Here is a 288,358-nt window from a genome sequence, read left to right as displayed (position 1 = left end):
CTATCCTGAAGAGTCCTGACTACTCCCAACAGTTCATTGTTCAAACAGATGCTTCTGAGTTGGGGGTGGGAGCTGTGCTTTCACAACTTAATGTAGATGGTCAAGACCATCCCATTGCTTTTATTAGCAGAAGGCTGACCCCTAGAGAGAAACGTTGGTCAGCCATTGAGAGGGAGGCCTTTGCTGTGGTATGGGCCCTCAAGAAGTTGAGACCATACTTGTTTGGCACTCACTTCCTAATACAGACAGACCATAAGCCCCTCTTGTGGCTCAATTAGATGAAGGGTGAAAATCCCAAACTGCTCAGGTGGTCCATTTCCCTACAGGGGATGGACTTTACAGTGGAGCACAGATCAGGGACTGACCATGGCAATACAGATGGTCTCTCCAGGTATTTCCACTTAGAACATGAAGACTTATCTGGTCAAGGTTAAGTTTAATGTCCCTGCGTTTGGGGGGGGGCGGTTATGTAGGAGAGTAGGGTCTGCCTTCCTATGGTCACCCCAATTTTTGTTTTTGCTTCACTGGTTTTCGACTTAATGTGGCTGTGGGCCTGCTAATCAGACCCACAGCCTGCTGTTCTCTCTCTAAATTCACATACATGCACTATAGGTGCATAACCAATTTGGTACTGGACACCTTGTCAGCCCCTGTACAGTGCACTATAGGTGCCCAGGGCATAGGTCCATCCAAGGCCTACCAGGGGCTGCAGAATATCTTTTGCCACCCCTGGCTGGTACTTAAATCGACACAACTGGCTGATCACTCAGCTGGGGCAAGGGGGTGTAATCACCCCTTGCTTAGATATAGTATACCTATATCTCAACCTATATCTGGACACATATATACCTATAAGTCACTCCGATGGCAGGCCTTAACAATCCTGGAGGGAGAGTGCTTGGTTTTATGTGAGATGGTGCTCTAGCATGAGCTGAGCCTGTCTGCAGCTGTCGGGACCAACTCCCTTAGCTGTTCCGGGATATTGCCATACCATATATTCTTAAGTGCATTATAATCCTCGCGGTTACTTGCTAACTTTGGTTTGGCTTTATCAAAATATGTCGTGTTTGGTGTCATACGTTTTCGAATACTACCCCCTCGCCAGTCCTGGCGACGGGGGTAGCATTCCACCCTTCTAGAGGGAGAAGACATGTTACTTTACTAAAACGCGGTTAATTCTAACCAGAGCCTCAGCATCACAAAATGGATGCTGCTGCCACAGACACGAGTCTGACCTCCTACTGCTGACTGAAACTTGGCAGGGGAGGCCTGGACAAAGGGTTTCCTGTCGCAGGGAGGTGCTACACCTTCCCAGACAGGAGATAGTGGATTATAGCAGGGAGGTTTGAAAGAAACTAGACACTGCCTGGGGAGCACAAGGCTTCCCATGCATAATCCAGTCAAACCGGTTCTGGGGCACTCCAGCCCCAGTCCTGGCGCAAAACTGGACAAAGGGAACGGGGTGTGACCACCCCCTTCCTGAGTCCCACCCATAGGAGGGACCTAGCAGGTAATCCAGCCCACAAATTTGGAATAAAGGTGGGAGCAGTGCCAGCGCACATCAGATTATCCTGACTGAAACTTTGATACAGAACTCTGGACCCTTCGACATTCCACTCGACATGGAAGACTGAAAAATCTCCCTTGTGGTCAAGGAGTGACCACCCTGTGCAAACAGGCACCATCCAGCGCCTCACCATTTGCTCTGTTGCAGTTCCCGCCAGAATTCGAGCAACAGAGATCAACAAGACCCAGCTTTCCTGCCTTCCAACAGCCCGATCCACAGTCCCAGTGAATCTGAGACCCATGGAGGCGACCTGAAGCGTGGGGCCGGCCATCTTGGAAAAACCATGAAGTGCTGACCGTGCAGCTACTGAGGCTCCCTCGATGCTGTGCATTAGGGTTTGAGAAGCCCCAGCCCGAGCAGCTTTTGCACCAAAGCTCACCCCTCCACACTCATCGAGTGCTGCGTGGGGTCCTTTTTCACCTTTCTGCTTGACGCGTTGGTAGGCCGCTTGCCCGTTGGCTAGTGGCCCCAGTACCGACGAACCTTTGAATTTACACTGCTAGTCTGGTTGCTCCAGACTGGCCCTCGCTCCCCTGAAAAGGAGCACCCGCTCTGACCTTGCTGGTCCGAGTAAGAAGCAATCTTTGAATCCTGCGTGGGTTGCATTTGCCAAGATCTTTTTGCTCCGATCCGGAAGCTGATACCGCCGACAGCGAGAGCCTTTTGTGGGACAGCTCATGGTTCACTCCTGGACATCCTCGGTGCCACAGAGTCCACGTGGCAGCAGAGACAATCTTCACAACAACCACCTGATTGCGCCCGACATTGCCTGGTTCCTTCCTGGTTCCACCCTGGTCACTGCTGAGTGACCCAGACTCTGTCCCCTCTGCTTTCAGGTACTCTACATCTTCGATTCCCCCTTGGATCCAACCGGACACTTCTCTTCTGGACGCCTGCAGCATCTTCATCTCCAGGCACCATCAGCCTGCGTGATGAAATCCGACACACTTTGGCACCTATGCACCCGCTTCCTGTGGGTGAGGTAACTCATGAACGCCGGTGCTCCTGCATTGGTATACACCTCTAGTGCCTAAGTCTAAAGTTTGGTAATTCTAGTCCAGTCAGAAGACTCCTAAAACTGTAACTCGAAATGTTTTACGCACCGTTGACTTTGCATTGGTGCATGCGTGTGCTTTTAGTGCTGCACCCGAGTCCCGCGGGCTTTTCCCGACTTTATCACTGCTAGTCCCGAATAGCCCCAGTGATTCCCAAGGACCCAGGCCTTACCACTGTTCTATTAGTTATACTTATACCACTATTTTAGTAGATGGTTTGAGTGGCCCCTGGCCTCATCCATAATTGTGAAACTTTCATATGTTTTACTGTGCTTTTGTTTAAACGCTTGTGCTTCTAGACTCATAAAGAGTATAGAGGATTATTGACCTTCTTCATTCAATTGTGATAGCACAGCCCCTACCCCCAACTCAGAGGCATCTGATAAAACAATGAATTCTTTGGAGTAGTTAGGACTTTGCAGAATGGGAGCAGTGCACATGGCCTGCTTCGGGTCATCAAATGCCTTTTGACAACTGACTGTCCACTGAACTTTTTTTGGCATTCTTTTAGAAGTTAGGTCATTCAGGGGTGTCACAATGGAACCATACCCCTTGACAAATCTTCTATAGTACCCAGTCAGACCCAAGAAAGCTCTGACCTGAATCTGGGTGGTTGTAGCAACCCTGTCCATTATGGTCTGGATTTTGCTCTGTAATGGTTGAATCTGGCCTCCGCCCACAAGGTGGCCCAGGTACACAACCTGACTCTGCCCTATCTGGCACTTAGTAGCCTTGATAGTTAGGCCTGCTTTTTGCAGGGCCTCCAAGATATTTTTCAGGTGGAACAGGTGATCTTCCCAGGTGGAGCTAAAGACAACAATATCATCAAGATAAGCTGCACAGTAGTCATCCAGGCCTCAGAGGACTTTGTTCACCAACCTTTGAAATGTGGCAGGTGCATTTTTCAGACCAAAGGGCATCACCACAAACTGATAGTGCCCCCCAGGGTTTGAACATGCTGTCTTTGGCTTGGCCTCTTCAGCTAACCTGATTTGCCAATAGCCAGCTATCAGATCAAATGTGCTCAGATATTTGGCAGCGATCAACTTATCTATGAGCTCATCTGCTCTGGGGATTGGATAGGCATCTGTCTTAGTGACAGCATTGAGACCTCTGTAGTCTAGACAAAATCTCACCTCTCTCTTACCACCCTGGGTGTGTTTTTTTTTACTAGGACTACTGGACTAGCCCAAGGGCTATCTGAATGTTCAATCACTCCCAATTCCAAACTTTCCTGGACTTCTGTCCTGATACATTCCCTGACATGATCAGGGTGCCTGTAAATCTTACTTTTAACAGGCAGACTGTCCCCAGTGTTCACTTCATGAGTGCACCCGGTAGCCTGACGTGGTGTCAGTGAAAACATATGTCTGTATGCCTGCAGAACTTGTCTGCAGTAACTCTGCTGCTGATCAGTGAGGCTGCCTGCCAAGGCTACACCATCTACTGACCCACCATCAGGGTTCTGAGAGAGCAGGTCTGGGAGAGGGTCTCTCTCTTCTTCCTGTCCTTCATCAGTAGCCATGAGCAATCCCATGTCTGCCCTGTCAACATATGGTTTCAGTCTGTTGACATGGAGCGACAAAACTCCTTAATGTCTTCTGACATGTTAGGCCAGTGAAAGTGAGGGACAAGCCTGTCCCAAGTCTTGTTCTGGCCAAGATGTCCTGCAAGGGGAATGTCATGGGCTAGTGTCAAAAGGAAGCCCCTGAATGCAAAAGCTATGACCAACCTCCTGGAAGCACCAGGCTTGGGGTCTCTAGACTCTGAATACAGGAGCCCTTCATCTCAGTAAACGTTATGGGTTCCACTAGCATTCCCTGTAGCCTCAGCATCAGCTTGCTGTCTGAGGGGTTCAAGAGAAGGGCAGTCCAACTGCGCCTGCCTCAGATCTGCCCTAGAAGGTCCCCCTGTCCCAAGAAACTCAACCTGATCAGGTTCAAGCTCTTCTAGGACAGTTCCTTCTTCAGGCCCACAATCAGCTTCCTAAGAAGGCACAGCCTTAACCATACTACTCCTTTTCCTGGTAGGCAACTGGTCCATTATTCCAGAATCCAGTGCCTATTCAGTGTTGTAATTTTTGACCTGTGACCTAGTCACTGCAAGAACATGTGCTGAGATACCTACCATTTCTGCATGTGTCCTAAACTCCACTTCAGACCAGGCTGAAGTCTCTAGGTCATTGCCAAGCAAACATTCTACAGGGAGGTCTGAACTAACAACAACATACCCCTCCCCAGGAGAAATTAACAACTGCCATACTGTGTGTGGTCGTGACATTGCTAGCATTGGTCACTAGGTAAGTTTCACCTAGTATGATCTGTCCAGGGTCCACAAAGTCAGGTATCACCATTGTGACACTAGCCCCTGTGTCCCTGTAGGCCTGAGCCTCTTTCTCATTGACTAAAGGAGTCTGTCTCTACTTGCCCAAGTTATTGAGAATTACAGGGAAGGACATATCCATGTCTCCATCACAGATCAGGACAGCTTGAGTTGGCACTCTGACTAGGCCAGAGTCCATCTCAGTTCCCAGGGTTAACCCTATTACACCCTTCTGTTGAGAACCACCACTTGGAGCTGAACTAGATGGAACAGTTGCCTTAGGGGCTATGGTGGCTGGAGCTGTCTCCTTCTTGGTTCATTGACTGGTCCAGTTAGTATTAACTTTACAAATCTTGCACTATGGTTTCTTTGGACCTTCTTTCTTTTTGGATTGTTGGGAACCCCCACCAGTAGAAGCTTTTTGGAGACCTTGTGAAGACTTCTGGACTTTAGCTTTCTCCCCACCCTTTTGGTCTTGGTTCTGTACCTTCTGCTTAACCCTGGTTCTGACCCATTTGTCTGCCCTCTTACTCAATTCTTGTGGAGAGGTCAAATCAGAGTCAACCAAGTGCTGATGCAACAACTGGTTCTGACAATTATTAAGAAGCTGTTCTCTCATTATAAGGTTATACAATCCTGTATAGTCACTTACTGTACTGCCCAGTAACCAGCCTTCCAGTAGCACAATCTACAACATCAGTCCAGTCCTGAGTCTGTGTCTTCTGGGTACCTCTGAACAGCAACCTGTACTGCTCAGTGGTTAGGCCAAACCCATCTATTAGAGCACTCTTCAAGACATTGTAATTGGTAGCATCATCTTCACTTACAGTGAGAAGCGCGTCTCTACCTTTGTCTGCAAAGGAGAGCCACAAGATTGCTGCCCACTGACTCTGGGGTACCTGATGTACTTTGCAGGCCCGCTCCAAAGCAGTTATCCACTTGTGGATGTCATCCCCAATCTGATAGGGAGGGACAATCTTGTTCAGGTTTCTATGGTCATGAGACCTATCCCTACCTCTAGGGATATTGCTGCCACCAGGGGACTCTAGTCCTGCCAATTTTCTCTCTCTTTCAAGAGCCAGGGTTTCTTTTTCAAGGGCAACGTGTTGCTTACTGATCCTAAGCTTGACTTCTCCGATTCTAACTTCATGCTCTCTTCTTTCAGGGGATGTTCTTCTCTTGTGAGATGAGGACCCTATTGATGAATCAGAATGTCCAGATTCTCCTGAGAGAGACTTGGGCCTTCTGGGTACACCATTAGGCCTACGTGGGGGGATGGAGGGAGGCCTGGGTTGGCTCTCTCCATCTCCAGGTAGTCCTGTGTTGTCCAGGATGGGTTCAGCAACCACTTCCTGTTCTACATCCTCATCATCCTCAGAGTCCTGGTGGGGGACCCCACTAGGATCTTATTCAGATGAGTGATGGCCCCCCTCCCTACTCCCTTGATTATCTGGGTCTGATGCTTTTGCTAAGTCATCTGCCACTAAGATATCTATCAGGTGTTGGGTGGTTGGACTCTGTCCTTGCCTTAATTTCCTTATGGCACACAATGGCACACAAACCTCTTAACTCATGGAAAGAGAATGTGTCATATTTAGATGTCTGCTAATTGCTGACATCTGGCAGAGAGACACCAGCTCCTGCCTTTAAAGCCATGACTAGTAAGGTGTGGTCTGTGCACCTACATACACTACTTGTTTTCCTACTAGAACCTCTCTAGGAGTTGTAGTCAGGGTGTGCTAAGCCCTTACCACCTACAACTTCTAAGTTCAGTAGAACGTACGTATTATAAGTCTTGATTCATATGTACCTACTTGTACCTTAATGTGATTTTTCAAATGATATTCTCAAGATTATTTAGTAAAACAATGCAAGCTCTAATCCCACACACTGCACACCAATGTAAGAAGTTGGCCTGGTATATGATGTCTACTATTCTAGTGGGCACCTTGCACCAGTCCAAACGACCCTTATTGATGTTAGGTTATAAAGTCAACCTTATAGGGAGCTATCCTAGTGGTAACTGTGGAGATCAGCCTTCAGGCTAAATCTTTACAGGAGAGTTAAGCAAGTTGTTTTACAAATTATAATCTCTTGTTATAATCTCTTGAGTACCAAATGAAAGCACACCACATAAAGTATATATCAAATATATATGTATTTATTCTAAACACCCCTCTGGACTCTTTATGAGGTCAGAGGTAAAAGTACAATACAAGGAACTTAATTAGCACACAATAAGTTGCACAGTATACTTTTTGCCCTAGGGGCCTCACAAACCATATACCAAAATAGTGGTATAAGAACCACGTGTGGAATAGAAAGCAGGCCTAGGGCCTGTGGAATCGCTGGGGCTTCTAGGAACAACCAAAGGTTAGGATGTAGGAGGCCCACGGGAGACGCGTGCAGTGTTTAAACACAGCCGCGGGTTACCATTGACTTGCTATGGAGAACGAACAAGTTACAATTTTAAAGATAAAGGGTACAAGGAGGTGAACTACGATGGAACCCTTTTAGACTAGGACACTTGGAGAGTCAATACCCATGATGGAAGCACCGGAGTTGTAGTGTTACCTCACCCAGGGAAGCCGGGTGCATAGGTGTCTATTCGTGTGGGGTTTCGTCGCCGATTCCAGTGGAGAGCTGCGAAGAAGTGCTGCAGACAACCAGGGGAAAAGTGTCCGGGTGGATCCAAGGGTGGGTCGGACATGTGAAGAACCTGAAAGCAGAAGGGACAGAGTCTGGGTCACTAGCCAGTGACCAGGATAACGATGGGAAGCTGCCAGCCAATGCCAGGTGATTTCAGGTGAAAAGGTGAAGTTTGTCTCTTCAGCCACAAGGTCCAGGAGGTGTCGACGACAACCAGGAGCTGGATTCGAGCTGTCCCACAAAGTATCTAGTTGACTGCGGTGTCGGTATCCGGATTGGACCCAACAAACCTTGGCAAACGCAATCCATGTAAGATATCAAGATTGGCTTCGGTGCAGACCAGCAAGGTCTTCGGAACTTTTCTTTTGGGGAGAAGTTGGAGCAAGCCTGGAGCAACCAGGAAAGCAAAGTAAATTCAAGGATTGGTCTTCTTGGGGGCTCACTAACCAACAGACTAGGAACTGCAAAGACGCATCAAGCTGAAATGCACAAAGCGGGCCCATGGGGCACTCATGGAGTGTGGGCCTCTGAGCTTCGGTGCAAAAGGTGCTCAAGCTGGGGCTTCAAGCACCCAAATGCACAACTTCTGGATACTTTGGGAAGTAGGTGCAGGTTTCAAAATGCAGGATGTCCAGGAGTTCCGGTCCCTCATCTCTCGTGTCCGCTACAGGTCTCAGCTTTGCTGGGAGCGCAGGTTAGCATCAGAGATGTCTGGAAGTCTGTGTCCTGTGTAGCAGATTCTTTGAGATGCAGCAGGAGATTCAAAAATGCAGACTGGCAAAGATGCAGTTGACGCCTGTTTACACAGGGTGGTAATTCCTTGACCACAAGAGAGATTTCTTCCATCTTCCTGTCGATATGGAATGTCAAAGGTCCAAGATATATGTTGCAGAGTTTCATCCAGGGTATTCTAAAGTCCTAGGGACTGGGTTCTATACTTATAGTAAGTTTAGAGGTTGGACTAACTCTAAGGTCCCTCCTATGGGCAGACCCGGGGACGGGGTGGTTACTCCCTCTTCCCTTTGTCCAGTTTCACGCCAGAGCTGGGCCTGAGCACCCCAGCAACCGGTTTGAACTGGGAAATGCATGGAGCACCTTGTGTGCCCCAGGCATTGTCTGAAAAGCCTTCACTGAATGCAGCCCACCCTGCCCCAATACGCTAAAGCCTGTCTGGGGAGGTGCTAGCACCTCCCTGGAGAGGAAACCTATTGTCCAGGCCTCCTCTGCCGGAGTTTCATCCTACAGCAGGAGGGCAGACTCGTGTCTGTGGCAGCAGCATCCATTTTGTAATGCGGAGGCTATGTTTAACTTTAACCCGGTTTACCAGTAACTACATGTCTTCTCCCTCTAGAAGGGTGGAATGCTACCCCCGCCGCCAGGACTGGCGGGTGGGGTAGTATTCCAAAGTGTTTGACACCTTACACAACATGTTTTGATAAAGCCAAATCAAAGTTAGCATTAACCGCGAGGATTATAGTGCACTTAAGAGCATATGGTATGGCTATATCATAGAACAGCTATAAGGAGATGGTTACGAAAGCTTCAGAGGGGCTCAGCTCATGCTAGGGCACCCTCTCACACAAAACCAAGCACTCTGCCTCCAGGATTGTCAAGACCTGCCGGAGGAGTGACTTATTCAACATGTTTCACTTGTTATTAGCAGTTCCTAGGGGGTGTCATAAAGGGGAGGTGTTGGCAGCCTGTGGCTGCGACAACGTATCTCCACAGGATTTGCTGCACTTCATGTTTTTATGTAAATATAACGAATTCCCAAGGGCTTTTTATTTAAAACCTGTTTTAAAAAGGTTGAATTTCGTACAAATTTGCCCTGCATTGTTTTATTTACAACTGTTAAAACCTGATTGTATACCTCATGTGGCTGGTTTTTTAAAAAGTGCAATGAAGTATAGGAAATGTCTGGAAACATAGACTTGAACTGGTACCCTTTTAACGATGGCATCCTTACCGTGCAATAATGGGACCCCAATGTAATGAATCAATTCGCCTTAATTTGTGTATCTTGTGCTATGTATTTTATTGAAAATCACTGAGTTTTTATTTTTATGTTTATGAACTTTTATAGTTTTACATAAGAAAACTGAATAAAGTATTTTGAATTTGAATTTGAGTGACTTATAGGTTAATATGTGTCTATATGTATATATAGGTATAGGTATACTATATCTAAGTAAGGGGTGATTACACTACCTTACCCAGGCTGCAAGTGCAGACCTGTGGTGTCATTTTGGAAGGCTAACCAGGGGTGGCACAATACATGCTGCATCCCCTGGTAGGCCCAAGGTGCACCTATGCCCTGGGTACCTAAAGTACACTATACAGGGGCTCACAAGGGTGACCCAGTAACCAATCTGGTATGTACCTAAAGTACATGGTATCAATTTAGAGATAGAACAGCTAGGTTGTGGGCCTGATTAGCAGAGCCACAGCCATACTAAAGTCGAAAAACCAGTGAAGCACAGCAAAAAGTGGGATTAACCATAGGAAGCAGACCCTACTCTCCTACACACCCAAAGCAACTTTAGGGAAACTCTAAGTTGCACAGAACTGTGTGGCTAGACTATTGCTGGCGTGCCAAATAATAAGCCGGCCAAACCGGCCCTGAAGATGTTCCACTGGCTGCCTGTTTCCGAAAGAATCAAATTTAAGGCTCTGTGCGTAGCAAATAGGACACTTCGAGGTATCGGCCCGGCTATCAACAGACCTCTCATTACCCCATACCAACCCGGAAAATGCCTTCGCTCAACTAACCTCTATCTTGCAGGCATACCGAAAATCAAAAGGGTAACATGTGGAGGCATATCAGTTACTTACAAAGTGACTAGACTCTGGAACACAATGCCCCCACCCATCCGTGCTGAATCCCGTCATCTTCCCTTCAGGAAACTCCTCAAGACCTGGCTATTCCAACAATCAGCTTCATAAACTGCAACCATAATCTCTGTCTAGATGCTAGTGTTAGGATGCCCTTGAGTAGCTATTCACTCTATTAATGTAATAATAATAATAATAATAATAATAATATATTTCACTGAATTGTTCTATTTCGTTTGAGCTACTTTTTATAGAAATTCCCACAACCCCATCACCTGTAGTTATTATACTATTGCAGATGTCTCTCAACTTCACATACATCTTTAAGAAGTACAAAACAAATAAAAAATGCAATTCCTTTGATGGAGATTGGAGGTGCATTACTGAGATTTCAAGTGCTTACTTGGGCAGGTAGATGCACAAATGCCCATTATTGTTTATTGTTTATAGTGTCTACGAGTTCTGAAGAATATGTATGGATGAATAAGGTATGAAACACACCTCTAAGTTAGGGACTTTTATGGTAAAAAGCCTGTGTTCGGAGTTTTCGAAGTGTATGCAAACATTTGTCACCTACTTACAGAGAATATGTACTGATTTCCTAATTTTGCCATTGCTTTTTGCATTTCACCATTTCTCAAGGTATAGACAATTGGGTTTAACATGGGAGTTATGAGAGTATAGAAAACAGACACCACTTTATCCATAAAGAGACTGGTGGATGGGCGTAGATAGATATAGATGCAAGGACCAAAAAAGAAGATTACCACAATGCAATGGGATACGCAAGTCGAGAGAGCTCTTCGCTTACCATCAGTGAGTTGTGCCTTCAGTGTGCGTATAATTGATACGTATGAGGTCACCAGCACAGAAAAAGAGCAGACAGCTATTAATCCACCATTTGAAAGAATCAATATTCCAGTCAAGGTGGTGTCAGTGCATGCCAGCTTCAAAAGTGGAGGAGCATCACAAAAAAAACTGTCAATTACATTTGGGCCACAGAAGGGCAGCCGAATAAGTAATATTGTCTGAACAAGAGAGTGTATAGACCCCCCTATCCATGACAAAGCAACCAGCAAACGACATGTCTTATAGCACATTATTGTCATATAGTGCAAGGGCTTACAAATGGCGACATAGCGATCAAAGGCCATCACTGTGAGCAGGAACATCTCGGTGCCACCTATGAAATGCAGGAAGAATTTCTGAGTGATGCAGGCTTTGAAGGATATCATCTTACTCTCAGAGACAAGGTCAGCAAGCATTTTGGGCGCAGTGACAGAGGAGTAGCACAAATCGATGAAGGATAGCTGGCTAAGAAAGAAATACATGGGTGTATCCAGGCGGTGGTCCACATTGACTGTGACAATAATCAAGATGTTTCCCACCAGTATCACAGCATACATTCCAGAGAACAACACAATGAAAAAAGTCTGAAGCTCTGAAATCTGAGACAACCCCATGAAGATGAATTCTGTCACATTATTGGCCTGGAATGTCTCCATTGATCACCCTTGTTGGATTCGCTAACCTGGTGGGATGATAATAATGATCAACAGTAAAATATCTGATGACATTCTGCACTTTATGGTTCAATTACATGTGCAATGGTCTGTTTGTCATTTTCTTATTCTGTGAGACGGATGGATAAACATTTATGTTGTTTCACCATTTATGTTGATTTTGCCCCATATATTGCAAGAAAAAAATACCTTCTCAGGGTACCCGTATATGTATTTTTCATTATGATCGGGGTTCTAGGCCATCTCTGTCCGGTTCAGTTTTCATAATATACAGCATAAATAGGCTTTCCTGTTTTCAGTTTCTATTTTGGGTAAATTCTGGTGTGGGGTTTTCAGTGTTTTCAAGTGATTTCAATACCTTAAAAAAACTGTGTTATCAGTGGTTACACATTTTTGCACCATTAAAAACAACAACTGTTCAGTGTTTATGGAATATTTTGCTTTTTATTATTGCTTTTCTGTGCATATTACATGGTATATGGTATATAGACAGTGTATGTACAGTGTTTATGAGGTCCAAATAAATTTTTACAAATCAATCTTATTTTAGTACACCACAGAATGCTTCTTCAGTGAGTCTTTGGTCATGCACGCTCGCGCTTTCCTTCCCATGTAAACTTTTATCTGTGAAAAGGCCATCTCAATATTGGCATTTGAGATGGGCAATACAAAAAAAGCCAGTTCACAATTGCCACTGACATAGCTTTCCATGCTAATACTGGTGCACCTGAAGATTGCGATTCTCTGGGACAGGTTCTCAACAAATGTGTTGAACTGGCCACATATGCCCCCAAAGATATTGAAGTGGCCAAAAATGAAGCAGCAATTTTGAAAATTCCCCTTTACGGAAGGGATCTAGAACTTGTGCAGAGTACCACAGTGAGGCTTCATTGACTTAAAAAAATCCAATGGTTGGTGAAGTGACATTTCTATGCATCATTGCAAGCCATTTCTCATACATTGTAAAATTTAATTCCCTGAATTGCTCCTCAATATTTATTTGCTTACCAAGTCACAAGCAATCTAACATGGTACATGTTGCAGAGCCAAAATCACAAAAAGTGTTGCCCAGCCTACTCTCAAAGAGATGTTTCACATCTATACCAATTATGCTGAACATGTGGTAAACAAGGGTGTTTCAGACTCTAGTTTTTTATTATGTCCACTACAGCAGTCTTATTTTTCTGTAAAAATCTACGAATGCAGTAGAGTGTACTTTTTTCACATCACTTTCAATATGCAACCAAAGATCCTCACATTTGTTGCCTTTAGCATCATCACTCAGCAGAAATTCTGTAAACGCTTGCTATACGGACAATATAGCATTCACGGCCTCTAGGCCTGAGAACCACTAGCTAAACGACACAGTTGGGATGACCGTTTCCTTAATGCCACACAAAGCACACAATAAGCAATATTTGCATTTTAGTGCCCACGCATAACAAAACAGTGCACCAGAACCAGAATGGCCTAAAAAATCAATAGCATTCTTCATTAACTCTGAAGATACTTTCAGCATACCATCTAGCAAGTGGCTAGGATCTCTTACAGTAAAACACTTCAGGTCAGGTATCGATTCTGACAGTTCATCAAACAACTTTTTCATATATGTAGCTGAAAAACGGCAAACACAAACAATATCACTCCAATCTTTGTTGAACTTGGTGAGAACTTTTTGCAGCAGCATTCCAAGTGACACTGCTTTCCATGTTTTCCAAAGGTCTGGGGTCATGTTTTCACCACCATCACAGATGCTTGGTGACAGCACTTTTTTCACATATACCTGTCACTACACCTTGCATTAAATGTTTAAAGCCTGGGGTGTTTGACAATTCACCTACTATCAATACTGACTCACTTGAAAAGGGGGCTGATATATCAATGGATTTTACCTATTCTCTGTGGGTAAATGTGATGGTACATATTAGGAAAGATTCTTATGAAAAAAGCCATTCTACCTGTCAGTGAAATAATCAAATGTAGCCAAAATATCAAATATGATTTTGATATTTCCTGTTTATTTACAGTTTATGAGACCTAAAACATGCTTCTAAACCCTGTATCTTCAGACCAAAGACCACAAAACTGAAAAAAGCAAAAGGAAGATGAAACAATATTTTAGTTACATCCGTAAACAACACTACTCAAGCAGAATAATGTTAGCCTCGTCAATCTTGCTGCTACCTTGTATAACAAAGTTACACTGAATTGGCCCCTTCAGAAGAATAAAAATGACTAATTCACTCTCTTTTCCTTTCTTTGAATGGCATTTGGTTAGAGTTTTTTTCAGGTGTTTTTTCAGTGTTGATATGTTTACACTTGTGAATGTTGGCCTGGTATATGATGTCCACTATTCTAGTGGGCACCTTGCACCAGTCCAAACGACCCTTATGGTGGTTGTAAAGTCAACCTTATAGAAAGCTATCCTAGTGGTAGCTGTGGAGAGCAGCCTTCAGGCTAAGACTTTAGAGGCAAGTTAATCAAGTTGTTTTACCATTTATAATCTCTTGAGTACCAAATGAAAGCACACCACACAAGGTATATATCAAATATATATGTATTTATTCTACACTCAACCCCTCTGGACTCTTTATGAGGTCAGAGGTAAAAGTACAATACAAGGAACTTAATTAGCATACGATAAGTTGCACCGTATACGTTATGCCCTAGGGGACTTACAAACCATATACTAAAATAGTGGTATAAGAACCACGTGAGAAATAGAAAGCAGGCCTAGCGCCTGTGGAATCGCTGGGGCTGCCTAGAACCACCAAAGGTTAGGATGTAGGAGACCCACGGGAGACACGCGCAGTGTCTAAACACAGCAGCGGGTTACCATTGACTTTCTATGGAGAACGAACAAGTTACAATTTTAAAGATTAAGGGTACAAGGAGGTGAATTGCGATGGAACCCTTTTAGACTAGGACACTTGGGGAGTCAATACCCACGGGAACACCAGAGTACTCGTGTTACCTCACCCAGGGAAGCCGGGTGCATCAGTGTCTTTTTGTGTCGGGTTTCGTCGTCGATTCCAGTGGAGAGCTGCGATGAAGTGCTGCAGGCAACTAGAGAAAAAGTGTCCGGGTGGATCCAAGAGTGGATCGAAGATCTGAAGAACCTGAAAGCAGAAGGGACAGAGTCTGGGTCACTAGCCAGTGACCAGGATGGCGATGGGAAGCTGCCAGCCAATGTCTGGTGATTTCAGGTGAAAAGGTGAAGTTTGTCTCTTCAGCCACGAGGTCCAGGAGTTGCCGACGACAATGAGGAGCTGGATTTGAGCTGTCCCACAAAGGATCTAGTTGACTGAGGTGTCGGTATCTGGATTGAACCCAACAAGCCTTGGCAAACGCAATCCATGCAAGATGTCAAGATTGGCTTTGGTGCAGACCAGCAAGGTCTGGGGAACTTCTCCTTTGGAGAGAAGTTGGAGAAAGCCTGGAGCAACCAGGAAAGCAAATAAATCAAAGATTGGTCTTCTTGGGGGCTCACTAGCCAATGGACTAGGAACCATGAAGATGCGTACAGCTGAAATGCACAAAGCGGGCCCAAGACACTCGTGGAGTGTGGGCCTCTGAGCTTCAGTGCAAAAGGTGCTCGGGCTGGGGCTTCAAGCACCCCAAAGCACAACTTTGGGATACCTCGGGAAGTAGGTGCAGCTTGCAAAATGCAGGATGTCCAGGAGTTCCGATCCCACATCTCTCGTGTCTGCTACAGGTCTCAGCTTTACTGGGAGCGCAAGTAAGTGTCAGAGATGTCTGAAAGTCCATGTCATGAGTCGCAGATTATTCAGGATCCAGTGGGAGCCTCAAGAAATGCTAACTGGCAATGATGCAGTTGGTGCCTGTTTGAACAGGGTGGTCATTCCTTGACCACAAGGGAGATTTCTTCTGTCTTCCAGTCGATATGGAATGTTGAAGGTCCAAGATATATGTTGTAGAGTTTTGTTCAGGGTAATCTAAAGTCCTAGGGACTGGAGTTCTATACTTATAGTAAGTTTAGGGGTTGGACTAACTCTAAGGTCCCTCCAATGGGTGGACCTGGGGGAGGGGGTGGTTTCACCCCTTCCCCTTTGTCCAGTTTCACGCCAGAGCTGGGGCTGAGTGCCCCAGCAACCGGTTTGAAGTGGGAAATGCATGGAGCACCTTGTGTGCCCCAGGCAGTGTCTGAAAAACATTCACTGAATGCAACCCAACCTGCCTCAATACACTAAAGCCTGTCTGAGGAGGTGTCAGCACCTCCCTGGACAGGAAACCTATTGTCCAAGCCTCCTCTGCCAGAGATTTGTCCAGCAGCAGGAGGGCAGACTCATGTGTGTGGCAGCAGCAACCATTTTGTGATGCTGAGGCTCTGTTTAACTCTAACCGGGTTTACCAGTAACTATATATCTTCTCCCTCTAGAAGGGTGGAATGCTACCCCCTCTGCCAGTATTGCAAAGTGTTTGACACCTTACATGACATGTTTTGATAAAGTCAAACCAAAGTTAGCTGAATTGGGGAACTACCGCCCCATCTCGTTACTACCCATAGTCAGTAAAATGGCTGAAACCAGCAGCTCTCCGCCTACTTGTAAACCAATGGACATCTGTATCCGTCTCAGATGGGTTTCCGCCCAGGTCAGGGTACGAGACAGCCATGATTGCGGTTGTGGAGGAGGCTAGAAAGATCCTTGATTCAGGAGGATCAGTGGTAGTGATCCTCCTGGATCTGAGCGCAGCCTTTGACACAGTGAATTATATTACTCTGACTCACCGCCTCAGGGAACTGGGAATTTCAGGGTCTGCACTGACCTGGCTGAAATCATTCCTCCATGACCGCTAATTCCAAATCATCGATGGAACCTCCAAATCCCGTGCTACCCCTGTGCACTGTGGGGTGCCTCAGGGCTCGTCCCTGAGTCCTACCCTTTTTAATGTTTATATGTCCCCATTGGAGAAAATAGTTACCCCCCACGGGGTCAAACTCGTGACGTACGCGGATGATACACAGCTTGTTGTCTCTCTCAGGCAGCTTAATCATCCCCCTGACAATCTCCACTCTTGACTCCAAGATATCTCACATTGGATGGATCGCTCCCATCTTAAACTTAACAGCAATAAAACGGAGGTACTGCTATTGGGCAACCAATCTCTCTTTATCCCAAAGACTCTGTGGCCTTCCTGCATGGGGCCTGCCTCGATTCCTAAACAATCCATTAAGAGCCTGGGCATGTGGACCGACCAGGATCTCACGTTTACCACCCAAGCCAGGAAGTCAGCAGGGGTATGTTATGGTATTCTTAAGACCACCCGGAAAATTCTCCCCTTGCTCCCCCAAGACGCCAGGAAGATCCTGATACAGAGTCTTGTGTTATCTAGACTGGATTATGGTAATGCCCAGTATCTTGGTGCCCCTAAGCAGGTCATTGCCAGACTCCCAGTGGTACAAAACTCTGCAGCCAGACTTCTCTCTGGCACCAACAGGAGGAGTTCGGCCACACGGGCCCTTAGATTGCTCCACTGGCTGCCTATTCAGGAGCGAATACATTTTAAATCTGTCTGTACGACCCACAAAATTTTGCATGGAAAGGGGCCCAAGATCCCGGAAAGTTTGATTAGACGCCACAAAGTATCCAGAAATCTCCGTTCAGCACACCTACATCTGGCTCACATGCCCAGGATCAAAAAGGCCCGCACAGGAGGTCGTCTCTTCTCCTATAACGCCCCCAAGCTGTGGCATTCATTGCCCCTCATTTTGCGCGCCAAACCTAACCTTCTCACCTTTCGGAAACGTCTGAAAACATGGCTGTTCCCCTAATTTTTTATTCCTTTCTCCTCTACTGCCTCTTTCACCAGTGCTGGGACGCTTACGGGCAGCCATGCGCTTTATAAATCCCCCCCCCCAAAAAAGTTAGCAGTAACCGCGAGGATTATAATGCATTTAAGAGTATATGGTATGGCTATATCATAGAACAGCATTAAGGAGATGATTCAGAAAGCTGCAGAGGAGCTCAGCTCATGCTAGGGCACACTCTCACACAAAACCAAGCACTCTAGGATTGTCAAGGCCTGCTATAGGAGAGGAGTGACTTATAGGTTAATATGTGTGTATATATATATATATATATATATTATATATATTACCTACTGGCGGTCGCCAGAAGGTAGTTATAGTTAGGATTTTTTTCAATGTTAAATCTCAAAATTCTATTTGGAATAACTTTGGCACCGGTTGACGAATCTGCCTGAAAATTTCCTGAAAATGGCCTCGTCGAGCTCCGGTCCTTCCTTGAAAGTTTGGGGGGGATACGTCAAGCGGGGGCCGAGATAAAAGGGGGGTCCCAAAACGCGTTTTCCCCATGTAAATTTCCATAGGGCGGTCGATTTTACTTTTAGCCCGAACGGCTGAATGGATTTCCACCAAACTTGGCAAAATTGAAGGGACTGGTAGCCCGATGTGCCTTTGCTATGTCTCAAGATATGTGCTGCAGTGGATTTTGAGTAATTTAGGTGCCCAAAAATATATATATCTATAGGCGCTCTCCGGTGCGCGCACCGGAGTGCGCTCCAGGCGCGACACGCGACTTGCGCGCAGGAAGCTGATTGGCTCTTGGGTGTCTGTAAACATTCTAAACAGTCTGGAGCGGCCGCCATCTTGTGTCTCGGTAAAATCGAGACACAAGGGGTTTGAAAAAAAAAGGGGCAAATGACCATAAGGGGGAAGAGTAGACCCCCTCTGACCCCCTAGGTTTGATGTAGGGGCTAAAATAGGGTCCTGCGGGGCATTACATTTTTTATTTTTTTTTTCGTTTTGCGCGGGGGAAGCGCATGGTACGCGCACCGGCGAAGCACGGGGAAAATCCAGGACCATATTTATGAAGGCCTTGCGCTGCCAGTTTTGCGCCTCCTGTGCGTCAATTTTTGTGACGCACCAGCGGTGTAAAAAAATGCGCATTGTTATGCAATATTTAAAAAGTGACGCATCTATCTAGATGCGTCACTTTTTAAATATAGTGCAACGAGGCACATTTTTTTACACTGCTGGTGTGATGCGTCACTTTTCTGTGCGCACTCCTTATGACATTCCAGATGTGTCATATTTAATGTATGACGAATCATGTTGCAAGGAGTTACAGATACATCAGTATTTCTGACATATCTGTAAACATAAAAGTGACGCGAGGCAGGTGCAAGATTTTGACGCAACAGCATCCTAAAAGTGACGCAGAGAAATCTTATAGATTTCAGTACGTTGTTATTACCAAGCTTTTTGCGGGGGAATGCCCCCTCTGCATACATTATACCTGACGCAGATATAATGTGGCGCAGAGTTTTAAAAAGTGACCCATGTACCTAGATGCGTCACTTTTTAAAAATAGCGTCAGGTATAATGCATGCAGAGGGGGTGTTCTCCCGCAAAAAGCTTTGTAATAGCGACGCAGTGAAATCTTTGAGATTTCACTGCGTCACTTTTAGGATGCTGTTGCGTCAAAATCTTGCGCCTGCTTTACAGCAGGTGTTAGACTGACGCAAGACCTTTCACATGGTGCTTTTTCCATGTGAAAGGACACATTACTGGAGTTGCGTCACTTTTGTGACGCACTCCAGCAATGCGTTACTTGGAATGTCATAAGAAGTGTGCACAGAAAAGTGACGCATCGCACCAGTGGTGTAAAAAAATGTGCCTCGTTGCGTTATATTTAAAAAGTAACATATCTAGGTAGATGGGTCACTTTTTAAAATCAAGCGCCACATTATATCTGCGTGAGGTATAATGCATGCAGAGGGGGTGTTCCCCCGCAAAAAGCTTTGTAATAGCGACGCAGTGAAATGTTTGAGATTTCACTGCGTCACTTTTAGGATGCTGTTGCGTCAAAATCTTGCGCCTGCTTTACAGCAGGTGTTAGACTGACGCAAGACCTTTCACATGGTGCTTTTTCCATGTGAAAGGACACATTACTGGAGTTGCGTCACTTTTGTGACGCACTCCAGCAATGCGTTACTTGGAATGTCATAAGGAGTGCGCACAGAAAAGTGACGCATCGCACCAGTGGTGTAAAAAAATGTGCCTCGTTGCGTTATATTTAAAAAGTGACGTATCTAGGTAGATGGGTCACTTTTTAAAATCAAGCGCCACATTATATCTGCGTGAGGTATAATGCATGCAGAGGGGGTGTTCCCCCGCAAAAAGCTTTGTAATGGCGACGCAGTGAAATGTTTGAGATTTCACTGCGTCACTTTTAGGATGCTGTTGCGTCCTTTAAATATAGTGCAACGAGGCACATTTTATTACACTGCTGGTGTGATGCGTCACTTTTCTGTGCGCACTCCTTATGACATTCCAGATGTGTCATATTTAATGTATGACGAATCATGTTGCAAGGAGTTACAGATACGTCAGTATTTCTGACATATCTGTAAACATGAAAGTGACGCGAGGCAGGCGCAAGATTTTGACGCAACAGCATCCTAAAAGTGACGCAGAGAAATCTCATAGATTTCAGTACGTCGTTATTACCAAGCTTTTTGCGGGGGAATGCCCCCTCTGCATACATTATACCTGATGCAGATATAATGTGGCGCAGAGTTTTAAAAAGTGACCCATGTACCTAGATGCGTCACTTTTTAAAAATAGTGTCAGGTATAATGCATGCAGAGGGGGTGTTCCCCTGCAAAAAGCTTGGTAATAATGACGCAGTGCGTCACTTTTAGGATGCTGTTGCGCCAAAATCTTGCGCCTGCTTCACAGCAAACCTTTCACATGGTGCTTTTTCCATGTGAAAGGACACATTACTGGAGTTGCGTCACTTTTGTGACGCACTCCAGCAATGCGTTACTTTTGTGTTTACAGATACGTCAGAAATACTGACATATCTGTAACTCCTTGTGAATTGATTAGTCATATATTAAATATGACATATCTGGAATGTCATAAGGAGTGCGTCCACAAAAGTGACGCATTGCTGTTTTCACGTAGCGATGCGTCACTTTTCAGAAATGAGGCCTCCAGTTTATTCACTGTGTCATAACTTTCTTTTCTAACACTCACCTTCTTTCATTCCTCCTACTTCACTTCCTTTCACCTCTCATACCTTTCTGTTCTTTCTTACTCATTCTCCTTTCAATTATCAATGCACTATATTTCACTTACTCTTCATTTTTTTAAGAATATAGCTCTTTGATGAGAATTGGAGGTAGTTCTGAAAAGAACTTTTGGTTTTCTTCTTTTAACTGAACAGGAACAAAAACAGGGAATGGAAACTGCTCAGCAGGAGCAAAAAGAAAACAAAAAAATTATGGGTTGGGAAGGGCAGCGATGGTTCTCCAATGCTCGAACCATGAGCAGGAAACTTTGCTCCCCATAGGTGAGGAGTTGATTGCAGTATCTGCATTTGACGACCCCATGGTTAAATGCAGGTTGTATGTTTGCCACCTGCTCCTGCGATTGCTCTCTCCCAGAAGAAGTTGCTCCTCCGGTTGATGTAGAGGCCCCATCTCTGGGAACCTCTTGTGCCAGAGCCCTGACACTTTCCCGGGCAAAATTCTGGGGGTGCCTCCTCTCCACATGGCGAATCATGGTAAAGTTGCCAAAAGAGTACTTTTTTTGGGGGTTACCCCGTGACAGGACCTGTTTGCAGATCCTGCACTCTACTTTTGGTGCATTCACCTTTTTCTGGTCTGCTGGAAACTTAAAAAATTTCCAGATGAAATGCTCTTTGACCTTCGGCTGAGGAGGCTCTTCATCAATGAATTCAGGCTCATCTTCACTGCTGGATGGTCTGGCAGCCATGATTATCCAAGAAATATGCAAGAGCAAAAAGGCAGGTCTTTCAGTCACAAAAGTGAAAGAAGAAGTGAAGGAAATGGGTGGGGATTTCATTCATTGTAAAAAAAAACTGTTAGCAACCAATGAAAAGTGTTATTTTAGGGTCACATGACCCGACCGTTTACTCTGCGCGCTCCGGAGCACTTCCGGTGCGTTTACGCAGCGCGATCGTAGGCGCTTCCGGGGCGCAAACGTGGCGCGATCGTAGGCGCTTTTGCGTGCGTTTATGCGCCGCGAACGTAGGCGCTTCCGAGGGCACTTACGTTGCGCGCCGAAGTGACGTCATCAAACTTTTACAGAAATGCATAATCATTTTCCTTATTAAAAAAAACTAATTTTATTTGTATGGTACGAAATGTTTTGCATTATTATTAACTTTTCATTCATATTTTTTTTCACGAACGACAGTTGCGCTCTGGGTGCGCTTTCAGATGAGCTCACGGAAAAGCATACCGGAGAGCTTAGCTGAAAGCTTCCCGGAGCGCGCACCCAGAGCGCAAAAGAAAAAAATTATATAAAAAAAAATGAATACTTTAAAAAAAACAGCAAATTGTAAAAAAAAAAAAGGTTAGAAACTCGATATACAAAGGAATTAGCATTTAAAAAACCTATGAAATTCACTGAAAAAACCATAGGTTTCACACCAGTTATAGTTAGGAATTAGCATTTAAAAAACCTATTAAATTCACTGAAAAAACCATAGGTTTCACACCAGTTATAGTTAGCTGGAAATTTTACTGATATAAAACCATTGAAATTCCCACGTTATAGTTAGTCGGACTCACTATAACTTGCGCGTGCAATGCACTGCTGATGACATCACATATTACATCACTCATGACATGGTCAGTGACATCACTCATGACATCACTGATGACACCATCCAGTGAATGTGTGTCTTTCTGAAAAATAAATATGTTTTATATATGTATATGTAAAGGTCGATGGGAGAATAAATGTTTAAATAAAAGTCTAAATGGATGGTTTTAAAAAAAAAAAAATATTGAATAACTGGCTTATTAAGTGTATCTTAGTGAATACATATATTAGTGAGTAATGTTTAAATATTTAAATATATGTATCAGTGTTTCACTTTGTGTATAAGTGGCTGCATGGGTTGGTGAGTAGCTACATATGTGTGTATATGAGTTATTAGATGTTTTTTTTAGTATCAGTATAAGTGTCTGTATGATTTGGTGGGAGTGTTACTTAGCACATAGATGCATAAATGACTGACTCACTGTTTGTATGTGTTTTGAAGACAGCATATGTGCCGGACTGTATGGGTGAATGAGTGTGTATATGTATGTGTTAGTAAGTGAATGACTGTCTTACTAGTGTCTTTATCAGTAACTACATATGTTTTAATCTAGTATATGTGAGTATTGATGTATATAAGTGAGTATATATGAGAGTGAGAAATTGAAAGAATTCTTGTTTTAATAAGTATGTGTTTCTATAAGTGATTTTTTAAGAGAGTAAGTATGTGTAAGTTTCTTTAGAAGTAAGGTGGTAGAGTGTGTATAGCTGTATATGCAAAAAAATGGATGTTCAATAGTTTATTTGCATGTGTGAGTTTGTGTGTGAGCAACTTTTGGAAGACTGTTGGTGTGTTAACGGATGTATAGGTGTCTCACTACATATGATGAGTGAGTATATGTATGACTGACTATATAGAACTGTTGATGAATGAGTGGATGTGTATATAAATGGTGGAATTATTGAATTGGTTGTTGCAACTGGTATAGATATCTCCACTTTTTTGAAAATGTTAGTTTCTATTTTTGAATATGTGTTTCAAGGGTTACTTTACAGTGAAAGGAGGTCAGTCACTCTGTCACAAGGACGGTGTCATCAGTGATGTCATGAGTGATGTCACTGACCATGTCATGAGTGATGTAATATGTGATGTCATCAGCAGTGCATTGCACGCGCAAGTTATAGTGAGTCCGACTAACTATAACGTGGGAATTTCAATGGTTTTATATCAGTAAAATTTCCAGCTAACTATAACTGGTGTGAAACCTATGGTTTTTTCAGTGAATTTAATAGGTTTTTTAAATGCTAATTCCTAACTATAACTGGTGTGAAACCTATGGTTTTTTCAGTGAATATATATATATATATATATTACCTACTGGCGATAGCCAGTAGGTATATATAGTTAGGATTTTTTCTCTATGGGACTTTTGAAAATTCTATGCCTAATAACTTTGGCGTTTGTGGACGGAATTGGCTGAAATTTTCAGGAAAATGGCACATTTTGTTTCTGAGCAGCTCCTGGAAATTTGGGGGGGGTTCGTCAAGGGGGGGCCGAGAAAAAAGGGGGGTCCCAAAACGCGTTTTTCCCATGTTAATTTCCATAGGGCGGTTGGACTCACTTTTAGCCCGAACGGCTGAATGGATTTCCACGAAACTTGGCAAAATTGTAGGGACTGTTAGCCCGATGTGCCTTTGCTAGGTCTCAATATATGTGCTTCAGTGGATTTTGAGAAATTAACGTTTAAATCAAGATATATATCTGTAACAGCGCTCCGGGCAGCGATCCGGTTAGCGAACCTTTCGCGTATCGGAACTTTGCGATGCGAAGCTGATTGGCCCTCCGGTGTCTGTCAACATTCTAAACAGTCCGGAGCGGCCGCCATCTTGTCTCTCGGTAGGATCGAGAGACAAGAGGAGGCCAAAACAAAGGGGGAAATTACCATAAGGGGGCATAGTAGATCCTCGTTGACCCCCTAGGTTTTATGTGGAGGTTTTAAAAGGGCCCAGGAGGGTCAAAAAAATTTTTTTTTTTTTTTTGCGTGGTAAGCGCCAAGTTCGCGAACCGGAAAGCGTTCTGGGCAGCGTACTATAAGGATAAAAGAATGATAGACTTTGCTAGTACTGTATGTTAATTATTTGTTGTTTTTGTTGTTTTTTTTGTTTTCTTTATTTTAAATTTTTATTTTTTATTTTGATTGTGTGTCATAATTCATTAAACTTTTAACATTCAATAAACATATAAAAATAAATAATGTGTGAAACAATTTTTGAATTAAGAAATTAAAATTTATTTTTCATTTTGTTTTTCAAAATTTAAAAGAAAATCTAAAAAATCGTGATCATTTTTTTCTTCATTTTTTAGTAGAAAATCTACTGCATCTATGCATTGGACAAGTTCATTATTTATTGTGTCGTCGTAGAAATCCATGTCATCTTGTGTCTCAATTTTTTCTTCTGTTTCAGTTTTCATGTTGTTTTGTTGTTCTTCCATTTTCAATTCTGAAAAATGAATTTTTAAAAAATATATCAGTACAGAAAGGGCATTGTTGGGTTTCAGTACAGATTGGCAGTTTGGTTATTTATATAGTGTTTTTTTCACAAAGAAAGGTGTTGCCTGCAATTAAGGTCTATTGCAGGGGGCCCCCTCCTTGGGCCTCCCATGGATGGTGTCAGGAGGTATAGGGGAGGGAGAAGGAGACGCTCCCTCAATTGCAAGGAGACCATTCACAGGCACTGAGGGGGCCCATTGTCCAGCATTTTTGCGCCCCCACAGTTTTAACTTTTAGACCACAATCAATTCTCACACCTATGAAGGTGTGAGATATGTGTGTGGATTTAAAGTTAAAACTGTGGGGGCGTCAAAATGCTGGACAATGGGGCCCCCTCAGTGCTTGTGAATGGTCTCCTTGCAAGATGCCACTTATGTAAATTGGAGGGGGCTTTGCGCACGTTCCTTTTTAGACTATGGTCTTGTAAATTCTTGGAATGGCTCTGCCATAACTAAAACAGAGTAGTCTATTTTTTTCTATAAGTATTACAGAGTGATAGAATATAATTCTCAGAAAATGTTTTTCTAATTAGGTTTCAGTACAGAACATACTTAAGTTTTATAAATAATATCTTACCTTTTAAATATAAGTTGAAGTTATCAGTTGATTTTTTGTTGTGCACTTCACGAAGTAGCAGTCAAAATGGCTGTGTTTCCTTCTCTTCCTTTATATATATTCAGGTATATAACCAATCAAATGTCAGGTAACAAAAGTAGAAAATGAAAGTAACATTTTCATTGGTTGTCAATTCCAACACTTCAGATGTGTTTTGTGAAGTAATTTACCTCACGGTACTTAGAGAGGTCTACAGGCTAAATGGCTAAATGAAATTTCAATCAAATTTGTGAAAATGAAAGGGATTTTTATGTAGTATGAGCTAATCTATATTTGGTGAGAGTGTCTCTAGTCGTTTTTCTGTAAATTACTTTCCCACCTTTTTTTAGGACCGCTTCCCGGAAAGCGGCTCGGTTAGCGAACCTTAAGCGTCACGGGAGTCCACCATTTTGTGTTTCGGTCGCATTAAGATACAAGATGGAGGGCAAATAATGTTTAGAATGGGTAGAAGGGGTCATGGTAGACTTATCTTGACCCTCTAGGTTTTCTGAGCGTGGCTGAGGAGGCTTATATGTGCGGAAAAAAAAACTTTTTTTTAAAAAATTCCGCGAGGTTAGCTTTCGGTTAGCGAACCGGGTAGCGCTCCGGGGAGCGAATTTTGTGGAAAATTAGTGAAAAAAGTTAGAGGAAAATAATAATTGTGAGTGATCAGATGTAGGGTAGCTCTGAGAAGAGCTTTTGGGTTTATGGTACATTTAGGTACTTATAAGTAGGTACCAATGCACAGTCTTAAATTCAGAATGAAAATTCTGTTGCCCTCATCTGAGAAGTGAACTCCATCTCCTCTGTAGATATCTTGCATGTAGTAACGCAAGTTATTGTTGTACAGAGAGCCCATTCCATGGTCTCTCATGTAAGCTGAAACAGATTTGTTTACATGCTTCCTCGCTTTCTCAATTTGTGGACAAAATTGGTTGGACCACCTCCATTTCTGTCTTTGGCATATATTGGAATATACCAAGGCAGTTTGAGGAAAAAGTGCCATTAATTGCTCAAAGGTGTCCTTTAAAAGCATTTCCAGACCTACCCCTGTCAAAGTGCCCAAATCATTACCTCCACAGTGCACTATTAACAGGTCAGGTTTTGGCAAATGCATAAAGGTTTTCACCAATGGTATCAATTGGTGACATTTTAATCCTCTTTGGCCCAACCACTTAATTTCCACATCTTGTAAATTGAGGTTAGGTAAATTTCTGCTCTCAGCATACCTTTGAGCCCAGTGGATGTAACTATGTCCAACAATCCAGACGTTAAACATGGTGGGTGAAGGTTGTTCTGCAGTCAGATGAAGTGTGGTAATGAAAGGGCAGTTGAAACAGTAGGAGTTTCTAAAGAAAAAAAACTGTGGATTTACAATGCTAATGATTCATTAGCAGTGATTGGTGCATTTCCATTTCTGAAAACAGAAAGTTAGGGTGCATGGATGTGTTCTTTGAAAGATGTAATTTGAATGGTCAAGGAAGAAACATTTAATGAAAGATTGCACTGGATACGCAGGTGCACTGAGAGTTCAGAGTTCAATTGAAACATTGTTGTGTGAATTTGCAAACATGAGAGGTCTTCCAGGAGGTGGTTGCTATGGAAACAAGGCAGACAGGGCAGAGGGGGGAAGGGTTTTGATTTGAAAAAAGTGAGGGAAGAGGTATGATTGGCTAATATGAGAGATATGTGAAAAGAATATCTGTATTTCTGTGCTTTCAATAGCTGCAGCCTTTGGAGTGCATCCTTTTTCTTCTGCTGAAGACAATTTGGTGTATTTCTCAGACTGTTTTCAAAACTCAAAAAATATTTGCTAAGGTGAGAAAAGATTTATTTAATTTAGATAGAGAATAGTATGATTTAAGGAGAAAATGATGAAGAAAGCTGTGTTTTTAAAATGTGGTTTTGTCTCTAGTGATATACTAATAGAATTAGTTTCATAGAGAAATTGTAATTGCATATTTGGTGTAACATTCTGGCATGCAGTAACACAAGTTATTGTGGTACATGGAGCCCATTTTATGGTCTGTTATGTAAGCTGAAACAGAGATGTTGCTTTTAAAAACGATTTAAGAAATCAATTTCATTTCTGGATATGTACTGCTAGAGCTTCATAGGTTGTTTTGAGCCATATTTATAAGGTATTTGAGTGTCTAAGATGTTTTGTTTTCCTTTTAAAATGTAAAGTGTTCCTCATGGGGCAAGTGTCTTGTAAATACGCTCCCACTTGTGCTTGGCAAATTTAGATTTTGATTATGGGAGTTACCTAGCCATGTTAATAGTGTCCCAAAAATGGTGCTAGTGAATTGCAGAAAACACTTTCATGTGTCTCAAGGACATTTTTAGTCATTTCTTCATGAATGCAGGTATACAATTGATTTATATGCTGTGTTTAAAAACGAATTTTGAAATCAATTACATTTCAGGATATGTTCTGTTAGAGCTTCATAGGTTGTTTGGGGTCATATTTAGAAGGCATTTTAGTGTCTTTGATGTTATTTTTCCCTTTTTAAATGGAAAGCGTTCCTCATGGGGCCCTGAGCAGTTCTTAGCCATGTTATTTAATAGGAAGTGGATAACATGGCTAAGAGCATTTGCTGGAAAGTGCATGAATATTGCTGACTTTTCTGCGATGTTATTTTTCCCTTTTTAAATGGAAAGTGTTCCTCTTGGGGCAAGTGTCTTGTAAATACGCTCCCACTTGCGCTTGGCAAATTTAGATTTTGATTATGGGAGTTACGTAGCCATGTTAATAGTGTCCCAAAAATGGTGCTAGGCCATTCCAGAAAACACTTTCATGTGTCTCAAGGACATTTTTAGTCATTTCTCCATGAATGCAGGTATACAATTGATTTATATGCTGTGTTTAAAAACGAATTTTGAAATCAATTACATTTCAGGATATGTACTGTTAGAGCTTCTTAGGTTGTTTGGGGTCATATTTAGAAGGCATTTTAGTGTCTTTGATGTTATTTTTCCCTTTTTAAATGGAAAGCGTTCCTCATGGGGCCCTGAGCAGTTCTTAGCCATGTTATTTAATAGGAAGTGGATAACATGGCTAAGAGCATGTGCTGGAAATTGCATGAATATCGCTGACTTTTCTGCGATATTCATGCATTGCGGCCGTTTTTTTTCACATTTGCAAGCACTTCTTAGCCATGTTATGCAATGGGAGGTGGATAACATGGCTAAGAGCATTTGCTTCAAAGGTTGTTTGGGGTTATACACCATTTTTGGGAAATTAGTAACATGCCTATCTAACTCCCATAATCAAAATCTAAATTTGCCAACCGCAGGTGGGAGCATATTTACAATAAATTTGCACCAGGAAGAACGTAAAATAGCATACTAGATACTCAAATGCCTTATAAATATGACCCAAAACATCTTATGAAGCACTAGTAGTGCATATTTCCAGAAATGTATTGGTTTTCATTTAATGATTTACTTCATTGGTAGGCCTTCACATGTTTTTTTATTTTGATATTTTTCAGTGAAAATCTTATCTGCAACCATGTGTTGGCCTCACCTCAAATAAACAAAACAGGTGATGGACTGAATGTGGATCAATGACACACATTTACCCCAGTCTAAAGATCAGGGCCTAAACAAATCTTTAGATAGGCTACATCTTATCGTCATCCTGAATTAATGATTTAAAATATTAGGGAGTGATTTATGAGTGTTGTATGCCTTTTTTGTACCATTGAGTGTCATTTTTGTGATGCAGTGCTGGTGGAAAACATTTGCTATGTTAAATAATTAGTACGGCATTAAGTTTTAGATGACTGTTATTTATTTACTGTTTGGTAATAGTGGTTAATAACATTTTATATTATATTTTTCCACAGATTCAACTGCAGATTCTTTCATAGTTTGGAAAATGCCTTCCAAAAGTCGAATACGAAAGGCTAGAAAACGTCAAAGACAGCAGGATGATGTTTTATTGCAGCAGTCCTCTTCCCCAAATACTTGTCAAAACACCAAGAAAGGTCCGGGTAAGAGCACGAAATCATTCTTAAGAAATATTTGTAGTAAAAAAAGTTTTGCTCAAAAAAATGTTTCAGTCCACAAAAAGAAAAGCAATTTAAATGGAAAGGAGAGACCCATCACAAATGTTACTGGTAGAGGAAGAGATAACTCTGTGCATGATAGTAGAAGGAAACAACAGTTTAGGGACATTCGAAATCGAATGTTCCGTAATAGGATATTAGTTAATTTATTGAAAAGTATTAAAAAGAAAGGCCAACAGAAAGCGGCATTTTATAAGAAGAAGAAAAATGTAGAGAAAATTATTGATCATGCTTTTGAAATTAAGCGAAAGTTGTTTATTTTGGTAATCAATAGAATTAGGAAACTAAGCAAGGTAATTTCTGATTTCAAAACAAAAAGTAGATGGAAGAGAGTAGTAAATCGTACTAACTTTTGTGAAGTTTTTTTCGGAGAATGGATGCATAGTTCAAGTTCTGAGGCATTTTTTAATGAGGAGACTTATTTTCAGGATAATGATTTGGTGCATGCAGTTGACATCAGTGGTCGAGCTTATGAAGTGAAGGATGGTTGTCCAGTTGAAAAAGAACAACTTGTGACAACAGAGACAGAAGAGGCGCTAAGTGATGAGGTTTTAGGAAGACGTCCTAAGGGTCCTGTGTACATTTGGAAGTGTAGTTCTATTTGCAGTGTGCGACAGGTTTCCATCAATTTGCTTTGTGATTTTATACGGACATTTAATAAGAAAAGTTTGAAGCAGAAAATGAAGTTGTTGCAAGATTTAGATCCTTGCAGAGTGAGAGAAATGACAGGTTTGCGTGGTCATTCACTGGCTTGTCTTTCCAGGAGAGTATGCCAGAGTGTTTTTCATCATTTCAGGATGCTAGCAGTGCATCATAATAAAGTGAGAAAATTAGTGAGAATGTTGTATTATGCTAAGAGTCCAGCAATTATGCTTAAACAATTATGTGCTGCTCTTTTGCATGGTTCTGAAATAGATGTGAAGAATATTTGTGAAGAAATTGAGTTTTGTTACTTTGGTAGTAAAGATGAGAATGTTCAAATTGACCCTGAAGTAGAGGGTAATGTGGAAGATAATGTACAGGTTTCCAGTACAGATAATTTTCAGAAGGAAATTGCCACGTTTCAGATGAAATCAAGTGAGAGGCCTAATTTCACTTGTGTATGTTGTCGACGCACTTATTATAAGAATCAGACTAAGGTAGTGGATTTATATGCAAAAAGTGGAAGGGAAAATAATAGTGAATGGAAGGATTTTGCCACATACTTGATGGTAGAAAATTATTTTGATTTGGGATCGGATCAACGTGTGTGTACTTATTGTTGTAATAAATTAAACCAAAACCAGATGCCTGCTAGGGCAGTTCATAATAATCTGGAATTGGTTGAGATTCCTTCTGAATTGAAGGATTTAAATACTTATGAATCTATTTTGATTCAAAGTATCCATCCCTTTCAGGCTATTGTAAGAATGGAGCCAAAGACAGGGAAGTTGCCTCCAGCAGATTTACAGAGAGGATTAAAGGGAAGAGTTGTTTATTTGCCTCTAGATTTGAAGAAAAACATTAACACAATTGGAATAGAAAAAGTGGAAGAGGAACCTCTGGTTATCTTGGTTAATGGGGTTCCGACAAAGAATAAGAAAATATGGCAAGATTTAGTGGATGTTAGGAAAGTCAAAAAGGCAACAGTGTATTTGAAGAAAAATAATAAGTACTATAAGAATGTATATGTTGCAGAAGAGGAAGTAAGTGATGAAGAGGATAGCGATTTGTGTGCTGGCCAAATTGAGAAAGTAGAGGCCTCTAAAAGTGAAGAAATATATGAACATTATAGTGTTCATCCTTTGCATTCCAAGGAAGTCATGGGGAATGCTATTGAGTTGTTTCAAATGAAACAAGCCAAAGGGAGTCCCATTAGTGTTTGGGAGGAAAGTTTGGAAGCTCGGTGTTTCCCACAGCTATTTCCCACAGGTCAAGGAGGAAGATATGATGAGCGACCTCATCAAATTCCTGCGTCTGAATACCGGACTTTACGATTGTATGCAGCAGATCCTAGGTTTCGGCAATGCATTCCCTATTTGTTTCATCTCCTGTTTGAAAGCGATCTGTCTGGACTGTCATATGCAGTGAACCACATCTTAAAAAGTGGTATACAGATGCGAAACATCTCGGCAAGTGACTTTATGCATAAAGTCAATGTCCAAGACAGTATTTTGGATTCTCACTTAATTAATCTCATGGCGTGTCAGCGTGGTACTAATGAGTACTGGTACCGTCGTCATGGTGATTTAAAATGTATGCTGAGGAACTTAGGAACTCCAACATGGTTCCTCACTCTGAGCTGTGCCGAGTATGGCTGGGAAGACTTACTTGAATTTCTACGAGAGGCAAATGGAAATATTGAAAACATTGAATTCAAGACACCTGGAGAACTGTGTTCTTTGGATCCAGTGAATGTATGCAGGTACTTCAATCATAGATTTGAAGCTATGATGTCTTTCATCACAAATAAAAAGAATCCACCTCTTGGAGAGGTGTTGGATTTCTTCTGGAGAAAGGAGTACCAAGCAAGAGGTGCCCCTCATATACATATGTTGTTGTGGATCAAGGATGCACCTAAATTTGGAACAGATCCGGATGACTTAGTGATGAATTTCATCGAACAGTATTCTACGTGTGCTGTTCCAAACGCAACGGAGAAGAAAAGTCTAAGAGAACAAGTTCTACGTTTCCAAAGCCATCGTTGTGGAAAGTACTGTCGTCGTAAATTCAGAAACAAGGACAAGTTCTACACCAAATGTCGTTTCAACTTTCCACGACCGGTGATTTCTAAAGGAAGAGTGAACAGTTTGATGTCTTCGCTGCGACATAATGTGACGAGGAAATCACCCAAGAATACATACAATTTGAAAAGGAACGAAGAGTCCAAGTACATCAATGACTACAACCCAGTGATTTTGTCCATGTGGAATGCTAACATGGATATACAGTTTGTAGCTGACAACTGTATGGCTGTGGCTCGGTATGTGACATCTTACATCACCAAAAAAGAAAAGACCGAACTGAAGGATATGTGGGAGGACATTTCTCATGAAAAGAGCCTCAGCAAGAAGTTGTACAGTTTCAGTCTGAAGATGTTGTCGCATCGAGAAATCGGAGCTTACGAATGTTCTGACCGGTTGTCTTCAGCAAGTCTCTATGCCAAATCCAGGAGTCTCGTTTGGGCGAGTCTTGGTCTTGCTGCAACGCGAAATCGAGTTCTAAAACCTGTCCGGGAAATTGAGTATTTGGCAGAAAAGGAACCAAACAGTACCGACATTTTGAAGACCAACATGTTGGATACATATTATCCAAATCGAAGCAGTCACCTTGAGAATGTTTGTCTATAGGAGGTTCTCCAAAATTATATATTCAAGAGGAACATCAAAGAAGATATTGAGAAAGGAGTGTATGCTGTAATTGGAAGTGAGGGATGCCTGGTCAAGCAAAGAAAATGCCAATTAGTAAACCATCGAAAATTGAGTGGTGAATCTCCAGAAAAAAAGGAGTTTTTTTATTTAGCACTTTTGCAACTTTTCAAGCCTTGGCGTGCAGAAGAGGAACTGCTTGGAGATTTCCTCTGTTACGAAGACTCTTTCAATGCAGCCAAGGAGTCCATAGAATGTCCTGCTTTTTCTAAATATCAAGAAATGCTAACTTTGGAAATTGAGCAGGAAGCAACGATTGCAGCCGAGATTGCCAGAGACAGTTCTCAGGACAGTCAGAGTTCTGTTTCATTGAGTCAAGATCCACTTGGAGGACCTATTATCGAAAATGAAGCTGCCACTGCTATGAATGAAGTGGAAAGAGCCATGGCACATGCTCAGGAGGATTCAGTTAACTTAGAAGACTTGGAAAAACAACTCAACGTTGAGCAGAGGAAAATATATGATGAAGTTACCACGGAAATTGAGCACGGATTAAGTCATGAGAAGAAAGAGTGCTCATGTACGTCGTTGAAGCCTGTCCGACTGTACGTGAGTGGAGAAGCGGGAACTGGAAAAAGTTTTCTCATTAAAGCAATCTCTTGTTATTTGAAGGAAAGGACTGAGTCATCGCTGTCTTGTGTTGTCACCGCTCCTACTGGACTGGCAGCACATAACATTAAAGGTATTACTTTGCATCGTCTACTGATGCTGCCGGTGGAGCATGACAACAAATTACAATACAACAAGTTATCTGGAGATGCTTGCTGTGAAGTTTCAAGAGTCTTGAGGAAAATTAAACTACTTATCATTGACGAAGTAAGCATGGTTTCCAATGTCATGCTTGCCTTTGTGCATTTGAGAATGCAAGAAGTACTTAAAACTGAATATGATGTGTTATTTGGTGGGAAACACATCATTGTTTTCGGAGATCTTCTGCAGCTGACACCAGTAAAAGGTCAACCTGTGTTCAAAATACTCACGCATGAAGATACCAGGAAGTGCCTAGGGAGCATTGGCAACGTCAATATATGGTTAAACTTCAATTATGCAGAACTGCATCAAAATATGCGTCAGGCAAAGGATGAAGATTACAAGAATATTCTACAAGATATTAGAATTGGAAAAGTGACCGAGCATGGGAAAGAAGCTTTAAATGCACGATTACTGTCAAATTTATATCCCAAACAAGAGATTGTGCCTGAGAATATTTTTCAGAAAATTACTGAGAAGAAATCCGGGATATGTCTCATGCCAACTCTTGCAGAATGTGCCATCTTCAACAACAAAATGTTGAATTTAGAAAAGCAAGAGATTGTGAAACTTGAAGCTATCGACAAATTAGAGCATATGGGATCAACAATTATTTTGTCAGACAATTTGAAATCAAAATTGGATTCATTAGAGAAGACTATATCTAAAACAGCGGGTTTTGAAAAGACTTTGAATGTGTGTTTAAATTGCCGAATTATTTTGAGAAGGAATTTACATGTAGAAAGAGGTCTGGTGAATGGATCAATGGGTAATGTTGTTGATTTTGAGAAATACAGAAATAGAGATGGAATAGAATTTTTAAGAATTAAATTTGATGGCATTGAGGAAGTACAGCAAATTGGTCGTTGTTCTGCTAGGTTTTTGCTTGTTAAAGATTTATATGTTCGCCGTAAACAGTTTCCTGGTTGCTTGGCATATGCGGTGACAATCCATAAATCGCAAGGTTTAAGTGTAGACTGTGCATTGGTGAATATTGGCAGTTCTGTGTTCAAGGAGGGTATGGCATATGTGGCATTGTCACGAGTTAGAACTTTATCGGGATTGTACTTGATTGACTGTGATGTCACAAACATTTGTGCGGATCTAGATTGTGTTAAGGAATACAATAGGTTAAGAAGAGAGTATGCGCCACATTTGCCTCAATATCCTTTGTTTGAGAAACGTGTGGTAGGCCGCAAACGTAGAAATAGCAGTAATAGTAGGGAGGTTGTTGCAAAAAGACTAAAAGTCAATGAACCGAAAATTGTTAGCAGAAAGAAAGTGGATTCTGTTGAAGATGTTGTCGGTTTTCAATTTGAAAACAGTTCTGGTGTCAACTGCTATGCAAATGTAGTGGTTAATGTTCTCTTTTCACTAGAGAGTTTAAAAGAACAGATTCTGTTGAATTCTGAACAAATTTTATGCTGTTTGTTGAATTCTGTTTTCGAGAAATGTAGCACTGATCGAACAAAAGTAGAAAGTGTGTCTGAAGTTCGTTATCTGTTAGATGAATGTTCAGGTCAAACAGACTTCTCTGAAAATAATCAGCAAGATTGTCAGGAGTTTTTAATGTATATGCTTGATATATTGCAAGTTGAGGGTGTAGATGTAGATCACCTGTTTGGGCTTTCTTATCAATGGCAGCATGACTGCGAGAATTGTAGGCTATCAAGTACTACTAGTGTAGACTCAGAAAGATTTATATATTTAACTTTGCCAGACAGTAAATCAGTCTCCTTTAATAAGCTAGTAAATGCAGCAGATCACAACATGGAGTGTAGCCAATGTAAATGTGATATGATGTCAACATTATTTATACGTAGATATGGCCAGTATGTCATTTTAATGATCCAACGTTGTAGGCCTGATGGATCAAAATTGTCAACTTTAATAAAAAATGTTGTGGCTTCTCAGCTGTCAATATCAGGGAGGACTTTTGTTACTGTAGCAATTATCTATCACGATGGTCCATCAACAACATCAGGACATTATACAGCTTACTTAAAGTCTGGAAACGGCTGGTCATTCTGTAATGATTCCGTTGTAACGTTCAAAAAAAAATTGCCGTTTGACCTTAAAAATTCTTACCTGGTGTTTTTAAAACCAAAATTTTAAGTAGAGGGAATGTAAGTCTGCAATGCTGTCTAGATTAAAAATCCAACTATATAAACTTGCTGCAAGTAAGTCTGCTTCATAGTAAGCAGTATCAGTGTCATAGGAAAAGGAGAACATGAGTGACAAAGAAGAGTAAGTTATTAGTAGTCCAGGATTGTGAAAATAATCTCAAATATTTTATTTTTGAAAGTTGCGAAAATAGAAAATGTCGGGATTTGATTGGAAGAATAACAAGACTTGCGAATCGCGGCAACATGATTTGGCCTAGTGGAAACATGTGATATAATGAGAGAAGTCTTTTTTTCTATGTAACATATTTTACGTATCGATGGAGGTTTTCTTTCAGAAAGTGGCGGGCTGAAAATATTTGTAGCACAAGAGTGGATGCTGTTCATAGGAGATCGTTCGACGTCATTGAAAGTAAGTTAATTTTAAGGAGTTTTGAAATCAGATTTCGAAGGTTGTATGGGTTTTTTAAACACAGTCATTTTGATTGTGTTTTTTTTTCCCCGCTGTTACATGATGAATACCTTCAAGTCACTGATTTAAGTGAAATTTGATACATTCTGAGAACAGCAAAAAGAAACCATTTAACATGTATAATTAATGTTATGCTTTTTGTCCTTATGATATACATTTAGAAATGTGAGGTACATATGGGTAAGCTGAGTTCTGTAAATATCAATTTTAATGCTTTCAGTGCTGTACTTCTGGGTAGTGTTTTTTTAAAAAAAAGAAAAGAGGCCTCACCTCAAAGAAAGCTCTTGAAAGCACACATCTTATTTGCATCCTAAATCAAGCATTTACAATGTTAGACACAATTTTATGATGGCTTTACATCTTTTTTGCGCTGCTATTGCATCACTATTGTGAGACATTAGCAGTGCAAGAAAAACATCATGTTCCAAAATAGGCCTCAGTTCATCAACATCAAGATACAGTTTCTTTAGAATATATATCTTTAGGATTGTGTAGGGGACGTAGAGAAGCAGAGACTTCTGTAAATGTCAAAGTTGTTGAAAAACTGTTTGTTTTTGAACCTTTTCCCTTGTCTTTTCTAATTTTTAAATACATGTTTTAATATTTTTGGAAATGTTTGTTCTTTTTTTTACAGATTGAAAGTATGAAAAAATATTTAAAAAAAGGTAACAAGAATTATAAGGTAAATGTTTTCTACTCTTTTTACCCGCAATGCACTGCTGATGATGTCATTGACAGTATCTCTCATTTACTCTCTATAGCTGTCTTTCTTTTTACATTATTCTCTGTTTACTTCCCTTATACTAACTCTTCTTTTTTTAAAAAAAATATTTTTTTAGTTCGCTTAAAGTTCGCGAACCGGTCAGCGAACTTGAAGCGAACCAAAAGAAATAGAGCTTGCCAGAGTGATAAACATTCTAGCAATTTTGTTTGAAAGGGGAGGTAGTTCTGAAAAGAACTGTTTTTTTTTGTTTTTGTTGTTTTATTTATTTATTTATTTTTTTGAACATTTTTTGATTTTTTTTGTATTTTTAGAACTGTTTTATGTTTTTTTTGTGTTTTTTATGGAGGGGAGACAACAAAAAACAGGCATTGAAAACGGCTCAACTGGAGCAAAAAAAAAAATTACTTCTTGGGTGCATTAGGGCATTTATGATTTTCGAACGCCATGTTCATCAGGTTGACGCTCATGTTGCCATATGACAGCATAGCACCACAGTATATACAACTTAACTTCATATGCTGGAAGTTGGGTTGAATGTTTGGCACAGTTTCTTGTGCCTCTCTTCCCGTCAATGACATTGTGGAGGTCGATCTGGCCACAGGAGTTGTCGTGGGATTGTCTTGAAGATCCCTTAACTCAGCCCGGCTGTAGTTTAAGGGATGCCACCTGCTCATGTGTCGGTGCATCGTATAGTTGCCCATACTGTATTTCTTATCTGTGCCTCTCGACAATCTGTAATCACAGATGAGGCAGGTGGCATATTTAGCATTCACCTTCTTTGATCCAGGAGGGATGGAGAAAAACTGCCAGATGAAGCTTGTTTTTCGCTTTGAAACCCGGGGCAACTCTTCGACAAATTGTTGTTCCTCTCTGTCCTCTTCTTCTTCTTCCTCCTCTTCCTCCTCTCTGTTAGGGATAAATTGAGTAGGTGGTCCTCTCTTCTTATGAGGAGGTGGAGGTGGTGGTGGGGTTCCACCAGCTGCAGCAAGTACAGAAGCCATTGTTCAATTCTAGCTAAATGGTCTTTCTCTCACCAAGATGAAAGTCAGAGTGAGGAAATAAGGAGGGGTTCACATGATTTGGGGAAAGCAAAAGTTCTGAACCAATGAAAAGTGTTATTTTTAGGTCACATGACCTAGTCATACATCATTTGGAAACCAAAAGTGAAATGAACCAATGAAAAGTTTGATAAACAAGTCACATGACCTGTTCCGCTTACGTTACGCGGCGTGCGCCGCGTCCCACATCGCTTCCGGTTCGCGGTCCCGAGCAATTCTGGGAGCGCTAACGCGGCGCGTCATTAGACGCATTACGCGATAACGTGATACGTCGCGCTTCCGCGACGCGTCACAGTTCCGCTAACGTAACGTTGACCGGTTCGCGGACTAGATCGCGGCATCAAGATGAGCTAACGGAAAGCTTCCTGGTTCGTGAACTAGAAGCGAAGAAAAAAAAAATTTAAAAAAAAATTATCAATAAACATCTAAATATATTTTGGGATTTAAAGAAGAATACATTTTACAGCTACAGATGTTAGCTTTTAAAAAACCAATGAAATTCACAGAAAAAAACATGGGTTATAGACCATATATAGTTAGAAATTTGCATTTAAAAAAACATTGAAATTCAATGAAAAAACCATAGGTTATAGACCATATATAGTTAGGGATTTGCATTTACAAAACCTTATTTTACTCGCATAAAACCATTGAAATTCCATATATAGTTAGTTGCGCTAACTATATATCGCGCACCCGCAATCCACTGCTGATGATGTCACATATTACATCATTCATGACATGGTCAGTGACATCACTGATGACATCACTGATGACATCTCAAATGACATCACTGATGACATCTCATTTGACATTACTGATCACATCACTGATGATATCATTCATGTGATAATACGATGAACCTCTTCAGACTCTAATATAACCTTAGATACAATCAGTGTAAACAGACACTCACAGACTGTCACTCATCCATGGAGTTACTCACACACCTAGTCAGTCATGCAAAGAATCAATCACACCTCCATTTCCTCAACTATACAGTTATACAAACTTTACTTATTCAAACATATACTAACACATATTTACTCTCTTATACAATCCCTGATACAAGTTCACAATGATCCATACAGCCACTCACACATTCACTTTGACATGTAGCACTGAGATATCCATTCACTCACCAGTACACTCATGCACACAGTCAACCGCCCATACAGCTGTTTCCACATGCACTTTTGAACCCATACATCTAGTGAATCAACTGCTCACACATCTATGCACAGAGTCATACACCTCCCAGCCACCCACACACACACTCAGTCTCCCATACAAATACCTGGGCTACCAATCAATAACCCATATAGTTACTCATATAGCTACTTATCAACACATGCAGCAGTTTACAGAACAACAGACATAATGATGCACAAATTAAGACAGTTTAGTCACTAACCCATGCACTCAGTGAGACATATTTAATCACTCACTCATACAGTCAGTCATGCACCTACTAAATCCTTCATCCAAACACTTATACATCCACTCATTCTTCAATATGTAAGACATATTTACACTTTACAGAAACATACAGTCACTGGATGTTGTCATCAGTGATGTCATCAGTGATGTCATTTGAGATGTCATCAGTGATGTCATCAGTGATGTCACTGACCATGTCATGAATGATGTAATATGTGACATCATCAGCAGTGGATTGCGGGTGCGCGATATATAGTTAGCGCAACTAACTATATATGGAATTTCAATGGTTTTATGCGAGTAAAATAAGGTTTTGTAAATGCAAATCCCTAACTATATATGGTCTATAACCTATGGTTTTTTCATTGAATATATATATATATTCACAGAAAAAACCATAGGTTATAGTCCATATATAGTTAGGAATTTGCATTTACAAAACCTTGAAAATTCAATGAAAAAACCATTGGTTTTAGGCCATATATAGTTAGGGATTTGCATTTAGAAAACCTTATTTTACTCGCATAAAACCATTGAAATTCCATATATAGTTATAAGCGCTAACTATATATCGCGCACCCGCAATCCACTGCTGATGATGTCACATATTACATCATTCATGACATGGTTAGTGACATCACTGATGACATCACTGATGACATCTCAAATGACATCACTGATGACATCACTGATTACAACATCCAGTGACTGTATGTTTCTGTAAAGTTAAAATATGTTTTACATATTGAAGAATGAGTGGATATATAAGTGTCTGGATGAAGGATTTACTAGGTGCATGACTGACTGATTGAGTGAGTGATTAAATGTGTCTCACTGAGTGCATGGGTTAGTGACTAAACTGTTTTAATTTGTGCATCATTATATCTGTTGTTCTACAAACTGCTGCATATGTTGATCAGTAGCTATATGAGTAACTGTATGGGTTATTGATTGGTTGTCCAAGTATTTGTATGGGAAACTGAGTGTGTGTGTATGGGTGGCTGGGAGGTGTGTGACTCTGTACATAGATGTGTGAGTAGTTGATTCACTATATGTATAGATTCAAAAGTGCATGTGGAAACAGCTGTATGGGCGGTTGACTGTGCATGAGTGTATTAGTGAGTGAATGGATATCTCAGTGCTACATGTCAAATTAAGTACATATGTAAAACACAGTACATGTGAGAGTTGACATCTATAAATAACTGTGCATAAGAGCCAGTGAATGTGTGAGTGGCTGTATGGATCATTGTGAACATGTATCAGAGATTGTATAAGAGAGTAAAGTAAATATGTGTTAGTATATGTTTGAATAAGTAAGGTGTGTATAACTGTATAGTTGAGAAAATGGAGGTGTGATTGATTTTTGGCATAACTGACTAGGTGTGTGAGTAACTCCATGGATGAGTGACAGTCTGTGACTGTCTGTTTACACTGATTGTATCTAAGGTTATATTAGAGTCTGAAGAGGTTCATGGTATTATCACATGAATGATATCATCAGTGATGTGATCAGTCATGTCAAATGAGATGTTATCAGTGATGTCATCAGTAATGTCATTTGAGATGTCATCAGTGATGTCATCAGTGATGTCACTAACCATGTCATGAATGATGTAATATGTGACATCATCAGCAGTGGATTGCGGGTGCGCGATATATAGTTAGCGCTTATAACTATATATGGAATTTCAATGGTTTTATGCGAGTAAAATAAGGTTTTCTAAATGCAAATCCCTAACTATATATGGCCTAAAACCAATGGTTTTTTCATTGAATTTTCAAGGTTTTGTAAATGCAAATTCCTAACCATATATGGACTATAACCTATGGTTTTTTCTGTGAATTTCAATGGTTTTTTAATAGCAAATATCAAAAGCTGTCAAATGTCAAGTACGTGATAGGTAAAAACGTTTTCGTGTTTATGCACGCTGATGTGCTTTGAACGCTGCCCCCCCCCACTCCCCTCTTTTCTCTTAGTAGTACTCTCTCTTTGCAGATAGTGAACGGTAGTTAACGCAGACCTTTACCCCTGTTGTAATCCGTCGTACCTGCTTGTCTCTCCATTTGATTGATTATTATCCAAGCATTTACTGTTTTACAGTTGGTTCTCTTTGGATCATTCTCTATTTACAAACAAGCACAAAGTCGCAATACTCTGTTTAGTCTTTGCAGATAGTGAAAAATCGTGTAAAAAAATAAAAGTAATCGAGCAAAATCAGTAGACCACTAATTCGATCTCTTTTTGACCTCGGTAAAATACAAACATTAGGAAAAACCCTTCATGAGAAATACGAAAATAGTGAAATGAACTGAGCTCCACACCATGAGGGCTGCAAGACAGCTCGACTCCGCCACCCACACCGCCCAAAATAACGACAAACCCTATGCAAATATTATAAATATACACAACACACCAGCAAAGAAACAGAGTAAAACATTTTATTAAATAACTATTTACATAACTATTTTATACTTTTTATTGCCCGATCCGGCTAGCTCAATCGATCGAGCATGAAACTCATGCACTGATAGCAAGCGTTGCGAGTTTGTAGAACGATGGCTTCAGATTTTCCACATACGGTGTAGTGGCGCGAACTGGCAGGGGGCGTTTGGATTCTACCCCTTCCCCAAATAAGATTTTCATACGTGAATGTTCGTTCATGCTTTTTGTCCCTGAGTTGCTTCCATGTCACTGCCTTACACAAATGGCATAAGTCCTGGTTGTTGAGTGCCATACTTCAGAGTTCTAAGCAGCTCTTGTAACACTGTTTAAACCTTATTTGCACCTGCTGCAGCTTCACTATTCAAAGTAAGTGGGGTCCATTTGTGGACCTGACTGCATTGGAAAACAATGTGATACGGTGCCTCCCTAAACCGCTTGACGGAGGCCCCCGAGGGGCGGTGAGATGGCGCGGACTGAGAGGGGGCGCTTGGCTCCTGCCCCCTCCCCAAGTCGTGTTGCCCTGGTGAGGCCTGAGATCGCCCCCGGCATAGGCGGCCGGCTCCCGGGGTCCGGCGGAATTTTTTCCCTTTTGAAGAATCTTCCATTCTGGACCTTGTCCCACAATCCGTTTGACCTGAAGACACGCTGTCGTGGGGCGCCCCTTTACCGTTTTAGTTGCCATTCCGCCCGCTTTTGGTACTCTGTGCCTCTTCCGCCATTCAGCTGTTTACCGCCCGCTCTTGCGACTACAACGTCTCGCTCACCATGTAGTTGAGTTGCTCCCGCACTTAAGATTTAACCGAACTTTTTGGACTGCTGAAAGCGGTTGTATTCCGACCGCTGGTTGGTGGAGACATTTTGACTATATTCTGGACCTGCATTGTCGCGTAATGCGTCATATGACGCGTCGCGGTAGCACACCCGGAAGTGCTCCGGTGCGCAAGGCGCAGCTTCCCGGAAACGATCCAGAGCGCGCCGCGCAGCGCGTAACGTAAGCATAACAGGTCATGTGACTTGTTAATAAAACTTTTCATTGGTTCATTTTACTTTTCTTTTCCTAATTATGTAAGACTAGGTCATGTGACCTAAAAATAACACTTTTCATTGGATTAAAAAACATTTTTCCCAAACGATGAAAGCCCCACCTTGTTTCTGGATGTTTCAGACTGAAGCTGGCGTCACCATGAGAGCACCACCATCTCGTAGCTCCGTCGTGGCCATTCCGCAAGCAATCATGGCAGCCGCTCCCCACCGGAAGCCTGCGGGAGTCGACGGCCCCCAAGACTTTTGTACAATCTTCAAGGCTGAGGGGACGCTTTCGAGAATGGAACCCAAGCCCTGGCAGACAAGCGTCCGAGTTCCAAGGTGTCCCAGGGCCATTTTACTGGACCAGGCCCAAATCCGAAGAGCCGGCCGCCATTTTAAGAGTCCTGTGGAAGCCGCCTATCGCTGCACCGCAAGAGTGGGAGCAACTCAACTACATGGTGAGCGAGACGCTGTAGCCGTAAGAGCGGGCGCTAAACAGCTGAATGGCGGAAAAGGCACAGTGTAGCAAAAGCGGGCGGAATGAAACGATAAAGGGGCGCCCCACTACAGCAGACAAGCCTCCGCCATGTGCTTCAAAACTGCATATGTATCTCGTGATATCAAGGTTGGGCAACCAGTACACAACAAGCAGTTACGAGTCCCATTTACACCGGCGCCATTTTGGGCGCGGCCGGGCAGGTCCAGGATCTACTGAAACATAACAAATGAGGCTGATGTCTCTGAAGCAGTTGACGAACAGCAGGACATAGCAAATAAACATGAACTCTCTAAAGCTGTTAACTCACTGCAGGACAAAACAAGTAAACCTGAAACCTCTGGAATAATTGTCGCTCAAAAGAACAACACACAAAAGTCTGTAGAGCCTGAAGAAAAAAAAACAGAAGGGCACTGTAGTTTCAGACACACTTAACACTAATGACTAAACAAAGATATCGTCTGTTTATGAAGCAGTTATCATCTTGACAGAATTGACAAAGAAGTGTACAGACACCAATGCTATTAAGAAACACAAGGAAATCCTAACGCATCAGCATTCTCGGAAGAGGTTGACACAGATAACATCTTAAGGAACAAAGAAAGACCTGTTCACTCTTGACACCCCAGGTGCTGTGTATGTTGCACTATAGTGCTGCATCGAGAAAACGGACAACCCTATTGATGTGGATTTTTCATTATTGATTATTGTAAAGAAATGGCGACTCCCCCCTTTAGCAGATTAGCTAAATGTTTGCGTAATTTAGGCATAAAAGTTATATTATTGTTGTTGTTGTTGTTATCGTTATAGTTCTGGTTAATTTCAAAAAATGGTTAAATATATTTACAGTTTTTGTTGCGTTCGTTATATTTAAAAGTTAATAAAGTTTTAAAATCTAACTTTGTTGGAGTGCTATATATGTTTAAAAAATCGGGTGAATGGGGCCTTGAATCGGGTTATTGTCATGTGTGGGCTTTGCAAGTGTACTGCTACAAGATCGGACATTTCAAACTCAAATGCACGTTCTTTTTCTTACCTTTCCGAAGCATGGAGCGCAATAGCAGGCAGAGAAAGGGTGATGCACGTGTTGAACACTGCCTGGCCTGGCAAGTTGCTGGCAGTGCCCCCCCGCCCGCTCCTGAAAGAGGGCACACACACACCGCCGCCCCGAGTACTTCACAAATCTTTAAAAGACCATGCGCTTGTTCATGAGGCTTAAATGGTTTATCACCCCTTCTAGAACCCCTGCATCGACCCTCTGACGTTTCCTGGAAGAATTAGCACGTAACACAATACCAAGCCCTGTCAGCTGAAACCCCCGAGAAATCATGGGGCATATTATCAAGGGGGTTTATTTCCACTTTTTTGGCTTTAAAAGCCAAAAAAAAAAGAGATAAAATTATCTCCCTATTACCAAGCTGTCGCTAACACCAGTTAGTGACAGCTAAAAGGAGATAGCGACCATCTTGGGCCCCGCTTTGCATATCAGTTATATTTATCACTAATGACATGCAAAGTGGGCGTGCCAAGATTTTAGCGACTGGAAACAGTCCCTAACCATCGCTATCTCCTATTACCAACTTTTGGAGATATTCGCGCTAAGCGCGAATATCTCCAAAACCTAACACCTGCCCTGAGCAGTTTTAGCCATGTTATCCAATGGGAAGTGGATAACATGGCTAAGAGCATTTGCTGGAAAATGCATGAATATCGCTGACTTTTCAGCGATATTCATGCATTGCGGCCGTTTTTTATCGCATTTGCGATAAACCTTGCTAATAGCAAGGTTTATGTGCGATAAAATTTGAGATGTCATCAGTGATGTCATCAGTGATGTCACTGACCATGTCATGAATGATGTAATATGTGACATCATCAGCAGTGGATTGCGGGTGCGCGATATATAGTTAGTGCAACTAACTATATATGGAATTTCAATGGTTTTATGTGAGTAAAATAAGGTTTTGTAAATGCGAATTCCTAACTATATATGGTCTATAACCTATGGTTTTTTCAGTGAATTTTCAAGGTTTTGTAAATGCTAATTCCTAACTATATATGGTCTATAACCTATGGTTTTTTCAGTGAATTTTCAAGGTTTTGTAAATGCTAATTCCTAACTATATATGGTCTATAGCCTATGGTTTTTTCAGTGAATATATATATATACATACATATATAAACATATATCATCTGTATATCTATATAAATACAAACATAAATGCATGCATACATATACTTATATGCGTACAGATGCATGTTATTTACATGAAAGTTGAAAAAACACTAATAAAAGCAAAGCTAAAAAGCCACCTCATTACAAACAGAATGGCTTTAACTTAAACGAGGGCGAGATCTATTGCATTTTCAATGCTTGTTTACTTTGGTTCCATCAAGAAGGCATTCAGATGTGTCACACATTTGCCATAAATTCTGAATGTTAGCACTCTAGTTGCACATTAGATCACTGTAGTAAAGCTACTGCTCACCAGGGACGTCTGCTGCTGGTATTCAAAGTGCATGTCAGAATTTTTTTAATGAAATAGAAGAGGATTTGAGAAGTCACTCAAAATGATCCCTAATATTTCTTTCTGAAGCACTAATCATACTTTCTATGGCAAAATTAACCCCCTCATGTTGTTCCTTTTTAAATTGAGTGTTTTCAGACTTACCACTTCATTCCAATCAAGGTGGCTTCTGGTGTGCCATACTTTTGTCATAAGTAAGACTGTTAGCGCTCTAGTTGTTCTTTAGAACACTCTGGGACATTCTGTCATTGGGCTATACTTGGGGTACATCTGGGTGATATTTGGGCTACATTTAGGCTCTTTTGTCTCTGGTGGCCATCTTGGGAGACTGTATGTCAGAATTTTTTAATGAAATTGAAGAGGGTTTGAGAAGTCACTCAAAATGTGCCCTAATTTTTCTTTCTGCAGCACTAATCATAATTCATATGGCAAAATATACCCCCTCATTTTGTTCCTTTTTAAATTAAATGTTTTAAGAGTTACCACTTTATTCCAATCAAGATGGCTTCAGGTGTGCCATACCTTTGTAATAAGTAGGACTGTTAGCGCTCTAGTTGTTCTTTAGAACACTCTGGGACGTTCTGTCATTGGGCTATACTTGGGCTACATCTGGGTGATATTTGGGCTACATTTGGGCTCTTTTGTCTCTGGTGGCCATTTTGGGAGACTGCATGTCAGAATTTTTTAATGAAATAGAAGAGGATTTGAAAAGTCACTCAAAATGTGCCCTAATTTTTCTTTCTGCAGCACTAATAATACCTTCTATTGCATAATATACCCCCTCATTTTGTTCCTTTTTAAATTAAATGTTTTAGGAGTTACCACTTTATTCCCATCACGATGGCTCCAGGTGTGCTATACCTTTGTAATAAGTAGGACTGTTAGCGCTCTAGTTGTTCTTTAGAACACTCTGGGACATTCTGTCATTGGGCTATACTTGGGCTACATCTGGGTGATATTTGGTCTACATTTGGGCTCTTTTGTCTCTGGTGGCCATTTTGGGAGACTGCATGTCAGAATGTTTGAATGAAATAGAAAAGGATTTGAGAAGTCACTCAAAATGTGCCCTAATTTTTCATTCTGCAGCACTAATCATACTTTCTATGGCAAAATATACCCCCTCATGTTGTTTCTTTTTAAATTAAATGTTTTAGGAGTTACCACTTTATTCCAATCAAGATGGCTTCAGGTGTGCCATACCTTTGTAATAAGTAGGACTGTTAGCGCTCTAGTTGTTCTTTAGAACACTCTAGGAGGCTGCAGTAGAACACAAAGGAATCAACTGACAGTCTCTGTCCTTGTTGGATGTACATGTTTTACTGAGAATGTCAGACTTCATTTTCACATGACTGAGAAAGATAATGTGAATTTACAGAGAATATGCTTTTAGTTTAGCTTATAGATCCCCTTCCAAACCACTGTGGGAAAATCATGAGATATTAGTTTTCTTTCAAACAATATTCATGATATCACAGCAGAAGGTTTTTTCACATGGTAAAATCACCTTAGAACCCACCACAATTCCTAAAACGAGTATGGTACCATCAACAAATGATTTATAATGTAACTAAAGTCCTAAAACCCTCTATTAACTACAATGCTTTTTAATGAGGTGCTATCATGTATATTGGTCCCAAGATGGCTGCCAACACTTCTTGGATGAAGTGCTGACAGCCGATCAGATCAGATGTGTGGTTAGGCTCCGCCCAGATATATATCTTTTTTTGAACCTAAATTACTCAAAATCCACTGGAGCACATATATTGAGACCTAGCAAAGGCACATCGGGCTAACAGTCCCTACAATTTTGTCAAGTTTCGTGCAAATCCATTCAGCCGTTCGAGCTAAAAGTGAGGCCAACCGCCCTATGGAAATTAACATGGGAAAAACGTGTTTTGGGACCCCCCTTTTTTCTCAGCCCCCCCTTGATGAAACCCCCCCAAATTGTCAGGAGCTGCTCAGAAACAAAATGTTCAATTTTCCTGAAAATTTCAGCCAATTCCGTCCACAAACGCCAAAGTTATTAGACATAGAATTTTCAAAAATACCATAGAGAAAAAATCCTAACTATATACACCTACTGGCGACCGCCAGTAGGTAATAGGCACATATATAGATAGATAGCTAGATATAGGTATACTACATCTAAGTAAGGGGTGATTACACCACCTTACCCAGGCTGAAAGTGCAGACCTGTGGTGTCAGTTTGGAAGGCTAACCAGGGGTGGCACAATACATGCTGCAGCCCCTGGTAGGCCCAAGGTTCACCTATGCCCTGGGTACCTAAGGTACACTATACAGGGGCTCATAAGGGGGACCCAGTAACCAATCTGGTATGTACCTAAAGTACATGGTATCAATTTAGAGAGAGAACAGCTAGGCTGTGGGCCTGATTACCAGGGCCACAGCCATACTAAAGTCGAAAAACCAGTGAATCACAGCAAAAAGTGGGGGTAACCATAGGAAGCAGGCCCTTCTCTCCTACAAAACTGGTGAGGGCTATTTTCCTCTTGGTGGGGTTTTATCGGTTACTATAGGCTTAAACCTAAAATATGATAGCCTAAGCATGAACAAATAAAGAATCTTCAACATATATCTGCCTGCGGCATGCAGGTCACACATGAAAAATAATATAGGTTGTCACAAACTCTAAGGGGCATATTTATGAGTGGGTTGTGCTGGTCTTGCATTACACAGTTTGATGCAAGACCAGTGCATCAGTAATTCATATTTAAAAAATAATGCAACTGCAAAAATGAGTAGTTATTTAAGGTTCACCTATGGCAAAAGTTACACTTAATCCAGCTACTTCACACAGGAAATCATATGTGTAGTGTAAGTGTTACCCCGCAAAATCCAGCGCAACCATGATGCAGTGGCATTTATGAGTTTAGCACCATGCTACAGATCGTGGAGTGGCACAGGACAAAGCTAGAAATGAACATTATGGCAAGCTCAACTACCTCATGGAGGTCATCATACTTCATCCAGGAGTAGTTAGGAGACCACCACCACGTCGCCATGAAAGGAGGAAGGAACGTATTTTCCTCCAACGCATATCCCTCGTTGACTTCAGGGAGTAGGAGGTCATACGGTTTTATAGGTGTAAGAGGGAGTATATCATGGACTTGCTGGAGTAGATAGGGCTACGTATCTAGACAGCAACTACACAGCCCCATACCATTCCAGTACATATCACATTGATGACTGTGCTACACATCTTAGCCTCTGATAATTCCTGGCAGGATTGCCAGGCATATCATAGGGAGCATTATCTGCCTTTCTCCCATCTTTGTTGGGTGCCATAATTGAATTGATCCCACAGTACCTACTCTTCACCAAAACTAATCAACAGCAATCAACTAACAAGCAAGGAATTTACAATATTACAGGATTCCCCCATGCGCTTGGTGCCATACATTGCACACTTGCAATGTGTGCCTCCTGCAGACCCTGCACACCTATACAGGAGACAGAAACATTATTATTCAGTAAATGTCCAGGTAATAGTGGATCATCAGGGACTCTTCATCAACATTCTGCTTAAAAACCCTGGAAGTGCCCCTAATGCCTACATTTTCCACCAGTCTCATCAATGAGCTGTTGGAGGATGTCCGTTATGAAAATGGCCTACTAATTGGTAAGGAAACGAGAATTACCAATAATTTGCCTACTCTAAAATTAATGACTGAATACCCATCTGTGTGTTTGTGTTCAGATCATGTGTGAGGTGTGTGAGAAAGTGCCATATTTCTTGCATTGGTATGCCCTCACTTTTTGCTGCACTGCTGATGTGCTTTGACTGAGTGTGCCCTGGGCTCCTGCCAACCAGGTACCCCTGGCCTGTGTTCCTTCCCTAAAACTGTGTTGAAACTAAAACCTAATTGGCAACTCTTGCCACCTGTCACCCCCTAGTAAATGGTACCCTAGGTACCCAAGGTACCCAGGGCATGGTGACCAGAGAAGACCCCTAAGGGCTGCAGCACTTATTGTGCCACCCTTAGGGGCCCTGTACCCTGACATCCATACACTGCCTTTGCAGGCTGAGTGTCTAAGTACAGAACTAAACAAAGAGTCGACATGGCACACACCCCTCTGTGCCATGCCCATGAGACCCACTGCCCTGGCATACCTCAGTCACCCCTCTAGCTGGGTGCCCTATGCCAGTGGTGTGGGCACAGGTGCATGAGCCCTGTGCCCCTACAGTACCCAGGGCCATTCCTGGGCACTGTAAGTGCAGTGCTGCCATTAAGAGTATTTGGTGCTGGGAGGTTGTAGGAGAGTAGGGTCTGCTTTCCTATGGTCACCCAATTTTTTGCTTTTTGCTTCACTGGTTTTTGACTTAATGTGGCTGTGGGCCTGCTAATCAGACCACAGCCTGCTGTTCTCTCTCTAAATTCACAACCATGTACTTAGGTACATTACCAATTGGGTATTGGGTCACCTTATCAGCCCCTGTACAGTGTACCATAGGTACCCAGGGCATAGTTGTATCCAAGGCCTACCAGGGGCTGCAGCATATCTTTTACCACCCCTGGCTGGCTATCCAAACTGACACAACTGGCTGATCACTCAGCTGAGGCAAGGTCGTGTAATCACCCCTTGCTTAGATATAGTATACCTATATCTAACCCTATATCTGGACACATATATACCTATAAGTCACTCCTATGGCAATCCTGGAAGCAGAGTGCTTGGTTTTATGTGAGATGGTGCTCTAGCATGAGCTGAGCCTGTCTGCAGCTTTCGGAACCAAGTCCCTTAGCTGTTCTGGGATATTGCCATACCATATATTATTAAGTGCATTATAATCCTCGTGGTTACTTGCTAACTTTGGTTTGGCTTTATCAAAACATGTTGTGTAAGGTGTCATACGCTTTGGAATACTACCCCCTCGCCAGTCCTGGTGACGGGGGTAGCATTCCACCCTTCTAGAGGGAGAAGACATGTTACTTTGCTTAAACACGGTTAAATCTAACCAGAGCCCCAGCATCACAAAATGGATGCTGCTGCCACAGACACGAGTCTGGCCTCCTGCTGCTGACCGAAACTCTGGCAGGGGAGGCCTGGACAATAGGTTTACTGTCACAGGGAGGTGTTACACCACCCCAGACAGGAGATAGTGGATTGTAGCAGGGAGGGTTGAATGAAACTAGACACTGCCTGGGGCACACAAGGTGTCCCATGCTAAGTCCTGTTCAAACCGGTGCTGGGGCACTCCAGCCCCAGCTCTGGCGCGAAACTGGACAAAGGGAAAGGGGTGTAACCACCCCCTTCCTGGGTCCCACCCATAGGAGGGACCTAGCAGGTGATCCAGCCCCTTGATTTTTAATAAAGGTAGGAGCTGTGCCAATGCACATCAGATCATCCTGACTGAAACTTTGAAACAAAACTCTGGACCCTTTGACATCCTACTTCTCGTAGAAGACTGAAGAATCTCCCTTGTGGTCAAGGAGTGGCCACCCTGTGCAAGCAGGCACCACTTCCTTTGCCGTTGCTCCCGCCAGAGCTCGAACGACAGAGACCAACAAGACCTAGATTCCCAGACTTCCAACAGCCCGATCCACAGTCCTAGCAAAGCTTAGACCCGTGGAGGCGACGTGAGATGTGGGACCGGCCATCTTGAAAAGTCAACAAAGTGCTTCCTGTGCAGCTCCCGAGGCATCCTCGATGCTGTGCTTTGGAGTTTGAGAAGCCCCAGCCCCGAGCAGCCTGTGCACCGAAGATCACTTCTCCACACTCACCGAGTGCTGCGTGGGGCCCTTTCGCACTTTTCCTGCTCAACACATAGCCCGTTGGCTAGTGGCCTCTGTGACAACGAACCATCAAAACTACACTGCTGGTCTGGTTGCTCCAGACTGGCCCCAGCTCCCCTGAAAAGGAGCTACCAATCTGACCTTCCCGGTTTGATCCAGAAGACATCTTCGATTCCTGCGTGGGTTGCATTTGCCAAGGCTTGGTGACTCCGATTCGAGAACCGACACTTCCGACAGCGAGAGCCTTTGTGGGACAGCCCGTGACTACCTTCTGGATGTCCTCGATCCTTCCTGGTCCATGTGGCAGCTGAGACAAACACCTCAACATAACCTGATCGCAACCCAACATCGCCTGGTTCCTTCCTGGTTCCTCGCTGGTCACTGGCTAGTGACCTGAACTCTGTCCCCTCTGCTTTCAGGCACTCTACATCTTCGATCCACCCTTGGATCTAACCGGACTCTTCTCTCCTGGTCGCCTGCAGCATCTTCACCTCCAGGCTCCATAGAACTCCACGACGAAACCCAACTCACTTTGACACCTATGCACCCGCTTCCTGTGGGTGAGGGAACGAGTTAACTCCAGTGCTCCTATAGTGGATTACACCTCTAGTGTCCTAGTTTAAAGTGGCTAAGTTCTAGTCCAGTCGGAAGACTCCTAAACCCACAACTTTCTGATTTTTACGCACCATTGACTTGTATGGTAAACGCAGTTGCCTATAGACACTGCACCCGCATCCTGTGGGCCTCCTATGTCCTAACCTTCGTTAGTCCAGTGTAGGCCCAGCGATTCCCAAGGCCCTAGGCCTGTTCATTGTTCGTGATGTGGTACTTATACCACTTTCTTAATATATGGTTTGAGTGGCCCCTCGGCCTATCCAAATTGTGCAGCTTATTGTATCTTATACTGTGTTCTTTGTTTAACGCTTGTGCTTCTGTGCTCATAAAGAGTATAGGGGATTGTTCTAGAAATAAATACATATATTTTGTAATATATAACTTGTGTGGTGTCCTTTCATTTGGTATTTAAGGGATTGCATATGGTAAACAGCTGGCTTCACATGCCCTCTTGAGTTTAGCCTAAGACTGCTTTTGTCCATGCTACCCCTAGGATAGCTGGTCTATAAGGTTGACTTACAACCAATCACCATAAGGGTCGTTTGGACTGGTGCAAGGTGCTCACTAGAATAGTGATCATCATATACCAGGCCAACTTCTCAGAGAGGTCGACATTACGAACTCCACAGCACCATGATGGCTTCACTGATGCCAGTGTGAGGTTTAATGTAAAATGCACCAGAGGGCATCTTAGAGATGCCCCCTGAAACCTAACCTACAATCCACGTCTGGACTGAGAGGCTGCCTAGGCTGCCACACAGCAGACATGTTGCTGGAGCACTGGGTGGAGAGCCCCCCGCTCTCTTGGGCCTGCAACAATGCACATCCTGGGTGAGGTGCTAAGTCTCCTCCCCCAGGATGGGCAGGGAGAAGCTTCAAAGGCCTGCCGCCTCTGTGAGCTTCTCCAGACCATTTGCTGTACCCAGCAACTGCACCCCACCGGTTCTGACCCCAACTCTGGCGGAAAGACTGGCGGGAAACCCTACATCAGGAACGGGGGGTGCCAGCCTGTGCCAACCCCATCCCTCAGGTGGGAGAGGCGAGGTGAAGCATGACCCCGGGCTCCGGCCATCTTGAAGATGGGGAGCCCTGCCCAATCACAGCTAGGCTCCTGCCCCCCTCCCACCGGAGAGGAGCAGACTAGGGGGTGTACCCACCTCAGGACAGGGACCTATTGGTCCCTGCCCTTGCCCTACCTGCAATGCCCCTAAATTCAGTATTTAGGTGTCCCTGAACATTCTTTCCTCAGATCCCGATAAGAAAAGAAGAAGATCAAGAAGAAGAAGACCCGCTGTGCAGTTGCTAACAACAGGATGACACCCACTGACTTGGCCCCAGCCCTACCGGCCTGTCGACCCTGGAACCTGCTCCTGGTAAATCCCGGCGACTCCTGCGGACAGCAACCTCGGACAACCCGGAGGACCTGCCTCCCTTGACCCTCTAACAGACCGGGACTCCCATGAGCAGAGGCTCTGCTCCAACAGCAACCCCCCTGGTGCCAGCCAGGAACTGCGAATCCAGCCCACTCTGCACCCACCAAGCCCAGCCTGTGCCTGAGTGATTCAAGACCCAAAGACCCTCCTCGATGACCCAGATGACACCTGCAGCCTCAGAACCAGGGAGCCCTCCAACCGTGACCAGCCGAGGGTAAGATTTCCCGACACCCCTGCACCTTGTGCCCCAGGGCCCCCTGTGCCCTCCTTTGGGGTACTCACCTCTTCTCCAAGATCCAAGCTTACCTCTCAAAGTGGTTGGCGCACCTAAAGAATTTCCTTCCCAGAGTCTGCAGCCTTTGTTCCCTCTGTACCTTTTCCAATTGAATAACATTGAGCGCACCTGTACCCAGCCGCCCGAGTGCCCCTGGCAGTGCAACCTTTGTCCTATTCTACTTCCCCATTTACCCTGCTCTCACAGCCGCGTGGCCTGCAAGCCAGCAGCCACCAACCGAAGGCCCCCTGCCTCTCATTGGATAACATTGGGCCTAACTACCTCTGCACCCGGCTGCCCCTGTGCCACTGAGGGTGTACCAACTGTACCTACCCGACCCCGGGGGACCCCTGAGTCTATGCCCAGACCCTTAACCTCACCAGCTGAGTACTCACCTAGAAACCAATAACTCACTTACCTGCCATAGGATAACATTGACTGGTTTGGCTCGAAACATCTTCCAAGTGTGAAGTTTTGAAACTCTAAAATATTCCTATAAAATAAGCCGAACACCGAATTCCGAAGTACTCACCTGTGATCAGGAGGGAAGCCAGTATTGTACCTTGTAGCCCAGTACTGAACCACAAAAGTAATCCTAACCGGGTTTACTAGTAACCTAAATTTTCTCCATAGGAATCCATGGTCTGCTTTTCTATGAAATTTCTTTTAAGTGTCTACTTTTGAAAACTTGAAATATTCCTTAAAAATCGTACCAACTACTGAAACGTAATTACTTACCTGTCTTAAGTAGAGACCCCAGTGCTGGACCTTGGAGACCATTACTGGATTACAAAAGTAACAAGAACGTACAGTACCTGTAACCTGAATTTTCTCCCATTGGATAACATGGCTAGATTTTCACTGAAAAATTTCTAAGTGTGAACTTTTAAAATACCTTTTTATTCTTTAAAAATCATTGCAATAACTAAAAAACTTTTACTTAACTGTTTTCAGCTTAGACCTCAGGACTGAATCTAGGATCCAGTCCCTGAGTTACCAAAGTAATCTGTAAAGTAATCAGCTGCAGTTATGTAGAAAAACCCGTTGAGCTCAATGCTAAATTGTGTTTAGAACTGTGTTGCTTATTGCAACCCTTGTACCTATTTTTTTTAAAGACCTTTATTGTACAGAATGCGTTATACACAGCATACAGCTTACAACCCCTGGGGGCCAGCCGCGTGGAACAATAACCATATAAAACATTGCCAAGTTTACACAGCCATATGGCCGACAACCCTGGGGTCCGGCGGCACATTGTCTTCGTAGTACGCATATTCATTATATCACATATCTGAATAAGTAAGTAGGCCTGTAAGGTTTTATCAGTTTGTAGAACAACAGTGATGTCTTGTCATCTTCATCACATGAGTAACAGTCCCCTCCCATGTGTAAGCATTGCAGGTGGCTGTATCAGTAGGTCTGCCATGGGGGCGGGGGGCATAGGATTTGAAAAGCAGCCCCTTGCGATATCGCAAGTGTGTTAATAGACGCATGTCGACGTAGCTCACTATGTCTAAAAATGAGAGGTTCGTGCTGGTGGCAGCGTCCGGTAGGAACCGCCATGGCCATGGCCGTGATTCTTAGCATTCTTGTACATGTAGAGCCCCTCTTTGGCGGGGATGCAAGCGCAATGGCCAGCATTGCAAAACATAGTCCAGAACTATCTGCCCGTCTCCGAGTAGTGTGTGTAGCAGTCCTGCCCCTCAGGTTGTGTTTTTATGTTGTCGCGTTTTATTGGTACAAAGAAGGAGGGGGCTTGATACGTTGGCCGGAATATGGTGTTGAAAGTCCGTTGCGCAGTGCGTACAGTGTCTTTGTTACCAAAACAAAAAAAAAAAGGCTGTTCGGTGAACAGGACCAGCATATTAGTGAATAAGTGAACCATAACATGGGGGTATATGTGGAGGAGGACAAAGTATGGATAGATGTATCTATGTGTTCGAGAAAAAGGAAGGTAGTGTTGCAGCATCAGTGTAGGTCCGGCGGTTGGGGAGTAGGATGCATCATGTAGATAGCTTGTTCGCGGAGGGGAGGCTCCATCGCAGTGGCGCATTGATGACGTCCTCAGAGTGCAGTCAGTGCAGTGGTCACGTTCAGGACGCATGGCGAAAGCCTGATGCGTGTAAGGGGAGATAGGGTGAAGGGCGCTTCACCGCAGGTAGCAGGTCAAGCATCATTGACATTTTGGTGTGGGAGGTTCACAGGCGAGGCGCAGTGCATTGCTCGCGGTGTGGCGGATATGTAAGGGCGTAGGTCCCGGTTTGAGTCTCCCTGCCAACCGGGGGGAGGGGAAACGGGGAGCAGTGGGCGCAGGTGCGCTTCGTAGTGTCTCCTGTATAAGTGCGAGGTGTGCATATGGATCCCTTCAAGTGATTCCCTGTTCCAGACATTTCTGCTGAAAGTACTGAAGGATGTCATCCCAGAGCTGTGCGATGGGGAATTTTCTTAGACCCGCTGTCTCTTCCCGTCGTAGGACTGCGCTTTCCGCTCGTTCCCAGTTGGTGAGAGACATGTACCAGTGCCGCATATGTGGAGGTGTGGTGGCCTTCCACCGCTTGGTGAGCAGGCGTTTGGCCGTGATTAACCCTAGATCCCAGAACCGGACCGGCACCTTGTTCAGTTTTGTGCGTTTATATAGTCCTAGGATGCTGGCCTCCCATGACTTCGGCACTTTTTCGTTGGTGCAGTGTGTAAGCAGCGCTGTTACCTCATTCCAATATTGCTGGATATTGGGGCACAGCCAAAGCATATGTAAGAGGTCTGCGCCCACTAGGGAGCAGCGTTTGCAGGCAGTATCGGTGACCGAGAAGTACCTGTTTATCTTATCGGGTGTAAGGTAGGCCCGGTGTAACATGTAGAATTGTATGACTTTGAAGCGGGGGTTGCGTGGGACGTTAACCGGCCCAGCTTGCACCATCGCCCATTCCTTGTCAGTCCAATCCCTTCCTCTGTCCGTCGCCCATTTCTCTTTCAACTGCGAGGTGGGGGGTTGTGTATGAATCAGGAGGGCCTGCGCCAGCCAATGCACTATGCGGGAACCGTTGCCCATGACATGGAGGTACTGCATAAAGTGGTGTGTTGGTAGCTCCTCAGACATGTCGCCCCAGGCGGCAGTCAGTGTGCGGACGAGGGACGCGTGCAACAGGAACTGTCCAGTCGGGAGGGTCATGCCTTCCACGTGGTCCGCAAAAGAGAGAAGGGTACGTTCATCGTAGAGGTCTCCCAGTGTTTCCATGCCCGCATTGGACCAGCTCTCCAGCATAGCGTCCGTCAGCACTCTAGTTGTCCTGGGGGTACCTAGTAGGGGAAGTATCGAGGCATATGGTACCGTCGCTCGGGTGAGCCGCAGGCTTCGTAGGAAACACCTGCGCGCCACTGCCAGGTACAGCTGCGAGGGACGAGGGGCCCGGGTCAGTGGACAGTGCACACCTGTAGCTGTGACCTGGTGGTGACGTCCGTGGCGGTGTCTCCTAGGTTTTTACCACTTAGTCATCCCGACTCCCGACACCCACTGCATCTGTGCCGCTAGATAATACAGCTCCATGTTAGGGACTGCCAGACCCCCCGAGTCAGTGGGAATGTATAACTTTGTCAACGCCACACGTGGTTGGCCTGTGTTCCAGATCAGACCCCGGAGCAGGACCTCGAGGTCCCGGAATACCTTGTTGGGGACATAGGAAGGGATGTTGGCAAAGTAATACAGGAGTCTCTGTAGGACTATCATTTTGGCCAGTGCTACGCGGCTGGGCACCTTCAGTGGCAAGGTCCTCCAAAATCCAATTTGTGCCCGGATGGAGGCAAGCGCTCTCAGCAGGTTCCCCTCCAGTACATCCGTAGGGTTACGGTAAATGTGGATTCCCAGGTATCGGAACGTCATGGGATACCATTGAAACCTCTCACCACCGAGGTATACGTCGCTCTCGGGCGCGTCCGGGTCAAAGGAGTAGGCCCCAGATTTATCCCAGTTGACTCTCAAGCCCGACATCTCCTCGAAGGTGTGGAAAATGTCAGCGAGAGAACGCGGGATATTAGTCAAGTCTCTGACATAGAGGAGGAGATTATCTGCGTATAACGAGATCACATGGAGTCCATCCGCCATCGGGATTCCCCACTCCTCACCCCGGGTCCGGAGGATCGTGGCTAGGGGTTCCATGGCCAGGGAAAACAGCAGGGGTGACAGGGGGCAGCCCTGCCTGGTGCCTCTTCGTACCCGGATAGCGTCAGAAAGCAACGCGCCAGTGCGTACCCGAACTGTGGGCCTGTGGTACAATAAGCCAACCATGGTCTCGTAGCCATCCCCCAGTTCGAATTTCTCTATGACTGCCCTTAGGTATGGCCATTCCACCGAGTCAAATGCTTTCTCGAGGTCCAACACCAGGCATCCGGCTCGTGGCCAGTGGTGTGTTGCGTACTCCTGTATACGAAACAGGCGGCGGATATTATAGGAGGTGTGGCGCGTTGGAACAAAGCCATTTTGATCATGATGTACCAGGGTCGGGACCAGGGGGGCCAGCCTCCGAGCCAGGGTAGAAGCAAGGATTTTATAATCTGAATTGAGGAGGGCCAGGGGGCGGTATGAGCCTAATTGTGCGCCATCCCTGCCGGGTTTGAGTATGGAAATGAGATTAGCCTCATTGAGGATGGGGGGGAGGGAGGAGTCCTCTGCGGCTGCAGCATACATCTTCAAGAGCTTGGGGATGAGTATATCCAAACCAGCCTTGTAAAATTCGGCTGGTAAGCCGTGTGGGCCAGGAGACTTGCCGTTGGATAGATTGAAGATGGCTTCACGGAGTTCCTCAGAAGCAAGTGGTGCTCCGAGGTCGTCCTGTTGCGCAGCCGTCAAATGAGGTAGCTGCAAGGGCGAGAGATATTCTGCTATGTCAGGCTGCGGGTCGCATAGCCGGGAGCTATATAAGTCTGCGTAGTGGGTTACGAATGCCTCCTGTATGTGGCGTTGTGTGTAGAGTAGCCCCCTCCCCTCCATGGGTATCGCCGATATTGGGGTCGCGCGCTCTTCCCGAGCAATCAGCCAGGCCAACAGTTTGCCAGGTCTATCACCCAGGCGGTGCGTGCGGCGGAATGTGCAGCAAAGTTGAGACTGCGCAAGCGCTCCAGGAGGCGTACATGTGCTGTTTTCGCTTTAGCCAGGGGGTCGCCCGCGCCACCCACCGCGTCCCGTTCGTGGTCAAGTAGTTCGGTTTCCAGTCGCGTCAGGTCACCCTCCAGCTGTCTCCTCATGTGACCTTGTGTGCCCAAGCAGTGTCCCCGAATCACCACCTTGAAGGCGTCCCACTCGATCTGGGGGGAGGACGCCATGCCAGTATTGTCATCAAAGTATTGGGCAGTTTGCATGAGAAGGGAGACGCGGAAGGCCGCATCTAGTAAGAGATCCGGCAGGAGTCGCCATGTGGGGATGGGCGGGTGTGGGCGCTCCCATGCAATGGCCAGAGTGTGCGGGTTATGGTCCGAGTGAGTACGGCCCATGTATTGTGTGTCTACAGCCAATGGGAGGAGGTCAGTGGTCACCATAAATCTGTCTAGGCGCACATGCAGGTCATGCGCACCTGACCAGTAGGAATAGGTCCGTGTCGTAGGGTTACGTGTCCGCCATGCATCGTGTAGGTCCCACTGCTTAGCCCAGCTGATTAGTGCTTTCGTGGCGACGTGTGTCGGTGTACCAATCGGGGGTGGGGAAGAGCGGTCTAGGGTCGCATCTAAGACGCAGTTATAGTCACCCCCCAGGATCCATGGGACCCCATGCCAGGTCGCCAGTGTCGTCGAGATGCGGGCAAAGAAACTACCCTGGTCAGTGTTTGGTGAATATAGAGAGGCCAGCACTATTGGCTGTCCATCCAATCTACCCCGGGCCATCACGTACCTGCCGTCCGGGTCTACATGTGTTTCCATGACTGCCCATGGGGTTCCAGGACGGACCGACAGAAGCGCCCCGCGGGCAAAGGAGGAGTACTCAGTGGCATAGAGTTGCCCACGCCATCTGCGGTGCAGAGCACGCACCTCCGCCTTGTTCAAGTGTGTTTCCTGCAACAGTGCTACAAGAAACTTATGGCGCTTTAAGTAAGAGTAGATCTGGTATCGTCTCGCTGGTGTATGCATGCCCCTGACATTCCAGGTAAATATCTTAATTTCAGCCATTGTCGTCACTTATGCAAGATCCACCTTTGTCATCCAGCCCCAACCCTCCGAGTGGGGCCCCCCACTGGCCTCCCAGCACCCTCCCCATCTCCAGACCAAACACAGCTGCAATCACATTAGGGAACGACCCAGACAGGTCCCAAGGGGTGAGGGTGAGAGGGAAAACATGGAGCCTATAAGAGGCAATACAATAAGAAATGCCAAAAGGTCGGCAGCGCAACATGCCGCCGTCCAAACACTCAAGTGAGCTGGAGTAAACTACTAACTATACAGTTCTAGGGGTGGTGAGCAATTGGCACAGTAGCGACACAACAGTAGTGTTCTTGGAGAGAGTAATATCCCGCCCCTGGCCGGAATGGGGTGGGCCATATCTATCAAACTTTACCAGGCATCAGCAAATATAATGTAGAGGGAGAGTAACTGTTCCTTGTAGTAATTGGAGGGAAAGTCCGTGCGGTGGCACACACCTCTGGCAAGGCCGGGCCGAGGATCGCCAGGCCAGCAGCAGCCACAGTGGGGGGTGGGAAGGCGTCGCAATGACATAGTTCAAGTGTTTGCATTGTCTGTAAAGTGTTACTCACTGCGTTTCGCTGATTCCATCCTATGTAGAGCAAGGGGGGGTTCCCCCTTCGTCTATTGTCGCCAAGTAGCCCTCACCTCATGACGAGCAGGGGATGTGTATGTGTAGCAGTCACCGCTGCGTGAATGTTCGGAAAATCTCAGGGGGCCTCCCCTCAGCCGAGTAAATCCACTGTTTGCGGTGTGACTTCAGGTGGGTCTGCGGATTGTTGAGAGTCTGGTATGCCTAGATTGCTTCGTCGTCACTGGGGAAAGTGCGCGGACTGGCATGTGGGGCAGAGGATGGCGTAGGAGAGCTGCTAATTTCCGTCACCCTGCGTAGCGCATCGTGTTGTTCCTGCAAGACTAGATCTGCTGGCGGGGAGCGGGTCGCCGTTTCTTGCGAGTCGTGAGGTGCAGGCAACTTGTGCCTGCGCTGTCGTCTCGGCCCCCGGGAGCGCGCCATCATGACAGTGCCTCGCGCTCGTCAAGATGCCTCCTCTACCCCTCCATCCAGCCAAGCTTCAACCTCTTCAGGGCTAGTAAAGAAGTGTGTTTTATCCTGCGCCACCACTCGTAGGCGCGCTGGGAAGAGGAGTGAGTATTTGAGACCTGTTTGTCGCAGCCTGCGCTTCACCGCTAGAAGCAACCCTTGTACCTATTGTGTTTACAAAGTTTATTGCTTCCCTTGACAAGCCATATTTTCCCTGGACCGGAAACAAGCATCCTGGGACCGGTTTCGGATTCATAATCCTCATCAGCCAGGCTATCTTGAATCCAGTGGTAGAGTGAGCAAGGGACCCATGTCTGGGCATACCCTGCCAATTTAGGGCGAACAAAGCGATACCAAAGGGGTTGATGGACGGAGCGTTTGAGCAAACCAAACACTCACCCCCAGTCAACTGATCTGGGCTTAATCAATCACCATTCTTTAGCTCATTCCAATCCCTTTGGTATTGATTCTGGTCCAGGGAAGACATGGCCTGTCAGTTCGGTCTGGACTGTTCCCATGAGACACAGGGTCAAGACTGATTTGCATATGGCCATATCTGAACTGCCATATCTGAACTGCTGAACCCATATCTGTGACTGGGGGAGAATGTTTTGCCAATGTGCAGCATTCCGTCAATCACCTTGTGTGTTTTGCTGTTCACCCTATGTGGGACGTGGGTCCCATGCTCACTGAGCCACTGGAGTCAAGCTATCCTGGCTGAAGACGACTGATGGCCAGAAACCGGTCCTAGGATGCTTGATTCCAGTCCAGGGAAGACATTGGTTGGCAGTTCGGTCTGGACTGTTCCCATGAGGCACAGGGTCAAGAGACTAATTTGCAAATGGCCATGTCTGAACTGGGGTGGCGTGGTGAGCAAAATAACGATGGATTAAACCCAGATCTGTGACTGGGGGTGAATGTTTTGCCAATGTGCAACATTCCGTCCATCACCTTGTGTGTTATGGTGAAAACATTATCTGAAGGATGATCATTCCAAACTGAAATATCCATGTCAGAATTCAAACAATGGAAAAGTTAGAAAAGCAACTGGACATGCAATTTTATAACAAACTATGTAAGGCCCATGCATACCATGTAGGTAACCAAGCACATCATAGATGAAAATATGTCAAATATACTTGTGAGTGTCAAACTTACTGTCACTATTCAAACCCATTGATCTCAATTTGGCTGCAAGAGACTCCTATCTAAACGTGGAGGCATTTTACACCTATAGCCCCTAATTTACATTTAGAAGATGCAAATAGACAAATTTGACGATCTTGAGAATCTTCTATCCTAACACATTAACTCACACGTTGATGTGTTGTACCCCTTACAAGCTGTACAAATAGATAAAAATAATAACATTTAGAAACAATCATGTTTAAAGCAATGTTCAAAAATAATTAGAAAGTATTAGTGTCAATTAAATTAAAACGTGTTTCATAATGCCTGCATACAAATTATACCTAAGTAGTTATGTTAAAGTCGCAAAGGATACAAACATTGACTTATGATGTTGTCTATTTTCAGGTGAACAGGAATATGGGTTGTAGCCACGGGTGATGACCCCATTCCCTAATCCACAAACAGATAGGCAGAAGAAGTACAATGCAGCTCTGTCCAAACCCTGCAATGCGGTGAAGTGCATGTTTGGGATACTCAAGTCCCACTTTAGGTGCCTCTACAGCACAGGTGGCAGCCTGCTCTATCCACCTGCCATTAATAACATTAATGTGTGCAATTTTTCACAATATCTGTGTAAGGACCGGTGTCCCATGGGACTATGAAGGGGTTAATCCCACATGAGCATGAAGCAGAAAAAAACTTTAAGGGAGTGATCATCTATACAAAGACAGCACTAAATTGTTGATCCTTTTTTCAATCAGTAAAGTGGAAATTAGGTGAATAATGACAGAAAATATGCCAATAAATATTTATTTCGAACTCATCCATTTTGTGATTTATGTGTGATGTCAATGTACCTATGTATTTACTCATATCTTGTCAACAAGAATTAGGCCTCAACATGTATAATTTGTATTTATTAGCTGTTGATAAACATAGGGGCACATCTCCAAATCAGAACAAATCAACGCAGCAAGCCAACTGTCTTGTTGTGTTTGCTGCATCCAAGTGTGTTAAATGTGGCTCTTGGAAGGATCACAAATCTCCCAATATGTCAGTCCCTGAGGCAATCATCACATTGATGTGTGTTTAGCATATGGACTAGCATTTCAGAATGACAGCACTTTGCTGGTAAATATGTTGCAGCAGATACCATCACAGATCATAGGAGACATCGGTCATGGCCAAAGGTCTAGTCTCAGGTGCAGATGTAAAAATTTAGGGGCCGATTAGGATTGCAATGAATCCGCATCCTCCGGGCCGGCGGAAGCCACCGCCGGCTCGGAGGATGCGGATTCACCGCTACGGTGCCTTCAATGACCCCCCGCCAGATTAGGATGGCTGGGCGGTCATCGGCGGACGGGAAGACCGTCCGCCGCTTTTCCGCTGCGGTCTCCTTCCGACCGTGGCGGAAAAGTTCTAATATGGTGGCGGTGTCTATCAGACACCGCCAGCCATATTAGGATGGGGCAGAAAACATGCATTTCCGCGGCGGCTTTTCCGCCGTGGAAAAGCATGCGGCCTTTTGTGTTTGGGGGCCCGTTGCGGGCCCCCAGGGGTGTTTGTGGGGTGGGGGTGCACATGGGGGGTACCTATGGTACCCCCTGCCTTTGCATGCACAAAGCGGCAGGCACCGCGCAGTGCCTGCTGCTTTGTGCAACCAAAGGGAAAACATGCATATTTATTATTATTATTATTATTATTAAAAAAATTTATAGAGCGCGTAGTCACCCTGAGGTATCCCAGCGCTAAAAAATCCCTACACCAGTGGGGGCGGGGGTAGAAGAGGGAAACAGCAATTTTGGACAGGAGCACTTTTAGACAGAAGCAATTAAAAATAAAAGTGGTTAAAAGTTGTTTTAAGGGAACAAGTGAGTTTTGAGTCGTTTCCTGAAACGTAGGTAGTTTGATTCTTTCCTCAGATCTCGAGGAAGGGCATTCCATAGGCGCGCTGTGTGGATCGAGAAACGTCTTCCACCAGTGCGGGCTTTTTTGAATCTGGGCACGGTGATGAGGGACTCCTTGTCCGATCGGAGAACTCTAGGGGCTTTATAGGGTTGTATGTATTTCCTCAGAATGGGGGGGGGGCCCTGATTCTGCACTAGCCTATGAGCCAGGCTTAAGGCTTTGAATGTTATTCGTTCCCTCACTGGAAGCCAGTGAAGGAGCTTCAGAGCAGGTTTGGCTGAAGCTCTGGCAGGAGTATGCGTGAGGATACGGGCGGCAGCATTTTGAATTTTCTGCTGTTTATTTAGGGTTGCTTCTGGTGCGCCCAGGTATATAGCATTGCTATAGTCAAGCCTGGACAGAATAAGGCCTTGGACGAGAAGTCTTTGCGATATGGGTGGAAGGAGGGGCAGGATCTTTCTCATCGATTTGAGTAGGCCGAAGCAGGTGCCCGTTACTTTCTTGGCCTGCGTGGTAAAAGAAAGATCTGTTTCAATCCATACTCCCAGGCTTTTTACTTCCTGTTTGGGAGCAGGAGGGGGGCCCAGACAGGAGGGTGCTTCAAGCAGCACCCGCCGCAATGTTAACCAGGGTGGCGGTCACATCCTAATTCCGAGGGAGGGAATGCCGCTGCCCCTGCGGACGGTCCCTCCACCTCGGGGGTGGCAGACGGACGCAGGTCCGTCCACCATCCTAATAGGCCTTTTAATTTGTAAAAGATGCATTCATGCAGTTTTGGAGATACACAAAACAGCACACATGTAACATTTTTCTAGGGCTGACTGATGTAAATACTGCATTTGATCACACTTGATGCAATACACATTTACTATAATTTACACAGCAATGCAAGGAGGCTCAAAGGCATGTAACAAACTGCTGATGTAGCAATGCTTGGCATTTTTAAGACAAGGGAGAAGTTTGTCAACCATCCCATCACTTTAGGAAGACAGAGATGTGTGAAGCGTCAATGTCAAAATGCAAGCACAAATGGTTGTGGACATACACAATTTAATTACATGTGGTTCAGTGGTGGAGTTTGGTAGGAAATTTCCCCTGCATGGTAAGAATTCTGCACCCCTGGCCTGAGTGCCCAACTGTATTGTTGTGGGATCACTAATGCTGGCAAAGCCCCTTAGGGGAACATTGAATAGGCCTGTGTCATGGATTGCAGTCTGGTAGGGCCAGGACGGCCACACAGAGACCTACACTCATAGTTGTTGCACACTACTGCCTTCACTAAGAGTCAAACAGAGCTAACGTGATCTGGCAACATACTGTACAGTGATCAGTAGTAGTGAGCATGACCATTCAGCCCTGGGTCACTGTAGTGAGGCTCACACAACTCTTCTAAAGTTCTGCTACTGTGTGTTTCAGTCACCCCCTGCCCAACATCAGTGTTAGACCTGACAGTCTGTAAATGGTGTGTAGTAATGGATATTGGGGATCGACCATTTCTGACGAATCTTGCGCCAAACTGAAAACCTTGCAACAATGACCTTGAACTTGGTCTTCTTATAATAACTAGGTTTGAGTACCTGCAATAATATCCCCTTGGCATCCTCACCTATTCCTATCTCAAAAATGGATGGCCTGCAAAATAGTGGCAATCCCCAAACAAAGGTAGGGCAAATTGCTGAAGAAGAGCTGACCAGCAATATAGCACCAAATTCGGCACCGACCCCCCCCCCCCCCCCCCTCCCCGATCATACGGAAAGTGCATCCACTTGGCCGCTCTTTGTAGTTGACGATATCCCCAGCAGAGGAACCAGAGGACGGTTGATAAACCAGAAACACATGTCTAGAGATCAGCACTATCTGTGCCAAACTTGGCAAAATACTCAAAAATGTCGAAGCGAGCTACAAGAGACTGTATTTCCCAGAATGCCAGGGGCGAACCTTGCCTGAGAGGTCAGCCGTGTGCTCCCACGTCCTGTTGTCTATTTAAAGAGTCATTGAGCTGACGAGCTCCTGGATAAATCACCTGCGCGCCAGTGAGAGGTACCGGACCTGATATAATGTCTGGCAGCCTACTTAGCAAACCCCAAAATACAAGACTGTATTCTCTACTGATGACGGTTAATAAACCAGAAACATGTGTCTAGAGATCAGCACTATCTGCGCCAACCTTGGCGAAATACTCTAAAATATCGCAGCGAGCTACAAGAGACTGCATCTCCCAGAATGCCAGGGGCGAACCTTGCCTGAGAGGTCAGCGGTGTGCTCCCACATCCTGTTGTCCCGCACCATCATAGTTGGCCTAAACTCTTGACTTTGTCTTGGTCCAGGGAAACCAATTAACCTCTATCCCCTATATGCGCTTATTGCTTCTAAGCGCTATTTTCATTTTTAGTCTTTAAAAATTCATATCTTGACTTCTGCTTATGTATTTTTTGTCATTTTGGTCTTGTTTTATTTATAAAATCATAATCTATTTTTCTAAACAGGTGTGGAGTCTTTTTGTGGTGGTTTCAATGTGTTACTTTTTGATGTGTTGCACACATACTTTACACATTACCTTTTAAGTTAAGCCTGCCTGCTCTTTGCCAAGCTACAAGATGGTGATCACAGGCTAATTTAGGGTGTATTTGTTGTTACCCTGACTAGCATTGTGGTTCCTGCTTGGACAAGGTGCATACCTCTGCCAACCAGGAACCCAATTTCTAACAATTAGGTTGATCTGGAAGTGTATACCTGATAAAATCATGTGCAGAATACATGTGTCTATGCAAGACTTGCATAACACATAGTTTGAAATGTGGAACAGTGTGCAGATGGTTAATGCGTGTGTTCTGGTAGAGTGTGTTCAAAGTGATACACTGCAGTACAGTACAAAGGGACTGTAGTACTGAACAGTGTGCGCAGACCGAGTGTTGCATGACAGCATGCTGGTGGTAGCATGAAGCATGTGGATTACAGTACTAGTGACTGAATGTGCTGTGACTCTACACAGAGTGCAAACATGCCTGCCCATTACATAACATGGAGAACTTATGGTTCCTTTGTGGGTAAGACATGGCTGCTTGGAGAAAACTTGAGGATTAGAGGAATTCCACAAGATGAAGTTTGATAGTCCGGCAAAGCTTCAAGCTGGGTAGGAGCTACACCGGCGTATGGGAGAGCCAGTCTGCCAAATTGCTTTTCAAACTGCCTGTTGAATCCATGATACATCACAGCTAGGGGCCTGGACACATCTCAGGAAAAGAGAGATTGGACTGAAGAGGGAACCTAAAAGAGTGGGGCAGAGGGCCCAGAATCAGCCTTTTAATGCACATATAACTGCGTCTGACATCCAGGTGTGTACCCTGGTAACTCATATGTAAATTGATGTGTGAGGAATCAACCCTGGAGTCCCACCTTACTGTGCTGTGCTGCTGCCTGCTGTTCCCCTGGCTGAGGGCTAAGGTCTGCACATGTATCCCTTGAGCCCAGAGAGACTCCATGGGCAATCTGTCTGGTCTCCTGTTATGAACTCTCAGGGACATTAAAGACTTCCAACCACCCTGTTTCAGCAGCTGGACTATGCCATCTGTCAGTCTGTTTGCCATGTGGTGCCAACCCAGTTCTTGACTCATGGAAGAGAGATTTTGGTGTTTTCTCCAGCAGAAGCCACACTTCTTCTGTAGATCCTGTGCACCACCACTGTTGGCGGTTTGCTTCAGGCCTATTGTCCCTGTTGCTCGTTTCATAACTGGCGCATTGCCCCTGTTGCACTGTTGGAACTGGTGGAATTGGAGCATCGCCCAGTTGTGCAGCTCATAACTAGTGCATTGCCTCCATTATGTGGGCCTTAGCGTGGATGTATAAGTGCAACTGTGCAGTGCATCACACACTATACATTTGTGTTGCGACGCGTCAGAATAATAGATACAAATGTTGACAACGAGCTACCAGAAAAGTATACAATGGGTGTTGCAGATTGCATACTAGGAGGTGTGTAAGTTACTTTCATTTTCTGTTACTATTTGTTAGAGCTGTTTGTAATTGGAGTGGAGAGAGTGTTTTGTTGAGAATTTGACTATTTTTGGTGTAGTCGGTGACTGGTTTGTCCCTATTTCTCAATATTGTGTACTTTTTGTGTTTTTTTGTTGTAATTTGTATTTATCTTTTGTGAGAAGTTCGCCTGATATATGCTGTTTCCAATTCTGGAACCACCTTGTATCAGTCCAAACAATCCCTTATGGTGTCTGGTTGTAAGTCAACCTTATTAGACAAGCTATCCTAATGGTAGCATGGACTAAGCAGCCTTAAACGCTTAACTCAAGAGGTTGTGTTAAGCGAGCTGTTTTACCAATCACAATCCTGTAATATCAAATGAAAGGACACCACACAAGTATATATTATAAAAATATATGTATTTATTACTAGAATAATCCCCAGTACTCTATGAGCAAAAGGGCACAAGAGTTTAAACAAAAGCACAGTATAACATATGAAAGTTGCACAATTATGGATGAGGGCTGGTGGCCACTCAAACCATATATCAAGAAAGTGGTATAAGAGATACCAATCGAACAGTGGTGAGGCCTAGGGCCTAGGGAATCGCTGGGAGCAGTCGGGACAAGCAATTCAGAAGTCGGGAAAAGCCCGTGGGATTCGGGTGCAGCGCTTAAAGCACAGGCATGCACCAATGTAAAGTCAATGGTGCATAAAAGTTACAAAGTTATAGTTTAAGGATACTTCCGATCAACCTAGAAGGATAAAACTTTAGACACAGACCCTAGAGGTGTGTACCAGTGTGGGAACACCGGCGTTGCTGAGTTACCTCACCCACAGGAAGCGGGTGCATAGGGTCGAAGTAGTGTCGGGTTTCGTCACGCAGGTTGATGGTGCTTGAAGCTGAAGATGCTGCAGGCGTCGAAAGTAGAAGTGTCCGGTGTGATCCAAGGGTGGATTGAAGTTGTAGAGTACCTGAATGCAGAAGGGACAGAGTCTGGGTCACTCAGCAGTGACCAGGGTGGAACCAGGACGGAACCAGGCAATGTCGGGCGCAATCAGGTGGTTGTCAAAAAGCTTCTCTCCGCTGCCACGTGGGCTCTAGGGCATCTGCGAAGTCCAGGAGTAGATCACAAGCTGTCCCACAAAGGCTCTCGCCGTCGGCGGTGTCAACATCAGGATTGGAGCAAACAACACTTGGCAAGAGCAATCCACGCAGGACTGGAAGATTGCTTCTCACTCGGACCAGGAGGGTCAGAGCAGGTGCTCCTTTTCAGAGGAGCGAGTGCAAGTCTGAAGCAACCAGAATCACAAGTTAGATTTCGTAGTTCGTTGGCACAAGGGCCACAAGCCAACGGGCTAGTGACCGGGCCAACGCGTTGAGCCAAAAGAAGCAGAAGGACTCCACGCAGCACTCGGTGATTGTAGAGGGGTGAGCTTCAGTGCAAAAGTGGCTCAGGGCAGGGCTGCACGGTCAGCGTCTCATGGTCTTTTCAAGATGGCGGGCCCCACGCTTCCGGTCACCTCCACGGGTCCCAGTTCTGCAGGGACTGTGGATTGGGCTGTTAGAAGGCAGGCTCATTTGGTCTTGTCGGACTCTGTTGCTCGAGTTCTGGCAGGAACTGCAACAAAGCAAAGGTGCTGGATGGTCCTTGTTTGCACAGGGTGGTCACTCCTTGACCACAAGGGAGATTCTTCAGTCTTCTACGTCGAGTAGGATGTCGAAGGGTCCAGAGTTTCATTTCTTATGTTTCATCAGGATAATCTGAGTGCGTAGGCACTGCTCCCATTCTTATACCAATCTAGGGGGGTGGATTACCTGCTAGGTCCCTTCCTATGGGTGGGACCCAGGAAGGGGGTGGATACACCCCTTTCCCTTTGTCCGGGGTCACGCTGGGACTGGGGCTGGTGTGCCCCAGAACCGGTTTGACCGGATTATGCAAGGGGAAGCCTTGTGCTCCCCAGGCAGTCTTTGGTTTCTTTCAAATTTCCCTGCTACAATCCACTATCTCCTGTCTGGGGTGGTGTGACACCTCCCTGCGACAGGAAACCCTTTGTCCAGGCCTCCTCTGCTGAGTTTCGGTCAGCAGCAGGAGGTCAGATTCGTGTCTGTGGCAGAAGCATCCATTTTGTGGATCTGAGGCTCTTTTAAAAATCAACCGCGTTTCAGTAAAGTAACATGTCTTCTCCCTTTATAGGGTGGAATGCTATCCCCGTCAACAGGACTGTCGAGGGGATAGTATTCCAAATCGTATGACACCTTACACGACATGTTTTGATAAAGCCAAACCAAAGTTAACATATAACCGCGAGGATTATAATGCACTTAATAGTATATGGTATGGCATTATCCCGGAACAGCTTAGGGAGTTGTTCCCGACAGCTGCAGACAGGCTCAGCTCATGCTCGAGCTCCATCTCACATTAAACCACGCACTCTGCCTCCAGGATTGATAAGGCCTTCCATAGGAGTGGCTCACGGGTTTATATGTGTCCAGATATAGGTTTAGATATAGGTATACTATATCTAAGCAAGGGGTGATTACACCAACTTGCCCCAGCTGAGTGATCAGCCAGTTGTGTCAATTTAAGATCCAGCCAGGGGTGGCAAAAGCTATGCTGCAGCCCCTGGTAGGTCTTGGTGGCTCCTATGCCCTGAGCACCTATAGTGCATGGTACAGGGGCTGACAAGGGGTCCAGTTCCAATTGTGGTATGTACCTATAGTACATGTATGTGAATTTAGAGAGAGAACAGCAGGCTGGGGGTCTGATTAGCAGGCCCACAACCTCATTAAGTCAAAAACCAGTGAAGCAAAAAGCAAAAATTTGGGGTGACCATAGGATAGCAGACCCTACTCTCCTACACAACCCCCCCCCCCCAAACGCAGGGACATTAAACTTAACCTTGACCAGATAAGTCTTCATGTTCTAAGTGGAAGTACCTGGAGAGACCATCTGCATTACCATGGTCAGTCCCTGGGCGGTGCTCCACTGTAAAGTCCATCCCCTGTAGGGAAATGGACCACCTGAGTAGTTTGGGGTTTTCACCCTTCATCTGATTTAGCCACAAGAGGGGCTTATGGTCTGTCTGAATTAGGAAGTGAGTTCCAAACAAGTTTGGCCTCAACTTCTTCAGGGCCCAAACCACAGCAAAGGCCTCCCTCTCAATAGCTGACCAACATTTCTCCCTGGGGGTCAGCCTTCTGCTAATAAAAGCAATGGGCTGGTCTTGACCATCTGTATTCAGTTTGTGAAAGCACAGCTCCCACCCCCAACTCAGAAGCATCTGTCTGTACAATGAACTGTTTGGAGTAGTCAGGACTCTTCAGGATAGGTGCAGAGCACATGGCCTTCTTCAGGTCATCAAATGCCTTTTGACAGCAAACTGTCCACTGAAACTTTTTTGGCATCTTCTTGGATGGCAAGTCATTTAATGGTGTCACAATGGACCCATAGTTCTTTACACATTTTCTGTAATACCCAGTCAGGCCCAAGAAGGCTCTGACTTGTGTCTGAGTAGTTGGAGGAGCCCAGTCCTGTATGGTCTGGATCTTGCTCTCCAGTGGTTGAACCTGACCCCCACCTACTAGGTGGCCCAGGTACACAACCTTGCTCTGCCCTATCTGGCACTTAGTAGCCTTGATAGTCAGGCCTGCCTTTTGCAGGGCCTCCAGAACCTTCTTCAGGTGGATCAGGTGATCCTCCCAGGTGGAGCTAAAGACAGCAATATCATCTAGATATGCTGCACAAAAGTCATCCAACCCAGCAAGGACTTGATTCACCAACCTTTGGAAGGTGGCAGGTGCATTCTTCAAACAAAAAGGGCATTACCACAAACTGATAATGTCCACTAGGGGTAGATAATGCTGTCTTGGCTTTTGACTCTTCAGCTAACCTGATCTGCCAGTAGCCAGCTGTCAAAACAAATGTGCTCAGAAACTTGGCAGAAGCCAATTTATCAATGAGCTCATCTGCTCTTGGAATGGGATATGCATCTGTCCTAGTGACAGCATTGAGACCTCTGTAGTCCACACAAACCTCATTTCTCTCTTTCCATCTTTGGTATGAGGTTTTGGCACAAGGACTACTGGACTGGCACATGGGCTCTCTGATGGCTCAATCACTCCAAGCTCCAACATCTTTTGCACCTCAGCCTTTATACAATCCCTGACATGGTCAGGTTGCCTGTAGATTTTATTCTTCACAGGCAGACTGTCACCAGTGTCCACCTCATGGGTGCACCAGTTAGTTTGACTGGGTGTGAGTGAAAACATGTGTCTGTGGGCCTGCAAAACCTGTCTGCAGTCCACCTGTTGCTGCTCAGTGAGGCTGCCTGATAAGGCTACTCCATCAACTGAACCATCATCAGGGTTCTGGGAAAGCAGGTCTGGGACAGGGTCACTCTCTTCCTCCTGTTCCCCATCTGTGGCCATGAGCAAGCTCATTTCCTCCCTGTCCACAAATTCTTTCAAACGATTCACATGGAGCACCCTGTGGGGGCTCCTAGGGGTTCCAAAGTCAACCACATAGGTGACTTCTACCTTTTTTTCAACAATAGGGTAGGGTCCAGTCTATTTGTCCTTGAGTGCTGCTGGGGCCACTGGCTCCAACACCCACACCTTCTGCCCTAGCTGGAACTCAACCAGAACAGCCTTTTGGTCATGCCAAGCTTTCTGTAATTCTTGACTGGCCGCCAGGTTTTTGGATGCTCTCTCCATATCTTAGGTCTACAGGTCTTAGAAGAGATAATAGTCCCTCGGATTTTACGTCACTCCCGGTATCTCCTTCTGGGGGACTTCAATATTCATGTTGATAGTTCGGACCTGCCAGAGGCGGCTCGCCTTGCAGAAGCTCTCTCTATGGCCCAGCTAAGACAATGGGTGGCTGCTCCAACCCATCTAGGAGGTCATATTCTGGATCTGGTATGCTCGAATTTTGACATCACTATGGCCCATCCTGAGCCAGTAATCTGGTCGGACCATAAGCTTATCAGATTCTCCTGGCCTCTACTGACTTCTGCTGTGATTCATCCCCAAACCGCCCATACACAGAAGATTAACTTAAATACCCTTTCTGATGGCCTTGCTGCTTCTCGCCCTTTGCTTCCTCCTGATATTGAGGCTGCAGCCAGAGCATTTAATTCATGGGTGGAATGCGCGACTGTTGCATCAATCAATAGCAGCCGGGTCTCCAGACTCCGTTCTACCCCCTCCAAACCCTGGTTTTCCCATGCCCTCCGCGACCTCAAATCAGGCTGTAAAAAGCTAGAGAGGTTGTGGAGACAAGCCTATCTTCCCGAGGCGAAAAAGGATCTGCGGGCTGCGCAAAAAAAGTATTATGCAGCCATCAGATCTGCCAAACGTAGCTACTATGCTGGACGTATTAACAAAGCGAACAACAATAGTAAGGAAATCTTTACGATTGTAAAAAGTTTTGTATCTCCTTGTGCGTCACAACCTCTGCTACCTGCATCGAAGGAATGGTGTGAAGAACTATCTGAGTTTTTTATTGAAAAAATGGTTAAAATTCAGGTGGATCTGCAAAATGTTTGTAATGGCCCCACATCGTCTTTAACTACTCTGCTTCCTTCAATGCCTCCACGTACTGAGCAACTGGCTAAATTCACCCCACAACTAAATTCTGACATCATTGCTATTGTTGCTGCTTTAAAATCAGGATCTCCTTCTGACCCTTGCCCGGCTAGAGTATTTGCGGGTTTAGCGGAAACAGTGGGAAATGAGGTAACCCAGATCATCAACCTCTCGCTTCTTACGGCTACTGTCCCCGCCTGCTGGAAGCAAGCAAAATTGCTCCCATTGTTAAAAAAAAATTGATTAGATCCGGCCACTCCGTCCAATTTCCGGCCAATATCTTTGCTCCCAGCTCTTGCAAAAATCTGCGAAAAGATCGTTTTCAATCAGCTGGATAAATTTGTTGAATCGACAGAGGCCCTAGATCCAGCTCAGTCTGGTTTCAGGGCCGCCTATAGTACCGAGACGGCCTTAGTCGAATTATCGGAGGCTATTCGGGAGTGTCTTGACGAAGGTGGCAGAGCGGCTCTGATCCTACTAGACCTCTCTGCCGCCTTCGATACGGTGCCTCACTCCCTTTTACTCGCCAGACTAGCCGACATTGGTGTTATTGGCCCCGCATTTGACTGGCTGACTTCATTTTTAAATAACCGCACACAACAAATTTGGCTGCCTCCATTTGCCTCTACCCCTAAATTACTTTCTACTGGTGTTCCACAGGGGTCCACTTTAAGCCCTTTACTTTTTAACATTTACCTTACCCCTTTGATTTACCTTGCTGAACAGTTGGGGGCAAAAATTATGGCGTACGCCGACGACACACAACTTTTGTTTACCTGGTCTAAAGATAATTTAGATACGTCGGCGGCCCAACTTTGTTTGTCCTCTGTTTTTCAATGGTTAGCACATGCCCAGCTAAAATGTAATGAAAGTAAATCCGAGATCCTGCTGTATGGCTCTTTTCCTGAGGACTTTAGTGAGCGTCTTTGGCCTGCTGACCTACCCCCACCAAAAGCCACATCTGGCCCGGTGAAAAACTTAGGGGTTTGGTTCGGTAAGAACCTTAAGTTTGAGGACCACTTAAAGAAACTCACTGGGGTCTGTTTTTCTACCCTAAAAACTTTACGTAGGTTCTTCCCTTTCCTACCGAAAGAAGCTAAAGAGACTGTCATTCGTGCCTTAGTACTCTCTAGGCTGGATTACGCGAATGGACTGTTCTGTGGATTGCCGGCATACCTGATTCACCGTCTTCAGGTCATTCAGAACGCCGCTGCCAGACTCCTGTTTAATGTCCCTAGGCGTTCCAGTGCTTGTCCTCTGCTATGTGCTCTCCACTGGCTTCCAGTTGCCCACAGGATTTTGTTTAAAATTTTAGTGCTTGCTTACCGAGCTATCCATCAAACTGGCCCTGTCTGCCTGAGGAAAAGGTTTTGTTTGTATGTCCCTAATCGCCCCCTGCGATCGGCCAACCTGTGCCAAATGTCCGTTCCCAAATTCAAATATTGCAGACTTGGCGGCCAATCAATCTCAGTGAGAGCAGCAAAATCCTGGAATGCTCTTCCCCTCCACTTAAAAACTGCATCGACTCTTAGTGCTTTTAAGAAAGGACTAAAAACTCACCTTTTCAATATTATAGTCTAATTTTTTCTATTTCTGTTTCCCGATATTTGTCCTCTCCCATACTGCCCAGCCTTCAACGCGCCAGGATACTATTTTTTTAGTAATAGAGCGCGCTATAAAAGCCTTTAATAATAATAATAATAATATATTCAGCCATCCTGGAGCGGAGACCAAGTACATAGTCCACAACATCTAGCTTAGGCTTTTTGAGCCCCATCTTTTTTGAGTCCCATCTTTCCTTCACCAAACATAGTGGACCCCTCACAGGGTGGCCAAACAAAAGTTCAAAAGGGCTGTAGCCAACCCCCTTCTGTGGGACCTCTCTGTAAGCAAAGAGCAAGCAGGGTAAAAGGGTGTCCCATTTCCGCCTAAGCTTCTCTGGTAATCCTTTTATCATTCCCTTGAGGGTCTAGTTGAATCTCTCCACAAGCCCATTGCACTGTGGGTAATAGGGGGTGGTAAACTTGTAGTTTACTCCACACACCTTCCACATTGCTTTTAAGTATCCAAACATGAAGTTGGTACCTCTGTCTGAAAGAACCTCCTTTGGAAAGTCCACTCTTGAGAAAACTGCAATGAGGGCTTTTGCCACAACAGGTGCTGTTGTGGTCCTCAGGGGAATTGCCTCTGGATACGTGGTGGCATGATCCACTACCACCAGTATAAATCTGTGCCCAGATGCTTTTTGAGGATCCATGGGACCCACAATGTCTATTCCAACTCTTTCAAAGGGTATCCCCACCACAGGTAGTGGTATCAGGGAGGCCTTTGTTGTGCCATCTGACTTATCACTGGCTTGGTAAGTGACACAGGAGCGACAAAACTCCTTGACATTTTCTGACATATGAGGCCAGTGAAAGTGAGGGACAAGCCTGTCCCAAGTCTTGTTCTGGCCTAAGTGTCCTGCAAGGGGAATATCATGGGCCAAGGTAAGAAGGAAGCCCCTGAATTGCAAATGTATGACCAACCTCCTGGCTGCACCAGGCTTGGGGTCTCTAGCCTCTGAATAAAGGAGCCCATCATCCCAATACACTCTATGGGTACCTTGAGCATTCCCTGCAGCCTCAGCAGCAGCTTGCTGTCTGAGGGGTTCAAGGGAAGGGCAAGCTAATTGGTCCTGCCCCAGGTCTGCCCTTGAGGGTCCCCCTGTCCCAAGAAACTCAACCTGATCAGGCTCAAGTTCCTCAGAGACAGTCTCCTCTTGGACTGCAGAAACAGTTCCCTGTGGAGGCTGATCCTCAACCTGGGGCAAGTGGGAAGGCACAGCCTTAACCCTCTTGCTCTTTCTCTTGGGTTGTGCTTGGTCTATTGTTCCAAGATCCACCACTGGTTCAGGAAGGCACTTCTTAGCCTGAGTCCTTGTCACTGCAAGGATATGTGCTGAAATCCCTAGCATTTCTGCATGAGTCCTGTACTCCACTTCTGACCAAACTGAGCTTTCCAAATCATTGCCTAACAGACAGTCTACTGGGAGGTCTGCACTCACAACAACTTTCTTTAGGCCAGTTACCCCTCCCCAGGAAAAGTTCACAACAGCCACACTATGTGTAGTAGTGGAGTTGCGTGCATTGGTCACTAGGTAATTCTCACCTAGTACAATCTGTCCAGGGTCCACAAAGTCAGGTGTCACCATAGTGACACTGGCACAAGTGTCCCTGTAGGCCTGAGACAGTTTCTCATTTATCAAAGGCGTCTGCCTATACTTGCCCAGGTTACTGGGATTCACAGTAGTGGACAAAGATAAGTCCACATCATAAAGCAGAACTGCCTGAGTAGGGACTCTGACTAGGCCAGATTCCATCTCAGTACCCAGGGTTAACCCTACTATCTCCTTAGGTTGTGCACTACCACTGCTGACTGTACTAGGGGGTGCAGGTGCTTTAGGAACTGCAGTGGTAGGAACTGGATTTTTCTTGGTGCATTCACTCCCCCAGTGGGAAATGGACTTACAAGTATTGCACCAAGGTTTCTTTGGGCCATCATTCTTCTTCTTTTTGTTACCATTTTGGGAACCACCCTCCTTATTAGAATTTTGTGGGCCTGAAGAAGACTTCTGGTCTTTTTCTTTATCTTTCTTATCCCCATCCTTCTGGTCTGTTTTCTTCTGGTCACCACCATGGTTCTGGGGTTTCTGCTTAATCCTTCTTCTGACCCATTTGTCCGCCTTCTTTCCCAATTCTTGGGGAGAGGTCAGATCAGAGTCAATAAGGTATTGATGCAACAGCTGGTTCTGACAGTTATTAAGTATATGCTCTCTCATTATAAGATTGTACAATCCTGTATAGTCTGAGACTTTACTTCCCTGCAGCCAACCCTCCAGAGCCTTAGTGGCACAATCAACAAAATCAGTCCAGTCCTGAGTCTGTGCTTTTTGGGTGTCTCTGAACAACAACCTGTATTGCTCAGTGGTTAGGCCAAACCCTTCAATAAGAGCACTCTTCAGGACGGAGTAGTTTTTGGCATCCTCAGGTCTAACTGTGAGGAGCCTATCCCTCACTTTCTCAGAAAAGAAGTACCATAAAATTGCAGCCCACTGATCCTGAGGAACCTGCTGTACCATGCAGGCTCTCTCAAGAGCAGCCATCCATTTGTGGATGTCATCCCCTTCCTTGTAGGGGGGCACAATTTTTGTCAGGTTTCTATTATCATAGCCCCTGTCTTTCTCTCTAGGAATTATGCTGCCACCAGTGGAATCTAATCCACACAACTTTTGTTCTCTTGCTAAAGCAAGTTTAGCTTGAGCCAAGGCTATCTCTTCCCTCTCTATCTAAAGTTGGACAGCCCTCATCCTGGCCCTATGCTCTTTTCTCTGGGGGGAAGTCATTCCCCTTTGAGATTCCCTTGAGACACTAGAAATATGAGAGTCCCCTGAGGGAGATCTCATCCTTCTATTGCCTGAAGGAACTATGTTATAGGATCTGGGGAGGTGCTGGCCCTCTCCATTCCCATGTAGGTCCAAGTTGGTCTGGTTAAGCCTGCCAACTAGTACCAGGTTACCCCTCTGATTCTGATCAGGCTCATCTACTTCTGAGCCTTCCTCCTCTTCTTCTTCGTTTTCCTCCTCATCCACTACTGGGGTGTCCTCATTCTCAGGGGGGGGGGGGGTTATTCAATTTCCTGCATCTAAGGGAACTGCTTTCTCCTTATCTAAGTCATCCTTTTCCAGGATGGCTATCAGGGAAGGAATGGTGGGGTTGTGACGCCTTTTTAGCCCTCTTGCAATGCATAAGGCACTCAAGTCTTTATGGCTAAGTTTGTCACAGCTGGAAGGTGCCTTGGTAAGGTCAACTGTCACAGGGGCAGAGCCTGACGCTCCTCCTGTGCCAGACATGACTGCTAGTGAGGTGTAAGTGGTGCACTTACCTACACTAAGTGTTTTCCTACTGTACCTTGCTAGGGAGTTGTAGGCAGGGTGTGCTAATCCCTTTAATCTACAACTACTAAGTTCAGTAGAACTTAAATATGCTAAGCTTTTGTTTATATGTACCTAAGGTACTTGATGTGATCTTTCAATTTGTTAAAAAGATTGCAATGGTAAAACAACAGCAAGCTCAAATCCGCTCCGCTGCACACCAATGTGAGAAGTTGGCCTGATATATGCTGCTTCCAATTCTGGAACCACCTTGTATCAGTCCAAACAATCCCTTATGGTGTCTGGTTGTAAGTCAACCTTATTAGACAAGCTATCCTAATGGTAGCATGGACTAAGCAGCCTTAAAGGCTTAACTCAAGAGGTTGTGTTAAGCTAGCTGTTTTACCAATCACAATCCTGTAATATCAAATGAAAGGACACCACACAAGTATATATTATAAAAATATATGTATTTATTACTAGAACATATGAAAGTTGCACAATTATGGATGAGGGCGGGTGGCCACTCAAACCATATATCAAGAAAGTGGTATAAGAGATACCAATCGAACAGTGGTTAGGCCTAGGGCCTAGGGAATCGCTGGGAGCAGTCGGGACAAGCAATGCTGAAGTCGGGAAAAGCCCGCGGGATTCGGGTGCAGCGCTTAAAGCACAGGCATGCACCAATGTAAAGTCAATGGTGCGTAAAAGTTACAAAGTTATAGTTTAAGGATACTTCCGCTCAACCTAGAAGGATTAAACTTTAGACACAGACCCTAGAGGTGTGTACCAGTGTGGGAACACCGGCGTTGCTGAGTTGCCTCACCCACAGGAAGCGGGTGCATAAGGTCGAAGTAGTGTCGGGTTTCGTCACGCAGGTTGATGGTGCTTGAAGCTGAAGATGCTGCAGGCGTCGAAAGTAGAAGTGTTCGGTGTGATCCAAGGGTGTATCAAAGTTGTAGAGTACCTGAAAGCAGAGGGGACAGAGTCTGGGTCACTCAGCAGTGACCAGGGTGGAACCAGGACGGAACCAGGCAATGTTCGGCACAATCAGGTGGTTGTTGAGGAGATTCTCTCTGCTGCCACATGGGCTCTAGGGCATCTGCGACGTCCAGGAATGGATCAAGAGCTGCCTCACAAAGTCTCTCGCCGTCGGCGGTGTCGGCTTCAGGATTGGAGCAAACAATACTTGGCAAGAGCAATCCACGCAGGACTGGAAGATTGCTTTTCACTCGGACCAGGAGGGTCAGAGCGGGTGCTCCTTTTCAGAGGAGTGAGTGCAAGTCTGAAGCAACCAGAATCACCAGTTAGATTTTGTAGTTCGTCGGCACAAGGGCCACAAGCCAACGGGCAAGTGACCGGGCCAACGCATTGAGCCAAAAGAAGCAGAAGGGCCCCACGCAGCACTCGGTGAGTGTAGAGGGGTGAGCTTCGGTGCAAAAGTCGTTCAGGGCTGGGGCTTCTCAAACCTCGATGTACAGCTTCAAGGGTCACTCGTGGGCTGCACGGTCAGCGTCTCGTGGTCTTTTCAAGATGGTGGGCCCCACACTTCTGGTCGCCTCCACGGGTCCCAGCTCTGCAGGGACTGTGGATCGGGCTGTTAGAAGGCAGGCTCACTTGGTCTTGTTGGACTCTGTCGCTCGAGTTCCGGCGGGAACTGCAACAAAGCAAACGTCGAGGTGCTGGATGGTGCCTGTTTGCACAGGGTGGTCACTCCTTGACCACAAGGGAGATTCTTCAGTCTTCTACGTCGAGCAGGATGTCGAAGGGTCCAGAGTTTCGTTTCTTATGTTTCATCAGGATAATCTGAGTGAGTTGGCACTGCTCCCATTCTTATACCAATTTAGGGGGCTGGATTGCCTGCTAGGTCCCCTCCTATGGGTGGGACCCCGGAAGGGGGTGGATACACCCCTTTCCCTTTGTCCGGGGTCACACTGGGACTGGGGCTGGTGTGCCCCAGAACCGGTTTGACCGGATTATGCAAGGGGAAGCCTTGTGCTCCCCAGGCAGTGTCTGGTTTCTTTCAAACCTCGTGCTACAATCCACTATCTCCTGTCTGGGGTGGTGTGACACCTCCCTGCGACAGGAAACCCTTTGTCCAGGCCTCCTCTGCTGAGTTTCGGTCAGCAGCAGGAGGTCAGACTCGTGTCTGTGGCAGAAGCATCCATTTTGTGGATCTGAGGCTCTTTTAAAAATCAACCGCGTTTCAGTAAAGTAACATGTCTTCTCCCTCTAGAGGGTGGAATGCTATCCCCGTTGACAGGACTGTCGAGGGGATAGTATTCCAAATCGTATGACACCTTACACGACATGTTTTGATGAAGCCAAACCAAAGTTAACATATAACCGCGATGATTATGATGCACTTAATAGTATATGGTATGGCATTATCCTGGAACAGCTTAGGGAGTTGTTCCCGACAGCTGCAGACAGGCTCAGCTCATGCTCGAGCTCCATCTCACAATAAACCACGCACTCTGCCTCCAGGATTGATAAGGCCTTCCATAGGAATGGCTCACAGGTTTATATGTGTCCAGATATAGGTTTAGATATAGGTATACTATATCTAAGCAAGGGGTGATTACACCAACGTGCCCCAGCTGAGTGATCAGCCAGTTGTGTCAATTTAAGAACCAGCCAGGGGTGGCAAAAGCTATGCTGCAGCCCCTGGTAGGTCTTGGTGGCTCCTATGCCCTGAGCACCTATAGTGCATGGTACAGGGGCTGACAAGGGGTCCAGTTCCAATTGTGGTATGTACCTATAGTACATGTATGTGAATTTAGAGAGAGAACAGCAGGCTGGGGGGTCTGATTAGCAGGCCCGCAGCCTCATTAAGTCGAAAACCAGTGAAGCAAAAAGCAAAAATTTGGGGTGACCATAGGATAGCAGACCCTACTCTCCTACATCTTTGTACTGTTGGACCTTTTTGGAGTGTGTGTAATTTAGGGACTGTTTGGAGTTTATGGCGTGTTATTTGTTTGTTTAGTGTGTTAAGGAGGGAAAGGGTTATACCTGGGAAGGGTAGAGGGAAAAAATATTCGGACGGAGAAGTTGGAAGACTGATATGGCTGATTGTGCACTACTTGCCAGAGATGGTGCCTTCCGGGGTTAGGGTGAGCCAAGGCTACCCCCAAAGGATTCAAAAGACAGATGTGAGGGGATGCAATGGCACAGGACCAGACAGTTTCGCGATCAAGCACCATTGGGCGGATGTGATAGTCCGTGAGGGAGATGTTGTGGGCCTGTTGGTTTGGAGGGTGGAGGCCCCGTAGGTATGTATTTATGCACCATCAGCATGTAGAAATGCTGCTATACTAGTCATGCTAAAATTAATATGCAAAATGTAGCTGCAATGAGTGAATGCCTTGTAGCACACAAGGCAATATAGGGAGTTACAAAAAGTGGCAACAGTATCAAAGGGTTACACTAAGCAGCCTGGCATAAAATCTGTCTTCCATTATTTGGAGCAAGCACACATGAGACCTAGCTATGTTAAGTAGCCCTTTCCCTAATTAAGAGTCACTATTGACCAAAAACCTTCCCTGACGAATGTATTGGCATATCAATGTACTGGTGTACATGATGTACTGCTATTTTGGCTCACTCAGCTGATGCTGATACTGTTCACTATGTCAGACAAAACCGCCCCTACAGCTGAATTCACATTGCATATCACCACCCCACACTGCACACGGTATAACGTATATGTGTGTGGCAATGCTACTATGTATGTACCAAGTTTCACATTTATCATTATTACGCACTGCACAGCATAGCAAGTCACCCTGGTGTACTGCGACAGAGTGAAAGGGCATGAATGCATCATATTTACAATATTTACAATGTATTTCTGCCCTTTCCCCTAGCAGGAACACATTTGTTTGTCTAATGCCAATGGTTGCACCCTTGTGTCATGATGCAAGGGGGCTGTAATGATACTGGCCAGCAGTACTTAAAACATCACATGACTGAAGCACGATTCTGGCATGTGATGTGAGATATCTCTGATCTTGCACCTCCAGTCAGTCTGCCCTGCAAGGTAATTATCTTTATTCCATGTTCTGACAATGTAAGCATATGTGTGCAAGGCTGTTAAAATATGCCATTTCACTGAAATGTGCTTAGTTTTGAATTTGAACTGTGCGTAGTTGCACTATTTACCCTGCAATTTCTAAAACAATGTCTTGCAGGTGGACATGTACCTTTCTCCCCAACAGAAGTGGACAGCTGCCAGGAACCTGATGCTACAAGTAATGCGATGTCTGTGTGATCAATGATTGTTGTAACATTGTGATTTGTTTGGGGAGGTATTCATCACCTGGCAAGAAATGCCATTCAGTGTGGCAACACAACAGCCTGTGTTCACAGGAAAATTTACAAGGAGGCATGATAATGTGAATGTAGTGTCAATATAGTCAGCGCCCCTGGAATCATGCAATTGTGCAGCTGTGATTTTTGTATATTTGTAGATGTGATGCATTCGCCACATAATTGATCATGTGGAGCAAAATATAAGATTTAAAAACAATTTATATTCAGATGGATTTGCATTTCAAAGTTAGCCTCATAATCCGATGTCCTCTATGTGGTATTTCTGTGAAGCATTTATACAATTAGGGATATGAAGCCAAATTGCTGCATTGTGTAAAAGTCAAAATGCAGGAATGCAGAGTGATACCAGGATACAGCGAATTACTGTGCTTTCCTAATGCTGGTGTTTTTTTGCCTGTCTAGCACCAATGCAGGCACCCTTGCTTCATGGGGCAATGAACCTTGCATTGTAGGCAACATAGTTCTTGGCCAGATTAATACCCCTGCCTGAATATACATACTCCTGGGATATGTTTGGCCTGTTCTTTGTACACTGATGACTGCACTACAGAGAGAATGAGTGTACAGAAGGGTCAAAATCTAACGTTCCAGTTTCTGTTGGTTGACTGGTATACAGGATGCATTATGCCACTTTTTCAGGTTTATAAATTATGCTAAATTGGTGAAGTGTTCACAATTAAAGCCTTGCGGCAGTAAGACACCCACTCTCCATTTATGGACTGGCTTCCTGATGCAGAGTATGTCAAGTCAGCAATGTGTGCTGCCTTGCGTAGCTATGGATTACTTGCAAAATGCAGATTTACAGGAGCTGGACTAGTTCACCTTAACACCTCTCATGTAGGGTTTGGAAAATCTTTGCCCCCCCTTGCATGATGCACGACCAACACCAAGAGTGAACATGGACCATGTCTAGATTTTGCATTTCACTTATCTGAATGATTGTGAATAGCTGATATGAGTGATATGCATGATATTTAAATTGTGAATAAATAGATATATTGTACACATAACCTTACCTCACTTGGTAAAGTTTGAAAAATTGTATTTTACTAAGGTATACTGTACATACATCTATGTCAAGATTTGGTGTAGGTATGAACTGGCACTTAGGGTTGCATGTCAATGTCACATAACATTTGGTAAATGTCCTGTACTTTTACAACTTGAGCTAATATATATTTACAGTTACTCCCTAGATAACCTTTGAGCTTAGACTGGCACCCTATATCCATGTCCATAAGATTGTTTTTGGGTAGCGCAAAATAGTTTATATTTACGAGAAGGCAAAGGAGAGTGGAATATGGGGGTCCGGAAGCAGGTCCGGCCCATAGAAGGCCCCTGTGGCAAAAAGTTAACCAGGACGGCAAGCAGCAGCAGGCAGTACACAGCCAGCTCCGGGACCCTCAGTGGATCAACCAGGCCTGCCACATGAATAACAAAGGGCAGACGTGCTGCACCCTCCGCCTTCAACTATTCACTGGTTAAATGATGCAACAAATGGACAAGAGGATAGGTCTCATTGAGAACGAGGTGTCGAGCATTCGAGTAATCCTATTGACATGGTCCTATTGACATGCCAGGAGGCTGTAGAGCAGATTTCTACACATATTTAACTCGCTCTGCCGCACAACATTCCCTTCCCAGTTCTTTATATTGTTGAATTATTTTATATTTTTAGGAAGGATAGTGATAGTTAAGGTTTAGTGTAGGTGTAGGTTTAGTATAGATACGTGTTAGATTACGAAGTCGTTTTTAGATGGTTGTTTTTCAGTATGTTAGGCTTGTTAGTGAGTGGGGATCGATATTTTGTGTATAGGATAAGGAAAGAAAAATACCAAAAATAAATATATTTGTTTAGGTTTATATGTGTAGTTAGTATACGTTTAGGATGTAGTTGATATGTGTATTGTACTGAGCTACGTGTGTTAAGGAGGGTGGGACGTTGATGTTCAACTTGTCTTGTGTGATTAGTGGATAAGATAGGTTAAGATTTGGGTAAGTTAATATAGGCTAGCGTTAAGGATAGTTGGTGTAGAATAGGTAGGGTTAGTTAGATGTTATATTTTTTGTCTAAAGGTGGCGCTATTGTGTTAGGTGAGTAGTGTACATGATGGACAAATTGTACTAGGTTTATTGTTGGTTTATGTTGCTTTGTCAGAGGACCCTGGCCAATTGTAAGTCTTCCTTAGATTTGAGCTCTGAATGGAAATATGTCCATACTGTGAAGATGTAAGTATGACAAATAGTTAGATATCTCAAGTAGAGTATTTATTAGTCACAGCTGTACCAGGTCCTGAGTAACTGAAGATCCATGGAATGTCTCAGGCAGGCAAAGCATTGTACATTCTAGAATCTGGTGACATGGGCATATGACATGGCTGATGACACAGTCCAGCCAGATCACCACAACATCTCCCTTCTTTACAAATAAACAGTGCATTAGAGTAAACAGTACATTAGAGCAAAAAGATAATGCAAAAGAAAATGATTACAAATAAACAATATAAAACTAAGTCATGCAAATAAACAAGATGAAACATTTAAATCAAAGATTGCAGAATACTAAGTCATGTAAATAACCAAGTACACAAAACATCAATCACGAACCCTCGTGGGTTTGCCTATATTCCTCCTACCAGTTCTGCCTACAGATAAAGGATAGGAATTTGACATTTGTTCAATAACCTGAACATCAGGCGAGACTACAGTGAGTGGAATAGCATCCTTAATGCGGACCCAATCACCCCCCTTGAATTTGTCTTGAACAGGTTTCAACCTATGTGCGGCAACATAACTGTTCTTGATTCTCTTTTGATATTCTTTTACTTTAGGTCTTACAACACTATCAATACTTGACAATTGTTCATTTTTCTTTTTAAACTCCCTCAGCCAAGCAGGACAAAGTCTTGAAGTAGGAAGACGTCCTCTTAAAAGCTCAAATGGAGAAATCCCAGAGGTCGCATCAGGGGTCCATCTATAGAACCACAACATCTCTTCAACAGCTTTACCAATGTCACATTTGTTCTGAATTCCCCATTGAACGCACTCCACTAATGTGCGATTCATTTCTTCTACCTGGCCTTTACCCTGTGGGTGATATAATGCTACGCATCTATGTTTGATAGCATTATTTTCCAAAAAACTCTGCATTTCTTTAGAAATAAATTTGACACCATTGTCCTAAACAATTTCTTTGGGAAATCCTTCTCTAATGAATAAACTTTTCAAAATTGAAATTACACTGAGGGTATTGGGTTCCTCTACAAACTTCACCTCCCACCATTTGCTATAGTAGTCAAACACTACAATGACAAACTTCAGTTTTCTAGGCAGAGTACCAAATGGGCCAATGAAATCTATTGCCAATTTTGACCAAACCGTATTTGGCAGATCAACAGGACGTAATGGATTTGGCTCTGTTTTTACGTTTTTTTAACTTTTTGGACAAACAACACAATGACGGACACAGGCATTATTATCAGAGTCTCCAACATCTTTTGGACAATTTACATCCCACACAAATATTCTTTTTTTATTAAGAATTCTCTTAGAGTTGCTGTTTTTGCTACAACATTCTTTTTAACCTTGGAGAAAAACTCTTATTTTCCCAAGTTTGTCTTCAAAAACTTTCGAAAAATGTTTTGAACCCTTTACTATCATTTCTCTTTTTATTGATTGTATCATTGTGTTGTTTACTACCACTACCTGTGCCACTGTTATCCCTATTCTCTATATCATCAGTCACTAAAGATACTTGTATTTCTTTTCCAGGACTAAGTTTCATGCCGAACAGGCCCTGGTGATACCATCCCAGTATGTTTAATCCCTTTTTTGCAACATACACCTTCCCAAAAATCGTGCACCCCTTAAACTTAAGTTCACATTCAAAATAACCTGACAAATCAATCTTTCTCCCATCATAATTGACTGTATTCCTGTCTGGAGGGAGTAGATTACTTTTACCCCAAACCTCATTAAACAATTCATCTGTTATCATAGTCATTCTGGCTCCAGAATTTATAAGTAGTCTCAACTCTTTTCCATCTGTTTCAATAATCTCATAAGGATCTATGGAATCTGATTCGTCTTGTACCACAACTATCATATCTTTGATCCCCCTAAAAACATGTTTTTCATCCTCTGAATTGTCGCTTTGTCCTTCTTCAACCACAGAATTTATCTTATCTTTTGGAGTCTGACACACCTTTGCAAAGTGCCCAATTTTATTGCACGTTTTACATCTCACACTCATAGCAGGACAAAGTCTACCATTTGCATTGTGTCTTTCGTTTCCACATCTAAAACAAATGTTCTTCTGAGTGAAAATACTATTTTTGTTTGATGAGTAACTATTTCTATTGTCTTTCTGTTGGTTAATCTTTTTAGGATTATATTTAGCTTTTGATTTAGCATTTTCATTCACAACAGACACACCACTATTTTCTTGTCGTACAAGCTCTTTGCGAGCTTTGCGTGACACTTCAATCCCCAAATCCCATCCTCGTCGTCAATTTGTGAAGATGTAAGGATGACAAATAGATAGATATAACAAGTAGAGTATTTATTAGTCACAGATGTACCATGTCCTGAGTAACTGAAGATCCATGAAATGTCTCAGGCAGGCAAAGCATTGTACATTCTAGATTCCGGTGACATGGGCATATGACATGGCTGATGACACAGTCCAGCCAGATCACCACACATACTTAAGACACTGGAAGTGGGGCGTAGAAAGTGAGATTGCACACTGTACAACACAGGTCGTATCCTACTGTAGCACCCTGTGTGAAAGGGATGGCTAGGTAAGTGCTTATTTTGACTTTTTATTGAAGAATGCTGCTCCCTGCCTGATTGCGACCTAAACTATTGCATAAAACTAACTCTGACACCCTTTCACCATTGTGCAAGGAGGTCTTCATTGTTGTGTGGATTTTAAATGTGCAGAAGTGACACCTGCCTGGACAACGTCCATCATTATTTGAATTATTCTTGCTTACTGTGTCACATCATGCAGCTCACTTAGAAAAAGCCAATGTTAGACCTGGCACCTTGGCGTGAGTCTCCCTTCCACTTTTTGCTGATGTGCCGCAGATGTTTTTGCTGGTGTTCGATGCTCAGGGAACTGCGCCACGGCCGATCCGTGCCGCAGTGCAAGTGCTTCCAATGTAAAGTGTATGTACAATTGATTTCCACGATTGGATTATTAGGTTTACTATCAGTCCCCAGTAAAGTGCACGAGGCGTGCCGGGGCTTGTAGATACAAATACCGCTGGTGGGCCTGCAGCGCTGGTTGCGCCACCCACAGAAGCGGCCTCGTAAGATATGTCTCGGGTCCGCCATTGCTGACCCCGCGTACAGTCCCGCACTGTCACGGTGACTGTGCAAGTGCCCACACTTGCCAGTCCCAGAACCTTCCCTCACCTTCATATCAGTCACCCCTATGGTAGGCCTACGGGCAGGGTGCATTGTAAGCATAAGGTAGGACAGGCCTAGAGTGTGGCATGTCCTAGTAGTGAATTACCGCCCTTTCTCGTTCTTCACTACTGAAGGGCTACCGGTTCTCTTAGGCCAGATGAGCTATCGGAGCTATTACACGCTATAGTCCCGGCAGGCTCAGGGAACACGGTAGCAGGTCGAGTTTAGTATGCCTGAACTCAGAATAATAAAATACTTCCTTTAGTAAGGTTTATTTTAATATCCTGTGTTTGCAAATGCTACTTTTAGAAAGTTAGCCTTTGCTCGCCTAACTGTTCAGCCCGCCTCTGCCAGGATGTGTATCTGCTGTCTGGGCTTGTGTAGGAGAGTAGGGCCTGCTATCCTATGGTCACCCCAAATTTTTGCTTTTTGCTTCACTGGTTTTCGACTTACTGAGGCTGTGGGCTTGCTAATCGGACCCCCAGCCTGCTGTTCTCTCTCTAAATTCACATACATGTACTATAGGTACATACCACAATTGGAACTGGACCCCTTGTCAGCCCCTGTACCATGCACTATAGGTGCTCAGGGCATAGGAGCCACCAAGACCTTCCAGGGGCTGCAGCATAGCTTTTGCCACCCCTGGTTGGTTCTTAAATTGACACAACTGGCTGATCACTCAGCTGGGGCAAGTTGGTGTAATCACCTCTTGCTTAGATATAGTACACCTATATCTAAAACCTATATCTGGACACATATAAACCTGTGAGTCACTCCTATGGAAGGCCTTATCAATCCTGGAGGCAGAGTGCGTGGTTTAATGTGAGATGGAGCTCGAGCATGAGCTGAGCCTGTCTACAGCTGTCGGGAACAACTCCCTAAGCTGGTCCCGGGATAATGCCATACCATATACTATTAAGTGCAGTTATATAGCAACTTTGGTTTGGCTTTATCAAAACATGTTGTGTAAGGTGTCATACGATTTGGAATACTATCCCCTCGACAGTCCTGTCGACGGGGATAGCATTCCACCCCTCTAGAGGGTGAAGACATGTTACTTTACTGAAACGCGGTTGATTTTTAAAAGAGCCTCAGATCCACAAAATGGATGCTTCTGCCACAGACACGAGTCTGACCTCCTGCTGCTGACCGAAACTCAGCAGAGGAGGCCTGGACAAAAGCTTTCCTGTAGCAGGGAGGTGTTACACCACCCCAGACAGGAGATAGTGGATTGTAGCAGGGAGGTTTGAAAGAAACCAGACACTGCCTGGGGCGCACAAGGCTGCCCCTTGCATAATCTGGCCAAACCGGTTCTGGGGCACACCAGCCCCTGTCCCAGCGCGGCCTGGATCAAAGGGAAAGGGGTGTATCCACCCCCTGCCTGGGTCCCACCCATAGGAGGGACCTAGCAGGTAATCCAGCCCACCAGATTCGAATAAGAGTGGGAGCAGTGCCAATGCAACTCAGATTATCCTAATGAAACATAAGAAACGAAACTCTGGACCCTTCGACATCCTACTCGACGTAGAAGACTGAAGAATCTCCCTTGTGGTCAAGGAGTGACCACCCTGTGCAAACAGGCACCATCCAGCACCTCAACATCTGTTTTGTTGCAGTTCCCGGCGGAACTCGAGCAACAGAGATCGACGAGATTAAGCTTGCCTGCCTACTTACAGCCCAATCCACAGTCCCTGTAGAGCTGAGACCCGTGGAGGCGACCGGAAGCGTGGGGCACGCCATCTTGAAAAGACCACGAGACGCTGACCGTGCAGCCCACGAGTGACCCTCGAAGCTGTACACTGGGGTTTGAGAAGCCCCAGCCCTGAGCCACTTTTGCACTGAAGCCCACCCCTCCACACTTGACGAGTGCTGCGTGGGACCCTTCTGCTTCCTTTGACTCAATGCATTGGCCCAGTCACTTGCCAGCTTGCTTGTGGCCCCTGTGCCGACAAAAACCTAAATACGACTTGTGATTCTGGGTGCTCCAGACTTGAACCCACGCCTCTGAAAAGGAGCACCCGCTCTGACCCTCCTGATCCGAGTGAGAACCAATCTTCCAGTCCTGCGTGGATTGCTCTTGCCAAGTGTTGTTTGTTCCGATCTTGAGGCCGACAGCGCCGACGGTGAGAGCCTGCGTGGGACAGCTCGTGACCCACTCCTGAACATCGCAGATGCCCCAGAGCCCACGTGGCAGTGGAGAGAAGCTCTTTGACAACCACCTGATTGCGCCCGACATTGCCTGGTTCCGTCCTGGTTCCACCCTGGTCACTGCTGAGTGACCCAGACTCTGTCCCCTCTGCTTTCAGGTACTTTTCTACTCTGATCCACCCTTGGATCACACCGGACACTTCTCCTTCACATCGCCTGCAGCATCTTCAGCTTCAAGCACCAAGAACCTGCGTGACGAAACCCGACGCCACTTCGACCCTATGCACCCGCTTCCTGTGGGCGAGGTAACTCAGCAACGCCAGTGTTCCCACACTGGTACACACCTCTAGGGTCTGTGTCTAAAGTTTTGTCCTTCTAGGTTCAGCAGAAGTATCCTAAAACTCTATTTGTGTAACTTTTACGCACCATTGACTTAACATTGGTGCATGCGTGTGCTTTAAGCGCTGCACCCGAATCCCGCGGGCTTTTCCCGACTTCAGCATTGCTAATCCCGACTGCTCCCAGCAATTCCCTAGGCCCTAGGCCTAACCACTGTTCGATTGGTATCTCTTATACCACTTTCTTAATATATGGTTTGAGTGGCCACCCGCCCTCATCCATAATTGTGGAACTTTCATATGTTATACTGTGCTTTTGTTTAAACGCTTGTGCCCCTTTGCTCATAAAGAGTACTGGAGATTATCTTGAGTAATAAATACATATATTTTTATAATATATACATGTGTGGTGTCCTTTTATTTGATATTACAGGATTGTGATTGGTAAAACAGCTCGCTTAACACGACCTCTTGAGTTTAGCCTTTAAGGCTGCTTAGTCTATGCTACCATTAAGATAGCTTGTCTATAAGGTTGACTTACAACCAGACACCATAAGAGATTGTTTGGACTGATACAAGGTAGTTCCAGAATTGGAAACATCATATATCAGGCCAACTTCTCACAGTTTGTGTGAGTGACAGGGCTGGGAGATTCCCGGGGGATAGTCGGGTGCTCAGGAGGGTGATTGAGATGCTTACACCAGGATGGGTGGGCGGAGTAGTCCTTGACTCTGAATAGGGTTGTGCTCCACCACCACAATGCTGGCTCCACCTCCTGCGGAGCGTCTGATGTCTCTGCCCTGCACCCTGAAAGAAGACGGCAGCGTCCAGTCAACAAAGTACTTCAGAACCGGGTAGAACCAGGCTCAGTCCCCCTGGCCTGCAAAGACAAAAGAAATGCCGTATAAATATAGGAGCTTCGCTCCTTACAAATCAGATCCAGTTTTGACCACGACGAACCTCTGCCTGACTATAAGGACCAAGAGAAGCTGAAGGACGGAAACCAGTCTGTATCCTGTAAGACTGGCCTGCAGTGGTGCCTTGCTGAGAACGGAGAGGAAAGGACCAGAGAGGACTTTGTAGACTTGTGCCTGAAACGATCTCCAAGGGCTTGATCGAGAGCTTGCCCCCTGAACGGAACCCCAGGACCATTGGGTTCTATCTGCTTGTGCCCGTTTGCTGTTGGGCCTCAGTTCTTATTCCCTCGCCAGAGTTGTGACTCGGGTGCCTTCGCCCTCTCCCAGGCCGTGACAGCTCGGAGCCTGGTCGCCCCGCCGTAGAGAGTCCCGCTCATTCCTGAGCCGCTCTCCGCTTCAGTGCCGGGCCGCCTGCTCTCCTGTCACCTCGCCGCTTACGGAGCGAGCTTCGCACCTCTCATCTTCTCCAGACGGAATCTGCACGGAGAGCATCTCATAGCCTCGGACGGTCCGTACGTCGTAACGTACCCGACTGTCTCGCTTTGCTCTCCTGCATACCAAGACTCGTGCCGCACCTCAAGAAAGGCCTCCTCGTACCGTGGTACCGGAAGCCTGGTGCTGCACCCGTCTGCCCGAGAACTCGACACCCCGCACATATCCACGAGTCAGAACCTGCGTGCTAAGAAGTAGTACGCCCCTCAGGCCTGAACGGCGCCTCGCCCCATGAGCTGTCCCGAGACCGGATCGCCGCAACCCTCCACAGTCTAGCTCCTTCACCTCGCTCCTCAAGGGGGATTGAGCCGAAGAGATCCTCTGGAGAACCGTCGGCCTCGTTCGGGGCCTGCCCTCACAAGTAGCCACACCTGAAACGCCTCGGACTTCCACCCGCAAGGTACACTTGAACTCCGTCTCAAGTTCATATCGGGTCCGCAACGTTCTTATTTCCCTGTCATCGTACCTTGCGGAACCACGAACATTGAAAGACTAAGTTTGCCTATTGTAATCTGGTGACCTCGATTTGCTAAACGTTATTCTGGTCTTGTGATAATCCTGCTTGAATCTATCTTTTATATAAAGTATACGTATTTTTGATACAACCATACGACTGGTGTCCATTTGTGGTGGGTCAGTGGGTTTACTGTGTGTGTTCAGGAATGCTTAACTTACTATCGCCCTGAGGATTAGCCTTGTCTGCTCGCGCCACACTACCGAGAGGGTGAGCAGGGGTTATTCAAAGGAGTAGTTCCCTTGCCCTGACGTGGAGCTGAGGGTCCTTGCTTGTCACAAGTGCATACCTGTGCCAACCAGAGACCTCCGGTTCTAAAAGCCAACAATAAAAATGTTTTCACACATGTCTCCCATTTACCTCTCTGCCGGGGAGGTGTAGCATCAATACAGGTTTACTGGTCTTCCTTCTATGCTAAACTTGTATTTGTAAATGATTTGATATGTGGATGTGAGCGGGGTGGACAGCAAGATGGCAGCTGTTTGAATGAAGCCGTGGGGGAGCCCTCCCGGTCAGCCACTCAGCAATCCATGCTTTCCAGCCCTCTTTCTACACAGCATGCAGCTCAGAAAGGTGGGCGCTGCTGCCGGGCCGAGAGACCGATATGGGAGGATTCTCGATGCAATATCGTTCTGGGTAATTACAGGCACGTTGTGTTTGGTGCCGCTCTGCCTGGCGGGTGGTCTCTTTCTTTGGCAGCGCTGCTTCTTCCACTGGCAGTTTCATCCCGGCTCGCATTTTTTAAATGCCTCAGTCAAAGGCAGCTAAGACTTTGAAAACCCGCTTGGAGACTTTGGTAGTCCCAAAAAAAACCTCTGCAAAGACAGACCTCGGTGCTCAGTTAAAGGTCCTGTAGCACCGGAAACAGAAGACACCTGGCCTAATAAAAAAAAACAAAAAACCTTGCTGTGATGGAGTCAGGGAAGACTCCTAATAAGAAAGCTTTACCATTGCCAGACCACCCCTCCCCTGTGTGCCTTGACCAACAAGCTCAGAATATTGAACTCAGCAGCCTACTACGGCCGGAAAGCTTACCCACGGAGGCATATCTACACCTGACACCCATGCATCCTAAAGTGAGACAGTCTTTAATTTCTGGTAATTCCGAGGGTCAGGTTGCAGCACAGGCTCCAGAAGGACCGGGGGCAACATGGGGCTACCTTCCCCGCAGAATAAAGGTGAGGTATTCAAGGCAAGGGGAGAGGGGCTGTCCCATATGCCTGAGTCTTTTGTTAAGATGGATGGGCCAGGAGGAGCAATCGCTGTTAATTGGGGGCTAGAAACAGAAGGCGGAGATAAATTATTTTCCCTCTCAGATATTATGGACTGGTTGGACTCAGACAGTCAGGCCATATATCTGACTCTAGCAACTCAGACTCAAACAGGGGTCAAGGTGAAACTATGGCTTACACTGCCACAGTTAAGAAGGGCAGGAATCCTCACGACAGAAGCAGTAGAAAGGAAAAGAAAGACTGGGGTCTCCTCCGGGATTATTCTATTTCTCCAATCCTAGAATGCAACATCGGGCCAGGTGGAAACAAGGCTGATGGCATTGAACCTGTCTCTCTGGAGTCTATATACCAAAGCATCATCGCCCACAGAGAAGAAACATACACGAGAGCAGGAGAGTACAGTCAGCTTGTAGGAAGATGCAGGGGGCCAGCCACAAGATTTCTAAAACCTGCTTGCAGTTTGTGGGAAGAATGGACGCGGTGGAAAGCAGAGTGAACGTGCTGGAGAATGAAGCCACAACCCATAAATAAATGACAGTATCATTGAAAAACCAGATGTCAGACACCCGATGGAAGCTCGAGGATTTTGAGAATCATATGAGGTGTAACAACTTGAGGGTATTTGGCATTCCAGAGGGGACGGCGGGGGCGACATATTAAAATTTACTGTTGAGTTCCTCAAAGGTGTACTCCCTGAGCTGGGGAATTGGGACTGGCCTCAAGAAATACAGCTAGCTTAAAGATTCCCTTTAAAGCAGAAGAAGTCTTCATCGGCAGCAGAAAGCAGAAAATAAACCTCTGATGATTCTGATTTACATAGGGTACTTTCTCCTCCACCAAGCAATCTATGACTTAGCCCATCCAGACCAACAACGCTCCTTGTTGGACCTGACTATTGCCACTCAACAGTAGAGCATCGCTGGCGACTTTGTCAGTTGATACAACCTTTCCAAAATAAGGGAGCTCAGGTGTTTTTACTGGATCCTGCTAAACTTAAAGTAGTTTGGAGAGAGATCCCGCACTTTTATACATCAGAGGTCCTAGCGAAAGAATTCTCACAATCCCTGGAGTAAAGTTTAGGAATGCCAGTGGGGCTTAATTTTTGTTCACCCTTTTTGTCACATTTTGTACCAACCTCTTGTTACATTCTTCTTCCCTTTCCCTTTCCCTCTCTCTCTCTCTCTTTTTTTTTCTTCTCTTATCTTGGGCTCTTACTAGAGGAGGGAGGCAGTGGAGGGGAGGAGGGGGAGGGAGGGAAGAGGAAGGTCGGAAAGGAAAGGGTGGGAAGGTAAAAAAAAAGACAAGAAAAGGAAATAGGAGGAATGGTAACCAAAAAATAGGTATTCATAAATAAATAAAAAGAGGGATTTTCTTTTCTTGAAAGGTGCGGAAATATGGAAGGGCTCACACTTCATCACCGGACCTGGAAGATCTAGCTGTCAGCGAAGGGTGTAGAGGGCAAAGGGGGAAGGGTGTTGGGATGACGGATTATAGGGATGAGGGAAGCATGGGGTAAGCAGTTGCTGAGTGTTTATTTGCTTAGTATATGTCATGATGTTTGTGGATATCTAAAGAGGAATTATTTGTCTTTTTTGTTGAAGCATAATCTAACTTATTTGATGGAGATATCTAATACTAAGAATTCTGAATATAAGGATGGGGTAAAATTTGGATTTGCTCACTAAATGTTTGTGCCCTCAATGAATAAAAAAAAAGAGGTATGCTGGCCAAGAACCTTTGTTATATGCAGACTGATCTAATCTGTCTTCAGGAGACCCATATACCTTTGAATAAGAGTTGGTGGCTGAATGATTTAGGCTTTGATGTGTTAGCATGTACTCGTCAGGGGACGACAACTATAGGGGTCGCAATCCTTGCAAGACACTGTCCGGTACTTTGTAAGTGAGTCAAGGAAGATAAGTTGGGGTGGTGGGCTATAGTAGAATTCAAATTAAGAATGAATTATGCCCCTAGCATGATCTGATCTATCTATGGCTCTAACCTAGATGATCCCGATACATTGAAGTGTAGAACTTGCCCTTTCCCCTGATTCTATGTGGGGACTTTAACATCCACTTAGATTGCAATTTTAATCTTAATGCTGATGTACTATACCAAGGCAGGAAGGCTAGGGTCTTTAACCCCTTCTACGCTCATGACGGAATGGTTCGGTCATGAGCATAAGTGCCAGTGAGCTCATGACGGGACCATTCGTTCATGAGCACACTTTAAAAAAATCCCTCTGCTGTAAACAGCTTGATTTTTTCAGCTAAATTTAAGGTTTGCTGGGGATTCTGGGCGGGAAAACGTTGGGGGGCCCACGCAAGCCATCATACATCGCTGGACTCCTCCGGTGTCCAGTTTTCAGAAATGTGTGGGCTTGGTAGGTTTCCCAAGGTGTCAGCCAAGCCCGGGGCCAAAAACCAAGGTGACCCCCTTGCAAAACCAGGTTGTTTTGTGATAGGTAATTTTGATGTCTCCTCAATACAATTTGGACCCTTGCTTGTCGAGGGTAATTGACCCAACCACATGAGTGAGTTACTATGTTTATCAGGATACCTGGGGGAATGCTGGGTGGTAGGAAATTTGTGGATCCATGCAGATTCCAGAACTGAAATGTGAGGAAAATGTGTTTTCTGGACAAAGATTGAGGTTTGCAAGGGATTCTGGGTAATAGAACCTGGTGGGAGCCAGACAAGTCACCCCATCCTGGATTCCCCTGCGTGCCTTGTTTTAAAAAATGTATAGGTTTGCTAGGTTTCCCTAGGTTCCGGAAGAGCTAGGGTTCAAAATCTACAACTAGGCACTTTGCAAAAAAAGGGTCAGTTTTTACTGTGATAAGTGATGCATCCACTTTGCGTTTCGGGACGCTTCCTGTCAGGGGTATTAGGCCTACCCACACAAGTGAAGTACCATTTTGCTTGGAAGACTTTGAAGAATGCGGGGTGCCTGGAATTTTGTGGATCCACACAGATTCCAGAACTTTGCACCACAGAAATCTGAGGAAAATGTGTTTTTTTTTACAAAGTTTGAGGTTTACAAGGGATTGTGGGTAACAGAACCTGGTGAGAGCCAGACAAGTCACCAGTTGCGGCTCGCTGAGAGAGTGCTGCAGGGTCATAGGGCAGGGGGGGGGGTGGTAGACCCTGACATACGACGGACAGGAGTAAGGTAAGTAACTAAATAAATACAACTTTTTACTTTGCGCTCGCTGCATCGTCGAGTTGGCGATACAGCGAGCGCAAGGTAAAAAGTTTTATTTATTTAATTACTTACCTTACTCCTGTTTGTCGTATGTCCGAGACCACCACCACCCCACCCCGCCACTCCCCCACCCCAATGACCGCAGCACACCCTCGGCGAGCGGCCTCTGCAAGTCACCCCATCCTGGATTCCCCTGGGTGTCGAGCTTTCAAAAGTGGATAGGTTTGCTAGGTTTCTCTAGGTGCCGGCCGAACTAGGGTTCAAAATCTACAGCTAGGCACTTTACAAAAAGAGGATCAATTTTCACTGTGAAAATGTGGTGTTTCCACGTTGCGTTTTGGGCCGTTTCTTGTTGCGGGCACTAGGCCTATCCACACAAGTGAGGTACCATTTTTCGCTGAAGACTTTGAGGAATGCGGAGTGGGTGGAACTTTGTGGATCCATGCAGTTTCCAGAACTTTCCACCACAGAAATGTGAGGAAAATGTGTGTTTTATTACAAAGTTTGAAGTTTGGAAGGGGATTCTTGGGTAACAGAACCTGGCAAGAGCCAGACAAGTCTCCCCATCTTGGTTTCCCTTAGGTGTCTTGTTTTCAAAATGTATAGGTATGCTAGGTTTCCCAAGGGGCCGGCAGAGCTAGGGTTCAAAATCTACAGTTAGGCCCTTTGCAAAAAAAATGGTCACTGTCACTATGAAAATGTGGTGTGTCCACGTTGCGTATTGGGCAGTTTACTGTCACGGGCACTAGACCTACCTACAAAAATGAGGTACCATTTTTCTCTGAAGACTTTGGGAAACGCGGGTTGGGTGGAATTTTGTGGATCCACGCATATTCCAGATCTTTCCACTACAGAAATGTGAGGAAAATGTGTGTTTTATTACAAAGTTTGAGGTTTGCAAGGGATTCTAGGTAACAGAACCTGGTGAGAGGCAGACAAGTCACCCCATCTTGGTTTCCCTTTGGTGTCTAGTTTTCAAAAATGTATATGTATGCTAGGTTTCACGAGGTGCCGGCAGAACTATGGTTCAAAATCCACAGCTAGGCCCTTTGCAAAGAAAGGGTCAGTTTCACTATGAAAATGTGGTGTGTCCACGTTGCGTATTGGTCAGTTTACTGTCACGGGCACTAGGCCTACCTACAAAAACGAGGTAACATTTTTCTCTGAAGACTTTGGGGAAAGCGGGTTGGGTGGAATTTTGTGGATCCACAGATATTCTATAACTTTCCACTACAGAAATGTGAGGCACATTTTTTTTTTTTTTTTTTACAAATTTTGAGGTATACAGGAGATTCTAGGTAACTGAACCTGGTGAGAGCCTGACAAGTCACCCCATCCTGGATTTCCCTGGGTGTCTAGTTTTCACAAAAGATAGGTCTGCTAGGTTTCCCGAAGTGCAGGCAGAGCTATGGTTTAAAATCTACAGCTAGGTACTTTGCAAAAAAAGGTTCAGTTTTCACTATGAAAATTTGGTGTATCCACATTGCGTTGTGGGCCATTTCCTGTCGTGGGCACTAGGCCTACCCACACAAGTGAGATACCATTTTTCTCAAAAGACTTTGAGGAATGCCGGGTGGGTATAATTTTGTGGATCCACACAGATTCCAGAACTTTGCAGCACAAAAATGTGAGGAAAATGTATTTGTTTGGACAAAGTTTGAGGTTTGCAAGGGATTCTGGGTATCAGAACCTGGTGAGAGCCAGACAAGTCAACCCAACCTGGATTCCACCGGCTGTTTAGTTTTCAAAAATGTATAGGTAGCTAGGTTTCCCTAGGTTAGGGCAGAGCTAGGGTTCAAAATCTACAGCTAGGCACTTTGCATAAAAAGGGTCCGTTTTCACTTTGAAAATGTGGTGTATCCACGTTGCGTTTTGGACTGTTTCCTGCAGCGGGCACTAGTCCTACCCACACAAGTGAGGTACCATTTTTCTCTTATAGGAATGCGGGTGGGTAGAATTTTGTGGATCCACACAGATTCCAGAACTTTGCACCACAGAAATGTGAGGAAAATGTGTTTTTTTACAAAGTTTGAGGTTTGCAAGAGATTCTGGGTAACAGACCTGGTGAGAGCCAGACAAGTCACCAGCGGCGGCTCGCTCAGGTAGTGCTGCAGGGTGAGGGGGGGGGGAGTAGTGGATCCTGACATACGACGGACAGGAGTAAGGTAAGTAATTAAATAAACAAAACCTTATACCTTGTGCTTGCTGCCTCACTGAGTTGGCAATGCAGAGAGCGCAAGGTAAATAGTTTTATTTATTTAATTACTTACCTTACTCCTGCCAGTCGTATGTCCGGGTCCACTACCCCCCACCCCGCCCTACCGCCCGCAGCACTTCCTCGGCAAGCCGCCACTACAAGTTACCCCATCCTAGATTCCCCTTGGTGTCTAGTTTTCAAAAGTTTACAGGTTTGCTAGGTTTCCCTATGTGCCGTCAGAGCTAGGGTTTAGAATATACAGCTAGACACTTTGCAAAAAAAGGGCCAATTTTCACTGTGAAAATGTGGTGTGTCCACATTGCATTTTGGGCCTTTTCCTGTTTCGAACACTAGGCCTACAAACACAAGTGAGGTACCATTTTTCTCATAAGACTTTGAGGAATGCAGAGTGGGTGGAATTTTGTGGATCTACGCAGAATCCAGAACTTTCCACCGCAGAAATGTGGAGAAAATGTGTTCTTTTTACAAAGTTACAGGTTTGCAAGGGATTCTGGGTAACATAACCTGGTGAGATCCAGACACATCGCCGCATCCTGGATTCCCCTGAGTGTATAGTTTTAAAAAATGTATAGTTTTGCTAGGTTTCCCTTGGTGCCGGCAGAGCTAGGATGCAACATCTACAGCTAAACACTTTGCAATAAAAGGATCAGTTTTCACTGTGAAAATGTTGTGTGTCCATGCTGTGTTTTGGTCTGTTTCCTGTTGTCTGCACTAGGCCTACCCACACAAGACAGGTACCATTTATTTATGGGGGATCTTTTCTGAACATTTGTGCCTGCCTGACAGCTTGTCCTTGGTGCCTGACAGCTTGTCTGTGGTGCTTACTGCCCGCATTTGCCCGCACTTGCCTCCAGTAAAACCCCTGGTGGGACGAGGGTCCCAGGGGTAATCGCCGCCACTTGACAGCCATCTGCACCCTCTGGGGTGGACTTCATCTCCCAGAGTGCACCGCAGGACTCCGCAGCTGCCGCAAGTGAGTGAGAGGCGGGGCCAGCGCGCTCATAGCGCAGCCTTCTCCCCCTGCACCGCAGGGAATTTTCTGAACTTTTCTGCCTGCCTGACAGCTTGTCCGTGGTGCCTGACAGCTTGTCCGTGGTGCTTCCTGCCTGCATTTGCCCGCACTTGCCTCCAGTAGAACCCCTGGTGCGACGAGGGTCCCAGGGGTAATCGCCGCCACTTGACCACCATCTGCACCCTCTGGGGTGGACTCCATCTCCCAGAGTGCACCGCAGGACTCTGCAGCTGCCGCAAGTGAGTGAGAGGCGGGGCCAGCGCGCTCATAGAGCAGCCTCTCCCCCCGCACCGCAGGGAATTTTCTGAACTTTTCTGCCTGCCTGTCAGCTTGTCCGTGGTGGCTGACAGCTTATCCGTGGTGCTTCCTGTCTGCATTTGCCCGCACTTGCCTCCAGTAGAACCCCTGGTGGGACGAGGGTCCCAGAGATAATCGCCACCACTTGACCACCACTTGACCACCATTCTGGGGTGGACTCCATCCCCCAGAGTGCACTGCAGACTCCACAGCTGCTGCGAGTGAGGGAGAGGTGGGGCCAACGCGCTCATAGCGCAGCCTCTCCCACCGCGACGCAGGATGCGCGCGGGATGTAGCCCGGACAAAGCCAGGACCAAGGGTGGGCCTGTCGGAGACCGAGGGGTGCCGGGCTGGACCATCCCTTTTAATTTTGCCATACTTACAGGGGGCTGTTTTGCCGATATACTGTTTTATAATGCCACCTGTGGGGGCTAGCCTCTTGGGGAAACGCAAATCGGGTGTAGGGGGAGGAGTAGTTGGTACTCTTGATGCTTTTTTTAACCAGGGCTGAATCCACACTTATGCATGAGATTCAACGTACGGAGCGCAGACTATCGCTGGAACCTACACTCCCATCAGGACTACCCAATCCAGCCCCCTTGTCCTTACCAACACATAAAACCTTAGGTAGGCGCTGGACAAAACTAGAACCCAGCGACTGGAAAGAATCATTGAAGCAGAACGAACCTCTGGCCAATCAGAATATCGACAGGGCCAATACAGACTTCAACCGATGGATTGAGCAATCACTGGATAGTGTGCTCCCAAAAAAACGCATTGTAAATAAAAAAGATCCGAATAAACAGCCTTGGTTCAACTCAGACCTAAGGTCCCTTAAACAGGAATGTAAACGAGAGGAAAGACAATGGCGAAAACATTTCGACGAGGAAAAGAAAATCAAATATAAACTTACAATAAAAAAATATAAATCTGCCCTCAATACAGCCAAATTCACCTTCTATGCTGAAAAAATTGAAAAATCCACTAATGCTCCCAGAGAGATGTTCAGAATAGTAAAAACTTTGGTAAGAGCCCCCGATCCCCCTTCATCTGAACTATCATCCGAGGAATCTAGTGCTCGTTGCAATGAACTAGCAAGCTTCTTTGCCACAAAAATCGAAAAGATTCTCCTTTCTCTTCCTCCTCTTCCCGTAGTTGAATCCAACCCTCTTCCGATGGATGACACTAATTCTATCTTACCTCACCTTGCATCCTTCCATCCGCTTAGTGACGAACTTTCCCCCCCCCTTTTCAACTCCATAAAAAGCGGTTCTCCACTTGATCCCGCACCCATGTCCATTTTGAAACTGGCCCTACCCCAAGTTAGCAAACACATCATTGACCTTGTCAACACCTCCCTGGAATCTGGTATAGTACCACAAGACTGGAAACTAGCCATGGTAAAGGCCCTGCTGAAGAAACCAAATCTCAACCCTGATGATTTTTCCAATTACCGCCCCATCTCCCTCCTTCCTGGCATCAGTAAGCTTGCCTAAAAATGGGTGAATAAACAACTAGCATCTTACTTGGAGACCTATGACTTGCTACACCCCACCCAAACTGGATTCTGGAAGGGACAGGGAACCGAAACAGCTCTGTTGAGGGTGGTCGAGGCTTCCAGGAGGATTCTGGACGCAGGTGGCAGCGCGGCCATTATCCTCCTGGACCTCAGCGCCGCCTTTGACACGGTTAACCACCGTGTCCTTTTAGCCCGCCTTGAGAGAATCGGAGTCACAGGCAAGGCCCTTGAGTGGCTCGAGTCCTTTCTTAGCAACAGAGTCTTTAAGGTCTTCTCGGAAACCAACTGCTTCCTCCCAGTGCCATTACAGTGTGGGGTGCCACAGGGTTCCTCCCTCAGCCCCACACTGTTTAATGTGTACATGGCACCTTTAGCAGAGGTAGTAGCTCCCTTTGGAATCCAGCTGGTAAGCTACGCTGATGATACCCAGCTAGTAGTCTCCCTAAACCAGGTGGAATCCCCTCCGACTAATCTCTGCAGCTGCCTGGGAGCGGTTGCAGAGTGGATGGATGCATCCCACCTGAAACTGAATGGGGGGAAAACTGAGCTGATGCTGCTTGGAAGGAAGGCCACTTTTAACACCTCTTCTATGTGGCCTCCTTGCATGGGACCCGGGCCCATCCCAAAATCCGAGATAAAAAGCCTCGGGTTCTGGCTTGACATGGAACTGTCTTTCAAAATCCAGGTAAGAAAGACTGTGGCTACATGCTTTGGTTTAATAAAAACAATCCGTAAAATTCTCCCCCAGTTACCCGAAACTGCTAGGAAAACCATAGTTCAGTCCCTCATTCTGTCAAGGCTGGACTATGGGAATGCACTCTACCTAGTAGCCCCCACTTCAGTCACCCGACAACTTCAGATTGCCCAAAATTCTGCAGCAAGGCTACTCACTGGTACCAGCCACCGTACTTCAGCGGCACCTTCGCTAAGGACCCTGCATTGGCTCCCAATAAAGGAGCGGATCCATTTCAAGACCCTCTGTTTGGTCCATAAAACTCTCTATGGGAATGGCCCTCCCATCTTAAACGATATGGTCAGACCATATAAACCATCTAGGGATCTTCGCTCAAAACAGCAAAACCTTCTCATAATTCCCAGGACCAACAGAGCCCGATCAGGGGACCGTCTCTTCTCGCGAAATGCAGCCATGCTGTGGAATGCTCTCCCCCTCCCACTTCGTCAAGAACCCAGCCTGCCCGCATTCCAAAAAAAACCTAAAAACAGCACTGTTCCCCAAGACATAGATAAGCTGGCTCCTATACTGTAGTTTCCTTGTCAACTCCTTCTGTTCAATATCAAGCGCTGGGATGCTTCCGAGTAGCCATGCGCTATAGAAGAACCTTTTCAATTCAATTCAATTCAATAATAATTGCCCCGTAGTTGCGCCCATAGGGATATCTAGACAGGCTTCCCTCGCCTTAACTGTGCACCCTGAAACAACCCCAGCCAGCCCAGTCAGTCCTGAATCCCTCCAAATAGCCTCCCCAGTCACAACCAGGGGTGGGAAAGCAAAACAATCTTTGCATGGGGTGGCGGGAGCTGTGGGGGAACCACCAACAAAGAAAAGGAAAGCGCGTGTTCTAGCTAAGCCCCAACCACGCTTGACAGGGGGTGCAAATCGGAAGGCCGACACTAGGGGGGCCGGGGGGCATCTGCAAACCCTTAGTGACTATTCTGTAGTTGATACTATTCCTGATTCCCTATCTTGCAGCAAGGAAGATTATAGTAATCAGCTATTGCAGAAAATGTCCTCCCTATTAGACCCAGTGTTGCAAAAATGAGCTTCTATTAGTTTGTTGCGGGTAAGAGTGCAGTCACTATTGCTCTTTACACTAGGCTTTATTTCTTTGGTCAATATGACATTTATTGTCTCTATTACTGACTCAAATCATGTCACTATGGCTGGAGGGTTTATGGTGTTTTCAGAGCCACCTTACAGATATTGCGAAGGAACAGAGATGCCTTTTCCCAAAACCACACCTCCGGGAACCGCCAGTGCACTATTTATATAACAGCGGCTTGGATGTCTCCCAATGAGGGGGGGTAGGGGTAGTGGATAAAATAATAAAGAGAGAGAGAAGAGACTGCCAATGGTTATCGGCTTCTGTTTCAATCTTCCTTCTGCTATTCTTGCTTTTCTTGGAACGTTCAGGAAGCTAAATAATAACAACATTCATTACTTCTGATTTCCTAATATCTCGCACCAACTTTTCTTGATATGAATAACTTTGGATACCCACCAGTATGACCTTCAGCATGAGCCCCTCTTCTATGTTACTGTCTTTTCAGTAGCATTCTTATTCTGATTCTTTCTGTCACAAAACCAATATGATACGTTAACTTTTAGAACTGCATTCCTCTAATTTCTATATTTTCTGAATTATATTTTCTACAAACCTTGTATGTCTTTTCTCTTATCCTTAACTGAATCTATATTAAATGTATTTTCTTTTCCTTCTTTTAGGGTGAGTTACTGAAGAACAACTTTCTCAGGTGAGTCTTATAATTCATTCGCTATATTGATTCTATAGAATTGAATGTCACTTAGCTTAAACTTGAACTTCAGTCTCAGGGTACTCTTTTCTGCTTTCGCTGCACTCCTTTTACTCTTCGCAGAAGGCTTTTCTCGTGTGGACGGCAGACAAGTCTAGACGTTTGTGCAACTCTCTCTCTCTGGCTTTCCTCCACTCGAGAGAGACTGCGCATGAGTCAGGCGGAGACACTAGGAGCAAGGAAGACTCCTCTTGAGTGGGCGGTGAAGGTCTAGTCAGGTGCGCAGCTCTCTCTCTCGGCCTCCACTCGAGAGAAACTGCGCATGAGCCAGGCACAGACACAAATGAAGCAAGGGAAGGAAGCCGCTATTAAACTCAGAAAGCGGAACATAAACTAGGGGAGTTCTACTCTGCCAAACTCCAGCTCACGGAAGCACTACAGAAAGGTGAGGGGAAATATGGACATAACCCTATCTAACACTAACTCGGACAGCTAGGTAAAAACACTACCGGACGGCTAACGAACTCAGGTGAAGTGTACCAACGTTCTAAGTTGAGCGCTTCACCAGAGTTCTAAAACAGGCTGAAAAGACTAGAATAACACTTCGTCCCAAGTGTCGGCCATCTTGGAGTTTTTCCTTCTCCAGGCCATGCTCCAGGTCGAAGCTCCTCTAATTGACAGTAGTCTCTTGGAACTTAAGGCACAACGTGAGGTTCCATAGTTTAGCATAGACCTGACAGTACCCCTTGCAAAGGAGGCCTTCCCAATCTTGTTTTTTTAGGAAATTTCTTATGAAATGCTCGTACCAAACGGGGAGCATGAACATCCGAACACTTTTCCCAAGATCGCTCTTGTGGACCATAGCCCATCCAGTCTACCAAGTAATAGAGTATACCTCTAGATTTCTTAGAGTCTAAACTTCTTTTAACCTCAAATTTTTCCCTGTCTCAAATTGCACTGGTTTGGGGGGAAGATTAAGTCTCAGATCTGAGGATGTCTTCTTTAGTAGATAGACATGAAAAACTGGATGTACTTTCATCTCATGTGGCAAGGTTAAGCCAATAGGTCACTGGATTTATTATCTTCTCAACTGGATAAGGACCAATGAATCTTGGTTGGAACTTCCGATCTCTTTTTAGTTGAAGATTCTTAGCACTTACCCAAACCTTGTACCCTACTTGCAATTTTGGACCTTATTTTCCCTTTCTGTTTGCATATTCTTTATACTTCTCCTTGGCTAAAGTTACATTTTTTATGGCAGTTTGATGGATTTTAACTAGGTTTTGTATTTCTTTCTTTGCTATTGGAACTCAGGTCTCTCCACCTATTATTGATGAGTTTGGATGTCTGCCATAATTTAGATAGAAAGGAGAGAACCCAGTAGAGAAATTGTTACCATTATTGTGAGCGAACTCTGCAGCCCACAAATACTCTGGCCAATCGACTTCTTGATCTAATAAAAATAATCTTAAATACTGTTCCAACTCCTGGTTGACTCTTTCAGTCTGTCCATCCGTCTCTGGGTGATAGCTAGTGGAATATCTTGTTTCTATTCTCAAACCTTCCATGAATGTCTTCCAAAAACGTGACAGGAACTGAGTGCCTCGATCTGAAATAATCACCTTAGGTACCCCATGTTCTTGCACTATGTGTTTGCTAAAGTGAACTGCCAATTCTTTTGCCGTTGGAATACCTTTTAAGGGAGCAAAATGCACCATCTTTGTGAAGGCATCCACAAACACCAATATGGTGTTATATCCTTCACTAGAAGGCAAATCTACCACTAAATCTAGTGTAATGGTATGCCAGGGATGTGGGGGAGTGGGCATGGGTAGGAGGAGCGCCTTAGGTGATTGTCGCTCCGATTTTCCCCGAGCACAGATCCTGCATGATCCCACATAAGAATGAATGTCCTTGGTCATCTGTGGCCACGAGTAGTTTCTCTTGATCAACTCCTCGGTCTTTATTGTGCCCTTGTGCCCAGCCAATCGACTATCGTGATTGTACTCCAGAACCAACTGTTGTAACTCTTGAGTTGGCAGATATAACTTCCCTTCCCGCCAAGGTAATCCATGCTGAATCTTTCTAGTTTGTTTCTTGCTCAGCCCACTTCATCATTTCTTCTTGTGACATTGCCTTGATCACCTTCTCTTCGATAGTTTCTTGACTCGCTGCCCCAATTATCTTATGTTCTGGAATGATCGTCAGAACTTCTTGACTGTCTTCCGATTTTACCATGTCCATTCAAGACAGAGCATCACCCTTCCCATTCTTTGTTCCAGGTTGAAAGGTTATCACAAGGTCATAGTCAGCAAAATATAATGACCAGCGGAGTTATCTTGGAGTGAGGGTCTTAGCGGATTTCAAAAACTTTAAATCTCTATGATCCGTGAACACGTCACTATGTGTCTTGCTCCTAATAAATAGTGTCTCCATTCTTTAAAAGCGTCTTTTATCGCTAAGAGCTCCTTCTCTGTAATGGTGTAGTTGATCTCTGTTGAGGTTAATCTCCTGGATCGGTACGCCACAAGGTGAAGCTGTCCTGTTTTCTTGTGTCTTTGTGAAATAACTCCTCCTATAGCCAAATCTGATGCATCGGTCTCTAAATAGAAAGGTTCGGTAGGATCTGCATGTAATAAAATTGGTGCTGTGGTAAATTCCTTCTTTAGTGATCGAGAGGCTTCTTCAGCTTCTTCTGACCATTCAAAATGAACCCCTTTTTTCAACAATCGAGTAAGTGGGACCAACTTGTGAGAAAATTCAGTCACAAACCTCCGATAAAAATTGGCAAAGCCAATGAAGCTTTGAAGTTCCTTCACACTGCTTGGAGATTTCCAATCCAGTACAACCTTAATCTTCTTAGTATCCATAGAAGTACCTGATGGTGTAAGCACAAACCCAAGGAATTCTACCGCCTTCACACTAAAAGCGCATTTTTCCAACTTTACATACAAACTATTCTTCTATAACTTTTGTAGGATTTTCCTCACTTGTTCTGGATGTTCTTCTGTTTTTGAATAAATGAAGATATAGTCGATATAGACTATAACACATTGATCCAAGTATTCACTCAAAACACTATTGATGAAATGCTGGAAGGCTGCCAGCGCATTGCATAGCCCATAGGGCATCACCTGGTATTCGTACAAACGTAAATTTGTTCGAAAAGTCGTCTTCCATTCATCTCCTTCTTGTACTCTGACCAAATGATATGCCCCTCGGAGATCAAGTTTCGTGTATACCTTTGCTTCTTTCACTTGATCTAAGAGTACAGAGATGAGTGGAAGAGGATACCTGTTCTTGATGGTGACCTTGTTTATGGCTCGATAGTCGATACAAGTCCTCAACTCACCTTCCTTCTTAGATACGAAGAATAAGGGCAAGGAGACCGGGGACTTGGACGGGCGGATAAAGCCATCAGCCAAATACTTCCTAATATACTCCTTCAGATGCTCATTTTCTTTTTCAGTCAAGGCGTACACTGTACTCCACAGCAAATGGGCTCCTGGCTCTAGATCTATTCTGCAATCGAACGGTTGATGCGTTAGCAATTTCTCAGCCTCGATCTCGTCAAAAACGTCTTCAAACTCCTTGTATTCCGGTGGAATCTCAATTGTGTGGATCACACAAACTGAAATTTCTTGTTCACTCAAAAGGGTTGCGGTTCCTGGTTCCTTAATTCCTTCTTCATGAATAAAACAATTCTCTCTGCAGAAATCTGAGTTAATTTTTACTGTTCTTGCTCCCCAGTCGATACTCAGATTGTGCTCTGTTAACCACGACAAGCCCAGGATAATCTGAAACTGAGGAACATCTATCAGGTTAAACTGGATCATCTCTTGGTGTCCTTCTTCAAAGGTTAACTTCACAGGTTTTGTATGGCTTGTGATGGGTCCAGATGAAAGGTTTGTTCCATCTACAGCTCTCACTGGCTCACTTTTTGACTTCAAAATTGCCTTTAACCCAATACTGGTCGCATATTTGATGTCGCAGAAATTTCCGGTGGCGCAGAAATCTATCATGACTGATACTCCGGTAAGGGTGATATTTCTGAATTTTAATTTCATTGAAATTACTAAATGCGGCGAGGAAGCCTGCAGAGTGTTAGTCAAGAGGTGTTCTTCTGGAGTTGTCTTTTCTTCAGCATCCACCAGTCCAACTCCTCCTACTGGTGGTGCTTGAAGTTTTCCTTCTCCTTAGTAAACATCTTAGGCTTCTTAGGACATATTCTCACATAATGGCTGCTACCTCCACAATACATGCACAGATTATTTTGTCTCCTCTTCTCTTTTTCTTCTTTGGATAGAGGCCCCCACATGAATCCAATCTGCGTTGGTTCGGTTCCAGATTGACCATCCGAATTTCCCAATGAGTCACTCTTACCTCTGTCAAACCTGGGAGTATTAAACCGAAAATCCTTCCATTTTTCTCCTCTCCTCTCACTTTGCCGAAAGTCGATTTCCAAAACTAGATCTATCAAAGTTGACACGTCGGTAGGTCTATTCGGTATCTGGGCTAAAACATCCTTCAGCTCATCCTTTAGGCCATGATAGAAGACCGCAGCTCTCTTGCAGTCTGGCCAGTCTGTTTCAACTACCAGCTTATTGAACTGAGTTAAGTAGGCCACAAGATCTTTCTTTCCCTGTTTTAGCCTGTTATCCCTGTCCCTGTTATCTGTGGCTTGAGAGATCTTCCTTTGATCAAATATCCTCAAGAATTCTTTTTTGAAATCTTCAAAATTATAAAGAAGAACATCATCTCGAGTCACCAAGGGCATAGACCAACTGGCTGCATCTCCACTCACATATGACAAAATAAAGGCCACACTGGACTGTGCATCTGGAAAAATTGAAGGACGGCACATAAAATGTAGGGAGCATTGTGTTAAAAAGATTTGAGCATTTTGTGGGTCCCCGCTGAATCTCTCTGGAGGAGCTAACGGAATTACTGGGGATAAGGAATGTACCACACGTGTTGCTACTCTAGAAGTGGAACCCAATGTTTCTCCATCTTGATCTGGAAATCTCAAACTATATGTTGGATTTAAATTAGTAATTTTAGCTGCCAATTCAACTGTTTCTCTTCTAGCATCTAATACTTCTTGTCTCAACGCTTGGTTTTCCTCCCTGACTGCCGCTAATTCCTTTTGCATTAAGAGTAGGGCCTCACCTAGACCTTGCAACTCTAAACCTTCAGCCATTCTGTTTGGGCGCAAGTCAGCACGTGGGCACTTCACTCTGTCAGAGCCACTTTACAGATATTGCGCAGGAACAGAGATGCCTTTTCCCAAAACCACACCTACGGGAACCACCAGTGCATTACTGATATAACAGCACCTTGGATGTCTCCCAATGAGGGGGGTAGGGGAGTGGATAAAATAACAAAGAGAACGAGAGAAGAGACTGACAATGGTTATCTGCTTTTGTTCCAATCTTCCTTCTGCTATTCTTGTTTTTCTTGGAACATTCAGGAAGCTAAATAATAACAACATTCATTACTTCTGATTTCCTAATATCTCGCACCAACTTTTCTTGATATGAATAACTTTGGATACCCACAGGTATGACCTTCAGCATGAGCCCCTCTTCTATGTTACTGTCTTTTCATTAGCATTCTTATTCTGATTCTTTCTGTCACAAAACCAATATGATACGTTAACTTTTAGAACTGCATTCCTCTCATTTCTATATTTTCTGAAATATATTTTCTACAAATCTTGTATGTCTTTTCTCTTATCCTTAACTGAATCTATATCAAATGTATTTTCTTTTCCTTCTTTTAGGTTGTTACTGAAGAACAACTTTCTCAGGTGAGTCTTATAATTCATTCGCTATATTGATTATACAGAATTGAATAACACTTATCTTAAACTTGAACTTTAGTCTCAGGGTACTCTTTTCTGCTTTCGCTGCACTCCTTTTACTCTTCGCAGAAGGCTTTTCTCGTGTGGACGGCAGACGAGTCTAGACGTTCGCGCAATTCTCTCTCAGGCTTTTCTCCGCTGGAGGGAGACTGCGCATGAGTCAGGCAGAGACGCTAGGAGCAAGGAAGACTCTTCTTGAGTGGGCGGTGAAGGTCTAGTCGGACGCGCAGCTTTCTCCCTCGGCCTCCGCTCGAGAGAAACTGCGCATGAGCCAGGCACAGACACAAATGAAGCAAGGGAAGGAAGCCGCTATTAAACTCAGAAAGCGGAATGTAAACTTGGGAAATTCTACTCTGCCAAACTCCAGCTCACGGAAGCACTACAGAAAGGTGAGGTGAAATATGGAAATAACGCTATCTAACACTAACTCGGACATCTAGGGAAAAACAACTCAGGTGAAGTGGGCCAACGTTCTAAGTTGAGCGCTTCACCAGAGTTCTAAAACACGCTCAAAAGATTAGAATAACACTTCGTCGCAAGCGTCGGGAGTTCTTAATTCTCCAGGCCATGCTCCAGGTCGAAGCTCCTCTAATTGACAGTGGTCTCTTGGAACTTAAGGCGCAAAGTGAGGGTCCATAGTTTAGCATAGCCCTGACAGGTGTCTTCCAGGCAATCTAATACTTGGGTCAAGTTAGTAGTTATAATTTGAGATAGAACCAAGTCAGGATTTATAGTGGACCACTTACGAAGCAACCCCTTATTTTTGACATACGTTAGAGGACCCGATCTAACTATGGCAGTCTGTTCATGGGATTGTGTGGTCAACTCTAACGATATAAGTTAGTGATTACTATAACACATTTTATGAATGTTACAAATCAAAGAATGAGGTTTAAAATACACTGAAAAAGCAATAAAATCAATTAGGGTGCCTTGTCCTCGCCCTATATATGTAACTAAATCGGAGCCTGCAGAGTTTATGAGATCCACAGCAAGGAATAGGGAAAATAGTGACAAAAGTGAATTAAAATATTCCCACATGGACTGTGATTAAAATGACACCTGCCATCACTCACCCCAGCCACCAGATGACATGCGGCCTGTTTAGACAAAGGGCAAAGTTTACAGTTAAAATCACCTCCCAAAAGGACCGCAAAATCTGTTCTCAACTCTTCAATATTTATTGATTCCTCTGGTTTCTTAGATAGTTCCCAGCATGGATTCAGAAAGGCCCATAGCACGGAATCTGCCCTGACTATGGTTGCGAATAATATCAGGATGAAGGTGGACTCTGGCCAAACCACTGTGTTGGTATTGCTTGACCTCACAGCAGCGTTTGATACCCTGTCTCCCTCTACGTTAACATCTCGCCTGAGGGAGGCGGGGATTACAGGGTTGGCCCTGAGCCTGCTGCACTCTTTTCTTCATCTGAGAGAGCAGAGGGTCATGCTTGGAGAGTTCCTCTCCTAAATCCCTGCAGTATGGGGTGCCACAAGGGTCGGCTCTGAGCCCGACCCTATTCAACATTTACGTGGCCCCCCTGGCCAGGTTAGTAAAATCGCAGGGGATGGAGGTCATCTCATACGCCGATGACACGCAAATCATGGTGTCTCTGGCCCAGTCGGTCACCACTTCCGCCGTCAACTTTAGGACCTGTATGCAGATGGTCTCGGAGTGGATGATTCAGAACTCCTTAAGGTTGAACGGCGATAAAACCGAGATCCTGGTCTTTGGCAAGGACCAGGATATTTGGTCGAGTGAGTGGTGGCCTCCATCTTTGAGAACGTGTCCATCTCCTTCCCAATCGGCCAAAAATCTCGGCGTTCTGTTTGATACCTCCCTGTCCATGACCTTACAGGTTAATCGAACAGTGGCCACGTGCTGGGGAGTAATTAAGATCCTGAAAAAAATCGTGCACTATCTTTCCCCTCAAGCACGCAACCAGATAGTGGTCGCGTTAGTGGGTTCCAGGTTGGATTACTGCAATGCTCTTTATGCAGGTGTCAACAAGGGACTCACGCAGTGCCTTCAGGTTGTCCAGAATGCTGCTGCGCGCTTTGTCTTAGCTCTACCCAATGTATCTTCTGCCACGACAGCCAGAAAAAGCCTCCACTGGCTTCCGATACAACAAAGGATCTCTTTTAAGATTCTGTGTTTTACTTTCAGAGCTCTCTCGGATGATTCTTCAAGCCCTTTGGGCTCTTTGCTAACTCGTCATATACCTTGCAGGACTGTTAGATCATCTGAACTTGATTTGCTGGTGGTCCCCAGAATTAAGAAAGTTCGCTGGGGCAGTAGAGCATTCTCTAATGTGGCTCCGAGACTATGGAACTCCCTCCCACTAGAGATTAAAGCTCAACCATCCTTGTTGCTTTTTAAAAAGGCGCTCAAAACTTGGTTGTTCATCAAGGCCTACTTGCAATTATCGCATTTTACTCCTGCTAGATTTTTGGTTAGGCGCCTTGATGCCCCTGGGGATTAGTAGCGCGATACAAATTCATATAATAATAATATGGTTTGACAGGACATTATCCAACTCTTGGGCAATACTAACATTTGTCACATTAAAGTTATTGTGATAAAAATATACAACCAATGTAAAATTCTTACAAAGAAAGAGGTTAATAATCTGGAAATGCAGTGATTCAGTCCTAATCTTTCCTAACCTGCCATTCAATGTTGTAGAAATCAAGGTCAGTAATCCTCCCTTGGCATGACCACCCAGGGAAACGTTTGCTGAGGTATGGATGGAGAAAAAGCCATTTATATTGACAATGTCTCGCATCCATGTTTCCTGAAGGCATATTATACTATAGTTTCGGACAAAATCAGCCCACTCATTAATTTCCAGCTTGCGTGACAGGCCTGCAATATTCCAGAATAGGCTGCCATAGACGGTCATATTATTGTGACAAGTAATCCCCTCAAGTGTAGGTAACAAAAGTGGAGTATGGCTGTCCAAAGACACAGTATTAATAAAAGCCACAGATAGTTCCAATTCACCCTGTATCGCAAGTGGCGGAGAGTTACTCTTCGGTGATAAATGAGTGGTGATACTAACTAAATTAGTCACAGCAGGCAAGACTATATTCCGCTGGCCACATGCATGTACATGAACATGTGGCAACTTTCCTGATGTATTATCACCAAAACATATTAAAGAATTCCCTGTGTCTTCAGGAAAAATGTACATCATTCATTTTAACCATTGGAGAGGAAGGCAAAATATCCATCTCAAAGGCCTGTGTGCTAAACGGTGGATGATGTGGATAATGTAAACTACTTTTAGCTCCAGACAAATTCGAGTCCAAGTAAAAAAGTCAATCCACATGATCTAGAGAAGAGAAACGATTAAAGGTTGGGATGGCAAAGGCAGGTAACGCATTGTCAACTATAGGTTCAGAGCCAAGGCCACTATTTATAGGTGGCCTATAAAAATAGTCCAATGGTACAGCCTCAATAGTGCCTCTTTCCTTATTGCTCCTAAGCATCCTATACAAGAGCCAATATACCAGGGTCTTATCCCTGAAGTTAACAATTATACAATCACCACTTTCTTTTGTTAGCTGTGAGCCCACCCATGAAACACGTTCAACATTATTTATCTTACAATACAAATCATGACTATCTATCCAATCCACAGCCTTTGACAACCAATGCACAGTCTTATTCTTAAGCTGATTCCAGTCCTCTTCGTTATCATTTGGCAGAGGTGGGACATTTTTAAGAACAATAACATAAGGTGTGGCATCGGGCGGAAGGTGAAGTGTTCTTCTGTGACCCTTTCGATCATCTGCCAGGCTTGTGTTGCGCAGTTTAACTGCAACATTAAGCCATCCAAGGTCCCTGCGCCTAGCTAATGCGTTTGTCCAGCCATCGCCCAGGATGTGAGGCTCTTCTATTTGTGATTTTGCTTGCTGTGATATATGCGAAGAAGTGTTTGTGGTTGTATTACAAATTGTATTTGATGTTACTAAAAGAGATGGCGTTGCTTTAAATGTGTCCTGACTTGATGTAGTAGTAGAACCTGGAAGAGGACCTAACCCAGATGTTGAGCTGAAGACACTGGAACGATCAGTTTTTTTAAAGACATGTTGATGCTTTTTAGCACTCCCATTAGTGGTTCAAGTAGTGATTCAATGGTAGGCTCCAGTGCAGGATTGAGTTGTAAAGTTGATAAAAAGTCAGTTGCAGGCTCAGTAATTCTAATGCCAGGGACAGTATCCGAGACTACAGCCTTTGCTGCTTTCCATGTGGGGGGCATGATCTTCTTTCGGGTTACAAGGGCAATGCATCTTTTTTTCCTTGTCACAGGCCTTCGTTTTTTTAGACGGGGAGGGCGTAGTGTATTCACAAAACCTCCTTGTTGTGTGATTTTTTTGTTGGCCGCAGTCCCAGAAATATTGGACACTATGATCTCCAAAATTAAACTTGGACACCCTAATCCGTCTCCCTCAGCATTACAATCCTGTGCATCATTCTGTTCCAGCTCTGGCACAGTCACGGTACCACTATGCAGGGTATGTATCAAGAAAGATGGACTAGGCTGTCCTGGTAAGGGTTAGTGTTAGTGTGCTAGTCACAAGGAAGTGGGGACGTGGTGGTTGACGTGTGCAAGACTACCACTGGGTATCCATTGCGTTGGATATAATGGCCTCACACACCTTTGCAGGTGTCATGCTTCATCATAGGCAGTGCTCCTCATCGGGTAGGCGGTACAATCCCCGACGGGCATGTCCACGATGTCCGTGGCATTTGCCCTACCCCTCTCTGCTGGGTAGGACAAATGCCACGGGCACAGGAGACTTGAGCCTTCGACACAGAGGCCTCATCCCTGATGTACGACCCGCCGGGCATTGATGTTGCATATAAATCTTGACCCTTAGGCAATGAAGAGTGCAACAGAGGTACTACATTCCCATAACCGGTAATGAGCATATGATACTGAAATAGGCTTGTTTGTTTGTAGACTCCACCATATAGGTCCTGATGAATCGCGTGTCAATGTACCAAAGCGAGAAACATGTTGACCGATTTTTACACTTCTTAGTTTAGTCTAAAGCCAGGAAACATTAATTTCCAGCAAACCCAGACCAGCTTCCAATTTTTAATTGAAGCAAGGGACCGCCCTAATAAAGTTGTTTCTGGTACCCTTTGCTTCATTTTAATTCACTGTTCTGTCTACAACCCTTTGGCCCCACACCCGCACTTCACCCACAGGCAGTTGGTTAAAAAGATCTCCGCCAAAGAGCCCCTCTTTGAGGTGTGCCCGTCGGGGATTGCACCGCCTACCCGACGAGGAGCACTGCCTATGATGAAGCATGACACCTGCAAAGGTGTGTGAGGCCATTATATCCAACACAATGGATACCCAGTGGTAGGCTTGCACACGTCAACCACCACGTCCCCACTTCCTTGTGACTAGCACACTAACACTAACCCTTACCAGGAACAGCCTAGTCCATCTTTCTTGATACATACTCTCTTAGGGCCCTGACTGTGGCTGGACCTTCCACTCCCTTTGAGTGGTACTTCTGCCCTCCTGATCTAATTTTATCAACCTCCCTCGTTTTGTGTACACACCACTATGCACGGCCCTTTGTGTAGCCCCCAGTCTCTCCTCCACGGATTCTATTACACTAGTTAGGGCCCCCATAGCATTTGTCAGGAAATTTGTGATTGACGATGTCAACGGTCGATCCTTAGCAGCAGGCATTACCGTTTTGCGCTTCCCCATCTCCTTACCTTGTATTTCGTGTGAAGCCAATGCAAGAGCTGTATTCCTTTACTGAAATGCCAAGGGTCCTGGCCCAGCCCGGCCTTGTCAGGCCGCAGACGGGCCTGCCTTGGCCCGGGCTTCGCCTGCGCGCGCTGTGGGAGCCCGGCCGATGCTTTAAGCGCCGGATGGCGCAAGTAACGGACGCGGCTCCTGCCGCAGTGTCCCCTGGAGGCTGTGGTCCTCAATGCGGCATGCGGAGCGAAAAGTGCTCTGCTGTTCAAGGGCTTCCCGGGCTGCTGGAGCCCGGCCGATGCTTTAAGTGTCGGATGGTGCGAGAAACTGCCGCGGCTCCTGCCGCAGTGTCCCCTGGAGGCTATGGTCCTCAATGCGGCGTGAAAAGTGCTCTGCTCTTAGAGCAAAGAATTTGGGCCCCAAATGCAAGGTTCGTTAACTAATAGGTCAGTGGCAGGCAGGGGTTTCGGAACTCAGTCCCTTTATCTATGATGACTGGTTGGCAACAATTTTGTTAATGAAGCATACATCTGCCACCCTATTTATTGCATAAACACTTTTTTTATCTCTATAAGACTTTAACTTATGAGTTGATTTGAGGGGCTATTTTCTTGTATTTATTGAATGAACTTTGTATTTGATCTTTTTATCTCTCCATATTCATGATGTATTTTGTATAAATCAAGAAGAAAATGTCATGACATGTATTAAATTTGTTTTCTGGAATTCAATTAAAAAAAAGAGATTTGATATGTGGATGCACTCACATTCAACACGTGAGGCGTCTGTGTGGGAGAGTAACATAAGTTGTCTATTTTGTCCTGTGATGTCAACGCTTACCATTATACACAAGGGGAGGTAAGGTGCACTTGCATGTTTTGTTCACTTTCATTTACAGTATTGGGTTGCCCTTCTGCATCCTTCTGTGTCATAAGTACAAGGCTAATCCATGAGTGCATGGTTATCTGGCTAGTATTGGTATAACCATTGATAGTTTTTTTATTGTTAATTAGGTTGTTTGTGAACATGTGAACAGTGATATTTTCATATTTGTAAAGGATGTTGTAATATTTACTTTGCAACATTGATGTTGACATTTGTTACAGTGTTTTGAACTCGCTTGCCTCACCCATTCCATTTATAGGTGGTAATTTTGTGTGTACTTTGGCAGAAAGTCCTCACTGTGTGTCGATAAAAAAAGCATCTTGTTGATAAACCGTGACATGACATGGATATGGTACTCATTGTTCATCATAACATTGCAATGGGGGGTGTTATTGGTGTGTGTGCACATACAAAGGCAGCATGTGCAAGTAAGTTGCATCCTCTATTCTGCAGCTTAACAAAAGAGACATTAGGAGTTATAGTTATAATATCTTTGTAGACCTTTGAGGAACAACCATACAAATCTCAATATGCTTTTAAAAACGCATATGTATTTTCTTCCAGCGGTACCTATCCTCACATTAAATGATGTGAGTAGGTTTATTCTTAGAAAGTTTTTAAAACACATTTGCCAGATCAAATAGATATTGCGTGTAAAAATACATTACTTTCTGCATGTTACAGCACCATTATATGTGCACAGTAAGATCAATTAGGAGGAAAACATTGCCATTATCAGGTGTTGCATAGGATTTAGAGGCACAAGTGGCCAACATCAAACAAACAAAGAGTACTGTCCTTGCTTACAAAGAGGGTGGCATGATGCCCTACACAGGACAGGTAGGAAAACTGAGCATGAGGTCATTCACAGATGTTTAACGGGACATTCTTCATGGGAAACTAGTGAACTCTACATCATCCTCTTCTGATAAGTGTTTTATCTCTACTAGAAATTGTGGTGTTTGAATGAGAGGCAGCTGATAGGTGTTAATAGCCTCAGGCACACACACATCAGAGGCAGAAGATCTGACTACCAGGTTCTCACCAACATTTGCGAGTGCCTGTAAGACAGCATGGTGGTCTCTGACAAGGGTTTGGTGGTTAGCCAACAAAGCAATGGTGTTGCTTTCGAGGGCACTTGTTTCTATGAAGGAGTCTATCTTGGCCTCCAGGGACTAGATGGATACATTAATGCCCCCAGCTGCCTGGCAACTTCACTGGTGTTACATGTAGAAGGCTGGTGTTATTGTTCCTTCTCCATCATGACACCAAGAAGTCAGCTAGGGGCTCATCAATCCCATGGAGCCAAGAGTAGGTGTCTGTGCTAGCCAGTGCCACTCCCTTAGTAAGGCTAACACACCTACAGACTCCTTCAAGAGTGCCCACTTTGATCTCATCCTAGACTTGACCTCATCAGCCATCCGTTGCTGGACTCCTGCCACTCGCAATTGAAAAGCATCTTGGGGGTTCCCAGAACCCTCAGCTGTGATGTCATCGATTGTTCGCCCATTTCCAGTGTGTTTTGGTTCATCTAGAGCCCCATCCACATCCTCTTCCCTTGCCAGTTCTGGAGGAGAATTGCCAAGAGTGTCCAGGAGCTGGTGGAAGGTGTCTTAATTCATAGGGAACAGAATGGTGTCCTCAGCAGGTTGGACTTAACTGACAGGCTGATCTCCAGGAGGGGTTGTTTGTCCCTCAGAAAAAAATAGAAATATGTCTAGAGAATTTCATTATTGATTATGACATAAGTGATTTCTGTAGCATTTTGACAGTAATTGCCTTAACTTTCAAGCACACAGGGATATGTGGAGCATGGGTTTCTACAAGTGCAAATGGCCCTGTTGCATTGTTGTGGCTTTTCACATGGCAATACATGGATATTGTTCACACAACCTCAATATGCACTAGGAGGCCTATTTGTGCAACTTTCTGACAACACAACACATCTCTGCAGTTTGCTGCCCTGATTGAAAGAGTCAGTACAAGAATGTGCCACATTTCACATGTTTCTGCTGTCTGCTTTCACTGTTGTAAATTTGGCTTCTAAGCACTGCTGCAGAGACCATTGCAAAAAGAACTTTCACCACTCTTCAGCCAGAATAGCTTGATTCCAGTGGCATGGAGAGCACGGGACTCACGTCTGAGCATACCCGTCCCACTCGGGGTGACAAATGCAAAAAGAACTATTGATGGACAGAATGCAGAACAATGTCATACATTCACCACAGTACAGAGATCTGGGACTAAATCCGTCGTTTTTCTGCTCACCATGCCATTCCAGTTTGGACCCAGCCATATGCAAATCAGTCTTGATCCTGCGCCTAATGGGAACAGTCCAGCACGAACTGAAAGGCCAGGTACTCCATGGACCGTAAACAAGCATCCTAGGACCGGTTTCGGGGTTTCACCCCATATCAGCCAGGATAGCTTGATTCCAGTGGTAGAGACCATTGCAGCATGTTTCAAGGGTACCTGCCTTTGCTCTAGCCATCTGTTTGCAGACCAGCACTGGCCAAGACATGTCAATTTTTATTATACCTCATACTATCCTGCACTATCCTTTCACACAGCACTATGCACCAAACTGCCTTGCTTTACTGTCTTGCATGCAATTTGGGCAACATAAGGCCGTTGGTATAAACTTTCACAATCATACACACAACACTACATGGCAATACACCTTGCTGCACTAGGGGAAGGCCCTTCACGTGCCATAATCCCACTTTTTGTAGAGAATCCTGTAGTTTTCTGGCACACACACAGTCAACTCCAGGGGTTAGTTGTCAAGGGGTGTTCACGCCGGCCGAGCTCTCCCTGCTCCACTGAGGCGTTTCATCTGGCTCCTGTTTAGCGTGGCGGCCGGGCTCTGCTCCGCCGAGTAATCTGCATTGGACTTCCTGACTGGCCGGGCTTGGCTCCGCCGGTCAGGACTATACCTCCCAGCAGCCTCGTGTGCAGGACGCCGCCCCTCTCATCACCCAGCGCCAGGAGGCGCATAAAGCACCACCCACTGCCGAGGACCTGGTGTTAGTTGTCAAGGGGTCTTCACGCCGGCCGAGCTCTCCCTGCTCCGCTGAGGCGTTTCATCTGTCTCCTATTTAGCGTGGCAGCCGGGCTCTGCTCCGCCGAGTAATCTGCATTGGACTTCCTGACTGGCCGGGCTTGGCTCCGCCGGTCAGAGCTACACCTCCCACCAGCCTTGTGTGCCGCCCCTCTCATCACCCAGCGCCAGGAGGCGCATAAAGCACCGCCCACTCCCTCGTCCCGCGAGGACGCGCGCGGGACGCGAAGGGCTAAGCCCGGGCAAAGGGCGGGCCCTCTGAGGCCCTCAGAGGTCATCAGTGGTCGGGCGGACCCCCCCTCTAAGTCGTCAAAGAAGGTGAGCCGGAAACATTCATTAGTATAATGGGGAAACAAAACATTTGCACTGTGACACAGGCACCTGAGGGACCTTCTGTTCTCTCCCGCCTTCTCTTGAAAGCATGTTGGAAAATGCTTTCAATATGGTAACAAATGAAATTGCTAATACCGAGAGAGGAATGTCAATGGGCCTTACAAACATACATTCCGAGTCATCACAAGCAAACCCTGATAATGTTTTGCCGCTTTCCCCCGTGGTTACAGTTTTGAAAACATGCCCACTTGTCAATTCATTGGTCCCGCTGCTCGGGGGTAGCTGCTCTACAATTATCATTGAGTCCTTACCTGATCCTGTTGCACAAACTGGTATTGCCCTTTTGCCCACGAGCAATAAGACAGGAGGCGAGAAAAGAAAAAGAGGTGCCTCAAAATCAACAGTAAATAAGAGGAAACAACCCCCTTGCAACAAGAGCCAACCAACTCCACAGAGTATGTGGTACAGAGGGAACAAACAACAATCAGAGGGTGGCACCGACACCAATGAGTCCACACAACTTGACGATGTGGCTCTTGTATCGCCAAAAAATCCTTTAAAAGATGGACATACTTCTGCTTGCACACAGACTGAGTCACTAATTGAAAGTATTATCCAACCAAAGACCAATGGGAATCTTATCGAGACTATTGTTGATACAATTTTTAAACAAATGGAAAGTCAAATGACCAAACAGTTTAATACTATTTTTAAAAGATTGGATAGATTAGAAAATCTTGTTAAAAAGGAAGATGTAAAAAGGAAAGGGGTGATTAGTCTTGATCTAATGAGGGGTGATCGCCTATTGAAAGACCTGGAATCTGTTAGTAAGGTCATTCTGGGTAGTGGGCCCAATATTGCTAGCAGCAGCATACCAACATCTAATGCTGCATCTAGAAGTAACACTGTTGGGAAAGCTCAAACTGTCACGAAACCACTGCAAACACCAGCAGTAGTAGCTGGCTCCTCCAGTTCTATTAGTACGGCTAGCTGCACACCTAAGGAAGGCCCTATACCAACTACCACTAAATCAGGAGTAGCAACTAATACTGGTCCTGACAGGGGCCATGCTGCTGCCCCTAGCCCCATACAATCCCAGGGTCCTGCCCTTCACCTACCCCCGGACGCATGTCCATATGTTTGAATCCTAGCAGGCGTACCACCACTTAAGGAGGGTCAAGGAGAGTCCTGGGTCCAGCTGAATAATAAATGCATCGACTGGATGTGCAAACATAAAGGGGTAGGTCATGACATCTCGAAGGAAATCCTGTCAGCACGCCGAGTAAGCTGGGTTGGTCCCTTATTTAAGAACATCAACGGTGATTGCATCGTAATTAATTTCAGGCACCCTGGTACAGCTAAATATATACTCAGCAACAACAACATCTGCCCTGGTCCATCAACCGTCATAACTCCTCTACCATTGGGCTACTTTTATAGGCCCCCCCAGAGAGCATTTCGCCAAACCCCACCACCATATCCACTATTCAATAGATTTAGCGTACTATCTGAACTGGGTACCCTGGACTGACCACCACCATCAAATACATCCCCTGATATAGCTGTCAGTGATTACCCGAATGTGACTGTCTGTGTGGAAGAACTACCAATCTGCCCTGATGCAATGGTACCTATTGGGCCTATAGTGCATGTGTCACCATCTAATTATTTAACATCTTCCCAGGGCACCACTACACACACACTATCTGATGACCTAACCATTTTGAGCTGGAACATAGCCGGTCTTAATGCAAAAATGGAAATTAAGGAGTGGATAGACTGGGTTACCAATTTCGATGTCTTAATGCTCCAGGAAACTTGGTGTAACAGCCTCCTGCTCCAAGAAGGATACAATTGTTTCAATCAAATTGTACCTACCCCGGCCATGGGTAGACCTAGTGGGGGATTATCTATTTGGGACAAGATCACGTCAGGAGTTAAAACTGAAATAATGGTAACTAACGATAAATCTTTCCAAGCACTGATATACACCAGCAGGATAAAGCTATTTCTAATTAATTTTTACAATAATGATTTCACAACTCATCCTAATGTCAATTTTATAAGATTATTTGATTTTATTGATGAAATTGTTGATGGTCAAAAATATGGTAAATTTGATGGCATTTGTATAGGAGGCGATTTTAATGCACACTTTCACCCTAGAACCCCTAGCTATAAAAGAGGAGAAGAATTGCTCAATTATTTAGCCACAACAGACCTAGTTAATGCTATGGAGATGGCAAACACGACCGTGAATAAAGGACCTGTGGCCACCTATGTAGGCCGTGGGAGTCTAACTACAATAGACTATGTATTCTTATCCTCCTTGTTGGGGGACCTCTTACTAAAGGCCGAGGTCATCAGTGCCTCATATAGTGACCACTACCCGATTTTAATTAATCTTAAATCCATTAAAAAACAGGGGAAGCACAGAGAAATTGGGGCAAAAAATCTGGTGGCATCTACAGACAATCTGAGGGTGGTCTGGAGGGGGATAGATAACAAGGGGGGTCTTAACTCGTATAATTAAAAAGCACCCAATATTAGTGTCTGTTTGCCTATCCACTGATAACCCTGAACATGCCATCATTGAGGCCTTCTCAGGTCTTTGTAAGGCCATAAAAAACGAGATTTCTAAACCAGCCCTAACTAGTAGCCACAAAAATCCAAGGTGGTTCGATATCTCACGTTCGAAAGCCAATCGGGAACTTAGGGCTGCCCTCACAGCAGATCCACGGGATCAGTCCGTGGTGAGGAGACTGAGGTCTAGTTATAAGCGCACTCTAAAAATAAGATCAGAGGAGTTACTAAAAGATCACTGGGACTCCCTTGTTCGCACAGCGTCGTTGAGAGACACTACCGGGTTCTGGAGCGAGGTTAAGAACTTAAGATCAATGGGATCGAACATCACCCCCATAAATTGGAATATATCTGGGGATGTGTGGGTGGACCATTTCTCTCAAAGTTATGAGGCACCTCTTAATTCCACGGGTACCGCCCACCCCTTAACTCCACTGAATATCACCATAATGGAGGTGGAAGACGCCATTTCAGAAAGTGCGGGGAATAAAGCTCCAGGGCCTGATGGTTTATCCATCGACCAAATCAAATCAGAACCTGACTTCTGGGCACCTTTATTGTGCAACATCTTTAATAATATACTAGCAGCCCGTCCTGACGTTGTCCGGGAGAAAAAGGCTTGCGAGCAATCAGTCTTCATGGCCCCCGCCCGCCCCGACGTTTGGCAATGACTGTTTTTACTAAATCCCACTTGACATTCTGTCTCTAAAGCCTTTTTGTACCAACTTTGCTGACTGTGTCAATCAATCACATTACTTAATGCACAGTGTTGCACTGCTCGGGCCTCCCGTTTTAACCTTACATCATGTTAGCATAGAGATGGGGCTTGCATCAGCAGCCCAACACACAGCGATGATTTGATTCTGTGGAGACATTTCTTGCTGACTGTGTCAATCAATCGCATTACTTAATGCACAGTGTTGCGCTGCTCGGGCCTCCCGTTTTAACCTTACATCACGTTAGCATAGAGATGGGGCTTGCATCAGCAGCCCAACACACAGCGATGATTTGATTCTGTGGAGACATTTCAATATTACTCACCGCTTGTCCGACGCTCACTGCTCCTCCCTTTTGATTCTGTCTCACCGCTTGTCCGCCTCACCGCTTGTCCGACGCTCACCGCTCCTCCCTTTTGATTCTGTGGAGACATTTCAGCGCCGCTCCGCCTCACCGCTTGTCCGACGCTCACCGGTCCTCCCTTTTGATTCTGTGGAGACATTTCAGCGCCGCTCCTCCCCGCGATCATGTCTGCCGCTGTTCCTCGCGCTCCTGTACGCCGCTCCTCCCCGCGCTGCTGATGTCAGCACGCACGTCGCGGCCGGCGCTACTTCCAAGGGACTACTTTTTTTTTAATCGTAAATTTTTTAAATAACGTATAATTTTTTTTTTATATAGCCTATGTCCTTCTGCTTGCCCTGCCGTTTTCAAACATGTATTGGGTGTTTGGATTGGTGGTGTACTTTTCGAGTTTACCTGGCTCAAAGGACACAGTTCTCTCTTTCTAATAGTAGTATAGATTACACACCCCAGTCCCAGTAACATGGTCAAATAGCATTATCGTGCCTATTTTTAAAAAAGGCAATAGATTGGACCCCGGCTGTTATCGCCCGATATCTTTAATTGATAACACCTTGAAGATTTTAGGTAGGGTCATCTTCAGCAGGATTAGAACTTGGGCAGAGGATAATGCTATTTTACATCCATGCCAATTAGGTTTTAGAAGCAGTGTGGGAACAGTGGAGCAATGTCTAAATTTAAATTTATTAATGGCTAAATATACCATTGCCAAAAAATCCCCTTTGTATTTAGGTTTTATGGATTTAAGTTCTGCTGTTGATTTTGTTAACCGTTCTCGCTTATGGTCAGTTCTGTTGAATTATGGTTTAGACGAACCCCTGGTTTATTTTTTGGCTCACTTACACAGCGACTTGAGAGCCCGATTTCGATTGAATAATTATGGTGAAGTCTCCAGTGATATTTTAATTGGCAGGGGGGTCAGACAGGGCTGCGTCTTGGCCCCCTTGCCTTTTATCCTGTATATAAATGAACTAAGTAGTTTTGTGTATAAACTAACAAGTGATGTCCCGCATGTAAATGGTAAACCACTTCCCGCTCTTCTTTATGCGGATGACGCGGTCCTCATGGCCCGTACACTCAATGCACTGCGCACTTTAATATCAGGATTTGTCACGTACATGGCAGACCTTGGCCTTTGCACGAATTTTAATAAATCATTTATAATGTCCTGCGGCCCTAAAAAACATAAAATCAATCAACTTTGGTCAGGGAATAACGTCTTAAAAAGCACTTGCACTTTTCCATACCTAGGCCTGTTGTTCTCTGACTCTGGATCATGGCAACCTCACGTTGCCCAGGGGAGGAATAAACTGGGCAAAGCGATTAATTCTATAACCTCCCTACGCCAACCTAAACAGGCAGAGATTATTATACCATTAATACAAATTTATAAGACCCAATGTTTACCTACATGAACCTATGGCGCTGAGGTGTGGGGATACTCGAACTGTACTAACATACAGGTCGAGGAAAACAGATTTTGTCGGAAGGTTTTGGGGGGGGGGTAATTTCTACACCAACTTATGTGTGCCACAGGGAATTGAATCTCCCCTATACAGAGGATTTTATAAGATCTAGGCCTGCACTGTTCTGGCTGAAAATATGGCTGAATCCAGCGGCTTCTCTGACTCGTGATATTATTTTGGATTGTTTAAAAAGTGATCGGGCCAATTATATACCATGGCTCAAGGCAGTGGAGAATAGCCTAGTTAGCGTAGAGCAGGGGCATTTATTTACATCTCCCCATACCATCGATCGCTCACACAAGAACTTAGTAAAAAGGGCCTTTTAAGATCTCTACAGTAACGAGAGGAAAAAGAGTGAGTTTGCAAAACCGGCCATTATAAGGTACATACCCCTTTTGTCACCATGTGACAGGTCGCACTACATGCCCCAAGACTACCTGTGTAAAAAGATGGGCAAATGGAATAGGAGCCCGCTGTTTCGGTTCAGAGACGGGAGCATTAAAAACCTTTTATGCTTCCCGTTGGGTTTCAACAAAAATTTGGAAAACCTAAATTGCCCTTGCAACCTAGGTAGGAAACAAAGTCTTCTACATTTTACGCTTTTTTGTGGATTTTATGCAAAATACACCAAACATTATTTAATCCCATACTTTCAAAAGACCGGCCGGATGAATTTTAATTTAGCTTTTGGTGACTTACTGATGCTGAGCTCTGACAAAGTAATCCTCAGGGTCAGTTGCTTTCTTAAAGCTGCTGTCCGATCACGAGCATCATTGAATATGGCCTAATATGTTTTGCACTATTCCCTGCCTAGTTTGCACATTGCTCATTTGCACTAGTGGCTGTTCTCCTGTACTTATTACAGTCATTGACCTTGCATTGTTGCATACTTAATTTTAAGCTTTGTATACTTTTTATAATCATCATTTTTTGTCTGATAATTGTATTAAGTAATGTGTATTTATATGTAACATACAATGAAGGCTAATCATGTCATTTTTTATCAATTTTTTTAATGATGTTTTACTGTGCTTCATGGATGATGTTGTGTTTTACATGTACTTTTATGGATGTTTTTTAAATCCGAATAAAGATCTTTGACTTGACTTGAGTCAACTCCAGGGTCCTCAACACTTCTGATGTGGATAGCCTCCTTCATATTTGATAGTATGCAACAGTTCATGCTCACTGCATTCCCTCAGAAAGCAAGACGCTCATCTACAGAGTCTGGCAAACATCTTCACTCTGGCCCACTCTCTTGAACATGAACATATATATATATATATATAGCCAAACAAGAGTAGACATATGTTTTATTTTAGCAAAAAAACAGTATATGACATAACTAGGATGAAAAAAAGATCTGCAAACTGAAGGGAGAAAGGTGCTGACTTTGAAGCTAGGGATCAAAGTTCAAGGGCCTACAACTATAAATAGTTAAATCAAAATTGCACACTGTCACCAAACATTGACACCCAGAGCACTGAAAAAAATCAATTCACAGCATATTTATTGCTCATCGCGAACAAAAGTAATACTGCAGAAAATAAATAAAAAACATAACAGTTAACTTTTACTTTGCATGTTATACAAGACAAAAAGCATATTACATAACACCTATGTTACAAAGCATAGCCTCAAAAAACAATGCGCAAAATAACGAAAATGTATGAAAACTACTACAGAAATCTGTTTTAATTTAGCAAACAAACAGCATGTTAGCAAAAGAAAAACATAATTGTGAATAAAATCCTAATTAAGATTTCCTAGAAAATGAGTCTTTTGAAGAAACAAAATGGGAGGGAAGTGATATATATTTAATGTGGGTACATCATGTTGACTCCAAAGCAGGGAAAGGATAGGGTGTACTTTCCATACCTACTTTCTACTCTTGTCTCAGTATAAATTTCAAAGTGCATTGGTGCCTCTAATTAGTGCCACAGAATCGTTTAAATATGAAAGAAAAGTGTCAGTGCTTGACAGAAACCAGGTCTTGTTTATGATGCTCATCCAGCAGCTCAGTCCTCCATCTCCTCCACCAGGCTCCTCTGTGAGGCAGGCCCCGTGGCCGACTGGAAGGTAGGGGAGAGAGAGCAGAGGGAGTGGGTAGAGGAGCAGGGGTGAGGGGTGACAGGAGAGCGTATGCTAACTAGCGTGGTGCTTTGAAAGGGCGCTGTGTTGATAGAAACTAGGAGCTCATAGAAAAAGCTCATGATCTGCTGTTCTTCCAGGAAATCAGAGCCAGTCCACCGCTGGGGCAGCTGCAAGGGGCAGGGCAGGCACAGACAGTAGTGCCCCCTGCTCTGAGGCCTGGCTCTACTGTGAGGCTGGCTGGAACCTGCTGACTGATTCGGAGGGGGGAGAGATAACACAGAAAGTGGGACAGAAGAGCTGGGAAATAACCATAAAAGTGAAATCAGCGCAGCACTGATAAAGAATGTCAACAATTATTAAATAAAACATGCAGGGTTGGAGACAGGAGTTAAGTGCAGGGGACAGAGCAGGCACCCTCCAAACGATCTATTGAGCAGGATACAAATGCTGTGTGTTAACTAGGAAGCAAAAAGTGTGCCTGGAACAGCAGGTAGGAAAATCTGGTTCAAGGAAATAGTGCAGACAGACCGTAAATGAAACTTACTGAGTAACAACACAAGTAAAAGAGCCAGTTCTTGTAGGAGGTGACAATAGGAGTCAGGGGGGTACTAAGGAAGGACCAACAAGCCTATTAACAAACGAAAAACCAACATTTACAAAGGACAGTGACAGCAGTCAATTTAAAAGAAGGGCGGAGAATGAGTTGAGCTTTAAGGACATACCTCAAGCGCTGTCTATGCGAGACCTAAAAAAAATGAATGGGGGCTGTAATAGCTAGGCATTTAGCCACACAGGTACTCGCTGGCTTGTATTTCTAACACACACACACACACACACCCACACCCACACACACACACACACAAACACACACATATATATATATGTGTATGTGTGTGTTTTTTGTGTGTAGGGGTGTGCACACATGCACATCTCACTCCACACCAGTGCCCGTTGTAAATAACACTACCAGTTTCATTTGCGGTCCCTCGCTTGCCCTGCCTAAATAATATTTCTAGAAACTCCACTGAGAGACAAGGATGAAAACATAATGAATGAAAAGCTCGTTTTAAGAAGAAACCTGCCTTTTATCATTTATATTTCACTATTTAAATATATATGCGCGTGTGTGTGTGTGTGGAGGAGTATGCACACATGCACATCACACTCTACACCAGTGCCCATTAGAAATAACACTACCAGTTTTATGTGCGGTCCCCCGCTTCGCCTGCCTAAAAAATACTTCTAGAAACGACACTGAACAAGGATGAAAACTATAATGAATGAAAAGCTCGTTTTAAGAAGGAACCTCCTTTTTGAATTTATATTTCACTATGTAAACGTGCAAAGAACATACAGATGCAATTTTCACCTACTGCTGGCACATTTTTCTCTTTCGCATTCAAAAAATAATTAAGCCTTGAACTAAAAGTGAAAACATTTTAAAAGTAACTGCAAGGCACCTTGGTTATTACGCTTAAAAACAAAATGCCCTGTTGAGAAACAGACAGCAAGACAATAAAACAAAGAGGCTAGCTGATCCATAGATGAACGGTTTTGCGCCCCTCATCTCCTGCCGACATTTGCAAGGCTATGGTGCCAGCCTTTGTATCACAACGTTTTCAAGAATAAAAGGAGGAACAATGGAACTGCAACACTGATATTACATTCTGGATCGTGAACCAAATGTCACAATTCAGGACCTTTGAATTTAATTGTGGGTTCTCTATTTAAATTCCTCTTTCATTTGCCTCTCCATTATACTGACCACACCTTTGACCAGAATAATGAATTATTTTCATATAGAATGGCTTATAGGACAGCCCATACAGGAAGCTTTGTATTGTAAATGTTCAGGACTTAGTTATTTTACTGCATGGAGAAAATCTAAAGAGCGCTTCTAGTATACAAGTGGGATGTCCAAGTCAATAGACACCGTCGAGTAAAGAGCACAGCTCTCTTTACCTCGTTCTCCTACAATACATTCTGACCGTTCAAGGACGATTGTTGCGACACTAATTGGTGACCTAAACTTTTTCACAAATGCTAAATATCAGCGCGACACCTTTTGAAACTACTTACCATTGATAATACCAGGACCACGCAAAGCTCCTTCGAAGGATACAAAGAGGCAGTTATTGGCTAAAACCACTAAGAGTTCATCTTTGAGAAATAAGTGAATGTGGTGTACAGAAACCATGGTCTTTCCTCATCATTGTTGAGATACAGCTGCTACTTCTTGTAATCTGGGATCTCAGTTTTCCCTATACGTAGCACCATATGGCTGAGCTTTCTTGAAAGATACTACTAGGGACTTTTGAAGCCCATCAGTTTTGAACCTCACTCTTGTTTGCTGTCTCTGAGAACTCTCAGCGATCCAAATGTACCAGACTGCTTCCTTTATAGTGGAGAGCGATGAATCACAAACTACTCAGACTAGAATTGTCTTTCATTAGCATACTATGCAACCCTCAGAGGTGCTCAAGTCTCTAGAGCTAATCAAAGACTTCAGCATTTGGAGATGAGAAAGTAATTGATGGAAACAAACTCATATGCCTCCCTGGAACCTGTGATACTCAACATGGCAATGAAGAAAGAAATGCATGGAAAATAATTCACAAAGTGACTAGGTGTAAATGTATACTGTTTGCACAAACCTTTTCAATGGCCTTCTAGTGTACTTCAAATTGTATTACATGTGTTGGTATCTGGTTTGGTGACCAGATCGAATAGAGAACATTGTGTCCAGAATATATACATAATTTTCCGTAGCAGATACGCTGATGAAACAGCCCCGGAGCGCTTGCGGGTATACCATGTGCTAATTTGTAAAAAAAATAAGTGCCAGGGTCCTCATCAGGAGGCCACAGCAGCTTGCACCACACATTGTCACCATCAGTGCTGCCAGTGACAATCCCTACACAACCCCTAACCATCACGCTGCTACAAGTGTGAGAATCCAGACTGTTCCAGACCTCCAAGGCTATAGGAATGGCTTGGGAAGTAGGTATTAGTTGTTTACAATGCATATTGAATTAGTAAGCAATTGTTTTTGTTTTCATTTTAAAATTACACAAACCGCGCCACCATGAGGAAGCTGTCATGAGTGCCGGTGTTGGCAATTAAGTGCCAGTGCCAAGCAGTGGAAACCACGGGCTCAAATTAAGCACTGGATAACATTTATGAAAAAGTACATGTGCGACTGCAAGCATAAGGTTTCCTTTTTGCTTGCTCATGCAGCTACAGGGTGAATGCTAGCCAAAGAAGACTTTTTTAAGGTTTATTTTTTGCATCTTTCCAAACTCCTAATGTATTTACTCATGACAATGGCAGGGCATTCCCTAAAAGTGTCCATTCCTTATGTTTTATTCTCAAACCTCTGATGATTGTTGATGGGTAGCAGCATAAATGAAATAATCTTGTAGTCAATGTTTATAGTTTCTTTGTTGTGGCTGGAGATGAAATCAGGTTCTTACATCTGAGGTTTTTTTGTACAAATGTGAGTATTTTATTTTGAAGGTCACTCTTTCTTCAGCTTTCTAGACGCCCCTTATTATATTAATTTCAAAAGGCCTGCTGGGCTTTTAAGTCCTTCTTTAAATTCTCATCAGTTTATATTTTGACAGTTTCTGGTTTGCACTGCTGCAAAGACTAGATACATTTTCTGTTTGTGGACATCAATTGCAGGTCCTTCCTAATCAGCTGCTGTTCATTCTGCACGTATTTGGTCACTCTGATGATCTAGGATATTAATGGAAGAATAGTCCCGAAGAGCTTTCCAGAATTTGTAGAGTCTTTACTGGAAATGATTGGAAATCCAAGGTGGATGGCCTATCAAATGGAAAGGTGAATTGGTGGCTGCACCTATTACTAAGATTGCATATTTCTTCTCTATTAAGCACGTTAATTCATCATCTTTCCAATTTCCTGTGTTCAAGACCCAGATTAGGCAAATTTACAATTCACAGGTGATATTTTGATTCATGTTTAAGGGGAGATCCTAATATATAAATAGAGTCGAACACCTATGCATCTCCAGATCATCACTTGTCATAGCAAACTTTATTCCGAGGTGGAGAAGTGTGGCTCAATGGTTAGAGCGGCAGACCCTGATGCAGAGGTCTAGCCTGGGACCAGGGTTCAATTCCCTACCTCAGCGGGTTTTGGGCTCAAAATTCCACGGACCTGATAATTCTTGCCTCGGTGCCTATTCCAATCATGGAGTCCTACTCTGCAACTCTGGGCAATAGCTTGCTTAATCTCCACAACGGCACCCACAACGCTAAGGATGCCTGGCCTCCACCTTGGGGGTGCCCAGGAGTGGACGCCTCACAGGGAAAGCCAGGATGGGTTCCACAGCAGTATTCGTACAAGCGCCTTGAGACCCTTGTGGGTGAGTAGTGCGCTATACAAGTATCAATTTACATTTTTATTATACAGTATTTTGAATTTTGCTAGCTTTCACTTGTCCTAAGTGTGAAACATTGCACCAGCCAAACAACCAAGATACCCTTGATTAAGGTATGGTTGGAGAATAGTATTTTCTATGAGGTCTGGCAAAGATCTGTTAAATGAAAGGCACCAACATTATACCAATTCATAGCGTCTGTAAACGATTCATTGAGTTTTTTGGTTCACAAAATATGGTACCTCTTTTTCCTACTTCTGACTGGTCTTACTCTTGTATACTTCTTAGTCACTCTTGCCTACCTCTTGTCTTGCTATCCATTCTGACTGTGTTTCTCATGTATAATTCATAACATTTACAATTGTATTCTGTTTGATCATTTAATTCTCTTTATATGTCACTCTGGCATTCTTCTATTGTTCTTTTAATGGTTTGACATGTATTGACAAAACAGGCTTGTGGCTTATGTGATGTTAAATTTTGTATTGGTCTTTCCTTGTCATAACTGTTTACTTTATGCTGGGTTTGGTGGCTTAGTGGACTAATGCATCCATTGTAGGGGATTGTGTTTGGCCTCATGGTGACAGGTTCAGATCCTGGTGGCTCTACTCAGCCTTTCATCTTTCTGAAGTAGATAAAATGAGTACCATTGAGTTGGGCAAACATAAACATGTTATTCAGTGCCAAGATAACCCTTTTGGTGAATGGGCGCTTAACAAATGCATATGTTATGTTACTTTAAAACGTTGTATGTGTAAAATTCAGCCATTGAAATTAATTTAAAAAAAACATTTTCACAAATAAGTTTTACAAAAAGCTCACAATGGGGAATCTGATATGCAACACCGATCACCCTGGACATTTTTCTTTTGATATTATAACTTTTCTTTCAGTTCTCATAAGAAGTTCGCACTGCTGGAAAATCTAAACCCATTTTTCTTCCTTTTGTCTCATTATTATGGCATTAGGACTGGCATGTCCCTATACATTGCCCCAGAAGTTTGACCTCATGTTTTCACCTCTTTATTTCTGCATCATTTCTTCTCAGTAGATTCATGTTTCAATTCCAGCCATTGCAAGGGCATCTGCCAGCTATCTGGGTTACCTACCTGGTTCAAGTGTACATGTGGGATTCCCTAAAACATCTTTGAAATGTATAGGGTTGCAGGTCCTTCGTGCAGAAGCATGAAATAAGGCCATTGCATGGGCAAAAGCTAAACGGTTGCACCTCTTTTATATACTGTTCAATAATGTGTCTGGTTGTTTACTCTTTATGACCTTTTCCCACTTACCATGAGTTTTTTCTCATCATTAAGACAAAGCCCCTATATAATCAGGATATTGTTCATCTACTCCTTTTTATTCGATCGAGCATTTCATCAGAAAAAGTGAGGTGCAACTTCATTTGTTTGACCATATCTTGTGAAATCCTTTAGTGAGGCAAGTATGATAAGATTGGGTTCTTCCCTTTTTCTTTAGACAGGTCATCTTCCGCAACCCTCTCCATTCCTACATCCTACGCAACCCTCTCCATTCCTACATCCATCCTTTACCGGGACCACTGGGTACCTTGCATATGAAGGCAGAATAGGAAGGCACAGGGAAATTAGTAGGGATCATCAATGAAAACTTTAGTCTATTTAGATCTGTCATTGTATTGAGTGGCCTCGTGTATTTCACATGCGTTCCCTCTTTGGAACTCAGAGCAAGTCCTTCACCTGGTTTAGAATCACTACGCAGTCTTGTAAACTAATTTACTGTCGCTTTTAATTAATTAATCTTATCACATTTTATTGTCTCGATAATAGAATGCACCACAACTCTTGACAAATAAAAAGTAAGATTATTCTAGCTATTACCATGAATTTTGCTAACAAGATAAAGTTCCAGAATATTCTATTGACCGTAAGGAGGAATGTATTTGGTATTATTGCCAAAAACAACAGTCTTCGTAAGCATTCATTAATACCAACATCATTCTGCTGAGTTGTGCTGAGGAGACAGCGTGCCTTCTCTTTACTCCAGCTATCACGGATTACAGTGTTGAGAAGAATTCCAATTTACAGCATTGGTTTAATTCTCTTTCCGCCATATTCATGAAAATCGGCATTTGCGATTCTGAAATAGCGAAAAATAGCGAGTCGCTATTCAGAAATCGCAAATCCGAATTCATGAAGAATTGCGATAAAAAAAAGCGATTCGCACGCGATCGCAAAATCCGATAGCGATCCGATCGAAATTGCGATTAATCGCAGATTAATCGCTATTTCGGCCTACCCGCGGCTGGACTGCGATCTCGCAAATAGCGATATCGCTATTAGCGATATCGCTATTTGCGAGATCGCAAACTCGCGAGATCGGGAAAACGGGAAGTCGCATTTCGAGCCCAGTGATGACATCACAACCAGGAAGCTGCCGGTTCCCAGCACCCTTTTGCACATTGAGGCAGAGAGACAGGGAGCAGATAGAAGAGCAGCTGCACATCTTGGCTTGTAGAGTGAACCACAGAGCCACAACCCATAACAAGGCAGAGGAAGCTGCACCAGGGACCAGCAGCTCGGCTGGGAGGAAGCGAAAGCTCAAATTCAGCGAGCAGGAGCTGGAGCACCTCATCGAGGGAGTCGTGGCTAACCACGACCAACTGTTCGGTGCAAATTCCAGGAGGGTCCCGGAAATGGAGAAGAGGCGCATTTGGCAGGGGATAGCCTCTGCAGTTAACTCGGTGGGAGTGGCGGCCAGGTCCCTTGAAGAACTGAAAAAGAGGTGGTACGACCTCCGAGGCCGTGCCAAGGAGAAGGTGGCGGCGCGCCTTGGGGAGTCCTCGGGCACAGGAGGAGGAGGTCCGACGGTACCACCGAACACCGCCCTGGAGGACCAGGTGGAAAACACCCTCGAGATGGAGGCCGTTGTGGGTTTCACTGCACTGGACTCATCCGCCCCCACACAAGACACCCAAGGTAAGTGGCATGCGACTGCGACCCTGCCCCCTATGGATGTCCATGACCAAATAGGCCCCCCCAATGTCCCATAGGCATGTAATTGTTGCACATCAAGGATTGTCCTGGAGCATTGTGGGAGATGTAGTCTGGCCACAATGTAGTGGTACCACAATGCAGCCATTGTGGGAGATGTAGTCAGGTCCCAATGCACACAAAGCCACTGCCATTCAGGGAATGTCACCCAGCATGCATGTAGCAACTGCACGTCTGCCAGATGCATACAACTAATGGTCCTCCACTTACCCCCACAGGTGGAGATACCAGTGACAGTGACAGGCTGGTGATTGACGACAGCGTCCTGGAGGAGCCAACACATACCCAGGCACCAGCCCCTAACGCTGCAACTGTACCACCATCAACTATCACCAGCAGCGTCCCACCTGCAACTGCTGCAGCGCCCTCATCTGCTGCCATCGCAGCCCCCATTGTGCTCCCTGCCACCGCTGCTCCTCCCAGAGCTGCAGCCAGGTCAGTCACTCCTGTGGCCCCCGCAGCGACTGCCACAGCCACACCAGCAGGCACACCCCCAGCGACGAGCACACCTGCAACACCGGTGGCCTCACCCCCATCAGCTGGCACCTCAACATCCGGGGCTGCGCCACTGTCCCGTCAGCCCCCAGCCTCACAATCCGGCCAGCAGGGCAGGCGTGGCAGGTCACGCCAGCGATCCGCAGCTGCTACCAGGCGGGCCAATGGTGATGGACAGGCGCGGCTCAGCATCGAGCGACGGATGCTGCACATACACCAGCGCCAGGCACGGCAGCAGGGGGCAATTCACCTCCAACTATGCAACATTGGCCGCAACGTGGCATGTGTTGCTACACAGATTGAAGGCATGAGGGCCGACCTGGCCGGTGTGGGCAATGGAATGGCCCGCATTGCTGCAGCCGTGGAGGCTAACACCCGCGCCATGAATAGAATGTACGGTGGCCAACGCCGGCACCACCGCCAACTGTTGACACAGCTTGGCACCTACAGCAGGGCAAGCTATGTGTCGGCAAATGCCACATCCCTACTGGCGAGGCGCTGTCTGACACAGCAGCACACTGTCATACAGTGCAGTGTGGACATGTCGAGGGTGCTGGAGACCCTCACCACGGCTGTCGTGGCTCTTCACCCTCCACCCATTCCATCTGTTGTGGGGGGTGATGATGCGAGTGAGGGGGCGTCCAGCCTGAGCTCGCAATCAGCCTTACAGGCCCCACTACCCACCCGCAGCACCAGGACCCCCCCATTGCCTGACGCCCCGGAGGAGGAAGGCCCTCAGAGGCGTTGTGGAGGGTCACGCTCTAGGCACACCTAGAGGACTGTAATCACCACTGGCACAGGCTGAGGTGAAGCCTGGCAAGCACAGCAGTATGGCGTAATACTGTTTGTGGGACTAATTTGGCACGGACCATTACATTTACTTTTGTGAATTGAACAGGTACTTTCATTTTGACCTTTGGCACGGACCATTACATTTACTTTTGTGAATTGAACAGGTACTTTTATTTTGACCTTTGGCACGGACCATTACATTTACTTTTGTGAATTGAACAGGTACTTTTATTTTGACCTTTTGCACGGACCATTACATTTACTTTTGTGAATTGAACAGGTACTTTTATTTTGACCTTTGGCACGGACCATTACATTTACTTTTGTGAATTGAACAAATACATTTCTTTTCCTACACACATTAGCGTTGTGTCTTCTTTACATTTTGCATGCATTGTTGATTAGTGGGGTGATGGCAGTGGTTGTACTAGAAACTGTTCACTGTGATGTGGTTGCGACGTCTGTGCCCTTCTGCTGGGGTCTCCCCTTGTGCATGGCGCGCATGTGCAGGTGGCTGGTTGTCCCCCTCAGATTCACTGCCAGAGATGTCAACAGGTATCCGGCGCTTGGTTGCAATGTTATGTAGTATTGCGCAGACAGCCACTATGCGGCAGCACTTTGCAGGACTGTAATACATGGCCCCACCTGTCTTGTGCAGTATGCGGAACCTGCTCTTGAGCAGGCCAAATGTCCTTTCTATGCAATTTCTTGTCCGTATGTGAGCAATATTGTAGCGCCGTTGCTGGGGTGTAGCAGGGTTGAGGTATGGGGTCAGGAGGTATTCACGGAGGGCGTAGCCACTGTCACCTGAATGGGAGGAGCAGATGGTGATTGCCTGTGCTGCGCTGTTACATCTTTGCAATGTGACATTTCAATCAAAGTGTACTTACCAAGTAGGTGTCCTTCCCCAAACTCTCCCCTGACCAGCCGTGTGTGGAGTGCGCTGTGCCGGAAGATGAAGGAGTCATGGGTACTCCCTGGGTACCGTGAGACAATGTCAGTGATGTATGTCTTGGCATTGCAGACCATCTGGATGTTGAGGGAGTGGTAGCACTTTCTGTTGCGGAACATATACTCCATGCCAGCTGGTGGGCAGACGGCGACGTGGGTACAGTCTATGCATCCGAGCACATGTGGAAAATGGGCTACATTGTAGAATTGTAGCTTTGTCATGTCCAATTCCTGTTGGCTGGCGGGGAATTTGATGTGACGGTGTAGCTGGGTGAGCATGGCGTCTACAAAACTGTTGAGGCAGCGTGACATGGTGGGCTGGGATATTCCCCCAGCGGCCGCTACTACCCCCTGGAAGCTTCCGGAGGCCAGGAGGTGCAGGCTACACAATACCTGCACATGTGTGGGCACAGAATTGTTTCGCCTTGTTGGGTGCTGCATGATGGGGTCGAGTTCTTGTATCAGCCAGGTGATCATTTCCCCATTCAGCCTGTATTTAGCATAAATCTGTTCTCTGGTTTGGCCCAGCAAGGTGACCCGCAGCCGGTAAATCCTTGCCTGCCTCATGCGTCTCCTCCGTGCTGCTCGCTGTAGCCTTCGCCGCCTCACCACCATGTACATCCCAGGCATTGTGGAAAGCCTAATGCTGCTGCTGAATGTCCTTATGTGTGATTGGTCAGGCCTGGCCCTGTTGGTGATAGGACAACGGTTTTTTGAAAAAATATTTTCTATGCCTTTCATGGTTACCACCTGCTTTGAGTTGTCCTTATTTTGCGCCGTGCAAATAGCGATTTTTGGGTTTTTCGCAAATAGCGATTTTTCTTGAATGCCGATTGCGATTTTCTATTGCGAATTCGCTATTATTTTCGCAGATTCCGTGGTGTGTCGCTATTACCGAATCGCTAATGCTCAGCGGCAGGGATTCTGCGATTATATTAGCGAATTCGCTAATATGTGTTAGCGAATTCGCTATTTTGTTGTTGAATGCCGATTACGGAAATTGCGCCCGCATTTGCGTTTTCGCAGCGATTGCGGGCACAATTTCACTTCATGAATCAGGCTGTTTGATACAGAACCACAGATCTTATTTTACATTATTCAGCTCTTGTAGGATATTTTGAGCCACCAAATTCAAGATGAAGGTTTACAGGTTTATTCAGGATTTGTACTATAATCTAATTAACTAAGAAGCTGGGCAAAAATAAAGTATGAGAAATAACACTGCGTCCAATCCATTAAAAAAGATACGTTGTTGGGTTTATAAATGTCTGTTGAATTAGTCCCTGCCATTAGATGGAAAAGTTTTCAGTGGGGTACATGGCTGTTATGTATGTTACGCTAAGTGTAATAAATGCTTGCCCTTCTTGGCTACTTCCAAGGAAGGCTGGGGCATGCAATAAACAATGCAATCCACAATTTAAGAAATGTGGGCCCATTTCAATATACAGCCCTGAAAGTAACTTTAAATAGGGCACCAACCCAATAAACATGAGGTAATTTGCTTTCTGTATGAGTTGGTAATTTTATTTTGTAAACGCTCATATAAATAAGGCAATCAGGGGCACCTAAAACAAATATAGTTATGCAAAGTGTACAAGTGAACAATTGTCGGAGCAGTTTTCGGGATGGTAACAATTAGTGTAATATTAGAAGTGCAATGTACATCTTCCTAGACAATGACTCCAATGTCGATGTTAGCCATTTCTTTTTAGGCATATAAAAAACTCCTTTAGGTAATGTTATACCCATTGTTCGTTAGAGAATAAGAAAGAGTGCTGTTTGAAGAAGTACTTGACACAAGTATAAATAATGCTCACTGTGCATGAAATAAAGTATATATTTTAGCAACTGGTTTGAGACAATAGCTTCATAACTGTTAGCATAAATTGCTAATTAAAATATTTCTGTCCAGGCAATGTTCAGCCAGTGTCTCTGAAATGGCTAAAGCCTGGGCCTCTTCTTTCCACAGCTACATTAACCTAATGTCATATTTCACTTGGATTCCTCCGTATGGAAATAAATACTGATAGCCGACTCACGTTCCACGCACCCCAAAGAACCCTACGATCAGCCTAGCTCTCCCACGCCATGGTCCCTTGCACCAGGAAGTCCAGATCGGGAGACCACTCCTTCTCCTTCCTCGCGGCCAGAGCCTGAAATGCCCTCCTGCCCCACCTCAGACAGACAACATCATCACTTCCCAGCTTTACGAAGGACCTCAAAACATGGCTCTTCGATAGACCTCGTCGATGGACAGGACCCTGTGCCTCCCCTACCCCCCTCAGCGCCTTGAGACTCTTACGTGTGAGAAGTCACACTCAACAAACCCATGATTGATTGATTGATAGCACATTAAAAATGCATGTTAGGTGACTAAATGTCAAGTGTATTACGTTCCCTACAACCTATCTGTGACAAAATAGCAGCTCTGACTGCAGTATCCAGGAAATCAGAAAATAAACATTCTGATGACTGCAGAGCCAAATATTCCCTGACTCTAACAAGGTGCTGTGTGACTGCCGACCCTCCAATTTCAGTTCAAATTGATGTCAGCACTGAGGTGGAAAATGCTCGATGGGAGTTTAAATCCAGCGGTCCTTCTTTTGTTGCAGCCAAGTTATTTTTTTCCTTCCCTACCATCTTGTCGTAAGGAGTACATATACATAGTGTAAATCGTGCTTCTCATTTCCTTAGGTTATTTCTGTTTAGCAATCTCTGCTTTGTAAAGCAGAATGTTGCTGGCATAAACATGAGTTTCCTACTACTATTAGCTCTTTTATTTTATTTCACTCTACCCACAGTCAATCTCTCAACATTGCTAAAGATTACATTATATCTTTTTGGGAGCAACCTATTCTTTTTTTGTTTAATAATTGTTATTGTAATCATAAGAAGAAGAACAAGATTAACATCAGTACATAGAGGTAAAATAACATCAGAAGTACATATCTCAAAGATAAAAGGATACACATTGTAATACTGCAATAAAAACTGTAAAATGCAATCTTATGATATAAGATAATTAAAAAGTGAGTAAAGTACATGTCTAACACTAGACATTTTCGTATTTTAAAGGAAAATAAGAGGAAAGAAAGAGAGGATAGGAAAGGGAATAGAAGAAGAATAAGGAGAGAAAAAGGAAAAGGAAAGAGAAGAAAAAAGATAGACGAGCAGAAATTGGAGTAGAGATGAGAGCAAAGATAGAAAAGTAGTAAAAGGTAGCCAGATTAAAACAGATTTATTTTTCTGAGATAACCATGACGATTAAACAGTTGATATTCTGTGTTCATCACAGATAAAATTCCACCATTTTAACAAACATATTTTAGAATTATCTTTCCACCAGGAAAGAGTAACCTTAAAAGCAAGTGCAATAAAAAGGTCAAATAGCATCAGTTTCGAGGAGCTACTATGAAAATGATCAGAAATAGTTCCCAAAAAAACATTTTGAATTGATTATTCAGAGGCTTTGTGTACCCCAAAAGTGCTAGTAAAGGATCAGGTGAGAGGAATTGACCTGTAATCTCGAAATATATTAAAATGTTGTTTCCAAAAGTCCACCACTGTTTGGCATAACCATGCCATAAGCAAAAAGACTGTCTTTGCCTCCCCACAGCGTTCGCAGCAGTCTCTATCCCTAAATCCATATCGAAATAATCTCAGCGGCGTGTAGTGTACCCTATTGAGATACTTCAAATGGGCAAGTCTGTGCCGTCCTTTAAGTGAAATCTTTTGTGTAGCTTCACAACAGTAACACCAGATATCATCAGTGAGGTCAACCCTTATATTATGTTGCCACTCCAGTCGAGCCTTGGTGTATTGCGTATGCTTAAATGCTTGTGACTTTTTTTTTTTGCAGAGTTTTATATAGCGCGAACTCGACCCGAACCGAACCGGGTATCAGAGCGCTTTACATATCACCAGTTACGTTACCTTCCTTTTGGTAGGCTCGGGTAGATTAAGTGATTTGCCCAGAATCACAGGATGTTTTAGGGCATAAACTTTCGAAACTTGCTTGAGGGGGGGATTCTGAGCGTATCACCAGCGAGAAAGAGGGTAACTCCGGAGGTTCTTGCAGTTCGTCTCCAAGTAAGGCTCCCAGTGAATGACAGACTCTAAAATAATGAAATTGGGTGAGAGGGGTAAGGTCGGGTATGCCCTCTGCTACCTTCTCCAAAGTGCACATTCTTCCTTCCACAAACAAATCGCCCATCATTTGTTTCCATAAAGCTCCCAGCGAACAGATCACCACTCTCTCAGCGCTAATGCTAAGCCAATGGCACCATTCCACCGGCATTAGTGGGGAATATATTAAGTCACCTGCCTGTTTTCTTATCAAGACGTGCTAGGCGTGAACAGTAGAGTTAACTGAGTTCAGCACACTGCAGCTCCTAAGTGGCGCCTAAAAAAGACAATTACGGAGGGGGTCAGGGCTTGCAGCTACCTTCTCAATTTGAAGATGTGGCAAGTTACGTGGGCCGTGAATCCAAGTTTGAGCGTTCAAACTCTACGCCACACAATAATATAGCTTCAGGTATGGTGCCCCCAGGACCCCCGCTGAATAAGGCAAAGTAAGTATATCCAGTTTAATACACAGAGTTTTACCAGCCCAAGCCAATTTACTCAACAAGGTACTCAGTGTCTTAAAAATTGGTTGGGGTACCACCACCGGAATATTAACAAAAAGAAATAGGAATCTGGGAAGTATTCTCATTTTCATCAGGGACACACGCCCCACAAGTGAGAGAGGAAGGCAGATCCATCTGTCTATATCTTCCTCCAATTTAGTAATGACTCTGCCATAATTTGCCCTGAGTACTTGTTCCGCATCGAAGTGGACCTGTATGCCCAGGTATCGGACCAGGTCTGATGTCCATTGAAGGGGATAATCTAAGGCCGTCTGTGGCCTGGGTCAAAGGGAAGATAGTAGATTTATCCCAATTAGTTTTTAGACCCGATATGCCACCAAATCGCAACACCTCTTGGATAACTGGAGAAAGATTAGTGTCCGGATCCCATATTTACAGTAGCATGTCATCCATGTAAGCAGAGACAATAAGATTATAGTTGGGGAAACGAATGCCCCTATTGCTGTAACACTCACGAAGAGTGCAGATCAAGGGTACTGCAGCCACGGCGTACAGCAATGGTGACAAGGGGCACCCTTGTCTCGTGCCTCTAGAAATCTGAATGGGGGAGCAGACAGTATCTCCCTAACGCACACGAGCTGTGGGGGAGTTATAAAGCACCAAAATCAATCTTTAAAAAAGTCTCCATCTCTCAAACGCCTTAGCACCAACCAAATCAAAGGCTTTTTCAGCATCTAAAAACACTGCTGCCGCCTTGACATCCGGTTTAACATGCTGTAGAGCCCCAAAAACTGTTCTCAGATTGTAGGATAGCGTACAGCCAGGTACAAAGCCCGCCTTCTCAGGACTCACCAAAATAGGCAAAAGTGGGGTCAGTCTGTTGGCGAATATTTTAGCAAAGATTTTAGTGTTGACATTTATCAACAATAGTGGTCTATAAGATGAGCACTCTTGGGGAGACTTGCCAGGTTTCAATATGGCTAGGATCGGTGTCTCATGCATGGAGGGGGGCATTATGCCAGTCTCTCCCATCTCCTGGAACAGAGTGAGCAAATGTGGGACCAGTAAGTCACTATAGGCCTTATAAAAGGCCACAGTAAGTCCATCCTGGCCTGGTGCACTTCCGTCCAGCATGGAGTTGAGTGCCCTACGGATCTAAACAGCATCAAGGGGTCTCATGAGATACTCTCTGTGGATATCCATCAGCCAGGGTAGTTGTATGTATTCCAGGTAGTTCACTATCTTTTCTTTGTCTGGGGTAAATTTGAAACTGTACAGGTCCTGATAATATCGGCCAAAATCTATTTACTATTTCTGCCTGCTCTTTCAGGGCAGTGCTCTTCTCATCTAGTAATTCATGGGGGACTCCAGATTCATACCATCAGCTGGCAATTGCCGCCAGCACTGAGCCTGGCCTGTGTCCCTCACCATAGCATTTGGCCAATGCGTATTTCCCCATGTGCTTGATTTCGCTGTCAGCTTCCCCGTGGAACTCTTCCAACTTTATTTTCAATTGTTCTAAAATCTGAGGGTCGTTCCCTTTAAGTGCCTCTGTCTCCAGTGCACTCAGTCTGTCCTCTAACAGGGAAAGCCTACCTCTAATAGAGCGGAGTACTCCCAAATGCTTATTCATGGCAGCCTCCCTTATGTATACATTAAACATCTCCCATACCTTGGCAAAATAATCCACCGATCCAATGTTAATTTCAAAGAATTCAGTAATAGCAGCAGCTAATTCAGCTTTGAATACTGTGTCTAGTACGGACTATGGGGGAAACCTCCATAGAAAGGGGGTCCTCAGGGGGGATTTCAATCGCTAACAGAATAGGAGAGTGGTCAGAGAAGGAGCGAGCTAGTACTGTGCAGTTCCGTACCCTGGGTAGTAGATCTTCCGATAACAACCATTAGTGTATTCTTGTGTGTGTATCATGGTATGCTGAGTAGTGCATGTACCCGCCTCTCCCAGGGGACCTGGCTCTCCATACGTCCACCAGCTGCAACTGCAATGCCGCATCAGCAATGGCCCTAGGAGCCGCAGATGGGCGCCCAGGAGGTCCCTTTGATCGATCAAGCTCCGGATCCAACAAGTAGTTAAGTTCCCCACCCCAAATTAGTGGCAATGGGACGTAGAAGACTGAAGAATCTCCCTTGTGGTCAAGGAGTGACCACCCTGTGCAAACAGGCACCATCCAGCACCTCGACCCTTGCTTTGTTGCAGTTCCCGCCGGAACTCGAGTGACAGAGATCAACGAGATCAAGCGTGCCTGCCTTCTAACAGCCCGATCCACAGTCCCTGCAGAGCTGAGACCCGTGGAGGCGACCGGAAGCGGGGGGCCCGCCATCTTGGAAAGTCCACGAGACGCTGACCGTGCAGCTCACGAGTGACCCTTGAAGCTGTACACCAGGGTTTGAGAAGCCCCAGCCCTGAGCCTCTCTTGCACCAAAGCTCACCCCTCCACACTCGATGAGTGGTGCTTGGGGTCCTTCTGCATCTTTTGGCTCAACGCATTGGCCCGGTCACTTGCCCGTTGGCTTGTGGCCCCTGTGCCAACGAAATATGAAATCTAACTTGTGACTCTGGTTGCTCCAGAATTGCACCTGCTCTCCTGAAAAGGAGCACCTGCTCTGACCTTCCTGGTCCGAGTGCAACACCATCTTCAAATCCCGCGTGGGTTGCCCTTGCCAAGGGTTGTTTGCTCCAATACGGAAGCTGACACCGCCGATAGCGAGAGCCTGTGTGGGACAGCTCATGATCCACTCCTGGACGCCCTCGGTGCCCCAGAGTCCACGTGGCAGCGGAGAGAAGCGACCCGTCAGCGACCCAAAAGCGCCCAACATTGCCTGGTTCCTTCCTGGTTCCACCCTGGTCACTGCTGAGTGACCCAAACTCTGTCCCCTCTGCTTTCAGATGATATTTAACTTTGATCCACCCTAGGATCACACCGGACACTTCTACTTTCGACGCCTGCAGCATCTTCAGCTTCAAGCACCAGCAACCTGCGTGACAAAACCCGACACTACTTCGCACCTTTGCACCCGCTTCCTGTGGGTGAGGTAACTCAGCAACGCCGGTGTTCCCACACTGGTACACACCTCTAGTGTATGTGTGTTATGTTTTGTCCTTCTAGGTTGAGCGGAAGTATTCTTAAACAGTAACTTTATAACTTTTACGCACCATTGACATTGCATTGGTGCATGTCTGCGCTTTAAGCGCTGCACCCGAATCCCGCGGGCTTTTCCCGACTTCAGCATTGCTAGTCCCGACTGGTCCCAGCAATTCCCTAGGCCCTAGGCCTAACCACTGTTCGATTGGTATCTCTTATACCACTTTTTAGGTCTCGCGTGTCGATGCGCATGCGCATCGAGCAAGCGAGACTATGGGGGCTTATCCACTCTTTATCCAACTTGCAAGGAATCGTGGCGATTCCTTGCAGTGCACGAGAAATTTAAGCTCAATGCGCATGCGCATTGAGCTTAAAAGCGCGTGCACATGCCCCCAGCCGCCTGCCTTGCCTACTCTCCCGCCCCCTCACTTCTTGATTGCACGGCCGCTAGGCCGTGCCTCCCCTACTCTCCTCCCCCCTCCCGCCTGCCTTGTTAGTTACTGCTACTCTCCCGCCCCCTCACTTCTTGATTGCACGGCCGCTAGGCCGTGCCTCCCCTACTCTCCTCCCCCCTCCCGCCTGCCTTGTTAGTTACTGCAAGCATACAGAGCTGTTTTAGAAACATTCGCTTCATATCGGAACTCTGAGTGCGTTTTGGTCATCGGGCCTGTAGTAGGAGGGAATATGGCGACGGGTAAATCTCGCGAGGTGAGAGTGGGCACAGTCGGATCTGGCGGGCTGTCGCTTTCCTAAGTTCACCGGCTCCGCAGCCCCAAACATCGTGGAGCAGTAGCTGACAACTAGGGGCAGTAACTGGCGCATGCTGTGCTCTCGCACCGGTACCTAATTCCTCTTTCTTGCTTTAAGCCTTCGCAAATTTTAGTTAACAGCCATGTTGGGTGAAACGGGGGGTTACATTGAAGCTTCTCGACTGGGGTTGCGTACCCTCACTAAGATGGTGCTTTTATAACAGCAGACTTGTAGAATGCCCCTCAAAACATGTCTGCCAAGAAAAACGCGACGCTCGGAAGACTCGTGATGTTAAACATGCGTTTACCCTCAACCGTCAAAGTGAATGAACTGTTGCTACATTTAATAGCTATTAAAAACCCATCAGCATTTTCTCCTGTATGGTTTTCAGGTTTTCCACACTCCACAAACACCCTCTGCCTAACAGCTGAACAAAGCCACACTTGCGTCGAAGTGGAAAGTCCCTGACGATCTCTGTTCGATCTTTAGTCTGCTTTGCTTTCACTTTCTTTTAAGACAGTAAAGTTACCATTTCCAGGAAAGGAAGGACACCCACGCGCAGTACATGTGAACTCCACCACTCCCATTCCAACTGCTCCATCCCTATTTTTTAGGTCTCAACCCCTCACTCACCCTCACTCTCACTCATCCTCACTCACCCTCAACCCCTCACCCTCACTCACCCTCAACCCCTCACCCTCACTCACCCTCAACCCCTCACCCTCACTCACCCTCAACCCCTCACCCTCAACCCCTCACCCTCACCCACCCTCACCCTCACCCTCACTCACCCTCAACCCCTCACCCTCACTCAGCCTCAACCCCTCACCCTCACTCACCCTCACTCACCCTCAACCCCTCACCCTCACCCTCACTCACCCTCACTCACCCTCACCCTCACTCACCCTCACCCTCACTCACCCTCACCCTCACTCACCCTCACCCTCACTCACCCTCACTCACCCTCAACCCCTCACCCTCACTCACCCTCACCCTCACTCACCCTCACCCTCACTCACCCTCAACCCCTCACCCTCACTCACCCTCAACCCCTCACCCTCAACCCCTCACTCTCACTCATCCTCACTCACCCTCAACCTCTCACCCTCACTCACCCTCACCCACCCTCAACCCCTCACCCTCACCCTCACTCACCCTCAACCCCTTACCCTCACTCACCCTCACCCTCACTCACCCTCAACCCCTCACCCTCACTCACCCTCAACCCCTCACCCTCACCCTCACTCACCCTCACTCACACTCACCCTCACCCTCACTCACCCTCACCCTCACTCACCCTCACTCACCCTCACCCACCCTCAACACCTCATCCTCACTCACCCTCACCCTCACTCACCCTCAACCCCTCACCCTCACTCACCCTCACCCTCACTCACCCTCACCCTCACTCACCCTCAACCCCTCACCCTCAATCCCTCACCCTCACTCACCCTCACCCTCACTCATCCTCAACCCCTCACCCTCACTCACCCTCAACCCCTCACCCTCACTCACCCTCACCCACCCTCACCCTCACTCACCCTCACCCACCCTCACTCACCTTCACTCACCCTCACTCACCCTCATTCACCCTTACTCACCCTCACCCTCACTCACCCTCACCCACCCTCACTCACCCTCAACCCCTCACCCACCCTCACTCACCCTCAACCCCTCACCCTCACTCACCCTCAACCCCTCACTCACCCAATATAAAATAAAATCCATTTTATTTACGTATTAATTATTAATTGTTTTTTAAATCCATTGATTTTTTTTATATCAATACATATAAGTCACATATAAGTCCCGTTAATACAAAACATGTTGCTTTACAAATGCTAGAGGTGTCACATTTACAAACATTATAACTATTGGCTTTGTAAAGAAGAAAGCTATTAATTTAGCTATTTAGAAAAAACAACACATAAATAAAAAACAAAAAAATAAATAACACCTATAGCTCAAACTTTACTACTGCGAGACCTATTGCATTTCCAATGCTTGTTTAATATATGGTTTGCGTGGCCCCCCAGAATCATCCATAATTGTGCAACTTTCATATGTTTAACTGTGCTTTTGTTTAAACGCTTGTGCCTCTAGACTCATAAAGAGTATAGAGGATTATTCTAGTAATAAATACATATCTTTTTATAATATATAACTTGTGTGGTGTCCTTTCATTTGATATTACAGGATTGTGATTGGTAAAACAGCTTGCTTAACACGACCTCTGGAGTTAAGCCTTCAAGGCTGCTTAGTCCATGCTACCCCTAGGGTAGCTTGTCTATAAGGTTGACTTACAAACATCACCATAAGGGATTGTTTGGACTGATACAAGGTGGTTCCAGAATTGGAAACATCATATATCAGGCCAATTTCTCACATTGGTGAGCAGCGGTGCGGATTTGAGCTTGCTGTTGTTTTACCATTGCAATCTTTTTATCAAATTGAAAGATCACATCAAGTACCTTAGGTGCATAAAAACAAAAGCTTAGCATATTTAAGTTCTACTGAACTTAGTAGTTGTAGATCAAAGGGCTTAGCACACCCTGCCTACAACTCACTAGCAAGGTACAGTAGGAAAACACTTAGTGGAGGTAAGTGCAACACTTGCACCTCACTAGCAGTCATGTCTGACATAGGTGGAGCTTCCAGCTCTGTGCCTGTGACAGTTGACCCCACCAAGTCAACTTCCAGATATGACACCCTCAGCCACAGAGACCTGAGTACCGTGTGTACTGTAAGGGGGCTGAAAAAGGGTCACAACCCTACCATTCCTATCCTGATAGCCATCCTGGAGAAGGATGACCTTGAGCAAGCTAGCATAGCTCCCTTAAGATCATGAGATAGAGTGAAACCCCAAGAGAATGAGGATAGCACCCCAGAGAATGAGGTGGACCCTGAACCAGATAATGATGAAGATTCAGATCATGATAAAGGGAATAGCCAGGTACATGTGGGGAGGCTTAACCAAACCAACTTGGACCGACTTGGAAATAGAGAGGGCCAGCACCTCCCCAGAGTACATACTAGAATTGTTCCAGGCACTAGAAGGGTGAGATCTCCTTCAGTGAATTCTCACTTTTCTAGTGTCTCAAGAAACTCTCAGAAGGGAATGACTTCCCCCCAGAGAAGAGAGCATAAGGCCAGGATGAGAGCTGTACAACTCCAGATAGAGAGGGAAGACTTAGCCCTGGCCCAAGCTAAACTTGCTTTAGCAAGGGGACAAAAATTGTGTGGCTTAGATGCCACTGGTGGCAGCAACAATATTCCTAGAGAGAAAGACAGGGCCTATGATAATATAAACCTGACAAAGATTGTGCCCCCTTACAAGGAAGGGGATGACATCCACAAGTGTATAACTGCTCTTGAGAGAGCCTGCATGGTACAGCAGGTTCCTAAAGAACAGTGGGCAGCAATCCTATGGTACTCCTTTTCTGAGAAAGGGAGAGATAAGCTCCTCACTGTTAGACATGAGGATGCTAAAATCTATAAAGTCCTGAAGAGTGCTCTGATAGATGGGTTTGGCTTAACCACTGAACAATACAGGTTAAGGTTCAGAGATACCCAGAAGACACAGACGCAGGACTGGACTGATTTTGTAGATTGTGCTACTAAGGCTCTGGAGGGTTGGCTACATGGCAGCAAGGTACATGACTTTACAGGATTGTATAATTTGATTATGAGGGAGCAGATCCTAAGTAATTGTCAGAACCAGCTTTTACACCAGCACCTGGTGGACTCAGATTTGACCTCTCCCCAAGAATTTGGAAAGAGGGCAGGTAAATGGGTCAGAACCAGGATTAGGCCTAAGAATCAGAACAGTAACCAAAAGAAGGAGTCTACCAAACCCCAAGATAAGGGGGGGGATAAATCAAAAGAGAAGACTTCCCCAGGGCCCCAAAACTCCAAGGATGAGGGCGGGTCCCAAGACACTTCAGCAACTCAGAAAGAGCCATACTGCCATGCCTGTAAACAGACTGGCCATTGGAAATCAGACAGCTGTTGTCCAAAGAATGGCAATAAAGAAAATATACCTCCAAACCCAGCTCCAACACCTCCTGTTACTGTCAGCAGTAATCCCCAGGAAGTGGGAGCACACCCAGAAATCTAGGTGGGTTTACTTTTGGAGCACAGGTGGATTCTGGCCTATCCAGGCCCCCAACCTCTTCTGTCTGTGAGAGTGGCATGGGGTTTGCCAACTTCACTGATTGCCCAAATACTTTGAGCAAGTACAGACAGGAGCCCCTCATCAATGGTTTGAAAGTTGAGGCCTTCAGAGACATAGGGGCTAGCATCACCATGGTGGCTGACTATATAGTCCCCTCTAGGCAACTTTTACCTGGTGCCACATACCAGGTAACAAACATTGATGGCATACAAACCAATCATCCCATGGCAGTAGTAAGTCTCAGCTGGGGAGGTGTCACTGGCCCAAAGAGAGTGGCAGTGTCATCAAACTTGCCTGTAGACTGCCTACTAGGAAATGACTTGGAAATCTCTGCCTGGGCTGAGGTTGAACAGAAAATCCATTCTAGAATGGTAAATGCAGATGGAAAGGTTAGTGGGGCTGTAATGGCTACAGCCCCAATCCAAGATGTCGTCCCTGAAAAGGTTGGTAGGGCTGTGCAAGACTCAGCCCCATCTTTACCTAACTCCCTTCCTGAACAGAATAGCAGAACCATTAAGATAACAGCTCACACCCAAACAGAGTCTCCTCCTGAAAAGGTTGGTGGGGCTGTGATGGCCACAGCCCAAACTCAAACAGATATATGTGTTGTGAAGCCTGAAATGATGGATCACTCCACCCAAACTGAGAGCATGGAGCAGGAAGAGAAATCTCCCCCTCACCAGACATTAGGACAGGATCAGCCTCCTCAGGGAACTGATATTACCCCTGATGAAGGAACTGTCCCAGAGGTTGTTAGGCCTGGCCTGACAGAGCCTCTGATGGCAGTGGACCCTTCTCAGGTGGGACCCAGTCTGGAGCAGGTAACCTGCCCCTCTCAACCTTGCCTTAGTCAGCCCAGGGCTGCAGAGGACAAGAAGGACAGTGAGACCCAGAGGGCCCCCTGTCAAATAAAGCACCCCCATCAACAGATTAGGGGCACCAAAGCTAGCAGCCCTAGCCAGGTGAAAACTTTAAAAACTCCTGAGGGAGCCCCCTTAAAAGTAGTTAGGGACCTCCCACAGATGGATTCTGTTGGGCACAGCCAAACCTGGGACCCAAAGGGCCCAAACCTGAACTGTCCCTCCAGTAAGCCAAAACAAGGGACCCAGCCTCCAGCTTTAGGTAGCCAGAGGTTGACCCTGAGAGCACAGTGCAACTCAGTTGAAGAAAGAAAGGCACACATGGTGGAAGATAATTGGAGGAAGCTGAGCCCTAAATTAGTGGAGCCTCACTTCAATACTCCATATCAAAACCAGCCTTTAACTTTGCATAAACACACCCTAGGTAGTGATTCCCTATGGTGGAGACCCTCTAATACCCCAAGGGTGAGGGATTGCTTAGTGGACCATGAGACAGGGGGTACCCATGCTAGTGCAGGTACTTCCTTATATGGCCACTCAGGCAATATAGGCTTACCTGGTCAAGGATAGCCTTATCTCCTTTTGTTTGGGGGGGGGGGTGTGGGAAGGTGGATACCTGACTATGGTTACCCCAGATTTTTTGCCTTGTGTTTAGCTGGTTTTCGACTTAGTTGGCCTGGTTCCCTGCTAATCAGGGCCCCAGGCTATCTGCTCTCTCTCTGTAAAATGGATTCCATGTACCCTAGGTGCATAACTAAATTGGCTTGGGTCACCTTATCAGCCCCTGTACAGTTCACTATAGGTGCCCAGGGCATAGGAGCATCCAAGGCCTACCAGGGGCTGCAGCATAGCTTTTGCCACCCCTGGCTGGCTATCCAAAATTGACACAACTGGCTGATCACTCAGCTGGGGCAAGGTGGTGTAATCACCCCTTGCTTAGATATAGTATGCCTATATCTAAACCTAACTGGACACATATAAACCTATAAGCCACTCCTATGGCAGGCCTTAACAATCCTGGAGGCAGAGTGCGTGGTTTTATGTGAGATGGAGCTCTAGCATGAGCTGAGCCTGCCTGCAGCTGTTGGGACCAATTCCCTTAGCTGTTCCGGGATAATGCCATACCATACACTATTAAGTGCATTATAATCCTCGCGGTTATATGTTAACTTTGGTTTGGCTTTATCAAAACATGTCGTGTAAGGTGTCATACGATTTGGAATACTACCCCCTCGCCAGTCCTGGTGACGGGGGTAGCATTCCACCCCTCTAGAGGGAGACGACATGTTACTTTGCTAAAACGCGGTTGATTTTAAAAGAGCCTCAGCATCACGAAATGGACGCTTCTGCCACAGACACGAGTCTGACCTCCTGCTGCTGACCGAAACTCAGCAGAGGAGGCCTGTACAAAGGGTTTCTGTTGCAGGGAGGTGTTACACCACCCCAGACAGGAGATAGTGGATTGTAGCAGGGAGGTTTGAAAGAAACCAGACACTGCCTGGGGAGCACAAGGCTTCCCCTTGCATAATCCGGCCAAACCGGTTCTGGGGCACACCAGCCCCAGACCCAGCGAGGCCCTGGACAAAGGGAAAGGGGTGTATCCACCCCCTTCCTGGGTCCCACCCATAGGAGGGACCTAGCAGGATATCCAGCCCACCAGATTGGTATAATAGTGGGAGCAATGCCAAAGCATTCAGATAATCCTGATGAAACATAAGAAACAAAACTCTGGACCCTTCGACATCCTACTCGACGTAGAAGACTGAAGAATCTCCCTTGTGGTCAAGGAGTGACCACCCTGTGCAAACAGGCACCATCCAGCACCTCGACCCTTGCTTTGTTGCAGTTCCTGCCGGAACTCGAGCAACAGAGATCAACGAGATTAAGCGTGCCTGCCTTCTAACCGCCCAATCCACAGTCCCTGCAAAGCTGAGACCCGTGGAGGTGACCAGAAGCGTGGGGCCCGCCATCTTGAAAAGGCCACGAGACGCTGACCGTGCAGCCCACGAGTGACCCTCGAAGCTGTACACTGGGATTTGAGAAGCCCCAGCCCTGAGCCTCTCCTGCACCGAAGCTCACCCCTCCACACTTGACGAGTGCTGCGTGGGGCCCTTCTGCATCTTTTGGCTCAATGCGTTGGCCTGGTCACTTGCCCGTTGGCTTGTGGCCCCTGTGCCGATGAAATCCAAAATACGACTTGTGATTCTGGTTGCTCCAGACTTGCACCCGCTCCTCTGAAAAGGAGCACCCGCTCTGACCTTCCTGGTCCGAGTGAGAAGCAATCTTCCAGTCCTGCGTGGATTGCTCTTGCCAAGTGTTGTTTGCTCCAATCTTGAAGCCGACTGCGCCGACGGTGAGAGCCTTTGTGGGACAGCTCGTGATCTGCTCCTGGACGTCGCAGATGCCCTAGAGCCCATGTGGCAGCAGAGAGAAGCTCCTCAACAACCACCTGATTGCGCCCGACATTGCCTGGTTCCGTTCTGGTTCCACACTGGTCACTGCTGAGTGACCCAGACTCTGTCCCCTCTGCTTTCAGGTACTCTACAACTCTGATCCGCCCTTGGATCACACCGGACACTTCTCCTTCACATCGCCTGCAGCATCTTCAGCTTCAAGCACCAACAACCTGCGTGACGAAACCCGACACAACTTCGACCCTATGCACCCGCTTCCTGGGGTGAGGTAACTCAACAACGCTGGTTTTCCCACACTGGTAACTGCCTCTAGTGTATGTGTCTTAGGTTTCATCCTTGTAGGTTAAGCGGAAGTCTCCTTTAACAGTAACTTTATAACTTTTACGCACCATTGACTTTGCATTGGTGCATGCGTGTGCTTTAAGCACTGCACCCGAATTCCGCTGGCTTTTCCCGACTTCAGCATTGCTAGTCCCGACTGGTCCCAGCGATTCCCTAGGCCCTAGGCCTAACCACTGTTCGATTGGTATCTCTTATACCACTTTCTTAATATATGGTTTGAGTGGCCACCTGCCCTCATCCATAATTGTGCAACTTTCATATGTTATACTGTGCTTTTGTTTAAACGCTTGTGCCCCATTGCTCATAAAGAGTACTGGGGATTATTCTAGTAATAAATACATATATTTTTATAATATATACTTGTGTGGTGTCCTTTCATTTGATATTACAGGATTGTGATTGGTAAAACAGCTTGCTTAACACGACCTCTTGAGTTAAGCTTTAAGGCTGCTTAGTCCATGCTACCATTAGGATAGCTTGTCTATAAGGTTGACTTACAACCAGACACCATAAGGGTTGTTTGGACTGATACAAGGTGGTTCCAGAATTAGAAACATCATATATCAGGCCAACTTCTCACAGTCAGGAACCCACGCTCTTTCCACAAACGTCCCAAACTATGAGCCACACCAAACGCATACTGGCTATCGGTATACACAGTCACTCGTTTCCCTTTCGACAACACACACGCTCTTGTCAATGCAATCAATTCCGCTGCTTGTGCTGAATTATGTGGGATACGTGCAGCTTCAACAATCGTATGCAAAGTCGTAACAGCATATGCCGCAGTCGTATCACCATTCGGAAGCTTGAAGCACGGACCATCAACCCATAAGGTACCATCACACTCTGGAAGAGGAGTATCCCTAAGATCTATCCTCCCTTTCGTTTCTTCCTCTGTCCTAAGGAAGCAATCATGCTGTTCAGAAACATCTGTCTCAACTGAAATCGGCAACAACGTAGCTGGATTCAACGTGTTGCATCTCTTTATATGCACATGACTCGCTAACAAAGTCAATTCGTAACCTGACAACCGAGCACTAGTTAAGTGCTGTGTCTTCGTTCGATTCAATAAGGTATCCACTGCATGTGGAACGATTACAATCAGCGTATTGTTCATTACCAAACCAGCAGACTGTCGAATAGAAACAGCCGCTGCCGCTGTAGCTCTAAAACAACTCGGCAACGCTCTAGCTACCGGATCCAAAGTCGACGAGAAATACGCACATGGACGTTGCTTATCGCCGAACTGTTGAGTCAAAACTGACAATGCACATCCTTCTCTCTCGTCGACATAGAGTGTAAAGGACTTTCTGTAGTCGGGAGTACCCAACACAGGAGCCGAACACAACGCATCACGCAATTCTGAGAAACTCTTCTGACATTCGTCAGTCCAAGGAATAGGATTCGGAGTATCCTTAACAGTAAGAGCTATCAAAGGTTTCGCAAGTAGTGAAAAATTCGGAATCCACTGTCTACAATACGACGTAATACCCAGGAAAGCACGTACTTCTCTCTGTGTCGTAGGCACACTCATTTTCACAATAGCTTGAATTCTTTCTGGGGTCATTCTTCTTCCCTCCTTCAATAAGAGGTAGGTAACTTCTTGTCGACAATATTGCAACTTCGAAAGAGAAACCTTATGATGGAAATCAGACAAATGACGCAACAACGACAAAGTAGCCTCTTTACAAAGCTCTTCATTGTCAGCAGCAACTAACAAATCGTCGACATACTGAATAAGGGCAGCACCATCAGGTAAGATAATCATATCAAGCTGTGTTTTCAAGGCCTGACTATAGATGGATGGACTCTCACAATAGCCTTGAGGAGCGCGCTTAAACCGGAAACTTCGGCCTCCTAAAGAGAAGCCAAAAATATCCCTACTCTCCTCGGCAATCGGGATGCTGAAGAAAGCATTCTTCAAGTCAATCACCGAAAACCACGTGGCTGTAGCCGGGATCAAAGTCAGTAAAGCGGTGATATCAGGTACAACTGGAAATTGCGGAACTACGATCTTATTCACCTCGCGAAGATCAATCACAAACCTATATACAGGTGGCTGTGAAGAATCAGTACTTTTCAGAACAGGCAAAACCGGACTATTGCACACATTACCTCTCGTTTCTTCAATCACGCCTTTCTCAATCAGATCATAAATGATCGCCAAAAGTGCTCTTTCACCATCGCTGGAAATCCGATATTGGGGAATACGAGGCAATCTAGCATTCGCTTTCAATGTCACAACATATGGCGGGATCTCCAAAAGACCCACATCATTAGGACCAGTAGCCCAAAGAGAACCAGGGAGAGAAGACAATTCAGCTGGAAGTCGATCTTTAGACAAATACATCGGAGAGATCACTCTCTTTCCCAATGTAAGCTGTACTCCTAAAGGAGAACAGTATAGCGTTGCATACAATCTCTTCAACCAATCCAACCCCAACAGGTTCTCACCACAACCCGTCGTCAAAATGAGGGGTGCTTCGAAATCACAAGGTCCAACAGAAAGAGACAAAGGACTAGAAATCGGATTACTAACCGGGGCGCCAGAAAAACCTACTGAAACATTCGTTAAGCCAGACAAAGGTGCGCCAGGGAGTTTAGAGTGCATGATAGAACTCTTCGCAGCACCAGTATCCAACAGAAAAGGCTCTGACACACCTGATGCAATCACTTCAACATAAGGTCCACTCTGATCTACTGGAACTAAAACAACTCCCTCTCGTTGTCTATGGCTGTTCTAGCAATCATTACTATCCATATTCCCACCTTCAACGTAATAATCGTTCGCATAGTACTGAGCCGTCCTACCAGAAGTACCATTCTGCTGATCAAAACAATTCATCGAATTCTGTGGAAGCAAGGGACGCGCATTCTGGGGGAACACACCACGTCCTCTACCTCGCGAAACTTGCTGAACACCTCGACCTCTCACACCAGAAGCACCATTCGTGCGCTGTAACAGAACCGGACAACTATTCTTGAAGTGACCCTCTTCTTTACAATACGCACACTGATTAGGGCCTACAGGAAAACGCTGTTGAGGAGACTCGAGCCTTTGCGAGTTTCTCTGATATTGCTGAGGTTGCTGATAATCGCGCTGATTATTACGAGGCGGATACGCTTGCTGTAACAGAACCTTAGTCTTCAATTCTTTAGTCTTTTTATCCGCTTTCTCTTTCTCATCCTTATCCCTATTCTCGTAGTACTGGGCAGTAGCCAAAATCTGCACTGGCGAAGAAACAGCCCAAGCACTCTCAGAATCCTTCAACCTATTGCATATTATGAACAAATTTGTCAACGAACAACCGTTGACCACCTTCCGTACTCATATCCTGACCACTGTGGTCTACAAAGGTCTCTTCGAACCTTGTGAAAAAGTCGGACACAGTCTCGTCTTTCTTCTGCTTGCACGCAGACAACTTATCCCAATTGAAACGCATAGCAGGCATCAAAGTCTTCATATAATCAATAATCCTACCAGGGAGGTCAGCAATCACATCCTCGGGTTTAGCACCACCTATCATCTGCAGCGCTAAGATTATTCCATGTATCCCTTAATTCCTGCGCATGATCTGCATGATGAATCTTTCCCCATGTAGGCTGTGGAACAACATTCCCAAACAACATGTCTATATCGGCCAGATTCATAATACACGAACCCGCAGTTTGAGATAGCTCCTTATAAAACCCTGCTGGATTTTTACGTGGATCAGGCAAAGTCTGCTTTAGCGCTAAGACTTCAGCACGCTTCCATGGAACATGTACCCAAACACGCTGAAAATGAGCCGGTACAGGTGGAACAGCATTTGCATCAGCCGGTCTCCAAACCGGGGGAACCTCTCTCATCGGATATTGACGCGCCTTTCTCCTAACTGACGAATCAGGCTCAAACAACGACTGAGAAGGAGACTCACTCCTAAATGACAACAACGTTGCAACTGCTTTCTCAACATCAAGGCCCACAACAGTCCCTTTCACAAACTCGGAACGTATACGGTACAACTCAGGTGGAGTTTGTCCAACTTCACCATCTTCCCATTGTTCACGAAGGAAAGAACACATCATATCGAAAACATATCTTTGTTTCGGTGCTTCCCATTGACGGAAAACATCCATAACACCCTCAAGATCATAGTGCAAAGGATACGTAACCCATTTACGCGCTAAGTGATCTAACACTGTCCGTTCATCAGAACCAGGCAATTGACTACGCAGTTGCTTACGCTCTACAACAGGAGATATACCCAATGAACGCAACAGAGGAGAAAAGAGACCCGAAACTGCATCGGTCATTCTCTGTCGAGCAGAAGGAGAAGTCGACAGAAGGACAGGAGACGGAGCAGAATGAGAAGAAACCAACGTTGGAACAGTAACAGAAGGAGCAGATAACATAGGTGTAGGAGTAGCAGACGAAGGAGGTAGCAAAGTCGGCGGCCCTTGAGGAGGCTGCACCAAAGGAATAGGAGCCAACGGAAGAGGAGCTGGCGGTGGTACAATAACAGGAGGCAAAGCAACCGGAGGTTGCACAACTACAACTTGTGAAGGTGCCGTAGCACTCCGCACGTAAGGGGGTGGCAAACTCAACAGATGCGACATTAAAGGATCTTTCTCAAAATCTTTCTTTTCATCTTGCTGTTGAGGTGGCAAAGCTGGATAGCACTTATCTATCGCCAGTTTACGTTGCCTAAGCAACTGTTCACTTGCTTGTTCTTCTTCGTTATCTCTAAACTGTACAGCAGCTTGCATTATCGAAATACCCTTCTCTCTTTTATTTTTCTTCGCTAACTTAATTTCTTTCTGTTTGGCTTCCTTTCGCCAAAGGCGGAAAGAGTCAAACATCGCCGGCCGGGCTTTCTTCTTAAACAGTTTAACTTCTAAATTATCTAAAATCTCCGTGTCATAACTACCATATTGGGGCCATTTTAGGACACCATCCTTCCTAGTATACCTAATCCATACATCATTATACGTGATAGGGCCCACGCCATGTTTTAAATAGAGCTCATAGGTCGGAGTTCCAATCGGAGACACCGGACACGAGTCCTCCAATCGGGAATCCTTATTACAACCACAACAAAATATCTTTCCAAGTCTGCTAAGACCAGGCATCTTCGCTCACTAGTCTAGCTTCAAACTTCAAGGGAATATCAAACACGATAGCCTCGTGAATACACAAGCCCCTCGGCTTTGGGGCCTGCAGGTACCAAATCAAAGAATCCCAAGGGATACCAAAACAAAACTAAGGACTGGGAGACGCTCCACTCATACTTAACTGAAGTATCGATGACGTCACCAGAAGACCCGTCTATCGTCTCGCTTTACAAATCATCAAAGGGCTCCAAGACAGGGCGACAGTCAGGGCAGCAGTCCTTTGTAGCCGTTGGAAAGCGGGGAACCTCGCAGCAAAGACTTTTGGACCACAACGACATACAGGGGTCGATGAAGTGGTAGGCCTTCCTCCAGAATTTTCACACGAAGCTCCTCACGATCTTCAGGCTTGGACCGGTACCGCTGAAGTCGCCCCAAGTTGGGTGCCAACTGAAGAACCGGGCTATCTAGACCCAGCGGCACAGGGGACACGCCCAAAGTCTTCGGATTCACCTGTCTTAGAATTACAGAGACACAGGATTCTTCTTGGTGACGTCAAAGATCAGATTTATTAGCTGCAGCCAGTAACAGAGGTCCTAGAAGTACAACACGGTGTATGTTCTCAGGAGACTGCTCAAATTCATAGAGCGAGGCATCGTCTTTTATGCCAAAAATCACATTCCAGGCTAGCATTAATTATTTACAAACTGACCAATCACATAATGACATTTCAGAGGTATCACATAACGACAAACCCACTTTCAGTTGTCCAGCCCACCAGAAATGACAAGGCAAAAACCAACATTCTTGCTCGGACAGGCCAAACGAACCCATAATAAAAGGACCTCAACCCATGTCATAAAATAGGCCATAAAGAAGGAACAGAAACAGATGAGAAGTAAGATAGAGGGGTGTGTGCGTGTACCATAAACTCAGCAATGTCCTCCGGGTAAGTAGTGCCCTCTACAAATGCCTCTTTTATCTCTATCTGACCAGCTGCCTGAAAAAGAACTGGCTCAGCAAGTTTAGCTTCGGGCAACAGGGTCAGTTCACTTAGGTCAAACAGAAGTCAGCACAAACTCAAGCTAAGGTGTACGTGTCCTAAAGACTAGTTCGACCGTAGTCATCCCGTAGTCATCAGCCTATGTGAGGGCAACCACAAAATGGCTGCCGCACACAAAATGGAGCCCGAAGTTTCAGACGAAAACCCTGAATACACAGTGTTCCCATTGGTCGATTATGACGAAAACACTCGTGCATACCGCACTCATCATTTGCGGTCCGCTGATACCAAAATTGTCTAGATACGACGACCTTTATTGAACAGGTTCAGAATTCACGGAACCTCAATATGGCAGGCTCACCCAAAACGCTGGCAGCAAACTTGAAAGCTGAGGTTAATGATGTGAGCAGCATGCCGAGAAATAGCAGCCGCTCGCGTATGAGGGAAAACCTCGTTATGGCAGGCAGACGAGTCTTCAGAGGCTCCTGTCAGCCTGCAAGTATCCAAAGGTGTAGAGTAACATGAGACCAGCCTAGGAAGCACTGGGCATGGTGGCAGAAGGGCCGAAAGGAAAATCGAAAGCTCCATGAGGAGATGGAGCTCAGTAGTCTGCCGCCATCTTGTCTTGGCGCCAAACCCACGCCCCAGAAGCAATTCTTCTGGTGCTCATCTATTAGCCATGCTAAATCAGCTCCTAACTTCCTCTGACACTCTTTTTTCCAGTTGGTCTGCCAATAAATTTTCTTTCCACTCTATCTAAAAATATGAGTAGAGCATATGTTTTTCTGTTTCTTTACACTAATCTGATGATCTCTTTTTTAGGCAGTGAACTTATTTTGTTTGTCATTAGTCTTCTTCTGGTCTCTCAGTTTGGTTTCTGACTCAAAAGTTGCACATTTCTTCTCTAGGTGAAATTTTGCTGGTGCCACTATAGAATCAACCCCTAGTTTACTGGTTATATTCTTTAAACTCTTTCTTCTGGTGGTTTGCCTTCTCCATTCAAATTTGTGACTGCAATTACTTTAATGAAAACAACTTCTTTGAATATATTTCCTTTTTCTAACAAGCAACCTAGTTCTCTCTTGTTTTGTTTGTCCTAAAACTTTGAAATGTATTTTTCACAGTCAATTATCCCATTTATTTTTAGAGCATACTTTGAGGCATATTTACAATGTCTGGCGCATCTCTGCAAATCAGCTGGGATGCACCAGAACAGATGCGTCACGCAATTCCCCCCTTGCGCCACCACGGATGAGTCCCATTTACAATTTGTCGCACCATGGTGCAAGAAGGGGCCGACGCGTGATGCATGTTGTGGCGTAAGGCCGGTGCATTGCTGGAGACGCGATGCAACTCCAGCAATACACAGGGGCGGCCCATACATAACGTGGTGCGTCACTCCTTACGCCTGCTTCAAGCAGGCATAAGGGTTTGACGCAGCGGCTTTCTAAAACTGACTCTGAAATCTTGTAGATTTCGCTGCGTCAGTTTTACAGGGCTTTACTGCGAGGGAGCGCCCACCCTGCGACAGACCACCCACATGAAACCTGACGCAGGTTTCATGTGGCGCAGTGCTTTACAACGTGACGCATCTGCCTAGATGCGTCACATTGTAAATAAGTCGCAATGTGGCGCATGATTTACACAAAAGTGACGCAACGGCGGCGCAAATGTGTCGCAAGGGGCTTGTGAATATGCCCCCTAATTACCTCCATTTTAGTCTGGTCTCCTTCCTGTTCACTCCGCTGAGATGGCTTAGCTCGTTATATCTTCTTATTTTCTTATTTATAATATATTCATTTATTTATATTATATTTTCTATTTCTATTTTTATTTTTAACTTTATCAATTTCAGCTCAGATAATATGCTCTATATTGGTACTTAGGATCTGTCTGTTGCTTTGAACACTAAAGATGATCCTTTTCCGCATCTGTTCTACTTTCTTCATATATTTCAAGTTCTTCAAGTTCAAGTTCATTTTCAGTATTGTAAAAGTATCCTTTCTCCTCACTTCCTTCTAGGTTCCACCGTGCTCGCCAAGGCTTCATGCTTTCCTTTCAACTCTTTACACTACTCCAGTGTCTTGCTTTGGCTTCCAGACATGGTTTTGTATCTGGTTATTTTTCAACTTCAACTTTTACTGATTTTGTCCATCCTTTCTTTTTTGCTTCTCTTCTGTTTAATAAAACCTGGGTGGAATTCCATTGAATCGGTCCAATGCTGGAATCATTCTTGCTTGTATCTAAATCCTTCTCTTCTCTAACTTTGATTTCCTTTCCTCCCACTCCCATTGTCCATTTTATTTTGCCCTTAATTTTGGCACTACTTTCAACGCTTCTCTAGCATTTGAGAAACAATTCCCTTTGGTGGATCGAACATGTCATTAAAAATCTAACCTCCGGTTTTCTACTGCAGCTAAACTTCCTATTTTTCTGTACCATGTTTTACTGATTGCTATTGCTCTCCCACGGTATGCTCTATTTCTGTTTTAATATTTATTTGTCACGTACTGGACAAGAAGAATAGCTTTATTTTAGTTCAAAAGAACAATAAAAGTTTACAAAATAGGTGACAGTTTACAAATGTATTACAATACAATCACAATAAATGAGATGAAGGGTTCTGGAAGTAGAAAGTTCAATTACATGAAATGGAAGGTCTAGACAACATGATATTACACAGATCATAAAATAATTCCAGCAATGTAAGTTTAGATAGCATGAAATTACATCATTCTTATTCAGCCTCTATAGCTCATAGCGCTTTCTAATAGCCATCGACACTTTAATATAGTCAGACAACGCAGTGCAAACAACAGGGGTAGCCAAAGTATGCAGAAAATTAAAACCATCAATATATTTACAGGGGCCAATCTTCATTAAAAGTGGGACTAAAAATGTTCTCCTCGCCTCTTATATTTATTTAGTGCAAAATAAGATAAAGTGCATCGTACTCTGCCTAGCTGAGTTATCACATGGGCAGGGCATGAGCTTGTCGCCCACACCATTTGGCGTAGGAATACCACTAGAAAGTGCTGATTGCATACACATAATCTAGTTAAAAGTAATCTAGTCTGGACATTGGTAGTAAAAGTTAAATAATATTGCAGTGAGAGGGGGAGCGAACATAAGATGTCCATCCCCTCATGTTGTGAGTAGCGCATGATGGCCCTAGAGTAATACGCCTCTTTAATGCTAACTTTTGCATTCGTGTGAATGCTTTCAGGATTATCATAGAAGTGCCCAAGACCTATCTCATTAAAACTATCTCCCACAAATTGGAGCCATGGGATCTTTAAGGAGCTGTCCAAGTTGATACAATCTTTAATTACCTCCCTTGAGAACATTAATTCATCAGCCAGCCAAATGTTTGACCATAAGAGCAGAGGAACACTACTTATGTGGTCCTCTATGAACTGTAACCCCAGTTCTTTGCGACTAAAGAATGTGGGGGCTCTATTCAGGATCATTACAAATCATTTTATAAATGTATTTTCCAAGACTTGTAATTGGCAGCTTTTATGGTGTCCCTACACCTCTGCACCATAGGTTGCAACAGAAAAACATTTGGGTGCAGAGACTGAATATAGAGTATAAAATATTGAGTTGCACAAATATCGAGACATTAAGGAATATTGACAGCAAGATTATGGTGGTCAAGAATATCGACTTAAGGTAAGAAATATCGTTTATAAAAATATCGAAGTGTTTAATATTGTTTGCAAGAATATAGTTGTTAAAAATATCTTTTTTTATTATTGTTATGTATTTTAGTATATATTTTATATGTATGTGATGTATGTTTTATGTATAAGATTGGTTTGTATTCTTAATATATGTGTTACATTTTTAGTATTTAAAGATTTTTTATTTTTATTTTGTGCTTTTCGTCCCGTAGTGGGTTGTGGGTTAATAGGGGAATAGGGTGGGAAGTAATTTAATTATATTACATTTATTATTTTTCTTATTTGAGTTTTGCCTTTTTAGTTCCGTAGCAGGTTCTGGGTTAATAGTGGAATAGGGTCGGAAGTAATTTCATTATATTAAATGTATTATTTTTTTTAACTTTATTTTTTGCATTGTTTAGTTCCAGCGCGTTGTGGGTCTATAGTGGAATAGGTTGGGAAGTAATTTAATTATATTTAATTTATTGATTAATTTTCATTTAATAATATTTGATTGATTAAGATGTTATAGTGTTAAAAGTGTAAACTAATTTACTACTAATTAATTAATAATTAGCTGTTAATTCATTTTTATTATTTAATTGGTGATTAATTATGGTAATTGTCTAATTAATTTTAGGTGTGTGTTGTGGTGTTTATGGGCTTAAATGGTGGGAAGAAATGTATTTTTAATTTATAAATTAATAATTGGTTGTTAATTAATTTTAATTAATTATTTCTAATTAATTTTGGTAATAGTGTATTTAATTATATTTGTATGTGGTAGTTTTTTGTAAAGGGTGGGAAGTAAATTATTTGTAATTGATGAATTAATATTTTGTTGTTAATACATTTTAATTAATTAATTGGTAATTAACATGGTAATTGTGTAATTCATTGTATGTGTGTGTTGTGGTGTTTATAAGAGTAAAGGGTTGGCAAGTAATATGTGTTTAATTAATTAATATATAGTTGTTAATTAATGTTAAATATTTGATATTTATTTTGGGTAAATGTTTAATTTTGTTTTGTGTTTTTACTTTTAAAGGGGTAACTTGTGGGTATTAAATAACATTTTGTTATTTTATTATTAGTTTTTAATAGTAATAGTTTTTCTTTAAAAAATAATATGTAATTGTGTTTTTTTTATAATTTAATTTAGGTGTGTGTTGTGAATATTAGAGTGTTAAAGCTTGTGTACTCAATGTTTATTTTTCCCTTTATTAATAAGCGGTTTTAATTGATTATTATTTATGTGAGTTTTGAGTGATATGCTTTATTTCAATATATAAATATCTTAAAAGCAGTACATACATTTAAAAAATACATTCTCAAGGCTGTAATAGAATACAATTATGGTTTTTAAAAAGGATAAAATAATCAGGATTAATACATTAAATAGTTAAAAAGAGAATTAAATTGAAATGGAAAGCCTTTTAGAACGAATCACCCATGCCCATTTTAAAAACTTTGAAACACCACAGACAATGGAGGGGGATGTATCAGTTAATAAAATGCGGAGGGCCACCAAGTGCTGTCGTGTACCTAAGAGCTTGCACAATGGTATAAGCCAGCGCCTCCTTGGAGTACAATAGTCCGGACATTCAAAGAAAAAATGTGCCACCGTCTCCACCCGTGTCGAGCACATAGCACAGAAGGACGAGGACTGGGAAGATGATCTCCACCTGGACACCAGGTTGCCTAGAGGTAAGGTGCCCACTCTGAGCTTGAAATAGAGAGCCCTGTCCAGTGGGATGGAGATTAGGTCCAGATAAGGCTCATATGCAGCCACATCTTTAATTCTTAGGAATGCTGCGGTCAAATTGCAGTGACGAGGATTGCAAATGAGTTTGGAAGATATCCAGTCCCAATATAGTTTCTTCAGGGTGGCTTTGGGAGGAGCAGAACGAGTAACCCAAGAATCTTCCAAACCCAATCCCCCAGTAGGCTCTTAACGTCCCTTAGCCATTTTATTTGATGCCATCCCTCCATTGCAATCACCTCAGACAGACCTGCTGCATATGAGGCTAACTCGGGGACCCTCCACAAGCGGGCCCACAAAAGCAAAGGCCGCAGTTGCGCCTGGTCCGCAATTGGTCTGCAGCCCAAGTCGAGAAGCACTGGGACTGTGGGAGTGCTCAGTGGAAGGGCCAAAAGTTCTTTCAAGAATTTGCTTTCTGCCTTGGCTAGTACCTCAAGGTTTGTGGTCCCCCACAACTCCGCACCATACAGGGCGGCAGCAACCCCTCTAGCTTTATATATATCTATAACCGGGGAGATACAGTGTTTGGGGGATGAGCGATGTTCCCTGAGTAGGACGCCAGTCACCCTTTTGTGGTTGAGCAGCATCTTTTGAATATGTGGGGTCCAGCTCATGGAATTGCTGAGGCGAATCCCCAAATAGTCGAACTCGCAGACCCTTTCCAGGGGAACAGTATTTAGAACCGGAGGGGGCCCTAGCTTTTTGGGAGGGTTCATGGTCAGGAATTTGGTCTTATCTACGTTGATCATCAGGCCCCTAAGGGAAAAGAACTCCTGGAAGCAGATGAGGAGCTTTTGGAGACCCTGAGGTGTCTTTGCAATGAGTAGGGTGTCGTCAGCAAAGAGCAGGGTGGGGATCCGAGTGCCCGCCAGGGACGGAGCATCAGCTGGTTCTTTAAGCAGGTGCTCTACCACACCATTCACATACAATGAAAATAGTGTGGGAGACAACACACATCCCTGGTGGACACCCCTACACACCGGAATCCTATTGGTTTTCTCCCCATTCATGCCCCACCGCACCTGTGCATAATTGTCTGAATGAAGTTTAATCAGAAGCGACAGGATGTAGGGGGGCAGCCCCAGCCCCTGCAAAACCCTCCATAGCTCCTCCCTAGGTACTAGGTCAAAGGCAGTCTTCAGGTCAATAAAGGCCAAATAAAGACTGCCCTTGCCCAGCACCACCACCTTCCAGTACAGGAGCATCAGCCTGAAGGCCTGTTCGATCGTCCCAGTACCTGAACGGAATCCTGCCTGAAAGTCAGACAGTATCTTGTGGTCATCAGCCCATTGAAGGACCCTCCCCAAGATCACCTTCCCTGCCACCTTTTGGGAAGAGTTGATGAGACTGATGGGCCTGTAGTTAGCGGGGTTGTCCCGACACCCCTTTTTGAATATCGGGACAACCTCCGCCCCCTTCCAGGAATCAGGTACTAGTGCACCCTTCGTGATTGCATTTAATACCGTAGCGACCAATTGTCCCCATTCCTTGGGATTGGCACGAAGCAAGTCACCTGGTATCCCATCCGGCCCAGCTGCTTTTAATGGGACCAGAGACTTAATTACAGCCTCCACCTCCCTCTCAGTAAAATCATCAATGCCACTAACAATTATGTCATCCTCCAAGGAAAAGGACTCACTAAGGTCCCCTTCAAGTTGAGAATACAGGGCCTCGAAGTGGTTATACCAGAGCTGGGCGGGGATATTACACGTAACCAGCGAAACATCTGGCCTATTCCTATTTCTAATCAAACTCCAGAAACCCCTTGCATCCTTTCCCTTGCTTGCTGCCAAAAGGTCTTCCCAAAACTTCTCCTCCCACTCCCTTTTCGCTGCCTTTACGGTGAGAGAGTAGTCCTTCCTTGCTGTCCTAATTGCTAGTAGGGACTTAGATTTAACTGCCCCTATCAAGGCTTTTTTCATGGTCCTGCATTTGGCCGTAAACCATCCCTGTCTAGTCAAGGGTTTGTTCCTGTTAGTCATACCAGAGGCACTGCTAGGAGAGATGAAGAGCTTGCTTAGGGCCCCAATTAGGTCACAAAAAACCTGCGTGGCCTCCTTAGGTGCATTGATCAATGAGCCCAGATTGCTCTGGGCTTCAGCCAGCAGGGCCCCTATGGCTATGATTTTCTCACCAGACAGGGCAAGCTTTGGCCATTTCAACCGCCTCCCACAATTAGATACACCGGCCGTCTGGGAGTTGGGTGCCAACGGTGGTTGTTGAAACCCGGCCTTACCCCTTAGCCACTCGGGAGACAAGACAAGAGAGAGGAGATTGTGGTCACTCTCAATACTCTGAATATTCTCCATGTCACTCAGAGTACTCCATAAACGTACGTCGAGAAGAATATAATCTATTCTAGACGTATGATTGGGCCTTTTGTATGTGTGTGCACCCTTCAGATCAGATTTGGACCTCCCATTGACCGCCCTCAGATCAAATTCCAAGTTAAGTGCGTTGATCTGCAACGCCACTTGTGACCACTTTTTAATAGGGGGCAGAGCTAGGGCCGGAATCCCCTTTCTCGAATCCTCCTCTTCTATGCCTAGCGTATCATCAAGGCCTAGGGGCTCAAACGTGCAATTTAGGTCACCCGCCACCATAATACACAATTTTTTTGGCCGTTGCCTTAGGAGCTCTTCCAAAAGTGCAATGGTGGGCGATTGTACTCCTCCCCTAGTGCCTCTAGCATAGATATTAAAAATGTCTAAGAGCAGGCATCCCCGAGAATCCTTTAGCGTAATGTTGAGGATATTTATGTTAATTATGGAAATACATGTTATTAAAAATGTTGAATTGTTTTGTGATTGGTGTGGTGTTATAGGGTATGAAATAAAAGAAATACATTTATGTTTTAAATAATTCTTTAGGTTGTTAATATCTGCTACTTTTAAATATTTTTTTAATGTATTTAATAATTTATTTTATATATTATTTGTAGGTTTTTGTAATATGTAATTAATATTATAATATGTGTTTTTTATATGTTTAATATATTTACATTTATATTTTTTAATAGTTTTTTATTGATTTTTAAAATGTTGTGATATATATATTTTTTCAACTGTTTAAGTGTTATTAGTAATTTGTACCCCTCTGCTATCCAACACTTTTCTTACTTTTGACCTCACTGGAATGGGAATAAAATGTTTTACCCCTCGGCTATCCAACACTGTCTCTACTGTTGCACTCTTTGGAGTGAAAATAGTAATTTTGACCCCTTCGCTATCCAATAATTTTCCTACTATTGCACTCACTGGAGTGGGAATAGTAATTTACTGCCCGTCTGCTATCCAACACTTTCCCTATTGTTGCACTCTTTTGAGTGGGAATAGTAATTTTGAACCCTCCACAGTTCAACATTTTCCCTACTGTTACCCTCAATGGAGTTGGAATAGTAACTTTAATTCCTCTACAATACAAAACCTACCCTACTTTTTTCTTATTGGAGTGAGAATAGTATTTTTTGCCCCTCCATTATCCGACACTTTCCCCAGTATTGCACTCCTTGGAGTGGGAATAGTAATTCTTACCCATCACTTTCCCTACTGTTGCACTTTTTGGAGTAGGAATACTATTTTTTTCACCTCTACTATCCAACACTTTCCCTACTGTTGCTATCACTGAAGTGCGAATAGGGATTTTTATCCCTTCGCTATCCAACATTTTCCCTGCGGTTGCACTCACTGGAGTTGGAATAGTAAATTGAATTATTTCGCTATCCAACACTTTCCCTACTGTTGCACTTATTGTATTGGGAAACGTTAGTTTACATTCTTTTAATAGTTTATTGTTTTAATTTATTATAGAATGATTTATTTTATTTTAAATTATTCATATATATATATTTTTATTTTTATATAATTTGAAAGTTTAAAAATTAAATAAAGATAATAGTTAATACATTATTTTTAAGCAAATATATGGATATGTATAAATTATGTTTGTATGTTTATATTTTTATTAATTATGTTTATTTTTTGTTATATTTAGTTAAAATGTATATTTAATTGAATATATATTGTTAAAAATAATATTGATATTTAATATATTTAATTTATATTATTTTATTTTATATATATGTTTAAATCGATATGTTTTACATCTATATTTTTTACCTCGATATTTTGGAGTCAATATATTTGTACTTACCTATTAAGGTACGGGATTCAATATTTTTGCAGTCAATATTTTTTTCGATATTTAGAACATCGATGTTTGTGACATCGCTATTCTATCAGTGAACTTAACTCTATCACAGGCTTGTGACCTAATTTGCATGCGAAGCAAAATAAGCCCTCCACTGCCTGGCTTGTGTGATGCACCCTTGCTGTTATGAGTGGTTCCCAATTCATCTGGTTGTTGAATAGGTTCCCCCAAATAAGTGAAAGTATTAAACTTTTCTATTCTTTTGCCCCTTACAGTAAAGTTTCAGTTTTTTGTCGATTTGGAGCCAAACACCATGGTATATAATTTAATAACATTGACTTTTAAGTCCAGGGATGACATTAAATCATTAAACGATTTTTGAAGGCTATTAGCTGTTACTGCCATTAACACTGTGTAGGAGAGTAGGGTCGGCTATCCTATGGTCACTCCAATTTTTGCTTTTTTGCTTCACTGGTTTTCGACTTACTGAGGCTGTGGGCCTGCCAATCAGACCCCCAGCCTGCTGTTCTCTCTCTAAATTCGTAATACATGTGCTATAGGTACATACCACAATTGGAAATGGACTCCTTGTCAGCCCCTGTACCAGGCACTATAGGTGCTCAGGGCATAGGTGCCACCAAGGCCTACCAGGGGCTGCAGCATATCTTTTGCTACCCCTGGCTGGTTCTTAAATTGACACAACTGGCTGATCACTCAGCTGGGGCAAGTTGGTGTAATCACCCCTTGCTTAGATATAGTATACCTATGTCTAAACCTATATCTGGACACATATAAACCTGTGAGCCACTCCTATGGAAGGCCTTATCAATCCTGAAGGCAGAGTGCATGGTTTAATGTGAGATGGAGCTCTGGCAAGAGCTGAGCCTGTCTGCAGCTGTCGGGAACCACTCCCTAAGCTGTTCCGGGATAATGCCAAACCATATACTATTAAGTGCCTTATAATCCTCGCGGTTATATAGCAAGTTTGGTTTGGCTTTATCAAAACATGTCGTGTAAGGTGTCATACGATTTGGAATACTATCCCCTCGACAGTTCTGTCGACGGGGATAGCATTCCACCCCTCTAGAGGGAGAAGACATGTTACTTTACTGAAACGCGGTTGATTTTTAAAAGAGCCTCAGATCCACAAAATGGATGCTTCTGCCACAGACACATGTCTGCCCTCCTGCTGCTGACCGAAACTCAGCAGAGGAGGCCTGGACAAAGGCTTTCCTGTCGCAGGGAGGGGTTACACCACCCCAGACAGGAGATAGTGGATTGTAGCAGGGAGGTTTGAAAGAAACCAGACACTGCCTGGGGAGCACAAGGCTTCCCCTTGCATAATCCGGCCAAACCGGTTCTGGGGCAGACCAGCCCCAGTCCCAGCGCGGCCTGGATCAAAGGAAAGGGGTGTATCCACCCCCTTCCTGGGTCCCACCCATAGGAGGGGACCTAGCAGGTAATCCAGCCCCCAAGATTGGTATAAGAATGGGAGCAGTGCCAACGCACTCATATTATCCTGATGAAACATTTGAAACGAAACTCTGGACCCTTCGACATCCTACTCGACGTAGAAGACTGAAGAATCTCCCTTGTGGTCAAGGAGTGACCACCCTGTGCAAACAGGCACCATCCAGCACCTCGACTTCTGCTTTGTTGCAGTTCCCGCCAAAACTCGAGCGACAGAGATCAACGAGATCAAGCTTGCCTGCCTTCTTACAGCCCGATCCACAGGCCCTGCAGAGCTGAGACCCGTGGAGGCGACCGGAAGCGTGGGGTAGGCCATCTTGGAAAGACCACGAGACGCTGACCATGCAGCCCACGAGTGACCCTTGAAGCTGTACACCTGGGTCTGAGAAGCCCCAACACTGAGCCACTCTTGCACCGAAGCTTACCCTTCTACACTCGACGAGTGCTGCGTGGGGCCCTTCTGCTTTCTTTGGCTTGACGCATTGGCCTGGTCACTTGCCAGCTGGCTTGTGGCCCCTGTGCCAGCGAAAACCTAAATACGACTTGCGATTCTGGTTGCTCCAGACTTGCACCAGCTCCTCTGAAAAGGAGCCCCCTCTCTGACCCTCCTGGTCCGAGTGAGAAGCAATCTTCCGGTCCTGCGTGGATTGCTCTTGCCAAGTGTTGTTTGCTCCAATCTTGAAGCCGACTGCGCCGACGGTGAGAGCCTACGTGGGACAGATTGTGACCTGCTCCTGGACATTGCAGCTGCCCCAGAGCCCACGTGACAGCTGAGAGAAGCTCCTCGACAACCACCTGATTGCGCCCGACATTGCCTGGTTCCGTCCTGGTTCCACCCTGGTCACTGCTGAGTGACCCAGACTCTGTCCCCTCTGCTTTCAGGTACTTTTTGACTTCGATCCACCCTTGGATCGCACTGGACACTTCCCCTTCCCATCGCCTGCAGCATCTTCAGCTCCAAGCACCAAGAGCCTGCGAGACAAAACCAGACGCCATTTCGACCCTATGCACCCGCTTCCTGTGGGTGAGGTAACATTGCAACGCCGGTGTTCCCACACTGGTGCACACCTCTAGGGTCTGTGTCTAAAGTTTGGTCCTTCTAGGTTCAGCGGAAGTATCCTTAAACTCTCTTTGTGTAACTTTTACGCACCATTGACATTGTATTGGTGCAAGCCGCACTTTACGTGCTGCACCCGAATCCCGCTGGCTTTTCCCGACTTTAGCATTGCTAGTCCCGACTGCTCCCAGCGATTTCCTAGGCCCTAGGCCTAACCACTGTTCGATTGGTATCTCTTATACCACTTTCTTAATATATGGTTTGAGTGGCCACCTGCCCTCATCCATAATTGTGCAACTTTGTATGTTATACTGTGCTTTTGATTTAACGCTTGTGCCCCTTTGCTCATAAAGAGTACTGGGGATTATTTTAGAAATAAATACATATATTTTTATAATATATACTTGTGCGGTGTCCTTTCATTTGAGATTACAGGATTGTGATTGGTAAAACAGCTCGCTTAACACGACCTCTTGAGGTAAGCCTTTAAGGCTGCTTAGTCCATGCTACCCCTAGGATAGCTTGTCTAATAAGGTTGACTTACAACCAGACACCATAAGGGTTGTTTGGACTGATACAAGGTGGTTCCAGAATTGGAAACATCATATATCAGGCCAACTTCTCACACACGGTATCTTCTGCATGTGATAGTCGTGGGACAGGGTTACCGCCGATACGCGGAAAGTCAATGTCATTACCTAATAAAAAAGCCTCTAGACCATTTATGTAAATGAAAAAGAGGAAAGGAGCTAAAATGCACCCTTGCCAGACACCATCTGTAGAGACAATTGGCTTGGTCTTTTCACCCTGACCTCCAAATGTTATGGCAACTGTAGTATTAGCATTTAACCTGTGAAGGATGTGTATTAGTGTTTCTTCGACACACATTCTTCCCATCAAGGCTCACAGTTTTTCCTGATTCACAGTGGCAAAGGCACTGGACAGGTCCATGAAGGCCAGGTGGGTAGAACCCTTCCTGGCCTTCCTGTATTCGTTAATTATTAGGGACAAGTTAAAGCATTGCTCTGTGGTAACCAAAACCCTCATAAAGCCATATTGTGTTTTTGAAATGAACCCTGTAGTGGATGTCCAGACTTCTAGTCGGGCAAGGAGGGCCCTCCCCAGTACCATTGCTGTGGCATCAATAAGAGAGTTTGGCCTATAAAAAGGGGAACCACAGTGGCCTCTTTCCAGGTCTGATTTCTAAACATTTGTCAATAGGAGTGCCCACAGATTAGGATCTCTTTTAAACAACCCAAGTGGGACCCAGTCAGGTCCTGGTGCTTTCAAACAAATCCACTGCACCAAAGCCTCTTGAATCTCAGATATTGTAACAGAGGAACTTAATGGGGAGGCTAACATTAAATCGACAGGCTCAATTCCCCATATTCTTCTCTAACTGTTTGAGCTTCAGGTTAAAAATAGCAGTGAAGTGAGATTCCCAGGCATTCCCCAGAATCAATGAGTCAACCTGTCTCACTTCCTTTGTGAATAGAGGGTGGTTATGATGTCCCAAAAGCTTCTAGCATCTTTAAAGGTGCTTGCTTTCTCTAGGTCTTCCCATGCCAGTCTCATAAATTCTTCTTATCTTTTCCCAGTAGTGTTTTTTTTAAGTTTGCCTTGCACTTTTGATTACATTTCTATTGCGAGTAGTAGTGTGAAGGGCCCTTTTAAGGTTCTTTTGGGCCATTGTACATTCAGTATTAAACCACTGTACCTTATGGGGCTCCCTACGATATACAGGTATAGTCAGCATCTTGGCTACACGCAAGCAGAGCAACCCAAACTCCGGACAACCTCAATGGGGAGAGTCTTGCTGCAGACACCTTGTGATTGATTAATAGTTTTCTTTAATAATACTTTCCTCAAATTCTTGAGGATTTACCTTATCCCACTTTAGTATTACCCCTTTATTTAGGTTCTAGTGATTCAGGCGATCATCGCCCTTCCCTGCCTGGATCGTTAAATTGAGTGAGACTCTAAGGAGATTGTGGTCACTGACACAGTTGGGTTCCACCATAAAATCACGGACAAGCTGGATATATTTCCTAGATTTTCACATATACTCAATAAAACTTTCCCTGTCACCACCAACCTAGATAGGACACTGGGGTTAGGAACAGCAGACCAAATTAATAATGAAACCTAAATCATTCTCAACAAGGATAGAGTTTAGGGCTTCGCCTTGGGGTGAGTGAATAAAATGTGGCTGGGGCATGCCCTAGGTATCCAACAGCCCACAGACACTTTGAGAGCTATACGTACAGGTGTGCAATTGAAGTCCCCCACCCAAAGGATACAAAATGGCTGCCACTTACCGGTAAAAATGAAAGACTTCCGCCTGCAGGGATTCAATAACATGACAGCTATATCGGTCAAAGATGTTATAATGCCAATTCACCACAAGTATCTTAGCCTCTGATAGATTAGAGATCATAATTAATTGATACCAGGGTGATGAGCTTTTATAGTTCTGTATTTCACCTAAATTAAAAGCACAATCCACAGGAGGACCACGGCAGAGTACAACAGAAGAGTAAATGTTTTTACCTTCTGCAAACTTCACGAAGCTGAGGTATGACACTGGATTTCCTGGATTCTCAATTTCAGAATCAAGACAGAAGGCCCAGCCTAGCCTCCTCTGGGCTCTGACGGGCGTGAATGAACCTGCCCTTGGCCTGGGCTTTGCCCAAATGCACCTCGCATGTCCTGTGCTGCAGGAGCGAAGTGCTGGCTTTAGCGGGCTGGAATGGCTGGCTTCACTTCCCATGCTAGAAAGTGAGGAGAGCTGAAGGACTGAGACCCACCCCAGCTAGTGGCCTGGATGCTTGGGTCTGGGCTGTGAAAGCAATGTGCAACATGCAGGTGCGGCCCTTCAATGTCAAGGACTGGACGTGCAGTCAGTCTGCGTAATGTCTTTTGAGGCTATGTCTAGAAAGGGGGATCTAGGGGGTGTTTTTTGTCTTGGCTCCCGGCCCGTCTTATGTTTTGGCCTGATGTGGTGTAGTGAAAAGCCCACCTTCCCTCATGAAAATTGACTTGCAGTGCTGCAGAATCCCTCAGTGGCCTGGGAGGGCTCTAACTTGTGCTAAGATTGCAATTGATCTAATTAAGAGCTTTGCAGGAGCATGAGGGGACTGAGGCTGACCGCTAGGTGGCGAGCATGTGCGCGGCCCTATCGACAGACGCTGAGCGGACAGATGCTGTGCGAGCAGGAGCTTGGCGGGACCTGTTATCTCGGGGGTTATCTGACCACAGCCCCAGCCCCAGGCCACCCTGCATCCGCACTCTGACTGCTCTGATTTTTTGGCTCTCCGGCTCTCCTTCAGCTGCACAGACAGGTGGCCGAGAAGCCGAGACTTGGACCTTGCTCCCGCCCCTGCTAACCGTCTGGACGCTCCGGCCAGCCCAGAGCCTCCGAGGAGGAAGAAGGAAGCTGTCGGTCGGTGAGTCAAGGGGCGATTAACCTGTGTGGTGATGTGGTCCGGCGGTTCACAGGAGGCAGCCCAGTAAGTTGCTCCCTGCGCTGCGCCTTGCAAGCTCGTCGCTTGCTGTAGTTGGCTTCTTTGCTGCGTTCCAGGGCCAGGGCCAGTATCAGCAACGCCCCGGCCCCCTCCTGGACCCTTCTGGACTTTTCTTGGTCCTTTCCTTGGACCTCTCCTTGAACATTTTTTGGCCTGCCATCGAGAGACTAAGAGGCAAGTGAGTGGGAGTGGAGGGCAGGGACAAAGCACGAGCGCAGCTGCCGTTAGAGGTAGCCGCTAAGTAAGAGCCCGGGGTGGCTACCGAGGCCAAACTGACTAGGTCAGTTTTGGCTCAAGGTACCCCCTGAGCGCTCCGCTCGAACGAACATCCCTCCCAGTGCTCCATCTTGGCCCATCCTTGCCCCAAACCAGCAGGCCACCCAGCTTTTTCTCCAGTGCCAATTTAACACATCACTGGGAAGGACAAACATGCGTTCAGGCACCAAACGACAGGCCACAACAAATAAAGCACCACACAGCAAAAAGATCAAGAAGTCATATGCCTCAAAACAAGCTCTAGCATCTTCGCCCTTAGTCGTACTGCAGGAGGGGTGCGTGACGGAGAGGGGACAAGCAAGTCAGCACGTCCGCCTTTGGTCACCCCCAGCCAATTACGAGGAAATCAACAAAGGATCAACAAATTTTTCTTCTTAAAAGGCTCTGTATCGGCAATGTTGGCAACAATGAGGGAACCCAGGACCTATCAGGTCCCATCCAACCGGCCAAGCATACAAACTCCAGCCACTCAGGAAGCCTAAATCGTGGCAATTCACCAACGGTTCTAAACCAAATTTCAGAGTCTTTCATCCAATCTCAACCGGCTCTTCTAATCGAGCAACCATTTAGGTCTCTCACAAAAAAAACAGAACTCGTACAGGCAATGATTCACAATTGCAGCTCTCCAAAATCAAACCAAACAAGCCCGGCCAAAAAACTTGTTCTGCCCTCGCCCATTTCCCCTGGTCAGGATTCTTTAGAAATCTTATTTAAGGAATTTCAATAATAAATCGATAATGGGCGATAACAATCAAGCTCCTGATCACAACAATGCCAAAACCACCCACGGGGTTGGTCATTCAAAAACGCAACTAATCCAGAGGCATGCTGGGCAAGTCGACCAGATTGACCACTTGACCGGTTTTAATCTCCCCAATTTGGTCAATGCGACATTGGTTTCGGCCCCAAGCCATCTGTCACAAAAGCTAAATTTAGATTTATATTCGGTCCATGACCAGTTGGCCGAGGAACGAATTTCAAATCCAGTGGCATCCACGCCACATAATGTTGTGGCCTCCAGCACAACTCATAGAATCCTAATTGACGACACCTCGGGACCACGCAGCATTTACCAAAAAAATTCACCACAGTCTCCAATATCAATCTCTTCAACAAGTTCGACCTCTCAACGAAAGGAGCATATCAAGACCAGCCCCAGCCAAGCGCCTTTCAGGTCCTGGGGGAACACTTTGATTAGTATTTTTGACCAAGCTATAAAGGCTCTCAACTATCAATCTGATAAGATGGAGGTCCAAATAGATTTGATAAACGTCATTGCAGACCACATTGCTCAAATTAATTCTAAAACGGACACAATCATCACTTTCCTGACAACCAAACAATCCTCGGACATAGCCCTGGCAAAACAGTCTTTAACTGACAAAGGTCTTATAAGCCCATTGCCCAGTTGCAACTGCGGGCGTATCATCGAGAAACTGGCCACACTCCCTGCAATACTCAAAGACATTCTGGGTGCAGTAAGAAAAGGAAACAACCAGAAGATAAATCCAGTTTCATCGGAAGAAAATTATAACACCAGGAAACCAAGTGCTTCAACCATTCAACCTTCATTATGCGAGAGTCCAGACGGGAACGGGGATCCCGGCCCGCTACCCCCCCGAAAGCCGCAGAATAAAGCCTCCTCGATTTCGATTGCCCATTCGCTCAAAGGTATGGCCAATCACGAATCTCCACCCCCAGCGAACCTTACAAAAAAGCAAAGGAAAAGAGCGAGGAAAGCCAGGTCCAAACTAAAAGGCAAACAAGGGATCACCATCGACAATTTCTTTTCAAAAACCTCAATCAATCGGCCAAGAGCAAGTGGATCAGCAAACACTTCTTTCAATACTGTCACTATTCAGTCGGAGGGACAATCCCTTATCCAGGCAAAAACATTAACAAAAAATTCCAAACTGTGGGTTGAGGCCTGGGGCACAGGCCAACCACCCACAGAGGGACTGAGCATGACTCAGAAAGCACTGATTGCTCGTACCAACATAAATTCATCCTTGCAACTCGTCCCGAAATTGACATCCTCGGTGAAAACCGGTAGTCCGACTCCAAATGCTAAACAGACTCCGGTACAAGGAACTAGACCAACAGCTGGGAGTGACCCGCTTGTAAAAAGATGTCCCTCAGAGCAATCATCCTCTAACCAAAAAGGAGTCACAATACCTTGCAGGACTCATCGAGGAAGCGGTCAAATCCACTCTTACACAGTACACGATTTGACCCCGATCAAAATAACCAAAATCGGGAACAACAGGCAGTGTATCAAACAAAAAATAATGGCCCGACCGGGAACAATGCAACATAAAGCAGGAACCTGTGTCCCACAAAGGAACATCACCCCGATTTTAATAACAAAGTACGGGCAAAACCGTAATTGTATAGTGCAATCACATCCGGTTACTGAACCCAAAAACAACCACAAGCCACTATCAATCCTTACTCCCGCAAGGAGCTTCAGCGACAAGGGTTCAACACAAAACGAGATCAAAAAAACAAAAAAGCATCTAGTTAGTAACTCAAACCACCCCATTTCACGCCCTCAAGAACCAACGAAAAACTCGATTTCAGATTCAGAATCAATGCTAACATTTACCCCCGAATACGAGTCAAAGGGCTTGCACGACATACTAAACAGAGGGAATTTACTGAAATTATTTGGACTCGTTCCTGAGCTGAGAAGTATATCCACCCATGATCTCGTCTCAGTTGAGTTTGGCCAAAAAATAGACCATACAAACATCGAAGTTTCAGTTACAACCTGGGCTACCAAGGAGATAGCCGCAAAAATCCTTGAAAACAAAGGATCATTCGAACACTGGGGAATTATTATTACACAACATACTCGTAAGAGATATCCCTTCCCGCTTGTAGAAAGTCTGCAGATTACAAGCAGCGAGGACAGAATCAACCACAAGCAAACCTCGTGTCTTCATGGTGCCCTCTCGGCCACATTATCCCAAGAAAACTGCTGTAACGATGTACTCCAACCGCAAACTTGTCCAGGCGAGTCCCAAACCCAGGACTGGTCATGGATCCCGTTAACCTTAAATCAAAAATATACCTAAGAAAAATGAGCTATTTCAAATCTCGCGGCCAAAATCTGTATTGAAGGACGGGGTTAAAATGCCCAAAATAGGCATCTGCAGTTGGAACATCCATGGATTTAGTAGTATGGATCAAGACAGCGAGACACAATTGTTTTTTAATAAATATGATATCCTACTACTACAAGAGACCTGGAATATGACATACCCCGCCATTCCTGGCTTCACCGAAAATCACATCCTTGCCGAGAGAACATCTAAGTTCGGGCACCCCAGTGGTGGGTTATCCACATACATTTCGCAGAAATATAACTGGGAGCCGGAAAAACAGGACGTGGGACTAAGCTGGGTGCAGGTAACCAAGATCTCTATAAAACCCCGTCACCAACTGTTACTAATAAACATCAAGATCCACCCTGATCGAAGGAAAAAAAAAGAGAAACTGGCCGTGCTCATCGAACTCATAAAAACACTTCAAAAATCAAATTCTCAAAGTTTGCTGATTCTATCAGGCGACTTTAATTTAAATTTAAATAATGTCGATTTACACCCCCCCATCTCAAGACAAAAGATCCGGGCGGAGCTCAACTCTTCACTCTCAAAAAAACTGACTTTGTTGGGATTAACAATCTTAAAATCTGAAAAGGCAGGCGGATTGACAATAGCTCCCACATACATGAGTGGTAAGGTCTTGTCAACGATCGACTTTACCTTAATCAGTAACAAACTGATCAACTCATTGGAGGGCTATGAGATAGTAACGCGATCTGAAAGTGACCACTTTCCTCAAATCACCTGGATCAACTTAGAGGTGCCAGAGTCTGCCCAACTAACTGCTCTCTCTGCTCATACAGAGAAATTCAATTTAGGAAGACTGCGTTGGAGGGGCAGCGGAACCAAAGCCATCTACGAAACCACAAAGCACTTCTTTGCTCTATACGAAAACGAACAAAAAGAAGGTCTGGTTTCAACTTGGGAAAATCTGTTAGAGAACCTGTCCATTCAATACTCTGTACCCCTGCTTCGCATCAAGTCCCATTCGTTTTACGGAAACCTTGGTTTAATAATAAACTAAGACAGGAAAGGAGAAAATTAGCCCAGGTGCAACAGAAGGCAATAAGGAACCACACTGAGCACTCCCCACTAACCTACTCCCTTGTTAGGAGCATGAGAAAAAAGTATCGCAAACTGGTGTGGAAGGCTAAGAACAAACAGAAGGAAGAAATGTGGGCGAGATTGCTAGTAGCCAGCAAGAAGCGCAGCACAAGGGAGTGCTGGGGCATTATTAATAAACTAAACAACGCAGAAGTAATATCCCAGGACCCTGGCATTAGCAAACAAAGCTGGGAAAATCATGTTAAAAAGCTCTACTTCAAAATGGACGTATCTCTTTCCGAAAATGATTGTTTTTCCAATCACACCATGAACTCAATCCATTTGGAAGGAGCCGTAGAAACCTTAACAAATAATCGAGATTTAGGAAGGCAAAATGACCTCCCAACGCACTTGGACTTATTCTCCAGGGATCGAGTCAAAGGGTTCATTAATAAACTCAAAACAGAAGGGGCCCCAGGACCCAACGGTCTTCCTAATGCAGTATTTAAATATTACCCCGATTTTTGGGCCCTCCAGCTCTCTGTTCTGTTTAACCAAGTTTTCGCCCAAAAGCGGCAGCCCCCATCATGGAGTGGTAATATCATCCACCCCATTTTTAAAAAGGGGGACAGGAGACAGCCACAGAACTATCGTCTAATATCCTTGATAGACGTGGAAGCAAAACTATATGCATCCTACATTCTGGAGGAAATACAGGAATGGGGGGATAACAACAATCTAATCCCCAGTTACCAAACAGGTTTTCGTAAAGGGACAGGGACAACGACTAATCTCACTGCCCAAGCACTCCTAATAGAAAGAGCCAAAATGAAGAACAGACGGTTATACGGCTGCTTTATCGACATTAGAGCCGCCTTTGACCGAGTCAGCAGGGGGAGACTTTGGGCAAAACTCAAGAAGTGGGGGTTGTCAACAAACCTTCTTAACTCTCTAATGCTCCTCTACACGGACACTTGGGCACAGGTTAAGCAGGGACAGGGCACAAGTCTCACGTCAAAAATACCAACCGAAGACGGATTGAAACAGGGCTGTGTCCTGGCTCCTTGTTTATTTAATCTTTACCTCGCCGATCTAGGGAAAAAACTTGGCCAAGTTGTTAGTCATGCTCCGAATCTCTGTAACACCTCAATGCCAATCATCCAGTTTGCAGACGACATTGTCCTTTTAAGCCAAACTCCAATCGGGCTGCAAAGGCTGATAAATGCTCTACAACTCTACTTAGACGAAGAACACCTGGAACTTAACAGAGACAAGACAAAGGTAATACGTCTTGTAGAGCGAAAACCAATCAAATATAATTGGACATGTAATAACCTTGCGATAGGGGAACAGCCGCATTATCGGTATCTGGGGGTCACCATCGGCAAAGAAAATTCAAAAAAAGAACACTCTGCGGTGCTAAAAGCTAAGTCCGAGAGGCTAATTTATGGGTACAATCGTCTCTTGCAAAAACTTTAAGGTCCAAATTTTACCCATCTTTTAAAAGTAATGGTCGCTCAGGTTCTACCCACATTATCACATGGGCTGGTAACATGGCTTGGAAGGGAGGCTGGTCTACTAAATACTTTACAAAACAAAATCTACAAAAAAGTATTTAAACTGCCCAAATGCTCCTCACCAGCGCAGGTGAGACTAGAATTCGGGCTTCAAAACCAAACCTTCAGGGCCAAGTCAACATTTGTTAAATTTTGCCACAAACTTTGCGCCGCCGACTCAGACACTTTAAATAATCTTTGTTGGCAAGCAATCCATACAGATCCCACTCAGCCCTGGGCAATTCATTTGGAGAAATGTCTTGTGGACTTCGATCTGCCAGTAACATGGAATAAGAAAATTGATCAGGCCAGTTTTTGCAAAATAGTAAATTCTATTGCTAAAAGGAGGTCTGTTCTAGAAGACAAAACATTGTCCCATTGACGTCATGCCTCGACAGTCATTTCTTCTTACTGGCTCCAACAACCCCAGGCCTACTTGGCAACTCATTTTGGCCACCATCTAAAAAAATATCTTATCAACCTCCGTATGGGCCTTCATGAATCTAAGGACCTACTACCTTCCTGGAAACCCCAAAACGATTGCACAAAATGTCGACTCTGCGGATATCATACTGAATCTCTAGTTCATCTGTTTTGTGTATGTCCATCCCTTATGGTATCTAGAAGACACTTTTTACGGGACATATTGAACAATTTGAAAATAAGAACATGTCGCCAGGCTGTTATTTTCGGGCTGGGAGGTTCCTCCCCAATCCTGACTTGTCAGGGCCTCAAATTTATGATGGAAATTAGAAAGCAGTTACAGGCCTCCTCATGATCATTTTATATTGTCTAGTCCCCATCCTCTTTACTAGTGTCCCTTAGCCCACTTTATAAATCCCTACGATGTAAGAGGGGGCGAGATTCGAGTAGAGATTCAGTTTTAACTCTCTTTTTTGCTACTTTCTTGTTTTTATATTTGTAACCTGCGCTGCAAAGACTGGTTAATCTTACCATTCTCATTGTAAGGATTTTTATTAATTCAACAATAAAAACATATTGTATTGTATTGAGCATGAGGGGAGTCCCGGGGGGGCAACCTGTGTTGGTATATCTGTGTAAAACAAGACCAAAATGATAAAAGCCAATACAATAATCATAATATGCACTGTACAAGAATAACCTTAAAAATGCTGTTCCTTATAGTAGAATCTAACAGTTTCGGTCATTGACATCAGTGTGGACCGGGGTCTGTGTCAGAAGACTTGTAAACAGTACCTTTTGTTCTGACCGATGGTGAGGGTGGGGGCCGTGGGCTGCGGTTGTCTAGGCTGTGGTATGAAGTGGTGCGGCGCGGTGTTTGGTGCCCGAGGTCGCGGTGCAGACAGCGGCTCAGTGGCGGTCATCCAGTGACATTGGTGAGGCCAGAGCTGCAGTGCAAAGCGGGGCGGTGCTCATTATGGTACTCACTGCAGTGCAGGCGGTCACGGTGCAAGCTGCAGCATCTGTTGAAGATTGGCAGGTGGCAGTGGGCCGCAGTTGCAGTGTGGGACGAGGGGGGGCTTCGTGCAGCTTACGGGTGATGCCCCCAGAACATGGTGCAGACCACAATGGTGATGTCAGTTGGCAACGATGTCGGTGAGACCAGGGAAGCAGAATGAGGTTGAGTGCAGTTCCCATAGGTCACAGTACAAGCAGCAGCTCAATGACGGCGGCAGTCATTGGTGAGACCAGGGTTGTGGTGCGAAATGCAGTGCTGCTCTCTGCAGTGCCTTCAGGTCAAGGAACTGTGGGTGGTCTTGGTGGCGGTGTTGGGTGGCGTTTTCCCTCTGTGGCAACTGAGACACGCAGTCCCAGAGGCAGTACCCAGAGGAAGGGGAAGTCTTTGCTATTCCTGAGACTTCTTGAAAGGGAGCAATCTCTAACTCAAGCCCTTGTAGAAACTCAAACAAAGAAATTGCAGAAAGTTATATCCAGTCCTTCATCTGCCCAAGACAGAAGCAGCCACTATAGGCCAACAAAGGAAAGCACATCACAAAGTGGTAGATCCTCCTCACAGCTTCTCCAGCTCGTCTTCCTGGAAGGTTTCTGAGTCAAAGAGACTTCTGAAATTCTGGGGTCTGAGCCCCAATATTTATACCACATTTCCCTTTGTTCTCCTGTGGCAGAGAGTGTCTATGCTCAGTCTAAACCAGTTCTGTCCCCTCTGGCCCAGCTTCCTGGAAGGAGGTGGAGACAGATTTGTCCAATGTAGACCAGGTCTATTCAAGTTCAAGGAAATCTCCTCCTACGATTCTAAATGCAGCCCAGGCCTATTCAGCCCAGCCCTGACTCATCCAGGAGAGGTAGGACACACCTCAACCCCCCAGTGACTGTCTGAAGAGAATGCACATCCCCAGCCCACGTCACTCCAAATCCAGATAGTCAATCCACACCTCAGTAGAGGCACATTGGATGGCTAAGCAAGAAAATACACACTTCCGAAAGTTTTCACACCATAAAAATCATCTTTACTCTTGCATGGGGCCTGGCGGGCCCTTTGGAGTGATGGGTGGGCCTCAGGAACATCTGCAACAACTCTGGTGAGTGCTACCATTGGCTGTGCCTGGGCCCAATCTGCGCACTTTCACCCTAAACATTGAGGCCCAATACTAACACAGCAGTGGGCCAGAGGTGGTGGGCTCGGCCGTGCCAATCGAGCGGTGAGGGGCTCCGGGAGGGAGCCCCCATCTTTTCCCCCTCCTCTGCTCTCCCGTTGGCCCCCCCGGACTTTGGTGGCCTTGATTCCTGGCCGTTTTCTGCCTCTCTGCTGGAGGCCTAGTGGAGACCAAGGCCTGATCTGTCTCTGAGGGGGTTGTGGGCCTCTTGCCATTTCACTGCGGAGCCTCTTGATCTAATGGCCTCATCCTTGGGCGTGTGCTAAGCTGTTCCTTGGGGTCCCCAGTGGGTGACAGAAGCAACGACATGGAGCGGTGAGGACCTGGCCTGTGCGGATCCCGCCAAACGTTGTGGCACTGGGGCATCACCGCAGTGGTGAGGGGGTGGCGGATCCGGCTACATTGACCAAGACGCAGGGAGCTCCGGAGGAGAAGTTCTCCTTGCGTTTCCTCCTCCCCTCTCGGCTCCCGCCTGGACCCTCCTGGACATTGACAACTCCGACTGCCACCCAAGCTGGGTAGAGACACCACTTACCATGCTAAATCTCCATGTGGCCATACTCCGTCCTGCGGCTGGAGGGCTGTGGCGCCCAGGTCCCCGGAAGGCCCACTGGGATGTCACTACCACCAAGCTGCCCACTGGGTGGGGGGACCCCTGTCTTGAATTTGGTGCCCTTGACACCCCAACACCCCGGGAGGCCGCTGCCCCCTTCTTGATGCTGTGATGGGAAAGGACCGCGTCCCTGAGGCATCCGCTACACAGACTCAAACCAAAATGGACCAATACACTACGACTAAACGGAATCCGGTGGAGGGAGTGACCTATCAACCATCCTAAAGGCCATTGGCACTTCTCAGGCCCCTGTGGAGAACAAGATTGGTGAGGCCAGGGTGGATATGGCCCTTATTCGCCAGGACCTGCGCAAAGCCAAAGCACGGATTTCAGAAGCGTAGTCCCTCATTTCCACAGTAGAGGATGAACTCGGTCTGCTGAAGGAGCAGGTATCCCACCTGCAAACGCGCATTGCAGAGATACATCACAGGGCTCAAGATGCCGAGAACCGCTCACGCAGCAACAATTTGACCTGGTGTGGTTCCCAGAAGGGGCAGAGCAGAGCGCGGTCATGCAACCACCTTTGTGGAAACCTTGCATCCTGGATGCCTTAGGGCGATCTTTCGACTTGGTTTGCATTTGAACGTGCTCACCGCTCCCTGGTACCTAGGCTGCCTCTTGGTGCCCCACACCACAGAGTCATTGCGAGGATCCTAAACTTTAGGGACAGGGACACCATCCTGAACGTGGCCCGGGCTTAGGGCTCCCTGAAGGGCTCCCTGAAGTTCCAAAAGTTCCAAAAGTTCAGGCCCAGTGTCATTTCTACATAGAGGTCAAGCAAAGACTCCATAGCCTGGTCCTGCAGAATAGGATCCTCTTCCCGGCCCGCCTATGGGTTGTCTTTCAGAACAAGCCGCTTTCTTTTTCGACACCCCACAGTCTGCATGGACATGGCTGACTGAGGAGCGGCCCCTGCGGGTCCACTCAGCCTCTTTCAACGAACTGTCTGGTTCACAGAAGACTGGCCTGCTCCCACCTAAGCAATAGAGGAGGCGCATGCAGTCCCGTAGGGGTCGAGGGCAGGGTGGGGCGGTTCTGTTTCACCTGGCTGGGGTACTCGGAGGCCCAATATCGCTGCAGCCCCTCCGAACCCCCGAGACCAAAGCCAAGAGAGCTCAGAGAATGAACATCACGGCTCAGACCCCTCTGGTGCTCTAAACCCCGTGGCTTCGGACTCAGATCTTTCCAGAAGTCCTGTGATCTTGGGAGTTAAGAGGGGATGCAGGTGCATGTCTTGCAGAGGCCCTGATCGATCAGTGAGGGTGACGATTTTGGTATCGGCAGACCGAGAATGACTAGAATACTATGCACAATCATTTTCGTCATGTTTGGGTGACAAAATCACCCTGAAATCGGAGTTTCCGTCCTGAACCCTCGGGTTCCATTTTGTGAACGGCAGCCATTTTGTGATTGCCCTCACATAGGCCCAATGACTAAGGCCAAACAACCAGTCTGAAGGACACGTACACCTTTGCTGACTACGCTGTAACCTGGGCAAGCTGACTCCACTGCCTGAAGCCAAACCTGTTCGGCCAGTTCCTTTCCCAGTGGCCGAATGAGATTAGTATCAAGACACAACATATCATAAACCTTTCATCACACACAACCCATGCCTAATCTTACACACACCTGTCCCTGTTTCTTTCTTTATGACTTACTTTACGAGGAGGAGGTGCCCGTTTTTATTGGGGGTCCGTTGATATCTGATGAGAGTACTGGGCCTTGCTGGGTAATTGATTGTGGGTTGGACAAACTGAAATATGGGCTTGTCATCATGACTCTGCTTTTTCTTTGAAGTGAAAATGTGTGAATGGTCAACTGTAAAATAAGGAATGTTTGCCTAAAGCATAACATTTTGTATAAAAAGAGAAGGCTGGCTTTGTAAATGGAGCAGTCTCCTGAGAATATACACCGTGTTGTACTTCTAGGATACCTGTTACTGGCTGCAGCCAATAAATACGATCTTTGACTTCCCCAAGAAGACTCTGTGTTTCTGTAGTCTGAAACAGGAAGGACTCGAAGTCTTAGGGTGTGTTCCCTGGCACCGCTGGGTTCTTAAAAACCCAGTTCTTCAAAAGTAACACTCTGCATCCACTGAGCGTCTGCTCTACATACACCTCTGCTATGAGGAAGAAGATACCATCCAGGCTTCCAGAGTAAACATCAATCATTCTTCTTAATGTCTCAAATGGACCAACTTTACTATTTCTCAACAACCAACTAACACCCTTTTTATTTTATTTGGTAAACCACCGTCTTGACTTGCATTTGAGTTTCACCCAAATGATATATTGCAATGCACACCACACATGCATTTTCTGATTCACCTACACAGGCAGCCATCTTTTCTTTCTCCTCCAACCATCCTTGCTTCAAGCAGCCATGCATCTGATTCCTTCCTATCAGCCATCTCTGCATGCATTCAAAAACACGTATATCATTCTTTACAGTCATACATGTTACGACTCCCTCGTCCTTCCTTACACCCTTCTTTCCCTTTTAGTTCATCACATCCCTCAAGTTCATCTGATCTGACGTGGATTCACGATAAACGTTTCACGGCTGAGTTGAAGTCACATAGAGGGGGCCATTGCTTACTCGAGAACTACCGCCGCTAAAGCTATTGCTAAATCAAGGGTGACTGTCTTCTCCGTGATTGGCAAAAATGTAGTTCTAAATTAGTAACTGTTTTTAACAGTACAGTGTACTTGTACTAATGTACTGTCTACTGTACAGTACATCATACACCCCTTTGCATGACTACTCTAAAATGTCAATAAGTAAGGATTATAATAACTTACCACCATCCGCCGCTGCTGAACCATCCCCCACAACAGCTCCTCCTGGTGGCACTGTGGTGCCGTCGCATAAGCCCCGCCTGGAGTGGATGCCTCCACGCTGCTGGCCCCGACATTGGTGGTGTTAGGTGCTGCATCCGATGTTGTGACGCCTAGAAAAAACATGTCATATTTTTAGATGCCATACACCACCCCCTATTTCGTCTCGTAATGGAAGAAAATGTTAATACAGAAACAATTTTTAATTATTGGGACTGAAAAAAGTGACGGTTTTGGGGAGGGTGTTAACTTTTTATATGCATAGCCATAACATGCAACACTTTTTGGCTCAACTGATGAATGCTTGCTTTTTAACGTGCACCATTTTTCTAATAACAGACAGAAGATTCCATTGCCCTTCTACCAACAAGAGCTTTTCAATTTTCACTACCTACTCGTCATCACCAGTGCCAGTACTTGAAGTTCAAACAAGGTGAGGGGTCCCGCACAGTTATCATAATAATTAGATATGTTAAGTTGAAGTATATTCTAGGGAAGGGTGTTTAAACTTTAACGTCATCTATCACCACTGCTCGCTGGGAATACTACGCTATTAAAAATAAAGAAATTGTTTTTTTATTTGTTATTTGAAAATAAAACTTTAATACTAAAAAACACTGTGTGATTTTTGTTCACTAGTGAGTGAGCGGAAGGGTTTGCAGTTGCACTACTGCACTTTGCAAGCATGCTTCCGGGACTCTGATAGGTCAGGATTCAGTAGTCTTCTTCTGTTCTTCTGGGTCGTAAATCATTGGTCAGACACACTAGATAGTCGGTCAGGGGATTGGGGGTTCAACTTCTGTTATGACTGAGGTATGTGGAAAGTCGAACTGCACCTATCATCAACAATGTCCTATTTCTCGTGTCCATACTTCTGTATGTGCAGAATAGTCCCTTAAACACTAGCGGTATAGTATGTGCTCCTATCAAAACAAAAAGCCAACTAATAGCTTATTCTTGGTGGACATTGACATTTTGTTGTTGGGAATTGTCAAATCACTAACATTAAGAAGACTGGAATAGATAGCAGGGGCAACCCAGAGGACTGCACTCAGTGCCTAGAGCTATTGCTGGATCAGAGTTTTGTTTAACACCGTTTGCCGACTGGACAAGCTTAGTTACCTACCTACACAGACCAACTCATAATATTAGTAAATAGTAGTTGCACAGAGAGTGATAGTAGAGGCAGGATAATGTAAAAACAGTCTACTAGAAGATCAAAGACTATTTTGTAAAAAATAGAATTAGGAAACAGTTTGGAATGAATAGGTGCTGTAAAAGTTAGGGAAGTATAATTATTAATATTAACAACAGAACAACTTACTGGGGCCAGCAGAAGAGACCTCTGAGGACCGATCCTGCCCATCTTGTTCCGCTGGCGTCTCTGTTGTCTTGCGTCTTGGAGGAGCTGCTGATGATCATGAAATAAACACTAACATGGATGATTTTTTTTTTTTTATATTTGATTTCTTTGACCACAATCTACAATTATCTCGGGGAAACAAATTACCAACAATTGCACTACATGTATTGAACTATCTGATCTGGTCAACTAGAAGGATAGTACAGTATTGCTGCATTTGCAGACCGTCTACTTGGAAAGTTATGTTGTAAATCAATAACTAAACCAACAACAAAAAGGTTCTACTACGACTGCCAGCACTCAGCAGCACGCGACGTGACAGACACAGTCCGTCATCATGATTGCAGACCACTAAAAAATGTCCTACTACTAAATAACAAGTCATAATATACTCAACCTATCAATCCACCACTATCTCTTCTTAGTGGCAGCCGGAGTACAAAGAAAGGACTAGACTTGAGTCTCTAGTCTCTCTAGCATTACACAGTTCTGTAAAGTACTCCATCATACATAATCACTCCGGCCAAATGAGCACAATATTGAAAACAAGTAAGCATAGTAGCACCGCCAGTGAGCAGGCGAGCACCTGCAATCACAGAAGCTTTTGAAACATAATTTACCTGCAATGTAATCTGCAGCATTCTTGCTCTTCGGAAAAAACAAATTACAATATCATAACACAGAGCAGGAGAAAACAAAGTAGTGATTAAATACTAGCTACTACTACTCACCAGGGCCCGGGATCTCGACTCCAAGCAGGTCGAGCAGGTCTTGCTCCCGGTCCAGGATGTCAGACCACCGGTGCGTCGCCTGGTTGTAGGTGCGCTGGACCCCAGACTCCCGATATTTTGCCCGGCACACCTTCCCTCATAGCTGGTGATGCTCCCGGAGCCCTTACCCAGCACCGGCATCGCCTGCCGCGACGGTCTTGGGGAGGTGGCACTGGACGTAGAAAAACAGTGCGACCACCTCCACCGCGCTGAAGATATCCTGGGCTACTACTTGCTCCCCCCTTAATGGCCCGCAAGGGAGCCGGGTACGGGGTGCGGGACCCTTCCCCTTGGTGTTCTTCCCGGCTCCCTTTGCCATGGTCCTGGACAGGAAAGTAAAATAAAATAGGAAAGAAAGAATAGGAAAAAGGTAAATAAAAGAAAAGAGTTAAAAAAAGTAGTTTTAAGTAACCAAAAGTAGAAAAAAACACAAAATATAGATGTAGAAAAATAAAGAGATAGATAATGAGTAAAAAAACATTAAAACAAAGTTCAAAGAAACAAAGGATTGCAAAGATTAAGGGAGGATTGAAAAAGCATGCCCAGAACCATAGCAATGAATGAAAAACAAGATGGCCGCGCCCATTGCGACCACGTGGCTAAGTTCACCTGATATTTTCCCCACGAGCACGCAAAAACAGACGCAATGATGTAATTGCGCCCCGCACGTAGGAAATGCCCAACGCGAGCATGCAACTAGCGCCCGGAAACGAAAATACGCAACGCAAACACTAAAAACAAGATGGCCATGCCCATGTAGGACCACATGGGTAAGTTCGTGGTCGGCGCGCTGAAAAAAAACCTGCGAACACGCAAAGCACCCCGCAAACACGCAAAAATAAAAAAATCTGCAAATTTGCATAAAGTCGCAAATTTTTCGGACTGCAAATTTGCTTTCGCACGTATTTGTGTTCCACGAATTCGCAAATTTCACCCATACTTATTGCGGACTTCGGTTACAAATTTAACTTTGCTAAATCACACATTGCAGAGTATACAGTGTTGTTTCTGGGCTATGAGTTCAACAACGAAGGCCGAGGTTTAGCACCTCACTTCCAGGAGAAATTAGCACAGTTTTGCGCTCCAACAACTCTGAAAAAACTACAATCTTTACTGGGTTTTTTGAATTTCAGGCGTACTTACATTCCTGATTATGCCCAGCGTATCAAGCCGCTATATGCCTTGATACAACCTACTTTTACCAAATCTTGCTAGCTGCCAGAACATTCAGCTATACTGTAATCTTTGCAGTCTGAGCTTCTTGAATCTAAATACTTACTGACATGTGACAACCACACAAACCTGGTAATAAGAATTGTGCCGGGGCAGTGGGTTTCAAGTACTTGACATTTAATGAAGGAGACACAGTCCCTATTGCTTATAAGTCACACTTGTATACTTTGGCTGAAATGCGCTTTTCTACTGTGGAAAAAGGTTTGACTGCAGTGCAGATGGCGATTCTAAAAGAGAGAGAGATGTCTCAGGGGAAACTCATGTTGGTTGTTACACCGTATCCTGCCCTAGAGGCAGTGATGAAAGCCAGTGTACCTAATTCTAAAGCTTTGCTCCCATGCTGGATACAATGGACCACTTCACTGACGTCTCTGGATGTCATGTTTATCTTTGACCCCTCATTGCAGACACAGGAGTATTTACAGTATGAATTTTTTCATCCAGCTCCTTTGTCCTTGCACCTGCTTGAGGATTACCATTGTATCATTTACACTGATGGTTCGGTGCAACCGGCAACGGAATCTAAGCATGCTTATTCAGGGGCCTGCGCAATAGTGGTGGGTACCATGGTGAATGGCGAGTTCAAGTCCGATGTCGTGCACACGCAGACATTAGAGCTACGTGCTCTAGTGCTTGCACTAGATTTTGCTGATTCCCCTGTAACTACTCTTATTGTAAGTGACTCTTACTACTGTGTTCAGTCTTTCAATGACAATTTATTCTTTTGGAATCAGAATGAATATCGCGATTCCAAAGGTAGCACAATTAAACACAACATGCTTTGGGTTCGAGTCATGGAACTTAAAGAACGTCTGCCTCTCGTAAATATAATTCATACTCTTGGTCACCAGCGCGTAGGAGTATACGCTGTTGGTAACAGTCTTGCTGACGAAGCAGCAAAGACAGCACATGCAACTTATGTAGTAGCGGTACAAAAGGGGGTGGTGATGGACGGAGCATCTGAATCAATCAAACACTCACACCCAGTCAAAAGATCTGGGTTTAATCCATCACCGTTCTTTAGCCCACTCTGCCACCCCAGTTCAGACATGGCTATATGCAAATCAGTCTGACCCTGTGCCTCATGGGAACAGTCCAGCCCGAACTGCCAAGCCATGTCTTCCCTGGACCAGAAACAAGCTTCCGAGGACCGGTTTCTGGCATTCCAGCCGTCTTCAGACCGGCTTGCTTGAATCCAGTGGCAAAGTGAGCAAGGGACTCACGTCTGAGCATACCCTGCCACACTTATGGCGGCTAAAAGCGGTACAAAAGGGGGTGGTGATGGACGGAGCATCTGAATCAATCAAACACTCACACCCAGTCAAAAGATCTGGGTTTAATCCATCACCGTTCTTTAGCCCACTTTGCCACCCCAGTTCAGACATGGCTATATGCAAATCAGTCTGACCCTGTGCCTCATGGGAACAGTCCAGCCTGAACTGCCAAGCCATGTCTTCCCTGGACCGGAAACAAGCTTTCGAGGACCGGTTTCTGGCATTCCAGCCGTCTTCAGCCCGGCTTGCTTGAATCCAGTGGCAAGGTGAGCAAGGGACTCACGTCTGAGCATACCCTGCCACACTTATGGCGGCCAAAAGCGGTACAAAAGGGGGTGGTGATGGATGGAGCATCTGAATCAATCAAACACTCACACCCAGTCAAAAGATCTGGGTTTAAATCATCACCGTTCTTTAGCCCACTTTGCCACCCCAGTTCAGACATGGCTATATGCAAATCAGTCTGACCCTGTGCCTCATGGGAACAGTCCAGCCCGAACTGCCAAGCCATGTCTTCCCTGGACCGGAAACAAGCTTCCGAGAACCGGTTTCTGGCATTCCAGCCGTCTTCAGCCCGGCTTGCTTGAATCCAGTGGCAAAGTGAGCAAGGGACTCACGTCTGAGCATACCCTGCCACACTTATGGCGGCCAAAAGCGGTACAAAAGGGGGTGGTGATGGACGGAGCATCACCACCCCCTTTTGTACCACTTATGTAGTAGCAGCAGTTACACATTCAAAAAGTAAGATTGATGATGACATCCTGGCAGCCATTGCTGCAACAGAGAAGGGAAGTGATTACCCTAGAGGTTTCCCTTCTAAATACTCTTATCATTTAAGTCCTGATAACGTTTCCTATGTGAGAATTAACGACGTTGGTGACAGATTGATTCACAACGCGGACCGCAGGCTATCTTTGATAACAGCCGCTCACGAGGGCATGGCCTCAGCTCATGCCGGCGTCTCAGCGACAGTCTCCATCTTGCAGCAATGTTACTGGTGGCGCAGATTGTACAAACATACTTGCGTATATATCCTTACTTGTGACTTTTGCCAGCAGATTAAACCTTCGACTGCTGCACGTCCAACACAGACACAGCTGTAGTAATCTAATAAACTGCTTGGGTGTGTTTATTTAGATCCTTGCGGATACTGCTAATTAGTTCATCTAGTTGCAGTGGATTCGTGCACACACTTTTTATGGGTCTGGCCACAACGCAGCGCTGATGCTCGAACTATCATCAGGGATTTGTGTGTCTTTGTGGGAATTTTTGCATGTTGCACCCTCCATTCTGACCAAGGTTCGGCGTTCGCCTCTAAGGTGTACAAAGAAGCCATGAGGGCTTTGGGGGTGCAGGTCAAATTGTCGTCTCCATACCGGCCAGAAGGCAATTCTGTTGTGGAGCGAATGAACTGTGACTTAAAGCAATCATTGACAGCTAGGGTTTCAGGTACTGGCAGAAACTAGTTGGCCCATCTGTATAGCATTCAACATGCACTTAATAATCTACCTAGAAAGTCTCTGGGTGGGAGGACCCCATACGAGATGCTCTTTGGCATAACAATTTTGTCCCGGACCTTGAGGGTCTAGACATGGCGGCATCTGTGCACCCTTTGATGTAGATGATCATTCTGCTGTATTAGAGAATCTACAAGAGACTCGAGACAGTCTTGCAAAGCAACATTTGCCCTCCACAATTGATGCTCTACTTCAGATTCAGGTAGTTGGCTGGCTGCCACGAGTCTGGTACCTGGTCTGTGAGAAGGTGGAGAACAAGAAGGAGTTCGGCCCCTCTAATCGTGCACCAGTTCCAGTGCTTGGCGTTCAGGGTACAAGAACAGTCATTTTACCTCCACTTCCTGGTCGCAAAGATAACAGGTACATCTCCATTGACAATGTCAAATTACAATAAGTGGCCGATTCTTCTTAGTATGACTCCAGCGGTCTCTTGTCCAGTGATGCTGAGAAATTCTGTTTTGGCCTCGAAAAACACCATCAGGCCTGACATTGCCATCGAGATGCATACAGTAACTTATCCATTATCGAATCCACCGGCTGGTGATCCTCGTGAAAATACTGAGTATACCTATCCCACAGATGTATCGTTGCCTGGTGTGCAGACAAATGCAGTTCACCAGTCACGTTTTTTATTTGACGCTAACTCTACAACATCGAGTCCCCCATCGAAAGTTTCTATTTTTGCTGTTTGGTTTAAAAGACATTTTTTGATACCCCCTTGGACTTACACTTGGCTGGTGCTTTTCTCCATTTTTTTATCCATGTTGATTGGATTTGTAGTTGTATTTTTTCATCTAGTTAATGGACATTATGTTAAAGAAAGATCTGCAATTAGGTTAATTGATGGAACTTTGGCACCCCACTCCTCATCACACATCATGAAGAGGGACCAGACTTTGTCAACATCACTGCCTGGCCTGTGTTAGACGGGATTTTATGGGATGCTGTAACATTTCTAATTCATGGCCCTACAGAGGTCATTAATGTCCCCAATGTACTTCATGTTTTTATGGGGGATGTTGTGAAACAAAAAGTACGCTCAGATGATTGGGATGTCCAAGCTGTGGAGGCTCTTTTTTCTGATTTGAAATATTATGCTGCTTTTGATGCTGAAGATTTGTACTTAGACTCTGCAAATTATGCAGACTTATTCTGTTACCAGCACTATGGCTATAACTTGCTGCATAAAGCAAACACATTTAGAAATGTGCGCTTAGATACCTCCGGGTGATAAGGCGCTTTATAAAAACATAATAACATAACATAACATAACATAACATAACATAACAAATGTGGTTAATTATACACAATGGGAACATTGCCCAGCTCCCATTGAAGGCAGCTCGAAAATTCTCTTGAAAAAGTTTACATATTTTACATATTTTGATCAATCCAATCCTGAAACCTTTTATTTTAAAATGACTGCAAAGTCCTCTTCCAAGGTTAGATTCATCCACACTAGATTACTGTATTCAAAGTCCTTTATCGATCCATTAGCTATCGGGAGCTATAAGCTGTGGTAAGATACAATTGATCTTACATCTGTTTGGGGTTCTAAAAGCTGGCAAGTGAAAGTCACAGAAGCTTTGCATCATGCATGTCTCATCCCTAACCACATGTTGTTTCCGAACTCTACAATTTCACAAACTACTTGCTTTGGATTGGCTACATCTAAAACATTGAATGCCCCTTACATTCCTGATCTGGGAGAATACCCTACATGGTACAATCACACCGATAGGTCCCTTGATGAATTGCAGTCCTTAATGACAAAGTCCTAATTTAATATTTCCAGCTTGAAACCTCAAGGTTGGTTAGTATGGCAGAAAAGTTCAGATTCATGCCAACATCATTTTCTGGGTCTGGCCTCAGGCTATACACAGGTTATGGTGGACCCCCGTTTTGAAAACGCCCATTCTGTTACTACCTATTCAGTAGGAAAATTATGTCAGAACTGGCTTAAACATTCCACTTTAGTGTCAGTTAAACTTCATTTGTCCCAATTGAATGACGATGTTGATTTGAATGAATTTGTTAAAGGCCCTGTAGGAGGCAGGTCCAAATGATGGGTATATGCTATTTCAGTTCAATAACTTTATTCGGTTATAATTCATAGATAACCATGAAAGTACAATAAAATCACAACCGGTTAAAAAAGGAGAAATAAAAATCAATCATTTCTAATACGCTACAATAGGCTCATAACAATTTCATGCAGGTATTGATTTCCGTGATATAAAAACATTTTTAAGAAAAGCAGAGACAGATTCAACAGTAAAAATATTATCTAACTTCTGGATAGCTAAAAAGGCAGGTCGACACTGTCTAAAATCCATATACTTTAAAATAGGCACAATCCATCTTTTACTTGGCATAGTGTACAATTTACAAAAGAACAAAATATGAATATCAGATTAATTAGACAAATCGTCGCATGGGCATTTAATCAGTTGCCTTGACCAATCATTCATTGTAGGAAAACTTACTAGCCTGAATAGGATATTAAATCTAAAACGTATTAATAAAAACCTCTCAATTCACTCATCTGTAAAGTAATGTATGGTTGGGTATCATTCCTGGTCAAAATTAACTGATGAGAAACCACCGATATTTTGGTAAATTCCACTTTGTTTCTAACATCCTCTAGGTAAGTCATACAAAGTTTTTTCAATACTTTCCTGGGGATAAGGTACATTAGTGAAGGTTCTTCATAATAGTCTAGATGACCTATTAGTGTAAGGAATGATTTTATATAGTGTAACCATTTCATCTTGTAAGCGTTATCAAGGTTTATTGCATCCCTTAAAATGAAGCGGTTGAAAGAACACTCCTTGGTGGTCCACACATTATGCCACAGGAGAATCGGTTGTACCTTGATGACATCCTCTAGGTATGGCAATCCGAGTTCGGCATGGCAAGTATGGGTGGACACACTATCTGGCACAGATAAAAGATATCTCAGGAAACTGTTTTCAGTCACCTGCAACGATTTCACGTTGGCATGTCCCCAGATACCCGCACCATATGTAGCAATTGCAACACAAGTTGCATTGTAAATACATAACAGTTCTTTGATAGGTTTTCTCCCGATTTTCCTACTAAAAGTTATCAGGGCCCTAATAGACTTGGAGAACAACAATCTCCTTGTTTTTACGGCAGTCTTCCAAAGACCAGATTGATCAAACAAAATGCCCAAATACGGGAAAGTTTTAATAAAATCCAAAGGTTTGGAATCAATGAACATAGTTTTCTTTATTTTTTCAGCCCCTGAACCGCAGTTCATACAGAAAGTTTTAGTACAATTGATTTTTAGATCCAATTTGGTCATAAAACTTGTAAAAGACGTTACCATTTTTTGCATTGCCTGCGGAGTCCTAGCCATCAATACTGCATCGTCTGCATATAATAATACGGGTATTTACAATGAAGTCTGGAAATTGTCCCAAATTGAAGCTACTTCAGATTGAGAGCTATTGATTAAGCTAATTTAGAAAAATTGCTTGCTGTCATTGACAATAGCATAAATACTCTTTCTTCCATAATTTACACCTTAGATAATATTATGTCATCTGTTGTGGATATTGTACAGGCTGAAGTGTTTGTTCTGTATCATGGACATAATCAATTAAGATCTATAATGCAGTTTACTTGGACTTTACAAACTTTAAAGTCTTCGAAAGTGCCTTGGGACTACATGAATACCTCATCTCTGTTTTTACCGTTTAATCTGACTGATAAACAACAGTTCATATCCATGAAGGATGCTACATATTCACTTTTACATATTGAAAAATTGGAACCTTTACCTTTTTCTGCTGCTGAAATTAATTCAGCTGTATGGCTCATTCATGGGTTTAAAACACTGCACTTCCCCTTGTTCAAATTTAGTTTGTATATGAAACACAATGCCATAGGTAGATATGAATGGTTGGGAAGCGCCTATCTCCATGAAGTTTGGTCTCCGCCATTCCCATACAGGTGCCTGAGAGAGGGTAACGAGGTTTATTTGAAGGGCGAGGAGTGCACTTCTACACCTGATCACTCACTAGTTTGCAAGAACATACAATTGCACGGTTCATGCAACATGCAAGCCCCGAATTTAGCTTGCATTTTAAAGGGTAATCCAGTGCCAGCAATAACACCAACTTTAACGCTACTAGCTAATGGTAGCTATTTACTATTAAATAATGAAGATTGCTGCGGTATGTTGGCATAGATTCGGTACATTGTGACCGTCTCCCAACATGCAGTTTGCTGTAAAAATGTGCTTTTCTCGCCCCGCATGGGAGACTCGATGTATCCATCAGGCCTTCCATTCCGACCTTGAAAGCAGAGTTCAACAAGATGAGCAGAATAAGGGCTCTTTTGTCACAGAAAGAAGTCACCCTTACTTCTTCCCATGAAACATTTGTCCTACACGTGGCTAACACCCGCACCGAGGTACATGCGCTTTTGAACATTGATCTCCCGCTACATTTCAGTGCTTTGATTCACACTATATTCAATGCCTCGTAGACAACTGGCTTGGCGAATTTTTTCAAAGTTGTGAGCTCCGGCCCTGTGACTTCATTCCAAATGATATTTGGTGTGCTACCGGCATTTTTTCAGTCTATTTTAATCTGGCATCTTTGGGGGTTTACCAATAATTCTTGCCTTGGCTGCCGGTGTGCTGCTGTTGATTTGCGCTCAGAAATGGCTGCACAATCTGTGTCACAAGACAGCCTGCCCCGGCTGCTCACGCTTCGCACCCGGATGCTTTAATATTATGGAGCGCTACCTCTGGCCACCTTGAGTGTAGCCTATGGATTATCCTTCCGATTCTCATACTGTACTTGCTTGCAACCTGTTTTCCAATGCCTGGATTGCTGTTTTGAATGGACTTTGGATTTGTGTCTCACCAATATAGCGTTTACTGCCCCGGATTATGATCGACTGATGAGTTCCTTAGTGGCCCATGAGTTGGACTGTTCTGGTGTCGGGATTATGGCCTTTGCAGCTGCGCACTGAGTTCTAGGTAATTGGGACATATGTGCTGCAGCCCATGAATTCCTGGCACAAAGTTACCTAGAAGAACACGCAAGTTGTCCTCTGATGGTGCTAGAGGCTCCGGCTATCGAAGAACACGTATGTTCTTTCTCTTTATTAAATTGGATGGCTGAATCATTTGCTGATGAAAACAATGACTTCCTTTTGGAGGCTGTTGCAACATACTGTGCCTATACGCTGATGGATTGAATTAGCACTTGTCCATCTTTATGGCGTAATGTACTTGAACTATTTTTTTTCTTCCTATTTTTTCCTCTCCATTATGGCCATGATACTGCCCCTTCTGGGTTTTTGCTTTTTACCTAAGAGTTTCGAACTTATCCCTTCCAATTATCAAGTTGTGCCTTACTGTCTCACTCATACTTGAACTCTGCATTCCTAAATTGCTTCCCTTCTTGTATGAGGTCTGATCAGGGGAGGGTGTAGTAAGGACAGGGCTCTCGTTGCACACATTGCTATGTTAGCATAAGCGTATTAGAAATTTAAACACCATTTTGCCACTTTTAAGCTTTTGCACACAACACTACATGTAACTGTTGTTGTAAGTTTAAATGCTTGATTTGTCTCTCATGAGAACGGTCTGTTTTTCACAACCCTAGAATTACACCACAACCTTAGTCTGTACACTGCGTGCCGAAGTCTTCAAGGTCATAATAAAAATGTATGATATGATTCACGTTGATCGGCCCATGCTCTAGACACAACACGCACACAGCTGCAACCAACTGAAATTCTAGTGTCTTTAATATTGCGTTGCATGCATGATTTTGAAACTTGGAGAAAATACCTTTCCAGAGACAGAGAGCTTTGCTGATCCTGAGATGTGATTCACCTCCGCTGATCTTGGAGGAGAGGGGTTCCCCATTCAAGCCAAAGAGACCTTCTATTATTATAAAACCTAGTTCCTAGCAGGGGAGGGTGGTTCACAAGGCGCTATATGACCTGTTTCCACTATCATTGTAACATGATTTCTCCCTTTGTGTTTTATGAAATTGTAATAATGATGATTGTTTTATTTCTAATCATATGCCTGATTATGTTAGCCAAAATGCTGCATCTTAAAGCACGTCGTTAAAATTAAACATTTTAAACTTTTCCGTGTCCCTGATTACTCACGTTGTGGACTGGTATGAGAATAAAAATGAAAGAGTGTTCTTGATTCCCACCATTCCTGAGAGTACCCTAAGTCGCATGTTCTGGGTTGTCTAATCATTGGTAGCTTCGCTGTAGGACGGAGAGCTAATGAGACACTGATGCTAGTCGGTTAGGGGTTCTGGGTACTGAGGTGGGTTTTTTGGTACACCACATTTCACTGAGGACCTGGTTTCCTGTGCATAGTTCTGTGCATGAGCAAAACATACAAGATGATGGACAGAATGTTGCACATTGTCAAACATTCACCCCCAGTCACAGATCTGGGTTTAATCCATCGTTATTTTGCTCACCAAGCCACCCCAGTTCAGACATGGCCATATGCAAATCAGTCTTGACCCTGTGCCTCATGGGAACAGTCCAGCCCGAACTGCCAAACCATGTCTTCCCTGGACTGGAATCAAGCATCCTGGGACCGGTTTTGAGGTTTACCCCTCTTCAGCCAGGATAGTTTGACTCCAGTGGCTTAGTGAGCACGAGACCCACATCTGGGCAAACCCTTCCCACATAGGGCGAACAAGCAAAACACACAAGATGATGGACGGAATGTTGCACATTGGCAAAACATTCACCCCCAGTCACAGATTTGGATTTCATCCATCGTTACTTTGCTCACCAAGCCACCCCAGTTCAGACATGGCCATATGAAAATCAGTCTTGACCCTGTGCCTCATGGGAACAGTCCAGCCCGAACTGCCAAGCCATGTCTTCCTTGGACGGAAATCAAGCATCCTAGGACCTTTTTCGGGGTTTCACCCCTCTTCAGCCAGGATAGCTTGACTCCAGTGGCTTGGTGAGTACGGGAACCACGTCTGACATACCCTTCTCACATAGGGCGAACAAGCAAAACACACAAGATGATGGATGGAATGTTGCGCATTGGCAAAACATTCACCACCAGTCACAGATCTGGGTTTAATCCATCATTATTTTGCTCACCAAGCCACCCCAGTTCAGACATGGCCATATGCAAATATGTCTTGACCCTGTGCCTCATGGGAACAGTCCAGCCCGAACTGCCAAAGCCCAAAACCGGTCCTAGGATGCTTGTTTCCAGTCCAGGGAGGACCTGGCTTGGCCGTTCGGGATTGGATTTGCATATGGCTAGGTTCAAACTGGAATGGCATGGTGAGCAACAAAATGATGGATTTAGGCCCAGATATCTGTACTGGGATGAATGTGTGACATTGTTCTGCATTCTGTCCATCAACTGTTGTTTTTGCATTTGTCACCCTGAGTGGGACGGGTATGCTCAGACGTGAGTCCCGTGCTCTCCATGCCACTAGAATCAAGCTATCCTCGCTGATGAGGGCTGAAAGCCCAAAACCGGTCCTAGGAAGCTTGTTTCCAGTCCAGGGAGGACCTGGCTTGGCAGTTCAGGCTGGACTGTTCCAATGGGGCACAGGGTCAAGACTGATTTGCATATGGCTAGGTTCAAACAGGAATGGCATGGTGAGCAAAAAAACGATGGATGTAGGCCCAGATCTCTGTACTGGGGCGAATGTATGACATTGTTCTGCATTCTGTCCATCAACTGTTGTTTTTGCATTTGTCACTCTGAGTGGGACGGGCATTCTCAGACGTGAGTCCCGTGCTCTCCATGCCACTGGAATCAAGCTATCCTGATTGATGAGGGCTGAAAGCCCGAAACCGGTCCTAGGATGCTTGTTTCCAGTCCAGGGACGACCTGGCTTGGCAGTTCGGGCTGGACTGTTCCCATGGGGCACAGGGTCAAGACTGCTTTGCATATGGCTAGGTTCAAACTGGAATGACATGGTGAGCAAAAAAACGATGGATGTAGGCCCAGATCTCTGTACTGGGGTGAATGTATGACTTGTTCTGCATTCTGCCTGTCAACTGTTGTTTTTGCATTTGTCACCCTGAGTGGGAAGGGTATGCTCAGACGTGAGTCCAGCGCTCTCCTTGCCACTGGAATCAAGCTATCCTGGCTGATGAGGGCTGAAAGCCTGACACCGGTCCTAGGATGCTAGTTTTCAGTCGAGGGAGGACCTGGCTTGGCAGTTCGGGCTGGACTGTTCCCATGGGGCACAGGGTCAAGACTAATTTGCATATGGCTAGATTCAAACTGGATTGGTATGGTGAGCAAAAAAACGATGGATTTTTGCCCAGATCCCTGTACTGGGGTGAATATATGACATTGTTCTGCATTCTGTCCATCAACTGTTCTTTTTGCGTTTGTCACCCTGAGTGGGACGGGTATGCTCAGACGTGAGTCCTGTGCTCTCCATGCCACTGGAAGCAAGCTATCCCTGCTGATGAGGGCTGAAAGCCCGAAACCGGTCCTAGGATGCTTGTTTCCAGTCCAGGAGGACCTGGCTTGGCAGTTCAGGCTGGACTGTTTCCATGGGGTACAGGGTCAAGACTGATTTTCATATGGCTAGATTCAAACTGGAATGGTATGGTGAGCAAAAAAACGATGGATTTAGGCCCAGATCTCTGTACTGGGGTGAATGTATGACATTGTTCAACATTCTGTCCATCAGATGTTGTTTTTGCATTTGCCACCCTGAGTGGGACAGGAATGCTTAGACGTGAGTCCCGTGCTCTCCATGCCGCTAGAATCAAGCTATCCTGGCTGATGAGGGCTGAAAGCCCGAAACCGGTCTTAGGATGCTTGTTTCCAATCCAGGGAGGACCTGGCTTGGCAGTTCGGGCTGGAATGTTCCCATGGGGCATAGGGTCAAGACTGATTTGCATATGGCTAGGTTCAAACTGGAATGGCATGGTGAGCAAAAAAAGATGGATTTAGGCCCAGATCTCTATACTGGGGTGAATGTTTGACATTGTTCTGCATTCTGTCCATAAACTGATGTTTTTGCATAGTTCTGTGCATGAGCAGAATCCCCACAATACCTCCTAATCAACTTGCTCCAGAGACAGTTCTTCCTACTAGTGCACAGAAACATGATGATACAACAGCTATCCCATCTGTAAAGTCAACCTGTCCAGTTGCTCAGGACCCTCAGATAGGTCCTCATGTGCTCCCATTGGTCAAATCTTGGTTGGAGTTAAGCACAGATTGCCCCTTCAGTTCGCCAGCTGCCCAAAGAAATAGGGCCCCTGTAGGAAACATAGCTTTGCTTTCCCCAATAAAATAATTTTTAACAGGATGGCCCTCCTCAACTAAGACCTGTTTGTTCGCAACTGAATGATCAATCTCTTTTCGAGTTATTGCTTTTTCTAACAGAGGCCCCCCGCAGCCAATGCCAACCTGGCAATGGTATTCCAGATCTCCATAGACTCTTTTTGTTGCATTTGGCCACAGCTTTTGCAGACCCTTCAGTCACTGTCTCTGCCCTTAATTATCACTTTGATAAGCTGGATCTTCAAGTAGACCTCCTAAATTCACTAGCTGTCTTCACGGCAGGGATTGATGGTAAGCTCATCAATTTAATTTGATTGCCAACATCTTGTGCTAGCGCTAAGGAGAACACTAGTATTGCTGCAAGCAGTGTTTTTAAAACTGTTGTGTTGCGTTGTTTGTTTCTTTTAAATAACTGTCACTCCTACGCCTTATCTACACGCTGACTCCCCGGTCTACCGCAGCATTGTGCTGTTTGTTGTGGAGGGAGGTAAGCGCGTCCTCACTTCCTGGTTCGCCACGCTGGGCGGCCATCTTTGGTGGGTGACGCTCTAGTCTTTGTCCTTCCCCCTGACTATTTAAGGGCTCAGCGCGCTCCCGCACTTTATTGAGTGCCAACATCTTGTGCTAGCGCTAAGGAGAACACTAGTATTGCTGCAAGCAGTGTTTTTAAAACTGTTGTGTTGCGTTGTTTGTTTCTTTTAAATAACTGTCACTCCTACGCCTTATCTACACGCTGACTCCCCGGTCCACCGCAGCATTGTGCTGTTTGTTGTGGAGGGAGGTAATCGCGTCCTCACTTCCTGGTTCGCCACGCTGGGCGGCCATCTTTGGTGGGTGACGCTCTAGTCTTTGTTCTTTCCCCAATCTATTTATACCTCGGCTCTCTAGCGCAGCGGTGACGCGCAGCGGTAGCGCCGAAGAGGCGCCAAAGAGAAGCCAGTCTGCGCCAGTCCGCGTCCAGACGCGTCCTGCGGGTTCTCGCCCAGATTTCCATCATGACAGGGACTCACTCTTACAACTCTTCTTTGCTTCTCTCCCTACGACCCCTTACCAAGTCGTCATGCCGCCACTCATTCCTTCCAACTAACACTAAGTACCATTGCAAGGACTGTGATTGGTGCCCACTCCCATCACACAGCCGTCATTCGTCCTGTGGTCACAAATGGAGAATGTTTCTCCTCAACTGTCGGTCTTTACCAAAACATTTTTACTGAACTGTACATGTTGATTGAAGAACTTAACCCCGATGCTCTGTTTTTAACTGAAACATGGCTCCAGATAGACAATGACCCGACCATAGTATGGGCAACTCCTCAAGGATACACTCTTAAAAGACTGGACCGCCAGACTGGGAGAGGTGGTGGACTGGCCATTATATATAGGGACAGCTATGCATGCCGTGTCACTCCTACCACTACACCAGCCTGTGAGAGTCTTCACTTTTCGTTAGAACTCTCTCCCACTGCCACCTTCTCTGGTATTTTAGCATACCGCCCACCTGGCTCTCTTAATAACTTCATCACCAAGATAACAGATCTCGCTGCAAGTGTCGTGTTGACCTCATCCAACCTTACTTTGCTCGGGGATCTTAACCTACATCTAGACGACCCCCACAACACATCAGCTAATAATCTCCGCTCTAACTTGCAAGCCATGGATCTATGCCAGAAGGGCTTACATGCAACACATAATAAAGGACATCTGCTTGATCACATCTACAGTAATATAGACAATCTTATGGTGGAGATTCCCATTCCACTACCCTGGACCGATCACTTTTTAATTCCTATCACTTGGCACACTAACCCCCCGCCCTCCTCTCCTAACCTCGCTAAGCATCGAGGAAGGAAATGGCCCTCACTTCCCCTCCCTGACTGGGAAGCCGCCCTTGCTAGAGACTTACCTAGGAAGGTAACTGATCCCAGTACGGCCACTAATAACTTTAACAACTGGATTTCCAGCACCCTTGACCAGGTCCTTCCCAAACATGCCTGTAAATCTATAAGAAGACCCAAAGTTGCCCCATGGTACACACCCGCCCTTAGACTCAGGAAAGACGCCTGCCGTAAACTCAAGAGAGCCTGGAGGCAGGATTACTCGCAACTCAGAAAGGATGAGTATAGGGCTGCTATAAAACTCTATAAAACGGAGATAAAGGCGGCACAAGCTCTTTTTTATGAAGGGAAAATTAATGCAGCGGCAAACGCCCCCAAGGAAATTTTTAGAATTGCTAAATCCCTTATCTCACCCCTGGCTGAGCGTCCCTCTGTCGAAGGCGCCCAAAACCGCTGTAATGATCTGGCCGTCTTTTTTCCCAAAAGATTCAGGCCATATATTCCTCATTCAATAACACCAAGGATGTTGTGGAATCCCTCTCCCTTACCACCTCTGACGTCTCAGCGCCCTGTAGGCTTGATGAAATCCCACTTCTTGACATCCCTGGATTAGATAGACTGATCCCTAAGATCACCTCCGGCTCTCCCAATGACCCAGCACCACCTCAGACCCTCATCAAGGCCATCGACGTCATTCGTCCGGTCATCTTAGACGTTCTTAACACCTCCATTACTTCCAGATCTGTTCCTCCACCTTGGAAGTGTGCGATGGTGAAGGCCTTGTTAAAAAAGCCCAACCTGGACCAGAGCAATTTGGTAAATTATCGCCCTATCTCTCTTCTTCCGTGGCTGAGCAAACTGCTTGAGAGGCACGTTAACAACACCTTAATGGACTACTTGGAGTCCAATGGTCTGCTGCGTGCCTCTCAGACAGGGTTCCGCCCTCAGCACGGAACCAAAACCGCCCTCTTAGCGGTAACGGAAGAAGCGAGAGCCGTTCTGGACCGGGGAGGAAAAGTCGCCATTATTTTACTGGACCTCAGCGCCGCGTTCGACACGGTTAACCATGCCACACTATTACATCGATTGGCGTGCATGGGCGTGTCGGGCGCGGCCCTGGAATGGCTGACATCCTTCCTGGATGAGCGATTCTTCCAGGTCTTCGAGGGTGAGGCGGCTTCTCCCAAACACCCACTTAGGTGCGGAGTCCCCCAGGGCTCCTCCCTAAGTCCCACCCTTTTTAATGCCTACATGGAACCTCTAGACAGGATAGTCCATCCCTTTGGTGTGCGTATTGTCACCTACGCGGACGATACCCAACTGGTGGTCTCCTTAGACCACCCTGAGGGATCGTCCTCCACCTTAGGCCCCTGTCTAGAGGCTGTTGTCAGATGGATGCAATCTTCCTGTTTGAAACTCAATGGGGAGAAGACAGACATCATCTTATTGGGCAATCCTTCTCCCTCTGCCCTTGCATCCATCTGGCCACCATGTTTAGGCACGCCCCCCGTCCCTAAGTCCCAGATAAAGAGCCTCGGGATCTGGCTCGATAAAGCATTGGACTTTTCGGTCCAAGCTACCAAGACTGCCGCCACCTGCTTCGGGCTAATGAGGATGTTGCGGAAGGTGCTCCATCTGCTCCCATTCCAGGCACGGAGAGTCATGGTCCAGGCCCTGATACTCTCCCGCCTGGATTATGGGAATGCTCTTTACATGGGAGTCCCGGCTTCCGTCACTCAGAAGCTCCAAGTCACACAAAACAGTGCGGCCCGCTTACTTTACAATCTACCCCGCTGGCAGTCAGCTAAGAATGCCCTAAAGGAACTCCACTGGCTCCCAGTGGTGGCAAGAGTGCAATTTAAGGCTATGTGTATTCTACACAAATCCTTTCATCGAACGGGTCCCGCAATTCTACATTCTATGGTCACGCCATATGTTCCTTCCCGCTCCCTTCGCTCTTGCACTCTTCAGCTGGCAATGTCCATCAAAGTCAAGAAAGCCCGCTGGGGAGGCCGCTCCTTTTCCTTTACGGCGTCCAGACTTTGGAATTCCCTCCCTCTTTCTCTTCGAGGAAACAACAACCACATGTCTTTTAGGAAAGCCCTGAAAACGCACCTGTTTGCCTAAACCTGCTGAACTACCTTGAGCCCGCATTAAGCAATCAGTCACAAGCGCTGCGAGGCCTCCGGGTAGCTACGCGCTATACAAGTGCAATTTTCATTTCATTTCATTTAAACAAATGAATACGTTGAGCATAATCTACTGTCAACCTTGCCCAGACTGTTTGTTGCCATTCCCATATTATTGACAACCTTTCATCACTACCTTTTTTCACCTCCACTCCACAGAGGCTCTCCCCTTTTTGGATCTCATTGTAAAACCACATAATGGAAAATTGAGGAGTGAAGTGTTTCACAAACCTACAGACAAGAATAACGGCCCATAGGAATCAATGGGAATTGCGAATTCGCAAATTGGAATTCGCATAATATTTGCGATTTGGTAAAAATTGCGATTTTTACCGAATCGCAAATTTTATGCAATTTCAATCATGCATCCCGTTTTGCGATTCCTTATTTGCGATTCCCTAAAAATCGCAAATAAGGAATCGCAAAAACGGACTTTGATGCATCTGGGCCTAACTGTATTAAGAAAATCATAACCCAAAACAGGCTTATCTTTAGTACAAATGGCCTTAATTTAAAGAGCCAATTGTTCTCTTATAAAAATGTATGAGCATTGACAGAGACAAACAAATTAGAGAATCCTTGCGAATAGGGCTCTTCCCACATTGATTGGGTATTATTGCTGTGGGTCGTGTAAAGCTTGCCCATTGCCTTTAAACATGGATTCTGTGGCTAAGGGACTTAAATACACATGGGAACTGAGGAATCACACGACTGTAACACAGAAAATGTTATTTACTTGATCCCCATCCCTTGGGGTTTACAATATGTAGTAATGACCATGAGACGGGTCAAAGTCAGAATATTGGAACACATGAGCAATGTAAGATGCCGTATGTAATGACCAAACTCATACCACAATTTGTGGATATGAATCATACTGAAAAAGGCATGAAGTGGCTAGTGATAGATAAACCTTATATTCTCTCAACTACAAGATGCAAAACGAAACTGTTGTCCTTTGGGAACAAAGATGTGTGCACAGACTTAAGAGCAGTGAAAAGAGACTTAACGATTCCATCCCTTGGCACCATCTGCATAATACATGTTTATATAGTAGGAGAAGGGTGACTACAACAGCCCCTTGGATGTTCTTTGACTGAGTAGGGCATTTAAAATAGCATATAATAATAATGGTGTCTGAGAATAAGAGGAATACCGTGTCTTAGTGGTTAATATACGGGAACTAGAATCAGAGCTACACAAATGGTTTACATAACATCATAAAAAGTTCAGTAACATCATAGTTTTTTTTAATATGTCTTATTATCCCGGGGCATTTACTAAAAATAGAAGAAGGGCAAGATCATGCTAAGGGCAAGATATGATGATACATAATGACCTCTATACCAGTTACAGCACATATCAAAATGCATAAGGAATGCGTTTATGTTAAAAAAACATATTTATTTCATTGGTGGACTAGTGTTGATTATGTCATCTGTTGGGACGTTCATTTATCTTATATAAATAACCTTATAGAATGTTCTGCTGATTTGAGCGTTTGAGAGCTGTTCTTCACATGTCACTGTTTCGACCTGCGTTTGGGCCCTTTTGATGTTACTACTTGAATAAACATCATTTATCCACTTCACATCTTCGTTTCCTGCTTCAACAGAGGGGCACAGAAAGGAAAGCAGCCTTTGTGCTGAACAAAAAGATGAAAAAAACATCTTTGGGAATGTAGAGGATTGTGTGGTGCTGCTGCTTGGGCACTTCCCTAAATCGGACAGGATTAATGACTGGCAGCACCAGCCCATTTCACCTGCCTGATGGAGGTAGCGGGGCCTTAACACTTTAAGGATAATAGTCGTTGTGCACCTGATCGACATTCCAGGGTCTGTCTAGACCCTGTCCTGTTGATTACAGCGTGATGCAGGGCAAGCCCTCTCAGACCCCTGCAGTCTGGGGCCATTCAAGTGAGCACTGCTGGAATCTCCAGCAGCGACTCTGCAAAAGGCCTTTGATGCGCTCTTTGACTTGCAAGCTCCTCGTAAGCAAAGCGGTGTCTGCCCTGAGCTGGAGGAGTCCCTGAACCTAAGCCTGCTGTGTTCTCAATGAGGGTACCGGTACTCTCCCTCAACTAAGAAAAGTGCCGGTACTGACGGCCAGAAAATTCGGAAGTGCCAGTACTCAGTACCGGTGAGTACCGGCCCATTTAAAGCACTGGTCTTAATCAAACATGCTAACCCCTAGCTAATCGAGGATGATTGCAGGTGAATGCTGATTGAGCGTATAGTATCGGGACACTCGTTCCCGCATGCCCCTTCTGTACTCTTTATCTTTTCAAAATGGGTCTAATTATAATCCCACAGGCATCAGCGGTTGTTTTTATCTTGCGCTCACTCTCTTGTATACATCCATGCTTCAACTCCCAACTTACTACATCAAGGTGCGGGTGTTTTCAAATTGGCTACTCTGCTCCCTCTGGCGATATTGTGAGGTGAATGCCTGCCTTCATAAGACCAAGAGCTGTTCTGCTCACGTGTCCTCCATGTAAATACATACCCCTTTTGCAAACGTCCACAAGTTTATTAGATTGTATAGGGGCGACCATCTTGAAACAGTCTCTCCCATCCAAAACAACTAGGTTAAAATGCTCAAAAAGGTACTAAGTTTCTCATTGAAGGGAGTTTCCATTCTTAACCTTCAGAGAATTTTCCAATCTATATTTAGTAAATGCCCTCTCCTCTAGCCCCGCCCCTTTGCCACACCTCTAACTCATTTTACACCTCTAACTCATTTTAATGAGTACCTGCACTTATTTTTTCCCATTTAAAGCACTGATTAAGACATGCAGTATAGGACGGTTTGTCTGACTAATCATCGAGGCCAGATTTCCACATAAGGCAACTTTTCAAACATTTGGCTTCAGTTTTCCTTTTTGAAGGGAAAAAGAGATGTGAAGGGGCACAAAGAAATGAGTGTCTTGACAACATGTGCTCAGTGAGCACTCACAAGCAATTAACATTGACAAGCGAGGGGTTCATAACTTTAGATAATGACGTGCAGAAATGTGACATTTTTGCAGACTAATCCCCTAGCCAGATTTTCATGTATGGCTACAGGTGGATCTGGAAAAAAATTCTGAAATTTAATCATAATCATTTGACATTGGTTTCCCATTTTAGAGTTTGACTACAGGTTTGTACAATGGCACAACGCATGTAAATACTTTGCTTGCACTTTTCACACATTTTTTAGCAGGCATGTTTACCACGAACATGCTTTTACAACGCATGCCAAAACCAAGCATTGTTTTTAGACTTAAAAACAATGTATTTGTGGGGAGAAACCCCCAACTTACCTTAAATGCATGGTATGAGCATGCATTGTAAATGCACATTCGCAGTAAATATATGCATGCGAAAAAATGCGTGGTAAAGGCACAAAGAGGTAAAAACCTCATTGTAAAGTCTAGTTCCCGACTTTAGCAATGGTGTCCCGAGTTAGGATCATATGGATTAAACTCAGGTAAGTTGGGCGCCATGTAGGTAACTGGGCACTTGGTGTAAAATACTGGAAATCACATGGAGTGTGTTACTTTCCACGCAGTGTACGATTTTAAGAGAAGGGGGAACACATCATTTGGTGCAAATAGGAACACGATAAGATAAAAGATAATTTACCAAACACAAGGAGGTAAGGACAGTGAGAGTTAAATGGAGGAAATATAATTATAATTATGAATGCCATTTTAATCCCATACGTATGTAGAAAATGTGTGTCTACAAAAGGGAAAGTGTTGCCGCCCGATAGGTCTCCTACCAGCTAGTGGTTAGACTAGGATGGAACACTAATAGGACTTTTTTTAGGGATCTGTATCCAGATGAATGCCATTGATCCTACCGGTCAGCAGTCAAGGGTAGAAACATGTTGATACAGCAGATAGGGTAATAGTGAAGTTACCTTTCCCACATACCCTTGCTAATTTTCTTTTTAATCCTGCCAAGTGGGATCCACGATAAAGGTCTTGGATATCCACTTAGACAGTTTTAGATTATTCGCTGCAATAGGTGTCCCTACCTTTGGAATTCTTCCTTTTCTATATTCTGTATTTTTCCTTGGGCTCATCCCTAGACGTTGTGCTGTGTCACGTTGTCATAGTGGCCCTATGATGAGGCATGTTACTCATTGAGTGCCAGTATTTACAACCCTTTGGGATTCCCTAAGATGTTCTTCACCTCCGGAGGTGGCTCTGGCAATGTAATTTTCAGCCCCCTCCCAGGGCTTTTTTTTATCGTTTTCTCTTTTTTCTTTTAACTCATTCTGGACCAACCGGCCCATCCTTAAAGTGGGGGATTCATTTTATCTTTCATTACCCTTAAGTAGACGTCCTTCTCATCAAGTGAGTTATATAACCATTCATCACTTCCAGATTTTTTAAATGCTTCTCTTAACAGAGGTGAAAGTGATTAAAGCTGGTTCAGGGCAATGCCAGCCTTTGGTTAAAGCAACATGCCCCTAAGCCTCTGAATCTCGTATCACACAACCCTTCGATCAGCACATCGTGATATTTGTATCTAGCACCAAGAATTCAGGCCTACAGCCTTTGACCAGCCCAGCAGTGTCAATTAATGCAACTAGTGCCCATGCCTCTGAAGATTCCAACTGTCAACCTTTGAATGCCCATATTTTGTCAAGTCAAGTCAATTAGTCTTTATTTGAATTGTCATAATCATTAAAGATATCGTACATCAACAGATAAGGGGCTAACACGTTCATGATATAAAAATAGTTTGATTAATCCATATCAATAACATTTTTGGCAGAATATATCACAATAATAAAACACTTAATATTAAAATTGGTTAAACATAAATACATAAATATCAGTTTACATAAAACCACAAGTGTACAACATAAACAGAACTTTCACAATTTTGGCAACACTATTTAGCCCCATGACTAATAAAGGAGCAATGTTGACACATTATTTGGGTAGGGTATTCACATACGTAGACAAAATGATGGGACGACCAAAGGACAATTAAATGCTAAAAATAATAATAAAATGTGGCTCAACGATGGTGCCCTCATCCTTTTTGCTCGAATAACCCACATCCACGGCACGATCACTATGGGCTCATATGTATCAGACTTCAAAATCCTTAGTGCCTTCACTCCCGACCTTGTACCCAGAATCGAACAGATTGGTTTAAGCCATTTGTTCCTAGGTGACTTGTAAGCAGGGCATACAAACAGAACGTGTGCTTATGTTTTCTTCTGTGATGGACATGTAATACATTTGTCATCATTCAGGGGATGCCATTTACAGGTGAAAGATTTTATTGGGTGGGAACCCACTCTAAACTGGTGATACAGTTTCCTATCATTAGGTACAGTGATAAGATTCCAGTAGCTTTCATACTTGGTCTCTTGTTTGTGTTCCAAAAATTCCCTCGTCAAGGTAAGCCTCGTTAAGGATGAAAAGTGCTTCATCATAACCATATTCCAATATGCTGCCTTGAACTCTTTCTTTGAAGGGAAGAGATTTTCTACGGGATCCTCCCATAAACTACTTAACCCCGTATCACTCAGGGTATTTTTTATCCTTCTTAACCAGGAGATCTTAAATGGGCGATCTGCCCCCCCTGGTTTTGAGAAGTGCTTGAGCGTACAGGGCCATATCGGGAGTAACCCAAAGCCTTCTCCAGTATGCCACAGGTCTGAAGCAAGCTATGTCCTCAATTTTATAACAACCCAAGTCTAAATAGAGAGGCAATAATGGTGTTGATTGTGGGAGACCTAATAAGGCTCTCACAAATTTGTTTTGGGCTGTAGTCAGGGGTGCTACATTCTCAAAACCGCACAGCTCCGCCCCATATAGTACTGAGGTGCTGATTTTGGTTTTATAAATCTTCAGACCTGGAGCCACTGGCTTGGTATGAGAAAGTCTCTGTTCCTTCATAAGTACTCCAGTCAATTGGGCATGTTTAAGAGCCAGCTTATCAATTTGGGGCTTCCAATTTAATTTCCTTTCTAATGTGATTCCCAAGTACGTAAAAACGTCTGTCTGCTCTAGGCGGAGATTGTTCATAAAAACTCTCCCTTTTATGGCTTTACTTTTGTGGATAACAATAAACTTGGTCTTCTCCACATTTACCACCAGTTCATGATCGTGGCAAAACACTTTGAACCTAGAAAGAGCTGACTGCAACCTTTTTTGGGTTTCGGAAATTATCACGGTGTCATCCGCGAACATTAGCAGGGGTATCTTCATACCCGCTAAGGTAGGAGCATCTGTGGGGTAGTTAGAAAAATACTGCACAACCATGTTAGTAAATAGGGAAAACAAAGTTGGTGCGAGGATGCACCCATGCGAACCCCCTTGGTAATGGTTAACTTATCCGTAACGTCCCCCTGCATGCCCCAGTGAACCTGAGCATAATTAGAGTTGTGTAGAGTAACTAAAATAGACAGTATTTCAGATGGTATCCCCATATCCAAAAAAACTCTCCACATTTTGATACGAGGCACCAAATCAAAAGCAGATTTAAGATCGATAAAAGCCACATAAATTGTGCCCCCTCCTATGATAACTATCCGCCAGTAAATGATCATGAACCTAAAAACCTGATCGATGGCACCAGTGTGTGGTCGAAACCCTGCCTGTAATGGTGACATAATATGTGTTTCATCTATCCACGTCAGGATTCTACATAGTAACAACCTGGCAATTTTTTTTAATACAATCAATAAGACTTATTGGCCTGTAATTGCCACGTTTAGATTGATCCCCGTTTTTGAAAACCAGGACGATTTCTGCTCCAGACCACGTTTCTGGAATAGAGGTGCCACTAACTATAGTGTTAGCAAGTAGCTGAATATAAGTCACCCAGTTGTCCTCATCATGCATGAACAGGTCCGCTGGTATGCAGTCTAGGCCGGTAGCCCTGCCTTTCGGGATTCATTTAAGTGCATGTTGGACCTGGAGAAGTACAGGGTGGCAGTAGAGTTGGGCATATAAAATTGATCAGTACTAGCTTCAGTGACAGCAAACTGGGCCTCAAAATGCAATGTCCACAGTTCCGGTGCAACATGGTTGACTGGAGCTTGATTTAATTCGCCACTGCCCCATTTGACAAGATGCCAAAAGTTAGCCATGTTTTTCCCCTTTCTGGCTGTAAGCAAATCTTGCCAATGGTTTTCAACCCAATCCCTTTTGGCTTGTAATAGAATTTGCTTGTACCCAGCCCTTGCCTTTTTAATATTGTGCATGCTCTTTAGTCTAATGGCTCTTGATAGTGTCCTGTATGCCTCGCTGCAAGATTTGCTGTACCAGGTGGCTACCCTTGAGCACGTTTTTTCCTCTGTTCGTTTATCTTTTTGGTAATTTTTTTTAAGTTTAATAAACCAGCACCTTCATCTGTTCTAAGTCCCCTTCATTGTCAATGATCTTAGCCCATCTGACTCTCCCGCAGTCATTTGTGAGCTTAACTTCTACTGTTGCCTTCACAGTTTACTGATAGTTGTAAATGGGAAGACCTCGTACCTGCAATAATAGTACAAGTGGGTTGTGATCACTTTCCATCCGCTCCTGTACTACCATATCCAGTAGGGAGGACCAGAATTCGATATTAAGAAGAATATAATCTATACGGCGGCTTCTCAGCCTGTTATTAAATGTATGAGAGCCCCGCCTATCTGATTTAGACCTCCCATTCACTGCCCTTACTCCCCGTTCCAAACATATCCCTTTTAGCTGTATTGCAGCCTAAGTCCATCTTTTCATAGGTGGGAGTTCAAGGAACGGAATGTCCCATTGTGCATCCTCCTCGTCACCGAGGTTGCAATCCTCATAATCTAAGGGCTCAAAGGAGCAATTGAAATCCCCTATGATTATCAAATTACTGCGTCCCTTATGCTGATCTAAAAAAACATCTAAGAGTGCAACTGACCCAGAGCCTCTACCCCCTGGAGTCCCTCTTGGATAAACATTAATGACCAGTATGTCTGGTACATTTGCCATCCAGAGTCTAATAACCATAATATCCCTACTGTCAATCTGAACCTCCTCCACTATATAGCCTGTTTGCTGTCTGACCCAGATGACATGTCCCCCTGAGGGTCTACCCCTCTGTCCCCCCCAAAGCCGGTTTAAGAAAAAGTTAGGAACCCAGGGTGATACATTTGTTCTAATGCCCAGGTTTCCTGGAATGTCCAGATATCGTGATCATCAATAAATGCAGACCATTCTGTAGAAGAGGTTTTAGAAGAAAGACCTGCTATGTTCCAACAGACTAGTGACAAGTTTGTTTTTTTAAGCCCTTAGATTAGAGTATTGGAAGTGACCAAGGGGTTAAGAACATAGGCATTATCTGAGTCCTCCGGACTAGATATACTAGTAGACGTGGGGAACCCTTTTAAGGGAATTGTAAGTAGACTGTCTTCCCTCACTACCCTACTCATGTCCATCCCACCTTGGCCTGCATCCCCCAAGGTGTTGATGCCACCCCCATGTTCAACCCCCACCTGTTTGGAATTACTGTATGAAGGTGGTTCCTCATTATTAAGAATGTTTAGATCTAAATCGTTCTCACAATGTCCCCTGTGTTCTTGTGTGCCTATGGACTAATATTTGATCCAACTCAATCGATATCATCTAAGGAGGCAAAAATATCAAAACGGTTACATGTTGGGACTGAATAACATAACATAAACATAACATAACATAACTGCGCCTACTATCTACAGTCGGTTGGTAGAAAAAGCCCAGGGGAAGAATATTAATATCATCTATCTCGATGTGTAGATTTCCAGCCTCGTACAAGATGTGCAGAACCAGACCCGGAGACCCAAAGCTTAACCCCTTCGCTGCTAGGCCTTTTCCCCTCCTGTGCTGAGCCCTTTTTTGGCTATTTGGGGTAGTGCGCGCTTAGGCCCCTGTAACTTTTTGACCACATAAGCTATCCACGCCAAATTTGCGTCCTTTTCTTCCAACATCATGTGGATTCCAAAGGCACCCAGGGTTTGTGGATTCCCTTGGAGGGGTCCCAGAAATTAACCAAAATATAGTGATTTTTTTGTTTTTTTCAGAAAAATGGGAAAAACGGGCTGCAAATGAAAGCCTCTGGGTTTTTCCCTGAAAATGGTATCAAAAAAGGGTTTGTGGGGCTGAAATCTCCGTTTTCTCAGCTTTCAGGGAATGACAGTCTTTTGTCAGGGAACCAACATTTTTCACACAGTTTTGGCATTTTTCTGGGACATAGCCTATTTTTGCTATTTTTAGAGCTTTCCACCTCCTTCCAATTAATGGTAGAAAAGAGTTTGAAAGCAATAATGGATCCTAGAAAGCTGTACATTTTCGAAAAGTAAACAAAATTCTGAATTCAGAAAGGGGTCATTTGTCTAAATCCATTAAGGATTCTTTATCGAAAGTAACAGTTAAATCTTGGAATAATTGAAAATTTGTTGAAAAAAACAGCCTTTTGTCTCAACGTTTTCACCTATAACTTTTTCTAATCTTGACAGCTCTTGGAAAGCAATATACTGTTACATCCGTTAGACCTTCCTGGTTGTGGGGATATATAGGACTTGTAGTTTCACCAAGAACCCAACGAACCCAGATCCAAAAACTGAGCAGCAACTTGCAATGGTTTTTTTTCTTTTACTGGGTATAGAGCACTTTGTCTTAGAAAATGTATACATGGAAAAATCTGTATGAAAGACACCTATGTATTTCTGAATTGGGTACAAAATATAGAGTTCAGAAACAGTATATAATTGCACATTTTCAAAATTGGGAATACCCATACTAGCTTGAGAATTATTGGTCATTTTTCAAAAAAATTTTTTTTTTACACAATGTCTGTCATTGAAAGGGAGAAATGCTAAAAAGCTCATTTGGTAATAACAGTTGATTTACAAATCTGAATTACCCCAAGTCTCCCGATAAAAACGGTACCTCACTTGTGTGGGTCGGCCTTGTGCCTGCTATAAGAAACGGCGCAAAATGCAACGTGGTCACACCTCAATTTTGCAGTTACAAATTGACCCTTTTATGGCAAAGTGCCTACCTGTAGTTTTTGCACCCTAGCTCTGCCGGCACCTAGGGAAACCTAGCAAACCTATACATTTTTGGAAAGTAGACACCCTGGGGAATTTAGGATGGGGTGACTCGACTGCCTACCACCAGGCTTTGTTACCCAGAATCCCTTGCAAAGTTTAGAATTTGACAAAAAAAACACATTTTCCTCACATTTCTGTAGTGTAAAGTTCTGGAATCTGCGTGGATCAACAAACTTCCACCCACCCAGCGTTCCCCCAGGTCTCCCGAGAAAAATGGTACCTCACTTGCGTGGGTAGGCATAGTGGCTGCGACACGAAACAGCTCAAAATGCAACGTGGTTGCACTTCAATTTCCCAGTGAAATCTTGTGCTATTTGGACAAAGAGACTACCTTTTGTTTTTGAGTCCTAGCTCTGCCAGCACATAGGGAAACCTAGCAAACCTATACATTTTTGAAAACTAGACACCAAGGGGAATTCAGGATGGGGTGACTCGTCTGCCTACCCCCAGGTTTTGTTACCCAGAATCCCTTGCAAAGCTAAAATTATGACAAAAAAAACACATTTTCCTCACATTTCTGTGGTGGAAAGTTCTGGAATCTGCGTGGATCAACAAACTTCCACCCACCCAGCGTTCCCCCAGGTCTCCCGAGAAAAATGGTACCTCACTTGCGTGGGTAGGCATAGTGGCTGCGACACGAAACAGCTCAAAATGCAACGTGGTTGCACTTCAATTTCCCAGTGAAATCTTGTGCTATTTGGACAAAGAGACTACCTTTTGTTTTTGAGTCCTAGCTCTGCCAGCACATAGGGAAACCTAGCAAACCTATACATTTGTGAAAACTAGACACCCAGGGAAATTCAGGATGGGGTGACTCGTCTGCCTACCCCCAGGTTTTGTTACCCAGAATCCCTTGCAAAGCTAAAATTATGACAAAAAAACACATTTTCCTCACATTTCTGTGGTGGAAAGTTCTGGAATCTGCGTGGATCAACAAATTTCCACCCACCCAGCGTTCCCCCAGGTCTCCTGAGAAAAATGATACCTCACTTGCGTGGGTAGGCATAGTGGCTGCAACACGAAACAGCGCAAAACGCAACGTGGTTGCACCTCAATTTCCCAGTGAAATCTTGTGCTTTTTGGACAAAGAGACTACCTTTAGTTTTTGAGTCCTAGCTCTGCCAGCACATAGGGAAACCTAGCAAACCTATACATTTTTGAGAACTAGACACCCAGGGAAATTCAGGATGGGGTGACTCGTCTGCCTACCCCCTGGTTTTGTTACCCAGAATCCCTTGCAAAGCTAAAAATATGACAAAAAAAACACATTTTCCTCACATTTCTGTGGTGGAAAGTTCTGGAATCTGCGTGGATCACCAGATTTCCACCCACCCAGCGTTCCCCCAGATCTCCCGAGAAAAATGGTACCTCACTTGCGTGGGTAGGCATAGTGGCTGCGACACGAAACAGCTCAAAATGCAACGTGGTTGCACTTCAATTTCCCAGTGAAATCTTGTGCTATTTGGACAAAGAGACTACCTTTTGTTTTTGAGTCCTAGCTCTGCCAGCACATAGGGAAACCTAGCAAACCTATATATTTTTGAAAAGTAGACACCCAGGGGAATTCAGGATGGGGTGACTCGACTGCCTACCCCCAGGTTCTCTTACCCAGAATCCCTTGCAAAGCTAAGAAATTGGAAAAAAAACACATTTTCCTCACATTTCTGTGGTGGAAAGTTCCGGAATTTGCGTGGATCAACAAATTTCCACCCACCCAGCGTTCCCCCAGGTCTCCCGAGAAAAATGGTATCTCACTTGCGTGGGTAGGCATAGTGGCTGCGACAGGAAACAGCGCAAAACGCAACGTGGTCACAACTCAATTTTTCTGTGAAATTGTGGCCTTTTTGGGCAAAGAGACTACCTTTTGTTTTTGAACCCTAGCTCTGCCGGCACCCAGGTAAACCTAGCAAACCTATATATTTTTGAAAAGTAGACACCCAGGGGAATTCAGGATGGGGTGACTCGACTGCCTACCCCCAGGTTCTCTTACCCAGAATCCCTTGCAAAGCTAAGAAATTGGAAAACAAAACACATTTTCCTCACATTTCTGTGGTGGAAAGTTCCGGAATCTGCGTGGATCAACAAATTTCTACCCACCCAGCGTTTCCCCAGGTCTCCCGAGAAAAATGGTACCTCACTTGCGTGGGTAGGCATAGTGGCTGCGACAGGAAACAGCGTAAAACGCAACGTGGTCACAACTTAATTTTTCTGTGAAATTGTGGCCTTTTTGGGCAAAGAGACTACCTTTTGTTTTTGAACCCTAACTCTGCCGGCACCTAGGGAAACCTATCAAACCTATATATTTTTGAAAAGTAGACACCCAGGGGAATTCAGGATGGGGTGACTCGACTGCCTACCCCCAGGTTCTCTCACCCAGAATCCCTTGCAAAGCTAAGAAATTGGAAAAAAAACGCATTTTCCTCACATTTCTGTGGTGGAAAGTTCCGGAATCTGTGTGGATCAACGAATTTCCACCCACCCAGCGTTCCCCCAGGTCTCCCGAGAAAAATGCTATCTCACTTGCGTGGGTAGGCATAGTGGCTGCGACAGGAAACAGCGCAAAACGCAACGTGGTCACAACTCAATTTTTCTGTGAAATTGTGGCCTTTTTGGGCAAAGAGACTACCTTTTGTTTTTGAACCCTAGCTCTGCCGGCACCCAGGGAAAGCTAGCAAACCTATATATTTTTGAAAAGTAGACACCCAGGGGAATTCAGGATGGGGTGACTCGACTGCCTACCCCCAGGTTCTCTTACCCAGAATCCCTTGCAAAGCTAAGAAATGGAAAAAAAAAGAAATTTTCCTCACATTTCTGTGGTGGAAAGTTCCGGAATCTGCGTGGATCAACAAATTTCCACCCACCCAGCGTTCCCCCAGGTCTCCCGAGAAAAATGGTATCTCACTTGCGTGGGTAGGCATAGTGGCTGCGACAGGAAACAGTGCAAAACGCAACGTGGTCACAACTCAATTTTTCTGTGAAATTGTGGCCTTTTTGGGCAAAGAGACTACCTTTTGTTTTTGAACCCTAGCTCTGCCGGCACCTAGGGAAACCTAGCAAACCTATATATTTTTGAAAAGTAGACACCCAGGAGAACTCAGGATGGGGTGACTCGACTGCCTACCCCCAGGTTCTCTTACCCAGAATCCCTGGCAAAGGTAAGAAATTGGAAAAAAAACGCATTTTCCACACATTTCTGTGGTGGAAAGTTCCGGAATCTGCGTGGATCAACAAATTTCCACCCACCCAGCGTTCCCCCAGGTCTCCCGAGAAAAATGCTATCTCACTTGCGTGGGTAGGCATAGTGGCTGCGACAGGAAACAGCGCAAAACGCAACGTGGTCACAACTCAATTTTTCTGTGAAATTGTGGCCTTTTTGGGCAAAGAGACTACCTTTTGTTTTTGAACCCTAGCTCTGCCGGCACCAAGGGAAACCTAGCAAACCTATATATTTTTGAAAAGTAGACACCCATGGGAATTCAGGATGGGGTGACTCGACTGCCTACCCCCAGGTTCTCTTACCCAGAATCCCTTGCAAAGCTAAGAAATTGGAAAAAAACAAACATTTTCCTCACATTTCTGTGGTGGAAAGTTCCGGAATCTGCGTGGATCAACAAATTTCCACCCACCCAGCGTTCCCCCAGGTCTCCCGAGAAAAATGCTATCTCACTTGCGTGGGTAGGCATAGTGGCTGCGACAGGAAACAGCGCAAAACGCAACGTGGTCACAACTCAATTTTTCTGTGAAATTGTGGCCTTTTTGGGCAAAGAGACTACCTTTTGTTTTTGAACCCTAGCTCTGCCGGCACCCAGGGAAACCTAGCAAACCTATATATTTTTGAAAAGTAGACACCCAGGGGAATTCAGGATGGGGTGACTCGACTGCCTAACCCCAGGTTCTCTTACCCAGAATCCCTTGCAAAGCTAAGAAATTGGAGAAAAAAAACGCATTTTCCTCACATTTCTGTGGTGGAAAGTTCCGGAATCTGCGTGGATCAACAAATTTCCACCCACCCAGCGTTCCCCCAGGTCTCCCGAGAAAAATGGTATCTCACTTGCGTGGGTAGGCATAGTGGCTGCGACAGGAAACAGCGCAAAACGCAACGTGGTCACAACTCAATTTTTCTGTGAAATTGTGGCCTTTTTGGGCAAAGAGACTACCTTTTGTTTTTGAACCCTAGCTCTGCCGGCACCCAGGGAAACCTAGCAAACCTATATATTTTTGAAAAGTAGACACCCAGGGGAATTCAGGATGGGGTGACTCGACTGCCTACCCCCAGGTTCTCTTACCCAGAATCCCTTGCAAAGCTAAGAAATTGGAAAAAAAACACATTTTCCTCACATTTCTGTGGTGGAAAGTTCCGGAATCTGCGTGGATCAAAAAATTTCTACTAAACAGAGTGGTGGTGTGGCACACCAAAGGGTTAGAAATGTAATCCAATAGTACTGCGCAATAAGCTTTTTCTTCACTTTTTTGGGCGCCTCAAGAATGTTTCTCTCCCGGCCGGTGAGAGAAGGGATTGGAGACAATATCAAGGGGGGCGTAGGAACATCCCACGCTGAATCTTGAGGAGCACCAATGGGCCTTGGCCTCTAAATTATCAAACGTTACTTCAGTTTGAAGCTGGATATATCTTTATTCCAATTATATCATCATTGTAGTATATTTGAACATCATATAATCCATTGTAGATTTGTCATTGGAATCGACATTTGCGTTTCAATCCTTTATGAATCCCATAGTTAATCCCAATGCATTTCGGGACATGGAGTCCCTTCATCAGGGGATCTAATGAGGAGATAAACATCGTATTAGGGCGGACATAGGAATGGGGCTCATCTAACACCCGAGTGATTGAAGAAAAAAGAAAGTGAGTGTTCCGCGAGAAAGTAGTGGCATCGTAGACCAAACCCAGTTATTTTTTGTATGGTCCATCCCGAGTCAAGGTGGAGTAAACATGCAGATAGTTAGAAGCTTAAAAAGAACAAAGGCTACATGAATTTAGAAACCGAGTGAAACGAAACTCAGGTGGAATCTAACGGGAATCCCTGTTGGAAGCCACAGTGATCGTGAATGTGAAAACAAGGTTACAAACAAGGATAATAGAGGGTGCAAGAACCAACCCAGAATCGGAACCGATATGGTAAATAAACCCAAGTGCTCAGAGCGCAACGAATTCTGTCGGACCCTAAAGTCCAATATAAAAAGCCTAATGGGACTCACCAAAGGGTCGGGCGTGTAGTTAGTGATCCAGCGTTTCCGCGTTCTGTGCAAGTGATGGCGTGCAGGGGCGGATAATAAAGTAAAAAACGGACTAACGAGATAGGGACGAGCAAACTGAACAGAGACATAAAGAACGGACTCAGGAGAAAAATAGCAAGTGAGGTGGTGGAAGATTGGAAATCGGATCTTTCGCGGAGGCTGGGGAGCCTAACACAAACAAGGGACTATACATAAAAACACTGTCGAGTGAATTTGCAAATGAACATAGTCTTGAATCAATAATTTTAAGTAATGTGGTACAAACATAGTGGGATAATATATATATACAGTAAGAGACAAGTGGGTTAAACAAAATATATACGATGTGAGGAAACTGAAAATAAGAAAGTTCTGAAAAGGGATGTAAACAGTAAGAGAAAAAGGATAAGTGAAGATGAGCTAGATAGGTATTAAGAAAGACAGTATTTATAGGAAACAACTATATTCTGTACGGTCATTGAGACCAAAAGGTTGACAAGAGTCCAGAATTTTCATCCAAATTAATTCACGTTGTAAAAGTCTCTTGTGATTGTCAACTCCCGGTCTCATGGGGACAACCTCCAGTGCCAGGAACCTCAGCTGACTGATGTTGTGTGAAGCAGATGTGAAATGTGCGGCCAGCGGGGATTTTGCATTTTGGGTTCTGATGGTACTTTTATGTTCCGTTAAACGGATCTTTAATTTCCTCTCAGTCTTTCCAACATATGGTAACCCACATGGGCATTTTAGTAAATACACTAAGTTCATTGAGTCACATGTAGCATTGGTTTTAAGGTGTATAACTTTGCCCGTACGTGGATGATTGATGGAATTGCCCCTGATTATATTGTGGCAGTGACCACAGTTGTGGCATGGTTTCGTTCCAGAAAAGATTTCAACTCTGTGAGGTGGATTGTATTCTAACATGTTCTTTAAGTTCTTTGCTCTTTGGTAGGCAAACAAGGGGGTGCTGTTGAAGATTCCCTGGAAGTCCGGTTCTAGTTGTACCATAGACCAATTGTGTAAAAGGATTTTCTTGATGTTAGGGCTATTTGACGAATATTTTGACACAAATACCGGTCTCTCAAGTTTTTTTTGGCGTGTGCTCTGGGACAATAGTTCCTCTCTGGTTTTTGTCTTTATGCGTTCTTGAGCAGCTGACAAAATCATGTCTGGGTATTTTCTGTCTCTATATTTGTGTAAGATGTTGGTTTCAGATTTTAAGTAATCTTGAGTTTCAGAACAAATTCTTTTAGCCCGTAGCAATTGGGAGTATGGTAGATGTCTCTTCAAGGAAGATGGATGGCAGCTGGTGTATAGTAGGGCATTGTTGTGATCCGTTTCTTTAATGTACAGACTGGTTTTTAGTCTGCCATTGTTGATGGAAACCTGAATGTCTAAAAAGGGCAAACTGTTAGAGTCAATGTTGTGAGTGAATCGTATATGGTCGTCAACCTGGTTTAGGTAAGTCAAAAACTCAATTATCTCTTCTGGAGTCCCAGACCAGATTAGAAAAATGTCGTCTATGTATCTCCAGTAGGTTTGGATTTTATTGCGCCATTGAGGAATTTCGAGAATGTTGTCGATTTCTAGCCGATGCATAAACAGATTAGCGTAGCTCGGCGCTGCGCAATTTCCCATGGCGGTTCCAACTCTTTGGAGAAAGAAATCGTTGTTCCAAGCAAAGTAGCTGTGATACAGCATGAAGTGCATCAGTTCCAAAATTAGTACTTTTAGATCGTCATCAATTGAGTGGGGTAGTAAAAAAGATTCCAGTGCATCTATGCCTCTTTTGTGGGGTATAGATGTATATAGTGCACATACATCGATTGTGACTAAAGTGTATTTGATGTTAGGAAGCAGAGTCACTTTGTTCATTTTATTCAAGAAATCCGTGGAATCACGTATATAGGTGGACATATCTTTTACAAGTGGTTGCAAGTACATATCCACAAATTTCCCGATGGGTTCATGGATGGATGTTTTGGTCGAGACAATGGGTCTAAAAGGTGGTTGTTGTAGACACTTATGTATTTTGGGCAGCATGTGAATGCTGGGACATTTCGGATGGGGTTGAATCAAGTATTTTAGATCTTTTTGGGAAAGCGTTCCCATGAGTAGAGCTTTGTCGAGGATGGTTTTCAGAATTTTTGAAAATGCTTGTGTGGGATCTGACATTAGATTACAGGGCTCTACGAGAAATCACCAACAATCGGAACATTACCTGTTGCAGAGCCGATAAAGGGGGAGCACTAGTAATCCTGGACCATGATTACTATCATCTTAGCGTTACAGCCCACGTAAATGATGAACAACTTTACATGAAACTAATGTCAGATCCCACACAAGCATTTTCCTCACATTTCTGTGGTGGAAAGTTCCGGAATCTGCGTGGATCAACAAATTTCCACCCACCCAGCGTTCCCCCAGGTCTCCCGAGAAAAATGGTATCTCACTTGCGTGGGTAGGCATAGTGGCTGCGACAGGAAACAGCGCAAAACGCAACGTGGTCACAACTCAATTTTTCTGTGAAATTGTGGCCTTTTTGGGCAAAGAGACTACCTTTTGTTTTTGAACCCTAGCTCTGCCGGCACCTAGGGAAACCTAGCAAACCTATATATTTTTGAAAAGTAGACACCCAGGGGAATTCAGGATGGGGTGACTCGACTGCCTACCCCCAGGTTCTCTTACCCAGAATCCCTTGCAAAGCTAAGAAATTGGAAAAAAAACGCATTTTCCTCACATTTCTGTGGTGGAAAGTTCCGGAATCTGCATGGATCAACAAATTTCCACCCACCCAGCGTTCCCCCAGGTCTCCCGAGAAAAATGCTATCTCACTTGCGTGGGTAGGCATAGTGGCTGCGACAGGAAACAGCGCAAAACGCAACGTGGTCACAACTCAATTTTTCTGTGAAATTGTGGCCTTTTTGGGCAAAGAGACTACCTTTTGTTTTTGAACCCTAGCTCTGCCGGCACCCAGGGAAACCTAGCAAACCTATATATTTTTGAAAAGTAGACACCCAGGGGAATTCAGGATGGGGTGACTCGACTGCCTACCCCCAGGTTCCCTTACCCAGAATCCCTTGCAAAGCTAAGAAATTGGAGAAAAAAAACACATTTTCCTCACATTTCTGTGGTGGAAAGTTCCGGAATCTGCGTGGATCAACAAATTTCCACCCACCCAGCGTTCCCCCAGGTCTCCCGAGAAAAATGTTATCTCACTTGCGTGGGTAGGCATAGTGGCTGCGACAGGAAACAGTGCAAAACGCAACGTGGTCACAACTCAATTTTTCTGTGAAATTGTGGCCTTTTTGGGCAAAGAGACTACCTTTTGTTTTTGAACCCTAGCTCTGCCGGCACCTAGGGAAACCTAGCAAACCTATATATTTTTGGAAAGTAGACACCCAGGGGAATTCAGGATGGGGTGACTAGACTGCCTACCCCCAGGTTCTCTTACCCAGAATCCCTTGCAAAGCTAAGAAATTGGAAAAAAAACACATTTTCCTCACATTTCTGTGGTGGAAAGTTCCGGAATTTGCGTGGATCAACAAATTTCCACCCACCCAGCGTTCCCCCAGGTCTCCCGAGAAAAATGGTATCTCACTTGCGTGGGTAGGCATAGTGGCTGCGACAGGAAACAGCGCAAAACGCAACGTGGTCACAACTCAATTTTTCTGTGAAATTGTGGCCTTTTTGGGCAAAGAGACTACCTTTTGTTTTTGAACCCTAGCTCTGCCGGCACCCAGGTAAACCTAGCAAACCTATATATTTTTGAAAAGTAGACACCCAGGGGAATTCAGGATGGGGTGACTCGACTGCCTACCCCCAGGTTCTCTTACCCAGAATCCCTTGCAAAGCTAAGAAATTGGAAAAAAAAACACATTTTCCTCACATTTCTGTGGTGGAAAGTTCCGGAATCTGCGTGGATCAACAAATTTCTACCCACCCAGCGTTTCCCCAGGTCTCCCGAGAAAAATGGTACCTCACTTGTGTGGGTAGGCATAGTGGCTGCGACAGGAAACAGCGCAAAACGCAACGTGGTCACAACTTAATTTTTCTGTGAAATTGTGGCCTTTTTGGGCAAAGAGACTACCTTTTGTTTTTGAACCCTAACTCTGCCGGCACCTAGGGAAACCTAGCAAACCTATATATTTTTGAAAAGTAGACACCCAGGGGAATTCAGGATGGGGTGACTCGACTGCCTACCCCCAGGTTCTCTTACCCAGAATCCCTTGCAAAGCTAAGAAATTGGAAAAAAAACCGCATTTTCCTCACATTTCTGTGGTGGAAAGTTCCGGAATCTGTGTGGATCAACAAATTTCCACCCACCCAGCGTTCCCCCAGGTCTCCCGAGAAAAATGCTATCTCACTTGCGTGGGTAGGCATAGTGGCTGCGACAGGAAACAGCGCAAAACACAACGTGGTCACAACTCAATTTTTCTGTGAAATTGTGGCCTTTTTGGGCAAAGAGACTACCTTTTGTTTTTGAACCCTAGCTCTGCCGGCACCCAGGGAAAGCTAGCAAACCTATATATTTTTGAAAAGTAGACACCCAGGGGAATTCAGGATGGGGTGACTCGACTGCCTACCCCCAGGTTCTCTTACCCAGAATCCCTTGCAAAGCTAAGAAATGGAAAAAAAAAGAAATTTTCCTCACATTTCTGTGGTGGAAAGTTCCGGAATCTGCGTGGATCAACACATTTCCACCCACCCAGCGTTCCCCCAGGTCTCCCGAGAAAAATGGTATCTCACTTGCGTGGGTAGGCATAGTGGCTGCGACAGGAAACAGCGCAAAACGCAACGTGGTCACAACTCAATTTTTCTGTGAAATTGTGGCCTTTTTGGGCAGAGACTACCTTTTGTTTTTGAACCCTAGCTCTGCCGGCACCTAGGGAAACCTAGCAAACCTATATATTTTTGAAAAGTAGACACCCAGGGGAATTCAGGATGGGGTGACTCGACTGCCTACTCCCAGGTTCTCTTACCCAGAATCCCTTGCAAAGCTAGAAAATTGGAAAAAAAAACACATTTTCCTCACATTTCTGTGGTGGAAAGTTCCGGAATCTGTGTGGATCAACAAATTTCCACCCACCCAGCGTTCCCCCAGGTCTCCCGAGAAAAATGGTATCTCACTTGCGTGGGTAGGCATAGTGGCTGCGACAGGAAACAGCGCAAAATGCAACGTGGTCACAACTCAATTTTTCTGTGAAATTGTGGCCTTTTTGGGCAAAGAGACTACCTTTTGTTTTTGAACCCTAGCTCTGCCGGCACCTAGGGAAACCTAGCAAACCTATATATTTTTGAAAAGTAGACACCCAGGGGAATTCAGGATGGGGTGACTCGACTGCCTACCCCCAGGTTCTCTTACCCAGAATCCCTTGCAAACCACAATTTTTGCTGGAAAAATCAGTTTTTACACACTTTTTTTGCGTGGGAAAGCGTGGCGTCACTGGGCTCACACAAATTTCCTCCCACCCAGCGTTCCCCCAGGTCTCCCGATAAAAATGGTACCTCACTTGCGTGGGTAGGCATAGTGGCTGCGAAAGGAAATGGTTCAAATTGTACAGTGGTGAATTTACAATACCAAATTGCTAAACAACCTTCATTTTTGGGGGGGGGGCACCTGAGTTTTTGGCCCGGGGCTCGGTGGTATTCTTTGGAAAGTACCAAACCCAAACAGATCTGAAAAGTAGACCCCCGGGGGAGTCCAGGGAGGTATGGCATGCGTGGGTCCCCAAACGTTTTCCTACCCAGACCACCTTGCAAACCTTAAAATTAGGTAAAATAATCACTTTTCCAAACTTTTTTGCGTGGGATCACCGTGCCGGCAAAAATGTCCTACCACCCAGCGCTCCCCCTGTTCTCCCGAGTAAAAGGATACCTCACTTGTGTGGGTGCCCCAAAGCAGAACAGGCCAAAAATGAATGTTGAAAAAAGTAGTATTTCAGTGTTGCAAATTAAGCCCCCCTGCCTTAGTCCCAGGCCTTTGGCCCACCCACACAAGTGAGGTATCATTTTACTCGGGAGAACAAGGGGAACGCAGGGTGGTAGGACATTTGTGCCGACACGGCGATCCCACGCAAAAATGTATGGAAAACTGTTTTTTTAACCTAAATTTATGGTTTGCAGGGATTTCTGGGTAGGAAAACATTGGGGGACCCACGCATGCCATACCTCCCCAGACTCCCCCGGGTGTCTAGTTTTCAGAAATGTTTGGGTTTGGTAGTTACCAAAGATGCCCGCCGAGCCCCGATCCAAAAACTCAGTCCCCCCCCCTAAAAAAAGAAGGTAATCTTGCTATTGGTTATTGTAATGTGTCCACCGTACGATATGGACCTTTTCCTGTTGCCGCCACTATGCCTACCCACGCAAGTGAGGTACCATTTTTATCGGGAGACCTGGGGGAACGCTGGGTGGGAGGAAATTTGTGTGAGCCCAGTGACGCCACGCTTTCCCACGCAAACAAAGTGTGTAAAAACTGATCTTTCCAGCAAAAATTGTGGTTTGCAAGGGATTCTGGGTAAAGGAACGTTGGAGGATCCACGCAAGCCATACCTCCTTGGAAGCCCCCGGGTGTCTACTTGTCAGAAATGTGTGGGTTTGGTAGGTTTCCCTACATGGCCGCCTCACACGGGGCCAAAAACCCAGGTAACCCCTCTTGCAAAAGCTGGTGGTATTGACATTGAATACCACCAGCTTTTGAAAGAGAGGTTACGTGGGTTTTTGGCCCCGTGCGAGACGGCCATGTAGGGAAACCTACTAAACCCACATATTTCTGAAAAGTAGACACCCAGGGGCTTCCAAGGAGGTATGGCTTGCGTGGATCCTCCAACGTTCCTTTACCCAGAATCCCTTGCAAACCACAATTTTTGCTGGAAAAATCAGTTTTTACACACTTTTTTTGCGTGGGAAAGCGTGGCGTCACTGGGCTCACACAAATTTCCTCCCACCCAGCGTTCCCCCAGGTCTCCCGATAAAAATGGTACCTCACTTGCGTGGGTAGGCATAGTGGCTGCGAAAGGAAATGGTTCAAATTGTACAGTGGTGAATTTACAATACCAAATTGCTAAACAACCTTCATTTTTGGGGGGGGGGCACCTGAGTTTTTGGCCCGGGGCTCGGTGGTATTCTTTGGAAAGTACCAAACCCAAACAGATCTGAAAAGTAGACCCCCGGGGGAGTCCAGGGAGGTATGGCATGCGTGGGTCCCCAAACGTTTTCCTACCCAGACCACCTTGCAAACCTTAAAATTAGGTAAAATAATCACTTTTCCAAACTTTTTTGCGTGGGATCACCGTGCCGGCAAAAATGTCCTACCACCCAGTGCTCCCCCTGTTCTCCCGAGTAAAAGGATACCTCACTTGTGTGGGTGCCCCAAAGCAGAACAGGCCAAAAATGAATGTTGAAAAAAGTAGTATTTCAGTGTTGCAAATTAAGCCCCCCTGCCTTAGTCACAGGCCTTTGGCCCACCCACACAAGTGAGGTATCATTTTACTCGGGAGAACAAGGGGAACGCAGGGTGGTAGGACATTTGTGCCGACACGGCGATCCCACGCAAAAATGTATGGAAAACTGTTTTTTTAACCTAAATTTATGGTTTGCAGGGATTTCTGGGTAGGAAAACATTGGGGGACCCACGCATGCCATACCTCCCCAGACTCCCCCGGGTGTCTAGTTTTCAGAAATGTTTGGGTTTGGTAGTTACCAAAGATGCCCGCCGAGCCCTGATCCAAAAACTCAGTCCCCCCCCCTAAAAAAAGAAGGTAATCTTGCTATTGGTTATTGTAATGTCTCCACCGTACGATATGGACCTTTTCCTGTTGCCGCCACTATGCCTACCCACGCAAGTGAGGTACCATTTTTATCGGGAGACCTGGGGGAACGCTGGGTGGGAGGAAATTTGTGTGAGCCCAGTGACGCCACGCTTTCCCACGCAAACAAAGTGTGTAAAAACTGATCTTTCCAGCAAAAATTGTGGTTTGCAAGGGATTCTGGGTAAAGGAACGTTGGAGGATCCACGCAAGCCATACCTCCTTGGAAGCCCCCGGGTGTCTACTTGTCAGAAATGTGTGGGTTTGGTAGGTTTCCCTACATGGCCGCCTCACACGGGGCCAAAAACCCAGGTAACCCCTCTTGCAAAAGCTGGTGGTATTGACATTGAATACCACCAGCTTTTGAAAGAGAGGTTACCTGGGTTTTTGGCCCCGTGCGAGACGGCCATGTAGGGAAACCTACTAAACCCACATATTTCTGAAAAGTAGACACCCAGGGGCTTCCAAGGAGGTATGGCTTGCGTGGATCCTCCAACGTTCCTTTACCCAGAATCCCTTGCAAACCACAATTTTTGCTGGAAAAATCAGTTTTTACACACTTTTTTTGCGTGGGAAAGCGTGGCGTCACTGGGCTCACACAAATTTCCTCCCACCCAGCGTTCCCCCAGGTCTCCCGATAAAAATGGTACCTCATTTGCGTGGGTAGGCATAGTGGCTGCGAAAGGAAATGGTTCAAATTGTACAGTGGTGAATTTACAATACCAAATTGCTAAACAACCTTCATTTTTGGGGGGGGGGCACCTGAGTTTTTGGCCCGGGGCTCGGTGGTATTCTTTGGAAAGTACCAAACCCAAACAGATCTGAAAAGTAGACCCCCGGGGGAGTCCAGGGAGGTATGGCATGCGTGGGTCCCCAAACGTTTTCCTACCCAGACCACCTTGCAAACCTTAAAATTAGGTAAAATAATCACTTTTCCAAACTTTTTTGCGTGGGATCACCGTGCCGGCAAAAATGTCCTACCACCCAGCGCTCCCCCTGTTCTCCCGAGTAAAAGGATACCTCACTTGTGTGGGTGCCCCAAAGCAGAACAGGCCAAAATATGAATGTTGAAAAAAGTAGTATTTCAGTGTTGCAAATTAAGCCCCCCTGCCTTAGTCACAGGCCTTTGGCCCACCCACACAAGTGAGGTATCATTTTACTCGGGAGAACAAGGGGAACGCAGGGTGGTAGGACATTTGTGCCGACACGGCGATCCCACGCAAAAATGTATGGAAAACTGTTTTTTTAACCTAAATTTATGGTTTGCAGGGATTTCTGGGTAGGAAAACATTGGGGGACCCACGCATGCCATACCTCCCCAGACTCCCCCGGGTGTCTAGTTTTCAGAAATGTTTGGGTTTGGTAGTTACCAAAGATGCCCGCCGAGCCCCGATCCAAAAACTCAGTCCCCCCCCCTAAAAAAGAAGGTAATCTTGCTATTGGTTATTGTAATGTCTCCACCGTACGATATGGACCTTTTCCTGTTGCCGCCACTATGCCTACCCACGCAAGTGAGGTACCATTTTTATCGGGAGACCTGGGGGAACGCTGGGTGGGAGGAAATTTGTGTGAGCCCAGTGACGCCACGCTTTCCCACGCAAACAAAGTGTGTAAAAACTGATCTTTCCAGCAAAAATTGTGGTTTGCAAGGGATTCTGGGTAAAGGAACGTTGGAGGATCCACGCAAGCCATACCTCCTTGGAAGCCCCCGGGTGTCTACTTGTCAGAAATGTGTGGGTTTGGTAGGTTTCCCTACATGGCCGCCTCACACGGGGCCAAAAACCCAGGTAACCCCTCTTGCAAAAGCTGGTGGTATTGACATTGAATTCATAAGGTTCCAACCTCTGATCAACACCACCCATGTACTTATTGTAATCTACAATGCACACAGGTTTGCGCACTTCAGCAACCTGACCCCAAACAGGCAGAGGTACAGTACTTTCGTCATGGATAGTAGTCAGCATGTACACATCTCTCTTGTCTGAAAACTTCACAGCCAGAAGCTCCCCACATCGCAATGCAGTAGACTGTCCCCTCACAAGCCTTTTGCAAACAAGTTCCTTTGGGAAACCTTTCCGGTTACTGCGCATTGTGCCACAAGCAACAGTGCCCACTTTGGCCAACTCCTTGAACAACCGCACACCAGTGTAGAAGTTATCTACATACAAATGGTGGCCTTTGTGAAATAATCCTCTACCTAGTTCCCATACAATCTTCTCAGTCACTCCAAAAGTGGAAGGACAACCAGGAGGGTTAATGCTAGACTCCTTACCAGTGTACACCCTGAAATTGTAGACATATCCAGTCTCACTGTCACACAACATATACAGTTTGATTCCATAGCGTGCCCTCTTACTAGGAATGTACTGCCTAAAAACCAAGCGGCCCTTGAACAATAGCAAAGACTCATCCACTGCAATTTCTTTTCCAGGAGCAAAGATCTCAGAAAAACGATCAACAAAGTGATCAAGGACAGGCCGAATTTTAAACAGACGGTCACAATCAGGGTGATCGCGTGCCAAGGCTAAACCATTATCAACAAAATGCATCATCCGAAGAAGAAGCAAAAACCGATCACGACTTATGACTGCTGGATATATAGCTGTTGTCATCAAGGGACTAGTGGACCAATATGAAGACATTGATGGCTTCCTTAGCAAGCCCATCAAAAAAGTTAATCCCAAAAACTTCTTCATCTCTTCAACATTTGTGGGAGTCCACAGAGTAGCTCTAGAATGGGGCTTAAGACTGGCACGGTTGTCCCTCAAAAACTGTTCCGCATACAAATTGGTTTGATCAACAATCTCTTGCAAAAACACATCGTCCATAAACAACTGAAAAAAATGTATTGGCTGAAAATTCTCAGTATTCACTCTACACCCAGGAACACCAGTGAACTCTGGCAATGCCGGCTGCACCATGCCAGGGGGAACCCAGAGGCCATCCCCATGAACGGGGGGAGCAGCCACCTCAGCCTGCAGACCCGAAGCCACTTGTTGCTGGACACGTACGGGAAGCCTAACATCCACAGATACTTCTGGCTGCACATCACCAACAGAAAACATAGCATCCCCAGAAGGCTCTTGCTGCACTACACCACCGGGAAACAAAGCAGGTCCAGATGCATCTTGCTGCTCTACAACAATGGGAAGCCTAACAGCCCCAGAAGCCCCTTGCAGCACTTCACCAACGGGAAGCCCAGCAGCCTGAGAAGCTTCTTGCTGCACTACACCACCGGAAAACAAATCAGACCCTGATGCACCTTGCCGCTCTACAACAATAGGAGGCCTAACAGCACCAGATGCCGCTTGGCACACCACAGCAATGTGAAGCCTTTTGGGCGCAGGCTGCAGCCCACCTGCCTCATGCCGACGTAAAAAGAAAGGATACCTTGCAGCCCTAGGAAGTAGCACAGCTGCCTCTTGTTCCACTACCGGCGCAACAATGTCCTCCGCTACCATAGACACTTCATCAGCACTAGAAGAAGATTCTTCATCCGATGATGATGAATCCAGGCAAAGAGAAAACTCACTGCCTGAATCTTCTCCACCAACCTCCAAATCCGAATCAGAGTCAGTCTCTGAACCATGGTCAGAGGAAGACTCAAAAAGCAAACTAAGAACCTGCTGAGCAGTAATCCTGCGACTAGCCATTATCCTTACAAAGAAAGACAGCACACACAAGTGAACAACAACCTACACTGTGCAAAGTAAGAAGTAAACAAGGTAAGGCTTTCACACAAAGATCAATACAATCCAAAACAATTTCTCTCTTACCAAATACAGCTACACTCACCAGCACCTACTCTGCTGAGACACAACAAAAAGAAATGATATCCCACTAGAAAGAAAAGAAAAAAAAACAAATTAGAAATCAAAGTGCACATCAAACACTAATGCTGAAGAAAAAAAGAAACAGAGCCACACAAACTGATATAAGTACAACCTTTTTCAAAAAGACAAACATCAAGGGAAAGTAGTACAAAATACATTCACTTACCAAGCACAAGCAACTACACAAGCTGCAAAACCAACAGTGACGGACTCGCAACCTACAACAATCCAAACAGCAAAAGCCTGGAACAAGGCAAAAATGGAGAAGATAAAAAAAATACTACCACATTTCACAAACAATATAACAATTGAAAAAACCACACACAAATTTGCCCCCCAAATTTACATTTGCACAGAGGGGCCATCAAATAGGGCAAAGACCAATTGGGATTAGATGAGGTTTAACATCAAGACACTGGTTAATTTTTTTAATTTATTTTACTGCCTAACCCCTTTGGTGCCAGTCGGTCTTCTGCTCCTACCAGTACCCCCATCACACGGGGGCAGTAAGGACATTCATACACCTTTCGTACGTGTGACACATACAAAACATTCACACCACCAGCCGCAGACCCATCACATTACAACGCTCACACCAGCAGACAGCGCCATTCAAGGGCCCATCACTTTCACACACCCAAATATCTGCCACAGCAACTACACAAAATGATGGACTGCGTAGAGTGTCACTCAACTAGCAGTGTGTGTAGTGACCAACAGAAAGTAGGTACTCACACACCGCCAGCCGAGCGCCAGTCCACCCACACCACCATCCAAGCGACAGACCATGCACACTGCCAGCCAAACACCACTCAGCGCACACCGACAGCCAAGAACCACTCCACACACACTGCCAGCCAAGCACGACTCCGTGCACAGACAGCCAAGTACCACTCCACACACACCGCCAGCCACACACCACTCCACGCACACCGCAAGCCAAGCGCCACTCCATGCACACCATCCAGCCATGCGCCACTCCACACACACCGCCAGCCAAGCACCACACCACAAGCCAAGCACCACTCCACGCACACCGCCAGCCAAGCACCACTCCACACACACCGCCAGACAAGCAGCACTCCGTGCACAAACAGCCAGCCAAGCAGCACTCCATGCACAGACAGCCACGATCCACTCCACGCACACCATCCAGCCAAGCGCCACTCCACACACACCACCAGCCAAACACCACTCCACACACACCGCCAGCCAAGCACCACTCCATGCACAGACAGCCAAGTACCTCTCCATGCACAGACAGCCAAGTACCACTCCACGCACACCATCCAGCCAAGCGCCACTCCACACACACCGCAAGCCAAGCGCCTCTCCACGAACACCGCAAGCCAAGCGCCACTCCACGCACACCGCAAGCCAAGCACCACTCCACGCACACCATCCAGCCAAGCGCCACTCCACGCACACCATCCAGCCAAGCACCACTCCATGCACAGACAGCCAAGTACTACTCCACGCACACCATCCAGCCATGCGCCACTCCACACACACCGCCAGCCAAGCACCACACCGCAAGCCAAGCGCCACTCCATGCACACCGCAAGCCAAGCGCCACTCCATGCACACCGCAAGCCAAGCACCACTCCACGCACACCGCAAGCCAAGCACCACTCCACGCACACCGCAAGCCAAGCGCCGCTCCACGCACACCGCAAGCCAAGCGCCACTCCACGCACACCGCAAGCCAAGCACCACTCCACGCACACCGCAAGCCAAGCACCACTCCACGCACACCGCAAGCCAAGCACCACTCCGTGCACAGACAGCCAAGTACTACTCCAAGCACACCATCCAGCCATGCGCCACTCCACACACACCGCCAGCCAAGCAGTACTCCATGCACAGACAGCCAAGTACCACTCCATGCACACCATCCAGCCATGCGCCACTCCACACACACCGCCAGCCAAGCACCACACCGCAAGCCAAGCACCACTCCACGCACACCGCCAGCCAAGCACCACTCCACACACACCGCCAGACAAGCAGCACTCCGTGCACAAACAGCCAGCCAAGCAGCACTCCGTGCACAGACAGCCACGAACCACTCCACGCACACCATCCAGCCAAGCGCCACTCCACACACACCGCCAGCCAAACACCACTCCAAACACACCGCCAGCCAAGCACCACTCCATGCACAGACAGCCAAGTACCACTCCACGCACACCATCCAGCCAAGCGCCACTCCACACACACCGCAAGCCAAGCGCCACTCCACGAACACCGCAAGCCAAGCGCCACTCCACGCACACCGCAAGCCAAGCACCACTCCACGCACACCGTAAGCCAAGCGCCACTCCACGCACACTGCAAGCCAAGCGCCACTCCACGCACACCGCAAGCCAAGCACCACTCCACGCACACCGCAAGCCAAGCACCACTCCACGCACACCATCCAGCCAAGCCCCACTCCACGCACACCATCCAGCCAAGCGCCACTCCACACACACCGCCAGCCAAGCACCACTCCGTGCACAGACAGCCAAGTACTACTCCACGCACACCATCCAGCCATGCGCCACTCCACACACACCGCCAGCCAAGCACCACACCGCAAGCCAAGCGCCACTCCACACACACCGCAAGCCAAGCACCACTCCACGCACACCGCAAGCCAAGCGCCACTCCACGCACACCGCAAGCCAAGCGCCACTCCACGCACACCGCAAGCCAAGCACCACTCCACGCACACCGCAAGCCAAGCACCACTCCACGCACACTGCAAGCCAAGCACCACTCCACGCACACTGCAAGCCAAGCGCCACTCCACGCACACCATCCAGCCAAGCGCCACTCCACGCACACCATCCAGCCAAGCGCCACTCCACACACACCGCCAGCCAAGCACCACTCCGTGCAGAGACAGCCAAGTACTACTCCACGCACACCATCCAGCCATGCGCCACTCCACACACACCGCCAGCCAAGCAACACACCGCAAGCCAAGCGCCACTCCACGCACACCGTAGGCCAAGCGCCACTCCATGCACACCGCAAGCTAAGCACCACTCCACGCACACTGCAAGCCAAGCACCACTCCACGCACACCGCAAGCCAAGCGCCACTCCACGCACACCGCAAGCCAAGTGCCACTCCACGCACACCGCAAGCCAAGCACCACTCCACGCACACTGCAAGCCAAGCACCACTCCACGCACACCATCCAGCCAAGCGCCACTCCACGCACACCATCCAGCCAAGCGCCACTCCACGCACACCATCCAGCCAAGCGCCACTCCACGCACACCATCCAGCCAAGCGCCACTCCACACACACCGCCAGCCAAGCACCACACCGCAAGCCAAGCACCACTCCACGCACACCGCCAGCCAAGCACCAGTCCACACACACCGCCAGCCAATCACCACTACACGCACAGACAGCCAAGTACCACTCCACGCACACCACCAGCCAAGCACCACTCCACGCACACCGCAAGCGCCACTCCACGCACACCGCCAGCCAAGCACCACTCCATGCACACCGCAAGCAAAGCGCAACTCCACGCACACCGCAAGCAAAGCACCACTCCGTGCACAGACAGCCAAGTACCACTCCACGCACACCATCCAGCCATGCGCCACTCCACACACACCGCCAGCCAAGCAGCACTCCGTGCACAGACAGCCAAGTACCACTCCACGCACACCATCCAGCCAAGCACCACTACACACACCGCCAGGCAAACACCACTCCGATTTGCCCCAAGGGGGGGCAGAAATTCAAAAACAATTACTTGCCACCAGGAAGAGACCCTTGCCCAAGGGGTCGCTTCCAAAACATATACATTGCCCCAAAACAGATCCCTGGTGCCAGTGGGGAATTTCTGCCCCCACCTGGGGGCAAAGCAACTAAAAAAACGGGCCGATTTGCCCCCCGGGGGGGGGCAGAAAAACAAAAAGATTATCACAGCCCACCTGGAAGCGACCCTTGCCCAAGGGGTCGCTTCCTAAAAGCTAATTTCTAGATCCCTGGTGCTAGTGGGCATTTTCTGCCCCCCCCCCCCGGGGGGCAAAACGGCAAAAAAACAGCCCTATTTGCCCCAAGGGGGGGGGGACAGAAAATAAACAACAAAATCAAGGCCCCCTGGAAGCGACCCTTACCCAAGGGGTCGCTTCCCAAAACAAACATTGCCCTAATAAAAAATCCCTGGTGCCAGTGGTTTATTTCTGCCCCCCCCCCGGGGGCAAAACGGCCGAAATAACGGGCCGATTTGCCCCCAGGGGCAGCAGAAAATCGAAAATAAAATGTCTGCCCACCTGGAAGCGACCCTTGCCCAAGGGGTCGCTTCCTAAAAGCTAATTTCATGATCCCTGGTGCTAGTGGGCATTTTCGGCCCCCCCGGGGGCAAAACGGCAAAAAAACCGGGCCGATTTGCCCCCAGGGGGGACAGAAAATAAACGCCAAAATCAAGGCCCCCAGGAAGCGACCCTTACCCAAGGGGTCGCTTCCAAAAACAAACATTGCCAAAAACATATAATCCCTGGTGCCAGTGGTTTATTTCTGCCCCCCCTGGGGGCAAAACGGCCGAAATAACGGGCCGATTTGCCCCCAGGGGAGGCAGAAAATCAGCAAGAAAATGTCTGCCCACCTGGAAGCGACCCTTGCCCAAGGGGTCGCTTCCGAAAAGCTAAATGTTCAATCCCTGGTGCTAGTGGGGGCATTTCCGCCGCACGATCGCGACGCTGTGCGCGATCGTGAGGCAGAAATGCCCTGCAAAGAGACTTCAGGGGAAAGGAAAATCTCTTTCCTCTCCCCTGATGCCTCTTTGCGGCCCCAAACCCCCGCCGGACACGAGAAACTCACCTTCTCGCCAGACGCGCAGGAAGCAAATGGCTTCCCGAGCGCAGGGAATCCCTGATGATGTCAGCGCGCGCTGTGCGCGCTGACGTCATCAGGGATTCCCAGGGGGGGGGGGGGGCGGGGGCGGCAGCGGAAGCTCTTCCGCTGCCGCCCAGAGCAAAACAACGAAGATCAGAGAACCTCGGGGGGAGCGCCAGCGCTTCCCCCGAGGGTGGGGCTCATGACGAGCTGGGCTCGTCATCAGCACACGACCACCGTGCACCATGACGAGCCCAGCTCGTCATCAGCATTGAAAGGGTTAAAACCACACTATCACCAGACAGGGACTTGTGTGATTTACCAATCCAGAGTACTCTTCGAACCATTTTAAAATCTGAGAAAAGATCATATTTAATGCCAGTCCTAAGGGTCAGCAGATGTAGGGTCCTATTCCTCAATGAAGACCAGTGTTCCTGTGAAGCAGACTGTAACATAGGAACATTGGCCAGGAAAACTGTGTAGGGTGTCGCATCCGGGGGAAGATGTAAAGACGTGGGGCGTGCAAATTATTACTGACACGTTGCTGAAGAGCCCAAGTGCACAAATCACCCACTGTCAATACTAATGGAGGGGGTACAACGATTTAGGTAGGATAGGTGGTTTGGTTAACCACGGGTGCCACTGCCGCTGGGGGGGGACAATGTACTGTATTTGGGGGTGCCCTAGAATCTATTCAGGTCACCGGTTGTGAGCCCATCTCTTCTCCCTGCTGCACACAAGGATTAATTAACAGAGCACCAAAGGTACACTGCTCTATTCTTGCCAACCTTCCCTCTATCAGAGACAGTTTTTCTAATAGCGGGTTGATCAAGGCTTAGAGTTTATTTTCTATCCGTTTTAAGAAATACATCCACAAATGGACATGATAGTGAGTCAGATGTAGTGGTGGTAGCAGTTGTGATACATAGATTGTCTCAGGCATTGTTAGGCTTTAAACTGCCTGCACTCCAGTTTTCACTCGCCTTGCGTTTCGCAGCTCTTGGTACCTGTTGATTGGGCTTCAAGAGTCCTCGAGCTCTCCTTTTTTTTGATGGTGGTTCCCCACCGCAGACCTGACTTGACCTCTGTCTCCGCGTGAGGACCATTGGGGTATTGGGGGTATGGGCTGACCTTTCCAGGCTGGAGAGTGGACAATGTGAACGTACCGGGGAAGTCTAGACTGTAAGGTTCCAACATCAGTGGCAATATACTCAGGATGAGAACACAACACTATACTACTTAGTGGTTGTTGGGGTTCCAGCAACAGCCTGCGTTCAGTGAGCTGGATCTCATGGATTTATGCTGATTTGACCCTAGAAAGAAATGTGTCTAATGTCCCCACGACTCCTGAGCCCACACCTACCTTACTCTTGCTGATTTTAGCCATCAACCAAATATCAACAACAACAGAAACTACCAAGAACAATGCTTACAAGTCACATGTTGGATGGTGGCCCAGCCCAGTCTCTTTCTGTCTCTGACTGGCTCAGACGGGCCCGCCCTTGGTCTGGGCTTCGTCCGGCCGTCGTCCCGTATGCGTCCCGCGTCGCAGGGTGCGATGCAGTGCTTTATGCGCAATGACTACGCCTCCCCCTCACTCGTGGCAGCTGCGGTGATGATGTTGCACCCTGGGGGTTGTAGTCCTCTCCCAGGGGGATAAAAGTAATGCAGAGATGAGTATCACGTGGCCCTGTGACCCTGCGACCCTAGTCCCACCAGGGGTTCCTTCAACACGAGTGGCAGCACACATAAGCATCCCGCACGGCCAACAAACAGCAGGGCAATAGGACCAGCCAAGAAAGTCTCCCCACATGTTGTCAATAAGCTCCAGCAACCAGGTTCACCACCCCCGTTCAGTCCGGCAGCCATCTCCATCATGATGCCTCAATCTGCCCCTGGAGGCCTAGACTCAAACGCAATCTGTCCTTTGCATCCTCTGGTCAAGAGGGAAAGAAAGTGCTGCTAGTAGCAATGGAATAAAAGAAATATTAATTCCTCCTTAGCCATGCACAACTTTCTTCCATTGTTCACTAAAAAGCGCATAAGGAAGCCTTGGTCCAACGAAGAAGGAAGAGGTTTGAACCAGTCAACAAATGTTCAAGCTCCAGTTCAAAATGCTGGCTCAGAGACCACCTGTTTAAACTTCCATTCATGCTCAACCATCAGTCAGTTAGGACAACTCGCAAGCCAAAGTGGCTCATGCACCAAAGCTTCAAAAAAGTAACCTAGGCTAACTGTGAAAATTTCCAAGACACAATCTTAATGGCCAGGAGGTGCGATGATCATCGTCTGAAAAAGTCCAGATTTCTGAGCCTACGCTGACCAGCCAGTCAGAGGATGATATTCAGGGAGCCCCCTCCACCGTGCACAGGTCTAATAGTGTCCTACTAAAAGACTAGGACTAACTGAACAAGCAGCTCTGCAACCTTCTAGTGCTAAATTGTTGTTAATTCTTGAATATCACACACAGGGCCCCTTCAACATCCTAAAAAGGGGAAACATCTTAAAGCTATTGAAGGTTATTGTATTGTATTATATAATTGCATTTGTATGGGGCTACTATCCCTAATGAGGCGTCAAAACGCTTTTCGGCAAGTAGCACGCTACTCCGGGCCCGATAGAGGATTAGTGTCCTGAGGTTAGTTCGCTGGAGTCAGAAGACATTGTTTCAATTGAGTTCCTGGCTCCAAGGAGCACGCAAATCACAGAACCCATGTTAGTGACGCTTGCCTTAGTTCCCCTCATGCAAAGAATGCTATTAATACCAAAATATTCCTTGTTGGGGGAATCAGGATAAGTCCCTTCAAAGAAACTGGCTATCTGGCAGTTCTTGCAAAGTAACAGATATCCCCAAGCAAGAAACATACTCAGTTTACAAAAATGTCATGGGCAACACTATAACATTTAGTCATCGAAGAGGGGGGGTCACAGGATTTCTCAAGAAATGTGTAGAACTGGCTTCCATAAGCTTTATCCTGCAGCCACTTTGACTGAATCATTGAAATAGTGCCCCTATGTTCTGAGCATCATCTCTTTCTTTGTGTTCCTGGAATATCAGAGGTTTAAGTGACAAATAATGGTCCCTAGATCTTATAGCCTTTCTGGTCTGTGGCAAGTCACTCCATTATCGGCTTCATTGAGTATAGTAAACCCTACCCTTAAAGAGTTTAAACATGGAAGACCAGCTCAGTAAAACCCACGACTAGAATTGAATCTATATCTATCCTGGAGAACTGGCTGCAAGCAATTAAAATTCATAACTGGAGACCCCAGCGCTCGCTCCTGTTTATCAACATGTATTTTAACCTGGGTTCAAGTGAGAAAAGGCTTAAACCCAACCAGCTGATATTGGTTCTTTGTGACTTGGTCAGGGATCACCCTCTAGCAGACTGTTTGATAACAGGAGACTCTAATATGAATCTTTTTCAAGATCATCACGAGGAAATCACAGAGACTTCCCCTGCAAGTGTTTGGAACATCGCAGAACAAGTCAATCCCAATGGCTGCCCATGAAGATCATTGGGAGAACTTCTGATCCTGCAGCTTTGCAATCTGGGCATCAACGTTATAAATGGGTGGTTTCCACAGGATGTTCCTCCTAGTTCGTCAAGAACTAATAGAAAAACACACTCTTATTTGGATTACTCCATATGTAACTTGGAAAGGCTCTGTTTAGTGGATTGTGGAATATTATTGCATAGCTCTGCCCTATGAGAGTGTCTACCGACACCAGTGTAATACCGTGATGCAGTCTAGTGGTTGGGGTGGAGCTAAGGGGAGGAACAGGAACGGGAGGAGCTAGGAAAAGACCTCGAGGCAGTTAGTGTAGGGACAAGGTCGAGATAGGATGCAAGAATAAAGCTCCTCAATGATACACAGTCTGTGTCTGTCATAATTGGTAGCACAACGCTACAGCTGGCGACGAGGGTGGGATCGGGCACACTGTGCAACTGACATCGATCCCGTGACGCTGCATGACCCTGTCCCCGGTGGTGCCGATGAAGAGTTTGCCGTCGCGACCACCGCGATCAAAGGGAGCGCTGCGGAGAAGATTAAGCCGCCAGAAACACTGCCTGCCTGTCCCTGAGCTTCGTGGCTGCGAAGGCTGCGTGGAGCATGGTATGCTGCAAGTGAGCACCTAGAGGAAGCAGCGAGCGCGAGCGCGCGCCAAAAAGAATTCAAAAGCTCACCCCGGAAGCGTGAGTTTCGAGACGGAGGACGCGACGCCGGGAGCTCACCCCGGTCGTCCCCGTGCTGTTCGCTGATGTGGTGGAGACAGTGGCAGCTTCTGCATTCCAAAAGGAGCCCCTGCACCCGGTGAGTGCTGCGAGTGGGGCCGAGTGACTGCAAGTGGGGAGAAGAAGCCAAATCTCGGGAAGGCTGAGATTTCACAGCGGCGGCCATCTTTAAGTCAGGCAGCCACAGACATCCCCTATGTGAGGACTGTAAGCGGCCATTTTGAGGTCAGGCGGCAAGAAGAGAAAACAAGCACAAGTAAAAGCAATAAAGAAAGAAAACAAGCACAAGCAAGTGTAAAGGGAGGAACGGAAACAAGCACGAGCTCCTGCAAGAAGCAAATCAAAAACAGGCACATGCAACTGTAAGGGATAAAGCAAGAGAACAAGCATTGGCGCATGTAACAGCCAAGCATTGGTAAATACAAACGAACAAGCATTGATAAATGTAAACTAACAAACATTGGCAAATGTAGCTGAGCAAGCATTGATGAATGTAAGTGAACATTAAGGAACAAGCCGTGGCAAATGTAAAGGAGCAATCAGTGGCAAGTGTACGGAAACAAGCACTGGCAAATGTAAAAGAACAAGCACTGGCGAATGTAAAGGAACAAGCATTGATAAACATAAGAAAACAAGCACTGGCAAAGGTAAATGAGCGAACCTTGACAAACGTGAAGGAACAAGCATTGATGAATGTAGATGAACAAGCCTTGGCAAATGTAACAGAACAAGCCTTGGCAAATGTAAAAAGGAACAAGCATTGAGAAATATAAGCAAACAAGTATTGGCAAAGGTAAATGCGCGAACATTGACAAGCGTGAAGGAACAAGCATTGATGAATGTAGATGAACAAGCCTTGGCAAAGGTACAAGAACACGCATTAGCAAATGCAAGAATTGCAATGAAACAAGTACAAGCAAATGTAAGGACCATGCCAAGGCAACGATTGAGAATAAACAAACACAGGCAACTGCAAGGCCTGAAATAGACGAGCCCAAGCAGAAACAAGCGTCAGATGTAAATAAGCACAAGGAAATGTAAGGCGCGACTACAAAGAACGCAGGTAAATACAAGTCACGAATGCAACACACAAGCCAATACCAAGCGCGAATGTAACAAGCACCAGCCCATACAAGCCTCGGATGCAACAAGCCAGAGCAAATGCAAGTCTGGAATGCAACAGGCACGAACGAATACAGGTCCCAAAGTAAGTTCCAGCGCTAAGTGAAAGTAAGAATTTAAAATCAAAGAGGGAACAATTGTTCAGAAGACCTCGACTGCAGAGAGTTATAGAATAATGCGGAAAGCACAAGTGAACAGTCTCGTGACAGTAGCATACTAGGACTCTCCTCCGCCATGTCGGTGAGAAAGGGAAAACAAAAATCGAATATCTGCATTGAGGTGCCACCCCCAGTGACACAGACCAGTGACCAGAGTCTGGGTTCTAGATGGAACCGGTGGCTAGAATCACTAGATGCATTTTTTGAAACAACCGGAGAGCAAAGAGATAGCAACCGTCTTCTGTTACTACTTCGGCTGGTGGGTCACGACGCCTAATCAGGACGTTCTCAGCAAAGGACACAGAGACATATAGAAACCTCAAAGAGACGCTACGCACTCATTTCAATGCACAGGAAAACGTGGATCATGAACGCATGGGTTTCAATGCAGCACAGCAGGAACCAGGAGAATCACTGCCAAACTTCATCACAAGGCTGAAAAGTCTGGTACAATGCTGCCATTTCAACACATTCTCAAATGAGGAAGCAGTTCGACTCCGGGTAATCGAAGGCTGTTCAAGTTCTAATACAAAGCGCAAGGTCCTTCGAGGGCAGTGGTCGCTAAAGGAAATCATCAAGAAGGCCGAAGTTGGAGTGCGGGTCAAAGCAAGAGAATTATCAAAAGAATTACACCAGAGTGCAAGACACAAAGATACCAGGAAAGAGACATCTCTCATGTCTGTAAATAAAGCCCCAGAAACAAACAAAACCAGAAACAGGGAGGGTGAAGGCAGACCAGAGATAAGACAGCGGGAGAGACAAAGTGACATGAAATACTCTGAGTCAACAATACAAAAGACCGGGAGGATCCAGGATTACGACAGCCGCACTGATACAACCTCAAGGAGTTATTGAACCTCTAGGAGTCATTCAATGTATGGTGCAAACGATTCTGAAGCCGATGAAGTGTCCAGTAGGACAGATCACATCAATGGACCAGATGACAGCTTGCCCAACAAATGTGCAAGAAAGACAAATTATGGGAGACCGGACCAGTCACGTCAACACTGGAAATCGGTACACGAACACGCCCGAGCACCTCACCGCTCGCCAAATTCTGAAGATGAGTCAGAGGAAGCATCAAGCAGTGAGACACATCGCACCTGTAGCCCAGATGTCAGAGCACCAAACAAGCGTGAAGAAGCAAACCACATAAGATGGAATGATTCACTCAGGCACCGGAATTGGGAAGACAAACGCATCCACGACACCCGAGACAACAAGGCAATTGAGAGGAGGCCATCACCATCATACGAGAGAGGCAGAGACAAAGTGCCCGGGGATCAACCACAAGAAATAAGCATGTGGTTATCAAACAACCTCTCCATCGAAATGACAACGAAGACATGTTGAGAAAGGTACCCGGAGAAATATCCCAAAGATAACTCTGACTCGAGGAGTAGCTCGTCACGGCCTACCGATTTCAGAAATCTAGCATTCAAGACACACTCAAAGGAACGTTCTTAAAGGACATCAACAAAAGACTCCTCCGATTCAGAAAGCATGTCTGTCCGATCCCTTGGGTCGACCGAGTCATGGTCCCGACAATGGCCATGGCATCAACCACCCGAACATACCACAGTACCACAGGACATTCTTCCCATCCAGAGCGACATATCTCACACCAATGTCTCTGAATACTCAATCACCCCACAAGACAACATGTCATGTCAGTCGCAGGTATATCAAGACATCAATAATATACCGTCACCCCTGAGGGGGTCAGTGAGGCTGACTCAAAGGGTCTACAGAAAGAAAACAGATATAGGGGGCATTACCAACTGGATGGGAAAGGACTATCCAGTCACTCTGAAAGGAAGGCCTGATGTGGTGACAGCAACAGATCATCATCGGATGAGAGAGAAACAGGCACATGCCCAGATAGTAAAAGGGTTCACCAGTCTCAAACGTGAGTGGGAGTGGGCGAGACAACCAGAGGCAGCAAATGAGTCCTCTAACCAAATTAGGATGACCCTTTCAGATAGTGCCCTACCATCTGGCATGCATGACTCTGAACAGGAGGACAGTGTTGCCCTCGACCGGACAAGACAAAAGGAAGTAGAATTATATGCGGGTGCCCGGAAGAGAACCAGAATAACATCCACTCACAGAGGAGATCGAGCGTCAATCGAACAAGAGCCACAAAGGAAGATAGAGTGCCGCCATCAATCTGAGCCCTTCACAGTCACCTCCCGAGGGGCAATCATGGTCACCTCAGAAACTGAAGATGAGTGGATAACCCAGAAGCTAATAGGAAACCGCCACGAATCTAGGAAGAAGATCACACGAGATATTTTGCAATTTCAAAGATGCACTCATGTAGTCAAGGATGATCTTGTCAAGGCAACAGAAAGCCACACCAAGGAAATGGAGACTCATCTCCATAGCCTAAACAGGCGGCCTGCAGACCCGTGTGGCTGATTGAGGAACTATAAACATGTTGGACGCTAAGTTTATTTTGTTAACAAGGGGGAAGATGTAATACTGTGATGCAGCCTAGTGGTTGGGGTGGAGCTAAGGGGAAGAACAGGAATGGGAGGAGCTAGGAAAAGACCTCGAGGCAGTTAGTGTAGGAACAAGGTCGAGATAGGATGCAAGAATAAAGCTCCTCAATGATACACAGTCTGTGTCTGTCATAATTGGTAGCACAACGCTACAACCAGGTTATAAGAATAAACTCTAACCTGGTCCCACGGCTGTGATTCAACTCTTAAAGAAATTGCAAAACTTTTCCAGGAGAGGAGCCCAAAACAATCACGGCAAGAGCAAGCATATTTTGACATTTAACCAGGCGCAAAAAAATGACACTCAAGCAGTCCGGGCTGAGAAGGCAAGACAATGAAATTATTTGTGTGCAATTTTGTTATATGAATGTAAGAAATCCAACTCACTGAGTATTTGGGCCCTGGTAAACTGGCAGGTGAATGGGCCTGGCTGACTCTGTTGGGCAAACATCTCTGAATCAGAATGGTCATCCTTTCTTTCCAGTCACTTACATCGAGTGGCGACTCAGACTGCCAGCTCGGTCACACTATCTTCCTAGGGAGTGGCTGGTGTCTTACTAGTTTAAACGAAATTGCCAACTCTACCACTCCTCAGGACCACGATTCTCAGACTGGTCACGTTCTCTGGCAATGATTTGTCAGGTGCCTTATCAGTAACTGCTTGTCTATTTTCCTTGAGGATTTATAATTGCTTTCTAGCCGGTTGCAGCTGGTCCTGGCCAAGGCTAGGTCAGATGGGGACCCTGGGCCCAATAGCATTCCTCAGGCCTTTTTTAGGCAGGACATTCCTTACATGGCATGCAAGATCTCTCTGCTATTTGACTATTGCTTGAGGTGCTCAGTAATTCTAGAGAAATGCCGTGGGGGAATTATTCAACCTATCTACAAAGGAGGTTTGAAGGCCGATCCTAGCACCAATGGATTGATTGTGCTTTTGGATAATGAAGCAAAATGTTATGCCAGCCTACTGCTGAAGGAAATGGGTATTCCAGCTAAACTGATGAAGGTTATCCTTCAGTTGCACACTAACACCTGGACATGCATTAAACTGGGCAACAGATCCTGCGTCACAAGAAAAAATGCAACCATGCAGGGTGTAAAGCAGGGGTGTGTGTTAGCCCCCCTCCTTTTTAACTTGTTTATCACTGATTTGTCCAGTGCCCTTGATGCTAGTAACAATCATTCACCAAAGCTAGGAGGGGAACGCATCAGTAACCTGCTATATGCAAATGCAGATGACCTTGTCTTGTTTAACTACACAAGTTTTGGCTTGCAGCAATTGTTACACATGCTGCACTTATACCTCCACCAACAGCTTGGAGGTTAACCTAAAGAAAACCAAAATTGTAACACTTGGCAGGATATCTTTCAAGGGGGGCTGCTGGATTTATAACAATAATAAGATAAGGACGGAAGAATCCTACAAATACCTGGGAATTCTTGTAGACACAAGGGGCACTTTTAGTCAAAAGATAAAGGAAGTTGAAGATAAAGTCTTGGTCCTTCATATGTCCCTGACAAAATGATCAAGTATGCTAGGGGGACCAAGTCTTCTGCCCCTCCTGGATGTTATGAGGTCTAACATTGTCCCATCTCTGTCCTAGTGCAGAACACCTTTACTGGGAACGGACTGTAATCTTTAAAACAAACTTTTTCACCAAGATATATAAATATGTCATTGGCCTGCCAAGATCCTCACACATAGTTCAGATCTTCCTGGAAGTGGGCCTTTGTGATCAGGAGACTGCTAGAGCTTTTTGAAATCTGTTCCATAAACTTAAGTTTGCAATTGGAGGATGCTTAGAATCCCTATTGTGGGATGGGTTGTATGTCAGTACAATGCATGCTTTTACCCTGCATGCCATTACAACGCAGGGATTACAATGCAAGTCGTTACAACGACTTGCGTTGGGGGGCACTGGATAGTGGAATAGTTTAATTTTATTTTCCAACTCCAGTCCCCGTGAATAGTAGGGAAGGTGTTGGATAGAAAATTAAACTATTCCCTATCCAACAGCGCCCTCCAGCGAAAGTCGTCGTAATGACTTTCATTGTAATCCCCGCGTTGTAATGGTAGTGCGGGGTAATAGTTGCGTCGTAAAGGATGTTCCCCGTGGAATGATATTCAAACTGGCGCTCCAAGACAACCACATTATTTATATCTTGAGGATTGCACTAGCTCTTTGAATGTGAGAGAGCACTGGGTTTCCAGCATGAGCCGATCTGCCTTCAAGTGATGCATCAAGAAGTATTGTGTTATGTTATGTTATCGATACTTATAAAGCGCGACAATTACCAGGGGGTGTCCTGGTGCTGAACCACTTATTCACTGAGAACAGAAACAGGGGCCTCGGACTAGCGGGAGAAAAGCCAGGTTTTCAGACCTCTCCTAAAGGTGAGTAGATCTGGGGCCTTTCTCAAACTTTCTCAAACGCTTTTGTTCCCATCGGACCAATCATTGTCTCTCTAAGTCTGAAAACACTACCCTAAATAGCCAACCTGCCACGTTTGCTGCCCTAGCCACTAAGAAACTCGACTGTTTGAGGGTCCTGTTGAGCGGTTCTTGTTCTTCCATCCTAGTGAACCCTTGATGGGTCCCGATACTTAAATCCCATTTACTCCTTTCTGCTCTATTGGCTGGTATAATTAAGAACTGTACATACCCCTAAAGAGAACACATTTTAGTTACCACGGTGTTAAACCTAAGTCATTGGATAATTAAAGTCAGTGCTGTGAACACAGTTGTGTGGAGCGCAAATTACTTACCAGAGTGTGAATTGATGAAACCTTAGACTTTGGATGCTGCGAAGGTCCGTCTCACATCTGTCAATTTTCAGGTATATTCAATTAACTGTATTATATCGCTGTTATTCTCTAGCCTATAGATTCATCAAGCATCCATTCTGCGAATCCTTATTAGCGAAACATAAGGAGTTGCTAATAAGGAATAGCAAAAGGCTATGCATGAAGAACTCGCTAAAAAAACCGATTTCTTAAAATTCCTTAATTGCGAGTCGCAATTAAGGAATACCTCCGCATTGATTCCTAGAGGCCCATAGGAATGAATGGGAAGACATTCTTAATTTGCGATTCTCAATTAGAGAATCGCAAATTGAGATTGCAATTTCAAGGGTGCCAGGGTGTCAAAATGGTAAATAGAGTGAGCAACCCAGTAAACCTTTGGGGGCTTGGGTAAAAGTATAGTAGGATGGGTAAAATTGCCTCCAAAGGAGTTTGTTATCTTTGGTTGAGTTGACTTAATTATGAAACTGAGTTGAAAATAGGTAACTTAATTATCCTGAACAAAATTAATTCCAGTTGATTTAAAAAACACATTCATACATTTATAACTGATTAAACATGACAATACTTTACAGTGAGACAAAGACAAATAGACATGTGTATAGGCAAAAAAGTGAATTTTATCAAAATTAGGTCACAAAGGGAAATATACAATGCAAAAGAAAATATGCAAAACAGGAATACAGGATATATGTCTGAAAATAAATCAAGATCTCTGTAAGGCCTGTTAGCCGCCTATCCAAAATACAGATTAAAAGAATTTCCTTTTGGATAAAGCTGAGAGTCGACGTTTCGGTCTTTATGGGCAACTCTTCAAGACCATCATATGGACAGTAGATAGTAAATAATGTAACTCCCTTCAAACGATAGTTTTGCTCCGTATATTTGGAGAGAAGCGCTATGTAGAGCAGAAGCGTTGTATCTATTTCAAGACATAAAGGTTTGCTTTTAAAGCTTCTTGGGTCGAATCTTGTACTCGCTTGCACGGGGGTCGTATAAATGAATCAATGGAACAATCTTTGGGCGCATTCAATATAGCTATCAAGGCTTTCTTCTTTAAGCTCGCTCCTCGCAAAAATGTCAGAGGGGGCCACAGTCAATGATGCATTCGACAAGGACAAATCTGTTCGAAGATTGCAGAGTTACGGCGGATACATTGCTTATGCGCGGATGCTTCGAACAGATTTGTCCTTGTCGAATGCATCATTGACTGTGGCCCCCTCTGACATTTTTGCGAGGAGCGAGCTTAAAGAAGAAAGCCTTGATAGCTATATTGAATGCGCCCAAAGATTGTTCCATTGATTCATTTATACGACCCCCGTGCAAGCAAGTACAAGATTCGACCCAAGAAGCTTTAAAAGCAAACCTTTATGTCTTTAAATAGATACAACGCTTCTGCTCTACATAGCGCTTCTCTCCAAATATACGGAGCAAAACTATAGTTTGAAGGGAGTTACAATATTTACTATCTACTGTCCTGATGATGGTCTTGAAGAGTTGCCCATAAAGACCGAAACGTCGACTCTCAGCTTTATCCAAAAGGAAATTCTTTTAATCTGTATTTTGGATAGGCGGCTAACAGGCCTTACAGAGATCTTGATTTATTTTCAGACATATTTCCTGTATTCCTGTTTTGCATATTTTCTTTTGCATTGTATATTTCCCTTTGTGACCTAATTTTGATAAAATTCACTTTTTTGCCTATACACATGTCTATTTGTCTTTGTCTCACTGTAAAGTATTGTCATGTTTAATCAGTTATAAATGTATGAATGTGTTTTTTAAATCAACATGAATTAATTTTGTTCAGGATAATTAAGTTACCTATTTTCAACTCAGTTTCATAATTAAGTCAACTCAACCAAAGATAACAAACTCCTTTGGAGGCAATTTTACCCATCCTAGGGTGTCAAAATGACACCCTGTTGCACCCCTGAAATTTGCATATGGGTACATCTTGCACACACACATGCCCTAAGGGCAAGTTTGTGTGTAAAATCGAACTTTGCACTTTAAAATGCACTTTAGTGCATTTTTCAAAGTGTTTGCAAATGACCATGAAGTTCAACTTCATGGTAATTTGCTCCCCCTATTAGCGAATTTGCTAATTTTTTTACTTTAATGCATTGCATTTAAGGAATCTCAATTTGAGATTCCTTAAATGCAATTGCAATTTAAGTAATCGCAATTTTGCGATTTCTTAAATTGCGATTTTTGCATTTGGGATGATGCATCCCAAATGCAAAAATACTGGTCGCAAAGGGGCAGATTCTGAGAATCTGCCGTTTGCGACCGGTTTTTAGCTTGATGCATCTATGCCCCAGTCCCTTGAATTTAGTCTTTATCATTTTGATGCTGCATTTGGGTTAGATGTTTAAATGCCTCTGATCATAGTTTTACTACTGATGTTCTGGTGTTTCATAGTTCCCCCATGCCCAGTCTGATTATTTTATTTAAACAAATGCACTTCCTTTTGCTCTGCTTTATTTATGCCTGAATATTAGACCAGGATGGGAACCTGTTGGACATCATTTAATGGTCCATTGCCTGTAGTCTTTACAATGAACAATTGCTGCTGTTGTACTTGCATTTATTCCTGAATTTGCCTGTTATTTTTAACTTAAAGTCAGCTCACTGCTGTTTTAAATGTCTTGCCACTATCATTAATGGTAATGTATATTAATACATATGGTTTTGGGTATGTCTAGCAATTCTTCTGGCACTGGTTTTATTGTTATGTCAGTAAACATTTGTGTCTTTTCTTTTCTTTTTTTTACTGATCAGCTGTTTTTAACTTGCATCCGCGTCAGTCAAAATTGTAATGGTTTATAATTAACGACACAGTAAAATGTGTTATTATTATTGGTAATATTATTAATATGGAGAGAGTTTACTTTATACCTCACTGTTTGTATACAGTGAATTTTTCATAAGAAATATACCACAGAGTATTGCAAATTATCAACTAAGAACACTGTACTCTTAATGGAACAGTTGTAAAAATCACTTTTTACTCAAAATAACTACGGTCTTAAGGTGCTAATCATGCCACCACCTACACCCTTTATACTGCTGTGAAAACATTACAGATGGCCCATCTTCTAATGTACAAGTACATAGTTTAGTACCTGGTGCAATCAGTCTTCTGAGTTATGTAGCAATTGTCATATTGACATGATTCCCTCTAATAACTAAAGGTAGCTTATAAAAGTTAGTATCTAATATGTAGAATCTTACCACCGTTGAATTTTTTTTTTTTGCAGAACCAAACAACTTGTGGGGTTCCCGCCACTAGTGCCTTGTTGCTTCAATTTCTTCCTGGGACATATGGTTCGAGGGCAAACAGGAACATGGTTTGAAACGCCCACAGAGAACCATAGTAGCTAAATGGCAGGGCAAAATATGGGATACCCTTGTCTGTCGTGTGTGGCATAAGTCCACATACCCAACAATTCGTGGTGTTCATTACAGACTGGTGCTGGTGTAGGAGATGGACGAATGAGTTATTTACTAATTCTAATCTCCTGGCAGACTCGTGTTCAGGTAGAGGGTGAAAAGAGTGAGGGGAAACAGTAGGAGGAGGTGTTGGCTGAGTGCTGTGTACAAATGTAACTCGAAAGGTGAACAGAGCATAGCCCACCCTGCATAGTAGTCGTCAGCATAGTACTGAGCTGTCCTAGAAGACGCATTATTCTGTTGATCAAAGCTGTTCATAGAATTCTGAGGCGGAAAGGGACGAGCGTTTTGGGGGAAATTCCCACGACCCCTACCTCTAGGGGCCTGCTGAACACCTCTACCTCTTGCACCAGAAACACCATTCAAACGTCGCAACAGAGCCGGACAATTATTTTTGAAATGACCTTCTTCCTTGCAATACGCACACTGATTTGGACCATATGGTAGACTCCGTTGAGAAGACTCGTTTCTTTGTGAGTCCCTCGAATACTGCTGTAGTTGCTGATAATCGTGCTGGCTATTATTATGAGGCGGATAAGCTTGCTGGAGAAGGACTTTTGTTTTCAAATCTTTAGTCTTTTTGTCTGCCTTTTCTAGCTCATCTTTGCGTCTATTCTCATAGTACTGAGCTGTGGCTAAAATATGCGCTGACGTGGAAACAGCCCAAGCACTTTCTGAATCTTTCAGCTTACTACACAGTTCAGGAAGCAGATTATGTACAAATTTATCTACAAACAATCTCTGGCCACCCTCGGCTATGATCGACGAAAGTCTCTTCAAACCTCGTGAAAAAGTCAGACACATTCTCATCTTTCTTCTGCTTGCATGCAGACAACTTGTCCCAATTCACACGCAATTCAGGCATTAAAGTCTTCATATATACGTGATAATTCTACCAGGGAGTTCTGCTACCAAAGGCTCAGGTTTGGCACCACCAACTTGTCTAGCATCAGCAGCGGCAATATTAACCCATGTATCACCTAACTCTTGGTCATGATCTGCATGACGAATCTTTCCCCATAGAGGCTGTGGAACAACATTCCCAAACAACATGTCTATATCGGCTAAATTCATGATGCAGGAGCTGGCAGTCTGGGATAACTCCTTATAATACCCTGCAGGATTTTTGCGGGGATCAGGCAATGTCTGTTTAAGGGCTAAAACTTCAGATCTTTTCCAAGGGACATGTACCCATACACGCTGGAAATGCGGCGGAATTGCTGGATTCGCATTCGCATCACCATCCCTCCAAACTGGAGGAACTTCTCTCATGGGGTACTGTCGCGCCTTTTTCTTACCTGGCATGTCATACTCAGATAGTAACCAGGAATTGCTTCCTTTACTCCTATATGACAACAACATTTCAATTGCTTGTTCAATGTCGGCACCTACAATCATGCCTTCTGCGAACTTAAACCTTACACGTAATAATTCACTCATGTTGTACCCTTGATCATTTCCCTCCAGATCTTCTGAGAGGAATATACACATTTGTTCGAATACATATCTCTGTGTGGATGCTTCCCACTGACTAAAAACTTCCATTACGGACTGAACATCATACTTTACAGTATCAGTAACCCATTTACGTGCTAACTTATTCAGCACTTCTCTTTCCTGATAATCAGGCAGTCGACTCCGCAACTGTCTACGTTCTGTCCTAGGGGTCGTCTTAGGCGACCCAAAGAAAGGTGAGAAAAGACCAGTGACAGTATTTGTCACTCTCTGTCGAACAGACGGAGAAGCTGGTGGAAGGGCAGAAACGCCAGAAGAGACAGGCTGATGTAAAGGAGAAGTTGAGGCAATAGCAGAAAGAGTATCAGAATAAGCAATTGGAGCAGTAGGCGAAGTTGTAGAAAAAGCAGATGGAGTATGTAGCAAAGGCGGCGGCCCTTGAGAGGGCTGCGCTGGAGAGGTAGAAACCAGCTGAAGAGGAGCTGGTGCTTGTGTAAGAACTGGAGTTCGTGCGCCGGGGCGTGGTATAACAAAGCGTTGCGGGGGTGCAGCAGTGTGTTGTGCATAGGGGGGTGGTGAACTCAGTAAGTGAGACATTAGAGGGTCCTTCTCAGGTGTCCCTTTTGATCCTTGTCCTTCACGTGGCAACATTGGGTAGCATTTGTCTATTGCTAACTTCCTGCTTCTAAGCATTTGCTCATTCTCTTGCTCTTCCTCATTATCCCTGTATGCAACGGCAGCTTGTACCATTGACATACCTCTTTTATTCTTCTTTGCTAATTTAATTTCTTTCTGTTTGGCTTCTTTGCGCCATAGGCGAAAGGAGTCAAACATCGCCGGCCGGGCTTTCTTCTTGAACAGTTTCACTTCTAGATTATCTAAAATCTCTGTGTCAAAGCTACCATATTGTGGCCATTTTAAGACACCATCCTTGCGGGTGTATTTGATCCACACTTCATTGTATGCGATAGGGCCTACGCCGTGCTTCACATAAAGCTCATATGTTGGAGTTCCAATCGGAGGAACCGGACACGAATCCTCTAATCGGGAATCCCTATTACAACCAAGACAAAACAAGTTTCCAACAGCACGGTGTGTATATTCTCAGGAGACTGTTCGTTTTTACAGAACCAGCCTTCTCCTTTTATACAAAAATATTACCTTCGGGCAAGAATTCTTTGGTTTACAATACGGTCATATACATATTTTCACAACAATGAAAAAGCAAAGTCATGATGGCCAGCCCATATTTTCATGTGTCCAGTTCGTGACAGATTACCCAGCCAGGCCCAGAACTTCCATCAGATATTGAGGAAACCCCAATAAAATTGGGCACCTCCTCATCGTAAAACTAGCCATAAACAAGAAGACAGGGACAGGTGTGTGTATGATAAAGCATGGTTTGTATGCAGTGAATGGTTTATTACATGTTGCGCCTTGATGTTAATCTCGCTCAGCCAGTGGGTTTGGGGACTGCCTGAACAGGTTTGGCTGGAGGCAGTGAAGGCAGCTTGCCCAGGTCACAGAGGAGTCAAGAAAGGTGGACGTGTCCCTTCAGCTTGAATTCAGCCTGGGTCAATTGACTATATGAGGGCAATCACAAGATGGATGCCGCTCACAAAATGGAACCCGAGGGTTCGACACAGGAAGTGCGATTTAGGGGTGTTCCCGTCGCTCAATCGTGACGAAAATGCACAATTGTAATGTCCCAATCATTACCGGTCTGCCAATACCAAATTCGGCACGGTATGATGATATTTTCAACACGAGGGTTGGGCTTCGGTACCATATCATAGCAGGGTCCCATCGATGAGAAACGAGCATATGATGGTGGGAATGTGACTCATTATATTATTAACCTTACTGATAAAGTTAAACAGAGAAGATCTTCACCGATTTGGACTATACCTCATAAAGGTAACTTGTGTTTGCAAATAAATGGCCAGAACTCTAAGATTAAACAGGAAAAGAGTAATTGTTCCCATACTTACGTTTATACACCCTTGGTTTCTTCACCGTTAGTGCCATCTCAAGGTACATATTTTATCTGTCACGATAGAGCCTACACATGGCTTCCCACCTATTTTTCGGGAACATGTTATGTAGCTTTTCTTCTTCCTCCGACATATACTGCTCCTGCAGATCATCATAGAAAGAGATATGGTAGAGGGGTTATTGATTCTGAGGACACAGCTGGACAAGAGGGAGGAGATTTTCTGAAAAGATTTCTTCCCTTTTGGGGTCCAATAGTCAATAGCAGAAACATTAGACGTCTAGTCTGTGTGGTCGATGCTACCATAAATGTGACCTCTTGAGCATTGAATAATCTGACAGCTGAGCTTCAGGAGGATCGTCTTATGACTTTACAAAACCGAATGGTTTTAGACATTGTCCTTGCAGATAGAGAAGGAGTCTGTAAATTAATTGGGTCTAGTTGCTGTGTTTACGTTCCCGATAATTCCCCTACAGTATACCAAGCCATTTCTAAGCTACATGTGATTTCCGAGTCTATTCATCAGGACACCGGAGATTGGTCTGTGATGGGATGGTTTTGGGGACTACTGTCCACATGGGGATGGAAAGTATTGACTTTCCTTGGGGCGATTCTAGCACTCATCTTTTTTTTGTTGCCTCTGTTTGCAGTGTGGCCCAGCTATCTGTGGACTTTGTGCCACTTTATGCGTTCGAAAGCTGGTGTCACAGAAAACAGAGAATATTAGAATGATGTTGCAGCAACAACTCAGTGACCTCATGACCATTGACATCGACTCAGACTAACATGAGTCCTTTGTGCTTTGCCTGAGTATGGCAAAAGGAGGGTCTGAGGTTCCGTGGTTTTCGACTCCGATTCGTATCTAGCCGCCATTTTGTGTTGCCTCACTCAGGCAGCATGGCGAACGCAGTGTTTTTGCTTGTTCAGCTGCTACATGTCTCTTCTGTTAAAAAGTAACCCCTTGTCCTTGTTTACGAAACAGATGTCAAGGTCTGGCCGAGTTTGTTAAATCCATGTCTAGACTGATTAATCCTTGTCTTACTCCACTGTTTGGGTCTCACCATTCTTTCTTACTTTATCTTGTTTGACTGGCCTTCGCTATTCTCTTCGTGTATTCTTTTATTACATAAACTATCCTTTGAAGCATACGAACATGTTCTACCACCTGCAAATTGAATTACGGGCACTAGTGTTGATTAACTTGAGGGGAGGAGAGCACACGGGGTCTGAAAGGAGGGTGTGTTTTGGATACTCGATAGCTTGTTTTCGAACTATTCCTATTCGTTAGTTTTGTATGTATTGGGAGTGGGTATTGTAAATATGTGCACTATAAGAGACTGTGAGCCACGGAGTTAAGTGGCAGTCTCCTGAGAACATACCATTGGTGTACTTCTTAGACAACTGTGCTTAGCTGCAGCTAATAAATCTGATTTTCTACGCCTAACAGAGTGTCTCGTGTCTCTGTCTGACAAGGCAGGTGAACCCGGAGATATTAGGCGTGCCCTGCGCCACCCGGCCCATAAACGATTCAGAAAAGGGGGTGGTGATGAACAGAGTGTCTGAATTGAGCAGACCACTCTTACCCAGTCCAAAGATCAGGGCTTGATCCATCACCGTTATTTATCTCACTGCCCCATCCCAGCTCAGAACCTGGCTATATGCAAATCAGTCTGTCCCTGGCCCAGTGCATCATGGGAACAGGGCAGACTAAACTACCAAGCCAATTCTTCACCAGAAAGGAGACAAGCTACCGGGGACCGGTTTCTGGCATTTCAGCCGTCTTCGGCCCGGCTTGCTTGAATCCTGATGGAGCAGTGAGAAAGGACTCATGTCTGAGTATACCCTGCCATAAGGCCCGGTTCTCCAATGCAACACTTTGTAAACCCCTGCGCCACATTATACCTGTGCCAGGTATTCAGTATTCAGGGTGGGTGTTCTGACGAAAGTAAGCCTCATAGAAGTGATGCAGTGAAATCTATGATATTTCACTGGATCACTTCTAGGACGCAAATGCATCAATATCTTACGCCTGCCTCACAGCAGGCGTAAGACTGACGCAGGCACATTTAAAATGGGACTTGCCCATGTGAAATGACCCATTGATGGAGTTGCGTCACTTTCGTGACACACTCCAGCAATGCGTCATTTTTTGCACCTACAGATACATCAGAAATACTGATATATATGTAACTCATTGCAACATGATGTGTCATACTTTAAATATGACGCATTCCGCATGCCACAAGGAGGGCTCAATGAAAAGTGACGCATCGCTGTTTTCACGCAGCGATGCGTGACTTTTCATAAATGACGCCCACAGTGAACACAGCGCTGTCAAGCCACCAAGGAGCCAAATGTCATGGAGCTATTTGGTAGATAGGCTGCTAATGTCACCAAGTACCAAAACCATACCTTCACCTTTAAAGTTCACCTTTGACCTTTGTTCTCAAAATAGACAGATTTGGAAAACTACAAATGAAACATACTTTACTTTTAGTAAATGCACAGGAAAACAACAGGCTTGCCAATTCTTTCAGAAATTAAGATACAATTGACTACATATGAAACAGCATGCATACTCAGAGGATGTGTAACTTAAGAATATGCACACATTGATTTCAAATTCCACTACGTAACAACATCACTAACTTCATCAACATGCGCATACGACTGTTGTGGTCCAACCAGGAGTACTCGCCACAGCTTTCTGCCAATGACCACTTCCCCTACGGTTCTCCAACTCACTGGCCCACTTCATCAGAGGTCACAACATGTGGAAGCCTTTCCCATACACTTTTCAATATCCCCCAAATGTTTAACATACTCGTTCCAGGCATGTAAAGGAGACTGGAAATGTTTCCACATTTACTAAAATTCATCCCTTTCTTAAAAAACTATTTTGGTTTTGGACATACACCAGAGAAGATGTTCTACTATTTATAAGACAAGCAAAATATTATATTTGTACGAATCTAGCATTAAACAACATACTCATCCCATCACATTTAGTAACATTTTTCACAGTGCGCCAAGTAAGACAAATTCATGTTTTTTTACTGGTGGTAAAGTTCAATGCAGCTAGAGTAAACAAAGCCAGTTTGCCTCATTGATAACACACACGTTTACCTTGATTTTCTTAATTTCTTACTTATATGTCAGATGACCCGGTTAATGGAGGAACAATCAAGTAAAATAGATATTTTGACTACCTCAACCCTCTCCCCCACCCTGGCTTCCACCAGACACATCATTTTAACTTTATTATATATTTCACTTTACCCGCATTTTAACTCTTGCACATACATGTTACAGAACGTTGCTTGGGATTTTGATCTAATATCCACTGCAATACAACAGAGGTGGCGTGCTGCTCACACTTAACAATCTAAACAAGTCAGACTATTTAACAGTTTAATATTTCTGGCACACTACACATACACAAAAACTCCTCAACGTGGAAGCTAAAATTGCAAACCTAGTGTTTTGTTTTTTACCACGAAGCGTGGATTCCATTTCTCATAAGCCATCCAAGAACTATTAACTGGATGCCACGAAAAACAATAAAATCACCTTTAAGGCAGAGTATCTTATGCTAACAATCAGTTGCACCTCCTTGTTGGCTTGGGCTGCATTGCCCTTCTAACATCTCTAGGTCAACAGAAAGCTTCCAAGAACCAACCAAGACCCATGTTCAGATAAAGACAACACCTGTAATGTTTTTAGTACCCTACACCTCTACCAAGAGCATTCTGCCATTCTGCAGCACCACTGTGACCCAACTGTCTATCTCTCCACACATAACATCATCAATTGCTATGTAGCTTCTCACTATGTCCGAGTCATTGCACATATTGCTTTTTACACACCTGAAGCAAACTTGCCAGCCTATAGTTAACACACCTTGAAGGTGTATTGGTGTTTTGCTAGTGACTAATAAATAATCCAAAACTTAACATTTCATAAATCTTACGTACTTAGCATAAACAAGGAACGTGATACAATCTCAGTATTGAGATGAGAACTAATAGTTATGTTGTTGTTGTTGCTTGTGGAAACAGGAAACCATACCCCCACCTCGTAAAGAAAACTTTGTGATCCTAAGCAAAAAAAAATTCAGGGCTCCAGGTTCCTAACTTTTAAGAAACAGCTTTGACATAATAATTAGTTTTAAGTCAAAATTCAGACTAGTAGCATTCTTTAAAAAGCCATGAACAGTCCGAAACATTCCTAAAGAGTTACATAATGGAAGCAACAAAAAAAAGTAGCTGCATCATAAGGTTATTTTCATAATATTTCTGACACAGTGGCAACATTACAGAGACCAGAGGGGAGGCTTAAAAATCGTGCAGGTGGCAACAAGGTAAACAAAAGGCTGTAACGCGGACTAGCTAGTTTGCCATGGAGTTGCCTGTTTCCAGGGAGAGACAGAAACACACCCATTACCGTCCAAAAGTGCACATGATAAAACAGGTCCGCTTCTGCCGTGGGGAGGAGGGTGGGGGGGGTACAAGTGCAGGATTGGGAAAACCACAGAGGTAAGATCTGGGGGGTTCTACTGCATTCTATGTTATGCCGGGTTGCTGCTCTGGGAGCTGCAGCACTTGTGTGAAAGTCTAGTAGCCATGTTGTTGCTACACAGCAAACGCTGCAGTATAACAGTAGAAAATACAGTAGAGAGCGAACAAGGCCTGGAGGAAAACGCAGGTGCGCACGGCCTGCTCAGGACGGCATGGTGCACCAGAAGCTCGCCCTCCCCACCCCACGCGCCCACCATGGCACATTTCGGGGGGGCTAAGAAAAAATTTCGGGGGGACTGAAACATTAAGCAGTAGGCAGAGTGGCGCTGCAGGGGCTCTTAGAAGGGGTGAAACATCAACAATGACTCTTTAACATGCACACAGTCTTTTAAAGACCTGTGAAGTGCTCCGGTGCGGCTGTGTGTGTGCCCGGGAGCTGTCTGAGCCCGGGCTGCCACACACGACGGGGGGGGGGGGGGGGGGGGGGGTCAGGGCGGGCTGAAGCCCTTTGATTCCAATGGGTGTTGCGCGCCTAGGCACAGCCCACACCAAAACCATGCGTTCACTGGCAACGTACCGCCAGCCATCCACCTGCCCACCAGCTAGGGTGACCAACCTCTGTAAATTTCACTGACAGTCCGTAAATTGGACCTCACATCCCTTGTACGTGAGGATCTTTTTTACGGACACCTTTTGTCTATAATCTTAGGCATTGCAGGGAACAGAGCTGTTCCCCTGCAAAAGGCCTCAGCTCCCTGATGGGCCGCCTCGAACTCTTCTGAGCACAAGAGCAACCCCACCCCACCCATTGTCATTCTGTGTGCGGCTGATTGCCACAAACAGAATGACAATGAGTCAGTCTGGGCTGGCACAGCATGTGGGTGCCTCCTCCCGCCTCGGGCCAGAGCAGGGCATTCTGTCACATGGAAGGGCAAAAACGCTTATGCTGCTGCTAGGTGAGAATCGAGTTCACTAAAGGAAGGCTGTGAAAGAAGTTCACAAGGAAAGGGTTATAGTTATAGTATAGCAGCCATGGTTGTTGCATTTTTCTTTTATGCAACTAAGAACCATTGACAAAGCCAATAGTTGTGGCTTGTTGTAGGTGTAACGTTACTTGTTCCAGTTGTAACATTACTTGTTGTATTATATATCTGGATGCAATTACAGAAGCAACAAAAATACTAGTCGGGCGGCACATTATATTATGCACAGATTTTTAGCTTTTGTGTTTTAAGTCACGCATTTTATTACAATAAACACCCTTTTGGAGAGACCCCCTAGTTTTTACATACCACTTAAAGCTCTGGAAACAACACCATGTCACAGTTGCCCCACGTCCAGGCACTGTGCATCATGCATGACTCATGCCTTCCACTTTTTCAGATTGCCTACGTGCAGGGGCATAGTGAACCCTGCCCCACCCCACCCCTTTCTTTAGGGTGGAGTTCTTGATGGGTCTCATAATTAATGTGAAAAGGTGAGTGAGTAAGTAAGTGAATGGATGGGTAGATGGATGGCTGGATAGATGAGTGAAATGATGGATGGATGGGTGAAAGGGTGGATGACGGGCGAGAGAATGGGTGTATGGATGAGTGAAATGATGGATGGATTGATGCACTGATAAGTGAAAGGGTGGATTGATGAATTGATAAGTGAAAGGGTGAATGGATGCACAGATGAGTGAAGGGTGTATGTAAGGCTGGAGGAGTGAGTGAAAGGGCAGTTAGATTGACAAAAGGATGGATAGATGAGTAAAGGAGTGAAAGGGTGGATGGATGAGAGAAAGGATGGATGGATGAGTGAAAGGATGGATGAATGATAGGTTCAATCAATGGATTCATGAATGGATGAGTAGATGGATGGGTGGGTGGATGGAAGGATGGATGGCTAAGTGAAAGGGGAATTGAAAGAGAAAGGGGGATGGGTAAATGGATGACTGAAAGGGTGAATTGGTGGAAGGATGAGTGACTGGATGGATGAATGAGTAAGTGGAAGGATGGCTGGGTAGGTAAATGGCTGGATGGATGGATGAGTGCACGAATGGATAGGGTGAAAGGATGGATGGATGATGGATGAGTAAAAGGGTGGATTGAGGGATGGATGAGTGAAATGATGGATGGTAGGATTCGTGATGGATAGGTTTGTAAATGGTTGAATGTGGACATGGATGGGCACACAGATGGAAGGACAGAATGAATGGTGAAAGACTGAATGATGGATGAAAGAATGATGTCAAAAACAAACGAGGGTCCCTGAATTCGATACTAGGAGAGGAAGGGAGGGAAAATGAACCAGCAAAAAACAGGAAAACCTCTCCTTAATAGTAATTAATAGAAACCTCTGCAGCCCTGGGCTGACTGAGGCAGGGTAGAGAGGGGCAGGTTAACTGTTCCAGAATGGGTCCCACCTGAGAAATTTCTCACAACCAACATTGTCCCACACAGGAAAATTATTTGAAAAACATATCACTTTTTTCATTTTTTATATTTTATATTTTCAAGTCAAGTCAAGTCAAAGATCTTTATTCGGATATAAAAAACATCCATAAAAGTACATATAAATCACAATAATCATCCGAGTAGAGCGAAAAAACAATCAATTAAAAACTAATAAAAATGGCGCAGTTAATCTTATAGTCTTATGATGAAAGCTTCTTTTAAAACTTGTATCATGACAATAACATTATTTTACAATAAATGTGCAATCTAATTTAACCTCGCGTAAACTAAAATTAAAACAATACACAGCTGGTTAGCTGTGACATGTGCAAAGAAGCAGGCGCTAGTGCAAATATACAAAATGTAAACTGTTCCAGAGTGGTGCAAACAGATCAGACCATGTTAATTGTAGCTCGAGAACGGACAGCGGATTGAAGAAAGCCACTAACTCTAAACATTACGTCATCAGAGCCTAACATTTATTATTTATTTATTTATTTATTATTATTTATTATTATTATTATTTATTATTTATTTATTTATTTTATTGTACTTATATTGCGCGCAGCTACCAACAGTGGGTTTCCCGGCGCCAGGGACAGACTGGAGAAGAAAACAAGCCATTGCTGAGAGAAAAAGAGAAACAGAACAAAAGAACTTAGAACAGCAGAGTCTTCAGTTTTTTGCGGAAAACCAGAAGACTGGTTTCTGTTTTTAGCGCCAACGGGAGAGCATTCCACATCTTGGGTCCCAGATATGCGAATGACCGGCCTCCCATTTTTGCCAGTCGGACTCTAGGAATCCCGAGATTGCCATTATTGGATGACCTGAGGGAGCGGCCAGGCTGATATGGCTGGGCAAGATTGTGCAGGTAGATGGGAGCAGAACCCTGATGAATCTTAAATAGGAAGCACAAAGTTTTGAAGACCACACAATCAGAAATTTTTAACCAGTGAAGGTCAATCGATATCTAAATGCTAAGTTAAAATCCATCAGTGCCTTCTCTCTAAAATACGGAATTAAGTAATGTTTATTGTATTTTACATAAAAACCACAGAAAAACACGAAATGTAACAAACTTTGTTTTCCACCTAAGTTACAGGGACAGCTTAGATTTTCCAGGTTTTTATTAAAGCCTAATGGGAAGCAGAGTAAATTTGTAATGCTTCCGTCCCTGAATCGAAACAACAAACTCCTATTCCATCTGCCCATTACTTTGCGCAGGTATCCCTGAGGCATGTTGTTTGGCCTACCACATGGTTCCAAAAGGGGGATGTACCTAATAATAGCCGGCTTTACAAACTTGGTCCTTTCCCTCACTTTGCAGTATAGGTCATACAGAGCCCTTTTTACTAGAGTCTTATGTGTGCAATCAATAGTTAGTGGTGATGAGAATAAATGCCCCTTTTCCACACTTCTAAGCTTTCCTCCACTGCCCTGAGCCAGGGTATATGATTAGCCCGCTCGCATTTTAAGCAATCCGTGATAATTTCACGGGTCAGAGAGGCAGCAGGGTTCCGCCATATTTTCAGGCAAAACAGGGCGGGCCTAGATCTTATAAAGTCCTCTGTGTATGGTGTGAGAGGTTGGCCTGGTATATGATGCTCACTAGTTCTAGTGATCACCTTGTACCATGCCAAGCAACCCTTATGATGATTGGTTGTAAGTCAACCTTATAGACCAGCTATCCTAGAGGTAGTGTGGACAAAGCAGTCTTAGGCTAAACTCTGTAAAGGCATGTGAAGCAAGCTGTTTTACCATACACAATCCTCTTGAATACCAAATGAAAGGACACCACACACATATATATTGTAAATATATATATATATTTATTTACTACAAATATCCCCTATACTCTTTATGAGCACAGAAGCATATGTGTTAAAACAAAACACAGTTTAAATATACAAAAGTTGCACAATATGGATGAGCCCTAGGGGCCACCTAACCCATATACTAAAATAGTGGTATAAGAGTCACTAATTGGAAAGGAAGTAGGCCAAGGGCCTGGGGAATCGCTGGAGCTGTTCGGGACTAACAGTGAAGAAGTCGGGAAAGGCCCGCGGGACTCTGGTGCAGCACTTAAAGCACACGCATGCACCAATGCAATGTCATTGGTGCGTAAAAGTTATAAAGTTACTGTTTAAGGAACCTTCCGAGTGACGTAGAAGGACAAAACTTTAGACCTAGACACTAGAGTTGTGTACCAGTGTAGGAACACCGGCGTTGCTGAGTTACCTCACCCATAGGAAGCGGGTGCACAGGTGCGAAGTAGTGTCGGGTTTCGTCACGCAGGTCGATGGTACCTGAAGATGAAGATGCTGCAGGCGGGTCGTCGAGGAGAGTTCCGGTGGATCCAAGAGTGGATCTGAAGTGGTGAAGACCTGAAAGCAGAGGGGACAATGTTCAAAGTCACTAGCCAGTGACTACCGTGGAACAAGGATGGAACCAGGCGATGTCGGGTGCAAACAGGCGATGAGGTGTAGCTTGTCTCCTCAGCCACGTGGACACGAAGACGTCGAGGATGTCCAGGAGTCGATCAGGAGCTGGCCCACAAAGGCTCTAGCAGATGGCGGTGTCGGCAACTTGATTGGAGAAAACAGGCCTTGGCTAATGCAAGCCACGCAGGAAGTGAAGAAAGCTTATCACTCGGACCAGCAAGGTCAGAGCGGGTGCTCCTTTTTAAGGAGCGAGGGCAAGTCTGGAACAACCAGACCCGCAGTGTTTATTGTAGGTTTTATTGCCAAGATGGCTGTGAGCCACTTGGCAAGTGGCCGGGATGGCGCGTCGAGTGGCAAAGTGCAAAAGGGCCCCACGGAGATCGAGGAGATACTGGGGGGCTGATCTTCAGTGCAAATGCTGCTCGGTTATTGGGCTTCTCAAACCCCAAAGCACAGCGTCGAGGGTGCCTTGGGTGCTGCGCAGTCAGCTTCTCGGGGGTCTTTCAAGATGTCCGGTCCCACGTCTCTCGGTGCCTCCACAAGTCCCTTCTTTGCAGGGACTGTGGATCGGGCTGTGAGATGTCTGGGAGTCTGGGTCTTGTCAGGCTCTGGGCTCGGGCTCCGGCAGGAGGCGGCAGCAAAGCAGATGTCGAGTTGCTGGATGGTGCCTGTGTTCACAGGGTGGTCACTCCTTGGCCACAAGGGAGATGCTCTTCAGTCTTCTGTGCAGCAGAATGTCGAAGTCCAGGCGTCTTCTTAGTTTCAAGTCGATTTCAGGATGATCTGAGGTGCTATGGCACTGCTCCCACTCTTATTCCCAATCTGAGGGGTGGATCACCTGCTAGGTCCCTCCTCTGGGTGGGACCAGGAAGGGGGGCGGTTACACCCCCTTTCCTTTGTCCAGCTCCGCACCAGGACTGAGGCTGGAAAGCCCCAGCACCGGTTTGGACTGGCTTATGCACGAGGACACCTTGTGTGCCCCAGGCATGTCTGATTCTATTCAGCCCTGTCCTACCCAATACACAAAATCCTGTCTGTGGTGGTGCACGCACCTCCCAAGGCAGGAAACCCTTTGTCCAAGCCTCCCTCGCTGGAAGGACTCCCAGCAGCAGGAGGTCAGACTTGTGTCTGTGGTGGCAGCATCCATTTTGTGATGCTGAGGCTCGAGTTTACTTTAACCGGGGTTCAGGTTATGTACATGTCTTGTCCCTCTAGAAGGGTGGAATGCTATCCCCGTCACCAGAGTTGGCGAGGGGGTAGTATTCCAATTCGTATGACACCTTACTCGACATGTTTTGATAAAGCCAAACCAAAGTTAGCATATAACAGCGAGGATTATAATGCACTTAAGAGTATATGGTATGGCAATATCCCGGAACAGCTAAGGGAGTTGTTCCCGACAGCTGCAGACAGGCTCAGCTCAAGCTAGAGCACCATCTCACATAAAACCAAGCACTCTGCCTCCAGGAATGTTAAGGCCTGCCATAGGAGTGACTTATAGGTTACTATGTGTCCAGATAGGTTAGATATAGATATACTATACCTAAGTAAGAGGTGACTACACCAACTTACCCCAGCTGAGTGATCAGCCAGTTGTGTCAAATATGGAGGCCAGGCCAGGGGTGGCACAATACATGCTGCAGCCCCTGGTAGGCCTTGGTGACACCTATGCCCTGGGTCCCTATGGTACACTGTTACAGGGGCCTATAAGGTGAACCAGTTCCAATTGTGTATGCACCTAAGGTACATGGAGTCCATTTTAAGGAGAGAGCAATTAGCCTTGGGCCCTGAATAGCAGGATCCCAGGCCAACTAAGTTAAAAACCAGCTAAACACTAGGCAAAAAGTTTGGGGGTAACCATAGTCAGATATCCACCTTCCTACACAACCCCCCCGCCCCCAAACGAAAGGAGATAAGGCTATCATTGACCAGGTAAGCCTATATTGCCTAAGTGGCTATATAAGGAAGTACCAGCTCTGGCTTGGTTACCCCCTGTCTCATGGTCCACTAAGCAATCTCTCACCCGAGGGTATCAGAGGGTCTCCACCATAGGGAATCTCTACCTGTGGTGTTTTGTGGTAAAGTAAAAGGCTGGTGTTGAGATGGAGTACTGAAGTGAGATTCCTCTGTAAGACTCAGCTTCCTCCAGTCACTCTCCACCATGTGTGCCTTTCTTTCCTTTACTGGGTTGCACTGTGCTCTCAGGGTCAACCTCTGGCTGCCTACAGCTGGAGGCTGGGCCCATTTGTTTGGCTTACTGGAGGGACAGGTCAGGTTTGGGGCCTTGGGGTCCCAGGTTTGGCTGTGCCCAACAGAATCCATCTGTGGGAGGTCCCTAACTACTTTTAAGGGGGCTCTCTCAGGAGTTTTTAAAGTTTTCACCTTACTAGGGCTACTAGTTTTGGTGCCCCTAATCTGTTGATGGGGGTGCTTTATTTGACAGGGGGTCCTTTGGGGCTCACTGACTTCCTTGACCTCTGCAGCCCTGGGCTGACTGAGGCAGGGTAGAGAGGGGCAGGTTAACTGTTCCAGAATGGGTCCCACCTGAGAAGGGTCCACTGACATCAGAGGCTCTGTCAGGCTAGGCCCAACCACCTCTGGGACTCACTGACGGAGAAGAAAAGGAACAGGATCCGGACTGTTCTGCATGGTGTTATACTGGCACAATATCTACGCACCAACACAGCTCCCACCGGCCTTCTGGTCACGAACGCCCCCAGGATTTTCCTGGATGACGCAGCATTCCGTAAAGACTGGGCCCAAATCGCCTGGCACTGCACCAGGGACTGGCTAATCCTAATCATTAAAACTGCTAAACGCCTATCAGATGCAATCATGATAGAGATCCAAGCGACTAAGTCACACTTTAAAACCACACTGACAGGTTACAAGAAAAAACTTGATGATCAAAATCGAGAAATAGCGGAATATAAAGACTACTTAACCCAGACCAAAATTAAAAAGTTCGAGAAGGATCTAAAAAGATTCAGTTACTCCAAAACCTACCCTTACTCTGATGATGACTACACCCCCCCCCAAAAAATCCTCTGAGAACTCTTATAACAGCTCTAACTCTAGCATCTCTAGCAACTCAAGTGCAGATTCTAACAAATCCAGAGGTAGTGGTCGACGAGGACAGCACTGGCCACAACCATGGCAAACACCCCAAAACTATAACTATGGCCCACCACCACCCCACTTCGGCCATCTACCGCCTCCACACTTCGGTTACCCCCAAATGTACCCCCCAGGTAACATGCCATTCTTCCAAGGAAATCAGAACCAGCGATATCCTTTTTTATCCCAGGGCAGGAGGGGACGAGGCAAGAGGTGGAACCTGGGGCATGTCCAATGGGCATCGGAAGAAGAGCCAGTGAGCTCCAAGACCAGAAACAAAACAAGGGAACAACCGGGAACAAGCAAGTAAGACCTACAAACCCACTTGTATTCAACCTGTCTGATACTCAATTAACAGAGGAAGAAACAGATGTCCTCAACAAAGGACTCTCGTTCGTCCCCACCACCAGACTTGACATGTTCAAACTACACATAGAACTCGCTGAGTTCTTCAGGAAACTCAAACTCAAAGCGTTCTTTGAGAAAAAAGACAACACCAACATTGAGAGGGAAGACACCCCCAATGAAACTGGACTCAGACTAAAATCCACCTTCACTCCCCCACCTGGGAGTATCCCGGTTGAGATCCTGACATTTGAACAGGCAGTATACACAGAAGTGGAACAACTCCAAGAAAAGGAGACATTTAAAAACCTATCTAACAAAGAGAGGAGCACTATCCAACGCCTACAAAATGACCCCACCCTCATCATAAAACCGGCGGACAAAGGAGGCGGCATAGTCCTCATGAACAAAACCGACTATGACCAGGAATGTAAGAGACTCCTGAGTGACAACAGGAATTACAAACGCCTCAACAAGGACCCCACTGAACAGCTACAAAATACAATCAATCTCTTGATCAAAAATGCAAAAGACAGCGAAAAGATCTCTAAACAAGAGGCAGACTACTTATGCCCTGTGGATATAAAAACGCCATATTTTTACACGGTACCAAAGATACACAAGGGCATCACCCCACCACCTGGCAGACCCATTGTGTCTGGAATTAAGTCTCTATTAGAACCCCTGTCACGTTTTTGTGACTTCTTCCTCAATCCTTTGGTTCAAAAAACTCCCTCCTACATCAAGGACACCAAACACCTTTTAAGTGTAATTCAAGACATTGCCTTTGACCCTACAACTGACCTGCTTGTAGGACAAGACATAGAGAGTCTATATACCAGCTTACCACAGGACGCAACAATGGAGGTACTACATGACGTCCTGATGGCTAGCCCCTGGGAATACAACACACCCCCCAGTTTCATCATGGACTGCGCCACCCTGGCCCTCAAAGAGAATTACTTCGAATACGAAGGAGCCTACTATCTACAGACCAATGGAACATCCATGGGCAGTGTTTTTGCCCTGAGCGTGGCAGGCCTGTATGTGGCACACTTTGAACACACTTACATACAACAACCAACTAACCCCTTTTCCGCCAACATAAAAATGTGGCGTAGATATATTGATGACATCCTCCTGATATGTAAAGGCACCGAAGGACAACTGGACAACTTTATGATCTGGATCAACCGCCAAGATTCCTACTTGCGCTTCACAAGCACCAGCAGTTCCACTGAACTAGCTTTCCTTGACTTGAACATCAAACCGGAGAATGGAGGTCTAACCACTACCACCTTCTACAAGCCAACAGCAAGGAACTATTACTCAGATTTGACAGTTTCCACCCCCGACACCTAAGGGAAAACTTACCCTACGGGCAATTTTTGCGCATTAGACGTAATTGTAGCAAAATCCAAGACTACAAATCACAATCTAATGACTTAATACACAAGCTCAAGGACCGTGGCTACCCTTCAAGGATAATAAATAAAACATGCAAAAGGGCGAGGAACCAGAACAGAGAAGCACTCTTGGAAACCTTTGAGAAACCGCATGAAGAACCCACCCTAACATGTGTGACTACCTATAACACAGCGTCCAACCAGGTAGCCAACATTATCCAACGGAAATGGAAGATCATCAACTCCGGCACAAGGAATTGGGAAAAACCTTGTTTTGCCTATAAAAGAGCCACCAATCTTAAAGACCAGCTGGTCAACACCAGACCACGGCTAAACACACGTAGGAATGATAATACCATCCTCAATGCATGGGGCCTACCCAGAATCACTGGCCACCAACCGTGCAACAATTGCAGCGTATGCCACCTGACCTCCCCTTCTAAAACACTGAATCTGGAACCAGGGAAAACCTGGACCCAACAACAATTCACAAACTGCAACTCCACAAACCTGGTGTACTTGATGACCTGCCGATGTGGACTAAGATACATCGGCATGACCACCCGGAAAGTCCGGATAAGAATGACGGAACACAGGAGTACCATAAGGTGTGGCAAGAGTATTAGCAAACTCACTGATCATTTCCTTACCCACAACCACACCCCCAATGACTTCTCCTGGACCGTCATTGAGAAGTTTGACAATACTATCAATGAAAAACTCCTCTTACAAAAAGAACAAAGATGGATATATCGGTTATCCACACATACCCAAGGCCTCAATGATGCCATACCTTGGAACTCCCCAGCTACATAAACATTCCATCCTGCAGTAAGAACAGTCAACACAGACCCGATACCTGTGCCAGGGTATCTATGTGTGAACGTCCCCGTCCTGATTCCTATCTTCTCCCTAAATAGCACCACACTTAATTGTGAGACCCCGGTGCACATATGTGCACTCTGAAAATCCTACGTGCACTAGTATCTGAATGTCCAAATCTGTTGCAACAATACTGGCGCTATTGTTTACTTAAATTACCCCATATCAAGCCAGGCCCCTGTATGCATGCGCCACATATTCGCGCATGCTCAAACCTTTGGCATCAACCAGTTTCCCAGACCGGTACCAGCATGCGTGCGCTATACACACGCGCATGCGCGACTCGCGCTCTAGTCTCCTGCGCATGCGCGAATCGCGCACTACTCGGCAACGCATGGGCACAACAGGGAAACAATGACATGGCGATCAGCGCGCACCCCTCCCTCTCTTTCTACCTCATACAGGTGAAACCAATCAATAGATTGTATAAAACAGAGACCAGCGGCCCCTTTCCCCATAACGGGCGCCGCGGAAGGACGAATAGGTCCAAGGAGGAACCAGACCGAAATACTCGTGAGTAATACTACCGCTACGACTGGGGTAAGCCACCACTCTTTCTCCCTACAGGTTGGATACATTTTGACCAATTCTCATTCCAATAGGGTCTCTTTCTCTGCCAGGCGACCCTTGAAGCTTTTTACAAGTCAAAACAGAGTGAGGACCTAACATTTTACTTACCTGTACCTCACCTTGTAAATACGCTCTCTAGCCCACCACCAAACACCAACGGTATTATTTTAAACTCTCACCTGTTTCATGCAACTGACATGAAATCACCATAGCCCATTATAGGTCGTTCACCACCTTATATGCCGGCATTACAAAATACAACAATATGGTATATTAATATGACTCTACCTTGTACGTCTTGTCTTTGTCCTATGTGTTACCTGTAGTCAAGCTTGAGGGAATCCCCCTCTAACAGTTACAGCGCCTTAGCGTGCGCTACACATAGTCAAAGAACTACACAACCACTTAAGTTTAAGTTTATTATTTAATTTAATTTGCACCTTCTTCACATAAATAAATGGTCCTGAGGAAAGCCAGCTTAAACAAAGGCACTGGCTGAAACATGTAGACCACACTAGACGTTGGGGGTCATAATTTACACTCCATAATTTACGTCTACCTGCCTTTTTTATTCGCTAACAGAGGCCCAGTTTATTAAAAGTAAATAACCCTCGGGTGCTGGGACCTTCTGTATAGCTTTTAACTCTTCACTTTCTCACCTTTTTCACTGCACACTCAGCAACATACCAGCTCCGCAGTCTCCTGGCGTTGAAGCACACCCGGGGCACATTCGGTGCCACTGTGGTGGGCCCAATGATGAAGCATGCCACCGACTAGGTCGGTGGGTGAGGGCTTTATAAGGAAAACAATGTTTTTCCTAGACATTGGCGTACCTATCTGAGTCTTCTTAATTCTTTCTCTAGCTAGTCCTTATTGATATTTACAAGCAAGCTGTTTTACCATACACAATCCCCTTGAATACCAAATGAAAGGACACCACACAGATATATATTGAAAATATATATATATTTATTTACTACAAATATCCCCTATACTCTTTATGAGCACAGAAGCATATGCGTTAAAACAAAACACAGTTTAAATATACAAAAGTTGCACAATATGGATGAGCCCTAGGGGCCACCTAAACCATATACTAAAATAGTGGTATAAGAGTCACTAATTGGAAATGAAGTAGGCCAAGGGCCTGGGGAATCGCTGGAGCTGTTCGGGACTAACAGTGAAGAAGTCGGGAAAGGCCCGCGGGACTCGGGTGCAGCGCTTAAAACACACGCATGCACCAATGCAATGTCAATGGTGCGTAAAAGTTATAAAGTTACAGTTTAAGGAACCTTCCGAGTGACCTAGAAGGACAAAACTTTAGACCGAGACACTAGAGGTGTCTACCAGTGTAGGAACACCGGCGTTGCTGAGTTACCTCACCCACAGGAAGCGGGTGGACAGGTGCGAAGTAGTGTCGGGTTTCGTCACGCAGGTCGATGGTGCCTGAAGATGAAGATGCTGCAGGCGGGTCGTCGAGGAGAGTTCCGGTGGATTTAAGAGTGGATCTGAAGTGGTGAAGACCTGAAAGCAGAGGGGACAATGTTCAAAGTCACTAGCCAGTGACTACCGTGGAACCAGGATGGAACCAGGCGATGTTGGGTGCAAACAGGCGATGAGGTGTAGCTTGTCTCCTCAGCCACGTGGACACAAAGAGGTCGAGGATGTCCAGGAGTCGATCACAAGCTGTCCCATGAAGGCTCTAGCTGATGGCAGTATCGGCAACTTGATTGGAGCAAACAGGCCTTGGCTAATGCAAGCCACATTGGAAGTGAAGAAAGCTTATCACTCGGACCAGCAAGGTCAGAGCGGGTGCTCCTTTTTACAGGAGCGAGGGCAAGTCTGGAGCAACCAGACCTGCAGTTTTGATTGTAGGTTTCGTCACCAAGATGGCCACGAGTTACATGGCAAGTGGCTGGGATGGCGCGATGAGTGGCAAAGTGCAAAAGGGCCCCACGCAGATCGTGGAGATGCTGGGGGACTGATCTTCGGTGCAAATGTTGCTCGGTTGTGGGCCTTCTCAAGCCCTAAAGCACAGCATCAAGGGTGCCTCGGGTGCTGCGCAGTCAGCTTCTCGGTGGTCTTTCAAGATGTCCGGTCCCACGTCTCTCAGTGCCTCCACGGGCCCCTTCTTTGCAGGGACTGTGGATCGGGATGTAAGATGTCTGGGAGTCTGGGTCTCGTTGGGCTCTGGGCTCGGGCTCTGGCAGGAGGCAGCAGCAAAGCAGACACCGGGTTGCTGAATGGTGCCTGTGTTCACAGGGTGGTCACTCCTTGGCCACAAGGGAGATGCTCTTCAGTCTTCTGTGCAGCAGAATGTCGAAGTCCAGGCGTCTTCTTAGTTTCAAGTCGATTTCAGGATGATCTGAGGTGCTATGGCACTGCTCCCACTCTTATTCCCAATCTGAGGGGTGGATCACCTGCTAGGTCCCTCCTCTGGGTGGGACCAGGAAGGGGGGTGGTTACACCCCCTTTCCTTTGCCCATCTCCGCGCCAGGACTGGGGCTGGAAAGCCCCAGCACCGGTTTGGACTGGCTTATGCACGAGGACACCTTGTGTGCCCCAGGCATGTCTGATTCTATTCAGCCCTGTCCTACCCAATACACAAAATCCTGTCTGGTGTGGTGCTCGCACCTCCCAAGGCAGGAAACCCTTTGTCCAAGCCTCCCTTGCTGGAAGGACTCCCAAGCAGCAGAAGGTCAGACTTGTGTCTGTGGTGGCAGCATCCATTTTGTGATGCTGAGGCTCAAGTTTACTTTAACTGGGGTTCAGGTTATGTACATGTCGTGTCCCTCTAGAAGGGTGGAATGCTATCCCCGTCGCCAGAGTTGGTGAGGGGGTAGTATTCCAATTCGTATGACACCTTACTCGACATGTTTTGATAAAGCCAAACCAAAGTTAGCATATAACCACAAGGATTATAATGCACTTAAGAGTATATGGTATGGCAATATCCCGGAACAGCTAAGGGAGTTGTTCCCGACAGCTGCAGACAGGCTCAGCTCATGCTAGAGCACCATCTCACATAAAACCAAGCACTCTGCCTCCAGGATTGTTAAGGCCTGCCATGGGAGTGAATTATAGGTTACTATGTGTCCAGATAGGTTAGATATAGATATACTATACCTAAGTAAGAGGTGACTACACCAACTTACCCCAGCTGAGTGATCAGCCAGTTGTGTCAAATATGGAGGCCAGGCCAGGGGTGCCACAATACATGCTGCTCTGTTACCAGGGGGGTTTTGTCCAAAAATGTGGCCGGGTAGGACAATGACAATTATAAGAAAGAAGAAGACCCGGTCACTCGTTTGTTAGTTCTGCTCAATTTTTATTTAGGGCAGAATCTTGCACTCAGGTATTTAATCCTTATGTGCAACCTATATGTTTTTTAAATTTCAGAAAAAGTAAATGCAGTGATTTTTACAGATACTGTAACTGTCCGAAGAATTACTTGCTGTCCTGCACTAGAACACATATATTTACAAACTCAAATTACACATCACTTTAAAAGACAAAAAAGAATTACACATTTAAATAATTTTACACAAGACTAACATTTAAGAAGGAAATAACTCATTAGGGTTAAAAGTACCCTGTCCACATTTTTTCTACCAGGCCACTGAAAATAAATGTTTTTGTCTCTTTGTTTTGGCCTGATAGCGCAAGAGGAGGCTAGTACAATCAGTGTTCAATGTATTTGTCCAAATACAAAAGCCTTATGCGCAATAAACATTCGGATTTAAGACGAATGAAATGTCAAGAGCCTGTAAGCCGACGCGTTTCTGAGCCTGTCCGTGTACTTGGCAAGCTCGTCTTCAGGGCTTCGGGGCTGGGTACCTACATGAATGCAAATATAGGGCATGATAAGTTTTTTGACCCTCTTAGTGTGCGTCACCCAAGCTGTTCAGCTGACGTTATTGTTACCTTTTTGTTGTACAATCTCTATTAACTGATCATCTGATCGATTTCTTTTTGGGGGGCTCCTTGGGTTCTGAAATGGAAACAATAGCATGGTATGTTTCCAGAAGTTCTTATCGTACATAAATTATTTATTCTCATCTCGTTTTACACTCACGTGTTTAACAGCCCATGTGTTCTCTAGCAGGTTATCGATCTCCTTTTTAAAGCGATAAATGGCGCTGGCGCTGTAAGGTCAACAGGCACGTATTTAGCAATTAATACTTGTCATGATTCTCGGTACATGCATTTAACGCTATTATACTGGCAGCGGGTCAATCGGCACTTACTTTATATGCGTTCAGTGGGCGCGGAGCGCCTTGTTTCTTTAAAGTGGGGCGCCACCTCTTGTTGGTTTTTATCATACGCGCTGAAAGTTTAAGCGGATGGAATGTTTTAGTGACACGTAATGTGTGATTTTCATTATTTTGAACATTAAGATTCCACAATTTAAAGATAAAACACCTACTTGCACGGTGTCGGCGTCGAGCCTGTGTTGAAAAGGGCGTTGCTCGATTTCGAGTTTGTTTACGAAGGATGGGGTTGGCGCTGCAATCAGTTAATAAAGCGGAAAATTAGGATTACGACTTTTGGAAGCTGTTAAAGAGTTTCTTATTATGCGCATGTATCCGTTTACCTGTAGATTAATCGCTAGATGCTGCTGTTTACTCCAGAGTTCCTCAGATGTGAGAAGGGCTGAAAAAACGCGAGGGTTTGGTATGTTTTTTTATATCACATGGTGCTTCTGGGACATGTAGTCCAAGAATTTCAGGAGTGATTATTGGGGGGTGGTCTATACCGCCTGCGGCCCAGTTATTGGTTTTGGCTTTCAGTGTGTTCATTCAGTCCATTACTCACGCAGTCATATTTCAGAATTAGATAAGCCTCCCTTTTTGCCAACAATACTTCCACGCTGCCTCCTCTTACGGGGACTTGAATTTTTGATAACACTGACCACTTTAATTCTTTCTCAGTGTGGCCTAGATCAATGCAATGTTGGACCATTGGGGCATTTAGGACTTTTTGTTTGATCCTAGATCTGTGTTGGGTCAGTCTTTGTGAAACTGTTTGTGTAGTTTTCCCTATGTAAAGTTTGTCACAAGGACAAATGATTACATAAACCACATTCTTACTCTTACAGTTTGTGAATTCCACGTGGGTCCATTTGACATTATGGTGTTCGAATGTGATACCTTCAATGGTATTTGTGCACAAGATGCAATTACCACACTTGTGGTGTCCTTTGATCGGATCTAATTTCTACAATGTGGGTAAATCGCTTTTAGGTCGCTGGGTACCCAAATCCGCTCGGATTATTTGTTGCCCTATGTTTTTACTTTTTTTCAGGGCAAATAAAGGTTTTGGAAACGGTATGTCCAAATTCGATAACAAATGCCAATTTTTCAGTACTATGGCCTTGAATTTATTGGTTAATGGTCCATACGTGGTTACACAGACTAACTGTTCCAACGGTTTTTTGTCTTTCTTTGTCAACAGTACTTCCCTTGGCGTGAACCATGCTCGTTTGGTGGCATGTTTCAACATCTTTCTAGGATATCCCCTTCTGGACAATTGGTCACATAGTGTTTCTGCATGTATCATATAGTCCTCTTTCCTTGAACAATTATGTCTGATTCGTAATAGTTGGCTATACGGTAAGTTTGCTTTCAAACTTTTGGGGTGGAAGCTGTCATAATGTAAAATTGTGTTTTTATCAGTTTGTTTGCGGTAAAGGGTGGTGGCTAATTCTCCTTCCTGATGGAATACTTCTACATCAAGAAAAGTTAAGCGGGTGTTGCTGCTACTCATACTGAACTTTATGTCGGGGTGTCTACTATTCAGCCACTCATGAAACTCTTTCAGTTGTTCCCCAGTTCCTCTCCACTGACACCAGATGTCATCGATATAGCGATACCATCTTACGATGTGTATGCCATAAGGGTTTTGATGGTAAATGAAACGCTCCTCATACAGTGCCATGAAGAGCACCGCCATTTCTGGGGCATAAGGACACCCCATGGCGGTGCCCTTCACTTGCATGTAGAAGGTGTCCATGAATCTGAAGTAGTTGCGTTTGAGTGCCAGGCTTGCCAATTCAATAATAAATTGGGTTGGAACTCTGTGTGGTCTGGGCCGGGTCTCAAGAAAAAATTCAATAGCTTCTGGGGGATTTGTGTGTACAAGGAGTTAACGTCAAACGTGACCATTAACTCCTCCTTATCATCAAATGGTGTGGTTTCTATTTTTGTGGCAAGATTCTGCCCTAAATAAAAATTGAGCAGAACTAACAAACAATACATGCTGCAGCCCCTGGTAGGCCTTGGTGACACCTATGCCCTCGGTACCTATGTTACACTGTCACAGGGGCCTATAAGGTGAACCAGTTCCAATTGTGTATGCACCTAAGGTACATGGAGTCCATTTTAAGGAGAGAGCAATTAGCCTGGGGCCCTGAATAGCAGGATTCCAGGCCAACTAAGTCAAAAACCAGCTAAACACTAGGCAAAAAGTTTGGGGGTATCCGTAGTCAGATATCCACCTTCCTACATATGGGAGATTCAATTCCCTGTGGCATACGTAAGTTGGAGCTGAAATAACCCCCCCCCCCCAAAAAAAACCTTCCTACAAAATCTATTCTCTTCAGACTGTATGTTGGTACAGTTTGAATATCCCCGCACCTCAGCACCATAGGTTCCTGTTGGTAAACATTGGGTTCTGTAGATTTGTAGCAGAGGTGTTATGACCTCAGCATGTTTGGGTTGGCGGAGGCTGATTATGGAGTTAATGGATTTATCCATTTTATTCCTCCCCCGGGCAACATGGGGCTGCCAAGATCCAGAGTCGGAAAACAACAGGCGTAAGTAGGGGAAAGTGCTAGTAGTTTTTAAAACATTATTTCCTGACATAATTTGACGGATTTTATGTTTTTTTTGTCCACACGACATTATAATGGATTAATTAAAATTAGTGCATAGGCCAAGGTCAGCCATGTATGAGACAAAACCAGTTATTAAAATACGCAGTGCATTGGGTGTGCGGCCCATAAGAACCGCATCGTCCGCATAAAGTAATGCGGGAAGTGGTTTTCCGTTGATATTCGGGACATCACTGGTTAATTTACACAAATAATTACTTAATTCATTTATATACAGAATAAAAAGCATTTCCAAAAAAGTGTCCTGTGCTTAGAGGACGCCACTCCGCAAAGGTTAATTCATCGATTTTTATTTGCAAACAGGCAGCTTCCTACAGAGAATGTTCAATGACGCCCTGACGCGTTTCGAGGCAGCAGCCTCTTCCTCATAGGGCAAAGCAGTTAGTATGCCGATGCACGTTACAACCTTTTAATCCCTTTTCTGCATGCCGCTCCCACAGGGTACTTTCACAGCATGCTGGGTGTTGTAGTGCTGTTGATACCAAGCACTAACCTTCATGTTTGCTTTTCCAGTCTTTTTTAATCCCCTCCGATAGGGCTCCGTTAAGGTAGTTGTCTGTTGATTAACGCGACCTTTGTGCAGCCATACCAGCATAATTCAGGCATGAAGACCCGCTCTTCGTTAGCCGGGCGGTGCATCCTCCCACGGCCGGACTGCCGCGTGTTAACATTTCCAAAAAAGTGTCCTGTGCTTAGAGGACGCCACTCCGCAAAGGTTAATTCATCGATTTTTATTTGCAAACAGGCAGCTTCCTACAGAGAAGACTGCAAACATGAAGGTTAGTGCTTGGTATCAACAGCACTACAACACCCAGCATGCTGTGAAAGTACCCTGTGGGAGCGGCATGCAGAAAAGGGATTAAAAGGTTGTAACGTGCATCGGCATACTAACTGCTTTGCCCTATGAGGAAGAGGCTGCTGCCTCGAAACGCGTCAGGGCGTCATTGAACATTTGCGAAAACTCATTAGTATCGGTACCACCCCCTGGTGGTTGTTTCCCTGTTGTCCACATGCTCTGGGGGGTAGGTTGACTCTTGTTACGAGGAGGTTGTTTCCTCTTATTTACTGTTAATTTTGACGGGCCTCTTTTCCTTTTCTCTCCGGCAGTCTTGTTGCTCGGGGTCAGAGGAAGGGTGACAGGTTGGGCAACAGAATCATGCTGTGAGTCAATAATAATAGTTGGACTACTGTCCCCAAGTAGAGCTACGGGTGGATTGGCCGATGAAGTAGGTTTCATAATTCTGACCACAGGGGAGAGCAGCAAAGCGTTATTTGGGCTGTCTTGCTGATGCTCTACGTCTGAACTTGTACGGCCCATTGACATTCTCCTCTCTGTATTGGCAATTTCATTCGTAACCAAATTAAAAGCGTTTTCCAACATGCTTTCAAAGGTGGGCGGAAGGACGGAAGGACCTTCAGCGGCCTGTGTGGTGGTGCCGGTATTTTGTTTTCCCATTATGTATTTTACTGGGCTCACCTTAATGACAGCTTAGAGGGGTGGCCCGCCCGACCACTGTAGGCCTCAGAGGGCTCGCCCTTTGCCCGGGCTTAGCCCGGTGCTCCCGCGCGCTCCAGCGATGCGGGAAGTGACCCGTAGCTTTCCTGGCGCGAAACGTTCAGTGCGGCTTCCGGCCGCGGGTGCCTCTGGTTGTTGGAGTCCTGGCTCACCCCCTCTCAGCGGCCGTGGTGCAGATGAAAAATCCCGGCAGAGGAGGGTGAGCAGACGGCCAGAGGGAGCGCTAGGACAGCGCCAGTGATGCCGGGTGCAGGGTGCAATGTCCTGGCCAGAGTTCAGAAAGCCTCAGCTAAGTGCTGCGCAGGTCCGATATATTTTATCCATGAGCCATAGTTCTTTCAAAAGAATATATATATACAGTACAGATCAAATAAATTCAATACGTATAATGTTCAGTACAATTCAACAATTTCAGCATCTATTACAGCCCCCAAACACTCTCAGGTAACCAATCATTCTACCCGCAATCACGCTACACTACATACCAACACAACACTACATAAATATCACAACAGAAACAATATATATATACAGGAAAAAACACAAAATATATACAAACAAAACGCAAGGCGCCGACGCGCGTTTCGGAAAGGACCATTATCCACAACTCCTTCGTCAGGGCGCAACAACAATATTATATATACTTTCTTCTGTGGCGTAGAACTCTTCAAGTTTCAATTTATAGATCCACAATGTAGGTGATAACCGGACAACAGGGGCTATCTTATAACAATTAGTACATGAAGACATATATTGTCTCAATATTGCAAACAAAAGACAAAGCTTTTGGTTAACCAACACTTCGTCAACCGATGACCCCCAAAAACTTCCTGGGCTACAGAGCCCTCGAAGCATTTGGCGCGAAGAACACTTAATGATGGAAAGGTTCTATTAAAGGGAAACTCATACTGAAAAAATAAAGATGTCTAGAATCCCGCAATTTAAAGTGCGATGAATCTCGTGGGGCCAAGGTTAGCGTGCTCCATCCTGAGAAATGGAGACTAAAATGCTGCTTGTCACATCCTCAATAGACCAACTCTCCTTCAGTGGAACGCCAGATATATGATTACACATTGTAAGCCCCATTATCTTAAGCAACATTTCCTATACATTGACTTTCACATTTATATGAGTGATTGTCTCTATATAATATATGTGTGTTGTAACGCACTCCAACACTCTGCCCCACATACTTGGGATGAGTAGCACTAAAAAAGAAATTAAATATACATGAGAGAGGGTCTATGTGAAGATGAAGGGCGCCATTGGAGGGTAGCATCAAGGCCAGACTGGCCGGACTGGGCATCAGGCATTTTCTCTGGGAGCTGGAAAGGTGGGGGCGGTTTTGTTACCACAAAAAGACCTGCACATTTCCTTAAAGCTGCGTGCATACTGACAAATCCGTTGACGTTCAGAATCTGCATCTGTTTGACAATAGTGCTTTTTCCTGACGCACCAGCCTCTGCAGGACAGAATTGGGAAGAGGTGCATTAGATAACAAAAGAGACCAACACGAGTAAAATGCATTCATGGTGCAGATGCATGATCACCATGTAAAAGGCCAGGAGTTAAACGCACAGTCTCAATGCAGGTCCCCCTCCCCTACCCGGGTGTGGGGGCAGGTAGGACAGGGGAGGTTGCAGCTGCCGGTGCCAAGGCGTGGTGCCACCATCTCCCGGTGCCCACCCACGGCACCGTGGCCCCGGCGCACACCCTTACCCAGCAGCAGCCACTGGGTGGCCTACGCCAGCTGTTCCTTCTGCAGCTGCTTCTCGATCTTCTTGTTGAACTCATGCTGCGCCTTCTCATCGATGGGCTGATCCTCTGTCTTGCTGTTTCCCAAACAGCCCATTTTCCGATTTTGACTGCTTTTTTGATTCCAGTAGTTCTGAGAAGAGGAGGGGTCACAAGCAATCGCGGGGTGGAGGGTTTAGACACCCCTTCCCCTTTGGCCGTGCCTATCTAGCTATGTAGGAAAAAAATATATCATTCATGAAAAAACTGCCTTTAAAATAACTCTTGAAAATGAATCTTTTAGAAGACCACCTGGATGCGCATCACGGAGCGGTTCACATGTAAACCTTAAAACCACTTCTTGGTTATCTCCAGGATCCCACGGATGTCAGCGCACAGCAGCAGAACTGTCTGGGTAAGAGAAGACCTACCTGGAGAGGTTCTACCGCATTTGTCCGGCAGGGAGTTCCAGCCCTGTCCAGCAGCATGTGCTGCTTGTCTGCTAGGACTAAGCATGAGCGAATTTTGCGGATCTCGCGTTCGCGAATTTTGCGGATTTGCGGATTCGCAATCGGCAAAATCCGCGAATTCCCGCGAATTTGCGGATTTTTTTTTTTTTGTGTTCGCCCGTGTTTCTGCCAGTTCGCGAGGGTTTTTACAATTTCGCAATTTGCGAACTTACCTGTCGGGTCGCAAGTTTTGCGAACTTGTTGTTTCTACGTGTCCAGCCTGTTTGGGACACTCTTCTTCATCACTGCCACTCTCTGTCACCACTGCCACTCTCTGACTACTCATGCCACCCTCTGGCCCACCCATGCCACCCTCTGTTTCATCACCACACCCTCTGGTTGTCCAGTGTACATTATTTTCGGCAAAGCAAAGCACACCTTCCCTGCCTCAAGTGACCTGAATTAATTTGGGGCTGATTAATGTGTCACAGAATATTTTTTTAGCTGGCACCTGCTTCCTTAGTGCGCCCTGATTAGTGATCTTTTGCACTTGCTAAGTGCTTTCATTGTTGCAAAATTAGTTACAACACCTGCCCTGCCCCAACTGACAATAATGAATTAGGGGCTGATTAATGGATTTTAACTTCCAGCCTGGCTCCTGCTTGTCTCCCTTAGCTGTAATTCAGGACCTTTGTGGCATATGTGTAACTATTCTGAGATTCAGAGCAGGGTCACATAATAGTTTCAACTGGCAACTGAACTCTGGAGGGGCCCCTCAGGAAGCACTACAGGAAATGGCTACTAATGATGAGCCTGAACTTTTGAACCTGGTAAGTAGTTACTTTCAGTTTTGCTAAGATCGTATTTCTGCAATTTTGCACTTATTCGCGGGGCGCGAACTCACGCGAACTCACGCGAACAGTGCGAGCAGTGCGAGCAAAATCCGCTGCTCGCGGATTTGCGGATTTTGCGGGAGATTCGCGAATCTCGCGGATTGCGGATTTCCCGAAAATCCGCAAAATCCGCGAGCGGAACGGATTTTCCGCCCATGCCTAGCTAGGACTCGTGCCACGTTTTCTCGGGCTCCACACAAAGCGAATTTAAAGAGAGGCATTGGCTTGTTTGACGTTTCTCTCTTCAACCAGATGTTGGCTTGGGAACGCTGGGTACGTCGGTGGGGCTGTGCAGGAGAGACTACCATAAAGACCAGGTTTGGGAGGATTAATGATGGAGGACAAGTGTATGCTTACAGGTTTAAAGGCGAATGGGGCACTCGTCTTTCTGAGGCTGAATTGCATGCTTTCAAAACAACACAGTACAATGCCTCGTCTGGGGCTGTAACCTTTTATACTTAAGAAACATGACACCAGCTGAAACAATGCGTGCGGGTGATGAGGCACAAGGAGGGGAGCGGCGAGAGGCATTGGACTGCGGGAGGGGGGCTACGGGAAGAAAGTAGTCTGTCCTGTAAAGGGCCCAGTAGCAATGGAAGGATACAAATTACTGACATGGCTGTTATGGGGAGGGACTAACAAGCTTAAAACCAATCGGAAGGCAGTATTTAGAACCTAAGCCAATGAAGAAGATGGGCTGGAGAGTGGGTGGAGCTTCCACAAAGCTTCCACACTATAGTGTATAATGCTTGACTGGATGGCAGCACATTTGCCCTGCAACGCTATGCAAGACCTAAAAAACAATTACAGTGACGTAATCAAGATGCATATTATAAAAAAGCAAAAACCAAGTATACTTCACCGGTCAAACAGATTTGCGGACCCCTATGGCTATTCACAGGAAAGTACCAACGTGCAGGATCAATTCATCATTTTCCAATATGAGTATGCGGATCAGGGCATCAGTTAACTTGATAGGTGACATTTTTTTAAAGACTGGGATTTGCAGCCATTGTGGATATTTCATGTAGTATTTACAGAAGAATAGAAAATGTAAAAGTGTATGTCCGCTATGTCCATCACATGGACATGGCAGGGACTCAAGGTTTGCATTATACCCGAGGGGAAAACACAGCAAATATCTTATAGTCCCAGCTCTAAGAGGAAAGAGAAGACCTCTCTTCCAATGCGACATCGGTAATACGATGTAGCTAGGTAAACAGTGTTCGATTGCTCAATGGGTATAAATTTATCAGCAGTTTGTTTCTTTGATTACCTCTCTAATCTTTCCGCGATATAAAGTGCATGCAGTGCTGACCTAAGGACTTTTTTATCGATTGTCGCAGCTGTTTTTGGATCAAAAAACAACCCTCCAAAATTAACACTTTCCAAACTCCTAATAACCCGAGCAAGCCATGGAATGTCTATTCCTTTCTCACATTAAATACAATCATCTATCACCTTGTGAGGGATGCTTTAGGGTTTTCATTATGGCTAGCCAAAACAATGCAGGGTGTGCCCTTATAAAATCTTCCATATACCCTAATTTTAGTTCACTGTGACATATGTACTGAGGTGTGGAGATTGGGGCACCCAAAAATGTTCTGCAAAATCTGTTTTCCTCTAATTGGACACTAGAACTTTTAGCAATACCCCAAATCTCTACACCATAGGTGGCTATTGGTATGCACTGTGACTTAAAATCTTTAAAATTGCTGGAATTGTCCCTGATCTTTTAGGATGGGGAGGCTAAGGATTAAGTTAGAGGCCTTCGAGAACTTGTTTTTACAATGCACCATGTGTTCAGACCAGGTGCCGTTCGCAGCGAAGACCATCCCCAGGTATGGAAAAGTGGCAGTGCAAGTTAATTTTTGGTCTCCCACGGTAATTGAGTTTAGGGGATATTTCCTTGGCCCACAAGACATTATAAATGATTTCCTAAAATTAGTGCATAAGTCTAAACCAATCATAAAATCAGTGAATCCTCGAACTAAAGTGCGTAGTGCATTTGGTGCACAACCAATTAAAACTGCATCATCTGCGTATAAAAGCACCGGGAGGAGTTTACCTTTAATTTTGGGGACGTCATCAGTGATTCAAGACACACCCTTGCCTAACCCCTCTACCGACACTGATATCATTAGACGCCTCACCCACGCCACCCATCCTGACCCGCACTTTCAGGTCCGTGTGTAGGTAGGCCAGAAAGTGAACAAGGGCCTCCTCCAAGCTGTCAGCAAGGAGAATGGATCATTGACCATAGGCGAGAACTGTTAACAAATTCAAAGGCTGAGGTCAGGTCCATAAAAGCTAAATAAAGTGACAAGTGCTGTGCTATAGTATACTTCCCAATAATCAGATTAAGGTTTAAGCACTGCTCATTTGTGCCAATTTACCTCCTAAAACCTAGTTGGCTTTGTTCTAAAATGTGATTATCCTAAGCCCAAGTAAAAGTAAAAAATGTATTATATAAAACTCTGCCTAAAATTTTAAGGGTGTTGTCTATTAAGGAGATAAGCCTATAACCTCAAGGTACCTGCCGCAGGGTGCAGGGATCAACAAGTGGGCACCATAGGTGACCCATAGGTGTCCCTTAGGTGTCGCTCAGGCTGGTAATCATGGCAGCCCTGCTGGGGTTCCCCAAAGCTGTTTCCCAATGCCTTTTTGTGCCGGCCTTTCCGGCACAAAAAGGCAGTGGGAAACTGCCATTGTAATACCTCGGCGGCAAAGAGCCAGCTAGACGATTACCATGGGCCTTCCAAATGGCGGATGGGCTCTACGAGCCTGTCAGAAGCCATCTGGAAAACCTCCTACCGATTCCCTTGTAATGGGTTGGTTGGAAGGGAAACAGAATCAGTCATTATAATGTGGTTAGGATGGCTGTGACCGAGGGTCGGAGCAAAACCTAACCGCACGGTAATCAGGCCCTAAATGTTTTTACCCTAATAATGGGGGAAAATACACAAATTGTGGTTTTTACAGAAGCAAAATCAGCATGCTCTCTCCCTCTGGTAATTACCAATCATTTTCCCAGTTATATTCCAGCTGATTGTACTCCACAAAATTTAACAGAGCTGCAAACTTTATCACACCTGATAATTACTGCATGCAGTAAAGTAGACATGTTTTATGCAAGGGTCTGAAATTACCAGCACAGTTGTAATCACGTCTTCTAGTTATTGAGATTTTGCTTCTTAATAGCTGCTTTTGCATCTTAAAAATGAAAGCCTCAGAGAGAACCCACTATTTGCGATTAATTAATAACCAAGGGGCCTGTAAGCAGGAGTCTTTATGTTTTTGTCTCTAGTGTTTTATTAAAGTAATTTTTTAAAGCCAAAAATGAACCCAGCTTAATTACTCATTTCTTCCTTTTAGACAAGTTTTAGTTTTCTGTAAATTAGGACAGTTGGAGAGTTGAATCCCACGAGGTCCGAAGACTCTAATGATCTACTTTCTCCCCAGGGTAAGCACATACCTCAATGTTGAATGCTCAAATAAATGATAAAATAGGATCATGTTCTGTGCATTTTGATGCTTCTATAGTAGGATTTAAGCTGCAGATTTGAAGATAATGCCTATTAAATCAAACTCAACAATGTTATTGAAATATGTAACCAAATTCGAAAGAGTAACCCACTTCCATACAATAATAAACAAGCCTGAGTTTTAGGTTTGCCTTTAAAAAACCCTCCAAAGGGGCATTTCTTTATGTAAAAGCCTAATGGATGGATGGATGGATGGATGGATTTTTATATAGCGCAATATCACCGCCAGGTCTCAAAGCGCTTTGCATTGGGAACCCGTCCTGGTTTTTCCCTGTGAGATAGCCCCTACTGGGTATCCCCAAGGTGAAAGCCAGGCATCCCGCCGCTGGGGGCCGTAGTGGAGATTAAGCAAGCTTTTGCCCAGAGTTGCAGAGTGTGAACCTGTGATTCGAGTAGGCACCGAAGCGAGAATTACCGAGTCTGTGGACATTTTGGGCTCAAGACCCTGCCGCGTCGGGAATTGAACCCTGGTCCCGGGTCTGACCTCCTCTAACCAGTGAGCCACACTTCTCCCCTTATAGAGGTAATATTCAATATGGGATGTGTGTGAGACATCAGGCATACTTACAACAGAAGGGCAAAGCTTGGTGTTAAACAAAAATTGCTAACTCCATCTGTCGTCATTCTAAAAACGCAGGGATGCACCGTTTTTACAAGAATGAGGTGCACCGCTGCATTTCCCCTAGTGCTGGTGTGAAATCTAGCTGTCTAGCACCAACTCAG

General features: G+C 45.2%; 1 protein-coding gene across 1 annotated transcript; it reads right to left on the bottom strand.

The window, feature by feature from the left end:
• Window positions 1-10,994: 10,994 nt before the first annotated feature.
• On the bottom strand, window positions 10,995-11,930 carry LOC147748861 (olfactory receptor 4S2-like). Its single transcript, XM_086936489.1, has one exon. It carries the CDS (start codon window positions 11,928-11,930, stop codon window positions 10,995-10,997), a length of 936 nt encoding a protein of 311 aa, XP_086792615.1.
• Between the last annotated feature and the right edge of the window lie 276,428 nt (window positions 11,931-288,358).

This window comes from Lissotriton vulgaris, chromosome 1_1, assembly GCF_964263255.1.
Source record: "Lissotriton vulgaris chromosome 1_1, aLisVul1.2, whole genome shotgun sequence".
Taxonomy (NCBI): Eukaryota; Metazoa; Chordata; class Amphibia; order Caudata; family Salamandridae; genus Lissotriton; species Lissotriton vulgaris.
This window is presented reverse-complemented; position numbering and strand designations above follow the sequence as displayed.

What these genes read in the sequence shown, in the direction of transcription:
- LOC147748861 (XM_086936489.1), bottom strand. Translation starts at nt 11,930, where the DNA reads ATGGAGACATTCCAGGCCAATAATGTGACAGAATTCATCTTCATGGGG.